At 44.6% G+C, this 288,358-nt stretch overlaps 1 protein-coding gene across 1 annotated transcript; it reads right to left on the bottom strand.

Annotated features, from left to right (window-relative positions):
• Positions 1–277,284: 277,284 nt before the first annotated feature.
• Positions 277,285–278,852, bottom strand: LOC143962125 (posterior protein-like). The gene is made up of 2 exons (XM_077471449.1): positions 278,444–278,852; positions 277,285–278,302 (listed from the first exon to the last, which is right to left on the bottom strand). The coding sequence occupies exons 1-2, from the start codon at positions 278,850–278,852 to the stop codon at positions 277,341–277,343; spliced, it is 1,371 nt and encodes a 456-aa protein (XP_077327575.1). The 3' UTR covers positions 277,285–277,340.
• Between the last annotated feature and the right edge of the window lie 9,506 nt (positions 278,853–288,358).

Here is a 288,358-nt window from a genome sequence, read left to right as displayed (position 1 = left end):
AATTCTTTATTTAAAAATTAAAAAGAAAGCAAAACTAGATGTATTAAAATTTTTGCTTTACACATAATCATTCTGCCATGATACCTCTCCATCAGGGGATTAAAAAAATTCTGCAAATTGGTTTCGGATGCTCATGACACGTGCAGCTGAAAGCAAGTCCATAAATTGAACCCTCTGAAGTTGGTTTGTGGGCTCCAGATCAACATTGCTCCTGTCATTGTCCCGCAGAAAATTATGCAGAACGCAACATGCTAGAATGACTTTAACCTCCTCGCGCCCGCCCTATGGCCGAATGACGGCCGTAGAGCAGGCGCGTTCGTCCGGGCAGTCGTCCCTGGACGGCCCGATGTTTACTTCCGCAATGCGCGCCCCCGCGGGCGCGCATCGCGGAAGTTCTGTGTTCGCCGTGTCCCCCGGGGACAGGCAAACACAGATCGCTGTAAACGGCCAATCACAGCAGCCGTTTACAGCGTGATCGGCGTGTCCAATGGGAGATGATCTCATATGTAAACATATGAGATCATCTCTCAGCGCCGCTCTCCTTCCTCGCACAGACAGTGCGAGGAGGGGAGAGGGGAGAGATGAACGGCTGCAGCGGCAGCCGTTCTGCCTGTGGGAAAAAAAAAAAAGTAAAAAAATAAAATAAAGTGCCATCCTCCCCCAGCAGTGCCATCCGCCCCCAGCAGTGCCATCCGCCCCAATGCCATCTGCCCCAGTGCCATCCGCCCCAGTGCCATCCACCCCAGTGCCATCCACCCCAGTGCTACCTGCCCCCAGTGCCATCCACCCCAGTGCTACCTGCCCCCAGTGCCATCCACCCCAGTGCTACCTGCCCCCAGTGCCATCCACCCCAGTGCTACCTGCCCCCAGTGCCACCTGCCCCCAGTGCCACGTGCCGTCAGTGCCACGTGCCGTCAGTGCCACATAGTGCCATCTGTCATCAGTGCCAGGTATCAGTGCCATTTGTCATCAGTGCCACCTGTCAGTGTCACGTGCCATCTGTTGTCAGTGTCACGTGTCATCAATGCCACTTATCAGTGCCATCTGTCATCAGTGTCACGCGTCATCGGTGCCATGTATTAGTGCCATCTGTCATCGGTGGCACATATTAGTGCCACGTATTAGTGCCACCTGTCATCAGTGCCACGTGTCTTCAGTGCCACGTATTAGTGCCACGTGTCATCAGTGCCACGTATAAGTGCCACGCGTCATCAGTGCCACATATTAGTGCCATCTGTCATCAGTGCCACATATTAGTGCCATCTGTCATCAGTGCCACCTACCATCAGTGCCACGTATAAGTGTCATCATTGCCACGTATCAGTGCCATCTGTCATCAGTGTCATGTGTCATTGTCCTGGTGCTTCAAAAGTGTAATAAATAGTCAACAAGTTAGATGTGTAATTTATGTTCCTAGAACACATGATGGCGCTACCTGCATGTTGGGCCTCTCTATGTGGCCAGGCTGTGAAAAAGTCACACACATGTGGTATTGTAATACTCAGGAGGAGTAGCAGAATTTTTTGGGGGGTGTCATTTGTGATATACACATGCCACGTGAGAGAAATAACTTATTATAATGACAATTTTGTGGAGAAAAAACAAAAAAATGAAAAATCTTAATTTTGCAAAGAATTGTGGGAAAAAAATGACAACATCAAAAAGCTCACTATGCCTCTTACTAAATACCTTGGAATGTCTACTTTCCAAAAAGGGGTCATTTGGGGGGTATTTGTACTTTCCTGGCTTGTTCGGGTCACAAGAAGCGAGATAGGCCACCAGTACATCAGATGTGATCAATTTTGTGCGATTCGCACCACAGCTTGTAGACTCTCTAACTTTCACAAAGACCAAATAATATCCACTAATTTGGGTTATTTTTACCAAAGATATGTAGCAGTATAAATTGTGACCAAAATTTATGAAGAAAAATTAATAATTTGCATAATTCTGTCACAGAAACAAAGAAATATGCGTTTTTTTTCAAAATTTTCGGTCTTTTTTCATTTATAGCGTAAAAAATAAAAACCCCAGAGGTGATAAAATACCACCAAAAGAAAGCTCTATTTGTGGGAAAAAAAGGACAAAAAATTCATTTGGGTACAGTGTTGCATGACTGAGTAATTGTCATTCAAATTGTGAGAGCACCGAAAGCTGAAAATTGGTCTGGGCAGAATGGTGTTTAAGTGCCCAGTAAGCAAGTGGTTAATGGCGTTTTCCACATCGAGTTGCATACTTGTAAGCAAAACTCACCATTTGGCTGTGCACACCCCGAATGCACATTCTACAACACAGCGTGCACGGCTGAGCCTATAATTGAAGATCTTTTGGCGGTGGCTGAGACCATAGCCACTGTATGGCCTCATAACATTTTCTGCCAGTCCAAAAGCCTCATCTACCACCATGACTAATGGCAAGCTGGGTTCATCAGTGCAGGGTAGAGGCCTGCTTTCAGGAATATTGAGTCGTCCCTCATGAAGACGATGTCCGAAGGCTGACTCACGGAATATCCGGGTGTCTCCATGGCTTCCATATGCTCCCACATCAACACAAAGAAATTTAAGGTGTGCATCGGACAATGCCAGGAGGACCACCGAAAAATATTTTTTGTAATTGAAATACGATGATCCAGAGTGGGGAGGCTTCTTCACCCTGATATGTTTCCCATCAAGGGCCCCGATACAATTTGGGAACTGAGTTTTCTCCCAAAAAGTATCGGCAACTGATTCCCAGATGTCTTCTGTTGGCTCTGGCATTACAATGTCATGCAATTCCTCCCATATTGCCACACATGTTTCTTTTATTATTTTTGACACCATTGTGAGGCCAAGGAGGAAGTAATGATGCAACGTGGCATAACTCTGTCCTGTGGCAAGGAACTTAAGATAACATAAAAATTTGAGTTATTTAAAGAGAAAAGCATACAAATAAGTACTAACCCTACCCTTAACCCTATCCCCTAGCCCTATCTCCTAACCATATCTCCTAACCCTAGCCCTATCTCCTATCTCCTAACCCTATCTCCTATCTCCTAACCCTAACCCTAACCCTATCTCATATCCCTAACCCTATCTCCTATCTCCTAACCCTATCTCCTAACCCTATCTCCTAACCCTATCCCCTATCTCCTAACCCTATCCCCTATCTCCTAACCCTATCCCCTATCTCCTATCCCTATCTCCTATATCCTAACCCTATCTCCTAACCCTATCCCCGACCCTATTCACTAACCCTAACCTATGTGTGTATTCACTTACCTGAGTGTCACTAGCAGCTGTTCCTCCGGTGACACAGACCTACGCATCACAGTGTCCATCCTTATCAGCCTTGGCCTGAGCCTCTCCAACAGGTCCTCAAAGAGCGGCACTGACATTCTCGTAAAGTTAAAGAATTTTGCCGGATATGAGCGCAGTTGGTAATAAATATTGGCAAAGTATCCCGTAGACAATCGATTGGATACCATAGGATGCACCCAAAACTGACGTCTGCTTCTTCTCTCCTCCTCCTGTCTCCTTCTCCACTGCCTCTGCAAGATAATCAGGAGGATTGCCTCATCAATTTTCTGGAGAATAGGATCCATATTACTCAGAAAAATCAACTAACTCCAACAGACTCCTAAATGCTCTCTCCTCTCTCTCTCTCTCTCTCTCTCTCTCTCTCTCTCTCTCTCCTACCAAAATGGCACCGACACATGCTCTGCAACACATTTTCTTTGTTTTCTGTGACATTGTGGGAAATTTGTAAGTGCTATAGCCATCTAGATGTGTTTTTTAAAAAAAAACCGCTACTTAACGTTAACGCGCAAAAATGCGCAAAAACACCAATGCAAAATGCGGTAAAAATCGTGTTTTTAACGCCGATTTTTTTCCAGGCGTAGGAGCTAGCTTTGCAGCCAGTTTTTTAAAATGTCCGTGTGCATGAGGACTAAAAATTAAGCCTTCTATTTAATTTTAAAAACATCAATGTTTACACGCACAAACATCCAACTCATAAGACATTAGTTCCTTTATACAAAGCTTAGTGTTCGGCGAATTGAAGGATCATCCTACCACACTCCCTCCAAGCACTGGGTTACTCCCCTATGCTGTCTCCCGGTCCGGACTTCCCTCTCCCGATCACTGCTACTATACTGATTATCATATGGTTCTACACTGACGCATTTCGTCATACTAACATCATCTTAGGGTGAAGCCATACATTACTATCTCCCTTTAATGTCGTCTGGAGCATTTAATTAACCCTTCCTGGGATCGTACGATTTTCATCTTTCCATTAGTCTCGATTGGCCCAATCAACTCCCCCTGATTGAGGTGAGCGGTCAGTACCGCCCTCATCACTGTACGGACACTCCCCGCCCACACACAAACCCATCACCATCCTTCCTCTCCGATGGGGCAATCTCATCCCTTGAGACTCTGTTCCACTCATTGTGATGTGCGGACCTGCCATGCAATGCATACAAGCCCCCAAGCCCACAAGCACATGAGGACAGTGTCTACACATCCCTCGATGTACGGTGCCGTCTCGGTCTGCGTGAGACGGATGGCAAAAACACCCGTCCGTAGTCGAGCGCCGCCCCGGACATCACCGAACACCACCGAGCCCCCCTGTCTCTCATTGTCTAAAGTGAAATACATGAATGGGTTTTACCTCCACTTAACCTCACATACATTGGACGATACAGGTCGCAAACATGGACGGCCCCACTAAGAAAGACAACCTTCCTTAAACCCCTGGACACTAATAAATCCTGTAAATAATCAATTCAATATCCAAACTATAAATTCTAACCTCCCCGAGATAAAAGACAATCTAAATGAAATCAAATAAGATAAAGTGCGATAAACTATCAAATCAAAACGAATACAAATAAACGCAAATGAAAACTTAAAAAAATTAAATAAAAAACTGTTCCACTGTCCTCATGTGCTTGTTGGCTTGCATGCATTGCACGGCAGGTCCGCACATCACAATGAGTGGAACAGAGTCTGAAGGGATGAGATCGCACCATCGGAAAGGAAGGATGGTGATGGGTTTGTGTGTGGGCAGGGAGTGTCCGCACATTGATGAGGGCAGTACTGACCACTCACCTCAATCAGGGGGAGTTGTTTGGGCCGATCGAGACTAATGGAAAGATGAAAATCGTACGATCCCGGGAAGGGTTAATTAAATTCTCTAGACGACATAAAAGGGAGATAGTAACATATGGCTCCACCCTCAGATGATGTCAGTACGAAGAAACACGTCAGTGTGGAACCATACGATAATCAGTATAGCAGCAGTGATTGGGAGAGGGAAGAGGGAAGTCCGGACCGGGAGACAGCAGAGGGGAGTAACCCAGTGCTGCGAGGGAGTGCGGTAAGAAGATCCTTCAATTCGCCTAACACTAAGCTGTGTATAAAGGAACTAATGTCTTATGAGTTGGATGTTTGTGAGTGTAAACATTGATGTTTTTAAAATGAAATAAAAGGCTTAATTTTTATGGAATTACACTATATGTGCTTTCTCTGAACTCTTGTTTTTGAGATAGTGAATCAATGAGTTGCACATGATGGTGAAGGAGAAGTAAGCTGAGAATTAACAGGAGATTTTGATACGTCTGACAAAACCAGCTGGTTCTGGTAAGAGTGATACCAAAGGGGGATCTGCATCCATCACATATCTCCCGTGTGTGTTTTCTGTGCACGTCTGGAGGTGATTTGGAGTAACGGGCAGAAGTGCAATATATTCCAATACATGAAGGGACTGCCCAGAGTCTTTTTTTTGTCATATTGGTTGAATAAAAATGGACATTTGATATGGACTCCGTGCATGTTTTCATTTGATTCATTTTCAGGCTATAAAAATATTTATTACACATAGCAAACATCTGTGGTTGCATGAGAAGATAAGTGCTGCTAGATCTATTTATAGATTTATTTATTTAATTATTGATTTATTTATTTATTTATAGATCTTGTGTTCAGTCCTGTAAAAAAGTTAATACCGTGCTTCTACAGTAATGCAGTCTGTGATAATGGAAAAAAGAGAATAGGATTAACCCTTGTAATCTGGGATAAGAACTTGGTTTAGGTATCTGTTCAAACCATCTTGATGGATGTACCGTAAACAAAAAAGCAGGAATTTAACAAAAAACAAAAGAGAACTCAAAGGTCAGCAGATATTTGACAAGATGCTGACCATATGTGGGGGTAAGTTCAGTAACAAGTGTCGTTTAGCTGGAAGCCAGATATAGGTCATGGCTAAGATATCATGCAGCAGGTTAATTCATTTAAATTTGGAGTTTTGGTTCTCCCTGCATTGTTATCCGTGTTGCGGAGAGCCTGAGGAGGAAGCAATGTCACCCCTGGGCAACTCTGGGGTTATTTCCCAGGAGTGTAGGAGCCATAGGCCATCTTTGTGCTTTGATACTGTATAGAATGTTCATTTGCGGGTAACCACTATAGTGGCTGGGTGGAGCCACTTATATGGAATTTTGTGGTTGTTGAGGGCTTTTGTGATTGTTTTCATTTGTCTTTTCAGATTGAGGGTATGTTGAGAGAGATCAGCATATAAATGCACTCCATTATAAGGTGCTGGAAGATCAGGGGATAATCTTGCTTTAGCAAGGAGTTGCTCTTTGTTTAGGAAGAGGTGAATCTTCATTAGAATGTCCCTGGGAATTGATGCATCCAGATGTCTAGGTTTAGGAATGTGGTGGATGCTATCAATAGTGCGTTCAATTGGTGACACTTCAGAGAGTAATTTGGATATCATATCCATGGCATATTAATGCAGATCTGATGGGGATGGATTTAGGTACCCCTCGTATTTTGACATTGTTGCGTTTCGAGCGATCCTCAAGATCTGCGAGCTTCTCTTTTATCCTTTCACTATCATCAAATTGGTCTTTGTAAGCATTGATTAAATAATTTCCTGTAATGGTGCATTTATCCATCCTATGCTCAATGTACTGCACCCTCTCCCCCTTCCCTTGTATTTCAGATGTGACCTTTTATAAGGGAGGAGAAGTTTGCCATGAGGGATGACTGTAAGGAAAGAAGCATGTCTTTCATTGTTTTATCCAGGACAGGCTGTCTCAAGGTATGGAAGATTGCAATGGATGATTGCGGATTGTGGCCTATGTGATCCGGGTGTTCGCATGTACTCACTGTGCCTGAGGCCTGTAGGCCTGGTAGATCAGTGTAGGACAATTAGGTCTATAAGGCTGCGTTTCCACCACCATCTTGATGCTCAAGCACGTCAATGACTTCATCAACATCATCCCCTCCATCCCCATCGTCGCTGGAGCCAACTTGGCAATATGCGCCCGCTGGGGGAACATGACTGCCAATTTGTCATTTATGTTCTCCCCTTTCTTTAGGCTCATGTTACTCCCTTCCTCTACCTCATAACCAACATTGGAATTAAGTAATGTCTGTGCATTCTCAAGAAGCAAATGGCTGATGATGTGTTCTGGGGATATGGCAGGAGTATCTGTGGACAAGGAGGCAGAATAAGCTGCTCTGGCAGCTGTGGTGGACTGCTCACTAGTTCCAGCTTGGGTCATAGAGGATGAGGATGGAGGATGGATTAGTAAGCCAGTCCACTACCTCCTCTGCATGCTGTGGCTGAATAGCACAGGCAACATCACTAAACAGAGACAAATGTGCCCTGCTGAGGACAGACCATTTCCACCTTTGTCTGTGGACACAGATGCTGCTGGCCACCTCATAGTGATATAAAAATGTTTGCCTCTCCTTGTTGGCCTCCCAGACGTGATGGGGAGTGGGGCTTATTACCCAAATTGAATAGAACCTGGAAAATGTGTGATTGGATGAACTTTTTATTGAATGTGTTTGGTGCACTTTAAATTTAATCCTGACAGAAATGTAAAATCTATAACAAAAATACAAATAAAAAAGGAGGAGCACCAGCATCGCAGTCAGAAAAACTGTGGCTGACATTTTTAAAAAAAGGTGGCAAGAAGGGGACAAAAAATTAAGAAAAATGAAAAAAAAAAAACACACAGCAACCAAAGAAAAAAGGGTATACAACACTAAATGTTATGTAATGTTGTGTTAAACACTACACTACACTAACGCTCTACACTCATGCTGTGTACACACGAGCGGAATGTCTAACAGAAAGTCAGACGGAAGCTTTTCATCGTATATTCCGATCGTGTGTATGCCCCATTGGACTTTTTAAGTTGAAAATTCTAACGGACCTAGAGATGAAACATGTTCTAAATATTTCCGATGGAACTAATTCCTATCGGGAAAACCGCTTGTCTGTATACTGTTCCGACGGACCAAAAACTACGCATGCTCTGAAGCAAGTACGAGATGGAAGCTATTGTCTACTGGCTATTGAACTTCCTTTTTCTAGTTCCATCGTACGTGCGGTACGTCACCGCGTTCTTGACGGTTGGACTTTGGTGTGATTGTGTGTACGCAAGACAGTTTCAGTGGAATTTCATCAGAACTCCGTCGAAAAAACCTTCAGCGTTTATTCCGGCAGGAAAATCGGTCGTTTGTACAGGGCATCAGAGTCACAATAGGTGAACACACTAATTCGCTAGTAGCAAACGAAGTCCTGCTCTATCTATCTCCACTCCAACACAGCACAAAAGCCTTCATCAGGGACGGTCACTTGCTGATGTGATTGCAGAGACTGTCTATGTGCCTGAGCTCTTCCCTGTCCAGCTGTCACCCGGCCTTCACCCAGCCTTCATTCAGCTTTTATATATCTTCCATCCAGCTTGTACCCAGCTTTCATCTCCCTTGTTTCCCAGTTTTCCATGAGCAGGAAAGGTTGCGGTGTTTCCGGTACCCTGTCTGGCGTTACACCCGCATCCCTGCAGAGAGGCATAACTGGTTTCTTCTCTGTTGGTGGGCGGATCCGCTCCGCTAGTGCTTAGACCAAGATGGTAGTGGGACACCACACTGGAATTACCTGTGCTTGATTCCACTCTCTCTCTCCAGTACATAGCCCATTGCCAGCTGCTTCACAGGAGCCACAAGAACCACAGTTGGAAGTTTCATCGCTCTCCCCTCCATCTCCTACACCACCTCATCCCCCATCTTTGTTCACACTATCCCCAGTTACCAGCCATGGCCCAGATAAGCGAGAATTATGAATTTTTTTTCAAGAGCTCTGCCAACACAGAGTGAGATGGAAGCTTTTGTGCAGCACCTGGAACAGGGATATCATATAGATCAGTCAGTTAAAACTGAATTACTAGCAACACATGTCAAAACATCAGAATTAGAGGAATCTGTTACAGCTCTGGGAGAGGGGGTTCACTCTCATGATCAAAGTATGGATGTGCAGGATTCCCATATACACACACTGTATACCCTTCCTAAGGATTAGGGTTGAGCCGAACACCCCCCGGTTCGGTTCGCACCAGAACTTTCGAACGGACCCCAAATTCGTACGAACTTTAGAACCCCATTGAAGTCTATGGGACTCAAACGTTCGAAATTAAAAGTGCTAATTTTAACGGCTAATATGCAAGATGCTGTCCTAAAAAGGGTTTGGGGACCTGGCTCCTGCCCCAGGGGACATGGGTCAATGCCTAAAATGTTTTAAAAAATGGCCATTTTGGCGGGAGCACTGATTTTAATGACGATTAAAGTGAAAAAAAAGTGAAATATTCCTTTAAATATCGTGCCTGGGGGTGTCTGTAGTATGCCTGTGAAGTGCCACGTGTTTCCCGTGTTTAGAACAGTCCCTGCACAAAATGACATTTAACGGAAATAACATCATTTAAAACTGCTTGCGGTTTTAATGTTATATCTGGTTCCTGCACTATGGTTGAAAATCATTGAGAGAAATGGCAGGGGTAGCCCGCCCTGCCCATTACCAGCCCCTTTGGGTCTTGTACGCATATTAAGGGGAACCCCGTACCCATATTAAAAAAAGGAAATGCGTGTGGCCCCCAGGCCCTATATACTCAGAACAGCAGTATACAGGCGGTGCAAACAAGACAGGGACTGTGTAGGTTTGTTGTGTTAAGTTGAATCTGTTTGTAATTTTCAACTGGTACATTTTTAAAGTGTAGCTCCAGTCAAAAAAACAATTTTTAAGCTTTTTGGAAAACATAGGGAAGGGTTATCACCCTGTATAATTTGTTTCGCCGTCCGTCTTTTTTCATCTCACTTGCTGTTGTCTCCTTTCCGTTTGCAAGTAGGAGATGTTTGTAAGTTGGATGTTTGAAAGTAGGGGCCTGCCCTACATGCTCTGCAGAAATGGCGGAACAAGGTGTTGGTTTTGCCACAACATTGTAAGTCCTCAAAGTGACTCTTTGTGGGCGCTGGAGCACCCTGCTGTAAATGATTATATCAAGAATTGTAATTACATGCCATTGTTGAACAGTGGTAGAAAAATTGACCTTTGGTGGTTGTGGTGCTGGTGCCACAACACTATAAGTCCTCACAGTTACTCTGGGTGGGCACAGGAACGGGCCCTCCTGTGAAATATTATATCAAGAATTGTAATTACATGCCCCTGTTAAACAGGGGCTGAAAAATTGGGCTGCTGGCACTGGTGCTGGTGCCACGACACTGCAACCTCTCCCATATACTCTAGTTGTAGTGCAGGAATGAGCCCTGCTGCAAAGCATTGCATCAACAATTGTAATTAAACGCCCCTGTTAAACAGGGGCAGAAAAATTGGGCCTTAGGCACTGGTACTGGTGCCACGACACTGCAACCTCTCCCATATACTCTAGTTGTAGTGCAGGAATGAGCCCTGCTGCAAAGCATTGCATCAACAATTGTAATTAAACGCCCCTGTTAAACAGGGGCAAAAAAATTGGGCCTTAGGCGCTGGTGCCACGACACTGCAACCTCTCCCATATACTCTAGTTGTAGTGCAGGAATGAGCCCTGCTGCAAAGCATTGCATCAAAAATTGTAATTAAACGCCCCTGTTAAACAGGGGCAGAAAAATTGGGCCTTAGGCACTGGTGCTGGTGCCACGACACTGCAACCTCTCCCATATACTCTAGTTGTAGTGCAGGAATGAGCCCTGCTGCAAAGCATTGCATCAAAAATTGTAATTAAACGCTCATGTTAAACAGGGGCAAAAAATTGGGCTGGTGGCATCACCCAGAACCAAAAATGTTCTTCCAACATATCAGCGGAGGAGGAAGAGGATAGACAATCAACATAACAGGACAGTCAATCAGCATAGGCAGTCTTGAAGGGATGTGATATTTAAAAAAAAATATTCGGTTACATCAGCTTCAGGTGCTTGGTAGCTGTGGGTGATCCAAGACTGATTCATCTTGATGAAGGTCAGTCGATCAACTGATTCGGTGGACAGGCGCACCCTGTGATCGGTAACAAAGCCACCAGCAGCACTGAAGGTGCGTTCCTAAAGAACGCTGGATGCAGGACAGGCCAGTAGCTCAATTGCATACTGTGCAAGCTCTGGCCAGTGATCCATCCTCAAGACCCAGTAAGCCAGAGGATTTTCGGTGGGAAAGGTGTCCAAGTCTGACCTTGCCCCTAGGTATTCCTGCACCATGTAAATCAGACGCTGGCGATGGTTGTTGGAACCGATCATACCTTGGGGCTGCGGACTAAAAAATTGTCTGAAAGCATCAGTCAGACGGCCACCTTCTCCACCGCTCCTTCTGACCGATGCCTCAGCAACACGTTGTCCAGGACCAGGAGTTTGTAACCTCCCAGTCTCTGGGAATGCGTTGCACAGACCTTTCTGCAAGGCCTCCCGGAGATGTCTCATCCTCTGCTCCCTCTGCGATGGCAAGATAAGGTCGGCAACCTTACCCTTGTAACGTGGATCAAGGAGAGTGGCCAGCCAGTAATGGTCCCTCTCCTTGATCTGAAGAATACGAGGATCCTTCCGCAGGCTTTGCAGGATCAGGGAGGCCATGCAGCGTAGGTTAGCTGAGGCATTCGGTCCGGAGTCCTCTGGGTCACTAAGGACAACATGATCCGCAGCTACATCCTCCCAGCCATGTACAAGTCCACGGGTTTCTTGGGACTGTAAATCATCCCTACAAGACTGCTGCTGCTGCTGATGCTGAGTGCCAGCCTCCACCTCCATGCTGACACAATCATCATCCTCCTCCTCCTCTTCCTCCTCCTCATCCTCTTCCTGTGTGATGGGTGGCACAGCAGGAACACTGTCTGGATAAAGGGGGCCTTGAGAGGCAAGGAAGTCCTCCTCTTCCTGCCTCTGTTCTGCTTCAAGTGCCCTGTCCATTATTCCACGCAGCGTATGCTCCAAGAGGTGGACAAGAGGTACAGTGTCACTGATGCATGCACTGTCACTGCTCACCATCCTTGTGGCCTCCTCAAATGGTGACAGGACAGTGCATGCATCCCTGATCATGCCCCACTGGCGTGGTGAGAAAAAACCGAGCTCCCCTGAACCTGTCCTGGTGCCGTAGTCGCACAGGTACTCATTGGTGGCCCTCTGCTGCGTGTGCAGCCGCTGCAACATGGCCAACTTTGAGTTCCACCTGGTGGGCATGTCACATATAAGGCGGTTCTTGGGCAGGTTCAACTCCTTTTGGAGCTCAGCCAGCCGAGCACAGGCATTAAATGATCGGCGGAAATGCACACAGACTTTCCTGGCCTGCTTCAGGACATCCTGTAAGCCCGGGTACCTGCCCAAGAACCACTGCACCACCAGGTTAAGGACGTGAGCTACACAGGGCACATGGGTCAGTTGTCCCTGTCGGAGGGCGGAGAGGAGGTTGGTGCCATTGTCGCAAACCACCATTCCTGGCTTAAGCTGGCGTGGCGTCAACCACCTCTCGGCCTGCCCCTGCAGAGCTGACAAAACATCCGCCCCAGTGTGGCTCCTGTCCCCCAAACAAACCAGCGCAAGCACGGCATGGCATGGTTTTGCCTACATACTTGCGTAGCCCCTGGAACGCCTACGGAGCACGGCTGGTTCTGAGGACAGAGCACTGGAAGAGGCCATGGAGGAAGAAGAAGAGGAGGGGGTGGAGGAGAGAGGTGTGTCACAACCAATAGTAGCATTTTGGAGGCGTGGTGGCGGAACAACCTCCAACACTACTGCACCTTGTCCTGCATCCTTCCCAGCTGCCAGAAGAGTGACCCAATGGGCTGTGAAAGACAAGTAACGTCCCTGTCCATGCCTGCTGGACCATGAGTCAGCGGTAATAAGCACCTTACCACTGACCGCCCTGTCCAGCGAGGCAAGGACATTGCCTTCCACATGCCGGTAGAGAGCCGGAATCGCCTTCCGTGAGAAAAAGTGGCATTTGGGGACCTGCCACTGAGGAACCGCACATTGTACAAACTCACGGAAGGGGGCCGAGTCTACCAACTGAAAAGGCAGCAGTTGAAGTGCTAGCAATTTAGCCAAGCTAGCATTCAACCGCTGGGCATGTGGATGGCTGGGAGTGAACTTCTTTCACCGGTCCAGCAGCTGGGGCAGGGACATTTGCCTGCTATAATCGGACGTGGGTGTACTGCTAGCAGAGTGCCCGGAAGCACTTGGCTGTGACACACCTAATTCTACACCTTCATTCCTCTCAGAGCAGGTTTCAGAGAGGACTGAAGGTCTAGTGGGGTTGGAGATCCCAGCTGATGAGGAGCAAGGAGCGGTCCGCTTTGTTCTTTGGTGTGGGTCTTTGAGGTACGCTTGCCAACGAGCTGCATGGCAGGTCAACATATGTCTGGTCAAGCATGTGGTGCCCAAGCGGCTGATGTTTTTGGCCACGCGAGATACGCTTGAGACATATGTTGCAAATAGCAGCAGTGTGATCTGATGCACTCGTCTCAAAAAAGGCCCACACCAAAGAACTTTTAGAATAACGCGCAGAGGCAGCGCCCTGCACAGGCGGAGCTCTGCGGTGTGATTCAGTCGGTGTGCTGCCCCTAAGCTGGCCCCCGGAGGGCAACCTGCCTCGTTGGACATGTGCCTCCTCCTCTCTTCTACCAGGCACCCACGTGGAGTCAGTGCCCTCATCATCCCCTCCCTCTTCATCGCTGTAGCAAACCTGGCAGTATGCTGCAGCTTGTGGAACATGACTGCCAGATTGCTGTCCTTCTTGAGCATCCCCTCTCTCTGCATTCACGCTACTGCCTCCCTCTAGCTGAGTATCATCATCAGAGCTTACAAAACACTGGGCATCCTCCTGGAGCATGTACCCAACACTGTGCTCAAAGAGTTCAGGAGACTCCTCAGGAGGACGTGGTGGGTCTAGGGAAGGAGTCACTGATGATGACATTGAGAGGAGGGAAGACGATGCATTGGCAGCTGCTTTGCTAGTACCCTAAGACTGGGTGAGAGAGGATGAGGAGGATGAAGAGGGCTTGGTCATCCACTCTACCAAGTCGTTGGCATGTTGCGGCTCAACATGTCCAGCTGCTGAAAAGAAGGACAAGCGTGTCCCATGGCCACGTGCTGATGATGACGATGCACCGCGTCCACGACCAGCACTGTTGTCTCTAGACACAGAGCCTGCTTGCCCTCTTTTATCGTCTCGCGCCTGTCTGCCTCTCCTTGCTGGCCTTCCAGACATGGTAATGGCCTGAAGGGAGTTGGGAAAAACAGCAATTGGGTAGTGTATATTGTGCTGGAGGCACACACAACTTCCAATAACTCCTGCAGATGGCAGATGGCTCAAATAGAGAAGAGCTATGTAGGTGGATATAGCGGTGTATACAGCACGCACAAGCTCCTACCGCTGACTGCAAGCTCTATTTAAAACGAGCAAGATAGTTTGCTATATAGGTGGATATGGCGGTGTGTACTGCGTTCAGAGCATGCAGACAGAACGCACAAGCTCCTACCGCTGACTGCAAGCGCTATTTAAAACGAGCAAGATAGTTTGCTATATAGGTGGATATAGCGGTGTGTACTGGGTTCAGAGCACGCAGACATCACGCACAAGCTCCTACCGCTGACTGCAAGCTCTATTTAAAACGAGCAAGATAGTTTGCTATATAGGTGGATATAGCGGTGTGTACTGGGTTCAGAGCACGCAGACAGCACGCACAAGCTCCTACCGCTGACTGCAAGCTCTATTTAAAACAAACAAAATAGTTTGCTATATAGGTGGATATAGCGGTGTGTACTGGGTTCAGAGCACGCAGACAGCACGCACAAGCTCCTACCGCTGACTGCAAGCTGTATTTAAAACGAGCAAGATAGTTTGCTATATAGGTGGATGTTTTTATTTTAATAAACTGCTACCATACATTACCAAACATAACTTATAACAAGTAAACTTTACATAATCACATAACAAAACAACTTTGCAAACTTAACATACGGGACAAAATAAAATCCCAAACTTAATCATCAGACATACTGTCAACGAATTTGTTCCAATCACTACACCCCTTCTTTTTCTTCTTTTTCTTTCCAATAACCCTACTACTGCATCCAGGTACAGAATTTCTTTCCCCACCAGAACCTTCCCTTACCACTTCCTCACCCTGAATTTTACCAGCCTCCTTTTCTATCACCTTACCACTCTCCCGTTCATCCTCGGCCATTGATGAACCGGAGGACTCAACTCCCGCGTCAGGAAGACCACGACACGGGGAAGAAGAAGCCGAACCATAAGATCTAAGAGGGCTCCTGCTCCGAGAGGAGCTCATCCGCCCCGGCTTCTGCCTTTCTGACCCTTTCCTCAAGACTCTTCCCCGCCTCCCCTCCGCTGGGCTCAGCCCCCGTCGGGGCACCACCTTCCCACAGGGGGGGCCCCCAGCAAGAGGAGGGGCAAGAGAGGGGCCCTTCCCCCCAGAACCCTCTGTAGGAGCTTCATCTCCAGGACAAACCACACCCTCCATTGGTATACTTTCAGCAGACGGACCTTCACCTTTAGACGTACCTTCAGTGCAAGAGGTCTCCACAGCATGGGAGGATTTAGCAGCCCCAGAAGGCTCCCCCCTTGCTTTGTGGGCTGTACTCTGTTTATCCCCTACATTCCCCCGTCTGGGCCCAGGAGGGGCACCATCACCTCTGGACTGACCACCAGATGTGGCTTCTCCCCTATAAGCCCTAGGACACCTGCTAAAAGGGTGACCCATTTGGCCACACAGGTTGCAGCAAATTAGACCACATGCTTCACTTGAGTGACCAAACTTGTTGCACTTAATGCATCTCACTACAGTGCAATCCACACTCAAGTGAGTCGGACATCCACATTTAAAACAACGTCGAGGTTGCCCTGGATAGAACACCAGGATTCGGTCCCGTCCTATAAATGCACTACCGGGGACATGTGCCACCGTACTACCGGCTCTCCGCAACCGAATCCTGGTGTTCCACGCCCCAGTCCAAACTCCACGCTCGTCTAAGCTTTTGCTCAGAGGACATTGCAGCTGACCATGTCTACTCAGCCATGTCGCAATATCCTCTGGTGGCAGGCTTTCATTCCTCACGAGGATTGTGAGGTTCTTTACATCCTCCTGTCTATTCAATGGGATGATCCGGAAACCCTTCCAAGGATCTGTCCCTTTAATCAAACTAAAGGAGGTGATAAAAATTTCCATTATTACTACATTGGTAAAGCTTAAATCAAAGTCAGGAGATCCCGAGGGGTGAATGACCGCAAAGATCTCACTGACCTTGATTCCCAGCGATAAAATCATATCTACTACCTGGCCCCTACTGGGGCACTGACCCTCTCCCTCCCATCTTAGCTGCACCACGTTGCGGCATTTGCGCTCTGGACCACCCATACCCCTAGACCATGAATTGGCCCCAGAGAACTGGTCAGCCGGGGGAACCCGGAAATTACCGGCCCCAAACTGGTTATATATGTGGTCCAAAGGCACATTCGACCCAGCCACATTAGCATAAGAGCGCTTCTCTCTGGTGAACCCCTCAAAACAGGCCTGGGGGAAGAAACTCCCTCTTTAGGACCTGGATGAGCAGCACCAACTTCCTCAACCTGCCTACCTCCCTCCACTTCCATACTCTCATGCCGGACCACCGGGAGACCCTCTCCTAGGCCACTTGGCTGGTCACAAAAAAGAGCATCCAGGCTATCCGACCCTCCCACCTCTGCATGTGCTCCACAAGAGTCCACCACAACTTGTCCTTGTGTTTGATGGGAACCTTCTAAATACTTAATATAGTCCATTGCTGGACTATCCTCTCCCAGATTACCCATGGGACAATCACCCCATGCTGACACTTGTCCAGGCAGTAAACATTCATACATTTCCGCACCTGTATTATTATCAACATCACCCACTTCCTCCCGCTGGGTCATCGCACCGGAAGCCGTAGACCGGAAGTGCTCCATGAGGTCAACTTCCATTCCCGAACGGGGCGTCACTTCCGGCGTGACCACAGCCTCCCCGCCAATGACTCCGCCCTCAGAAACCGCGCCATTTCTTCCCGCCAAACATTTACTGGCTTCCTGTTTGGAAACACCTCCTCCCTTACCGCAGGAAGACGGCGTCTCACCATGCTCTACCGCCATTACTTTAGCACCACCCATGGCTTTACTGCTGGCCGCCACTGCATTCCCTACAGTAGCAGCCACGCTGGCTTGACCTTTTCTCCCACCCTCACCCTTAAGTCCTTTCCCCTTGCCCAGGGACCGGCTTGCAGCAGCGGCAGCTGACAACACCGCTGACGGCGTGCCCTGCTCGCAAACACCGGCCGGGTTCACTGGGGATTGACATGGTAAGTCCATAACCTTCTTCTCTTCTTTCACTCCTAGTCTTTTGAGCTGTACCACCGGGATTTGTTTCACCCTCTGACCCTGGCTCACAACCGCATCACCGGAGTTCACCGCTACCACCGGGATCACAGCCCTGCTTGCAGGCTGAGTACCCCCAGGTTTGCCGGGACCCTCCGCGGTGTTACCTGAACCAGTGGTCGTGGGTTTAGAGTTCATACTATTTCTCTCCACAATTGTCTCTTTTGAAGTCGAAACATTCGGTTCCTTTTCCTCTTCTGCTGACACCTCATCTTCTGAAAGGTCCGCCGCCTCTTTCGTGGGCTCTACTGTCTGCGATAGACGTTGTTTACGGCGCCTTACCGCCTGGGACCCTTCATCTGCATCTGCCTCTCCGCGGGTTTCCTCCATAGAGGGACCCTCCATCTCTCCTTCAGGCGTTGCGGCTGGGGTTAAACGCTGCTTGCGGCGTCTTACTGCTTGAGAGCCTTCCTCACACGCCACTCTCATGACCTTATCTATGCCCAATAAAAAGTCTTTCTCGCTTGAAGCACTTTCAATTAGGTTTGACAGAAGCCCACCAAGCATGTTACACTGCTTTTTCAGTCCGTCTATGGCAGCTTTAAATTCTGGTCTCTTTCCGATACCTGATCTGTCGCGTCGATTCCTCAGCTCGGCCAAAACTTTAATTTTTTCGCAGTAACAGCGAGAAGCCTTTACCATTAAGTTCTTGACTTTCCTTTTCCTCTCCGCAGATTTCTCCACGTCTTCTCCTGGCTGTCTCAGAGACCAGTCAACCAAGTCAAGCTGGTTTTATAAGTACAGCCTCTCCTCCTTAACTCCTGGAGCTTTAGGGCTCCACGCCTTTCCTCAGGCCGAGAAACAGGCTCCTGGCCTGGGCTGACCGACGCCATCAGCTCCCTCTCCTCCTCCACCACTCTGGAAGTTCTCACAGATCAGAGCACGCAGCCAGCACGCACAAGCTCCTACCACTGACTGCAAGCGCTATTTAAAACGAGCAAGATAGTTTGCTATATAGGTGGATATAGCGGTGTGTACTGGGTTCAGAGCACACAGACAGAACGCACAAGCTCCTACCGCTGACTGCAAGTGCTATTTAAAACGAGCAAGATAGTTTGCTATATAGGTGGATATAGCGGTGTGTACTGGGTTCAGAGCATGCAGACAGCACGCACAAGCTCCTACCGCTGACTGCAAGCTCTATTTAAAACGAGCAAGATAGTTTGCTATATAGGTGGATATAGCGGTGTGTACTGGGTTCAGAGCACGCAGACAGCACGCACAAGCTCCTACCGCTGACTGCAAGCTCTATTTAAAACAAACAAGATAGTTTGCTATATAGGTGGATATAGCAGTGTGTACTGGGTTCAGAGCACGCAGACAGCACGCACAAGCTCCTACCGCTGACTGCAAGCTCTATTTAAAACGAGCGAGATAGATTGCTATATAGGTGGATATAGCGGTGTGTACTGGGTTCAGAGCAGGCAGACAGCACGCACAAGCTCCTACCGCTGACTGCAAGCTCTATTTAAAACGAGCAAGATAGTTTGCTATATAGGTGGATGTTTTTATTAAATTTGACTGCTACCAAACATAACTTATGACATAACAAACTTTACAAGGTTACATAACAAAAGTAATTTAACATTAACTAGAACTTAATTACTTAGCGCCACTTTGCTTACATAACGGAGACAAAATAAGATCTCGTACTTGGTCATCAAACATACTGTCAAAGACCTTATCCCAGTCACTACGCTCCTTCTTTTTCTTCTTTTTCTTACCAATAATTTTACTACTACAACCAGGTATAGGACCTTTTTCCTCACCCAAACCTTCCCTTCTTTCTTTATCCTGAGCTGCACCAACCTCCATTTCCATCACCTTACTATTCCCCTGCTCATCCCCCGATACTGACGAATCTGAGGATTCAACCCCTTTACCTGGAAGACGACACGGAGAGAGAGAAGCCGGGCCAGGAGATCTAAGGGGGCTCCTACTCCGGGAGGAGCTCCTTACCGGTTCCGGCTTCTGACGTATCGACCCCCTTCTCAAAACCCTTCCTCCCCTCCCCTCTGCCAGACTCCGTCCCCGACGGGCCAACACTTTGCCACTTGGGGTACTCCCAGCAAGAGGAGGAGCAGGAGAGATACTTTTGTCCCCAGAAACCTTCGCTGTAGAGGCATCCTCAGGACAAGCTACACCTTCCATTGGTACATTCAATTCGGATGACCCCCCACCTCCAGGCACATCAGCAGTACCAGGGGTCTCCTCAACAAGAGGGGTTTTAGCTGCCCCTGAAGGTTCTCTCCGTGCCCCCTCGGCCACATTCTGTCTTTCACCCACATTTCCCCTTCCGGGCCTGGGGGGGGGGGGCTTCCCCTCTGGATTGACCACCAGACGGGCCATCACCCCTATAGGCCTTAGGACACCTACTAAAGGGGTGACCCATTTGTCCACACAGGTTACAACAAATCAGGCCGCAAGCTTCACCAGAGTGACCAAACTTGTTGCACCTTATGCATCTCACTACTGTACAATCCGCACTTAGATGGGTCGGACATCCACATTTAAAGCACCGCCTGGGTTGTCCTGGATAGAACACCAGGATTCGGTCCCTTCCAATAAACGCACTACCGGGAACATGCGCCACCGTATTCCCAGCTCTCCGCAACCGAATCCTGGTGTTCCACGCCCCAGTCCAAACCCCTCGCTCATCTAAACTTTTACTCAGGGGACACTGCAGTTGACCATGCCTACTTAGCCATGTTGCAATGTCCTCTGGCGGCAAACTTTCGTTCCTCACCAAAATTGTTAGACTCTTCACATCCTCCTGCCGACTCAGAGGGATGATCCTGAAGCCTTTCCAGGGATCCGACCCCCTAATCAAGCCAAAGGAAGTGATGAAAATTTTCATAATCACAACATTGGTAAAGCTTAGATCAAAATCAGGAGATCCTGCGGGGTGAATGACCGCAAAGATCTCGCTGACCTTGATGCCTAATGACAAAACCATGTCAACTACCTGACCTCTACTGGGGCATTGACCCTCCCCCTCCCATCTCAGTTGCACCACATTACGGCGCTTGCGCTCTGGACCACCTGTACCCCGAGACCACGAATTGGCCCCGGAGAATTGGTCAGTCGGGGGGACACGAAAATTACCGGCACCAAACTGATTGTACAGGTGGTCCAGAGACACATTTGAACCAGCCACGTTCGCATAAGAGCGCTTCTCCCCTAGCGCATTTAGGAGCCTGACCTCCGGTGAACCCCTTAAAACAGGCCTGGGGGAGGACACCCCCTCCACAGGACCTGAATGAGCGGCACCAACCTCCTCAGTTTGCCTATCACCTTCTACCTCCATATTCTCTTGCCGGACTACTGGAGAGCTCACCTCCAAGTCATTCAATGGCTGGTCACATATGAGAGCATCCAGGCTGTCCGACTCACCCACCTCCGTATGTGCCCCACAGGAATCCACCTCAACCTGTCCCTTATTGTTCTGCTGGGACTCCTCCAGATGTTTGATATAAGCCATTGCCGGACTGTTGTCCCCTAGATCACCCATGGGACAATCACCCCATGCTGACACCTGGCCAGGTTGAAAACTATCAGGCTCTTCCATACAGGCATCACTGACTCCACCCACTTCGTCCCGCTGGGCCGTTTCGCCGGAAGTCACCGACCGGAAATGCTCCATGCGGTCAACTTCCGTTTCCGGGCAGCGCGTCACTTCCGGCGCGACCACAGCTTTCCCACCCATAGAAACCGCGCCAGTCTTTCCCGCCAAACATTCTTTTACTTCCTGTTTGTCACCACCTCCTCTCCCAACGCGGGAAGACGGCGTCTCACTAGGCTGTGCCGCCATTACTTTACTGCTGGCCGTTACTGTATTCCCTACAGCAACGGCCATGCTGGCTTGAACTTTTTTCCCACCCTCACCCTTGAGTCCTTTCCCCTTGCCCTGGGACCGGCTTGCAGCAGCGGCAGCCGACAAAGCCACTGACGGCGTGCCCTGCCCGCAAACACCGGCTGGGTTCACCAGGGGTTGACAAGGTAAGTTCATTGTCTTTTTATCTTCCTCTAGTCTCTTAAGCTGTACTACCAAGTTTTGCTTCACCCTCAGACCCTGGCTCGGTACTGCTTCACCGGAGTCTACCATTACCACCAGGATCACAGCCCTGCTTGCAGGCTGAGAACCCCCAGGTTTACCAAGACCCTCCACAGTATTACCTGAGCTCATGGTCATAGGTTTAGAGTCCATCACGCCATCCGGGATTTGTTTCACCCTCTGACCCTGGCTCACAACCGCATCACCGGAGTTCACCGCTACCACTGGGATCACAGCCTTGCTTGCAGGCTGAGTACCCCCAGGTTTGCTGGGACCCTCCGCGGTGTTACCTGAACCAGTGGTCGTGGGTTTAGAGTTCATACCATTTCTCTCCACAGCTGTCTCTTTTGAAGTCAAAACATTCGGTTCCTTTTCCTCTTCTGCTGACATCTCATCTTCTGAAAGGTCCGCCGCCTCTATCATGGGCTCTACTGTCTGCGATAGACATTGTTTATGGCGCCTTACCGCCTTGGACCCTCCATCTACATCTGCCTCTCCACGGGTGTCCTCCATAGAGGGATCTCCCATCTCTCCTTCAGGCGTTGCGGCTATGGTTAAACGCTGCTTGCGGCGTCTTCCTGCTTGAGAGCCTTCCTCACACGCCACTCTCATGACCTTATCTATGCCCAATAAAACGTTTTTCTCGCTTGAAGCACTTTCAATTAGGTTTGACAAAAGCCCACTAAGCATGTTACACTGCTTTTTCAGCCCGTCAATGGCAACTTTAAAATCTGGTCTCTTTCCGACACCCGATCTGTCGCGTCTATTCCTCAGCTCGGCCAAAATTTTCATTTTTTCGCAGTAACAGCGAGAAGCCTTTACCATTAAGCTCTTGGCTTTCCTTTTCCTCTCCGCAGATTTCTCCACGTCTTCTCCTGGCTGTCTCAGAGACCAGTCAACCAAGTCAAGCTGGTTTTCTAAGTACAGCCTCTCCTCCTTAACGAACTCCAGGAGCTTTAGGGCTCCACGCTTTTCCTCAGGCCGAGAAACAGGCTCCTCGCCTGGGCTGACCGACGCCATCAGCTCCCCCTCCTCCTCCACCACTCTGGAAGTTCTCACAGGTCAGAGCACGCAGCCAGCACACACAAGCTCCTACAACTGACTGCAAGTGCTATTTAAAACGAGCAAGATAGTTTGCTATATAGGTGGATATTTTTTATTCCAGTATACTGCTACCAAATTACAAGCTTAACATAACAAAACAAACATCAGTTTACATTCACTTTACAAAAACTAACAATGATAAACTATACAGTCAAAAAGGGAAAAAACAATTTTTACATATCATCTTCCCCCTCCTCCTCCCCAGAAGAAAAATTTATAAGTAGAGCATCACCCCTACTGCTAGGCCCTTCCGGTGGCCCAGGATCCACCTCAGGTAACGGGGCCCTTTTTTTCTTCTTCTTCCCCTGCTTTTTCCTAATCGTGACCCAAGCCACTTCACCCTCCTCATCCGATACTTCTTTTGGGCGTTTCTGAGCCCCCTTAACCGAGACTTCCATCTCCTCCTCCCCAGACCTGTCATCCCCAGCCGAAGAATCGGATGAGGAGACAGTGACCAGACGTCTGCCCGGCCTACATCTCCGAGGAAGGGGAGTGGGAGCAGTAACCTGGGAAACAGAACCCTGTGCCCCCCCCTTATCCAAAAGGGGAGGCCCAACTACCTCCACCTGACCAATATCTGGACCGGGCACCTGAACTTCAGTGACAGGGGCCTGGGCAACATCTGCAGGCCGTACCCCCTTTCCTCTTTGAGGGACCCTACTTGCCTTCTGGGCTCGGGGTGCACCCTGTGGCTCCGCCGTAGGAGCGCTTCCCTGCCTTTCCCCTCCAGAACTCTGCCCAGCAGGAGGAGGTGCACTATCCCCTCCTGGCCCACCACCTGCTGCAGCTTCACCCCTGTAGGCTCTGGGACATCTGCTAAAGGGATGCCCCATTTGACCGCAAAGGTTGCAGCAGATCAACCCACACGTGTCACCTGAGTGTCCAAACTTATTGCACTTAGTGCAGCGCACAACTGTGCAATCTGCACTCATGTGGGTTGGACACCCACACCTGAAACACCTACGGGGCTGGCCTGGGTAGAACACCAGGATTCTATCTCGTCCCAGGAAAGCACTTCCTGGGACATGTGCAACCGTGTTGCCAGATCTTCTCAAACGAATCCTGGTGTTCCATGCTCCAGTCCATACCCCACGCTCGTCTAAGCATTTATTTAGAGGACACTGCAACTGGCCGTGTCTCCCCAGCCAAGTTGCTATGTCCTCCGGGGGCAGGCTCTCGTTCCTTACTAACACCGTCAGGTTTTTAATCTCCTCCTGCCTACTCAAAGGAATCAGGCGGAACCCTTTCCAGGGATCAGCCCCTTTAACCAACCCAAAAGCGGTTATAAAACGCTCCATAGTCACAGCGTTGGTGAAACTGACATCAAAGTCAGGGGTGCCAGCTGGGTGGATCACAGCAAATAGCTCAGCCACCCTGAACCCCAACGCCAGGACCATGTCAACCACTTGGCCCCTCGTGGGGCACTGACCTTCACCCTCCCATCTCAGCTGGACCACATTCCTACGCTTGCGCTCCGGACCACCTGTCCCCCTAGACCAAGTACTGGCCCCAGGGGTCTGACCAGCCGGGGGTACCCGAAAGTTACTGGCCCCAAACTGGTGGTACAGGTGGTCCAGAGGCACACTGGACCCAGCCACATTGGCGTAGGAACGCCTTTCACCAAGTGCCGTCAGCAACTTTACCTCCGGTGTCCCCCTTAGTACGGGTCCCGGAGGAGGAGCCTCTGCCACAGACACTGGGGGTACAACATGAGAAGCAGCCCCCCCACTCACGGCATGGGAAGTCACACTCCCCACATCGTTTACCCCAGCCTGAACTTTAGGATAGGTCTCATCCTCAGAGCTATAAAGCAAAGCCTCCCAGGCTTCCTGCCACTCCACCTCCATATGGGCCCCGCAGGAATCCACTGACACTTGGCTCGGCCCTGATTGAGAACCCTCCAAGCCGCGAATGAACGTCATTGCAGGGTTCTCACCATCAAGCTCGCCCATTGGGCAGTCACCCCAGGCCGTAGCTTGTTCTGGCACTATACAATTAGACATTTCAACATTACTGTTACTGTTACTGTTTACACTCTCTTGACCAGAAAGCAGACCGGAAGTCCTTTGAAAACGACCCTCGGGGTCAACTTCCGGACCCGCCACCGTCACTTCAGGCCGCGGGCTATTCTCGCCATGAACCAGCTCGCGCACCGGAAGTGCGTCATCACCCCTTCCCGCGCTACTATTGGCCTCGCGGTCAGTAGCACCACCCCTCCTCCCGCGGGAAGACGGCGTTCTCTTATTCACGGCCGCCATTCCCGAACTGTCAGATGCCATGCCGCCGGCCGACACTGCACCGCTGCCCACAGCGGCAGCCAAGCTGGCTTGACTCTCATATACCCTAGTCCCCTTACCCTGAGACCGGCTTGCAGCAGTGGCAGCCGACAACGCAACTGATGGCGTGCCCTGCTTGCAACCACCGGCTGGGATCACTGGGGACTGTACAGGTAAGTCCATTTTTCCTTTGCTTACTATCCTAGCAAGCTGCACCACTGGTATCTTCTTTTTTTTTTTTTTTTATTATCTTTATTTAGTTTTCTTTTATTTTTTTTCTTCCCCTTACAAATAGAATAAGACAGAGGGTACAATGGAAATACATTCAATCCATATCTCATTCTTTTCTTAAAATCTTTTACATACATGCAAAATAAACATTTCCTTTCCCTCTTCTACCCCTCCCCCCCCTCCCTGTCTTGCAGTGGGTTTGGAGAAATATCCTCCCCAGCCAACCCTATGTTCATCTTACCCAGACTTATTTTACTATTTCTTCAACATACCTCCATGATTTTTTAAACTTTATCCACGCTACCCATTTATCCTTACACCCCTCATCAGCTGCCCCTTCTTCTTCCTCCCCCTCTGAGCATTCTATATTCTGTATTTCATTAACCCTGTGTATCCAGTCTCGTATCTTAGGGCTGTCCGTCTCCCCCCATTTTTTAGGGATTAGACTTTTTGCGGAACTGAGCAGTATGGGGATTAATGAGGACATATATTGTCTCACAGGGCTCTCGGTCCCGTGAAACAGTACAGTCCAGGGGTCTTCTACTATGTCTTTATTTGTAACAACTTTTATTAGCTCTAGCACCTCCTTCCAATACTTTTTGATTTTCGGGCAATCCCACCAGATGTGAGCCATGGTTCCTATTGTCTTACACCCCCGCCAACACTCTGGGGATTGCGCGATTACAAATTTACCTAGTTTGTCTGGGGTCGCATACCACCTTGCGAGGCACTTATAATTTAGTTCCGTCAACTTATGGTTAACCGTCGCACTATGTGTAAGTTTCATTATTTTCTCCATTGTCTGTGTACAACATCGAGTCCCCAGCTCTCTTTCCCATTTTTTAATGTAAGGTGGACCCTCCCAACCTTCTACCGCAGATAAAATTTTATATATTCGACCTATGTTGTTTTTTGATTTCTCTCTACGGCAAAGCTGCTCGAGAGGCCTATAGTCTTCCTCGCCTCTAATTGGATGGGGCAGTTTTGATATAAAGTGTCTTAACTGAAGGTACCTCCAAGTGTCTATACTCATAAGTTCCGTGCTCATTCTCAGTGCTTGAAATGTATTTATTTTACCTCTGTAAATAATATCTTTTACTTGTGCATTGTTATTTATTATCCAGTTTCCCCCCACCTCCTGTTTCCCTGGCATAAAAAAATCATTGTCTTTTAAAAAAATCAAAGGTGAATTATAACTCCATTTGTTTTGTGCATGTGTTCTGTCCCATAGTCTAAGAGCAATCCGTGTTATTTCATGTGTGTTTGGCCCTATTGTCCTGTATTGAGGGGGGTTCCAGATAATTCGTCCTAACTGTGCTTGACTCAGTGCCTTTTCTACTTTTACCCACCTTTTATTATTTCCCTCTTTTCCCCATTCCACCACTCGAGTTAGTACTACCGCATTATAGTATTTTTTGAAATCCGGAACGGCAAGGCCCCCCTTTTTTTTTTCTCTACTCAGTACCGCGAAGGCTATCCTTGGTTTTTTATGTTGCCAAATATACCCTGAAATCAACCCCTTCAACATCCTGAAAAAAACTGGGGGGAGCGATATGGGCAGCATTTGAAACTTATATAGAATCTTTGGGGTCAAAACCATTTTGACTGCATTGATCCGCCCTAGCCAGGAGAGGTGGCTGATTGTGATTTTTTTTAGTTCTCTTTTTATTTCCTCTAATAGGGGGATGTAATTGTTAACATATATTTTCCTGATGGTATTGGAGAGGTAGACTCCCAGGTATTTGATCTCCTTTCTCCATGGGAACCTAAATTCCTCCTGGAGTCTGATCTTTTCCTGTCCTTCAATGTTGATATTTAAGACTTCGGACTTGTTGAGGTTTATTTTTAAATTCGAAACTTCCCCATATTTTTCCAGTAGCCTCAACAAGTTCGGAATCGTGATCCTTGGGTTGGAGATATAGAACAGCACATCATCCGCATAAGCTGCGAGTTTGTGCTCTTCCTCTCCGACCATGATCCCCTTTATGTCAGGGTTTTCTCGGATAGAGGCCAATAGAGGTTCCATAGACAAGACAAATAAAAGAGGGGACAGCGGGCACCCCTGTCTAGTGCCATTCTCCATTTGAAAAAGGGAGGAGGACAACCCATTCACTTTTACTGACGCCTGCGGGTGGTTGTACAGCACCTTGATCCATTGGATCAGTCTTGGCCCTAGACCCATCACTTTCAGAGTTTCAAGCATGAGTCCCCAGTCTACCCTGTCGAATGCTTTTTCCGCATCTATCGACAGGAGTAGTCCTGGGGACCCATTCATTTTTAAGGCCTGTAGCAGGAGCAACGAGCGTACTCCGTTGTCCCGCCCTTCTCTCTCAGGAATAAATCCGACCTGGTCCGGGTGCACCAGGTCGGGCATCCTGTCCTTCAGTCTCGATGCTAAGACCTTGGCGAATAATTTGGTGTCCGCGTTTAGTAGGGCTATTGGCCTATAACTAGAGCACAATGTACTATCCTTACCCTCCTTTAACAATACCGTGATGGAAGCCCGCAGGGCCTCACCTCCCATCGCACAGTCTTTACCTAAGCCGTTCATATACTTACAAAGCTTGGGGACCAGCGTCTCTTTATATTTTTTCAGATATGAAACCGTGAAACCATCTGGACCCGGGCTTTTCCCCGAGGCGGTATCTTTCAACGCCTTGTAAATCTCTTCTTCTGTGATGGGTCTATCTAGGTTACTTCTATCAATCTCATCTAAAGTTGGTAATTTCACTTTGTTCAGAAATTCCTTAATTTTTTCTTTTTTCCCTATATCTTTTATCCCATTCTGACTTATATTATACAGAGCTTCGTAGTATTGCTTAAACACTTCCGATATCTCCCTGGATGTGTGGGTCATCTTACCATCCTTATCTTGAATTTTATCTATAAAGTTGTCCCCACTTCTCCTCTTCAGCTGCCTAGCTAGATGTCTACTTATTTTATTTCCCTGATAGTACCTCTCTCTGGTTCTCCTATCCAATGTCCTTTTTGAATCCTGCTCCATCATATCTTTAAGTTCATCCCGTTTAATCACCAATGGATGAAAATATTTCTGTTGTTGTCCCCCTGTTTTTTTATGGGCCTGTTCTAGTTTATAAACCTCTTCTTTTAGACTTTCAATTTTTTCCAGTCTTTCTTTTTTTTTCCTTGTGCCCATGGAGATGAGGATACCTCTAATATATACTTTATGTGCCTCCCATAGAGTGGCACCCGAAATTTCTTCTGTATCATTAACAGAGAAATAAAATTCAATTTCCCTTAGCACTGCCTCCGCAATTTTCTCGTCCTGCAATAGGCTCTCGTTCAGGCGCCACATAAACGGTGGCCTCTGCATTTCGGGTATCCTCATCCTCACCGACACCGGAGCATGATCTGACAATGTAACTATTCCAATCTTGGATTCTGTTACGTGATCCAACAATCTGTGGTCGACTAGTATATGGTCCAACCGGGAGTACGTCCCGTGTACGTGGGAAAAAAAGGTGTAATCTTTTTTTTTTTCATGCTGTAACCTCCATACATCCATCATTTGATGTTGTTTCAGCCTAAGTTTAATCATCTTACGCGCCTTCATATTTAACCCCCCAGCACGGGACGTACTATCCCAAGATGGATCCATACAAAAGTTGAAATCTCCTGCAAGGACCACATCCCCCATCTTAAATTCCTCTAACTTCCCCAGCACTATCTTCAAATATCTTATAGGATTTTTGTTGGGGCAATATACATTTGCTAGGGTGAGGAACTTATCCCCTAATTTTCCCTTTACAAACATATAACGGCCGTCGGGGTCTATCTTCCTGTCAGTCACTGTAAACTTTATGCCTTTCTCAAACCCGATTGCCACTCCCTTAGCCCTTTTTATCGGTGAGTCCCCATATAGCCAATTTGGATAGTTAGCCGAGTATAGTTTAATATTAGAGTCTTGCGACAAGTGAGTCTCCTGTAAAAATACCACCTCCGCTCTGTACATCTGTAGTTCCTTTAACAATTTGTGCCTCTTACCTACAGAGTTCAGGCCCTTTACGTTATAAGACAAAAAATTTACCTCTAACATTTGAATTTTTCAGATAAGATGAAAAAAAGAAAAAGGCGTGATCTGTGACACCTTGGTTGACATTGCAAGACACCTCCCCCCCCCCTAACCTCCCCCCTTCCCTACCTTCCCTCATCCCTCCCACCCGACCTCCCCCCCTCCCACCCCCTGGCCGATTCCTGGCCACTTTTCTGCAGCTGAGGATCTCCTCCATTCTGCAGACTTCTCCCGCTAGGGTGTGACTCCGACTAAGGCCCCCCGTGTCTGGGTCCCCCCTGCCTCCTTCCCCTAAGAAGGCAGGAGGTCCCCCCACCGATGGGGTATGATATCCCGGGGTCCCCCATGATCCTTCCGCCACCCTCGCCCCCCACCCCTCTCACCCCCTCCCCCCTTCCACCCCACAAAAAAATAACCATCCAAAGAGTCATGTTCCCCCGTCAAAGACCCCCGTGTCCATCCACTAGGGGACTTTGATATTTGTTGGTACTGGGATCCCTAGGTTGTTGCAAAAAGCCTCCAATTCCTCGAGGAATTTTAATCTGAATGTTTGTCCATCTCTTTGAACCAATAGGGCCGCAGGGAATCCCCAGCTGTATCTGATATTTGCCGCTCTTAGTAGTTCTAATAAAGGTTTTAAGAGTCTCCTCCGGGCCAGTGTACCTGCTGACAGGTCTGCGAAAATCTGTATAGGGACCCCTTCATATATTAACGGGGACGACCCCTTAAGCCTACTCCATATCTTAACTTTGTCGTCATAGTAACTGAATTTGATGATTACGTCTCTCGGGACCTCTTCCCTCAGACCTAGGGGTTTCCTCACCCTATGTACCCGTTCGATCTTTAAGACCTCTCCTATTGCTTTTCCCAAAATGGGGTTAAAAATTTTTCCCATCTTAGCCTCGAGATCTTCTCCCTGTTGTTCCGGCAATGCTCTGACCCTCAGATTTTGTCGTCTATTCTGGTTTTCTTGTTCGTCCAATTTATATAAAGTGTCCCGCTGATCTATTTGCAGTTTCTTTACTTGTGTTTGCAGTTCTAAAATTTCGTGGGCCTGTTTTCCTGTTAATTCCTCTGCCTCTTCCACTCTCCTCAGTAAATGGCCCATGTCCATTCTGACATTAGAAATTTCGACTTTGATGGTGTTTTCAAGTTTGGCGAACATTTCCAACATTTCACTTTTAGTGGGGATTAGGGCGATGTCCCTCTGTCCCCGCGAGTTACCATCTATTTCTGGGTCCGTATCCTCCCCTGAATTGGCTCCCGAGGCCCCTGCTGTCTTGGATCCTTCTCTCTTTTTCTCCTTTACTCCCTGCTGTTTTTTTTCTATACCGGGGCTTTTTAAACTGGTTTCCTTCAGATATTTCTGAATCGTGCTTGTATTCAGGTTCTCTTTTGGATCGTTCGCCTTTTGATTTCTTCCCCTCATGTTTACCCCTTTTGTCCTTTGCCTCCCCAGGTTTATTAGGGCCGAAAAAACAGCGCACTGAAAGGAAAGGCGACAATTCTTTGTACAGTCTCTCCTTAGTTGTAGCACCTGTCCTGTGCTGAAGACTCCGGCCTCAAACCGTTTTCACCTGCTCTATGATTTTAAGCAGGGTGAACTCTCCCATATAGTTTTAGCTACAATTTCACATGTTCTCAAGATGAAAGTTGCAATGCGATTCCACGGCAAGGACCACATGTTTAACCTACTTAGCCTTCCGACACTTGACCACTGTACTTTGTGCTCAGAGCCGCTGCATCAATTTTTAGGTGTATTACCTCTTGCACATCCTTTATAAATACATTCCATTTGATCCTATTTTACACTTGATCTTTAGTATGTCATCCTCTGACATCAGTTCACCAGCCCATGTGCCGTGGGCCTTCAACAGGTTTAGACAATCAGGGAGAGGATCATGTAAAGTTCCAGAAATAATCAGCAACTACAAATCAAAGTGAGTGGTAATCAAAAAAAAATGAATACCTGGAGAGGCAGGGGATCTTGTCCGGAAGGCAGTAAGCAGCAAATGTCTACTCAGGATTCCGCTGTCTTCCAGTGCTTCAGGGTAAACTTGAGGCTTTAGTTTGATTTATCTTTCCTTCTGTTCCTGGAGCATGGCTGCTTTATGTAAGTACTTCACGCACTTTGCGGGGGGGGGGAAGGGGGTGATCGGCGTTAAGGCTCCGCCGCACTGTGGTTCTACTCTTCTGCTCGTGCCCGCCGTATACATCGAGATGCGGGAGGGATTGGGTGGTACGGGCCGGGCGGCTTCATGCATGGAGCTCGGCGTCCTTTCCCCTCGCGCTGCTCCAGCTGATCGTTAGGACCGCCCCCATCTGCTCACGCTGGCGCCGTCATCGGGTCCCTCCCCTCTCTCACGGACAACACTCCATCCTTCCTCCACTGGTATCTTCTTAACAACACTCCTGTCTTTAATGTCCTTTTGCTGCCTCCTTCCCACTTCACCGGGGTCTAACCTGCCCTCTGGGGACACAGCCTCATTCATAGGCTGGCAACCCTTAGGCTTACCTGACCCCTCTGCAGGATTAGTGGAGTTAGCAGGGCTAGCAGTCTTTTCACCAGGAATGCTCTTCACATTTTCAGCCTTCACAGCACTCTCTCTCTCCAAAACTGTTTCTTTACACACCGCTGGCTTTCTTTCCACCACAGTCTTTCCCTCTGGTTTGTCACTGGCCACCTTTCTTTCCACCACACTTTCCTTTTCTTCATGGCTGGCTTCCACAGAGGGACCCGCCATTTCCTCCTCCTGCGTTGTGTTCGGGGCTGGATACAGTCTACGGCGTCTCCCTGCCTGGGTCCCCTCGTCACACGCAATTCTCATCGCTTTGTCCACGTTAGATAGAAAGTCTTTCTCACCAGAAGCACTGTCAATCAGGTTGGATAACAGCTCACCCAATATGTTGCACTGCTTCTTCAATCCGTCTATCACCGTCTTATACTCCTGTCTCTTTACAACGCCTGATCTGTCTCTCCGGTTCCTTAGCTCCGCCAGGACCTTCATTTTCTCGCAGTAGCTGCGGGAAGCCTTTACAATTAAGCTTTTAGCTTTCTTTCTTCTGTCTGCAGATTTCTCCACATCCTCTCCTGGCTGTCTCAGAGACCAATCTGCAAGATCCAGCTGGTTCTCCAAAAACAACCTCTCCTCCTTGACGAGCTCCAGGAGCTTAGGGGCTCCACGTCCTTCATTAGGCTGAGAAACAGGCACCTGGCCTGGGCTGACTGAAGTCATCAGCTCCCTCTCTTTCTCCACCACTCTGGAAGTCCTCAGAGATCAGAGCACGCAGCCAGCACACACAAGCTCCTAACACTGACTGCAAGCTCTATTTAAAACGAGCAAGATAGTTTGCTATATAGGTGGATATAGCGGTGTGTACTGGGTTCAGAGCACGCAGACAGCACACACAAGCACCTACCGCTGACTGCAAGCTCTATTTAAAACGAGCAAGATAGTTTGCTATATAGGTGGATATTTTTTTAATGGTTATCTGCTACCAAACATACAAACTTTTCATTACAAATCAAATATCAGTTAACATTCACTTTACAAAGTAACAAATAACAAACTATACAATAAAAAAAAGGGAAAAACAACTTTACATGTCATCCTCCCCATCCTCTTCCCCAGAAGAAAAATCTATAAGTAGGGCCTCACTTCTACTACTAGGCCCTGGCGATGGCCTAGGTTCCACCTCAGGTGGTGGGGCCCTCTTTTTCTTCTTCTTCCCTTGTTTCTTCCTAATTGTGACCCAAGCCACTTCACCCTCCTCATCAGACACCTCTTTTGGGCGTTTCTGAGCTCCCTTTACTGAGATTTCCATCTCCTCCTTCCCAGACCTATCGTCTCCGGCCGAAGAATCGGACGAAGAGACAGCGACCAGACGCCTACCTGGCCGGCATCTCCGAGGAAGAGGAGTGGGAACAGAAACTTGGGAATGGGAACCCTGAGCCCTCCCACCCTGAGGAGGAGGCCCAACTACCTCAACTTGGCCAACATTTTGTTTAGACACTTGGACTTCAACAACAGGGGCCTGGGCAACATCAACAGGCCGTACACTTTTCTCTTTTTGAGGCACCCTACCTGCCCTTTGAGCTCGGGACTCCCCTTGTGGCTCTGCTTCAGGAACACCATCCTGTCTTTCTCCCCTAGAACTCCGCCCAGCAGGGGGCGGATCACTATCCCTCCCTGGCCCACCACCTGCTGCTGCTTCACCCTTGTAAGCCCTGGGGCACCCCATAAAGGGATGCCCCATCTGACCACAAAGGTTGCAGCAGATTAATCCACAGGTGTCACCTGAGTGCCCAAACGTGTTGCATTTGGTGCAGCGCACAACTGTGCAATCTGCACTCAGATGGGTTGGACACCCACACCTAAAACACCGGCGAGGCTGGCCTGGGTAAAACACCAGGATTCTGTCCCTACCCAAAAAAGCACTTCCTGGGACATGTGCAACTGTATTGCCAGATCTTCTCAGGCGAATCCTGGTATTCCATGCCCCAGTCCATACCCCGCGTTCGTCCAGGCACTTGTTCAAAGGACACAGCAACTGGCCGTGCCTACCCAACCAAGTCGCTATGTCCTCCGGAGGCAGGCTCTCATTCCTTACTAACACCGTGAGGCTTTTAATGTCCTCCTGTCTGCTCAATGGGATCAGGCGGAAACCCTTCCAAGGGTCAGTCCCCCTGACTAGCCCAAAGGCAGTAATGAACCGCTCCATGGTCACTGCGTTAGTAAAGCTAACGTCGAAATCAGGGGAACCCGATGGGTGAATTACAGCAAATAATTCCTCCACCTTGAACCCCAATGCCAGGACCATGTCCACAACTTGACCTCTCGTAGGGCACTGACCAACACTCTCCCATCTTAATTGAACTACGTTCCTACGCTTGCGCTCTGGACCACCTGTCCCCCTAGACCAAGAATTGGCCCCAGAGGTCTGATCAGCCGGAGGCACTCTAAAATTACTGGCCCCGAACTGATTGTACAGGTGGTCCAGAGGCACACTGGAACCAGCCACATTGGCGTAGGAGCGTCTTTCGCCAAGAGCTGTCAGCAACCTTACCTCCGGTGTACCCCTTAATACGGGCCCCGGAGGAGGAGCTTCTGTCACCGATACAGGGGGAACAGCAGGGGAAGAGGTTTTTTCCCCTCCAACATGAGAACTCACATTCCCCACACCACTTGCACCCTGCTGACCCGTTGGAAAAACTTCCTCCTCAGAACTATAAAATAAAGCGTTCCAAGATTCCTGCCATTCCACCTCCATGTGGGCCCCACAGGAATCTACTAACACCTGACCTTGCTCTTGCTGAGATCCCTCCAAGCTGTGGATGTATGCCATTGCAGGATTCTCACCATCTAACTCACCCATTGGGCAGTCTCCCCAGGCAGGAACCTGACCTGGCTCTATATTTGACATTTCTTCATCACAAATATTTTTATCAATGTCCCCTTGACCGGAAGGAGGGCCGGAAACCATAGTAGTCACCGGCCGGATACGACCTCCGCGGTCAACTTCCGGTCCCGCGATCGTCACTTCCGGTCGCGGGCCAACCCCGCCAGGAATCAATTTGCCCACCGGAAGTGCGTCATCCTCCTTTATTGCATTACCATTGGCCTCGCGGTCAGAAGTACCGCCCCTCCTCCCGCGGGAAGATGGCGTTTTTTTGTTCACGGCCACCATTGCCGAACTTGCAGACGCCACGCCGCCGACTGACACTGTACCGCTCCCCACAGTGGCAGCCAAGCTGGCCTGACCCTTCCCACCTTCCACACACACCCCAGTCCCCTTACCCAGAGACTGGCTCGCAGCAGCGGCAGCCGACAACGCAACCGACGGCGTGCCCTGCTTGCAACTACCAGCTGGGATCATTGGGGACTGTACGGGTAAGTCCGTTTTCTCTAGTCTAGCCAGCTGAACCACCGGAATCTTCTTCTCTTTGGTATCCTTCTTCTCTTTATTGTCTCTTTGCTGTCTCCTTCCTACATCATTGGGGTCTAACCTGCCTTCATGGGACACAGCCTCGTTCATAGGCTGGCAACCCTTAGGCTTACCTGACCCCTCTGTAAGACTACCGGAGTCAGCAGTTTTGTCTTTAGGGACACTTTTCACTTTTCCAGGTTTCTCTGCACCTTTACACACTGGGACTGTCTCTTTGCAGGTCAATGGCTTTCCCTCACCCACAGTCTTTCTCACTGGTTTCTCACCATCCATCTTTCCTTCCACCACACTTTCTGTCTCTTCACGGGTGGCCTCCTCAGAGGGACCCGCCATTTCCTCCTCTTGCGTTGTGCTTGGGGCTAGACGCTGTCTGCGGCGTCTCCCTGCCTGGGACCCCTCGTCACACGCTACTCTCACCGCCTTCTCCACATTAGATAGAAAGTCTTTCTCACTAGAAGCACTGTCAATCAGGTTGGATAACAGCTCACCCATCATGTTGCATTGCTTCTTCAACCCGTCTATCACTGTCTTGAACTCCAGTCTCTTTACAACGCCCGATCTGTCTCTCCGATTCCTTAGCTCCGCCAGGACCTTCATTTTCTCGCAGTAGCTGCGGGAAGCCTTCACAATTAAGCTTTTAGCTTTCTTTCTTCTGTCTGCAGATTTCTCCGCATCCTCTCCTGGCTGTCTCAGAGACCAATCTGCAAGATCCAGTTGGTTCTCCAAGAACAACCTCTCCTCCTTGACGAGCTCCAGGAGCTTAGGGGCTCCACGTCCTTCACTAGGCCAAGAAACAGGCCCCTGGCCTGGGCTGACTGAAGCCATCAGCTCCCTCTCCTCCTCCACCACTCTGGAAGCTCTCATAGATCAGAGCACGCAGCCAGCACGCACAATCTCCTAACACTGACTGCAAGCTCTATTTAAAACGAGCAAGATAGTTTGCTATATAGGTGGATATTTTTTTATTCCAGTATACTGCTACCAAATTACAAGCTTAACATAACAAAACAAACATCAGTTTACATTCACTTTACAAAAACTAACAACGATAAACTATACAGTCAAAAAGGGAAAAAACAATTTTTACATATCATCTTCCCCCTCCTCCTCCCCAGAAGAAAAATTTATAAGTAGAGCATCACCCCTACTGCTAGGCCCTTCTGGTGGCCCAGGATCCACCTCAGGTAACGGGGCCCTTTTTTTCTTCTTCTTCCCCTGCTTTTTCCTAATCGTGACCCAAGCCACTTCACCCTCCTCATCCGATACTTCTTTTGGGCGTTTCTGAGCCCCCTTAACCGAGACTTCCATCTCCTCCTCCCCAGACCTGTCATCCCCAGCCGAAGAATCGGATGAGGAGACAGTGACCAGACGTCTGCCCGGCCTACATCTCCGAGGAAGGGGAGTGGGAGCAGTAACCTGGGAAACAGAACCCTGTGCCCCCCCCCTTATCCAAAAGGGGAGGCCCAACTACCTCCACCTGACCAATATCTGGACCGGGCACCTGAACTTCAGTGACAGGGGCCTGGGCAACATCTGCAGGCCGTACCCCCTTTTCTCTTTGAGGGACCCTACTTGCCTTCTGGGCTCGAGGTGCACCCTGTGGCTCCGCCGTAGGAGCGCTTCCCTGCCTTTCCCCTCCAGAACTCTGCCCAGCAGGAGGAGGTGCACTATCCCCTCCTGGCCCACCACCTGCTGCAGCTTCACCCCTGTAGGCTCTGGGGCATCTGCTAAAGGGATGCCCCATTTGACCGCAAAGGTTGCAGCAGATCAACCCACACGTGTCACCTGAGTGTCCAAACTTATTGCACTTAGTGCAGCGCACAACTGTGCAATCTGCACTCATGTGGGTTGGACACCCACACCTGAAACACCTACGGAGCTGGCCTGGGTAGAACACCAGGATTCTGTCTCGTCCCAGGAAAGCACTTCCTGGGACATGTGCAACCGTGTTGCCAGATCTTCTCAAACGAATCCTGGTGTTCCATGCTCCAGTCCATACCCCACGCTCGTCTAAGCATTTATTTAGAGGACACTGCAACTGGCCGTGTCTCCCCAGCCAAGTTGCTATGTCCTCCGGGGGCAGGCTCTCGTTCCTTACTAACACCGTCAGGTTTTTAATCTCCTCCTGCCTACTCAAAGGAATCAGGCGGAACCCTTTCCAGGGATCAGCCCCTTTAACCAACCCAAAAGCGGTTATAAAACGCTCCATGGTCACAGCGTTGGTGAAACTGACATCAAAGTCAGGGGTGCCAGCTGGGTGGATCACAGCAAATAGCTCAGCCACCCTGAACCCCAACGCCAGGACCATGTCAACCACTTGACCCCTCGTGGGGCACTGACCTTCACCCTCCCATCTCAGCTGGACCACATTCCTACGCTTGCGCTCCGGACCACCTGTCCCCCTAGACCAAGTACTGGCCCCAGGGGTCTGACCAGCCGGGGGTACCCGAAAGTTACTGGCCCCAAACTGGTGGTACAGGTGGTCCAGAGGCACACTGGACCCAGCTACATTGGCGTAGGAACGCCTTTCACCAAGTGCCGTCAGCAACCTTACCTCCGGTGTCCCCCTTAGTACGGGTCCCGGAGGAGGAGCCTCTGCCACAGACACTGGGGGTACAACATGAGAAGCAGCCCCCCCACTCACGGCATGGGAAGTCACACTCCCCACATTGTTTACCCCAGCCTGAACTTTAGGATAGGTCTCATCCTCAGAACGACCCTCGGGGTCAACTTCCGGACCCGCCACCGTCACTTCCGGCCGCGGGCTATTCCCGCCATGAACCAGCTCGCGCACCGGAAGTGCGTCATCACCCCTTCCCGCGCTACTATTGGCCTCGCGGTCAGTAGCACCACCCCTCCTCCCGCGGGAAGACGGCGTTTTCTTATTCACGGCCGCCATTCCCGAACTGTCAGATGCCATGCCGCCGGCCGACACTGCACCGCTGCCCACAGCGGCAGCCAAGCTGGCTTGACTCTCATATACCCTAGTCCCCTTACCCTGAGACCGGCTTGCAGCAGTGGCAGCCGACAACGCAACTGACGGCGTGCCCTGCTTGCAACCACCGGCTGGGATCACTGGGGACTGTACAGGTAAGTCCATTTTTCCTTTGCTTACTATCCTAGCAAGCTGCACCACTGGTATCTTCTTAACAACACTCCTGTCTTTAATGTCCTTTTGCTGCCTCCTTCCCACTTCACCGGGGTCTAACCTGCCCTCTGGGGACACAGCCTCATTCATAGGCTGGCAACCCTTAGGCTTACCTGACCCCTCTGCAGGATTAGCGGAGTTAGCAGGGCTAGCAGTCTTTTCATCAGGAATGCTCTTCACATTTCCAGCCTTCACAGCACTCTCTCTCTCCAAAACTGTTTCTTTACACACCGCTGGCTTTCTTTCCACCACAGTCTTTCCCTCTGGTTTGTCACTGGCCACCTTTCTTTCCACCGCACTTTCCTTTTCTTCATGGCTGGCTTCCACAGAGGGACCCGCCATTTCCTCTTCAGGCGCTGTGTCAGGGGCTGAACGCTGTCTGCGGCGTCTCCCTGCCTGGGTCCCCTCGTCACACGCAATTCTCATCGCTTTGTCCACATTAGATAGGAATTCTTTCTCACTAGAAGCACTGTCAATCAGGTTGGATAACAGCTCACCCATCAAGTTGCACTGCTTCTTCAACCCGTCTATCACCGTCTTGAACTCCTGTCTCTTTACAACACCCGATCTGTCTCTCCGGTTCCTTAGCTCCGCCAGGACCTTCATTTTCTCGCAGTAGCTGCGGGAAGCCTTCACAATTAAGCTTTTAGCTTTCTTCCTTCTGTCTGCAGATTTCTCCGCATCCTCTCCTGGCTGTCTCAGAGACCAATCTGCAAGATCCAGCTGGTTCTCCAAAAACAACCTCTCCTCCTTGACGAGCTCCAGGAGCTTAGGGGCTCCACGTCCTTCATTAGGCTGAGAAACAGGCACCTGGCCTGGGCTGACTGAAGTCATCAGCTCCCTCTCTTTCTCCACCACACTGGAAGTCCTCAGAGATCAGAGCACGCAGACAGCACGCACAAGCTCCTACCGCTGACTGCAAGCTCTATTTAAAACGAGCAAGATAGTTTGCTATATAGGGGGATATAGCGGTGTGTACTGGGTTCAGAGCACGCAGACAGAACGCACAAGCTCCTACCGCTGACTGCAAGTGCTATTTAAAACGAGCAAGATAGTTTGCTATATAGGTGGATATAGTGGTGTGTACTGGGTTCAGAGCACGCAGACAGCATGCACAAGCTCCTACCGCTGACTGCAAGCTCTATTTAAAACGAGCAAGATAGTTTGCTATGTAGGTGGATATTTTTTATTGATAATGACTGCTACCAATATAACATATTACAAACAAACTTTACAAATCACTTTACAAACAAACCAAACAATACTACAACTTAATTATTTAGCAACACTTTGCCTACACAGGGGGGACATAACCAAATCACGTACTTGGTCATCTGACATCCTGTCAAGAACCTTGTCCCACTCATAACGTTCTTTCTTTTTCTTTTTCTTCCTAACAAGAATTTTACCACCACTATTAGGATCAGGACCACCATCATCCCCCGGGACTTCTTGCGCCACTTCCCCTTGAGCCGTTTCAACAGACCTACTCACTACTTTACTGTACCCATGTTCGTCTCCAGACACCGAGGAGGCCGAAGACTCAACTCCCTTACCCGAAAGGCGACATGGAGAGGAAGGAACCGGACTGGGGGATCTGAGAGGACTCCTACTCCGCGAGGAGCTTACCCGTGCCGGTTTCCTCCTTGCTGACCTCCTCCTCACCACTCTCCCTCTTTTCTCCTCCGCCGGGCTTAGCCCACGACGAGACGCTCTGCTACATGGAGCACCCCCAGCACGAGGAGAAGTAGCAGGAAGACTCTTCCCTAAGGGACCTTCATTAGTGGGACCGACTACACCTTCCATTGGGGCTTCGTTAACAGACAGGCCTTGACCCCTGGGTACTTTGCTAGCATCGGGGGTCACCTCAGCATCAGTTCCCCTAGGGGGTGCTTCCTTGGTTTTCCCCACCACATTTTGATTACCCTGAGCATTTCCCCCTGTGGGCCCAGGGGGAGGTCCCTCCCCCCTGGGTTGACCACCAGGTGGAACATCACCTCTGTAGGCCTTAGGGCACCTGCTAAATGGGTGACCCATTTGGCCACACAGATTACAACAGATAAGGCCACATGCATCGCTTGAGTGGCCAAATTTGTTGCACTTTATGCACCTAACAACTGTGCAATCTGCGCTTAGGTGGGTTGGACACCCACACTTAAAACATCTCCGGGGTTGTCCTGGATAGAACACCAGGATTCGGTCCCTCCCGATAAATGCACTACCGGGAACATGCGCCACCGTATTACCGGCTCTCCGTAACCGAATCCTGGTGTTCCAAGCCCCGGTCCAAACTCCCCGCTCATCCAGGCACTTATTTAGGGGACACTGCAATTGGCCGTGCCTACTCAGCCAAGTTGAGATGTCCTCCGGGGGCAGGCTTTCATTCCTCACCAGAATAGTGAGGGTTTTCACATCTTCTTGCCGCCTCAAGGGGATGATCCTGAAACCCTTCCAGGGATCAGTCCCCTTGATCAACCCAAAAGAGGTGATAAAAATCTCCATCACCACTAGGTTTGTGAAACTCAAATCAAAATCATGAGACCCTGCAGGGTGGATGACCGCAAAAATTTCACAAACTTTAATTCCCAGTGATAAAATCATGTCAACCACCTGGCCCCTACTAGGGCACTGACCTTCCCCCTCCCACCTTAACTGTACTACATTACGGCGCTTGCGCTCCGGGCCACCCGCACCCCGAGACCACGAATTGGCCCCAGAAGGTTGACCAGCCGGGGGAGCACGGAAATTACCAGCCCCAAACTGGTCATACAGGTGGCCCAGAGACACATTCGCCCCTGCGACATTTGCGTAAGAACGCCTTTCTCCCAAGGCATTCAGGAGCCTGGCCTCCGGTGAACCCCTCAAAACAGATCCTGGGGCAGAAACCCCTTCTTTAGGATCCGGATGAGCCACCCCAGCTTCCAAGCCCCGAATACCTTCCTCCAACTCCATACCTCCTTGCTGGACCTCCGGGAGACCCTCCACCAGACCACTTAGCGATTGGTCACGGAGAAGGGCATCCAGGCCATCCGACTCCTCTGCAGTCTCATGAGCCGCACATGAGTCCACTTGTATATTTTGTGACCCTTCCAAGCCTTTAATAAACACCAATGCTGGATCGTCAGCCTCATCTACATCCCCCATGGGACAATCACCCCATGCTGACACTTGTCTAGGGGGTAGATTGTCCGAGATTTCCATACACTCATTTTCCTCCCGTTCGGATACTACAAAAGCTGCCGACCGAACGTTCTTCACACGGCCAGCTTTCACTTCCTCCCGTTCGGATGCTACCGAACTTCCTCCCGTTCGGATTGAACGAACGTTCTCCCGTTCGGATGCTATACCGGAAGCTGCCGACCGGACGTTCTTCACGCGGCCAACTTCCGCTTCCGGCCCTGGCGTCACTTCCGGCGCGACTGCAGCTTTCCTCCTTACAGAAACCCCGCCAAATTCTCCCGCCAAACGATTGTTAGTGTCAGCATGGGAAGACGGCGTCCCTCCATGCTGTCCCGCCATTGCTTCACTACTGGACACCGCTGTGTTTACTACAGAGGTAGCCAGGCTGACCTGAGTCTTTTGTCCACCTTTACCCTGGAGCTCCTTCCCCTTACCCTGTGACCGGGTTGCAGCAGTGGCAGCCGACAACTCAGCTGACGGCATGCCCTGCCCGCAAACACCGGCTGGGTTCACTGGGGATTTACAAGGTAAGTCCGTGGCTTTTTTAGTCTCCATCAGTCTTTCCAGCTGTACCACTAAACTCTGCTTTCCTCTTTGACCTTGGCTTGGCACTGCACCACTGGCGTCCACAGCTACCACCGGGTCTGCAGCCCTGGCAACAGGCTGAGAACCACTAGGCTTGCCGGGACCCACTGTAGCGCTACCTAAGCCCTTAGTCACTGGGATAGAGTCTCTCATGTCACCTTCTGTCTTTGCCTTGGTCCTTATCTTTTCCGGGGACACAACCTTCTGCTTTTCTCCTCCATCTGTCTGTGCACTCTCACTTGTGGGTTCCTCCGCCTCTCTCATGGGCTCCGCCGCCTGTGATAGACGCTGGTTGCGGCGTCTTACCGCTTGAGAGCCCTCATCGCACGCCACTCTCATAACTTTATCTATTCTCAACAGAAAGTCCTTTTCGCTTGAGGCACTGTCAATTAGATTTGATAAAAGCTCACCAAGCATGTTACACTGCTCTTTCAGTCCATCTATGACAGGCTTGAATTCTGTTCTCTTCTTGATACCTGATCTGTCGCGTCTATTCCTCAGCTCGGCCAAAACTTTCATTTTTTCGCAGTAACAGCGAGAAGCCTTTACCATTAAGCTCTGGGCTTTTCTTTTCCTCTCCGCAGATTTCTCCACGTCTTCTCCTGGCTGTCTCAGAGACCAGTCAACCAAGTCAAGCTGGTTTTCCAAGTACAGCCTCTCCTCCTCAACGAACTCCAGGAGCTTCAGGGCTCCACGCCTTTCCTCAGGCCGAGAAACAGGCACCTGGCCTGGGCTGACCGACGCCATCAGCTCCCTGTCCTCCTCCACCACTCTGGAAGTCCTCAGAGCTCAGAGCACGCAGCCAGCACACACAAGCTCCTACCGCTGACTGCAAGCTCTATTTAAAACAAACAAGATAGTTTGCTATATAGGTGGATATAGCGGTGTGTACTGGGTTCAGAGCACGCAGACAGCACGCACAAGCTCCTACCGCTGACTGCAAGCGCTATTTAAAACGAGCAAGATAGTTTGCTATATACAGTGGTGTGAAAAAGTGTTTGCCCCCTTCCTCATTTCCTGTTCCTTTGCATGTTTGTCACACTTAAGTGTTTCGGAACATCAAACCAATTTAAACAATAGTCAAGGACAACACAAGTAAACACAAAATGCAATTTGTAAATGAAGGTGTTTATTATTAAAGGTGAAAAAAAATCCAAACCATCATGGCCCTGTGTGAAAAAGTGATTGCCTCCCTTGTTAAAACATACTATAACTGTGGTTGTCCACACCTGAGTTCAATTTCTCTAGCCACACCCAGGCCTGATTATTGCCACACCTGTTCACAATCAAGGCATCACTTAAATAGGAGCTGCTTGACACAGTAAGGTCCACCAGAAGATCCTTAAAAGCTACACATCATGCCGAGACCCAAAGAAATTCAGGAACAATTGAGAAAGAAAGTAATTGAGATCTATCAGTCTGGAAAGGGTTATAAAGCCATTTCCAAAGCTTTGGGAATCCAGCGAACCACAGTGAGAGCCATTATCCACAAATGGCGAAGACATGGAACAGTGGTGAACCTTCCCAGGAGTGGCCGGCCGCCCAAAATTACCCCAAGAGCGCAGCGACGACTCATCCAAGAGGTCACAAAAGACCCCACAACAACGTCCAAGGAACTGCAGGCCTCACTTGCCTCAGTTAAGGTCAGCGTTCATGCCTCCACCATCAGGAAAAGACTGGGCAAAAATGGCCTGCATGGCAGAGTTCCAAGGAGAAAACCACTGCTGAGCAAAAAGAACATCAAAGCTCGTCTCAATTTCTCCACAACACATCTTGATGATCCCCAAGACTTTTGGGACAACATTCTGTGGACCGATGAGACAAAAGTGGAACTCTTTGGAAGGTGTGTGTCCAAGTATATCTGGCGTAGAAGGAACACGGCATTTCATAAAAAGAACATTATACCAACAGTAAAATATGGTGGTGGTAGTGTGATGGTCTGGGGCTGTTTTGCTGCTTCAGGACCTGGAAGACTTGCCGTGATAAAAGGAACTATGAATTCTGCTGTCTACCAAGAGATCCTGAAGGAGAATGTCCGACCATCTGTTCGTGTACTCAAGCTGAAACGAACTTGGGTTCTGCAGCAGGACAATGATCCTAAACACACCAGCAAGTCCACCACCGAATGGCTGAAGAAAAACAAAATGAAGACTTTGGAGTGGCCTAGCCAAAGTCCTGACCTGAATCCTATTGAGATGTTGTGGTATGACCTTAAAAAGGCCGTTCATGCTCGAAAACCCTCTAATGTAACTGAATTAGGACAATTCTGCAAAGATGAGTGGGCCAAAATTCCTCCAGGACGCTGTAAAAGCCTCATTGCACGTTATCGCAAACGCTTGGTTGCAGTTGTTGCTGCTAAGGGTGGCCCAACCAGTTATTAGGTTTAGGGGGCAATCACTTTTTCACACAGGGCCATGATGGTTTGGATTTTTTTTCACCTTTAATAATAAACACCTTCATTTACAAATTGCATTTTGTGTTTACTTGTGTTGTCCTTGACTATTGTTTAAATTGGTTTGATGTTCCGAAACACTTAAGTGTGACAAACATGCAAAGGAACAGGAAATGAGGAAGGGGGCAAACACTTTTTCACACCACTGTAGGTGGATATAGCGGTGCGTACTGGGTTCAGAGCACGCAGACAGCACGCACAAGCTCCTACCGCTGACTGCAAGCTCTATTTAAAACGAGCAAGATAGTTTGCTATATAGGTGGATATAGCGGTGTGTACTGGGTTCAGAGCATGCAGACAGCACGCACAAGCTCCTACCGCTGACGGCAAGCGCTATTTAAAATGAGCAAGATAGTTTGCTATATAGGTGGATATTTTTTATTTTAGTAAACTGCTACCGAATTAAAAGCTTAACATAACAAAACAAATATCAGTTTACATTCACTTTACAAAACAACTAACAACAATAAACTATACAGTCAAAAAGGAGAAAAAACAATATTTACATGTCAATTTCCCCCTCCTCTTCCCCAGAAGAAAAATTTATAAGCAGAGCATCACCTCTACTGCTAGGCCCTGCTGGTGGCCCAGGATCCACCTCAGGTGGCGGGGCCTTCTTTTTCTTCTTCTTCCCCTGCTTTTTCCTAATTGTGACCCAAGCCACTTGATCCTCTTCATCCGATACCTCTTTTGGGCGTTTCTGAGCCCCCTTAACCGAGACTTCCATCTCCTCCTCCCCAGACCTATCATCCCCAGCCGAAGACTCGGACGAGGAGACAGTGACCAGACGCCTGCCCGGCCTACATCTCCGAGGAAGGGGAGTGGGAACAGAAACTTGGGGACTAGAACCCTGTGCCCCCCCCCCACCCAGAAGGGGAGGCCCAACTTCCTCCGCCTGACTAATATCTGGACCTGACACCTGAGTTTCAGTGACAGGGGCCTGGGTAGCCTCTGCAGGCCGTGTCCCCTTCTCTCTTTGAGGGGCCCTACTTGCCCTTTGGGTTCGAGGCGCACCCTGTGGCTCCGCTGCAGGAGCACTATCCTGCCTTTCCCTTTCAGAACTCTGCTCAGAAGGAGGAGGTACACCATCCCTACCTGGCCCACCACCCGCCGCAGCTTCACCCCTGTAGGCCCTGGGGCATCTGCTAAAGGGATGCCCCATTTGACCACAAAGGTTACAGCAGATCAACCCACACGTGTCACCTGAGTGTCCAAACCTATTACACTTAGTGCAGCGCACAACTGTGCAATCTGCACTCATGTGGGTTGGGCACCCACACCTAAAACACCTACGGGGCTGGCCTGGGTAGAACACCAGGATTCTATCCCGTCCCAGGAAAGCACTCCCTGGGACATGCGCAACCGTGTTGCCAGATCTTTTCAAGCGAATCCTGGTATTCCATGCTCCAGTCCATACCCCACGCTCGTCTAAGCATTTATTTAGAGGACACTGCAACTGGCCGTGTCTTCCCAGCCAAGTTGCTATGTCCTCTGGGGGCAGGCTCTCGTTCCTCACTAACACCGTCAGGTTTTTGATCTCCTCCTGCCTACTCAGAGGGATCAGACGGAATCCTTTCCAGGGATCAGCCCCTTTAACCAACCCAAAAGCAGTTATAAAACGCTCCATGGTCACAGCATTGGTGAAACTGACATCAAAGTCAGGGGAGCCAGCTGGGTGGATTACAGCAAATAGCTCAGCCACCCTGAACCCCAACGCCAGGACCATGTCGACCACCTGACCCCTCGTGGGGCACTGACCTTCACCTTCCCACCTCAGCTGGACTACGTTCCTACGCTTGCGCTCCGGACCACCTGTCCCCCTAGACCAAGTATTGGCCCCAGGGGTCTGACCAGTCGGGGGTACCCGAAAATTACTGGCCCCAAACTGGTGGTACAGGTGGTCCAGAGGCACACTAGACCCAGCCACATTGGCGTAGGAACGCCTCTCACCAAGTGCCGTCAGCAACCTTACCTCCGGTGTCCCCCTTAGCACGGGCCCCGGAGGAGGAGCCTCTGCCACAGACACTGGGGGTACAACATGAGGAGCAGCCCCCCCACTCCCAGCATGAGAAGTCACATTCCCCACATTGTTTACCCCAGCCTGAACCTTAGGACAAGTCTCATCCTCAGAGCTGTAAAGCAAGGCTTCCAAAGCTTCCTGCCATTCTACCTCCATATGGGCCCCGCAGGAATCCACCAACACCTGGCCCTGTTCCTGCTGGGATCCCTCTAAGCCACGAATATATGCCATTGCGGGGTTCTCCCCATCCAACTCACCCATTGGGCAGTCACCCCAGGCACTTGTAACTTGACCTGGCTCTACATTATTTGATATTACAATGCAAGTATTTTCATTGGTATTTCCCTGACCGGAAGGAGGGCCCGAAATCGTAGTAGTCACCGGCTGGATGTGTCCTTCGCGGCCTACTTCCGGTTCCGCCATCGTCACTTCCGGTCGCGGGCCAACCCCGCCGGAAGCCAACCCGCGCACCGGAAGTGCGTCATCCCCTTCTGTTACATTACCATTGGCCTCTCGACCTGAAGCACCGCCCCTCCTCCCACGGGAGGACGGCGTTTTTTTGCTCACGGCCGCCATTGCTGAGTCAATAGATGCCATGCCGCCGGCTGATACTATACTGCTCCCCACAGCGGCAGCCAAGCTGGCCAGACTCTTCCCATCCTCCTCACACACCCCGGCTCCCTTACCCTGAGACCGACTTGCGGCAGTGGCGGCCGACAACGCAACTGACGGCGCGCCCTGCTTGCAACTGTCGGCTGGGATCATTGGGGACTGTGTTGGTAAGTCCATTTTCTCTAGCCTAGCCAGCTGAACCACTGGAATCTTCTTCTCCTTGGTATTTTTCTTCTCTTTATTGTCTCTTTGTTGCTTCCTTCTTACATCATTGGGGTCTAACCTGCCTTCATGGGACACAGCCTCGTTCATAGGCTGGCAACCCTTAGGCTTACCTGACCCCTCTGTAAAATTACTGGAGTCAGCAGTTTTGTCTTTAGAGACACTTTTCACTTTTCCAGGTTTCTCTGTACCTTTATTCACTGGAACTGTCTCTTTGCAGGTCAATGGCTTTCCCTCACCCACAGTCTTTCTCACTGGTTTCTCACCATCTATCTTTCCTTCCACCACTTTTTCTGTCTCTTCACGGGTGGCCACCTCAGAGGGACCCGCCATTTCCTCCTCTTGCGTTGTGTTCGAGGCTGGATACAGTCTACGGCGTCTCCCCGCCTGGGTCCCCTCGTCACACGCAATTCTCATCGCTTTGTCTACATTAGATAGAAAGTCTTTCTCACCAGAAGCACTGTCAATCAGGTTGGATAACAGCTCACCCAACATGCCGCACTGCTTCTTCAATCCGTCTATCACCGTCTTATACTCTTGTCTCTTTACAACACCCGATCTGTCTCTCCGGTTCCTTAGCTCCGCCAGGACCTTCATTTTCTCGCAGTAGCTGCGGGAAGCCTTCACAATTAAGCTTTTAGCTTTCTTTCTTCTGTCTGCAGATTTCTCTGCATCCTCTCCTGGCTGTCTCAGAGACCAATCTGCAAGATCCAGCTGGTTCTCCAAAAACAACCTCTCCTCCTTGACGAGCTCCAGGAGCTTAGGGGCTCCACGTCCTTCATTAGGCTGAGAAACAGGCACCTGGCCTGGGCTGACTGAAGTCATCAGCTCCCTCTCTTTCTCCACCACTCTGGAAGTCCTCAGAGATCAGAGCACGCAGCCAGCACACACAAGCTCCTACCGCTGACGGCAAGCGCTATTTAAAATGAGCAAGATAGTTTGCTATATAGGTGGATATAGCGGTGTGTACTGGGTTCAGAGCACGCAGACAGCACGCACAAGCTCCTACCGCTGACTGCAAGCTCTATTTAAAACGAGCCAGATAGTTTGCTATATAGGTGGATATAGCGGTGTATACTGGGTTCAGAGCACGCAGACAGCACGCACAAGCTCCTACCGCTGACTGCAAGCTCTATTTAAAACGAGCAAGATAGTTTGCTATATAGGTGGATATAGCGGTTTGTACTGGGTTCAGAGCACGCAGACAGCACGCACAAGCTCCTAACACTGACTGCAAGCTCTATTATAAAAGATAGATATATCGCTAGCTATATAGGTGAATATAGCGGTGTATACTGCGGTCAGGGCACGCAGACAACAACCACTACAGAAGAGCAAGAACGAAAAATCGGCCGATAACGATCAGTGTATACTGTGTTGAAGGTACACAGAACACCCACTGACTGCTTCAGACGCCAACACACTACACAAGGCCGCCGCGCTGGCGGCCTTATATAGTGTGGGGCGTGTACTACACAGCCTGAGCTATGATTGGCCACAGGCATCCTGCCTGTGGCCAATAATGGCTCTCCTCGCTGCCGGTGCTGTGATTGGCCAAGCATGCGGGGTCACAGTGCATGCTTGGCCAATCATGAGCCAGCAATGCACTACGCCATCGCAGTGCATTGTGGGCCGTGAGCGCCACACAAATTTGTCGCGAACGGAGCATAACGTTCGGAAGTCAGCGAACGGGCGAACAGCCGATGTTCGAGTCGAACATATGTTCGACTCGAACACGAAGCTCATCCCTACTAAGGATCAAGATAACTGCAATTGGCAGAATAATATGTGGATCACAGGGTTACCAGAGGTGATGGGTGCAGAGGATCTTCGAGCAAAACTCAGAGTAATTTTTACTTCTTTATTGGGGACAACAGAGCCTGTAATTTGGAACCTGATAGGGTTCATAGGGCTCTGACCAAGCCAGACGAAGAGACATCATCTGTTGAATCTACTGTATTTTTAACCTGTGAAAGAGGAAATCATGAGAAAAGCCAGAGCTAATGGCCCAATTGACTTTGGGGGGGAGCACTGTCTATTTGTTGCCGGATTTGTGTCACTTCATCCTAGAGAAGAGGAAGGCTCTAAAACCTTTGATCATATTGTTACAAGACTGTAATATTTATTACCGTTGGAACTTTCCATTCTAGTTGCAGATCAGAAAGGAGGGCAAGTGGCTAATTATCCATGATCCATCAGATATTACAATGGTGTTAACAACCCTGAAGTTTCCAGAGCTTCAACCCTTGAGTGGCCCAAAACCTACTCTTTGTTTCAGGGTGAGGGGCATAGAGTCCCTTGGTTCTTGGGGATCATCCGGGAAGATCAGGATATAGTCCTTCCACAGACTAATCTGGGGATCGGGTTGCAGTTGCAGTTTCCCCATGGAATATAGAATATGAATTATTTACTGAGAAAGTTTTTTTTTCTTGATATAGGATACAATTCACTTTTCTTTTTTTTTTAAGATATGGAAAGGTTAATCATCAATACTTGTTTTGTAATAGTATTACGTTATAGTATCATCATAGGATTTTTTTTTATGTATTATTCCCCCCCCCCCTTTGCTTCACTGCTAGAGATATGGTTCCAGAAGGCGTATCTGCACCTGCAAATAGCAGTGAGAAATCACTAATTAAGCGGTCATGGTCATGTGGGGGAAATGAAGGAGTGCAGGTAGGTAGCATTTGTTGGCTGTAGCCGGACCTATCTCCCTGGCCTCGATAAATATATATTTTGAAGATGCTGTATTAGCCCAAATTGTGGCAGCTATTGGGGGTTCCTATAGATTTGGCGTGGGCATATATGTATTCATGTATGTGTCCCCTTGGCTCACTATATATATCAGCTATCTGCCACAAGTTTTAAGAGACCAGGGTTTTGCTTTGGGGTTGATGTGGGGGTTATATCTATCACCTTTAGATGAATTTGTTACTCCGCCATCATAGTCTAGGGCAGATGTATCAGTCAAATATCATATGCTATGTCAATTCTTGAAAGGAGATATATATCCTGTTTTTTTTTTTGTTTGTTTTTTTATACATTTGTCCAGGGAGGATCCCTGGACCCTTTTATGAAAACTCAGGTTCTAGGTAATGTAATAAATAAATATGTTCTATTGGACATTGAGTTATTGGATATATGTTAGTGATTATGATAAAGGTTGATTTTTCCCTGGGGTCTCACAATGGGGCCTCCTGTGTGCGTATCCACTTCCCCCCTGTAGGCATACCAGCCCTCTGGTAGGGCCTGGTAGAAAAAAAAATATTTTATTTATTTTTTGGATAATTGCTTTTATTTTTGTGTATTGTCTATTACCTTTTCTGTCTATTACCCCCTTACTTAGATTTTGGACCCTGGGTAGTCCCAGGCCCGGAGCACCTGAGTGAGAACACAGCATCTTGCTATTGGATCACCTTTACAGCGTTTTTTGAATCACATGAAGTATGCAGCACTTGTAGTTTGACACCATTTGAACTTTGCACACTGCACAGGAGCACTTTTATTTATAGTTTTATTTATTTGGACTTTTCTTCAATATTTGGAGTTTTTGGATCAGTTACTATTCTTGAACTTGCAGATTGTTTTGGTTTATGGTTACTTATCACACTTATGCACTTTGTTACTTTATTATTATAACCAGTTTAGGCATTTATTATTTGCTATTGCAATCTATGCATATATTTTTTAAATTTTTCACATATTTAGTGTAGCGCTGACATCCTCGCTTATTAATGTATAGCTGCATGCTAAAATCACAAGTCTATGGAAATTTTTTTGGTTTAGTATTTGATGCCATCTAGCGGTCAAATGCTGGTACTGAACTTAAATGTTTATTGCTCTGAAGAAAGCACAAAAGAGAGATAAAGGAAGTGACTGTTGTTTTGATCAGAAGGTTGAACCTTTTACCCAGGAGGCTTGATGACCTACCCATGAACACTTTCTCTAGCAGTGCATGCTGGGTAGGACATAAAAGGATCGCAGGTGAGGATCTGTGTGGAGGCCCTCCTGGAGACTGCGGCCCACAGCCTTTGCGGAGAGCAAACCTTGCTTGTTTGTGCGAGTGATCTGACGGTGCCAGAGAGACAGTGACATGGTATCTTCATCTCTTGGAAGAATTTGAGGAAGGCATTATCCTTGTAGGAGAGGATTTTTACCTGGTGTTAGAACCTAAACTGGATAACACTTCTCAGTGTTCAAATATTTCCTACAGTCGTTTGAGGGCCCTACGAAAACAGTTGTTTTAACATCGACTGCTTGATCTTTAGCACATTCTATATTCCACATGTATTGGAATGGAATCATTTTATGGACATTGGGTCATTCATATGGTTTGATAATTCACCCCTTTTTTTGAAAAGATATCCTCCACAGACTCCGTGCTTCGACTGGTCATGGCGCTTAAATGAAACTCTCCTGTCAGATCCATCTTGTCACCAGGCAATTGAGTTAGCAATTACAATTTTTATTGGTGATCATGAGCATAATGAGACCACTCTTCCCTTACAATGGGAAGCTTTGAAGCAGTCCTACGAGGAGTGTTTATACAACATGGAGCCTGACTTAAAAAAGAAAGATCTGCAATTATAAAAGATACCCTGTCTAAGCATCGCTCCTTGGAGACTTCAGATAAAAATTCCAGACTCATGAGCTATTGCCCGTTATATTGCTGATAAGGGTATCATTATTGCAGTCCTTAGAGGCTTCACATAGCAGTGGTCAACATAGGCATGCTTTAGGAAGGTATCGGCATGGAAATAAGCCTGGGAGACCACATGCTCGATCATTACAATCCCATTAATTCCAGACCTTTTATACCAAGCATTATGTTGCCATCAGGGGAAATCACGTTAGACCCACATTCCCTCCAACAGGCCTTTTGTGATCATTTTGCAGCTTTGTATAATCTTGCCCTTTCAGTGTCCTCTGATTTAGACTCTCTTAACCGTCACATACAGGAGTATATATGGGAAATCAATATCCCCAAACTAGATGAGGATAGTAGGAATTCTTTGAATTCTCCATTCGTACTTGATGAACTATTGGAAGCGAATACTAACACACTGTTTGGTAAAAGTCCCGATTCTGATGGTTTTACATCAGAATTCTACAAGACTTGTAGGAAACATATAACACTGTTTATGCTTCAGGTGTTGAATAGTATATCTATGACCAATGGGTTTCCAGCTCAGACACTTAAGGCGTACATCACACTACTTCCCAAACCAGGATTTAAAGCTGTGTTCAAGTAATCGTCCCTTATCTTTAATGGGAGTAGTTAAAATCTATGCCAAACTGATTAGATCACATCTTCAACCCCTTATCCCAAGTTTGATACATAGAGGCCAAGTTGGGTTTGTCCAGGGGAGAGAAGCACGTGATAATAGGCTTAAATCTCTAATGCTCATGAATTATGCTTAATCAGTAAAAATACCAGATTGCCTTCTCTCTGCTGATGCAGAGAAGGCTTTTGATTATGTTGGCTGGCCTTTTTTGGAACAAACCTTGGTGCAAACTGGACCAGGAGCAGTATTGTTACAAAAAATGAGGGCACTTTAAACCAAACCAAGTGCTTTTCTATTCAAAATGGTACTCGTTAGGGATGCCCACTGTCCCCCCTCCTGTTTGTCTTAGTAATGGAACATTTGATAACAGCACTTAGACAAAATTCTTCAGTTACAGGTATACCATTAGATGGGCAGGAGGTGAAGTTGGCGGTATTTGCAGATGATTTGTTACTTTATGTCACCCATCCTCATATGTTTATTCTCTCTATTCTGTATGAATTTTAGCATTTTGGAACCTTGAGTAACTTTAAAGCAAATCCATCCAAATCAGAAATTCTGAATGTATCTCTTTTACCACATCAATTTCAGGCTCTTGGTAATAATTTCCCATTTAAAGTTTGTACCTCAACGCTTAAATATCTGGGTATCTGAATTCCATCAGATCTTACTAAGTTGTATTTGGAAAATTATTACCCTCTTATGCAGCACACAATACAAGACCTCAAGAAGTATAATTGTGCACATTATTCATGGTTTGGGAGGATCAACATCATAAAAATGAACATACCGTGTTTACCCGAAAATAAGCCTGGGTCTTACATTAATTCTAGCAACTAAAAACACAGTAGGGCTTATTTTTAGGGTAGGGCTTGCTATGCAATGTGCTATCTTCTCTTCCCCTCTCCCTCCCTGCATGCCAGGAATTCCCAGTGTGAACACAGTAAATGTGCCTGTAAAATGCTGGAATCCTCAATATTGCAGGATTGAGTAATGTGGAGGGTGTGTGTTTTCATAATAAAATTGTTCAAATACCTCCATGGCCTGCCTGAGCTGTCTTCCACAACTCCGAGCACTACAGAGGGAGGGGGGCCGAGATCCCCCACTGACACCCGGGAGACGAGGAGAGAAGCAGAGCTGAGTGCCTGTAGATTGAGGGAGGGGGGCTGAGATCCCCCACTGACACCTGGGAGACTAGGAGAGCAGCGGAGCTGAGCGCTTGCAGCGAAATCCCCCACTGACAACTGGGAGAAAAGATCAGTTGAGCGCCGCTGTACCAAGGGTATGTGATACGATTGTATTGCAGAGGCACACACCTTTTGAACTATGTACTACTATAGGACAGTGGATTCTACCTTTTTGCAACCACTTTCAACTAGGGCTTATTTTCGGGGTAGTGCTTATATTGCAGCCCTTCCTGAAAATCTAGGTAGGTCTTATTATCGGGGTAGGTCTTATTTTCAGAGAAACACAATAGTACCACATTGTCTTTCCATTTCAAACCATACCCATTGTGGCTACACTTTTTTTTTCTTTTTTTTGCTACAATCTGATTTTACAAGGTTTTTTCGGGGGTGTAAGAAACCTAGATTACAAAGCAGAATTGTATCTCTCCCTAAAGCAAAGGTTGGGATAAGGGCACCAGACCTATTCTATTACCATGCTGCAGTGATTTTTACCTGGTTAGTGAATTGGTTCAATCACCTTCATCTTAAACAATGGGTTCAGATTGAGCAGTCGATTGCTCCTTTACATTTCCAGGTGCTTCCCTAGTTAGACATCTCTGTCGGTGGCCCACTCTTTGCTTTACCTTTCCTCACAGCACATTTTGTGCATGTTTGGGATAAATTACAAATCCAATTGGGACTTTCACCCAAAGTGGGACCAATGACTCCCTTGTTTGGTAATCCACGGTTTCCTCCGGCAGTGGCGAGGAGCCACTTCTTGTTGTGGAATAGGAAGACAAGCTGCCGAATATCTCAAATTCTTTACCAGGGAATACTTCCATTGTTGTCAAGTCTGATTTCTACACAGCAGCAATCAATTACACATTGCCTGGAATATAGGCAAATATAGTCCTTTGTATCCTCCTTTTCTTCGTGAGATGTATTTAATAGAGAACCAGATACCTTTGAGTATCTTCTTTTACAGGATACTATAACAGACTATATTCTTTATACAGTATATAGGTCTCTTATTTTTAAATTCCAGCCACATCTGCCGGAATATACAAATAAGTGAACATCAGATTTGAATGTTCAAATTAAATCAGAGGAATGGAAAAAAGCGTTTACCCTCACTCACTGCATGTCATTAGCAATTAGGACGCATGAGACAAATTTCAAGCTTCTCTCCTGTTGGTATAGATGTCCGACATTGCTTCAGCAGATATATATCCAAATGTTTGAGACCTATGTTGGCATTGTCAGGCCGCTAAGGGTTCGTTATTACACATCTGGTGGAAATGTCCATGATTTCTGGGGTGTGATTCTTAAGCTCCTTATTTGGGAAACTAGGATTATAGTCCCCAATACGCCCCAAATTACTTTGCTATATATCTTACCTGACTCTTATAAAAGCATTAAAATAAGGCCTTATTAGGCATTGGCTGACAGCAGCAAGAGTGGTTATACCACGCCACTGGCGACTGGCCCATGCCCTACCTTTGATTGAGTGGGTTATGGGGATGGATCATATTATGATGATGGAGACGCTCTTGTCATGTGAATTGGACACCTATGAGCAATGCTGTCAAATTTGCTTCCCTGGAAATTGTTCAGGAAATCCTCTGAAATTATATATATATACATGGGTCGGCTGTAAGATGTAAATCAGGTCTAGAGACAAGACGAACTTGGTGTTGTCGGTATGTATTGCCTATTCCTGATTGCATTTGTTTCTCTTTTTTCCTTAGTTGTGTTTTCTTTTCTTTTTTTCTTTTTTGTTTGTGATGTGTCCTACACCCTTGCGAAAGTGGAAGGGGGTAGGTATTAGTCATAGACTATAATCTTGTTTGGGCAAGGGAGATCTAATATGGTTATTCTCTACAAGGGTCCAACAACCTGAGTAGTCTGGTAGTCCATATTATTCTACTTTTTTTCTCTTCTTCTAATATAAAAGTGTACATATTAATGGACTTATCTCAATAGTACCTTAATTAATCAAGGCCATTATTTGGGCAAGGGTTTTTGTAGGGTGTTTTTATGTATGTATGTGTTATATGTTTTATGTAAATAATGTACATTTTTATAGTGTAATATGTTTTTTCCACTTAATTGCAGTATGTTGAAATATCTCTTGTTTAATAAAATTGTATGAAAAATATCGATAAAATTAGATTTTTTCCCCTACAATACTCGTAAAAAAAAAAAAAAAAACCTTTACAGATTCATGTCCAGGACAAATTGACATTGTAAAATGCCATTAATACTCAGTATTAATACCTTAAAAAAAAAAAAAACTTAGATGAGACAATAGTGGATATTCATGCCATAAACAGGCAGACAAGATTACCTTAAATTAAAATATATATATATATATATTAGTCATTTCAACATGACCAATTACTAAGTCATGCTTTAAGCCACTTTATTTCTCGTTTGTGATAACTTGCTATTATTATGTCCCACGGATATTCTTTTAACTCCCATGTGTGTGCCAGAACAGCTGCCAAATTTTATTGAAGCATTTGTCTCGAAGATTCTTTTGATATATTTATATTATGCTTAATACCTGACTGCATAAGGGGAAGTATATAAACAGAATATTTCATTAGAGAAGCCTTATGAGTACATATTAACATCCTGAAGCTATCTCTCATATGTGAAGGAAATAAAAAAAGGATGCCTTGTGAATATTATAATATAGGTTGCTCCTTGCATGAGGCAATTCTCAAGTATATTTTTATTAAATTCAGATATGTTGACAATTGTGAAGCACAGGAGTCCTTGGTCTGAATCTCAGCCAGAAAAATATCTGCATGAAGTTTAAACGATCTTCCAGTGCTTACATGGTTTCCTTTAGTTTCTCCAGTTTACTCCCACATTCAAGACATGCTGGTTGGTTAATTGCTTCCCGTTTAAATTCTCCCCAGTATGTATGTACAAATTGGCTATGCACATGGTTATAACATTCTTCATGCTGTTCCTAAGCTCAGAAATTAGGGAGGGTTGACGAAAGACTTGGAGAACTACCTCTTTCACCAAGAAGAAAATTCTATGGAGAAGGTCTTAAAGCATATCAGCCATGGTTCCCCAAAAGCTAGCCCATAGAAACAATGAAAGACAAATATAACTGAGTGGATATATATGTACATCTTGACAATTAAAGCCAAACATTTAGAAAAAAACCCTGCCAGACAGAAAGTCAAATCTTTGACCTCTATGACAATTAAAATAGAAGTCTACCCTATCACTAAAATCTGTAAATCTACAGGCATCCAGACTAACCTGTCTAGGCCTGCAAAGAAGAAATCGCTATATATACTTTTTTGAAGCTGCTCCGGTCCTGTTCCACGCTGAGCTGTCAGTGGTGGCTTGGCTGTGGAGGCGGGTGCAGGTAGGAAGAAGCCCGATTGTAACTCTATTGGTGACATCACTTCCCATTAATTTCCCGTTGTAGGCTGTCCTCTCTGCAGAGCTTTCGCCACTGGAGACTGGACCAGATCGGCTTCAAAAAAGGTATGTATAGTGGTTTCTTCTTTACAGGGATAGATACAGTAGGTTAGTCTAAGATTGGGGTTGCCAGTAGATTTAGAGATTTTAGTGTTAGTGTGGACTTTTTTACTTTAAGCAATGTAGCTTAGAAAAGCAAGGGGTGACATGTGCTCCAACCTCTTGTAAGCATGTTTACAGTGTTAAACTGAAAGTACGTTGGAATGTAAAAGGTCTTAAATTACAACAAAGTACATCCTGATGTTAGTATCCTGACTATTGCGCTGTGTGGTCCCTTTAAATGGTAACTCAGCAGCATTCAGCGTGGGGGTGCCTCAGCGATTGGTGTATATATAGGGTTAAAGAGATGTGGAGGAAGGATGCCCCATAGTGTAGTAATTTTTACCATAAATGTTTTATTTTAAAGTCAGATAAAATACTCACAAACAAAAAAGATATTTCAAACGCTGTATAAACGAGCACCGATGACCGTGACGAACACGCGTCGGGACGAGAGCTACCGGAAGTGATGTAAATCAAGCTCGGTGCTCGTTTATACAGCGTTTGAAATATCTTTTTTGTTTGTGAGTATTTTATCTAAATTTTAAATAAAACGTTTATGGTAAAAATTACTACACTGTGGGGCATCCTTCCCTGACCACACAGGATCACGAGGGATATACCCACCATCACCAGCATCACCATCAAATTGCAATGTGTTCACTAATATCGTGCACATGTTATTACTTTTTAAGCACTAGCACCTTATGCCATTTTTTTCGATATTATCGCCACCTTTTGCACAACTGTAACGGACATTTTTCTGATAATTTTCTTTTTTCTTTTTCTGTCGCCGTTGTATTTGCATAGTTTTAATATAGTTTTAGAGGGATTTTGCACTTATATTTTATTCCCTCAGCACTGGCACTTTATGCAATTTTTTGGATGTTATTGCCACAATTTGCACAGTAGAACGGTTATTTTATTCATTGTTTTATCTGTATTATTTCAGTATTCTTCAAGGTGTAGATGAATTTTGCACTTATTATTTTAGTATTGAATTTTTTTTTCTGGCACTGGCACTTTATGCGATTTTTGGCAGCTATAAATCGCATTGGGAATCACTGGTTTTAAATATTTTGATTGTGTTTTTGTTCTGCATTTTTTACTTATACTTGAATATACCTGTGATACTATAAGGAATGTTACAGTGCTCTTGTGGGTTTTCCACTATCTCCCCCATAAAAGCGCACACTGACCTATATATATACGTTTTGTCGTATTTGACGACAAATTCGTCTCTTAATTACTTTATATTATTCAAGTGCCTATACAGCCCACCAGCCTTTAGGCTGGACCTCCTGTCATAGTGCAGCGCACCACTACCTCTGTCTATTAGTTTTCTCCACAGGGGTTAAGGTACCCCACTCCAGTGTATGCAGCAGTACGGTTCCTTCTATTTGTTCTTTACCTTGATTAGGCGCAGGAATACTTTCTTATACTTAGTATATGTCTAGTAGTCATCTATAAGCACTTTCACATTCTTCTACATTACAGACCAGTGGGAATATTTAAAGCTTGTTTTCAGTTCTTCTTAAAATGTTTCTCAGCTGTGCCTGACAAGTCATTGAATTGAAATAACACTTTACAGCTCTTTTACAATGTATTTATATATTTTTTTACCTACCTACATGTAAAGCCTATTTGAAGTCTTAGAAATTCATATGCATGCAGATAGATATTGTGATGGGAGTCACTTTGTGCGGGGGGCTGGTGGAACCCAGAATCCCATGGAGTGGTTGGGAAACCCTTGCTTCAACTCCCCATGCACCTCCTATGTCTAAGTTACCCTGTGTCTATTAGGGGCACAGGGTGACCGAGAACCCCAGTCTGATCTGTACTAATCAGGCTCACTGGTAAACTGGAACACTGGAATGTTGTGTGGGTGTATATATATATATATATATATATATATATATATTGTCTCATACTGTCTCATACTGTTGTGGACTGTTTGCTGGGTCGTTTGGGGTGTGGCTGTATTCCATTTTTTTATTTATGGTATGTGTATTTGCTGTAGGCGGGGGCGAATTCCTCCAACAGCCCCCCCTGCTGATTGGAAAGTCTACCCCACCCTGAATGCAAAGGGGGGATTTTCCTGAGTATTACCGCTGTGTACCTGCATTTCAATAAACTGTTTGATGTTCAGTATACAATATATGGCTGTAATATTTGAAGGTCCAGATTGGAGGAAGCAGTGTACTGACAGAAGCACTCAAATGCAGTGAGACTGATATCCGTGACAGATATTGTATTCACAACCTTCATATTCATAGTCCTACCTCCCCTTTTCTGTTATAGTAGTGGTGCAGAGTATCACTCACACTGGGCATAACTGAACTGAACCAATCCTGAGTTCCATTGTCCCTCCTTCTCACTCCCCCACTGTTTTGCATTCATGCTGGGCTTTAACCAAGTGTTCCTTGGCACACTTACATCACTATCTCTGCCAACCAGACCACAGTGATCCCTGGTTCTGTGCATAGCGGTCTATGGAGAGTTCTGTGATGAGGCATGGTTTGCACTCACACTGAATTGAACCATACCAGGCCATAATTGAAATCTGCCTGAAGCCATCCCTTTCCAGGCACAGTTTGGAGTTTATACTATTCAAACTGGACCTGGAACTGGACCAAAGGTTGAACTGTGCCCAGGCTTGGTTATAATTGCCAGTGTGAGAGCACCATAAAATGACTGTGTAGTAATTAGCACTCATTTACAGAACTGTGTGGGAGTCTAGGTTCAACCTGAATGCGGGTTTGAAATCGACAAGCTTTATTATCCCATTATGAGGAAGGAGTGGAGTCACTTGACCGGGTTGTGAGGAGAAATTAGCCCATTTTTTATTTACACAGAGGTGAGTAGGCAATTTGCTTGGTGCAGGATTGTTATGCAGCATTGCCAGCACAGAAGAATGGAGTGTGAGAGCAGGAAACAAAATATTCTTGTACAAAGGATTTTATTGAATATACAGATCAACAAGAACATACAAAAATAGTAGTGGACACATCATGTGAACATATCTGCATAAATTTCTGGTATCAAAAGAATATGTTATTTCTGGACACAGAAATTTGTACACATTCCTGAGGGTTCAGGGGCGGTCACCCGTGTGCTTTCGTTTACAGAGCCATTTGTAGTCTATTGGTCGAGAAAGGAATGTGAAACAGAACATTTTAAAGGAGACTACGTGTGGCTAGGTAGCATATTCTCCTATGCAATAAAAGCGTTTTCTCACCATGTGTCCAGTCCCAACAGGAGCTTGCCTGTGGGTCAAAAAATCTAAAGAGGAGAGTATAGAAAGGGGGCATGAAAATAGGAAAGGCTGAGGGAAAAGTAGAGAGAATGGTGCAGAGGAAGAAAGAGGGGTAAGAAGGGGGGTGGTCCCCGGGGTGAGGGGAGTGGAGGCATATTAGAGTGAAAGTAGCACTGGATTGAATCGGGAAGGGTAGATATGCGTCACCCAAGGTTGCCATGTCCGGAGGAATTTATCATGTGTATCTGATAACACGGCTGTCAGCTTTTCGTTAACCATGATATCATTTACACGATTTTTGACTGCTTTGAAGCTGAGGGCCAGGGTTTTCCAGTCTTTTGCTATAGTCAATTTAGTTGCAGTAAAAATGTTCTGGTCGTAGTAATTCTCTAATTGGTTTCACTAGAAAGGCCTCAAATGGGTCCCTCTTTACGTTAGTGTTAAAAAGGTTACGAAGAAGTGCATAGATTCTGATCCACAATCTGCATACCTTGGGGCACTTCCACCAAATGTGTACCATTGTGCCCTCTCGGGCACATCCACAAAAACATAGGGGGGAATAGGATGGAATAAAACTCACCAATCTGGCTGGGGTATAGTACCACCTATATAGCACTTTGTAGGCATTTTCCAGAAATAGTACATTCTTGGAGCATTTCGACAATGTAGCAGTCATGACCTGCCAATCCTCTGGGTCCAATCAGTTCCCCAATTCTGCCTCCCACTGAAAATGATATGGTCTCAAGGGTGTTTTTTTTTTAGCCTATTATGGCTGTATATATTAAAGAGATTAAACCTGAGGACTGGGGCCGTGATCTGCAAACGCTCTCAAAAGGGGTTAATGTGTAGGGGGTTTGTCGAGATTTAATTTAAGTTGTTGAAGGAAGTGTCGGATTTGCATGTAACTATAGTGCTCCCTAAGGGGGATGTCATGGGAGGATCGTAAGGATGCAAATGGGATAATCTTAGTGGGGGTAAACATGGAGTGAATATCCACAAAGCCGTTCTCGGACCACTATGCGAATTGCAATGAGTTATTGCAGCCAGGGGGAAATAGTGGGCAATGAAGAAGACAGTAATGGGAGATGGGGGAAATCAAGTTTGCGGAATACTTAATCGAGTCCCACATCCGGAGTGAGTGGGCCAGACATGGGCCAATGTTACTTGGATGGTGGGCTCTTGGGAGCCAAGGGAGGGAAGCCAGTGGTATCGGATGAGAATCCACTAGATCAATGGTGACCCACAATGGCATTTGCTGTTTCTCATGGAGATGTGATAACGGGGCGATAGCCGCAACTGTGTAATAAGCGTGTAAATTGGGGACCGAGAGGCCATCATTGATCCTGCGGTCATACAGAACCTGTTTTTTGATCCTGGGCCTCATAGAACCCCAGATAAACTGCATAATTTTACGTTGATGTATATGTATAATGTTGGGTGGAACATGGACCGGTAATACTACAAAATAGTAAAGCAGCTTTGGGAGATAGGTCATGCGGATGGTTGCTATCCTTCTGAACCAGGACAACAGGAGGGCAGACCAGGAGGTGAGCATAGCTGCTAGCTTCCCAAAAAGTAAGGGGAAGTTGCCTTGATATAGGTCTGAATATTTTGGAGTAAGTTTGATCCCCAAGTAGGGTAGGGAGTTTAGCCATTGAAAGGAGAATGCAGACCTTAAAGGGGTTGAAAAGGTTTGTTTTTTATTTTCTAAATAGGTTCCTTTAAGCTAGTGCATTGTTGGTTCACTTACCTTTTCCTTTGATTTCCCTTCTAAATGTTTTTCTTTGTTTTCTTTGTCAGAATTTCTCACTTCCTGTTCCTCCTCAGTAAGCTGTTCAGTAACCTGTTCTGGCTGACTAAACACCGCTCGGATGATGGTGTGAAGTTTACTGAGGAGAAACAGTAGATGAGAAATTCAGACAAAGAAAAAAAAACATTTAGAAGGGAAATCAAAGGAAAAGGTAAGTGAACCAACAATGCACTAACTTAAAGGAACCTATTTAGAAAATAAAAAACAAAGCTTTACAACCCTTTTAAGGCATCCAACTCAGGGGGCGAAAGGTTAATCGACATAGCTTTAGATTTAGCAGTATTGACAGCTAAGCCCGAAAACGTAGCAAAGGTGTTTAAAAGGGATAGTAAGTTAGGGAGGGTGAGTCTAGGTGTCACGTACCTTACAGCGGAGTCCGAATGCTGAGGGTGGCCTCTTGCACGGTTCTGGTCTCAACACCCCTGGTAGTGAGGACAGGGAGTGCTGAGGCAGCGAAAGGGTGCAGGTGCCTGCAGGCTGAAGACTGAAGCTCAGAGATACTGGATCCTCACGAAGGAGGGAGTGTAGACTGGTCACCGGAACTGTTCAGCGGAAGCCAAGGGAGGTCAGACTGGGAGGTGGCGTGGAACTGGAGGCCCAGGTGGGAAAAGGTTAGCTTGAATGGGAACCCCCATCTGTATCTGATCCCCTGGGTTCACAGAATTTGGAGATAAGGTTTGAGGTCCCGCCATCTGGCGATTGTGACCGGCGAGAGATCAGCGAACAGTTGTAGGGAGTTACCTTGAAAAGAGATGTCTTGCTGTTCCCTGGCAGCCTATAGAAGTTTCTCTTTAGTGCGATAATAGTGAAATTTAATGATGACGTTTGATAACTCCAAACTGTCCAGTGGGATCCCGAGGGCCAGTTCCTGGAAAAAAGCGGAAGCCGTGCCTTGGAGGTCGGTAATAGCTTCGGGAATACCGCGGATACCGAGATTATCCCTGTGGGCCCTATTTTCTGCATCCTCCAATTTATCTTTTAGGGATTTGATCTCAGTTGACATTTTGTCCACCTCTTCCTCGTGACCTTTCAACACTGTAGTGGCCAGGTCCATACGTTGTTCTATCTGATTAGTGCAGTGGCCTATCTCTTTAAGGTCCTGCACCATGTCCGAGGAGAGCTTGCGGGAGGCCACGGTGATCTCATCCCTAACTATGCTGAGGAATTTAGCCAGCAGATTATCAGAGTCTAAAGGGAGAGGACTCACCAGGTCTGTGGGAAACTGTTGCAAGCTGTCGGCAGGTGATGCTGGGTCCTCTGGAGAGTGCTGTGAAGCGTCATCTGGCTCCGGAGGTTCAGGCACCATCTTGCTTCTGCCCTTGCCGGAGGCTGGAGAGGGCCTGTCTGATCGCCGGTTCTTTGGCTTGTTTTTCGCCGCTTTGTACACACCGGGAGTGGATAGAGGTGATCTGGAGTCCACCAAGGTATGTGAGTGGCATTCCAGTGCGTTCTGTGCTGTGTCAGGCCGGCTTGGTGGTTCCGACGGCGTGGAGTAGAGGTATCAGGTGGCCATTACCTTCACTCATGTATATGCGCCCTTGGAGGACATCTGTCCCGGATATGCTACAGAGTGGCATCTCCCAAGAGGGGGGAGTAGTCTGGGTCTGCAGCCATAGTAAAGAGAGAGCCAGGGGTACCAAGATGGCCACTGTCATCAGGCCAGGGAAGATCTTGACTGGTGTAGGCTCTGAGTGGATGCACTGCAACTTTCCCCTCACTGCATGGGGATGGACAGATGGATGATGTAGCACAGTTAGCATTTCACTGACTCAGCATGGGTGTAGTTCAGCAGATTAAGGGAACTGCACTGAGGAGGGACCTGGGAGTACCAAGATGGCCGCCGTCACCAGGCCCTGATGGCTCTCAGAAGTTGTAGACACTGAGCGGTGGTACCACAAGTCTCTACTGAACTGCAGGGAGATGGGGAGTCGGCTGATGCGTGTATTTGGCGTTACAGGGGCCCAGGGTGAGTGTGGCTCTGCAGATTGATGAGGCCGGGGGTAGCAAGATGGCGGCCGTCACCAGGCCTCAGTAGGTCACGGCCGGATCAACAGTCTGGCGCGGCCAATAGGCTGCTATGTCACTGTGGGGAGGCAGGGGTATATGAGTAAGGCCCCAGAATGTGATTCCCCCCACTCCGGTGTAAGGATGACAGAGTCTCTAGGAGCACTGGGGTCTTACAGATGGCAGCCGCGGGGGGGGGGGTGCGCTATGTCAGCCCCGATATCACAGTGGGCGGGCAGCAAATTCCACCAATTTCTGGTTCTGGGTAAGGCAGATGGTGGTGGGGAATGGTCTGGGGAGCTTACAATGCTCATCGAACCACTGGATGCACAGATGGTTGAGGATTGCTGTTAGGGTTCCCGGAGCTCTACTCCTACACATTCACTGCTGTTCACGTCCGGCGGAAACAAAATATTCACTGAACAAAAATGTATCTGAAAGCATTTCCAAAAGAAAAGTATAACACGTATGCCGCGTACACACGATACTCTTTAAATAATTTCTTTATTTCTCAATAACAGATTAAATTTTATATATCCATCTGTAATTCAGTTAGGATGTCCATATTGATCCTTGTTACCCATATGATGTATAACATTGTGTGGATGTGTAGGGTATATAAAAACCTATATGCATCCATACATATGTAGCACTGACACCTGAAGGAGCTGCTGGTTTGATTTGGGCCTGCACTCTGCCAATAAACCCCACTGACTTGACTCAGTCTCCTTGACACAGTTGTGGTGCAATACAATACAGTACAATATAAAATAACACAATATACCTGTATTGTAACCTCAGGATCCACTGGCTCCACCTGCTTGGGGAAAACAATACTCCACACAACAGGGTACTTAGCCAAGATATATTTTACTGTATATATTGACAAACAGGTGATTACAGTAATTGTGCTATCATCCTAAAATAGAATGACAGGACAATGAATTTTGGTAAAACAATTATAAACAATATAAACACAAGGGAGCTCCCCCTACTTTTTATAGCTACTTGGGAGATCTCATTAAAAGTACTCAATCTTTAGTCTTCTTGTCTTCTGCTAGCTATTGTAATTTTCTTATCATTTGTAATCCAATAGTAAAGTAATTCAAGTTGAGTTAAAGATGATCCTGGTATTGTTTCCGTAACTATGATACAAGGCTTGAGATGCAGTAGCAGATAGGCCTTATTCCTACCTAATCCCAGCGAGGCCTGTGTATAAGTCTGACTAGGTGCAAAAGTTAATAAACTGTGGACCGCAACCCTCTCACTAACTGGATCGGAAGCTCTTATGGTAGCTCTGGTCCGGTGTTTGCAGCTTGCTTCTATGTCCACCGGCTCCGTCACTCCATTCCGTTCCAATAGAGAGGGAACCCGGTATTCCGATGCTCAAACCAGTGTCTCTGGATCTTCCCGATCCGATCACTATGTATCTGACACCGTCAGGTCACGATTCCTCCTGGAGGCCTCCTCACAAGTCCTCACAGGGTTCCCAAGAGAGCTAAGATGGCCGCTCAGGGTCCTTTTATGTCTTACCCAGCATGAAGTGCAAGAGAGGGTGTCCATGGGTAGGTCCCCTGGCATTCTGGGAGGTAGGTCATATATCAAATTATATAAACAGTCACTTCCTGTATTTACTTCAATGCTCTGAAAAGAAAAGTCATCCGAGTCCACTATCTGTATTTGGCCGCTAGATGGCGACAAATACTAAGCTATAGAATTGTCCATAGACTTACATTATTATAACATTAACATAGGGTCAGTAGGCAGATGTCAGCGCTACACATATATAAATGTTTTCTCTGTTTGAAATATGTTGATGTTTCTATTTCATTGCTGTCTCTTTTTTAGGCATATTCCATATTCTGTACTAATTTTCTTATTTCTCTGCCCTTTAGGGGCCCCCCATGGCAATCACCAACATGCATTTTTGCATACTGTGCCACTCTGGAAGAATCCTGCCTTTTTCTCTTTTCTTTCCTTCCCTCTGCATATAAGATCAGCCGATGGCGTGGGTGTGTCCTGGGGGCTGTCCGGCATGCAGAGCCGTCTGGCATCTATTGAGTATGTGGCGGCACCTTGTGAGATCCGGCGCCAATCATTCAATGCTGGGACTTCATCTTGCTTCATCCAGTGGACATGTGCTGTGCACAGGTGAAGCTCTGCGTGCCGGTGGGCGTAGAGGGTGTGGCCAGGCTCCAGAGTGTGACTTGATCGTCAGCGCGCTGGGTGCTGGGCATGCGTGCACAGTTCAGGGGGCCTGATTTTAATTCCCTAATTTCCTCCCATCCCCTCAAAATCAGCTGCGCTCACAACAGTTGATTGAGGTGGGAGGATAATAAAAACACACACTGGCGGCGTCTTGTCTCTGCATCATTTTCATTTTATGGCTGGATGAAGAGATGAGCGACTGCAATAAGGTTAGTTGGTTCACGTACAGCATTTTCCTTTTACTTTGTCAATCTTCACTGTCCTTTTTGGTTTGGGTGCTCTTTGCTGAAAAAAAAAGCCTGCTATGTTTACTCTTAGCACAGTTTATTGGGAGTCCTTAAGTAGATAATGGTCTAAGCTAAGAGCAGGTTTAATTTAAGTTTTAACCTGTGTCTTGGCTGTGATCCTTCATTTATTTGACAACTTGTGGTCTATACAATAGTGCATACTAAAAATAAAACAAATTAACCACTTTCAGACCGGACCAATTTGCTGGTCAAAGACCAGACCACTTTTTGCAATTCGGCACTGCGTCGCTTTAACTGACAATTGCGCGGTCGTGCGACGTGGCTCCCAAACAAAATTGACGTCCTTTTTTTCCCACAAATAGAGCTTTCTTTTGGTGGTATTTGATCACCCCTGCGGTTTTTATTTTTTGCGCTATAAACAAAAATAGAGCGACAATTTTGAAAAAAACGCATTATTTTTTACTTTTTGTTATAATAAATATCCCCCAAAAATATATAAAAAAAACATTTTTTTCCCTCAGTTTAGGCCGATACGTATTCTTCTACATATATTTGGTAAAAAAAATCGCAATAAGCGATTATTGATTGGTTTGCGCAAAAGTTATAGCGTTTACAAAATAGGGATAGTTTTATAGCATTTTTATTAATAATTTTTTATTATTATTTTTTTTACTAGTAATGGCGGCGATCAGCGATTTTTATTGTGACTGCGACATTGTGGGGGACCCATCGGACATTTTTGACACATTTTTGGGACCATTGTCATTTATACAGTAATCACTGCTATATAAATGCAGTGATTCCTGTGTAAATGACACTGGCAGTGAAAGGGTTAACCAGTGGGTGGCAGTGTAGGGGTTAAGTGTTCCTAGGGGAGTGTTACTAACTGTGGGGGGGTTGGGCTTTCATTTAGTGTACACTGATCTCTGCTCCAATCACATGGAGCAGAGATCAGCGTCACTAGTTGCTAGGCAGAATAGACAAATGTTGTTTACACAGCATTTGCTCTATTCGGCCGCTCCGTGAGACGATCGCGGGGACGCCCGCGGCGATCGAGTACGCGGGTCCCGCGACCGGACTCACGGGGGTCCCGACCAGCGCGATGGCAGGGCGGCATTGAATATTGGACGTACCTGTACGCCAATATGCCTGCCCGTGCCATTCTGTCGACGTACATCGTCGTGCGCTGGTCGGGAAGTGGTTAAGATATATATTTTTTTAAATGAAAATAAATAATTATATACCAATAATAATATATATGGCTATTTTATATGCATTTTTTATATATGGGGTGGTCTATTTATTATTTCTTTATACTTCTTATACTATATAAGCTGTGGTTCATTTAATTAGCCACCCGTTCAATGACAATCATTTAAATCTTTTTAGCTATAGAGTAGCTTTGATTATAATTACTACTTTGCATTTATTTATTTATTTTTTATTATTACTCTTCAGAGTTGCGGTTTCAAGTTGCGCTATTCATTTGATGCAGGCAGTAGCTCAATAATAACAGGTATTAAAGTATTTCAAAACCATACTGACACATATACTTAAAACTATCTTTTTATTTTTACATTCTTGTTGTTTGTGCTCTATAGGGCTTTGTCTTTCCCGACTTCAGTGTGACCCCATGTTCCCCCCCTCTTTTGGCTTGCCAACAACCCTCCTTAGGGCAAAGGAGGGGGGGTCTGTTTTTGGATCTACGGCAGGCCTTTCATTTTGATGACAGTTGCAAACCATTAACCATCTGTGCATGTTTATGCCGCCGGGGACCCCTGGGGTGAAGAGCTGAGAGATACCTGTACCCCTGCACATGTTTTTAGAGTTCCAACTATTGGAATGTTTAACATACACCTCTTGAACATCTGTAAGTTCTGTATGACATTGTATATTACTAAATGTTATGGTATTACTGTATATTTACTTTATTCATTATTCTATTTTAGAAATATGGTTTCTCTCTGTTCTCACCCTTGAAGAAGGAGGAAATTACAGACTTCGAAATGCGTTGGGTGTGAGAAACCAAATAACTGCACTGTATTTTTTACATGCATAATGATATACTAGTTCCAATAGATGTTCCAACATTTCATGTTTTTATACAAACATTATTATTTTTTTATTTTTCTAAATAAATACTTTATAATTACCCATATACATTATTTAAACTTTTCTGATTAAATTTGTGCCTTAAAAGTTCCTCCTTTCTTCTAATATTGAATGTGGCACAACCCCCTTTTGTGTAACAATATTGGCCTAAAAAACTTCTCTTAGGAAGATACATACTCGTGAAACGTTTTAACCACTTATAGTGCCGCTCAAGGTGCTCTGCTGGTAAATAATCTGGTGTGTCACAAAAATGTAAGGCTGCATGCTTTTTTTTGCTTGATCCAGAATGCAATGAAGAATGAGCAGATGAGAGACACTGCACACTACTAGCTCAACAGGTAGAGGGGGATAGGAACAGTCTTGGCCTTGAATTCCTCCTAAGTCATGCCCCTCTGATGCATATCACCCCACCTATAGTGGCTTAGGTGAAGGAGTGGACCAAGACAATTTGATTTATGCATCAACCGCACATGAAACATAAGATTTTTTGTGAAAACAAGACATGCAAAACAGTGCTAAAAAAGCTAGCTGCCATCCAACAATAATTATTTTGATGGCAATTTTAAAAAGCAGAAAATAGAATAAAAAAAAAGAAAAACAATAATTTATTACGTTCTGTTATAATTGACTGCAAGATTACATGGAGTTTATTATTTAGCAGTTGAAAAGCAGTTCAACCAAAAAAACAGAAAAACAAAAAAAAACTTTAGCAAAGCTAAACAAAGTGATGTGGCTATCAAAAAAGATTTTTTTAAGTTGTGTTAAAAGCACAAAGGTGTATATGAAAAACACACTCAGTGTCAACCTTATTCAAGGAGGCATCACAGAAAATGGTAAAAAAGGAAAAAAAAATGTATATATAATACCGAGAAAGAAACCGAAGCGGATAAAAAGTAAAAAATAATATTTCCAAAAAATAGACTGTGAACCAAAAATTGCTTCTTTCTCACAACTCCAATTTTGGGGTACAGAAAAGTAGAACAGGGCATAGAGGGGTAGCCACATGGTTAGAACCATCAGCCAAAAAGAGTCCAAATGGATACACACCATGCGGACTCTCATACCTTGAGGTTTGAATATAGAATTCAACCTTAATTGCTTTTTGAGTAATTTTTAACTATTATCCCATTAGGATCATGGTATATCTCAAGATCTTTGCTATAACTAGGATTCTTGTTGCCTATACTTTATTATATGAATATTTATTTAGGTCTATCGTTTTCTATTTTCCAACTTTTTTTTTTTTTATTTATTTTTCATTACATACCTTGGTATATAATTTTAATAGATTAATTTACTATTACATTTTTTTAATTCTACTGTTGCCATTTTTATAAATTGTCACATTCATTTTTATTCCTATATCTTTGTATAAGATTTATTGTCCAATTATTATTATTATGTTTTGAGGTTTTTAGTTTTTTAATTCAATCATTTTTGTAAGTTCTTTAGGGCACTCACTCGTTTTAGCCCCTTATAGAACTTTTTTGGTATTTAATCGTCCACTTTTTTGTGGCCCATAGTAGCTCAGTGGATATTTGCTCATACAGTATGTCATAATGAGCTACGATACTAAGTTAGTATGAGATTAATATTTATATTTACTAACATTTATCCTTTATATTATTAAATAAATATATTATACCCCATTCTCTTTTAAGAATAGGACACTATATATAGCGTATTTTTCAGCATCTTAAGTCGTCATGATTCTAATATATGAATCGCCACCAAAAAGATGGCTGCATCTATTTACACAAACATTATGGACCTTTGGTGTCTGGTCCATACGAAAACGGCTACCTCATATATCAATTACAGCATTGGTTAAATGGCAGCGATGTAACTAAATCACTGATCATATACATTGAATCGTTTTCAATAACATTAGAGTCATCACGAGCTTCATTCATTAATTTCCACCATAAAGATGTATTTGCATGTACGTATTGGAAGAACGGACCTCGTCTGTCCACACGAAAATGGTTGCCACTTATACTACTTCTAGCACAGACAAAATCACCGCGATGTAAACAAACCTTTTACCACAACAAAGATGGCAGTGTACTTACTTCCGGTTTTCAAGTAATATAAACCAGACTTGCACGACCAATCCGGTTCCCAGATGAAGGCACGTGACGTGTCGTAACATGTACGGAGTGGCCGTAGACAGACATGCACCAGGAGGAAACGTGAGAGGGTGCTGAGAATGCCAACCTATACAGTTTCTCATTTTGCTTGCTTTTAAAAGATACAATGTAATAGACCACCTTTTAGACATTAAATAAATACTTTTCACCTTGTTTATAACATATTGCACTAGTGGAGGCTTCTTCTCTCTTTTCCTTCCCTGGCTTATACCGGAGCGATCCAGCATATGTATGTGGAGGAACAGAGAGGGGAGAAATATTTATGACCTGATCTGCGATACATGCCTATCCAATAGGACCATAATAGAAACATCTGGTTAATACTAACTGATTGTTGATGCAATTTATTACAGAGTATTAAGGTGAGAGTCTAGTGAGACCATAATTCAGGAAGATATTTTACTTGAACTCCTTAACCTCCCTGGCGGTAATCCTGAGTCTGGCTCGGGTTAGGATTTTACTATCATAAGCGGTAACCCCGAGCCAGACTCGGGATCGCATCGCTGGATACAGGGAGAGTTAATTACCTTGTCCCCTGGATCCAGCATTGTCCTCCGCGCTGTGTGATTGAGCTGTCCTCCGCTCGATTCACACAGTGCCGCCGGGCTCTGTTCCCTGCGACGTTACGGCGCACAGGAGCGGAGATCGGCGCCAAATTCAAAAAAGTTAGAATACACAAAACACACACAGTACTGTAATCTTACAGATTACAGTACTGTATAAAAAAATTACACATCCCCTTTGTACCTAGTGGTCTGTGCAGTGTCCTGCATGCACTTTTATATTATAAATACTGTTGTTTCTGCCTGGAATTTGGAGATTGTCCATCGCAACCAAAAAGTGTCCCTTTATGTCAAAAGTGATTTTAGACCAACTAGAAAACAGCGATAATAAATTAGAATCACTTTCAGAATTAAGCGATAGCGATTTGTGGGGAAATTCGTCATCAAACACTAAATCTAATGACAGCGACAATTCTGCAAATTAGCAAATTTTAGTGTTTTTGGATTTGATTACATTATTGAATAATTTTTATTATTATTTATTATATTATAAACTTTATCATACCCGGGATGTCTGCTAGACTTTGGTTTGAACAGATTTAAGAGAGTTATTCCTAAGAATTACAGGACTACAATATAAAACGCCAAATTTCCATGCAAAATAATTGTACCGCTTTCAGCACCTAAAACAAGAATGAATCATACCGCCAGGGAGGTTAATAAGCGCTTTATGAACTTTACCACCCATCAATCATATTACTCCACTTAGTCACCTATTTGGAATATTTACTGAAGTGAATAGATTGGGAGAAATAATGTTGCCTAAGGTCCGAGCTTTCATGACTAAATATTTGACTGCTTGTGCCAAGATGGTCTTGTAGCCAGGACCACCATGCAAAACAGGTAAATAGCTAGAGATAATGCACTTATCCATGATACTGGAATGTAAGATCCATATTTTTGACTTCTGCATCCAAATCCTCAAGAGTAGAGCAGTTGTATTTTATTCTTATGAACTGGTCCCTCGGGATAGCTATACTAATATGCTGTGGAATGCAACTGAAAGGATGCAATAAAGAGTTATTTGATATGGGTTTCCTATAAGATCTCATCTTTACAATCTTATCTTGAACTGATCCTATCAGGTTTAAGTTTAAATAATATACAGTGTCTTGCAAAAGTATTCACCCTCCTTGGCATTTTTCATGTTTTGTTGCCTCACAACCTGGAATTAACATGGATTGTTTGAGGATTTGCATCATTTAATTTACAGAATATGCCCACACCTTTGAAGATTTTTTTTTGTATTGTGACATAAACAAAAAATTGGACAAAATAATTGAAAAAGTCAATGTGCATAACCACAATGTGTGTAGAGCCATCTTTTGCGGCTATCACAGCTCCAATTCGCTTTGGATAAGTCTCTATGAGCTTGCCACATCTTACTACTGGGATGCTCCAGCTACTTCAAGTTGGATGGTTTGCGCTTGTTTACAGCAATATTTAAGTCTGACCACAGATTTTCTATCAGATTGAGGTCTGGGCATTGACTAGGCCATTCCAACACATTTACATGTTTCCCCTTAAACCACTCAAGTGTTGCTTTAGCAGTGTGTTTGAGGTCATTGTCCTGCTGGAAGGTGAACCTCTGTTCTAGCCTCAAATCAAACACAGAGTGGTACAGGTTTTGCTCAAGAATATCCCTGTATTTTACACCATCCATCTTTCTCTCAACTCTGACCAGTTTCCCAGTCCCGACTGTTGAAAAACATCCCCACAGCTCTCTTGACAGGTTTGCTGTTGTGCCATGTTCTTTCGATTTGGTTATACTAGGTTTGATGATTCTCCTAGGGATCATCATAGATTTGGATATTTTTTAACCTAACCATGACTTGTACTTCTCAACAACATTGTCCTTTACTTGTTTGGAGAGTTCCTTGGTCTTCATGGCAGTATTTGGTTAGTAGTGCCTCTTGTTTAGATGTTGCAGCCTCTGGGGCCTTTCAAAAAGGTGTGTATCTGTAATGACAAGTCATGTGACATTTAGATTGCACGCAGGTGGACATCATTTCACTAATTATGTGATTTCTGAAGGTAATTGGTTGCACCAGAGCTTATAGGCTTCATAACAAAGGGGGTGAATACATATGCACATGCCGATTTATCCGTTTTTTATTTATGAAAAATTGTTTTATGTATATATTTTTATGTATATATTTTTCTAATTTTATTTCACCAACTTAGACTGTTGTGTTCTGATCTATCACATATAATTCAGATTAAAAAAAACTTTGAACTAAAGGCTGTAATGTAACAACATAGGTAAAAAGCCAAAGGCACTGTATCTCTGTTAACTGTTCTTCTCCTGTAAATTTAAGATTTAAAGAATTGCAGTTCAGAATGGTCAGAAAATCCAACAGTAATTATTCTGGCTGTACTATGAAGATAAGGTAATCGATGTAACAAAAGAACAATCATATTTGATGTCTAAATGGATAACATGAATTGTAGATAAAGTGCTGCAACACCTCAAATTCACATATTATTATATATGACCACGTGTTCATAAATAAGCTAGAACCCTGGGACTATGGTAATAGAGCACAGATAATAAAAGTGGATTAATGAGACTCATAGTGGATATTCAGTCTTGACTTGTGACTTTACTTTACAATAGGTTTTAGAGCTGCAAATGTTGGCCATCAACATATTCAGCAAGTTGTGTAATTTTTAAATAGTAAATAAATTAGACATTTTTATTTCAACCAACGTCTCTTTAGTAGGCATGGGTGTACAATGCAGTTAGGTTGGCAACATCTAAGAACAACTTTACTCATAAATTTAGAGGATCTTGAGATGCTATTTTGATATTTCCAAGTTAAGGTCCTTGTGACTGCATCTCTGCTGTTGACAATCCAGCGCCCTATATATTTCACAGTAGAATAACATTTTTTTGGGTTGTATACATGCTGAGGCTGCTGGAAATAAGATCAAATAAAGTTGACAACCACAACTAGGTAAATACTGATTCACCCTGAAAAATAGGATGATGGACATAAACTTTACATTTGTTTGGAGTGTAAAATGTTTATTTATTGGAAGTCTTTCTTAAAGTTTATTTGCACAGCAATCATGTCTGGAAGCCCTAGGATTCAACAGCTTATCTCCAAAGATCTATTGGCTGCAGGTATCTTTAAAGCTCGCATTGACACGTGATTCACCATCTGAACCTTCCCCAATTTAATAAATGATATGGCCCTTAACTAAATGTTATTGTTTATCTTATGCTTATATTTATATTATTATTAAATATATTATTTACCAGGCAGGTGTAATACCCAGTACATTTGAACCCTAAGGCCAGGTGACCTCCATCAGTGAGATGTGTGAATATGTCATGGCCAAGGATAAAAGGAGATATAAGAGTTTTTAATGTAGTTTGAAGAGTGCAAAATAACAACACTGTTCAGCTTACATAGTAGTATGTATGATTAAGAGTCAGTTTTATTTTAAGTTCTGTAACAGAAGTAATATGAGCTGGATGCTGTTTGCTTGGAAGCTGGTAATATATAGAGCGTTTGACTGTGGAGCAATAAACGGAACAAGAAAATTGCTGGTTGTTTTTCTACTTTACTGTAAATTATAATGGATGATTTAAAGAACACATATTTGAAGTGTTGATGATCTTTTTTTGATCATGAACTTTAAGAAGGGGAGGAACTTTGGAATGGCGGAAAATTGTCTGTCTTTTTTGTATACGTAATTGCACCTATTTGTTTTGATGACAGCTTCACATCATATATTATAGGAAGAAAACAAAAAGACAATGAGGTTAATTTACTAAAGGTAAATATACTGTGCGCTGCAAGTGCAGTTGCGCTAGATCTGAGGGGAAGCTCTGAAATTAGGTATTTATATCATCCAATCATGTGCAAGCAAAAATGCAGTCTTTGTTTTCCTTGCCTCTTCCCTTCAGATCTAGAGCAACTGCACTTGCAGTGCACTTGAAGTGCACAGACTATTTGTCTTTAGTAAATTGACCCAAAATGTTGCTTTAGTCTTTCATATACAGAAAATGACTTGATATGTCTCCTAAAAATGTACTTCTTCAGGATTTAATCCCTGTTAATCGTGGCACATTTTTTTCATTGTGTAACACTTTTAGTCAGTTGAAAAGAAACTTGTTTTAGATGAACTTGATAAACTCAGAAAATACTTTGCTCTGTCTTCTCTGTTAAACTAAAGGTTGCACCAGTTCTGTCACGATGTAAAAGGTAGTGCACAGCAAAACTGCTCCAAGAGAAGTGATTTATGAATGTGCCAATGCCAGGAAGGTTCAGATTTATGGCCTGCGCTAGATTAATGTAAACACATTCTATGTAAGGGTCCTGAAGCATTTTACTGAAGCCGAATAAAACCAAAAATGAATGGTCATGTCACAGCAGTGACCTTAGATGAACTAGCAGCTATACAGTCATCAGTAGTCTGTGAGTAAGATTCATTATTCACTGCTACTAGGCAGATCACCTATGTATATAAAAAGCCAGATGAAAGCAATATAAAAGTTTTATGAGATATTTTATGTAGGACATATCAACAAACCATGAGGGGAGTTTCAAATACACTTGTTTGGTATATTATGATTTTATTTTACACCATTTCAGTTTTAAAAGCAAGTTTAGTCCTTTTCTTTCCCATTGTCTCCATCACTTGTTTAAAAATATAGCCATATATATCGTGAATTGAAATGCCCTAGGCTTTGTGGGACATTAAGTTTACTTTACTAGAGTGTGAAATGAGGTGAAGTGGCATATAGTTATGTTAAAGAGAAGCTTTTCACAAATTCTCCTAAATGCAATTGATTGTATGTAGTTTAGACAGACTCCCTAACCTGCTTTCACGCTTCAAAAAATAGGCCTATTGTGTGAGAATATAAATTCAGTTAGTAAATTGTCCCCTCAAGATACAGTGGGTATAGGAAAGCTATACAACCAATTTATTTGTCCTGGGACCTTAAGTGAGGAAGAACACATACGACCAATGAATAACTAGTTTCCAACATTGTTGTTTAATAAATAAATAAATATTGCATATAAAAAGGATGATAAAATGGTAACAATCTGATTAGTAAATAAACAATATTATTGCATTTCATACATAATTAAATATAATGTTGACCATATACACTCCAACTGTCAATACATGATTAAAACAAAAATTGCTTCCAAAAATGTGTTTCGTGACTCTTCACTTTCACGGGAGTAGATGCATGTATAGTATCTAAAAGATAAACCATCAGGCATGTAGAATACCTAATGGTATCTCATAATACATAGAGTAATTACAACCTCAAAAGCCGCCAAAGGAGTTCTAATACTTACAAATCAGCTAAGAATAAATATGAAAATATTTCCTAATGGCAATTGCCAGGGAAGTCTCACCCAGGATGTGGTGGAATTGTGACTTGGTGAGAACTCAAGGGGACAATCAGCAGATTCAGCATGGGTAGGCAATCCATGATGGCGTCCAAAGTAGCTGCTATAGAAAGAAGTTTAAGTATGCATTATACTGATAAAGGAATAATAAAAACAAAATCAAAATGGGTAATAAGCAACAAAAATAATGTGCAATGCTGGCTGCAATATAGCAGTTAATAGGGCAGAACATATAGTGAGTGTGTGAAAGGTGCAAAAAGCTGCACCTAGTGGTATAAGGAAGGGAGACACCCAAGTCTCAAAGTTCAGTCCAAAACATAACCCACCATGAATCAAGAGCCGTCAGTCAAAATGCTGCTTCTCAGTATCCTCATGGAAAAAAACACCCCACCTGCTTCCATTATTTATCTCCAGGGGCCAATCGTCAGTCCCTCCCAGCACCATGTGTGTGCAGTCAAGGAGGGGGGGGCTTTCATTACACTGTTAAATAAATATTAAAGTCAGAGTAAGCAATAAACAACAACTACAACAACAAAAAAGTGCAAAACTGGCTGTGATCTAGCAGAAATTGGAAGGAACAAGTGATGAGTTTGTGAAAGATATAAAAAACACCTGGTGGTATGAAAAAAGAAAAAGAAAAAAAGTACCGAAATCTGAGTCAACTCCAAAGATAAAAGAATATATCAGTGAAAGGAAGTTGACCACTAAGCATCCAAAGCCAATACAAGGGTATAAGCAGGGTATAAGTAGCCAAAACATAACCCACCATGAATCAAGAGCTGTGAGCCAAAGCGTTGCTTATCAGTATCCTCATGGGAAAAAAACTACCCACATCTACTTTTACTCTGCTTCAATATCTTTTTTTTTATGACAAATAAATATCCAAGTATAAAAATACATCACTTAACATCCACCAAATACTAGTTATCTTTATTAATCCCCCCCCCCCTTTTTTTATTGCTAAACCTCTGCCTTGACTATCCCTTCCTCTAAGGTTATGGCGCTAAACCCTATTAGTGATGAGGTGAGTTAACTTATCAAATCCTAGTGTTTGATTTTTTATATAAAAAGAGAAAGAAAAAGAAAAAAGCTGTTGGTGATACCGTGAAAAAAATATATATCCTAAAGCAATTTTATCCAAAACAAATTGTGTGTGATTAATGTGGAGTCAGCATTCATGTTCCATTATAATAAAAACAAAAAATGAGTATTAAATTATCATATACGTATCAGCCTACTAAAAACATGTAAACCTTCATTAAATGTGCAAATTAGTGGAAATAATGTTAATATTCAACAGTATGTTAGTGTAAAACAGATTGTGCAAACATGTGCAAAAAAATGTACAAAAAAGCAACTAAAGGTCAGAACAACCAAGGATCAGAAATAATTTAACCATAAAATCGCATGAAGTCGCTAAATGTGCGAATAGACAATATTTTCAACCAATAATCGCATGAAGACGCATCTGTGTCCAATGTAAGTCCAAAATTAATATGTGGCTTGATAGTGCTGCCTCTTCAGACTATTGTTGTAATTGTTACAAAAAGTCAATGGGGGGTATTTGGTTTACTCGTGCAAATAGTGCGGGCTTTCAATTAGAGAACTTCATCCCCGGTGCGCCACTCTGTGCTATAGTATGTAAATGCTCTCACCAGAGTTAATGCCCCTGTGGGGCTGGATGGACCTTCACAATGTAAGCCACTGTGTCGCTCTCTGGCTGCTGCTGGTGCACTGGGTGAAGCTTCGTTGTTCCGTCCGTATGGTATCCAACGTTAATTATATAAGGGAAGACATATCCATAGTGTAATACGTTCTTAACCAAATCGTTCGTTTATTAATATTAAAATCTACTCACATTTTACATTAAAAGCATGTGCATATAGGAAAAACTCCGCCGTTCGTCTCAAACGAGTGCACACAACGTGGCCACGCCCTACGCGTTTCGTCACTACGACGTCCTCTGGAGCCAGAGGACGTCGTAGTGACGAAACGCGTAGGGCGTGGCCACGTTGTGTGCACTCGTTTGAGACGAACGGCGGAGTTTTTCCTATATGCACATGCTTTTAATGTAAAATGTGAGTAGATTTTAATATTAATAAACGAACGATTTGGTTAAGAACGTATTACACTATGGATATGTCTTCCCTTATATAATTAACGTTGGATACCATACGGACGGAACAACGAAGCTTCACCCAGTGCACCAGCAGCAGCCAGAGAGCGACACAGTGGCTTACATTGTGAAGGTCCATCCAGCCCCACAGGGGCATTAACTCTGGTGAGAGCATTTACATACTATAGCACAGAGTGGCGCACCGGGGATGAAGTTCTCTAATTGAAAGCCCGCACTATTTGCACGAGTAAACCAAATACCCCCCATTGACTTTTTGTAACAATTACAACAATAGTCTGAAGAGGCAGCACTATCAAGCCACATATTAATTTTGGACTTACATTGGACACAGATGCGTCTTCATGCGATTATTGGTTGAAAATATTGTCTATTCGCACATTTAGCGACTTCATGCGATTTTATGGTTAAATTATTTCTGATCCTTGGTTGTTCTGACCTTTAGTTGCTTTTTTGTACATTTTTTTGCACATGTTTGCACAATCTGTTTTACACTAACATACTGTTGAATATTAACATTATTTCCACTAATTTGCACATTTAATGAAGGTTTACATGTTTTTAGTAGGCTGATACGTATATGATAATTTAATACTCATTTTTTGTTTTTATTATAATGGAACATGAATGCTGACTCCACATTAATCACACACAATTTGTTTTGGATAAAATTGCTTTAGGATATATATTTTTTTCACGGTATCACCAACAGCTTTTTTCTTTTTCTTTCTCTTTTTATATAAAAAATCAAACACTAGGATTTGATAAGTTAACTCACCTCATCACTAATAGGGTTTAGCGCCATAACCTTTTTATTTCACATTTTCATTTCCCTCTCCTCCCCAATAAGGAAGTGAGGGCTTCAGGCACAGGCAGCTCTAACCCAGTATATATTTATATTTTTATTTTCAATTTATTTCACATATTTCTATCACTTAGGAGATTTGTTTTTTCCATAGCGCGACTTTATTTATTTATTTATCCCTTCCTCTACTCTCTTTAATTCTACATATCTCCCTCACTGCTTAAACTCTCTCCAGATCTTCCATTTACTTTCAAATTGTTCTATTCTCTCCTCTCCACAAACCTGAGATATTCCATATTGTAAATTTTGTCTATTTTTCTACACTAGCTTCTCATCTTAGGACTTTCCTTCTCCTGCCACCGCCGGGGTACTAAACTTTTAGCTGCAATCATTACATGGGGAATTCTTACCCCATGAAACAAACACCTCCATGGATCTTCCACAATCTCCATATTAGTAATCTCTTTAATTGCCTGCAACACCTCTCTCCAATAGTTTTTAATTTTTGGGCATGTCCACCATATATGGGCCATCGTTCCCACCTCCCCACACTCCAACCAGCATAGTCGTGAGACTTTCTTTTGATATTTATCTGCCTTATCCAGTGTTAGGGATGAGCCAAACACCCCCCCCCCCCCATTCGGTTTGCACCAGAACACACAAACACCTTTAGTCAAAAGTGCTAATTTTAAAGGCTTTTATGCAAAAAAATGGCTGTTTTTTCGGGAGGAGGGATTTTAATAATGCTTAAAGTGAAACAATAAAAGTGTAATATTCCTTTAAATTTAGTACCTGGGGGGTGTCTATAGTATGCCTGTAAAGGGGTGCATGTTTCCCATGTTTAGAACAGTCTGACAGCAAAATAACATTTCTAAAGGAAAAAAAAGTAATTTAAAACTACTCGCGGCTACAATGAATTGTCAGTCCGCAATACACATAAAAGTTCATTGATAAAAATGGCATGGGGATTTCCCCACAGGGGAACCCCGAACCAAAATTTAAAAAAAAATACATGGGGTCCCCCTAAATTCCATAGCAGGCCCTTCAGGTCTGGTATGGATATTAACCACTTGCCGCCCGCCCTATAGCAAAATTACGGCGACAAAGTGGTTTCAAAATCCTCAGGCGATTGTTGTTTCGGGGTGTCAATCTGACACCCCGCAACTATGATCTTGGTAAAGAGTCTCTGACACAGTCTCTTTACCACATGATCACCCGTGTCCAATCACGGCTGATAACAGTGTAAATAGGAAGACGCGAGTAGAGGAGAGCCCATCGGGGGGTCTGTGCTGATCGATTATCAGCGCAGTCCCCCCGAGGATGCCCACACTGGTTCACCAGGGATGCCACCAGACCACCAGGGATGCCCAGCACCAGGTATTCCACCCTAGACCACCAAGGGTGCCAGTCAGTGCCCACAATGGATGCCAATCAGTACCCACAATGGATGCCAATCGGTGCCCACAATGGGCATCACTGATTGCCATGCATTATTGTTTGGCACTGATTGGCATCCATCAGTACAATATAATACAATACAATGCTGCCTATCAGTGCCCATCCGTGCTGCCTATCAGTGCCCATCCGTGCCACCTATCAGTGCCCATTCATGCTGCCTATTAGTGCCCATCCATGCTCATCAGTGCCACCTATCCATGCCCATCTGTGCCGCCTATCCATGCCCATCTGTACTGCCTATCCAGGCCCATCCGTGCTGCCTATCCATGCCAATCCATGCCAGCTATCAGTGCCAATTTGTGCCACCTATCAGTGCCCATCAGTGCCGCCTATCAGTGCCACATATCAGTGCCCACCAATGCCACCTCATCAGTGCCACTTCATTGGTGCCACCTCATCGGTGCCCATCAGTGCCGCCTTATCAGTGCAGCCCCATCAGTGCCCATCAGTGAAGGAGAAAACTTACTTATTTACAAAGTTGTGAAACTGAAACAAAAAAAAACTATTTTTTTTTCAAAATTTTCGGTCTTTTTTTATTTGTTTAGCAAAAAAGAAAAAATGTAGAGGTGATAAATACCACCAAAAGAAAGCTCTATTTGTGGGGAAAAAATGATAAAAAATGTATTTGGGTACAATGTAGCATGACCGCGCAATTGTCATTCAAAGTGCGACAATGCTGAAAGCTCAAAATTGGTCTGGGCAGGAAGGTGTTTAACCACTTCCCGACCGGCACACACCAATGTACGTCAGCAGAATGGCAAGGGCAGGCATATTGGCATACAGGTACGTCAATTCTTATATGCCGCCCTGCCATCGCGTGCGCGTGGCCGGCGGCGTGCTCGCGTGCTGGTCGGGACCCCCGTGAGTCTGGTTTCGGGTCCCGCGGACTTGATCGCCGCGATTGTCTCACGGGGCGGCTGAACGGGGAGATGCCGTTGTAAACAGCATCTCCCTGTTGTCACGGTTATGCAATAGTTTGCTAACCTGTTTCATGTGTTGATCTCTAGAGACCAGCCGACCCTCACCTGACTTCTTTTGTAATCCATCCTCTGGCATGACTCCACCCTGCCTCCTATCAGAGAACTCTATATTAACCTGTGCACTGCAGGTCAACCCTGCTGATCAACCATTGTGTATTCCTTTGTGTGTTTAGCTTCCTGTTACCTGCCGTGTGCTCTTCTGTTGTTCTGTTACCGACTTTGGCGTGTCCTTGACTATCCCTGTTTGCCTGTGATCCTGACCTATTGGCGTGTCCCTGACTATTCCTGTCTGCTTGTGGCCCCGACCTTGGCTTTATCCCTCACTATCCCTATCCTCCTGTTGCCTACTGTGGGTGCGAGCTGGGGGACCCTGGGAGTCGCGACCTGGAGCCAGTTGCAGCCAAGTCCATCCTCACCACTAGAGGCTCTGGTGAACACCTGCTGGCTCTTAGACTCCGCTCCCCAGGGAATCTTACGCTCTAACCTCGGTGGGATCTGTCTCCCGTCTGCAGCAGTCAGCCTTAGGGTCCACAACCTTGCGGTGCACTCCCTGATCTGTCACCTCACCTCAAGGTGACCTGACACCCGTTCTGCCTAGCAACAAGTGATGCTGATCTCTGCTCCATGCGATTGGAGCAGAGATCAGTGTTCACTAAAACAAAGCACAGTCCCCCACAGTTAGTAACACGCCCCTAGGAACACTTAACCCCCACACTGCCAACCCCTGGTTAACCCCTTCACTGCCAGTGTCATTTACACAGGAATCACTGCATTTGTATAGCACTGATTGCTGTATAAATGACAATGGTCCCAAAAATGTGTCAAAAATGTCTGATGTGTCCGTCATAATGTCGCAGTCACAATAAAAATTGCTGATCGCCCCAATTACTAGTAAAAAAAAAAAAGATCAATAAAAATGCCATTAAATCTATCTCCTATTTTGTAAACGCTATAACTTTTGCACAAACCAGTCAATATATATATTATATTATATATTTTCTGAGGGTAAAAAATGTTTTTTTGTATATTTTTAGGGGATATTTATTATAACAAAAAGTAAAAAATAATGCGTTTTTTTTTAAATTGTCGCTCTATTTTCTTGTTTATAGCGCAAAAAAATAAAAACCACAGGGTTGATCAAATACCACCAAAAGAAAGCTCTATTTGTGGGAAAAAAGGACGTCAATTTTGTTTGGGAGCCATGTCGCACGACCGCGCAATTGTCAGTTAAAGCGACGCAGTGCTGAATCGCAAAAAGTGGTCTGGTCTTAAGCCAACAAAATGGTCCAGTCTGAAAGTGATTAAGTGCCCGGGATTGAGGTGGTTAAGGGGGAAACCTGCACCAATTTTTTTTCAAATAATGCTGTGGGGTCCCCCCCAAAAATCCATACCAGACCCTTATCCAAGCACGCAACCTGGCAGGCCACAGGAAAAGAGTACATGGCCACATGCCCTCAACATTGGGAGGGTGCTTTGAAGAAGCCCCTCAAAGCACCTTGTCCCCATGTTGACCTGGAGAAGGGCCTCATCCCCACAACCCTTGCCCAGTGGTTGTGGGGGTCTGCGTGCAGGGGCTTATCAGAATCTGGAAGAATCTACCAGATCTCGGCCCCCCTGTGGGAATTGGTAATGGGGTACAAATGTACCCCTATCATTAATAATCTTCTGACGCACGGGGACTTCCCTATGGCTTTCCCTGTGTTGTCAGAGGGGGAAGGGTCACCCGTTTACGTAAACGGGTGACCCTGCCCCCCTCTGACATCACTGGGAAAACCATAGGGAAGTCCCCGTGCATCAGAGAAGGGCAGGGTCACCGGGTTGCCTCGTCCTCAGTTATTTAAGAAGTGTCAGAAGAATTGAAGTGTCACACGGCTGAAGACTCCCACAGAGGCAGATCGTGTGGACGGCATGGAGAAGAAGCCGGAGAAAGATGTGGGATGAGAAGAGTGGAGGAAGAAAAAGATAAAGAAGGTGGAGAAGAGGATGGAGAAGAAGTTGGAGGAACAAGAAGAACACGGAAAGAAGACCAGAAGAAAGAAGATGAAAGAAGAATTTAATAAAGGACTTGTCAAAAACTGTCTCTTGTCTTTTTGAACCCTTTTGTCACTTTTTTGTGAAATGGTAGGGGCACATTTGTACCCCATTACCGATTCACACGGGGGGCAGGATCTGGGGGTCCCCTTGTTAAAGGGGGATTCCAGATTCCGATAAGCCCCATGCCCGCAGACCCCCACAACCACCGGGCAAGGGTTGTGGGGATGAGGCCCTTGTCCCCATCAACCCCCTCTTTTTCTATGGTCTGCCAGGTTGAGTGCTCGGATAAGGGTCTGGTATGGATTTTTGGGGGGACCCCATGCCATTTTTTAAAACAATTTTGGTTCGGGGTTGCCCTGTGGGGAAATCCCCATGCCATACACTTTTATGTGTATTGCAGACCGACAATTAATTGTAGCCGCGAGTAGCTTTAAATTACTTTTTTTTCTTTAAAAATATAATTTTTCTGTCAGACTGTTCTAAACACAGAAAACATGCACCCCTTTACAGGTATAATATAGACACCCCCCAGGTACTAAATTTAAAGGAATATTACACTTTTATTATTTCACTTTAAGCATTATTAAAATCCCTCCTCCCGAAAAAACTGCCATTTTTAAAACTTTTTTTGCATTGATACATGTCCCCTGGGGCAGGACCCAGGTCCCCAAACACTTTTTATGACAATACCTTGCATATAAGCCTTTAAAATGAGCACTTTTGATTAAAGGTGTTCACGTTTTCGAACAAATTTGGTTGCCTGTTCGCATGTTCTGGTGAAAACCAAATGGACATAGACACCCCCCAGTTATGAAATTTAAAGGAATATTACACTTTTATTGTTTCACTTTAAGCGTTATTAAAATCACTGCTCCCGAAAAAATTGCCTTTTTAAAACTTTTTTTTGCATTGATAAATGTCCCCTGGGGCAGGACCCGGGTCCCCAAACACTTTTTATGACAATAAAAGCCTATAAAATTAGCACTTTTGATTTCTCCCATAGACTTTTAAAGGGTGTTCCGCAGCTTCCGAATTTGCCGCGAACACCCAGAATTGTTCGCTGTTCGGCGAACTGGCGAACAGCCAACGTTTGAGTAGAACATGAGTTTGACTTGTACATAAAGCTCATCCCTGTCCAGTGTTATGTACCAGCATGCTAAACATTTGTAATTCATTTTGATAGTGTTACTATCTATTGCCGTGGAATGTGCCATATTAAAAATGTTCCCAAAATCCTGATCTTTCTCTCCCTTCCCCAGTTCATCTTCCCATTTTGTTATGAATGGCGGTATTTCCGGCACCTCCAGTCTCACAAGCACTTTGTAGATCCTTGAGCTTCCCCTCTTTGTTCCTTCTGTCATGCATAACCGCTCAAACGGTCATAAGTCCTCCTCAGATCTTACTGGCTGGGGCAGTGATGTAACTAAATATTTCAGCTGGGAGTACTGCCATTCGTCTATTACCATTAACAATTTGTTTTGTCTTAACTCCTGTAACTTGTATATTTTACCTTTTCTCATAATATCTTTTAGTTGTGAGTCTATCCTATCAAACACTTTTTCCACGTCTATTGAAAGTAGTAGTCCTGGGGACCCACATCTTTTTATTTCATGCGTGAGTAACAGTGTTCTAACCCAATTATCCCTCCCTTCCCTTCCTGGAATGAATCTGACCTGGATCACATGGACCAAATCTTTTATTACCATTTTCATCCTGCTCGCTGAAACCTTAGCGAGTAGTTTTGTATCTACATTTAGCAATGAGATAGGTCTGCAACTTGAGCACAGGGTAGCGTCTTTGCCTTCCTTTGGGATAATTAGCGCTGCTAGGGCGTCCCTTCTCGTCTCCCAACTTGATCCTATACCATTTATATATAGGTACATAATATAGGGATTAATATTTCCTTGAACCTCTTATAGTAAAATATTGTCAGCCCATCTGGGCCTGGACTTTTCCCTGAGGCTGTATCTTTTAGGATCCGACCTATTTCTTCTTGTGCATCGGGTTCTTCTAGGGCACTTAATCTGTCTTCTGAGATTTTATTTAGACTTACTTCCTTCAAGAACATTATCGTTTTCTCTCTCCTCTCTTTTTCCTGCTTCAGGGTCTCTTTCTGTTTTACTGAGTACAGTTCTTCATAATATTTTTGAAATACACCTGCTATCCTCTTTGTAGTATATACCATTTCTTCTCTACTACTTTGGATTTTCTCTATATAATTTTGAGGTTTTTTTTCAGTACTCAAGCCAGGTACTTCCCCATTTTGTTCCCTCCTAGATACCTCTCTTTCTTAATTCTATTGTAAGTACTATGGGTTTCTTGTTCTATTAGTTCTTTTTAATTCATCCCTTTTTATGGCGAGCTCCTTATACACTTCTTTCTCAGCTGTTTTATGTTGCTATATATGTTTCTTTAATTAATACTTCCCTTTTCATTATTCTTTCCTTTTTTTTCCACTCACATTGCTATCAGGATTCCTCTAATGTAGGTCCCACAGTGTGGCCACCATTACTTCTTCGGTATCATTTGTTTTAAAGTAATGTTCAAATTCCTTTCTTATCCTATCCTCCGCTTCTATTCCCTGGATTTGTTCTTCGTTTAGTCTCCATAAATGGTACCCTCTCTTGGGCCCTACTTATCCCCATTTTTATTATTACTGGGGCATGGTCTAAGAAAGATGTGGCTTCTATATTTATACTAATCACTGATTCCAGTAACCTATGTTCAATCAGAAAATAAGCTATTCTTGAGTATGTCCCTTGTACAGGGGAGTGGAATGTATAGTCTCGTCTTTTTGCATGTTGTATCCTCCATGCATCCATCAGTGGGTTCTGATACAATTTCTTTTTGAATATCTTCAATCTAGCATTCCCGATCTCCTGCACCCGGGATGTACTATTTATCTCAGGTTGCATAGAGAAATTAAAATCACCTGCTATAATGAATCCCCCTTTTTTGAACTCCATTCATTTCTCAATAACTGCATTTAAATATTTTATTGAGTTCTTATTTGGACAATAGATATTTGCCAGGGTGTAATCCTCCTTGTTTAGTCTCCCCCTCAGGAACAGGTAACGCCCTTCGTGGTCCACCTGCCTCTCTACTAGTGTGAACCTTACTCCTCTGGCAAACCCGATTGCCACTCTCTTAGCCTGTTTTGTAGTAGATTCTCCATAGAACCATCTTGGGAAATCCTTTGAGCTTAATTTTATAGTTGTTTCGTGGGCGATATGAGTCTGCTGCACAAAGACTACCAAAGATTACTTTCTCTTAAAATTGTATTTATTTTTGTATATGTGTTTCACCCTTGTACATTATATGTCAAAAAGTTCACTGCAGTCATCGTTGCTCGCTGTGCTCCCCTCTCCCAATCCTATTTTTTTACACTTCCCGAATTTGAATTCAGAATAGCTAAATTCACATAATGGTGATTTCTGCTTTGGTGGGAGGTTCAGGAGCCTGGAGAGATCAGCCGCTCCACGACATTCCTATTTTCCACACTTCCTTCCCCCCTTCACCCCTTCCCTCACCCCTTCCCCCCCCCCTTCACTCGCACCTTTCCCTCCCTCCTTCACTCCCCCCTTCTTTATGGGAATTCTGATCATTCCTTGACCAATGATCCAGGGCCTACCACTCCCTCCTGCCTTGAGATTCTTTCCCCTTGAGGTTGAGCTCTGAATTAGCCTTCTGGTCTGAGCTGCTACCCACTGTACTCAGAGCTTAGCATCCTTTTCTTTTCCTCCCAGCTCCCCCAACCCGCCATCCCCCCTACCTCCTCCGTAAAACACTCTTCCTTTCCTTCTTCTTAGTTACGGCTTTCTTTTTCTTTGCTAAGGCCGGATACCATTGTTGTTGTAGTTTACTGTTTGTAGTTCTCTCAGTCTTTTCCCACCAACCGGAATCTCTAAGGTCGGCATATCCATTCTTTTACAAAATGTGTCAGTTTCTTCTGGGAATCTTAGGGTTGCTGAGCGACCTCCTTTAGTCCTAATAAACAAGCTGGGAAGCCCCATGAATACTGGATCCTGTACGTCTTGATTTGTTCTAGTAACAGTTTTAATACTCTTCTCCAAGCTAATGTTTCTGTTGCGAGATCAGGAAATACCTGTAATATTATTTCTTCATGTTTTGGGGGGTGTTTGGCTTTGAGGCTTTCCCATATCTGTTCTTTATCTTTATAGTTCTGGAATCTCACGTTCACATCTCTAGGGATTTCTCCTGTGACATCCACTGGTTTTCTAATTCTGTGTACTCTTTTGAATATGATTTTTTCTGTCTTCCCAACAGTGGGCCAAATACTTTGTCTTATCCCTGCATCTCAGGTAGGTCCCGTATTCTTTCCTTCTGTTGTTTTTCCTTCTGTTGCGGTTATCCTGATCTTCTATTTTGTACCTCATATACCTCTGTTCCCGCTGCAGCTCCTCCATCTGTTCCTTAAGTTCTTTTAATTCTAGCACTTGCACTTCCAGTTTTTCTTCTGTTTCTTCAACTCTCTTTAAGATCTGGTTCAGATCTCAGTGCAATGTTACCTTTTTCTCTTTTAAGGATAGTTCCAGTCTGGAGAACATCTCTGCCATTTCATCTTTTGTTGGAAGCTGACTTTTTGTTCTTAATTCTGTATCATTTTCCTGCTCTTCGTTAATGGTCATTAAGCTGTTTGCTCCCACAGATATTCTGCCCTGTCCACTTCTAGAGGACCCTGTTTGTTTTCCTGGGCTTTCCTTGCCTACTTTTGATTGTCCCTGGGCTAGCATTTACTCTGGGGGGTTCACTCCCACTCCTCTCCCTGACTTCCCCTTCATATTGATGTTTTATATCTGTGGTATTTAAATTTTTTATGGTGTTTGGATACCTTGCCTCCTCTGACTGCTTACACCTTTTCTCAGAGTCACCTGTAGGTAGGGGTACGTAGTTTAAGGTTAAACCTCTTTTCTTCTAATTTTAATGAGTGGCCACATGTCTTGTTAAACTCCCTTCTGCAAAAAGTTGTATCCCTATTGTGGGGTCACCAGTACGGTATTTATAAATTGAAATCATATCCCCTCTCAAACATCTCTTCTCCAGAGAGAATAAGTTCAGTGCTTGCAACCTTTCCTCATAACTAATATCTTTCAGACCCTTTATTAGCTTAGTTGCCCTTCTTTGTACTCGGTCCATTTTTAGTACATCCTTCCTGAGGACTGGTGCCCAGAACTGGACAGCATACTCCAGGTGCGGCTGGACCAGAGTCTTGTAGAGCAGGAGAATTATCGTTTTATCTTAATGAATGACAATATTCTGTTTGATTTGTTAGCAGTAGCTTGGCATTGCCTGCCATTGCTGAGCCTATCATCTACTAGGACCCCCAGGTCCTTTTCCATCCAAGATTCCCCCAGGGGTTCTCCCCCCAGTGTATAGATTGCATTCATATTTTTCACCCAAATACATTATTTTACATTTTTCTACATTAAACCTCCTTTGCCATGTAGTTGCCTACCCCATTCATTTGTTCAGATCTTTTTGCAAGGTTTCCACATCCTGTGGAGAAGTTATTGCCCTGCTTAGCTTAGTATCCTCTGCAAATACAGAGATTGAACTAGTTACTCCATCCTCCAGGTTGTTTATGAACAAAATAAATAGGATTGGTCCCAGTACAGAACCCTGGGGGACTCCACTACCCACTTCTGACCATTTTGAGTACTCCCCATTTATGATCACCCTCTGAACTCGCCCTTGTAACCAGTTTTCAGTCCATGTAATTTTAATGGTATATCTTTAACAGTCTAACTGCTTGCCGACCGCTGGCTGTCAAATGACGGGCAGGTGGCCTGGCTCTTGTGGTGGGAGGCCGTCATATGACGGCCTCCCATTTAAACAGGGAATGTGCGTGATCGTGCGCTTGCATCCCTGTTCCTTCGGTGGCGGCGTGTCACAGAGACACCGCTCGCCACTGAGGGGGGTGAACAGTCATTGGGTATGGCTGTTTACCACGTGATTGCCCATGATGAATTCAGGGCCGATCACAGATGGTTACACCTTCACTATGCACGGCGCATGACTGCTTGTCACCAATGCTGGTAAACAGCCATTGGCCGGCTGTTTACCCACGTGATCAGCTGTGATCATTTCACAGCCGATCACTAAATGTAAACAAACCGCGGTAATGAGATGTTACCGGGTTCTCCTCCTCACACACCAATCGTGTGTGAGGAGGAGATTGTGGTAACATCTCGTTACCGCTCACAGTGTACACAAATCACACTGATTGCCCCCCCAATAAAGAGGACCTGTCACCACCCATCATAGTACCTGTCACTCACAGTCCATCAGAGTACCTGTCACAGTCCATCTGAGTACCGGAGTACCTGTCACAGTCCATCTGAGTACCGGAGTACCTGTCACAGCCCATCAGAGTGCCCGAGTACCTTTCACAGCCCATCCGAGTACCTGTCACAGCTCATCAGAGTACCCGAGTACCTTTCACAGTCCATCAGAGTACCCGAGTACCTGTCACAGTCCATCAGAGTACCCGAGTACCTGTCACAGTCCATCAGAGTACCCGAGTACCTGTCACAGTCCATCAGAGTACCCGAGTGCCTTTCACAGTCCATCAGAGTACCTGAGTACCTGTCACAGTCCATCAGAGTACCCGAGTACCTGTCACAGTCCATCAGAGTACCCGAGTGCCTGTCACAGTCCATCAGAGTACCTGAGTACCTGTCACAGCCCATTAGAGTACTAGAGTACCAGAGTACCTGTCACAGTCCATCAGAGTACCCAAGTACCTGTCACAGTTCATCTGAGTACCTGTCAAAGTCCATATGAGTACCCGAGTACCTGTTACAATCCATATAAGTACCTGAGTACCTGTCAGAGTTCATCTGAGTACCCGAGTACCTGTCACAGTCCATATGAGTACCTGAGTACCTATCACCACCCTTCAGAGTACCCGAATACCAGTCACCAGGCCATCAGAGAACCTGTCACCAGGCCATCAGAGTACCCGAGTACCTGTCACCAGGCCATCAGAGTACTCAAGTACCTGTCACCAGCCCATCAGCGTACCCGAGTACCTATCTGCAGCCCATCAGAGTACCCGAGTACCTATTTGCAGCCCATGCCTTATGGAATATACGTTGGGGTGTTTGCTTTCCAAAATGGGTAATTCCACTGTCCTGGTGCTCCTGGACTTCAAAAGTGTGATGGATAGGAATTAAATGAGCTGTGTCATTTAGGCTCCTAGAATGCCTGAAGGTACTACTTGGGAGGAGTAGCAGAGTGTGTTTTGGGGTGTAATTTTTGCTATATACATGCTATGTGTTAGAAATATCTTATAAATTGACAACTTTGTGTAAAAAAAATGAGTTTTCATTTTTTTCCACATTTTCCAAAAACTTCTGGAAAAAAAAGAAACCATTCAAAAGACTCGTTATGCCTCATCGATTATACATTGGGGTGTTTTCTTTCCAAAATGGGGTAATTTTGTGGGCAATTTCATTGTCCTGGTACTCCAGGGCCTTCAAAAGTGTAGTAGGTGGTTGTAAAATGAGATATGTCATTTTTCCTCGTAGAACGCCTGAAGGTGCTACTTCAATGTTGGTGCTCTTCTGTATGTGGCCAGGCTGTGTAAAAGTCTCACACATGTGGTATCACCATACTCGGGCAGAGTAGCAGAATGTATTTTGGGGTGTAATTTGTTGTATGCATATGCTGTGTGTGAGAAATAACCTGATAATATGACAATTTTGTAAAAAAAATAAAAATCTTCATTTTGCAAAGAATTGTGTGCTACCTACTTAATACCTTGGAATGTCTAATTTCTAAAAAGGGGTCATTTGGGGGGTATTTGTATTTTTCTGACTTAGTGTCTCAAGAAATGAGATACACCTGAAGGTCTGAAGGCCTGATCAGATGTGATCAATTTTCAGTGATTGGCACCATAGTTTGTATAACTTTCAGAAAGACCAAATAATATACATTGGTTTGGGTTATTTTAACCAAAGATATGTAGCAGTATAAATTTTGGCCAAAATTTATGAAGAAAAATTACTAATTAGCAAAATTGTATGACAGAAACAAAGAAAAAGGCATTTTTTTCACAAAATGTACTTTTTTTTTTATTTATAGCAAAAAAAAAATCCCACTAGTGATTAAATACCACTAAAAGAAAGCTCTATTTGTGTGCAAAAAAGGACACAAGTTTCATATGGGTACAGTAATGCATGGCTGAGTAATTGTCATTCAAACTGTGAGAGCGCTGAAAGCTGAAAATTGATCTGGTCAGGAAGGGGGTGTAAGTGCACTGTATTACTAATGGTTTAGTAACAGTTTTTTTAACCGCTTTAATGGTTCTGGCAGGGTAGTTCACGCAATATTGGTAGGGGTATTAAAAAAAAATTGTAGTCCTGTTAGTACCTGGATCCCAGCTTACTGCTGGATCTTGCCATCTTACCATCCATCCAGTCTCGCAGGCCCCATTTCACTTAGAGGACATAAGAGTTACAGTGAATATAAAGGCCTATACAGGCTTCTAGCCATATGTATGGTATGGGATGAGTATGGAAAGGGGGGTCCCCCATTAAGCCAAACTTTCTCTCTCCCAGTTTCCTATAAACTTTTCTGACAGTCTTTTCTATGAGCCAGTCTCTCTCATAGACTACTTACGGGAATAAGTTACAGTCCAATCCACCTCTTAAAAACAAAACAAAACAAAAAAACAGACATGACTTACCCCCTCTGTGCCAGGAATCTTGCTGGAACAGGTGGGAAGTTCAGGGATTCCTTATAGCTCTTGATAGTTCTTACTGGTCCATCTGCAGCTTTATCAAGTCCTGGGGCAGTGATGAGTTGAGGAACTAGGCAGTGATCTGGTGCCCAGATCCGGAGGGTGGGGGTAGAAGTCGGCCCTTTCACCGAGCCGTTTACGCTTTCTCCAGCTTGGATCCAGAAACTCCTCTCCTCTCTCTCTCAGCGTCCCTCTCCTCTCACTTACCCCTCTCTCTGGGCTCCAGTCCTTGCCACACACTCGTTCTCTCGCGCTCCTACTTCTACCTTCCAACTGGTGATTAATGGCACTCATTACTCTCGTTGTTCCTCCTGCTCGCCGCTGCAAATCACCACCTTCCAAGGGTATACTCCCAGACAGCACACACTGCACTGACCCTGACAAGAACCCCCTCTTGCATTAACTACATCCTTTAGTCTGTTGGGATATATCTCTACTAGGGATGAGCTTGATGTTCGAGTCGAACATACGTTCGGCTCGAACATCGGCTGTTCGCATGTTCGGCGAATACCGAACGTTATGGGCCGTTCGCGCAAAATTCATGTGGCGCTCATGGCCCACAATGCACTGCGCCATCACTGTGCATTGCTGGCTCATGATTGGCCAAGCATGCACTGTGACCCCGCATGCTTGGCCAATCACAGCACCGGCAGCGAGGAGAGCCATGATTGGCCACAGGCAGGATGCCTGTGGCCAATCATAGCTCTGGCTGTGTAGTACACGCCCCACAATATATAAGGCCGTCAGCGCGGTGGCCTTGTGTAGTGTGTTGGCGTCTGTAGAAGTTAGTGGGTGTTCTCTGTGTACCTTCAACATAGTATACACCGTTCGTTATCGGCCGATTTAGCATTCTTGCTCTTCTGTAATTGAGCTTTTAGCAATATGCAGGAGTTTGTGAGCATTGTCTGTGTGCCCTGACCACAGTATACACCATTATATCCACCTATATAGCTAGCTATATTGCTCTTCTGTAATAGAGCTTTCAGTCAGCTGTAGGAGATTGTGGGTGTTGTCTGTGTTCCCTGACCGCAGTATACACCATTATCCACCTATATAGCTCTTCTCTAATTGAGCCATCTGCCATCTGCAGGAGTTAGCTGGTGTTGTGTGCCTCCAACACAGCACAGTATACACTGGTAGGGATGAGCCGAACACCCCCCTGTTTGGTTCGCACCAGAACCTGCGAACAGACCTAAACTTCGTGTGAACTATAGAACCCTATTAAAGTCTATGGGACTCGAACGTTCACAATCTAAAGTGCTAATTTTAAAGGCTAATATGCAAGTTACTGTCCTAAAAAATGTTTGGGGACCTGGGTCCTGCCCCAGGGGACATGGATCAATGCAAAAAAAAGTTTTAAAAATGGCAGTTTTTTCAGGAGCAGTGATTTTAATAATGATTAAAGTGAAACAATAAAAGTGTAATATTCTTTAAATGTGGTACCTGGGGGGTGTCTGTAGTATGCCTGTGAAGGGGCGCATGTTTCTGGTGCTTAGAACTGTCCCTGCACAAAGTTTCATTTGTGCAGGAAAAAAAGTCTTTTAAAATCACTTGCGGCTATATTGTCGGCTCCCCGTAATACAGAGAACACTCAATGAGTGTTCTCTGTATTAGCCGACAATTCATTCATTCATTGATAAATAAAAAGCGTGGAGGTTCCCCTAAATTCAATTACCAGGCCCTTCAGGTCTGCTATGGATATTAAGGGGAACCCCGCATCAAATGAAAAAAAAAATTGACGTGGGGGCCCCCCTAAAAATCCATACCAGACCCTTTATCCGAGCATGCAACCTGGCTGGCTGCAGGAAAAGAGGGGGGACGAGAGAGCGCCCCCCCTTCCTCCTGAACCGTACCAGGCCACATGCCCTCAACATTGGAAGGATGCTTTGGGGGTCTGTGACCCCTCAAAGCACCATGTCCCCATGTTGATGGGGACAAGGGCCTCATCCTCACAACCCTCACAAGGCCCTCATCCTCACAACCCCTGGTTGTGGGGGTCTGCGGGCGGGGGGCTTATCAGAATCTGGAAGCCCCCTTTAACAAGGGGACCCCCAGATCCCCCCCCTGTTTGAAATGGTAAGGGGGTACAAAAGAACCCCTACCATTTCACAAAGAAAGTGTAAAAATGGTTAAATAAGACAAACACACTTTTGAAAAATTCCTTTATTAAAAATAAAAAAAATAAAAAAAAGATTCCAGCGGTGGTAATCCACTCTTGCTATCCAGCGATGGATGATCATATCCAGCGACGGGGGATCTCTCAGTCCAGCGCTGTCCATACAGCCGTCTTCTGTCTCCACTCCGGAGACACTGCGGGGATCCCAGCGCTGACATTTCTTATATTAGGAGGGCGGTGCCACCCGTCACCTGTCCCCGCCCCCTCTGATGCTGGTGAGGGAAGCCAGGGGTTCCCCGGTGACGTATGGGTGACCCCGCCCCCTCTGATGTAACGCAGGTTTCCGTTACATCAGAGTGGATTACCACCGCTGGAATCTTTTTATTTATTTATTTTTTTTAATAAAGGAATTTTTCAAAAGTGTCTTATTTAACCATTTTTACACTTTCTTTGTGAAATGGTAGGGGTACTTTTTGTAACCCCTTACCATTTCAAACAGGGGGGGGCCGGGATCTGGGGGTCCCCTTGTTAAAGGGGGCTTCCAGATTCTGATAAGCCCCCCGCCCGCAGCCCCCACACAACCACCGCTCAGGGTTGTGGGGATGAGGCCCTTGTCCCCATTACATGGGGACATGGTGCTTTGAGGGGTCACAGACCCCCAAAGCATCCTCCCAATGTTGAGGGCATGTGGCCTGGTACGGCTAGGTTGCGTGCTCGGATAAAGGGTCTGGTATGGATTTTTAGGGGGACCCCCACGTCAATTTTTTTTTTATTTGATGCGGGGTTCCCCTTAATATCCATACCAGACCTGAAGGGTCTGGTATGGATATTTAGGGGGACCCCCACGTCAATTTTTTTTTTTAATTTCACACGGGGTTCCCCTTAATATCCATATCAGACCTGAAGGGCCTAGTAATTGAATTTAGGGGAACCCCCACGCTTTTTTTTTTATCAATGAATGAATGAATTGTCGGCTAATACAGAGAACACTCATTGAGTGTTCTCTGTATTACGGGAGCTGACAATATAGCCGCAAGTGATTTTAAAAGACTTTTTTTCCTGCACAAATGACACTTTGTGCAGGGACAGTTCTAAGCACCAGAAACATGTGTCCCTTCACAGGCATACTACAGACACCCCCAAGTACCACATTTAAAGGAATATTTCACTTTTATTGTTTCACTTCAATCATTATTAAAATCACTGCTCCTGAAAAAACTGCCGTTTTAAAAACTTTTTTTTGCATTGATCCATGTCCCCTGGGGCAGGACCCAGGTCCCCAAACACTTTTTAGGACAGTAACCTGCATATTACCCTTTAAAATTAGCACATTAGATTTCTCCCATAGACTTTTATAGGGTGTTCCCGCAAACAGCCCAAATTGTTCGAGTCGAACATGAGTTCGACTCGAATTTGAAGCTCATCCCTATACACCGGTATCTACCCTTTAATTCCTGTTCAATAATAAAGGCATCTGCAGGAGTTAGTGGGTGTTGTGTGCCTCCAGCACAATATACACTACCCAATTGCTGGTTTTCCCATCTCCCTTCAGCCCATTACCATGTTTGGAAGGCCAACAAGGAGAGGCAGACAGGCACTAGCCGATAAAAGAGGGCAAGCAGGCTCTGTGTCTAGAGACAACAGTGCTGGTCGTGGACGCGGTGCATCGTCATCATCAGCACGTGGCCATGGGACATGCTTGTCCTTATTTTTGGCAGCTGGACATGTTGAGCCACATCATGCCAACGATTTGGTAGAGTGGATGACCAAGCCCTCTTCATCCTCCTTATCCTATCTCACCCAGGCTCAGGGTACAAGCAAAGCAGCTGCCAACGGATCGTCTTCCCTCGCCTCAATGTCATCATCAGTGACTCCTTCCCTAGACCCACCAGGTCCTCCTGAGGAGTCCTCTGAACTCTTTGAGCACAGTGTTGGGTACATGCTCCAGGAGGATGCCCAGTGTTTTGTAGGCTCTGATGATGATGATGATACTCAGCTAGAGGAAGGCAGTAGCGTTAGCGCAGAGAGAGGGGATGCTCAACAAGGAAAGCAATCTGGCAGTCATGTTTCACAAGCTGCAGCATACTGCCAGGTTTGCTCCAGAGATGAAGAGGGAGGGGATGATGAGGGCACTGACTCCACATGGGTGCCTGGTAGGAGAGAGGAGGAGGCACATGTCCAATGAGGCAGGATGCCCTCCGGGGGCCAGCTTAGGGGCAGCACACCGACTGAATCACACCGCAGAGCTCCACCTGTGCAGGGCGCTGCCTCTGCACGTTATTCTAAAAGTTCTTTGGTGTGGGCCTTTTTTGAGATGAGTGCATCAGATCGCACAGCTGCTATTTGCAACATATGTCTCAAGCGTATTTCGCGTGGCCAAAACATCAGCCGCTTGGGCACCACATGCTTGACCAGACATATGTTGACCTACCATGCAGATCGTTGGCAAGCGTACCTCAAAGACCCACACCAAAGAACAAAGCGGACCTCTCCTTGCTCCTCATCAGCTGGGATCTCCAACCCCACTAGACCTTCAGTCCTCCCTGAAACCTGCTCTGAGAGGAATGAAGGTGTAGAATTAGGTGTGTCACAGCAAAGTGCTTCTGGGCACTCTGCTAGCAGTACACCCACGTCTGATTGTAACAGGCACATTTCCCTGCCCCAGCTGCTGGACCGTCGAAAGAAGTTCATTCCCAGCCATCCAAATGCCCAGTGGTTGAATGCTAGCTTGGCTAAATTGCTCGCACTTCAACTGCTGCCTTTTCAGTTGGTAGACTCGGCCCCCTTCCGTGAGTTTATGCAATGTGCGGTTCCTCAGTGGCAGGTCCCCAAACGCCACTTTTTCTCACGGAAGGCGATTCCGGCTCTCTACTGGCACGTGGAAGGCAATGTCCTTGCCTCGCCGGACAGGGTGGTCAGCGGTAAGGTGCATATTACCGCTGACTCATGGTCCAGCAGGCATGAACAGGGACGTTACCTGTCTTTCACGGCCCATTGGGTCACTCTTCTGGCAGCTGGGAAGGATGCAGGACATGGTGCAGTAGTGTTGGAGGTTGTTCCGCCACCACGCCTCCAAAATGCTACTACTGGTTGTGACACACCTCTCTCCTCCACCCCCTCTTCTTCTTCTTCCTTCATGGCCTCTTCCAGTGATTTGTCCTCCGAACCAGCGGTGCTCCGTAGGCGTTCAAGGGGCTACACAAGTACGCAGGCTAAACGATGCCATGCCGTGCTTGCGCTGGTTTGTTTGGGGGACAGGAGCCACACTGGGGCAGATATTTTGTCATCTCTGCAGGGGCAGGCCGAGAGGGGGTTGACGCCACGCCAGCTTAACCACTTAAGGACCAGGCCTCTTTTTCGGACTTGGTGTTTCCATGTTTAAAACAGTTTTTTTTGCTAGAAAATTACTTAGAACCCCCAAACATTTTATATTGTTTTTTTTCTAACACCCTAGAGAATAAAATGGCGGTCATTGAAATACTTTTTTTCACACCGTATTTGCGCAGCGGTCTTAGAAGCGCACTTTTTTTGGAAAAAATTCATTTTTTTGAATAAAAAAATAAGACAACAGTAAAATTAGCCCAATTTTTTTTTATACTGTGAAAGATAATGGTATGTCGAGTAAATTGATACCCAACATGTCACGCTTCAAAATTGCGCCCGCTCGTGGAATGGCGTCAAACTTTTAGCCTCAAAAATCTCCATAAGCGACATTTAAAAAATTCTACAGGTTGCATTTTTTGCGTTACAGAGGAGGTCTAGGGCTAGAATTATTGCTCTCGCTCTACCGATCGCGGCGATACCTCACATATGTGGTTTGACCACCGTTTTCATATGCGGGCGCTACTCACGTATGCGCTCGCTTCTGTGCGCAAGCTCGTCGTAACGGGGTGTTTTTAAAAAAAATTTTTTTTTCTTATTTATTTTAATTTATTTTATTTATTTTTACACTTTTTAAAAAAAAATAAATAAAATGGATCACTTTTATTCCTATTACAAGGAATGTAAACATCCCTTGTAATAGAAAAAAGCATGACAGGTCCTCTTAAATATGAGATCTGGGGTCAAAAGGTCCTCAGATCTCATATTTGGGCTAAAATGCAAAAAAAATAAATAAATAAATATACCTTTAAGAGGTATGGGCGGAAGTGACGTTTTGACGTCGCTTCCGCCCTCCAATGGTATAGAGACGAGTGGGGGCCATCTTAGCCTCACTCGTCTCCATACCCAGCAGACTGAAGGACCCGATCGCCTCCGCCGCTACCGACGGCTCCGGTAAGCGGCGGAAGGTGCGGGAGGGCGGCGGGAGGGGGGGTGGCACCTCTCCCGCCGCCGATAGCGGTGATCTCGCGGCGAATCAGCCGCGGAGACCACCGTTATCGTACAGCCGACCGCCGCCTGAAGAGATGGATATCTCGGTTGTGGCAGCAGCTGCTGCCGTTACCGAGATATCCCTCTTCAAAAAATGGACGTACATCGTCGTGCGGCGGTCGGCAAGTGGTTAAGCCAGGAATGGTGGTTTGCGACAATGGCACCAACCTCATCTCCGCCCTCCGACAGGGACAACTGACCCATGTGCCCTGTGTGGCTCACGTCCTTAACCTGGTGGTGCAGCGGTTCTTGGGCAGGTACCCGGGCTTACAAGATGTCCTGAAGCAGGCCAGGAAAGTCTGTGTGCATTTCCGCCGATCATTTAATGCCTGTGCTCAGCTGGCTGAGCTCCAAAAGGAGTTGAACCTGCCCAAGAACCGCCTTATACAGTGGTGTGAAAAAGTGTTTGCCCCCTTCCTCATTTCCTGTTCCTTTGCATGTTTGTCACACTTAAGTGTTTCGGAACATCAAACCAATTTAAACAATAGTCAAGGACAACACAAGTAAACACAAAATGCAATTTGTAAATGAAGGTGTTTATTATTAAAGGTGAAAAAAAATCCAAACCATCATGGCCCTGTGTGAAAAAGTGATTGCCCCCTAAACCTAATAACTGGTTGGGCCACCCTTAGCAGCAACAACTGCAACCAAGCGTTTGCGATAACGTGCAATGAGGCTTTTACAGCGTCCTGGAGGAATTTTGGCCCACTCATCTTTGCAGAATTGTCCTAATTCAGTTACATTAGAGGGTTTTCGAGCATGAACGGCCTTTTTAAGGTCATACCACAACATCTCAATAGGATTCAGGTCAGGACTTTGGCTAGGCCACTCCAAAGTCTTCATTTTGTTTTTCTTCAGCCATTCGGTGGTGGACTCGCTGGTGTGTTTAGGATCATTGTCCTGCTGCAGAACCCAAGTTCGTTTCAGCTTGAGTACACGAACAGATGGTCGGACATTCTCCTTCAGGATCTCTTGGTAGACAGCAGAATTCATAGTTCCTTTTATCACGGCAAGTCTTCCAGGTCCTGAAGCAGCAAAACAGCCCCAGACCATCACACTACCACCACCATATTTTACTGTTGGTATAATGTTCTTTTTATGAAATGCAGTGTTCCTTCTACGCCAGATATACTTGGACACACACCTTCCAAAGAGTTCCACTTTTGTCTCATCGGTCCACAGAATGTTGTCCCAAAAGTCTTGGGGATCATCAAGATGTGTTGTGGAGAAATTGAGACGAGCTTTGATGTTCTTTTTGCTCAGCAGTGGTTTTCTCCTTGGAACTCTGCCATGCAGGCCATTTTTGCCCAGTCTTTTCCTGATGGTGGAGGCATGAACGCTGACCTTAACTGAGGCAAGTGAGGCCTGCAGTTCCTTGGACGTTGTTGTGGGGTCTTTTGTGACCTCTTGGATGAGTCGTCGCTGCGCTCTTGGGGTAATTTTGGGCGGCCGGCCACTCCTGGGAAGGTTCACCACTGTTCCATGTCTTCGCCATTTGTGGATAATGGCTCTCACTGTGGTTCGCTGGATTCCCAAAGCTTTGGAAATGGCTTTATAACCCTTTCCAGACTGATAGATCTCAATTACTTTCTTTCTCAATTGTTCCTGAATTTCTTTGGGTCTCGGCATGATGTGTAGCTTTTAAGGATCTTCTGGTGGACCTTACTGTGTCAAGCAGCTCCTATTTAAGTGATGCCTTGATTGTGAACAGGTGTGGCAATAATCAGGCCTGGGTGTGGCTAGAGAAATTGAACTCAGGTGTGGACAACCACAGTTATAGTATGTTTTAACAAGGGGGGCAATCACTTTTTCACACAGGGCCATGATGGTTTGGATTTTTTTTCACCTTTAATAATAAACACCTTCATTTACAAATTGCATTTTGTGTTTACTTGTGTTGTCCTTGACTATTGTTTAAATTGGTTTGATGTTCCGAAACACTTAAGTGTGACAAACATGCAAAGGAACAGGAAATGAGGAAGGGGGCAAACACTTTTTCACACCACTGTATGTGACATGCCCACCAGGTGGAACTCAACGTTGGCCATGCTGTAGTGGCTGCACACACAGTAGAGGGCCATCAATGAGTACCTGTGCGACTACTGCACCAGGACAGGGTCAGGGGAGCTTGGTTTTTTCTCACCACACCAGTGGGGCATGATCAGGGATGCATGCACTGTCCTGTCACCATTTGAGGAGGCCACAAGGAAGGTGAGCAGTGACAGTGCATGCATCAGTGACACTGTACCTCTTGTCCACCTGTTGGAGCATACGCTGCGTGGAATAATGGACAGGGCACTTGAAGCAGAACAGAGGCAGGAAGAGGAGGACTTCCTTGCCTCTCAAGGCCTCCTTTATCCAGACAGGGTTTCTGCTTTCCCACCCATCACACAGAAGGAGGAGGAGGATGATTGTGTCAGCATGGAGGTGGAGGCTGCAGCAGTCAGCAGCAGTCTTGTAGGGATAATTTACAGTCCCAAGAAACCCGTGGACTTGTACATGGCTGGGAGGAGGTCGCTGCGGATCATGTTGTCCTTAGTGACCCAGAGGACTCCGGACCGAATGCCTCAGCTAACCTACGCTGCATGGCCTCCCTGATCCTGCAAAGCCTGCGGAAGGATCCTCGTATTCTTCGGATTAAGGAGAGGGACCATTACTGGCTGGCCACTCTCCTTGATCCATGGTACAAGCGGAAGGTTGCCAACCTTATCTTGCCATTGCAGAGGGAGCAGAGGATGAGACATCTCCGGGAGGCCTTGCAGAAAGGTCTGTGCAATGCGTTCTCAGAGACTGGGAGGTTACAAACTCCTGGTCCTGGACAACGTGTTGCTGAGGCATCGTTCAGAAGGAGCGGAGGAGAAGGTGGCCGTCTGACCGATGCGTTCATACAGTTTTTTAGTCCGCAGACCCAAGGTATGATCGGTTCCAGCAACCATCGCCAGCGTCTGATTTACATGGTGCAGGAATACCTAGGGGCCAGGTCAGACTTGGACACCTTTCCCACCGAAAATCCTCTGGCTTACTGGGTCTTGAGGATGGATCACTGGACAGAGCTTGCACAGTATGCAATTGAGCTACTGGCCTGTCCTGCATCCAGCGTTCTTTCTGAACGCACCTTCAGTGCTGCTGGTGGCTTTGTTACCGATCACAGGGTGCGCCTGTCCACCGACTCGGTTGATCGACTGACCTTCATAAAGATGAATCAGTCTTGGATCACCCACAGCTACCAAGCACCTGAAGCTGATGTAACCGAATCATTTTTTTTTTTAAATATCACATCCCTTCAAGACTGCCTATGCTGAGTGACTGTCTTGTTATGTTGATTGTCTATCCTCTTCCCCCTCCGCTGATATGTTGGAAGAACATTTTTGGTTCTGGGTGATGCCACCAGCCCAATTTTTAAGCCCCTGTTTAACAGGGGCGTTTAATTACAATTTTTGATGCAATGCTTTGCAGCAGGGCTCATTCCTGCACTACAACTAGAGTATATGGGAGAGGTTGCAGTGTCGTGGCACCAGCACCAGTGCCTAAGGCCAAATTTTTCAGCCCCTGTTTAACAGGGGCATTTAATTACAATTTTTGATGCAATGCTTTGCATCAGGGCTCATTCCTGCACTACAACTAGAATATATGGGAGAGTTTGCAGTGTCGTGGCACTAGCACCAGTGCCTAAGGCCACATTTTTCAGCCCCTGTTCAACAGGGGCATGTAATTACAATTCTTGATATAATATTTCACAGCATTGCCCGTTCCTGTGCCCACCGAGAGTAACTGTGAGGACTTATAGTGTTGTGGCACCAGCACCAGCACCACAACCACCAAAGGCCCAATTTTTCTACCACTATTCAACAATGGCATGTAATTACAATTCTTGATATAATCGTTCACAGCAGGGCGCTCCAGCGCCCACCAAGAGTCACTTTGAGGGCTTACAATGTTGTGGCAACACCAACCCCTTGTTCCGCCATTTCTGCAGAGCATATAGGGCAGGCCCCTACTTTCAAACATCCAACTTACAAACGTCTGCTACTTGCAAACGGAAGGAGACAACACGAAGTGAGATGAAAAAAGACGGATGGCAAAACAAATTATACAGGGATGATAACACTTCCTTATGTTTTCCAAAAAGCTTAAAAATATATTTTTTGACTGGAGCTACACATTAAAAATGTACCAGTTCAAAATTACAAACAGATTCTACTTAACACTACAAACCTACACAGTCCCTGTCATGTTTGCACCGCCTGTATACTGCTGTTCTGAGTATATAGGGACTGGGGGGCCCACGTCTTTCCTTTTTTTAATATGGGTACGGGGTTCCCCTTAATATCCGTACAAGACCCAAAGGGGCTGGTAATGGGCAGGGGGGCTACCCATGCCATTTTTCTCAATGATTTTCATCCATATTGCCGGAACCAGATATTACATTAAAACCGCAAGCAGTTTTTAATGACTTTTCTGTTAAATGTCATTTTGTGCAGGGACTGTTCTAAACACGGGAAACACATAGGACTTCACAGGCATACTATAGACACCCCCCAGGCATGATATTTAAAGGAATATTTCACTTTTTTTTCACTTTAATCATCATTATAATCCCGCAAAAACATTTTAGGCATTGACCCATGTCCCCTGGGGTAGGAGCCAGGTCCCCAAACCCTTTTTAGGACAGTATCTTGCATATTAGCCATTAAAATTAGCACTTTATATTTTGAACGTTCGAGTCCCATAGACTTCAATGGGGTTCTAAAGTTCGCACAAATTTTCGGTCCGTTCAAAAGTTCTGGTGCGAACCGAACCGGGGGATGTTTGGCTCATCCCTAATCTCTACTAACTTAGAACATCTAGAATTTGCAATATTGGCCCACTCTTCTTTGCAGAACTACTCAGATTTAGGTAAATTTGATGGTGATTATTTGTGGACTGCAGTCTTCAAATCAATCCACATATTTTCAATAGGGTTCAAGTCTGGGCTCTGACTATGCCTTGCAAGTACATTCACCTTTTTTCCTTCAACCACTGTATGGTCATCTTTGCTATGTGCTTTGGGTCATTGTCATGTTGGATGGTAAACCACTTTCTTTCCATTGGCAACTTTTAGGGCAGCAAAATTTGACGGTATTTTGCCCCATCCATTTTTCCTTCTATCTGGACAAATGCTCCAGTCCCTGCGGCAGAGAAACACCCCAAAGCAGGATACTAGCACCTTCATGCTTTACGGTACAAATGGTGTTATTTTGATGGTGAACTGTATTGGATTTCCGCCAGACATATTGTTTGGTGTTGAGGCCAAATTATTTAAATATTAGTCTCATCTAACCATAACACATTTTTTCATGTGGCTTTGAAATCTTCAATATGCATTTTGGCAAAGCTCAGTTGTGACTGCATGTGGCCTTTCTTGAGGAGTGTTTTTTTCTTCTTCTCTCCCATCCAAGCCACATTTGTGGAGAATTTGTGATATTATCACATGTACAAAATAATAACTCTTTGTCATAAATTCCTGCAACAGGTTCAGAGTTGCTGTAGGCCTCTTGGTAGCCTCTCTGACCAGTATAAAGATAAAGTGCACCTAACAAATTACTTTGAGCCAGCTGCACACCCTGTATAGAGTTTTAGAAAAACATGAAGTGGATTCCCCATGGGGTTTTTTAGCAGCAAAAAAGAGACCGTTATTGATAAAAATTTAAATATTTTTATTGATCCAAAAAAATACTGATCAAAAGCCATTATTGGAATGTGAACAATTGGTTTAAAATTCGAGCTCTGGTGTGCATTGTGCAAACAAATAATTGAATGAAAATGACATACATCACTCCATACAATAATTACCAGAAAAATGTAAAAACAGTATTCAAATAATATTCCAAGAAATTTTACACCATCTGATAAAAGGCACCCCACTACCCCAATGCATTTCAACCTTATTGGAGATTATGGTCTTCTTCAGGGGGAAAAAAGGAAAAGGTGGGATGGCTTGATCACATTTCTGCGAAATATCAAGAAGGAAAGGTTTGAACATTTTGTAATCATTTATTATTTTTACTTTATTCATGAAATGTAATATTTACCTTTTCCATCAAATTGCTTCATACAAAGCAGAGACTTAAGAACATTTACGTTTTCTCCCTACGGGTGGTCCTGGGCCCCACCGCTGAGATGCTGGATCCTTCACTGGGGGGGGGGGGGGGGGGGGAAGAGAGCCAGTTTCCTCTTGGCTCTGTTTCATGCAGTTTGGAGTGACATCCTGATCCAGGGAAGGTCTGTGTTGTATCAAATACTTTCAACTTCATAATAATAGACTTTACTGTGCTTCTAGGCATTGATAAAGCCTTGGAAATGTGGGCTCCTTCTGCTAATTTTGTGTTTATCTCGTTTAGTAGAAGTTTTGTGAAAGACGATTTGCGCTTTTCTCGTTCAAAAGTTTTTATTTTATGTTAAAATAAATTACATGTACAGAATATAAGACAAATTATTTGATACCAGAAATAAAAAGATATAAAATAGAAATAAAAATAGACATATTGAAGTACGGATGATACAAAGCAAAGAAGAATTTCAAGATATTCTTGTGGGAATGACGATAAATGGCCTTATATATTTTAGAATTTGAAAACTTCTTGAAAAATTCTTATAGCTGAGTTTTAAACATTTTAATCCCAAGAAAATATAAATATGTCTAAAAGAAAAGATATGATTTTAAAGTTTTGACCATAACTTCTAAAGTATGTTTATAGTAAGTATTATATGGTAAGGGAAGAACATAAAAGGTATATAGGAAGGGAAGGGGAGGGAATAATTCTCCGGAGGAGGTTTTATATATCAGCTAATGTTGTAATTCTATAAAAAATCGTAATCACCATAACAATAAAACTCGGTTATCAATATTATCTGACGTATAATATTTAATCCAGGGCTTCCATATGATATCAAACTTTGTCATCTGGTTTTTATCTATAGCGTCCATTTTAGCATGGATGAAAGATTGATTCATTCTACCTTTGGTTTCTGCAATATTCCCCACATCTGTTTTCCACGCATTGGCTATAGTCTGCTTTGCGGCTATCAGGAGTGTAAGAACTAATTTTAATTGTTCCTGATTCAGAAAGGCTGGTTTTAAATTAAGGAGAGCTATAATTGGCTCTGGAAAAAGTGGACGATCAAAAAATTTTGTAATTATCAGAAAGATCTTTTTCCAAAATGATTGTACAATTGGGCAATGCCACCAGGTATGTATATAGGTACCTTTTTCTGGACAGCCACAAAAGCAGAGGCCAGTGTTGTCTGTTGAGAATTTGGCGATTCTCGCAGGAACCAAATACCAGCGTGTGAGAACTTTATATAAAGATTCAGACGCCAATATATTTATAGAGGAAGATTTTGTGAAAGACCATATGTTGGACCAAGACCTAGAATCGATTGTACAATCCAAATCTTTTTCCCACTTGGCCATATATTTAGGTATAACAGTATTAGAATTAGATATCAATTGTGTATACAATGATGTAATACGACCTGTGGTTCCTTGAGACAAAATCTTTCAAATTGAGAAATATTATGTAAGTTTACATTTAAATTGAGAAGAGGAGTATAACAATTTTGATTTGGAGATATCTGAATATTTCTGATTGTGGAAGCTTATATAATTCACATAGATCTGTAAAAGATTTTATTGATATAGTTGAAGTTAAATTATATATACAAGTGATACCAGCCTTAGACCAAGCTTTAAAGGTTTTGGGATATTTCCAGGCTGGGTAAAAAGTCAGATTCTTGTGAAAAGATAATAGCGGATTTTGTGGAGATTGCAGACCATGTGAATTTCTATACCTATCCCATATAGATAGAGAGTGCTTAGAAATGGGGTTATTTATAGACTTACGATCCGCAGGTTGTAACCATAATATATTGTTTATAGGAAGACAGTCTACAGCTTCAATGAGGACCCATAAAGGAATCTCTATAGAAGAGTGATATTTTGTTAATTGAGATAATTGAGCTGCCTTATAATATATGTTAAAGTCTGTAAATCCCAAACTACCCATAGCTTTGGGGAGAACAATTTTTTTTTTTATGAAGTCTGGGTTTTATTTTCCCCCAAGTAAATTTTGTTACTTTTTGTTGAATCAGCCTAAGAAAATATGCAGGAATATGAATCAGGAGAGTTCTGAATAAATATAAATTTTTTCGGAAGAACAGACATTTTTATGATATTGACTTTCCCAAACCATGATATCGGCATTTATGAACAATTAGATAAAGACCTTGTAATATTTTTTTAATAGAGCTGGGTAATTAGCTGCAAATAAATCGGAGGGGTTAGGAGTAAACTGCACACCCAGATATGGGAGGCTATGATCTACCCACTTAAAGGGTAGTGAATTTTGTAAAGATTGTTTCGATTTGCGCTTTTCAGACTCGTGCTTTTCCAATCGTTACTGCTCTTCAGTTTTTGCCTGTGGGTTTGTATCTGGTTTTCAGTGTGTGCACTGCAAAGCACCTCATCCCTAAATTGTGTAATTCAAAAGAAAGGAGAGAAATGGGACTATAATGGTGCTTAATTATGTGATACCATAGCAATGGAAGACTCAAACACAGTAAATAAAATATTAACAAAGCATTTATTTATTATAGTACAAAGTTAATTTAAAAAGGGCAAAAGTGATTAAACACTAGAGATCATTCAAAGGAGTTCCAGGTAGTGGTTGCATTGAAGATTGACTGTGGGTTGAGTGATCATATGTTTATCCCAACATGTTTCGCCTACTAGGCTTCAACAGGGGATGTATGCGTCAACCAAAAAACAGAGCAAGCAACACCTGGGCCCCTAATAACCCTAAAAGGATGTAAACAATGGGGCTGGGGGACAGGAACATGTTTCGTCTACTAGGCTTCATCAGGGGATGTAAGCGTCAACCAAAAAACAGAATAAGCAACTATATAGACATAGAAAAGAGAAATGGATAAGTAAAACTATAATTAAATACATAAATTATTGAACAGGAATTCCAGTGTTGATAAATCCAATAAAAAGAAGGAGAACTTACCGCCTGGGACCCTAAAAAGGTTTGAAGCCATGTTGCAGGTGCGTCCTCATCGTACAGTTCGTGTTTTGTGGGGGCTTGCTGTTGGGGTTCTTACTTTGACCCAAGCCCAGACCATGAACAGGGTGGGGAGGAGTACATGGACCAATAATTGGTTACTCCAGCGTGACCAATTCTCTCATATGCCTTTGCTGCGGGAGATCCAGGAGAATAACTCTGATGATTTCAGGAATTTTCTCCAGATGATGGACCTAGTTTTTCACCATCTGTTGGCTTTGCTGTCCCTTTATATTATGAAGCAGGACACCTGCATGTGGCAAGCCATCACTCCCAAGCAGAGGCTAGTCGCCACCTTGCGGTACTTGGTGACAGGGAGAAGTCTGCAGGACCTCAAATTCTCAACAGGCATCTCCCCCTAGGCTCTGGGAATCCTTATCCAGAGACCTGTTCTACCATCATTCAGGTCCTGCAGAAGGACTATATTAGGGTAAGTTTTTTCCTTTAACATCACATTCTATGTATTTCATGTATGCTAATGTTTTGTATTTCTTTCATCATTCCCTAATTACCATGATTGGAGTACGCTGTGAATGTCCTCATGCATGCTTTAAGCTTATAGTGCTCCTTTTTTGGCCTACATGCAACCCCCCCTCCCTAAAATATTTCCAATGGGCCATCAGAGGGGGTGAAGAATCTAATAAGTGAACCTTATATTTTTGTCTTTAAATACTCCTTAAAATAAATGTTATACTGATTTTGGCCAAGAATGTTTGTGTCTAATCTGCTTGCAATGTTATGTGCTAAAGTAAAACATTTTTTTTTTTGACTCCACAGTTTCCTTCAAAGCCACAGGACTGGTAGACTGTGGCCTAACATTTTGCTGAGCATTGAGACTTTCCTAACTGTGGAGGGGCAATCAATGGGAAACATGTCCACATTGTCCCACCACTCCACTCGGGGTCATACTATTTTAATTATAAGGGATTTAATAGTATTGTGTTGATGGCGGTGGTGTCGGCTAACCCCTATTGTCACTGTAAACACAAACTTAATACAAAAGCTAGTATTGAGCATTGAAAGAAAAGGTCACACATTGTTTAGTATAAAACCTTTTTACTTAGAAAAGCTATTTTGTTAAAAAAACACCATCTTGGTTTTATAAAGTTTTACCTTGAAATTGTTTTTTAAGTACATGAACAGGCATGTTTCAAAACATAACATACACAACTCAGGAACTTACAAAGTTCAACATTCAAAAACTGAAGGCAATATCACACATTGTAGTGTCAAAAATGTGTTGATTTTTTCTTCATCAGATGGGGTGATGTCACCCCTGTAAAAGCCAAATTTTGAAGATGCACACAAATTGGGAGTCAAACTGGGGATTTCCCTCTTGACCTCATGCCTAATGTCAACATGTGCTATCTTCCATCATGGGGGATCAATGGACATGTTTTGAGGGTGCACCTACTAGAGTTGTGAGGAAGGGGTTGCACCCACAAAACATTGAAATCCCCTGATGGCAGATAGCACATGTTGACACACTGTGTGCATCTTCAAAATTTGGTTTTTAAAATGCGAGAAAAATGTTTAAAAAATCCTATAAAAAAAAAAAAAAAAATGGTGGCATTTTGTGGTTATTTAGATTCTCCCTAATACAATCATGTTCTTCAATTTTTGTTCAACCTTTTTTGCTTTATGATGTCTAAATCCCAGCTACACCGCATTGTGTCCTGGATTAGTCTTTGTGCACTGTCACTGGTGAAATGAAGAGATTGTTCTTCCACAACCTGCAGATTACCTAAAAGAAAAAATACACACCATGGGGCTGATTTACAATCAGTTTGTGCCATGAGTTGTGGCGCACGCCAATGCACAACGGCCGTTTTCATATTTACAAAACATTTGCACCTGTAACACAGCGCAATTCCCCATTTATTATAGTATTCTGGGCACACGGGAGGAGGCAATCGGTGCACCACTATAGACATGGGTCGGAATCTGGGGGTCCCCTTGTTAAAGGGGAATTCCAGATTCCAATAAGCCCCCTGCCCGCAGACCTCCACAACCACCGGGCAAGGGTTGTGGTGATGAGGCCCTTGTCCCCATCAACATGGGGACAAGGTGCTTTGGGGAGCTACCCCAAAGCACCCTCCCAATGTTGAGGGCATGTGGCCTGATATGGTTCAGGAGGGGGGGCGCTCTCTTGCCCCCCTCTTTTGATAAGGGGTTTTAAAAAGAAATTGGCACGGGGTTCCCCTTAATATCCATACCAGACCTAAGGGCCTGGTATGCTCTTGGAGGGGAGCCCATGATGGTTTTTTATTTAAAAATAGGCATGGAGTTCCCCCTCGAGAGCTGATTATTCTGTGATTGGCCACAGCCAAAGTCGTGTTGTAAGTCGCCCCAAGTCGTGTTGAAGTTGCCCCAAGTCACGCTGTGATTCATACTCAAGGTGTGTCCAAGTTGCCTCCCAAAGTCACTCTGGAAGTTGTGTTTCCCCTGTGTGAATGGACTCTTAATGATACGGCGTGCGCTATTATCAATGGCATATTATTATTGCTGTTGCACATATGAATGCGCCAGTTCACACGCTCAATTAATGGTTTATCAGGCGCACCAATTAAGTAAATTACCCCCCATGTATTATAAATATGCAGGCATACCTCTATTACCTGAATCTGTGGTGTCTGACACTGACCTGTTGTGGTGTCAATTTCAACCACTTCTTCCACCGCTTCTTTCTCCACATCCTGAGGTTGGGGTGCCCTTTGTTCCCCTTCTTTCGGAGGTGGGGGGTTCCTGTTGTCTTTCGACATCCCAAGTCTTTTCTCCCCTATGAGAATGAAACAAAAGGTATACTTAGCACACAGATATTTGAGGCTAGAAATAGGAATTTGAAACATTGCTTGAAAGTGGGGTACAGTTGTCTGTTTTGGCAGAGTTCCAAGCTGAAGACATGATTTTTTTCCTTTAACAAAGCTGGAATACTTACCTTTTTTGGACAAGTTTCACACATGGAGACACCCCAAGTATCCACTGGAGCATCTGTGTGGGTCACCCTAAAAATTTTGCTCTGGCATCCCACACTATTGCTCCTGAGTTCAGATGTGGAAACAGCTGCTGAGTGTCCTCGTCTTACATTGCACTGAATCAAGTTTGCAATTCATTCTAGTTTCAAAGACATCTAGACAACAATGTCCTAAAAAAAATATTAGCATGACCAAATGTAGTTAAACCTGTATCTGCCAAAAACATTGTATATAGTTGGCAAACAAACAATGCTTCCTACCACCGATTACCGTGCCCACGAACAGGAAAGCAGCCATTTAAAACACAACAACAGTAAAGAAAAGCACATGGAGCAGCATGCAAGTAATAATAATAATAGGAACACATGACAAATACTTACTTTTTAGAAGCACTTAGGTCTGACCTCAATTGCTCCTTGGATTGTCGTACCCAAAATTCTAGCGCAGACTCTCCACAACTTTAGTCATGATTTTGGCCTTTGTCATATTTGGATTTGGGTGCGGTCCATGCTTCCCATCATAGTCAGCCCTCTTCAAGATTTCCACCATCTCCACCATCTCACCAAAGGAGATATTTGATGCCTTAAATCTTCTCCTGGATCGGGACGTTTCTTGCTCGTTACTGCAATTGCGCACCTGCTGTCTCTCTGCCATGTTCCTCTCCCACTGAGACGAAAGAGACAGGACGGGAAAATAATCTAGAAATAACGTCAGGGGTGGGCGACGTGGGCAGAGTTTCACGCATGCGCAGTGTATATAGCGTGTGTTGTATATACGTTCTGTGTGTGGAGGAAGGAGGTCAAACGTTCTAACGAAGGTAACATTTTAACTTGGGACATCAGTGGCCTATACTGATTAGAGAGGCCTATATTGGGATAAAATTAAGAGAGTTTAGCCTGATATTAGTGTTTTTGTCCTGTGTTTTGCCTTGCAGCCAAGATGAAACAATTCAAAGACTCTGAATTCATGGACCAGTTCACAGGGATATGAGAAATTTGTGGGAGGTCAAAAAATCCTTATATCGTAATAAACCAGCTAGTAAGGCATCCTTGGAGAAACTGCTGCTATTTGTGAAGAAGCAGGTCCCCGATGCAGACATCGAATTTGTAGATAAGAAAATTGGTAGCTTGAGAATAGGGATGAGCTTCGAGTTTGAGTCGAACTCATGTTCGACTCGAACATTGCCTGTTCGCCTGTTCAGCGAACAGTGAACAATTTGGGATGTTCGTGGCAAATTCGAAAAGCTGGAACACCCTGTACAAGTCTGTGGGAGAAATCTAAAGTGCTAATTTTAAAGGCTAATATGCAAGTTACTGTCCTAAAAAGTGTTTGGGGACCTGGGTCCTTCCCCAGGGGACATGGATCAATGCAAAAAAAAGTTTTAAAAATTGCAGTTTTTTCAGGAGCAGTGATTTTAATAAGGCCCTTGTCCCCATCAACATGGGGACATGGTGCTTTGAGGGGTCACAGACCCCCAAAGCATCCTCCCAATATTGAGGGCATGTGGCCTGGTACGGTTCAGGGCCCCCCCTCTTTTCCTGCGGCCTGCCAGATTGCGTGCTCGGATAAAGGGTCTGGTATGGATTTTTAGGGGGACCCCCACGTCAATTTTTTTTTCAATTTGACGCGGGGTTCCCCTTAATATCCATACCAGATCTGAAGGGCCTGGTAATTGAATTTAGGGGAACCCCATGCTTTTTTTTTATCAATGAATGAATTGTCGGCTCCCGTAATACAGAGAACACTCATTGAGTGTTCTCTGTATTACGGGAGCCGACAATTCATATAGCCGCAAGTGATTTTAAAAGTTTTTTTTCCTGCAGAAATGACACTTTGTGCAGGGACAGTTCTAAGCACGGGAAACATGCGCCCCTTCACAGGCATACTATAGACACCCCCCAGGTACGAAATTTAAAGGAATATTACACTTTTATTGTTTCACTTTAATCATTATTAAAATCACTGCTCCTGAAAAAATGGCAGTTTTTAAAACTTTTTTGATTGATCCATTTCCCCTGGGGCAGGACCCAGGTCCCCAAACACTTTTTAGGACAGTAACTTGCATATTAGTCTTTAAAATTAGCACTTTAGATTTTGAACGTTCGAGTCCCATAGACTTTAATAGGGTTCTAAAGTTCACACGAAGTTTAGGTCTGTTCGCAGGTTCTGGTGCGAACCGAACAGGAGGGTGTTCGGCTCATCCTTACTTGAGAAGCACGTATAGGAAGGAGCTTAATAAGGTCCAGGCTTCCATGAAATGCAGAGCAGCAGCAAATGATGTGTATGTGCCCAGTCTGTGGTACTACAATAGGATGCAGTTTCTGGAAGACCAGGGAATCACTTTCTACACTTCCATCCATCCTTCCCTAAACCCCAGCTGAAGCTTCTGAGGACCAGCCTGGGTCTTCCATCCTGGAAGAATTTGAGGAGCCCAGCTGGAGCCAGGTATAGTATTTTTTAACATATTTATTGTCTGAAAATTGTTGTTAACTTGATGTTATTATTGATAACAAATGAATGATTTAATCAAGTGCTTTACATATCAATAGACAGTGGGGGGCAAAAATGATTGTGACAAGAATGAAAAATGCTAGGGTCAGAATGATAGTCTTTTCTATTTATTAACATTCAATTTGCAACAGTCATAAGCTGAAAATTGTGAGTGATTGATGAACCAAAAACTAAAAATATGTCCTTTTTTCCATACACAGGAAGACTTCAGCCAGGACGAGGCTCTGGAATGTGGTAGACAGGAGGAGGCGGGGTAAGTGTCAGCCAGGAGGTGGGGGTAAGTGTCAACCAGGAGGTGGCCATGCCCAGTAGCCTCACCCAATTCCAGGTGCCTCCCTTCCGCCTTACAATAAAAAGCGTCAGGAAGGGGAGTAACATGGAGAAGGCAGCACTGGGGCTTATTAAGGATGCTAATGCAGCCCTGAAAAAACTGAAGAGGCCTATGGCTGCTATGTAACTGCAAAATTAAAGCAAATGGAGGAGGGCCAATGCCTCATGTGTGAGAATATTATTTTTTAGGCCCTTCAGAAGGGGTTGAGGGGTCAAATGAGTGATCACATGCAATTATGTGCACTCGCTCATCCTCCTCCTCCTCCTGTCACAAGTCCACCTCCAGAACCACAGCCTCCAAAGAAGGCTGCAGGGAAGGCTGCAGGGAAGTGTGGAGGGAAGGCTGCAGGGAAGACAAGAAAGTGATGGCTTGGGTTTAGTCTGGTATGACAGAAGATGCAGGCTGTTGTAGTACCACAGCCTGGGGACATATATGTCATCTGCTGCTGTTCCTGATCTCTGGGAGTCCTGGATCAGATTGTGCTCCCTATTCTATGGACTTCTCAGGCTACCAATTTTTAGTTACAAAGAGTTGATGTGTGCCCTGGGGTACAAAGGCTTTGCAAATTCAAGCAGTTTCTCCAGCATTGCCTTCCTCTTTATTTTGTTATGAGCCACAATAAATGGGTATTTTTTGTTATGAAAATGCATGTGTTTTTCTTCAAATAGGACAGTTTGTTTGTGAGTAGGCAGGTACATTTCAAAAATATGGTGTCTAATTAACAAGGGACACCAACCAACCTGCTTGAGGTTAAAAAATACAAGATAATAATGTTGTTGTGGAAACTTGACACACAAAAAAAACAAAAAAAAATTATGGAGAGCACTAGAAAATAATTTAAAAATAATTAAGAAAAAAAAGGTGACAATAAAAAAAAAATTCTAAACATTATTATGGAGAAACTGGCTTTGAAAAACAAAAAAGATTATTCAGGAGATCACAAGAAATAATAAAGAAATACGTTTGTGAGAACTCTGCGTGAATATGAGCAGCAAAACAACTCCATTCTTCTAGCATTATAAAGAAGAAGAGAATGCACTGCATTAAACTATTTAAAAAATTGCAGCATGATGAATGTGCTATCTCCATTACGAATGGTAGTTTTACCAGACTGAGTGCTTCCGTCTCGTACTTGATTCTGAGCATGCATGAGCTTTTGATTTAACTCCTCACTACCTATCACAGTTTCGAAGGCCATAAAATGCCAAAATAGCACAAAACCCCCCAAAATGACCCCATTTTGGAAAGTAGACACCCCAAGCTATTTACTGAGAGGCATGTTGAGTCCATGGAATATTTTATATTTTGCCAAAAGTTGCGGGAAGATTACAAACTTTTTATTTTTTTGCACAAAGTTGTCACTAAATGATATATTGCTCACACATGCTATGGGCAGAAGTCAAATTACACCCCAAAATAAATTCTGCTGCTTCTCCCGAGTACGGGGATACCACATGTGGGGGACTTTTTGGGAGCCTAGCCACGTACGGGACCCCGAAAACCAAGCACTGCCTTCCGGATTTAAATATAAAATGCTACCAAAAAACCTGTTAGCGATGGCAGGGATCAGGCCTGACTCTGCGATCGCTGCAGTTATGTGTTTAGTGTTTTGTAAGTGACAGTGATCGATCGATACTGCACTTGGGTGGGCTGGGCAGAGTGGCAAAACGCAGGTGCTAGCAGGTATCTGGGCTGATCCCGCTAACAATGCGTTTTTTTGGAACCCTGAACTGCTGGGGACGCTAGTATAGATCTGATCAGATCAGATATTGATCTGTTCAGATTCTATACCACTACGGGAGGTGTATGCTTTGCGCGTGGGTGTTAGCGGTACTGACACTAACCTAGCGCTGCCTGGGGCGACGCAGACCCTGACCCTAAAACCTAATTGATATCACCCGCCGGGTGATCAGGGGGTTAAACCTTTATTGGGTAATAAATGGTGGGTGCCCTGATGCTATAAAAAGCAAACTAACCAGAGTCACCCGTAACACTTATACAGTGATCAGTGGTGAAAGGGTTAACTAGGGGAAATCAGGGGGTTCAAATTTTTATTAGGTAGTATATGGGGGTCCCTGGCGCTATATAAAAACCTGACGGGGAACCTAAATAACTAACTGGCTAACCAACGTCACCAGTGACACTTATACTGTGATCGCTGGTGAAAGGGTTAACTAGGGGCAATCAGGGGGTTAAAACCATTATTGGGTAGTATATCAGGGTACCTAGCGCTATAAAAACCTGGCGGTGAACCTAAAAAAATAACTAGCTACCTAGCGACAGTAGCGACACTGATGCAGCGATCAGAAAAATTATCGCTTAGTGACACTGGCAAAAGGGGGTGAAAGGGTTAACTAGGGGCAATCAGGATGTTAAAACCATTATTGGGTAGTATATCGGGGTACCTAGCGATATAAAAACCTGGCGGTGAACCTAAAAAAATAACTAGCTACCTAGCGACAGTAGCGACACTGATGCAGCGATCAGAAAAATGATTGCTTAGTGACACTGGCAAAAGGGGGTGAAAGGGTTAACTAGGGGCAATCAGGATGTTAAAACCATTATTGGGTAGTATATCGGGGTACCTAGGGCTATAAAAACCTGGCGGTGAACCTAAAAAAATAACTAGCTACCTAGCGACAGTAGCGACACTGATGCAGCGATCAGAAAAATGATTGCTTAGTGACACTGGCAAAAGGGGGTGAAAGGGTTAACTAGGGGCAATCAGGATGTTAAAACCATTATTGGGTAGTATATCGGGGTACCTAGTGATATAAAAACCTGGCGGTGAACCTAAAAAAATAACTAGCTACCTAGCGACAGTAGTGACACTAATGCAGCGATCAGAAAAATGATCGCTTAGTGACAGTGGCAAAAGGGGGTGAAAGGGTTAACTAGGGGCAATCAGGATGTTAAAACCATTATTGGGTAGTATATCGGGGTACCTAGCGCTATAAAAACCTGGCGGTGAACCTAAAAAAATAACTAGCTACCTAGTGACAGTAGCGACACTGATGCAGCGATCAGAAAAATGATCGCTTAGTGACAGTGGCAAAAGGGGGTGAAAGGGTTAACTAGGGGCAATCAGGATGTTAAAACCATTATTGGGTAGTATATCGGGGTACCTAGCGATATAAAAACCTGGCGGTGAACCTAAAAAAATAACTAGCTACCTAGCGACACTAGCGACACTGATGCAGCGATCAGAAAAATTATCGCTTAGTGACACTGGCAAAAGGGGGTGAAAGGGTTAACTCTAGGGGCAATCAGGGGGTTAAATCTTTATTGGGGGTGATAGGGAGCTACCCTGGACCTAACACTAACTGCCCTGACAGTTTTTACTTTTACAACTGACACTGAATGCATTGATCAGTAAAGAAATGATCAATGCAATCAGTGACACTGTGACTGGGGGGGGAGGGGGGGGCGGGGGGGAATCGGGGGGCGATCGGGGGGGGGGATCGGGGGGGGGGGGGGGTTTGTGTACCTATGTGTACCTATGTGTCAGTGTAGTGTTTTGGTGCACTTACTTTTAGTCTTTTCCTCGTAGTCCGGTCAAAAAGACCGCCCCGAGGAGAATGACATCACTTCCTCCTTCCTGTGTAAACAATACACAGTGGGAGGAAGTTTGTCATTGGCCAGGAGCGATCGAGAGGGGGTGGCCAGAAACCAACGGCCATCCCCTCATCACGGATCGCTCCTGGAGGGAAACGGACCGCCGTATCCAGCGGGAGGGGGTCTGATCGGACCCCCCACCCGCTGGAAGACAGGCACGTACATGTACGTGCTTGTGCCTGCCTGTGCCATTGTAATGACGTACATTGGCAATACGGCGGTCCTTAAGTGGATAAAGAAAAAGGTTCCATAGTTAGTATGGCATTATGATAGTGGAGTTTTCATAATTGTTTTTCATAAAATACCTTTTTTGGTACAAATTTGAGTTTACCACTTATTTGTAGAGGCCCTTAGTTACCCTTTCACAGTGTTTTATACAGCTTTCCATCTCTCACTGCACTGGTATCTGTCTGTACTACAATGATTGACAAGCTCTGCACTAAAAGTGTCCTGCCGGCAGAATATCTCATTCTGAAAATGTCACCACTTTATAGTTAAGAAGTAGTCTGAAAATAGTCAGGACAGAAATAATAACAAATTTGACATAAATCTTTCTAATATACAGTATGTATTCAGCTTGTACTAAAGCTAAAAGGAAGTCAGTATATAATAATAGTAATTTCTTGTCTCCATTTCTTGTTTCTCATCAGTTTAATTCAATCTATCAATTTGGAGTGCCAGGAAGGAAATACTAACTTTATTCTTATATGTTACTTAGAGAAACTCTTAGGTCCAGCATTTATGATGCATGCCTGATGAAATATATATGATTCCATGCTGCTAACACAAATATTTTCAAAGGTTTCCAATGTGCATTTTGCTGTTTGTCTAGATAATAATTAAAAGGAATACACTTGTAATCTGTATCCAATATCACAAAGACCCTCATACAATAAAATTCTACTGCTAGTTAACAACACTTTCTTTATTGCTAAGCTCCCATCTAGTTAGGGATGGCTGAACGGTTCACCCGGCGGACTATTGCCGCCGTTCGCCCGGCGGACTTCCGTGTTTACTGTGTAAAATAACTTTGACCTATGATGACACATCCATCATGGGGTACAGGACAGCCAATTGAGACATTACAGCACATGGACACTTGGACAATCCCCCTAACTTATAAATAGACCCGATCCGGCGGCCATTTTACATTCTTTCTACTGTCACTATAGGGAGAGGTTGCTGTGTGGAGCAGGGAGAGACTTCTGTGACCCAAATCGCTAGCTATTAGGTCCACAAAAGTTCTTTTAAGGTATATAGGTTTGAGGCAGTGCTGTGCTAGTGATTGTTGCAGCAGCCTGAGTGTCTTTTGTCAGTGTAGAGAAAGGGACAGGACGCTGTGTGCTGCAGGGACAGTCAGTTTATTCATTAGCTTTTACTATTAGGTCCACAAAAGTGCTATTCAAGTTATTGTTCCAGCAGCCTGTGTTTTGTCAGTTTAAATAGGGACAGGCAGGAAGCTGTGTGTAAGGCAGTGAGGGACAGTCAGTTTAATCAGTAGCTGTTACTATTAGGTCCACAAAGGTTCTTTTCAGGACTGGTATGGTAATAGGCTTGTACACGTATAATATTCTTTCTTCCAAATATAGAAAGAATATTATACTTGACTGCTGCCCTTCTGCTGCAGTAGTCCTTTATCAGTATAGGGACTGAGGTACTGTCTGCTAATCATTCACAACCTACTTGTTCCACAAAGGTCCTTATAAGGACTGGTAAGGTATAGGGTACTACAGTACATAGGGTTGAGTGAAGTACTGTCTGCTATTCCTTAAGGACTGGTATAGGTCCACAATACATAGGGTTGAGGTGCACTACTGCTGACTGCTGCCCTTCTGCTGCAGCAGTCCTTTATCAGTTTAGGGACTGAGGTACAGTCTGCTAATCATTCACAACCTACTTGTTCCACAAAGGTCCTTATAAGGACTGGTAATGTATAGGGTACTACAGTACATAGGGTTGAGTGAGGTACAGTCTGCTATTCGTTAAGGACTGGTATAGGTCCACAATACATAGGGTTGAGGTGCACTACTGCTGACTGCTGCCCTATACTGCAGCAGTCCTTTATCAGTATAGGGACTGAGAGTTTTATCACAGGGTCATTTAAAAAATAAGAGGCAGGCCCTTCCGCAGGGGTGGTAGGGGTAGGGCAGGAGCAACAGGCTTGAGCCAAAGTGGGAAGTTGCAGAAGGTGCGTTCAATTACTTTAAAGGACACACCAGACTTGGTTGAGTGGCTCACTCAGCCTTACTCTTCTGCACCCTCCTCGTCCTCTCGATCTGCACCCTCTTCTTCACTCTCTGCTATGTGCACCCCCAAAGACAGTACCACCAACAACACCACCACCACCACATACCTTCCACTTGAGTCACAGGAATTATTTTCCGATCCATATCAAGACATCATTTCTGATGCGCAGCCGCTCTTGGTATTGGATCAGGAAGAGGAGGTAACAACAACCGCCACTCAGCAGTCTGACGACAGTACCCAGATCAGCCCAAGGAGGAGGTTGGTCCCCGGTGTTGCTGCCTACTCCGAGATCTCTACATATAGCGGTGGGGAAGGTGACGTCGATGATGACGTATCTAGTGATGTCACGTGGGTGCCCACAAGAGAGGAAGAGGAGGGGAGTTCAGAGGGAGATATGGACCAGCAGATAGGGAGGAGAAGCAGGAATAACTTACATTGCACAGGAGGGACAAAGCAGACTGCAAATGTATCAGGAGCGAGTCATCGACCATGTACGGTCACATCTGGCGCTCCCAGGACACCGGCACATGGCTCCGCAGTGTGGGCTTTTTTTAACGTGTCTGCTGCTGACAATAGCGTTGCCATCTGCAATCTTTGCAGTCAACGCATTAGTCGCGGTAAGCCCAACACTCACCTAGGGACGACCGCCTTAAGAAGGCACATGAGCAGCCATCACTGAGCCCAGTGGGAGCAACGGAACACACAAAGCCACACTCCAGGCTCTCACCGTCCAGCCTTGTCTTCTACTTCTCCTTCTCCTCTCTCCTCACAATTGTCCTCCACTCCACCTTCCATCACGCCAAGCTCACGTTTTTCTGCAAAAAGGCAGGCTTCCATGGGCCTAATGTTCGAGCGTAAAAAAATGATGACGCCGGATAACCCTCTTGCCCAACGGTTGACGGCTGGCTTGTCAGAACTGATAGCCCGCCAACTACTGCCTTATAAACTGGTGGACTCGGAGGCCTTTTGCAAATTTGTGGCCATTGGAACACCACAATGGAAGGTCCCAGGAAGGAAGTATTTCTCACAGAAGGGCATCCCAGAGCTATATGGCCATGTTCAGCGGCAAGTGAATGTATCTCTGGCACACAGTGTCAGTGCCAAGATACATCTGACCACAGACACGTGGTCTAGCAAACACGGGCAGGGAAGGTATATCACTTTTACTGCCCACTGGGTGAACCTTCTGACGGCCATCAAGCATGCAACCCGTGGCACCCGTGTAGATTTGGTTTTACCGCCACGGATTGCATGCAGGCCTGGCTCGTCTTCTCCTCCTCCTCCTCCTACTCCATTCTCCTCCCTCTCCTCCTCGGCTGACTCCTCATTTTCCACTGCTAGCGTCTCTTCCGCTGCGCCGCCCAAGCTCCCCAGAACCTATTCGACATGCCAGGTGAGACGTTGTCATGCCGTGCTGCGTCTGTTGTGCCTGGAAGCCAAGAGCCACACTGGCCCGCCACTCCTTTTCAGCTTTGCGTTCACAGGCAGATCAGTGGCTAACACCGCTCAATTTGACAGTTGGTAAAGTGGTGTGTGACAACGGTGCCAATCTGCTTAGCGCATTGAAACAGGGCAAAATTACGCACGTGTCATGCATGGCACACGTCTTAAACTTGGTCGTGCAGCGATTCGTTGTCAAATACCCTGGGGTCCAGGACATCTTGCGGCAGGCAAGGAAAATCTCGGCCGATTTCAGAAGATCTTACACGGCCATGGCTCGCCTTGCTGACATTCAGCAGCGACACAATCTGTCGGTCAGACGTCTTATTTGCGATTGCCTGACGCGATGGAACTCAAACTTCTATATGCTTGATAGGCTGCTCCAGCAGAAACGTGCAGTTAACGTCTACCTGTATGAACTCTGCGGCAGAACAGGTTCTGGGGAGCTGGGGGTTTTTTCACTGCGCCAGTGGCTGCTCATGCACGACGCATGCAGACTTCTGCACCCATTTGAGGAGATCACTAAACTGATCAGTCTCAGCCATGGCGCCATTAGTGACATGGTACCTTGAGCCTTCTTTATGGAGCGTGCATCGTGTCGTGTCATTGATAAAGCTGTGGAGGAGTAGGAGCGGGAAGATGAGGAAGTCGCAATGCTGGATGAATTCCCAGGGGGGGGCTACTCTATCTGAGACAAGTCAACAACAGGAGTCTGAAGAGGAGTCAGAGGAGGATGGTGCCAGGGCAGATGAGGAGGAGCAAGAAGAGCATGCTTTAAACCTTTCTGGGATCCCTGTTGTGCGTGGATGGGGAGAGGAGAATGAAGAGGACGACATTATCCTGGATGATGAGCAGGAGCCAGGCCACCACACCGCTTCCAGTTTAGTGCAAATGGGGGCCTTCATGCTCCAGTGTTTTAATAGGGACCCCCGTATAAAAAGCATAAGGGTCAAGGACCAGTACTAGGTGGCAACGTACTTAGACCCCCCGGTACAAACACAAAATGGCGGAAATGTTACCGCCGTCACAGAGGGCTGTCAGAATGGAGCACCTCCAGGCCTTGCTTCGAGAAATGCTGCATTCAGCTTTTGCGTGCGCTGGCAGAGGACCAATTCCCACTCCCAGAGAAGGAGTTGCGGGTACCAATCCAACAGCGCCTGCAAGAAGAGGCCAGTTCCTCGGATATGAGGTCATTCTTTCAGCCGACCCATCAACAGGTGTCATCCAGATCCAGCATCAGGGAACGCCTAGACTGTCAGGTGTCCGACTACATCGGGTTAACGGCCGATGTGGGCGCTCTGAGGAGTGATGAACCCCTGGACTACTGGGTTGGCAGGCTTGACCTCTGGCCAGAGCTTGCTCAATTTGCAATCGAACTGTTGGCTTGCCCCTCATCCAGTGTCCTGTCCGAAAGGACGTTCAGCGCAGCAGGGGGGATCGTGACCGATAAGCGTACTCGCCTAGCTCACGACAGTGTTAACTACCTCACATTTCTAAAAATGAAAGGCATGGATCACGGAGGAATTCAACACCTGTGACCAGTAGACCATGTATATGTCTATAAACTATTTTTTTAACCACTTCAGCCCCGGACCAATAAACACCTTAAGGACCAGAGGTCTTTTTCCAATTTCGCACTGCGCTGCTTTAACTGGTAATTGCGCGGTCATGCAATATTGCACCCAAACAAAATTTGCGTCCTTTTCTTCCCACAAATAGAGCTTTCTTTTGATGGTATTTGATTGCCTCTGCGATTTTTTTTTTTGCGATATAAATGGAAAAAAATAGCGAAAATTTTGAAAAAAAAATATATTTTCTTCTTTTTGTTATAAGAAAAATCGAATAAACTAAATTTTAGTCATACATTGAGGGCAAAATTTATTCAGCCACATGTCTTTAGTAAAAAAATGTCAATAAGCGTATATTTTTTGGTTTGCGCAAAAGTTATAGCGTCTACAAACTAGAGTACATTTTCTGGAATTTACACAGCTTTTAATTTATGACTGCCGATCTCATTTCTTGAGGTGCTAAAATGGCAGGGCAGTACAAATCCCCCCCAAATGACCCCATTTTGGAAAGTAGACACCCCAAGGAAATTGCTGATGGGTATGTTGAGCCCATTGAATATTTATTTTTTTTTGTCCTAAGGGATTGAATAATGACAAAAAAAAAAAAATTTTTTCTTTTTACAAAAAGTTGTCACTAAATGATATATTGCTCACACATGCCATAGTTATATGTGGAATTGCACCCCAAAATATATTCTGCTACTTCTCCCGAGTATGGGGATACCACATGTGTGGGACTTTTTGGGAGTCTAGTCGCGCACGGCACCCCGAAAACCAATCACCACCTTCAGGATTTCTAAGGGTGCAAATTTTTGATTTAACTCCTCACTACCTATCACAGTTTCGAAGGCCATAAAATGCCAAAATAGCACAAAACCCCCCAAAATGACCCCATTTTGGAAAGTAGACACCCCAAGCTATTTACTGAGAGGCATGTTGAGTCCATGGAATATTTTATATTTTGCCACAAGTTGCGGGAATATTACAAACTTTTTTTTTTTTGCACAAAGTTGTCACTAAATGATATATTGCTCACACATGCTATGGGCATATGTGAAATGACACCCCAAAATACATTCTGCTGCTTCTCCTGAGTACGGGGATACCACATGTGTGGGACTTTTTGGGAGACTAGTCACGCACGGCACCCCGAAAACCAATCACCACCTTCAGGATTTCTAAGGGTGCAAATTTTTGATTTAACTCCTCACTACCTATCACAGTTTCGAAGGCCATAAAATGCCAAAATAGCACAAAACCCCCCCAAATGACCCCATTTTGGAAAGTAGACACCTCAAGCTATTTACTGAGAGGCATGTTGAGTCCATGGAATATTTTATATTTTGCCAAAAGTTGCGGGAAGATTACAAACTTTTTTTTTTTTTGCACAAAGTTGTCACTAAATGATATATTGCTCACACATGCTATGGGCAGAAGTCAAATTACACCCCAAAATAAATTCTGCTGCTTCTCCTGAGTACGGGGATACCACATGTGGGGGACTTTTTGGGAGCCTAGCCACGTACGGGACCCCGAAAACCAAGCACTGCCTTCCGGATTTAAATATAAAATGCTACCAAAAAACCTGTTAGCGATGGCAGGGATCAGGCCTGACTCTGCGATCGCTGCAGTTATGTGTTTAGTGTTTTGTAAGTGACAGTGATCGATCGATACTGCACTTGGGTGGGCTGGGCAGAGGGGCAAAACGCAGGTGCTAGCAGGTATCTGGGCTGATCCCGCTAACAATGCGTTTTTTTGGAACCCTAAACTGCTGGGGACGCTAGTATAGATCTGATCAGATCAGATATTGATCTGTTCAGATTCTATAGCACTACGGGAGGTGTATGCTTTGCGTGTGGGTGTTAGCGGTACTGGCACTAACCTAGCGCTGCCTGGGGCAACGCAGACCCTGACCCTAAAACCTAATTGATATCACCCGCCGGGTGATCAGGGGGTTAAACCTTTATTGGGTAATAAATGGTGGGTGCCCTGATGCTATAAAAAACAAACTAACCAGAGTCACCCGTAACACTTATACGGTGATCAGTGGTGAAAGGGTTAACTAGGGGCAATCAGGGGGTTCAAATTTTTATTAGGTAGTATATGGGGGTCCCTGGCGCTATATAAAAACCTGACGGGGAACCTAAATAACTAACTGGCTAACCAGCGTCACCAGTGACACTTATACTGTGATCGCTGGTGAAAGGGGGTGAAAGGGTTAACTAGCAGCAATCAGGGGGTTAAAACCATTATTGGGTAGTATATCGGGGTACCTAGCGCTATAAAAACCTGGCGGTGAACCTAAAAAAATAACTAGCTACCTAGCGACACTAGCGACACTGATGCAGCGATCAGAAAAATGATCGCTTAGTGACACTGGCAAAAGGGGGTGAAAGGGTTAACTAGCGGCAATCAGGGGGTTAAAACCATTATTGGGTAGTATATCGGGGTACCTAGCGCTATAAAAACCTGGCGGTGAACCTAAAAAAATAACTAGCTACCTAGCGACACATGCAGCGATCAGAAAAATGATCGCTTAGTGACACTGGCAAAAGGGGGTGAAAGGGTTAACTAGCAGCAATCAGGGGGTTAAAACCATTATTGGGTAGTATATCGGGGTACCTAGCGCTATAAAAACCTGGCGGTGAACCTAAAAAAATAACTAGCTACCTAGCGACACTAGCGACACTGATGCAGCGATCAGAAAAATGATCGCTTAGTGACACTGGCAAAAGGGGGTGAAAGGGTTAACTAGCGGCAATCAGGGGGTTAAAACCATTATTGGGTAGTATATCGGGGTACCTAGCGCTATAAAAACCTGGCGGTGAACCTAAAAAAATAACTAGCTACCTAGCGACACATGCAGCGATCAGAAAAATGATCGCTTAGTGACACTGGCAAAAGGGGGTGAAAGGGTTAACTAGCGGCAATCAGGGGGTTAAAAACATTATTGGGTAGTATATCGGGGTACCTAGCGCTATAAAAACCTGGCGGTGAACCTAAAAAAATAACTAGCTACCTAGCGACACTAGCGACACTGATGCAGCGATCAGAAAAATGATCGCTTAGTGACACTGGCAAAAGGGGGTGAAAGGGTTAACTAGCGGCAATCAGGGGGTTAAAAACATTATTGGGTAGTATATCGGGGCACCTAGCGCTATAAAAACCTGGCGGTGAACCTAAAAAAATAACTAGCTACCTAGCGACACATGCAGCGATCAGAAAAATGATCGCTTAGTGACACTGGCAAAAGGGGGTGAAAGGGTTAACTCTAGGGGCAATCAGGGGGTTAAATCTTTATTGGGGGGTGATAGGGGGCTACCCTGGACCTAACACTAACTGTCCTGACAGTTTTTACTGTCACAACTGACACTGAATGCATTGATCAGTAAAGAAATGATCAATGCAATCAGTGACACTGTGACTGGGGGGGGGGAGGGGGGGCGGGGGGGGGGGATCGGGGGGCGATCGGGGGGGGGTTGTGTGCCTGTGTGTACCTACATGTCAGTGTAGTGTTGGTGCACACTTACTATTAGTCTTCTCCTCGTAGTCCGGTCAAAAAGACCGCCCCGAGGAGAATGACATCACTTCCTCCTTCCTGTGTAAACAATACACAGTGGGAGGAAGCTTCTCATTGGCCAGGAGCGATCCAGAGGGGGTGGCCGAAAACCAACGGCCATCCCCTCATCACGGAGCGCTCCTGGAGCGAACCGGACCGTCGTATCCAACGGGAGGGGGTCCGATCGGACCCCCCACCCGCTGGAAGGCAATCACGTACATCTACGTGATTGTGCCTGCCTGTGCCATTGTGCTGACGTACATTGGCAATACGGCGGTCCTGAAGTGGTTAATCGAGCACACAGACCTTCTTTCTTCATTTGGCTCACTTCCTTGTCCAAAAAAAGCACACCGTACTATATGCCCATACCCTCCTGTTTGAAGAGGTTGAGCGGTGTCATATTTCTACTGGGGCAGCTTATTATGAGGGGCTCCCACCATCCCTGTGCTGTGCTGACTTCCTCCTGGGGTTGTACCTCTGCTGTGCATATTATGAGGGGCTCCCACCATCCCTGTACTATGCTCATTATGAGGGGCTCCTACCATCCCTGTGCTGTGCTGACTTCCTCCTGGGGCTGCTTACAGTGCAGGTGTCAGTGCTGTATATCACGGTGCTGGTGTCAGTGCTGTATATCACGGTGCTGGTGTGAGTGCTTTATGTCACGGTGCTGGTGTCAGTGCTGTATATCACGGTGCTGGTGTCAGTGCTTTATGTCACGCTGCTGATGTCAGTGCTCTCTATCACGGTGCTGGTGTCAGATGACTCTATCACGGTGCAGGTGTCATCGCTGTATGTCACGCTGCTGGTGATCATCTCCTGCACCCTCTTCTTTGCCTACCCTGACCTTCCCTCTCCTCCATTGCCTTCATGTGCTCCACAGTCCTGAATTGTCACAACAATTTCACATATAAAAAAAGAATGCTTGTAGTTGTCGATCCCAGATTCACCTCATACATGTGTTATGCCATTGGCCATGTGGTGGGACTATGTTTGCACAGCTAGTAATTATTTTGTGGCTGCAAATTTGACCTGTAGGTTTGCAAAGTTCGCCTCCCATTGAAGTCAATGGGGCCCGCCGCGAACGTTACGGTTCGTGAACTATCGCCCGCATTCGTGGTCCGCGTTCGCGAAACGTCCTGTCGGAAGTTCGTCCATCACTACTAGTAATTATGCAGACTTAAACAGAGCTGTTGATTTTATTATGATGCTATTAGATTAAAAAGTTTTTCTATAACATGAAATTAAAACAAAAAAAGGAATCCACTACAAAGTCACATTGTTTATCTTCTTTATACCTAGAATATACTACAGATTATCTAACCAAATAACCCTACAAACCATAACTTTACAGTGTAGTTATCTCTTGCTCATTTCAGATGACAGACAATATTCTTATTATAAAAATCGAAATACCTTTTATTAGTAATGTATTTTCTTATCTTATCACTTTCACATTATGTTGTTAAAGATTTTCCTTTACTGAAGTCATGGAATAACTTTCTAAACAAGTCCAGTGAATAAATACTACTTATCTTTCTTACATCAATTTACTTACTTTATGGATATTACCATTTTAAAAACTTGGTTTGCACCAATAACTGCCATTTTCTATACAGCTTACTGTACACAGTAATGGAAAGTGCCACATCCAGAAATCAATAAGATTTATTAAAGCAAGAAAATGTTGTATTATTGAGGCACCACACAGATAATATAGGAGACTTTTCAAAGATCATTTTATTTAAAATAAAAATAGCTAATTGTATATAAAATACCCTTATAAAACCATTTTTTTTCCAATATAATTTTTATTAGATAATTTCAGGAACAAAAATCAGTACAATACAGCAGTACAATAAACAGATTGTGAGAATACGTTTTTGTACATACATTAAACATATCACAATAGCACTCTGTAGATTGCCATCATAGCCTTATACACTGTTTAGAAGCGTGAGTCCAAGAGAAAAGAAAACTAGTTCAAATCCTATGACATTGTTCTATTAACCCATAATACAGCCTTCCTATCGACGAGAACTGAAGCTTAGTAATAGATATGGGAGGACAAGAGCAAATTCTGCTTGGAACGTATTGTATAACTATATTATGCGCAACTTCCTCTGTGAAAGTGCATAGTTAGATATTCCCAACCCGACCTCTGCACCCCTTACGGGAGCTTGCTGTACAGAGGGAGAAGGGATACATCCATTCGAGTAACCTGTTACAGTCTTAGCTATAGTAAGAGTTCCTAAGTGCTCCTATACGATAATGTCACGCACATTTTCTTCCCAGATCAGTCGCCTGATATAGAAGTTCCCTTAGATGCTCGAATATATAAATTCAGACCCTAAGAAATGAAGTCCCAGATTGATAACCAGAAACGCATTTTCCAGTGTGTTTTAATTCCAAATGCTGAAAAATACAACCTCAATAGAAGGCCAAGGGTAGGAGAAGCTCAAGTTATTTGGATATGATCACCGAATTGCGGTGAGGTTCTAAAGTGTATCCAACACATCCATAGTGTGGTGTACTTAGAAGGGGTATTGTGAGCCTGATGAATTAATTTTTCCATCTCAGAAATGTTTTCTACCCGTGCAACCCAGTCTGTCACCGTTGGAGGTGTTGTAGATCTCCAGAAAAGTGGGACACATTGTTTAGCTGCATTTAACATATGCGGTATGATCGTGTTCTTGAAACTCGTGTATGGTGTGGAAGCATAATTAAGTAGAAATTGTGTCGGCATGAAGTCGAGCGTTCTAGAAGAGATTTCTGAGATTATTTTGTGAATTTTTTCCCAAAAAGATTTAATTAGCATACACTCCCACCAAATGTGTGGAATTGTTCCCGCTTCTCGGCCGCATAGCCAACATAGTGGAGAAACTGAGGGAAAGAACTTATATAAAATGTCCGGTGTTCGGTACCATCTCGCATACATTTTATAAGAATTTTCTTGAGCAGATACATTAACCGAGTTCTTATGGATATGACGAAAGATTATTTCCCATTCCCCGTTCGTGAGATCTATGTTTAAGTCTCTTTCCCAGTTGCGCACCGCTAGCAGGTCTTTGGGGTTGTGGTCTCTAAACAGTAGTGAGTATACCTCTGAAATGAGATGTCTGAGAGGTGGTGTACCCACACATAAAGTTTCGAATGGATTCGGATTTCTACTCCAGTGTGATAAGTGAACGGCACTATGAAAGAAGTGTCTAAGTTGCAAAAATTTAAAGAATGGAATATCATGGTCAGGACGCACACATCTCTCGAAATGAGAGGTTGTTGCCATTTTTAACTAGTAGTGAGGCTCTCAAGATCTGCCTGGAGGAATCTCCTGACGTATCTCACAGGGATAGCCCCGGTGGAAAATCTGCATTGTCAGTCAATGGAGTCATCGGGCCTGGGGATGTGTAGCTATGTCTCTAAACACTCGTAAAGATGCTCCTGTCAGCGGGTGTGTGGAATAAGCTTTTGGTACATTTCTTACTGAGATCCATGGCAAGTGTGCTACTGGCATGGAGTCAAATGAGCCCTCCACATTTATCCAATCTTTCGAATCTTTGTGTACGTGCCAGTCGATAATTCTTGTGAGGTGGCATGCTGAGTGATATCTACGAATGTCTGGTAAACTAAGACCCCCTAGAGCTTTAGGTAGTACCGTGTCCCAGCTTATTCTCGAGGGATTTCGAGGCCCAAATAAAATTCCTGCATAACCTTTTAAATGCTATGAAGAATGATGCAGGAAGTTTAATCGGCACAGTTTGCATTATGTATAAAATGCGAGGTAGAATATTCATTTTTATAATGGCTATACGACCAAACCAGGAGAATTTGCCATTCGTCCAGTTGCTAAGATCACTTTGTAGGGACTGTAGGATCGGTTTGTAGTTTAATTCGTAAAGATTATCCAAAGAGGCAGGTAATTGGATTCCTAGGTATGTGAGGGCTTTGGGTTCCCAGCTAAATGGAAAATTCAGCTTACATAGATCTACTGTGGACGAGGGGAGGGAAATGTTAAGAGCTTTTGATTTTGAGAAATTAATTTGCAGGTTGGATAGTTTGTTGAAGAGCGTGAAATCTTTTAATATGTTTGGTAATGTAATTATCGGGTCTGAGAGGAACATAAGGATATCATCGGCATATGCCGCTATTTTATATTGTTTATGTCCTATATTGATGCCTTTTATATCAGCATTCTCTCTAAGTTTTCGTAGGAGGGGTTTGAGGGTAAGAATAAAAATTAGCGGCGATAGTGGGCAACACTGACGAGTTCCGTTCGACACGAAGAAGGCGTCCGACAGGCAACCATTAACCCTTACTTTTGCTGTGGGGAAGGAATATAATGTCGCTACCATCTCTCGGAAGTGTTGTGGGAACCCCAAAATTTGTAATGTAGCGGATAAATAGTCATAGGCCACCCTGTTGAATGCCTTCTCCGCGTCCAACGATAGAAAAAAACCTTTTTTTTTTTTTTTTTTTCAAATAGTTTTTATTGAAATTTTAACATGGTACAAGTAATGAACAAGTACAAATAGTGGTGGACTACGAAATGGTAAGTTACAACCAAGATTAAGTGGAGAAAGAAGGAAAAAGAAAAAAAGGAAAAAGAAAAAAAAGAGAAAAAAAAAAAAGGGGACAAAGAACTAAAAGAAAGAAAATTACGTTTTTGAACGTAGTGTAAACATAGTGTAAACATTTTGTAAACATTTCACCTCTAATGACATTTTCCTATTCGTAATCAATTCAATGGTATCGATTGAGATATGACTATTGAGGATGCATAGAATGTTCAATTTTTGCATTGAGGGACGTCATCAGGCTCCCCGGCACCCCAACTGGGATCACGCTGTGACGGGGGCCCTCTGACCTGCCTCTAGCTCAGAAATATCACAAACAGATTATTTCCTATACCACTCTGTCCAACACTTCCAGTGTTGGTCAAATTTCAAGCCGCTGGAATTTCTTAGTGCTAGCAATCTTTCATACTGATAATTCAAGTTCACCTGGACTAGTACTTCAGAAGGATTTGGGGATTGTGTACTTTTCCAATGACGGGCAATTATTAATTTGGCAGTAGTTAAAACATGTGTTACAACTATGCGGAATTGGGGTGGGTAGTCTTCTATACTAAGATGCAGTATCGCTAAAGCTGGATTTGGATATTGAATTATTCCGGTGATTTCGGTGAGTATGCTAAATATTTTCCTCCAAAAGCTAGAAACGTTTTTGCAATGCCAAAAGATATGTAAGATAGTACCTACACTGCCGCAATCTCTCCAACAGAGTGAAGAGTGCGTGGAAAACATTCTAGCCAGTTGGTGTGGGGTCCTGTACCATTTATGAAGAACTTTTTGGTTGAGCTCCCAGTGGTTGACGCAGTGGGTGGCTGCATAGTTGTATACGAGGGCATTTCTCCATTGGTTTATATTGAATGTTTGGTTTAGATCCCTCTCCCAAGTAATCATGGATGGGGACTTCACCAGACATTGCTTATATTGTAGGGTGTTGTAAATAATCGAGATGCCTCGGGTTTTGAGGGTGGGAGATACAAAGTACTGCCATATTGGGCTGTTGATTTCAATGGTTGGTGGGGGATATTTTTTTAGAAAAGATGACACCTGATTATATAGATATAAACTAGTTGGGGGAATATCGTATGTTTGTCGTATGGAGACGAACGATTTTATAGCCTCTTGAGTATATATGTCATCTACCCACTCTATGCCGTTCTCCTTCCATTTTGAGATATTGCTGTATGGAATCAGTATTTCCAAGGTTTGGATCGGGATCCTGACTACCGTGTGGGGTTGATCTAATTTTTGATGTTGAAGTAGATGCCTCCATGCAGTGATTGTTGCTATGATCGTGGGGGAAAGATGTATCAGGGATCTAGGTTTCCAAGAATCCGCTATGAGTAGGAGACTCATATGGTGAGTATGTGCTATACACTCTTCTAAGCCTACCCATAGTTGATCGGGGTTAGGTAAGAACCATAGTTTAGCTTGTGCTAGAATTACTGCCCAGTAGTAATCCTTAAGTTCCGGAAGACCCATGCCACCCACCTTTTTATGCATGACAAGCTTATGAGAAGGGCATCTCGCTCTCTTACCCTGCCATATGTACTTCTTGAGGAGTTTATTCAACTCCGTGAAGTGCACGGATTTATAAGGAATTGGGAGGGTTCGGAATATATAAAGAATTTTTGGCAAGATTAGCATTTTAAATGCCGCTATTCTTCCTGCCCATGATAATGTAATCTTAGAGATACGGGATATGGTCTTTTGAATTTCTTGTGTAAGATATTTAATGTTAAGATCTGCAATATTGGATAAATTGTTGGTTATCTGTATGCCTAAGTAGGTGATATGTTTGGGCGCCCAGACGTATGGGAACGTTTGTTTGAGGTGGGAACTCACATGCCGATTTAGCCCTAAGTCTAATATGAGAGACTTTGTAAAGTTTACTTTATAATAAGAAATCCTACCGAATTCCTCCAGGATCTTATGTGTATGTGGAAGTGACACGACCGAGTTTGATAGGAACAGTATTATATCGTCCGCAAATAGATTGACTATGTGGTCCCTTCTTCCGGCTTTAAGACCAGTAATATGCGGGTGGGATCTAATGGCCTCCGCCAGGGGCTCTATCATCATATTGAATATCAGGGGCGACAAGGGGCACCCCTGGCGGGTGCCGTTTGATATATGGAATGTTTTGGACACTAGCCCCATGGTATACACCTGGGCTGAGGGTGTAGAGTATAGCGCCAGAATAGCCGACAGAGCCTCGTGCCGAAAACCAAATTTTATAAGTACTTCTGTCATGTACTCCCAATGGACTCTGTCGAACGCCTTCTCCGCATCTATTGAAAGAAGCAGAGAAGGCGTCCCACGAGTCCCAGCTTGGTGAATGAGGCCCAGTAGGCGTCGTGTGGCATCAGAGGCCTGTCTCCCCTTCGTGAATCCAGTTTGGTCTGGTTTGATTAAATTTGGCATAATGTCAAAGATTCTGTTTGCGATTACTTTAGCGTATAGTTTAATGTCTCCATTGAGGAGAGAAATGGGACGAAAGTTGGCGGGCGTGTCTGGAGATTTCCCTGGTTTAGGTAGGGTGACAACAAAGGCTTTGAGCATTTCGGCTGGAAAGGAACCTGCTGTTCTGGCTGCATTAAAAATAGAAAGGAGGTGTGGGGATAAGATTTGGCTAAATTTTTTATAGTACACATTAGAAAGCCCATCTGGGCCTGGTGATTTTCCGGAAGGTAAGGAGTGAATAGCTTTATCTAACTCAACGGGGGAAATTGGAGATCTTAGTTCCTGAAGTTGGGTATCAGTTAGTGAGGGCAATTTTACTTTATCGAGGAAAGATGCTATAGTTCCTTTTGTAGGTGGTACTGTATTGGGGTCTGTACGTAGATTATAAAGTGATGAATAATAATCTGCGAAGGCGTCCGCTATTTTTTGGGGATGCTCCACTTTGTCTGCTGTCTTAGGGTCAAGTAGATAAGGAATCGACGTTTTAGTGCGTCTGTCTTGTAAACGATTGGCCAGGAATTTACCTGCTTTGTTATTGTTCCCGTAATAACTAAGCCGGAGTCTTGCCATAGCCTTATCATGGATCGTGGCATACCATTCTCTAATTTTATATCTAATTTGGGATATTTGCGCTGCTAGATCTATAGATGGGTTTTGTTGATTACGATGTTCTAAGGAACGGAGTTCAGTTAGTAGGCTGTTTAAGTTAGCGGCACGGGTCTTCCGGATTCTTGAGTTAATTTTAATAAGGGCTCCCCTAATGAAAGCCTTATGGGCATTCCAATTTGTAAAAGCATTAGTGTGAGTAGGGTCGTTAAGATGAAAGTATTCTACAAGTTGTTGGGATATTTCGGTATGGTATTTTGGGTCTTGCAGTACCGTTTCATTGTTTCGCCATATGCGAGGCGATGCGTGCATTCTACCCCCTTCAATAGTTAGTGAGACAGGTGCGTGGTCTGACCACGTTATATCAAGGATAGAGGATCTGGTAGATCTGTGCAATAGATCTAAGTCTGTGAGGAACATATCTAATCTGGAGTAAGTATTGAATCTAGGAGAGTAGTACGAATATGATCTTTCATTTGCGTTCAGACAACGCCAGGCGTCAAATAGACCTTCCTGGTGTAGAAGTTTTTTAAAATTGGGTAGATGGTTCCTTACTCCAGATGAGGTATCCAGTTCACCATCCAAAATCATGTTAAAGTCACCACATATGAGTATGCTCCCAACACGCACCTGCTCGATTTGTTTGAGTACTTTCCGTAGAAATTTTAATTGGTGCGAGTTAGGAGCATAAATGCAAGCAAAAGTAATAGCAATCATATTAATATTGCATACCATAATGATGAACCTACCATCAGGATCTACTACAGAGGATTTAAGTTCAAATTTAACCGAGTCCCGTACAGCAATCATAACCCCTCTTTTTTTTGCTGCAATGGAAGAGTGAAGGATGTGTGGGAACTTCTGGTGTGAACACCGTGGCATGGCCAGCTTATGAAAGTGTGTTTCTTGCACAGCCAATATGTCCGCGTTCTGCTTGAGTGCTTCTTGCCAGAGAGATCGCCGTTTGGCCGGGTGGTTTAGGCCTCGTGCATTTAGGGAAAGAATATTAATGCTCATTTTGGCTAATTAGGAATGATATGGGCCGATCGGTTCGAGGTTTAAATGTGAAGGCTCGAATGACTGTTAGGCTGTATACAAGAGAGCATGTGTGCCCGTGTTTGAACGATGCTAGTCCTTGGGCGGTTGGTCCAAATTGTTCGCTCCCGGAAGAGGAATGTGGAGGTTCCATAGGTCTCCGTCTTCTAAGGCGATGCATGATATCTGCTGCTGAACACTCTTTGATTGTGAAATAGAAGGGCAGGTCTAGGGAAAATTCGTAGAGTGGGCTCGAGTAATCAAAATGTGGATTTTCCATACTGCCATTGAGTATTTTGTGATGAGCAAAGAGCAAGTATAGGCTTCGATTTTTAGAGGTGAAAAACAAAACATAAAGAAAAACAGCAAACGCAAAATAAGAATAGAAAAGAAAAAAATGAACTGGAGTTTGCAAATAAGAAACACGACCCATATGGGCCAGGCAACAATTGCCCAATGCGAGGGCTAACGGTACGCTGTTGGGTACCTGGGGCGCTCAGGGAATCTGAATTGAACTAGCGCAGAAGAAGCATTTGCGTAATCAGATCAGGTGAGACGGACTGTAGATCTCCGGTTTGGTTTAGTTTGCCATCTCCGGTTTGGTTTCGTTTGCCAGAAAAAAACCTTTTTGTTGTGTCTGATTGGTAAGCCAGTGTTGGATATGTAGTGCTTTTATAGTATTGTCCCTAGCCTCTCTTCCAGGGACAAAACCGACTTGGTCCAGGGTTATTATTTGTGGGATAATCATAAGGAGACGGTTGGCTAGAATTTTGGCATAGAGTTTCACATCAACGTTTAAAAGCGAGATGGGTCTAGAATTCGAAACTATGGTGTCGTCTTTACCGGGTTTAGGAATCAATGTTATGTGAGCCTCAAGTAAATCTTTATTGACTGGATCAGCGAGAGAAAGAGAATTAAAAGTTTTAAGGAGGTGTGGGGAAAGTATCTCCTGGAAGGTTTTGTAATAACTGACAGTCAGACCGTCTGGACCCGGGCTTATGCCCGGTTTTAGTTGTTGTAACGCTAAGTTAAGTTCCTCGATAGTGATCTGTCCATCTAAACTCTTCATGTCGTCCATGGCCATCTGGGGAGCCCCATATTTTGTGAGAAAATCAAAGATTGATTTTTGTCTGTCTGCAGCCTGAGCCGTCGAGGTATCTGGGGACAAGTTGTAAAGTTTTGAAAAATAAGTCACGAATTGCTTGGCAATTTTATCAGAGGTTACATGCGTTTTGCCCTGAGGGTCTATGATTTTATGTATCGTTTGCGCTGCTTTCTTGCTTTGTATTGCTTTTGCCAGTAATTTACCCGATTTATTACTGATTTCATAAAAAAGCTTCTGCGTGAGAACATATTTTCGCTGTAGTCTTTTAATCAACTCTTGACGGAGTTCGTCCCTCGCCTGCAGTAAATTTGAAAGTGTATCGCTTGCCAGTGAAGCCTTATGCATTCGTTCCAATTTATGCACTTCGTACAGCTCCTGTATATGTTGCTTTCTAAGTTTATGTCTGTGTGCTGCTATGGATATAAATTCCCCTCGCAAAACGCATTTATGTGCCGCCCAGATACACGACGGCTTGGTTTCCCCAATATTGTTTTCCTGGAAATATTGTGAAAGACGTGAGGCTATTTTCTGTGTAATTTCTATATCAGTCAGTAGAGAGTTGTCTAATCGCCAAATCGGGCTCGGGGTCCATACGAAAGGCAGGGTTAATGTCATAGTTATAGGATTGTGGTCCGAAATGATCAATGGTTCTATGGATGTATGGGTAACATGCGTCAAGTCGTTTTTGGAAATGAAAAAATAATCTAGACGAAAATATTTGTCGTGCGGGGTCCAGTAAAAGGTGAAATCTCTACCATTTGGGTGGAGTGTACGCCAAGCATCATGTAATGTTAATTCTTGCAGTTGCGTTTTAATGGCCCGTATCGCTCTGTACGGAAGGGAAGATGTCCCGTTGGATGAGTCTTGGGTCGGGTTCAAAGTCACATTGAAATCCCCCCCTACTATGAGCATACCAGTTTGAAATTAAGTGAGGAGGTGCATTGTCTCCCGAAAAAACGCGACTTGCCTCTTGGTCGGGGCGTATAGGTTCGCTAAAGTAATCTGTCTATTGTGGATGGTGCCTTTAATGAAAAGGTATCTTCCCTGCGTATCTCGTTTGATATCCGTTACTGTCAGTGGGCAGAGTTTGGAAATCATTATCGCTACTCCTTTAGATTTGGAGTCGTCTGTCGTAGCATGAAAAATCGTGGGGTAGTGCCGATTGTAAAGTTTAGGGATGTTGTTGGTTCGGAAGTGTGTCTCTTGTAAAAATACGATATGCTGTTGGTGTTTTTTAAGGGTGTATATTAATTGTGATAGTTTTTGAGGAACGTTAAGTCCCCGAACATTGAACGAGGTAAAGTTAATTTGTAGATCTCGATCCGGCGTTGCTGCCGCCGGTCGAGCAACGGGGGTTCGAACCGAGGTCATTTTTCGATCCCCAAACCAGGACACTGATAACAAAATTTGATCTAAAAAAAATGTGTGTATTTATACGTTAAGAGGAACAATTTCAATTTGGGGATAGCCGGGCTGTGTTAACAGTTGTAGGAATGAGAAATATTATACTGACCTACACTATATCAGTATAGGTCAGAGAAGTACAATGTCGTGACCTGAATCCGTACTTATAAATAAATATACGAATCCACTCACAACACCGTTAGGGGGTTGACCAAGGCCTTGCACTTATATTCTTATCGTAAAGTCAGTGAAACTGAGCTCTCGAGCATCATATATTGTGGGGAGATTGCGTACTAACGTCTATATCACGGCGGGGAGCGACTCGTGTATGGGCATAGGAATATTTAGTCTGCTATAATAGACCTAGCGAACGGTAAAGACAAAATGGCAACGATCACATTTACAGTCACATTCACATAGGCTGATGAAAGTAGGTGTCGGATAGGAAATTGAACCAATTCCACATGGAAAAGGGGGCCACTTCGTAGCAGATGAGTGGCTTAAAGCCACACCATTCGGTCACCGGCCGAATCGGAATCAGAATTATACCCCCTTTCTTATTAATAGTGGGAGCTGAATCTCAACCTCCGACACATAGGTCCATCTACCGAAAACAAAACCATTAGCATCAAATCTAAATCCCTATGTGGATCTAAGAACTGTTTGTGTTTCTGAGCATAAGCGAGAAAATCTAATTTCGCTGCAAAGGTTGTAAACTATTGAAAAACATCATTGAACTCGAGTATCGACTCATAGGGTATTCGGAGCTTGTACTGGAGATTCTGATTGGCCACTGTCCCTATTTAGATGTTCAGCTTGAGGTTGGTTCTAAAGGTAGCCAGTTAGGGCCACCTTCGGATAGCAAACTCGTCGTAAAAATCACCTCGAGTTAACTCATTCGAAGGTCACCATCGGCCAAACAGAATCTCCCTACCAGGGAGTCAGCATCTATTTTCAAAACTGTAAATTCTATCCAGGAATGCTAAGAGCTATCAGATGATTACCTTCCCATAGTCACCCTCACTAGCAATACTGAACGACTTCCTATCAAATAGCTAAGCACATTTATCATGTATCTCTGTGAGGTCTAGTTATAACCTATGAAAAAGTTCACTGGAGAAAGGATGTCTATAAAAACGATAAACCGGATGGCATGTGGTTGACTTCGGAAAGGTTCCTGGAATATTGGCTGAGACGATTCTCAACGTCCGAACTCCTTGGGAACGGGACGAAAGGTAAGTCTGCTTAACCTGTATATAAATCGTAAGAAAGTCTGTGTAACTCACATCGAATCCAATTCGGTATATGCTGGGCATATGAGAACCATTTCAGTGTTCAAAATGTCGCCAGCGTTTCCATGTTAAGTCGTTTAGTAGGCCAGCTGAGTACGTAGGAGTAGGGCTTCTATGGGACGATGAACCAAATATCTTCTTGTCGTAGCAATCGATAAGCGGTTTATATTGCCGTGTAGCCATTCCCTAAAGTCGAGTAAAACTTTTAGTTAACTTTAGGCAAACAAAACAACCGTAGAAAGTGAACTGTTCCCGCTTTTAACTAGCGATACAAACCAGCGGAGGACAGAAAGTACCTGAGAACTCCAGTCGATAACACATTGTCAAATGAGTCTAAACCTGACCACTGGAGAATGTGGCATCAGATTCAGATCAGTAGTCCCTACGAGCTCTCCGAGAGCCTGTGGTTTCTTCTGGACTATAACCGGGCCTGTCCCCATGTCAAGAGGAGAGGGTTCTGTTACCCGAAAGTGATCGCCGTCTACGAGGTCTCGGTTCCTGCATGTCCATTTGTTCATCTGGCGGTGGAGGTGATCTTCTTGTCGAATAGATGCAGAAGTCTGCATACCAATTAGGCACCTCCACTAATGGAATGTCAAGCGTACGACAGAATTGTCGCAAGTCTTCGGGCAATCTCAGTATTGCTGATTTCCCCCTATGTGTGGCAGAAAGTCCAAAGGGAAATTTCCATCTGTACTGTATGCCATGTGTACGTAGAACTTCCAACAGGAGTTTCAGGTCTCTGCGATTTTGTAACGTAATGGAAGACAAGTCCTGAAAGATCTGAATAGGTACACCTCCGTGTTGTAGTTGTTGTTGGCCTCTCGCTTGTCGTAGAATCTCTTCTTTCAACCTGTAGTCAACAATACAGCAAATTATATCTCTAGGAGGGTCAGCCTCCTTGCCTTTGGGGTGTAAGGCCCTGTGTATTCTCTCCATTTCGATACGAGTTTCTCTAGGCCTGTTCAATAGGGAGTTACAGAGAGCCGTTACCTCTTGTTCCAAGATGTCCGGTTCAATGCTTTCTGGCAATCCTCTGATTCTTATGTTGTGGCGGCGGCCACGATTATCGAGGTCCTCAATGTGGCGTTGCATCTCCCGCAGCTGAAGTGTGTGGTGATCGATCTTTCTAGTTGCTTTGCGGAGCACGTTGTCGTGTTGTGTGGAGATTTTCTCTACCTCCAGGACTCTATCCATGAGCGCATGGATGTCGACACGTAGGTCTGCTATGGCGGCCGACAGCGTATCCTTAATGTCCGCCGCTATGCACCTCAGATCTTGTATGCTAACTGGTTGTTGTGGGGACAAATCTCGATTTACAGAGATCGTCTGTGAAGTCTCTCGTGAAACTAGGATCGCATCCGACAGAGGCGATGTAGCTGGCTGGGAGTGGACGTGGCGGGAAGGCACCATGTTTCCTCTCTGTGATCGGAACATTTCGGGGATATTTTGAGTGTTGCCACCCAAATGTCCTTGAGGTGACCGGGATCTCGATGTCAAGGCGTTCCGGGATGCTGTCCCCATCGTTTTGGCAGGCAATTTTTGCTGAATCTCACCGATAAAGCTGATAAAAGAGAGTCAGCGGCAGGAGCGATTCTCTCACGCGTCCATCTCGGTGTTCAGCCAGGCCACGCTCCCTATAAAACCATTTTATATCTTTGTATATTATATTGGACACTAGTGCAGTAAAACAACCTCTGTTAACCACTTCAGCCCCAGAAGATTAGGCTTCTCAATGACCAGAACACTTTTTACAATTTGCACTGCTCTTCTTTAAAGCCGCGTACACACGGGCGGACTGTCTGGCCAACTAAGTCCGTCAGACAATCCGACAGACAGTCCGTCCTACTTTTGAATGAACGGACTTGACCACACACGATGAACAGACAGTCCGTTGAAAGCTTGCGCGATGACGTGTACAGCACGTACGACGGGACTAGAAATACGACATCCAATACACTGCAATGCAACCTTCGGCCGTGTAAATCCTTTCTGAGCATGCGCCATACTTAGTCCGTCCAACTTGCCTACTCACGAGCGGACTGTCCGCTGAAACCAAAGTTGGACGGACAATATTACGGAAATTCCGAAAGACTTAGTCCGCCAGACTGTCCGCTGAAAAAGTCCGCTGAAGCCCACACACGAGCGGACTGTCCGCTGAAATGTGTTTCAGCGAACTAAGTTGGACAGACAGTCCGCCCGTGTGTACGTGGCCTAACTGGCAATTGCGTGGTCATGCAATTGTGTACCCAAACAAAACTTGTGTCCTTTTTTCCCCACAAATAGATTTCTTTTGATGGTATTTTATTGCCATTGGGATTTTTATTTATTTTATTTTTTTGCGATATAAAAATATGAACATTTTGAAAAAAAATATATATATTTTCTACTTTTTGTTATAAGAAAAATCCAATAAACTCAATTTTAGTCATATATTTAGGCCAACATGTATTCAGCCACATGTCTTTGGTAAACAAAATGTCAATGAGCATATATTTATTGGTTTGCACAAAAGTTATAGCGTATACAGACTAGGGTACATTTTCTGGAATTTACACAGCTTTTAGCTTATGACTGCCTATCTCATTTGTTGAGGTGCTAAAATGGCAGGGCAGTACAAACTCTCCCAAATGACCCCATTTTGGAAAGTAGACACCCTAAGGAAAGCGCTGAGAGGCATGTTGAGTCCATTGAATATTTATTTTTTTGTCACAAGTGATTGAAAAATGACAACAAAAAAATTACACAAAGTTGTCACTAAATGCCAAGCTAGCACAACCCCCCCCCCCCAAATGACCCCATTTTGGAAAGTAGACACCCCAAGCTATTTGCTGAGAGGCATGTTGAGTCCATAGAATATTTTAAATTTTGCCACAAGTTGCGGGATAATTAGAGCATTTTTTTGTTTTGCACAAAGTTGTCACTAAATTATATATTGCTCAAACATGCCATGGTTATATGTGGAAGTACACCCCAAAATACATTCTGCTGCTTCTCCTGAGTACGAGGATACCACATGTGTAAGACTTTTTGGGAGCCTACCATGTACAGAACCCCAAAAACCAATGACCGCCTTCAGGCTTTCTAAGGGTGTGAAATGGTGATTTTGCTCCTCACTACCTATCACAATTACGGAGGCCCTGAAATGTCGGGATAGCACAACCTCCCCCCCCCCCCCTCCAAATGACCCCATTTTGAAAAATAGACACCCCAAGGTATTTTCTAAGAGGCATGGGGAGTATTTTGCAGATCTCAGATCTCATACTCAACATGCCTCTCAGCAAATAGCTTGGGGTGTTTACTTTCCAAAATGGGGTAATTTTGGGGGGGAGGGGTGGTTTGTGCTATCTTGACATGTCATAGCCTCCGAAACGGTGATAAGTAGATAGGTAGTGAGGAAGTGAAATCACCATTTTCCGCTCTTAGAAAGCCTGAAGGCGGTGCTTGGTTTTCAGGGTCCTGTACATGGCTAGGCTACCAAAACTTCTCACATGTGGTATCCCCGTACTCAGGAGAAGCAGCAGAATGTATTTTGGGGTGTAAATTCAGATATGCCCATGGCATGTTTGAGCAATATATTGTTTAGTGACGACTTTGTGCAAAAAAATAAATAATACATTTGTAATTTTCCTGCAATTTGTAGCAAAATATAAAATATTCCATGGACTCAACATGCCTATCAGCCAGTAGCTTGGGGTGTCTACTTCCCAAAAAGGGGTTATTGGGGGGGGGGGGTTGAACTGTCCTAGCATTTTATGCACAACATTTAGAAGCTTATGTCACACATCACCCTGTCTTCTAACCACTTGAAGACAAAGATCTTTCTGGCACTTTTTGTTTACATGAAAAAAAAAAAAAAAATATATATATATATATTTTTTTTTTTTCACATAGTATTTGCGCAGTGATTTTTCAAATGCAATTTTTTGGGAAAATACACACTTTTTAAAATTTGAATGCACTAAAACACACTATATTGCCCACATGTTTGATGAAATAAAAAAAGATGATCTTATGCCAAGTACATGAATATCAAACATGACATGCTTTAAAATTGCACACATACGTGTAGTGGCGACAAACTACAGACATTTTTAAAAGCCTTTACAGGTTACCCCTTTAGATGTTAATAGGAGGTCTACTGCTAAAATTACTGCCCTCGATCTGACCTTCGTGGTGATATCTCAGATTCATGGTGCAATTGCTATTCACATATGACACCAGACTGACGCTTGTGCTCCCCTTTGCGCGTAAGAATGGGGGGACAGGATTGCTTTTTTATTTATTTATTTTTCTAATTATTTATTTTGCTTTTTTATTTTATATTTAAACTGTTCCTTTCTTTTTTTTTTTCAATCATTCTTATTGCAATGGATGTAAATATCCCCTATGATAGCAATAGTTAGTGACATGTACTCTTTTTTTTTTAAATGGGGTCTATTAGACCCTAGATCTCTCCTCTGTCCTCAAAGTATCTGACCACACCAAGATCGGTGTGAGGAAATTAATTCCCAATGGCGCTGTTTATATTTGGTGAAACCTAAATTCGAAAAGTCATGAAATACTCGTAGCTTCCGGTTTCTTAGGCCATAGAGATGATTGGAGCCATTCTGGTCTCTATGGTCAGTTGGTGGAACCACCGGCTGCATTCTCAGGTTTCCTATTGGGACAGGAGAGCCCGAGAAAACCATGGAGGATGGCGGGGGGACGTTCTCTCTTACTGCTTGTAAAAGCAGTCTAGAGGCTAATTAGCCACTAGTAATGCTTTTACATGAAAGCCGACCACTGGCTGAAAAGAATGATACTAAGATGATACCTGCATCTGCAGGCATAATTCTGGTACAGCCACTCAAAGTCCAGCAACATACCAGTACATCATTGGTCCTTGTTGGGCATACATTGTAATGTCCTTCTTTTCATGCAGCCTGTGTGCTGAACGAAAAAAAAAGAGATTGATCAGTGGTATTCCCACCATTAGAATACCGCCGTTCATCCATCCACTTCTAATGATGGCCATACATGCACCATTTTTTTTTAAACTGTGGTGGTGAAATCACCTCCTACAGCGTTGGAGTTGATGATTTACATATCGTGGAAGCAAATGCTGTTGCTGTCAAGATAAATAAATCAGTGCTGCAGCTGAATGGCATACCTGCTAATCGCAAATGATGGTTAACAATAAAACAAAGTAACATTACAGTATAACAGTAAGACTTACCATACCTGCAAAGCAAATACAATAAAACATAGTAAAAAGAAAACATTTTTTAAAGCAATCTGTGCCTAAAAAATATATGCCGAAGCATGGGGGCAATCCGCCCCTAATGTTAGGAGCAAATCGCTCCTCCACCGCTGCCCCCATGCTTCGGCATATATGCTCTTTTTTTTTTAACTGTGTTGGTAAAATCACCTCTTACAGCGCTGGAGTCACAGCTTTACGTATTGTGGGAGCAAATGCTGTTGCTGTCAGAATAAATAAATCCGTCTGCAGCTGAATGGCGTATCTGCTAAGAAAATGATGGTTAACAATAAAACAAAGTAACATTACAGTATAACAGTAATACATACCATACCTGAAAAGCAAATACAATAAAACATAATAAAAATAAAGCATTACACTTCACTGCTAACAAATTATTACACTTCAAGCAGGCTCTATCCCCGTTTTAAGTCGGGATTCTACATGCCATTGGGGGGAGCCCTGACGATTAGATCGCACGGTGCCACATGCGCCAATTACACAATCAAAAAGTTGACTAAAAAGTGGCACGCTCACTAAATCATTGTCCACGTGCAAATGGTACCCCTTTCCAAATAAGGGTGACACCAAGTCCCATAAAATCTTACCAGCACTCCCTATATAGTCTGGTCAGTTCTCCGGCTCTACGTGACTTCCCTCGTAAACTATAAAACTATATGTATAGCCTGTTGCCCTGTCACAGAACTTATATATCTTGACCCCATATCTGGCATGCTTGAGAAGATACTGTTTGATAGACAAGCGGCCAGAACGCTTAATCAGGGACTCGTCAACAGAGACAACCTGATCGGGACTAAACAAGGCTGCAAACTGTTGGTTGAAGTGGTTTTCAAGGGCCCAAATTTATGTAAAGACGATCAAATCCAGGGTCACCCCGAAGACGACAGAGTTCATTATCATTGAAGTGCATGAACCACAAAATCTGCTTGTATCGTTTCCTGGTCACGGAAGCAGAGAACACGGGCATATGGTGAATTGGGTCAGTGGACCAATATGACCGCAACTCGTTCTTTTTAGTAATGCCCATGAGGACTGATAGGCCCTGGAAGGTCTTCAATTTGGAAACCGTAATAGGTTTCCAATCTCTGGCAAGGATCAACTGGGGATTAGCGGTGATGAATTGACCAGCATACAAATTGCTTTGGTCCACAATAGATGTATAGAGCTGTGAAAACAGCAAATAAAAATCAAATAACCTAAAATCAACAGTTTCCACCTGAATTCCGGGTTGGCCAGTGAATGGGGAAAGTACGGGTGCTGAAGAAGTGATGGGCCCTTCATCCATCCACTTCTAATGATGGCCATACATGCACCATTTTTTTTTAAACTGTGGTGGTGAAATCACCTCCTACAGCGTTGGAGTTGATGATTTACATATCGTGGAAGCAAATGCTGTTGCTGTCAAGATAAATAAATCAGTGCTGCAGCTGAATGGCATACCTGCTAATCGCAAATGATGGTTAACAATAAAACAAAGTAACATTACAGTATAACAGTAAGACTTACCATACCTGCAAAGCAAATACAATAAAACATAGTAAAAAGAAAACATTTTTTAAAGCAATCTGTGCCTAAAAAATATATGCCGAAGCATGGGGGCAATCCGCCCCTAATGTTAGGAGCAAATCGCTCCTCCACCGCTGCCCCCATGCTTCGGCATATATGCTCTTTTTTTTTTAACTGTGTTGGTAAAATCACCTCTTACAGCGCTGGAGTCACAGCTTTACGTATTGTGGGAGCAAATGCTGTTGCTGTCAGAATAAATAAATCCGTCTGCAGCTGAATGGCGTATCTGCTAAGAAAATGATGGTTAACAATAAAACAAAGTAACATTACAGTATAACAGTAATACATACCATACCTGAAAAGCAAATACAATAAAACATAATAAAAATAAAGCATTACACTTCACTGCTAACAAATTATTACACTTCAAGCAGGCTCTATCCCCGTTTTAAGTCGGGATTCTACATGCCATTGGGGGGAGCCCTGACGATTAGATCGCACGGTGCCACATGCGCCAATTCCACAATCAAAAAGTTGACTAAAAAGTGGCACGCTCACTAAATCATTGTCCACGTGCAAATGGTACCCCTTTCCAAATAAGGGTGACACCAAGTCCCATAAAATCTTACCAGCACTCCCTATATAGTCTGGTCAGTTCTCCGGCTCTACGTGACTTCCCTCGTAAACTATAAAACTATATGTATAGCCTGTTGCCCTGTCACAGAACTTATATATCTTGACCCCATATCTGGCATGCTTGAGAAGATACTGTTTGATAGACAAGCGGCCAGAACGCTTAATCAGGGACTCGTCAACAGAGACAACCTGATCGGGACTAAACAAGGCTGCAAACTGTTGGTTGAAGTGGTTTTCAAGGGCCCAAATTTATGTAAAGACGATCAAATCCAGGGTCACCCCGAAGACGACAGAGTTCATTATCATTGAAGTGCATGAACCACAAAATCTGCTTGTATCGTTTCCTGGTCACGGAAGCAGAGAACACGGGCATATGGTGAATTGGGTCAGTGGACCAATATGACCGCAACTCGTTCTTTTTAGTAATGCCCATGAGGACTGATAGGCCCTGGAAGGTCTTCAATTTGGAAACCGTAATAGGTTTCCAATCTCTGGCAAGGATCAACTGGGGATTAGCGGTGATGAATTGACCAGCATACAAATTGCTTTGGTCCACAATAGATGTATAGAGCTGTGAAAACAGCAAATAAAAATCAAATAACCTAAAATCAACAGTTTCCACCTGAATTCCGGGTTGGCCAGTGAATGGGGAAAGTACGGGTGCTGAAGAAGTGATGGGCTCCCAATTCAGATTGGCAAATGTAACAGGAAGGGTACTTTGGGCTTGACGGGCCTGTGTTTGTCTTCTTCTTGGTAGCAGCAGGACACTACTTGTGCTAGCCACTTCACCAGCGTGAACTGCACTTATAGTTGTGTGTTTACATTTGTGTGTGTATTATTTGCTTGCCACATATTGCACCTACACTTTATACCAGCTTGTGTTATTATTTATGTACTGTATTATATTACTTACCTGTGCATCTATACTTATAGGTCAAGGCACGGATTATTAGGTATAGGACCTATCTGGCGCAGCGTATGTTATTTTTATTTTAACAAATAACATACGCATATGTGTTATCGCAGTGATAGTCAAGAGCCGGCTTGATCTTTTGGTGGTAGATTATGGTAACCTATGTAAAGAATTGTAAGAAATGTACAAGTAAATTGAAAATTTTTTTTGGGAGATATACATTACCATTTACTACCAAATGAAAGCCCAATTTATCCTGAAAAAAACAAGGTATAATCCACTAAGATACACAAAGTTGTTGTGATAAAATGTACAGTTTTACGAACACATGACAAAGTTACAAAGTGTGTTCAGGCATGAAGATTTATTTTACCCTCCTCATGAAGGAGTTAACATACCTTCCCCAGTGTTCCTTCACTAGCTATGTGACAGAATACTGAGAGGGAATTATGCTGTCATGAGGAGATGCCAGGAAAGGAAAATTACAGTAAGGCCGCGTACACACGGGCGGATTGTCTGGCCAACTTAGTCCGCTGAAACGTGTTTCAGCGGACAATCCGCTCGTGTGTGGGCTTCAGCGGACTTTTTCAGCGGACAGTCTGGCGGACTAAGTCTTTCGGAATTTCCGTAATACAGTCCGTCCAAACTTGGTTTCAGCGGACAGTCCGCTCATGAGTAGGCAAGTTGGACGGACTAAGTATGGCGCATGCTCAGAAAGGATTTACACGGCTGAAGGTTGCATTGCAGTGTATTGGACGTCGAATTTCTAGTCCCGTCGTACGTGCCGTACACATCATCGCGCAAGCTTTCAGCGGACTGTCTGTTCGTCGTGTGTGGTCAAGTCCGTTCATTCAAAAGTAGGATGGACTGTCTGTCGGATTGTCTGACGAACTTAGTTGGCCAGACAATCCGCCCGTGTGTACGCGGCCTTAGTATCTGATAACAATTTTCTGTATTCCTGACTCTCCTCATAACAGCATACTGTACACTGGGATGTAACTAGCAATACAATGACAAAAAGGGAGATAGTAAAAAGAAAAGAAAGGTACACAACAGACACACAAAATGCTGCATATTAATTGGTTTACTTTTGAGAACAAGCAGAGGAAAGAATCGTCTTTTCAAACTGACTTTGAGAAGCTGATGGAATGTCAAGTTTATAGTGTCTGATAAATGTGTTAATGGAACTCCAGCTATCTGCTTTGAATATAACTTCCTTAGGTACTTTTGTGTGGGTGGGCCAAGAGGTTGCTATTTCCCTCATTAAATGAGTTTGAACTTGGATTTCAGAAGATAAATGTAGAGTATATTAGAGTGACCATATCTAGGCTGGACAAATCTTCTGAAATGTGGGAACTTGTTGACAAAGAGGGAAGCACAGAGTCCTAGTTGGAATGGCAAGAGGAAGACGCTCTATGACAAAATTATGAAAGTGGACAAAGCAAAACCTTGCCTGAATTAATGATGCAGTAAGGTTCTTTGGAAGAAAGAGCTTTCATCTTTAAGGGTCTTCAAGTTTAAGTAATTGCTGTTAGCTTAGCAAAGGAAAATACCTTCCACACTTGTAAGTATTGTTACAAGCATAGTGTCTGTTACTAAGAGAGGTAGACCAGAAACTATGAGTCTCTTCCTCTCAATAACCAAGCACCAGGCAGTTAGACTTATCCTCCGTGGATTCCAAAAAGTTATGGTATATACATTTGCCAAATGGCCACTTTGCTATATTGCCACTGATCAGTACGCTATCAAACGCAATATGGAATTATGCAATAAAAGAAAAAAGAAACACTCTCCATAATGTAAACCAGTAGAGTATAAACTCTGATCGTGTCCACTCCTGCCTCACATGTGTTGCAATTCCACCAATGCAATGCTCCACCCCCAAAAAAAACTTGTCCCACAACGTCCACCAGTCCAGATCTTGGTGAATAAATTGGGGTATGATGATTCTCTGATTAGGAGATGCTCAATCCCACTAGAGGAGAAAGCAATTCTAAAGGTGCCTCATGTGCCACTGAGCCCACAGAACCACCTTGACTGCTGACATCATCATGTCCAGCAGAACCATAGAGTTTTCTGTACTCAAATATGGGAACGCTATTATTTTTCTGAATATCAGCTGTGTGACCTTCTGATGAAGTAGAAAACCCTTTTCCTTTGCTTGTATTGAAAATGAAGCCCAGATATTCAATTTTCTGTTGTGGAGACAACTGGCTGTTTTGGTAATTCACCAACCAATCACATTTTGTAAGACTTTGTGGATCTGTGGAGAATTCGCTAAGATCAGAACAGTGTCTAAATAATTATACACCCTTACACTGAGAAGTACCAGATGGTCTATTTTGGACACAAAGTTTTTTTATATCTATATCTCTATATCTTGTGCAAAAGTTTTGACTTTAATTTCTATTTTAAACTGAATGGATTATTTTACAAGGCTGATCGTTTACATTAACCTTAACAGCATCTTCAGTGTTGTCAATCTAAGATTTAGAAGTTAAGATCAGTGCTACTGCTGTAATGTAGAGTTTATTGGCTCTCCGTCTATCTGGTTATCCTTGGGATCTTTAAATATAGCTGAATTTTGGATAGGCAGAGTTACATGCCTCGCAAGGCTCTGAATCTGAGTCTGCCACTGATTTGCATCCAAAGAGTTTTGTGAAACAATTTTGCACTACAGCTCTTCTATATGGTCTTTCCCCCTCTTCTTTATTTGGATCTCTTTTGTCCTCCATTAAAGGAAAAAAGGGAACTTCCTTTTTAAGATTAGGAAAATACCTTTTCATCTTCTTGGCAGGAGTCGGATGTTCTTCTTCACACTGCTTCTACAAAAGTTGAGACTAAGCAGAAATCAAATGAACGCACATCGGCTTCCTATAACTTTTCCTGAGAAGAATCTTCATCTTGATCCTGTTCTTGACTTGAAGGTCCTGGATTTTTTTCCACATTTTTTCTAAGACTACTTTTTTGCCACAAGTGAAGTTTGCGCAAACCATTTCATGCTATTGGTAACACTTGTAGCTGCCTTCCAGCAAATTGCAAAACTCTCTGATGCCCCATACACGCGATCGGACTATCCAGCGGACTAGAGTCCACCGGACAATTCGATCGTGTGCAGGCTCCAGCGGACTTTTTCTTCCCAAAAGTCCAGCGGACTTAGAAAGACTTGCTTCAAAATTGTCCGCCGCACCTAGCTTTTGTCGGGAAGTCTGTTCATCTGAATGCTGGTCCGACGGACTTTCCAAATGAACAGCCTTGCCCACACATGGACCAAAGTCCATTCATTTTGAACGTGACTTCAGATACAACGGGACTAGAGAAGGAAGTCAATCTCGCCACGTCCATCGGCGAGATTGAAACCTTGCGAGCCCAGTCGCCTGGTATGGGATTTAAGGGTAACCCCCTACGCCGAAAAAACAGTGGAGTCCATACCAAACCCTTATCCGAGGAGAAGGGATCTCACCGATCCAGGAGCACACATGCAGGCTGTAAAATGTCTCTTCGGCTGGGAAGCCACAGGTCCCGGCTATTACCACTAGCAACAGACGAAAAACAAGCTCTGGACTACCGCACTCTTCAGAAGACCACTTTCTTTTATTGGAAAATCACATTACAGCTCAACAAACACAGCGAACAAGGAAAAATTGCTGATGTTCTGCACTACAGCTAGTGCAAAATGTCAGCAATTTTTCCTTGTATAACTGCTGAGAAAGATAGGGTTAATGAGGCAAAGGAAATGGAGTACAAAGAAAACAAAACAAAAACAAAGCCTGTAGCCACTAAAAGAGATAGAGCTAGTATAGCATAGGTAAGTAAAAAACAAACAGAATGGAGAGCAAGTTAGAGAAGATAAATACCTAAAAGACCAAACACCTCAAGAGCAACAGCACCGTCCATCCAGCAACATCCAGCGATGATCGTGGAATGCCGACAGACGGATGAACGGGCTGTATAAAGACCAGACCCTCCATTCAGCTGATCCAAGGAATTAGATACAGCTGATGGAGGAAGGGTGGCTCCCAAGCCGAAAACAAAAACAAAAAACCTGTAGCCACTAAAAGAGATAGAGCTAGTATAGCATAGGCAAGTAAGAAACGAACAGAATGGAGAGCAAGTTAGAGAAGAAAATACCTAAAAGCCCAAACACCTCAAGAGCAACAGCACCATCCGTCCAGCAGCGATGATCGTGAAATGCCGACAGACGGATGGCCCTTGCTTTAGGCCTCCCCAGCCGTATACTACTCATGCTGGTGCACTAGAACAGCAGGATATTTGCTCATGTTTAGGGATGAGCTTCGAGTTCGAGTCGAACTCATGTTCGACTCGAACATTCGAACATTGCCTGTTCGCCTGTTCAGCGAACAGTGAACAATTTGGGCTGTTCGCAGCAAATTCGAAAAGCCGGAACACCCTATACAAGTCTATGGGAGAAATCTAAAGTGCTCATTTTAAAGGGTAATATGCAGGTTACTGTCCTAAAAAGTGTTTGGGGACCCGGGTCCTGCCCCAGGGGACATGGATCAATGCAAAAAAAAGTTTTAAAAACGCCCGTTTTTTCAGGAGCAGTGATTTTAATAATGATTAAAGTGAAACAATAAAAGTGTAATATTCCTTTAAATTTCGTAGCTGGGGGGTATCTATAGTATGCCTGTGAAGGGGCGCATGTGCAGGTGCTTAGAACTGTCCCTGCACAAAGTGTCATTTGTGCAGGAAAAAAAGTCTTTTAAAATCACTTGCGGCTAAATTGTCGGCTCCCCGTAATACAGAGAACATTCAATGAGTGTTCTCTGTATTAGCCGACAATTCATTCATTCATTGATTAAAAAAAAAAAAAAAAAGCGTGGGGGTTCCCCTAAATTCAATTACCAGGCCCTTCAGGTCTGACATGGATATTAAGGGGAACCCCGTGTCAAATTAAAAAAAAAAAATTGACGTGGGGGTCCCCCTAAATATCCATACCAGACCCTTCAGGTCTGATATGGATATTAAGGGGAACCCCACATCAAATTAAAAAATAATTGACGTGGGGGTCCCCCTAAAAATCCATACCAGACCCTTTATCCGAGCACGCAACCTGGCAGGCCGCAGGAAAAGAGGGGGGGATGAGAGAGCGGCCCCCCCTCCCTGCTGAACCGTACCAGGCCACATACCCTCAACATTGGGAGGATGCTTTGGGGGTCTGTGACCCCTCAAAGCACCTTGTCCCCATGTTGATGAGGACAAGGGCCTCATCCTCACAACCCTGGCCGGTGGTTGTGAGGGTCTGCGAGCGGGGGGCTTATCAGAATCTGGAAGCCCCCTTTAACAAGGGGACCCCCATATTCCGGCCCTCCCCTGTTTGAAATGGTAAGGGGGTACAAAAGTACCCCTACCATTTCACAAAGAAAGTGTCAAAATGGTTAAATAAGACAAACACACTTTTGAAAAATTCCTTTATTAAAAATAAAAAAAATAAAAAAAAGATTCCAGCGGTGCTAATCCACTCTTGCTATCCAGCGACGGATCTCCGGGGTCCAGCGATGGATGATCATATCCAGCGACGGGGGAACTTTGAGTGTATTCTTAAAAGAAGGGCTATTCTTCTGTTAACTGTCCTTTTATTAACTCTTCAGTTCCAGAGCAGCAAGGGAGGGATAAGCTAAGCTTTGCAAATATCTGAATGTTTTTTAAGGTTTATTAAGAGTAGAAGCTGATATATATATATATATATATGTTAGGTATATAAAGCGTGTATTTGAATAGACATTGGAATAGACGTTTCATGATTACCTTTTATTATTATTATTATCGATTTATATAGCGCCAACAGTTTACACAGCGCTTTACAATGTATAGGGGGGGACAACACAATTACAGTACAATACAAAAGGTACAGGAGGGCCCTGTTCATAGAGCTTACATTCTAAAGAGATTAATTACCTTAATCACATCCATTACAGTCCCCCCCTTGAAACTGTCTATTTTAAACTGTTCCTCATACTAAAAGTCCTACTCACCTGGCCCATTCTCCTCTGCAACTCTTTTGGGCTGTATATAGAGAGGAGCAGTGACTAATTCACTAATCCCCTCAATAAAGCTTGGAGAGGGGTAATCAGGTGCTGTAACAGAGTGTAACACATAATCATTATCAAGTCTTACATAATCTTCATCTTCATCATCATGATTTGGTATTTATTGGTTCACAAACATGGAAGTAGATTGGCCAACAACTTTTTCTACACACTTCTTAAAGCAGGGAAGAACACAGCAGACCATGACAGCTAGGGTCACTAGAATTATCAGAATGGCTATTCTGATCTGTGTTAAAATTCCCTGCCATCCCCCCTTAATCCAGGTGAAGTACTGATCCCAGGGGTTGGAGAGCCCTGAATTCTTATTTAAGTCTTTGGACAGATCCTCAAGTTTTTGGATGGCTAGAGTCACTTTACCATTTGGGCCTGTGTTATCTGGGATATAAGTGCAGCAGATACTCGTTTCAGGTAACATCTTACACACACCCCCCTTTTCAGATAGGACCATATCTAAGGCCATACGGTTTTGAAAGGTCATATGTGAAGTGGCTTCTAGGTGTACGGCTAAACCTTGGAGTGCATCTCTGGTGTAATTAACAAACCTTTGTTGGTTGTAGTAGATGTAATTTATCCAGTCTACATTCTTGTTTACAGTGATGATGGGGATTAGGGATTTGAATCCTGCTACTAGTTGGTCTCTTGCTTTGAACTCATCTGGGACCCCTCTTGGGACCCCTATAGCATCTTTGTATACATGAGGGTCAAAGCTTCCTATATTTCCTGTTAGGTCGGGATGTGTTATTTGCATCTGGTTTTGGGTTCTCTGAAAGAATATGTAGAGGCATTATGGCCTTGGCCAGTGCACATTTTCCTGTCCACTGTCCTGTCATTCTGCTTCTAATTTTCATGTCTCCGCTGATCCAGTACATGTCTCCCATAGACTGGACTTGATTTTGCACCAGATCTGCAGAGGCCTCACTATAAGACCCACAGTAACCCTTAGTGAAATTCCCAAGAGATTTCCCCACTCCCTGATACTATCCATAACATGTATAATTGCCAGGATATATGGTGATACCTTCTCCTGACTTGGGGGTCTTGGTGACTATGGGATATTCCTTCTTCCAATGTTCACATAGGGAGTGGTTAGTGGTTGTGTTGGTAAATAGGAAAACATGTCTCATGTTAGGGGGATATGTTTAGGGGCACCGTTCCTAAATGTGGTCTAGTCCCCCCACACACATAGCAGTTGGTCTTATTATGTTTCCCTGCACTGTACTTCATCCACTCGAGCCACAAGTTGACATCTGTGAAACCAGTTTCTGCCGCCATAGTATCCTCAAAGGTAGGGTCTGCAATGGCCACCATGTCCTTTAATGTCTGTATATGGGGCCTCAAGGGGTTGGAGCTAGATGTAGATTGGGGAACTCCCCACTCCGGGTTATTGAACATATCTTTCAGTTGAAAAGGCTTTCTAAAACTGAAATATCCACTTCCCCACCATAGGCCCAGAACATAGGTCCTGCTGTCTCCTGGGCTAGGATTCTCAATGGTCAACTTGAACTCTTTGGTGTAATACCGATCTGTGTGCTTGTTGATTGTCATTCTAAGAGTGACTTCCCATTTTTGTCTTTCCTATTTTGGGCGTTTTCAGGTTTGTAGCCACAGTTTGTACCCCCAGTGTTCCATCCCACTGCTCCCCAGGAATCACAGGAATCCAATAGGAATCAGTAACGCATACATACACAGTCATGGGTCTTACTGTTTCCTCCCAGCTCCGGATCTTGTACATAGTACCTTGAATTATCTGTTCAAGAGGATGTGTATTGGATGAGTTATACCAGAATTGGGTTATACCATCTTTTTGTTTGATGGCTACCTTTTGTGCCTGAGCAATGATTACAATGAAAAGAATATACAGAATCATTTGGTCCCCTCTGCCTCTTCCTCAGGTACACAGACTTTCTTGCAGTGGGCAGTTGGCAGGAGAACCTGGAAAGGACCATCATATCTGGGTTCAAGAGTGTGCTTTCGACCTCTCTTGCCCCAGACTAGAAAAGTCCACTTCTACTTACCTTGCGAACTTTGTACTACTGACTTGCCGCTCTACACCCCGAGGCCCCCCCCCCACATACCTTGAACTGGAATCCCCAGCGATGCTCAAAGAAACTGATGTGCACTCTTTGATACCTTTGATACCTTTGATGTCGGTACCCTCCCCTACCCACTCTCTGCCCCCCTGGTGTGCCTCTCATGACCCACCTTGGTCTGCCATAGACACTACCTGATTAACCCAGGCTGTAGCCTTCTCGTCAAACCTCCCCCCATCCCTCACCCCCCCTCCACCTCTCCCTCTCCCCTCTCCCCCCCCCCCTTTTTATTTTACTTTTGTTCTCCCTTATTCTTTTTATATATATATATATAGACTCGGCAGCTCACTCATGGACTGATTCCCACCGCATTATTGTCTACAAAGGAGTCGGGAGTGAGGTGTCTGGTAAGAATAGCCTCTAGCCCTTCGGGGCAATTGCAATTATCTGATTATTACTTGCTCAACACCTAAAATCCCGTTTTGCATATTATTACATGAGGTTTGTACTCTCCATTCCACAAAATAATCGGTAAGCACTAGCGCCACCCCCAAGTGTCATGGGCAGGGCTAGACGCCCTATATAATATTGCGAGGGTAGAGGGGGAGGGACACACATACATAGCCACACACTAGAATTACTTGCGGAGGGGGGCCCTGGCTAGGGGAGAGAGAGTAGGGATAGAACGCACCTTGCTATCTGGGAGAGATTCCCTAAGAGCGGCAAAGCTGAAGCATTGACTGAGTGAACCACCACTCCTAATAACTGGAGTGGGGACAGCCTACCTACACAGAACCCTCCATCAGTACTGCACTATATGCCGCTCAGTTAGTTATTTCCTCACTCCCGGCTCCGATTACCGCAGGTATCTGCTCTTTATATTTGTATAACTGTAAAGTGTTTCTCAGGTATAGCATTTACTGTTATTTCTTGTGCCTATTGACATCTCTGTTTCACATGTTAAAGCATTTGTTGTGCCATTCTGAACTTCTGTTTTTAGTTATATTTGTTTGATTGTTTTTGCATAGGACTGCTCCTCACCTCTATACTCAAATCTGGAACTTCTCCCTCCACATAGCTCAACCTGTTTAGATGTTCCTGACCCCCTTTGACGTGCACGAGGCCTATGCCCACACGCTCTGTTTCTCCCTGGCCTTGAACTTGAACTTGAACTTGAACTTGACTTTTAGGCTTTAACCCCCAGCCTCTAGGGCTGAGCCACTGACCGCCGGTCTGATACACTCCCTCTCTCTTGCTCAGGCCGTGGGGTCCTTAAACTATTCGTTAACCCCCCTCAATCCCACACTCGATCCCACACTATGTAACACTTCCAATTGCCGCCCATTACACCTTTAGGTCTCGCAGTGACGGAGCCTCTTTACGTCTCGTGTGACCCCGTCCACCACCCCCACGCAACAGACGCTGGTAGTCAGTGTTGATCCGACCGGTGCCCTTTTCGGTATTCCGAGGGTTGGCAGGTTCAACCCAACCACTGGTCTCATCCCCACTCCCCCTTCCTACTTCTTCGGGTGCCCACCTCCCTCTTACATATACCAACCTCTAGCCCCCTACCCTCCCCCTCCTCCCCTTCTCTTCTCTTTTTCTCTTCACCTTCTTTCGCTGTTCCTCCCCCTCCCCGGGACCCCCCTCCCGTAAGCATTGCCCGCTACTCTTGCCTCTGATCTCCAACAAAATGTCCCCCTCAATGCAACGATCCGCGAACTTGTCCCTGAAGCTTGTTTCCCTAAATGCTAGGGGATTAAACACCCCGGAGAAACGTCATCAAACACGATTGACGATGCAGAAACTGAAGGCAGATGTTGTCTTCCTTCAGGAAACCCATTTTTGCTCTAAATCTACCCCCAAATTATCCAATCACGCCTTCCCAGTGGAATTTCACGCAACATGCCCCAATTCTAAAAGTAAAGGAGTCTCCATACTTCTCTCCAAACACTTTGACTTCCAAACTCTAGACACTCTAGCAGATGTGAATGGCAGATTCTTACTTATCAAGGGAACGTTTAAAAATAGAAAGATTACGCTAGCGAACGTATACAGCCCTAATACCTCCCAAGTATCCTTTTTCCGAAAGATAATGCACCAACTAAGCTCTTTTGCTGAAGGAATGTTGATCCTTGGTGGTGATTTTAACGCCCCCTTGGATCCTCTACTAGATACTTCCTCCGGGACTTCCAGCTTAACGTTTCGGGCACTTAAGCAGATCAAAAAAAGCCTCCATGAATTACTACTGCATGACACGTGGCGAACGCTTCACCCCAGAGACAAAGATTTCACCTTTTTCTCTACCCCCCACAATAGGTACTCACGGATCGATTACCTCTTGGTCTCCCAGCAGGAATTACATCATTTAACCAAGGCCTCTATTGAACCTATGACGATCTCTGATCATCACCCTATCACAGCCCTTTTTACCTTCCCTGAACGGCTTGACCGAACCAGTATATGGAGACTAGATGCGAATATCCTAACAGACGAAGTTAGAGTAAAGGAAGTCAGGGACTGTCTATCACACTACTTTTTAGACAATGACACGCCTGACGTCTCCCCTCTTACGCAATGGGAAGCACATAAATGCGTGATAAGAGGCAAATTTATCTCCCTTGCCTCTGCCCGCAAGAAAGAAAGAGCTGCCGTACTGACAGCCCTATACACGAAACTCAGATCCCTTGAAACAAAGCACAAGAAAACCCTAGCGGTAGACACCCATACTGAGTTAATGGATACTCGCATCCAGACCCAAGAAATACTAGGCTACCAGACGAGAAGATCCTTTGCCCTCTCACAGAAATTCTTCTACGAACATGGGAACAAATCAGGCCACTTATTAGCACGCGCGCTGAGATCCAAGAAGGCCAAACAAACGATACACCATATCCACTCCCCAGCTGGCTCCACCCTTGAAACGAACGCAGATATAGCTCGGGAATTTGAACGTTACTACACCTCCCTCTACAACCTTAACTCCGATTGCTCACACCCTCCAGATCCCCAAAAGCGTCTTAATGACTTTCATGCATACCTTTCTAGGCTTCCTCTTAAAAAAGTTTCCTCTGACGCCCTTCAGTCATTGGAAACACCAATCTCGGCGACAGAATGGCTTCAAGCCGTCAAACAATTAAAATCAGGCAAGAGCCCTGGACCCGACGGGCTGACCTCTGCTTATTATAAACTATTCGCAGAGACACTTCAATCTCCTTTCCTTAAGGCCTTTAACTCTGTCTCTACATCCAAATCCCTCCCCCGCGGTATCTTAGAAGCCCATATCACCGTTATACCCAAACCCGACAAGGACCCAACAATCACAAGCAGCTATAGACCAATTTCCCTACTCAATGTGGACATCAAACTATTTGCCAAAATATTAGCCAACAGACTTCTACCATTTATTCCAACCCTCATCTCCCCTGACCAGGTAGGTTTCGTTCCCGGGCGTGAAGCCAGGGACAGCACCCTAAAATCTATTAATATTCACCACATGATAACACAAACTGAACAGAAAGCCTTCTTCCTGTCTCTGGATGCGGAGAAGGCGTTTGACAGAGTGGCATGGGACTATATGGAAGCGGTGCTCCTTAATCTGGGTCTTGGCCCTCATATGATGACCATGATCATGTCCTTATACTCCGCCCCCTCTGCGCGGGTGCGAGTTAATGGTACTCTGTCAGACGCCTTCCCCATCGGAAACGGAACAAGGCAAGGCTGCCCCCTCTCCCCGATTTTGTTTATCCTAACTCTAGAACCCCTCCTTCAGACCCTTACCCTAAATAATGATATTAAGGGCATCCTCACCCCACTTAAAGAGTGTAAATACGCGGCATTTGCGGACAACATATTGATGTTCCTCGCGGAACCTATTACTACAATACCAAGCATTCTCTCAGAGTTCAAAAAATTTCAAACCATTTCCAACCTTAAAATCAATTTTTCCAAGTCTTATGCCCTTAACATCTCCCTCCCAGAGACGATTCAAGCGCAATGTGAAGCGAACTTCCCTATCTGCTGGAAGAACAACTCCATTACATACCTGGGCACGCAAATTCCAAGAAAGTTAGCCGACCTGTATGCTAAAAACCATCTCCCCATCCTGCATAACCTTACGGCCGACCTTGAACGATGGAACAAACAAACTCTCTCTTGGTTCGGCAGAATTGCGGTCCTCAAGATGAATGTCCTGCCTCGTCTGCTGTATATTCTCCAAACAGTCCCTATACAGGTCCCCCCAACATTCTTTAAAACGTATAATGCCATCTGCTCTACATTCCTATGGGGAAACCGAAAACCTAGAATCTCCCTTAAGACCCTAGCACGCCCTAAACACCTTGGGGGCCTGGGCTTTCCGGACATACTCAACTATTATAGAGCAGTCCATTTAACTAGAATTGTTGACTGGAATGTTCGCGATCCCTACAAAGAATGGGTCTCTCTGGAGGCCTCCTTCTCTTCCCTTCCACTCGTATCCTTACCTTGGATGAAACCGTCTCATGTAGCCATCCCCGCCATCCTCCACCCCCTCATACGCCCTACACTGAAATGCTTCCAGCAGATCTGTTCTCATACGAAAATCTCTTCAACCCCGGGACCCTTAACCCCGATTAAATGTAACCCAGACTTCCCGCCTGGCTTGTCCCCGGACTTCTTGTTAGATAACTGGCCAAAAGACAGATTGAACGCTTGCCACTTTTATGAGAGAGGGACACTCGTTCCCGCTCAGATCATCGCCAGTAAAGTGGATAGACCACCCATCCCTCCTTGGACCTACCTATTGATCGCTCATTACCTGCGCTCCCTGAACACGAACTCGCAATGCTCTAGGGCACTGACTCCGTTCGAAAAACTGTGCACCCAATCCACCCCCCAAAGGCATCTAATAACGTTCACCCACAACTTACTCTTTGATGGAGAGCGTCCCGGGTCCAACACTGCATGCAAACGATGGGAGGAAGACCTAGCATTGTCAATAAGTGACGAGAAATGGGATGCCATCTTTCATACCATTCACAGGGGATCACTAAATGTCAGCGCTCAAGAGAACGGCTATAAAATTCAATCGAGATGGTACCGTACACCCTCTCTTCTACACAAATTTGCCTCCAACACCACTGACATTTGCTGGAGATGCAACCAAGACAGGGGAACTCCACTTCACATCTGGTGGTCGTGCCCCTCACTACAGAATCACTGGAGAGAAGTGTGCAGACTCACCACCCAAATTACCACTTACAACATTGATCCAACCCCATCCCAATGCCTCCTCCACCTCTCGTCCTTGCCGAGATGAACTTATCATGGCTCTCTAGCTATGCACATGCTCAACGCGGCTAAACAGTGCATCCCTGTTCACTGGGGCTCATCCAAAGTTCCCTCCATTAAAGAGTGGTTCACCAGAATCAACAAAACAGCTGAAATGGAGGAGCTGATTCATATATCCAGAGATACCCCCTCTAAATTCAGCACAAAATGGGCCTGTTGAAAACACTTCCAGACCACTGCCGATTACCTGGATGCATAAAGATAGGGACATTTTGAATTGCAGATTGGCTGTGAGGATCTGCATACCCTGGTACTGATTGGCTTTGGAGATCACCAGGCCAGAAGGGCGAACAAGAAGTTCGACTATGTGTCAGTTTACATGCTCCGGGGGGTCCTGGGGAAGGGGACCCCAGACAACCCCACTCTCTCCTGTACCTCTGCCTCCCCTATCTGCCTCCCTTCCCTACTGCCCCCCCTCCCTTCTCTTTTTCTCCTTTTCCCTTCTCTTCCACACCCACACCCTTCTGCCCCTTCTCTTCCGACCTAGGCACACACACATACCACTACATCCCAACGACACAGACCCCCAACAACCCGTCACTACAGCCTTTATCCAAGGCACTTTTTCACGAAACTACATGAAGCGACCTGAAAATCTGTTACCTAATTTGTCCTATCATTTGCCCCTAGACCTCTCTGGAACGGATCCATCCCCTCATGCTTTGGACTCCGACCCTGTCCCCCAGATGGACCCCCTTATCTCACTGGGACGGATATATCTTTAACTCCTTGTTGCGGACCATACCAAACCCTTCTTATGCTCCTCTCAATCTCTACTCCCCCTCTCTCTCACTCTTGGTAGTTGACCTGTATCTAGCAGTCTGTACCTATACATCTCAGGCCGCGTACACACGCGTGGACTGTTGGCCCAACTTTGTCCGTCCAACAGTTTGAGCGAACAGTCCGCTCAAACTTAGCATGGACGGACATGGCCACACACGACGGACGAACAGTTTGCTGAAACCGTGCGCGATGACGTGAACGGCACGTACGACGGGACGAAAAATACGACGTCCTATACACTGCAATGCAACCTTCCGACGTGGAAATCCTTTCTGAGCATGCGCGAGACTTAGTTGGCCGAACTAGCCTACACACGAGCGAACAGTCCGCTGAAACCTTGTTTCAGCGGACAGTTTTTCGGAATTTCCGTAAGACCTTGTTCGGCCAACTGTCCGCTGAAACTGTCCGCTGAAGCCCCACACACGAGCGGACTGTCCGCCCAAACACTGTTCAGCGGACAAGGTTGGGCGAACAGTCCGCGCGTGTGTACGCGGCCTCACACTTTTATGGTCTTTTCAGTTTAGGAATGTTTACATGCACAGTCTTACTGAACTCATTGCATGTTTCATTTGAAATTTTGTTGGCATCTTACTCCTCCAATTGTTGGGGATCTCTCTGTACGTCTGTACTTTTGTGCCTACTATTTCTTTTCAATAAGAGTGTGCTTTCTCACAAACTTCTTTACCAGGACCCAATCACCGGGTACCAGCTTGTGCGTTCCTGTATCTAGCTCAGGATCTTGAATGGAAGAAAACACTTGCGAACAGATATGGGTTAATTCTCGGGATAAAGCAGTCACATAATCAGTTAATACATAAGATTGGAGCTGCAATTTCTGTGGGAAATAACATGGGTGCTGAACCAAACAATATCTCATATGGTGACAAGCCATGGTTTCCCCTTGAAGTGTACCTAACACTGAATAAGGCAATGGGTAGGTTGTCTGGCCAACTCATTCTCATTTCCTGAGACATTTTGAGCAATATTTCCACCTTCCCACTGCTCTGAGGATGGTATGGGGTGTGGAAAGCTAGTGTGACCCCTAAAACTGCCTATATCTCTTTGGTCACTGAGGCTGTGAAAGCCGGCCCCTGGTCACTCTCTATAACCTCTGGGACACTATATCTGCACGCTATTTCTGTTATGCCATGTACACACATCAGACTTTCCGGGCAGACAATCCAAATGAATAGATTTGCCCACACACGGACTAAAGTCTGTTCATTTTGAACGTGACTCTAGGTACGACGGGACTAGAGAAAGAAGTCAATCTCGCCGATGAAAGCGGGCCCCGTTGCCTGGTATGGATTTTAAGGGTAAAAAAACAGTGTGGGGGTTCCCCAAAAATCCATACCAGACCCTTATCCGAGCACGCAGCTCGGCTGGTCAGGATAGGGGGTGGGGACAAGCGAGCCCCCCCCTCCTGAACTGTACCAGGCCACATGCCCTTAACATTGGGGGTGGGTGCTTTGGGGAAGGGGGCGCCCTGAGGCCCCCTGCCCCAAAGCATCTTGTCCCCATGTAGATGAGGACAAGGGCCTCTTCCTGACAATCCTGGCCATTGGTTGTCGGAGTCTGTGGGTGGGGGGGCTTATCGGAATCTGGGAGTTCCCAGATCCCAGCCTCCCACCTCAGTTTTAGAAAGCATTAACTCTGCTGACCACTTCTCGCATTCCGTTTGCAGCTTGTTTTGCAGCGCTATCTGCCAGGTGATTGTCCTGTGCTTCTTGAGATACCAATTTGCCTTGTGCCTTCACCTTAAGTATAGCCACTTGGAGTGGAGTAAGGAGTAAGGCATCCAATAAGTCCTTCATAGCTGTACTGTGTTTCACAGGTGTTCCTGCTGCTGTCAGGAACCCTCTGGTTTGCAATTTGCATGTCATGGTTAGGGCCTGTAGTTCTGCTTCCTGGGCAGACATGGAGGAGGGTAATGCTGAAGCCTGAAGAACTGTATCTTCGGTGGTGACTACGTATCCTGTGTGGTACCATCCAGTGCTGTCTGCATACCTGGAACCATCCACAAAAATTGTCAAGTCAGGATTCTCAAGGGCTGTTTCACTGACTGTCGGCAGGTGTGATGTTTCCATCTTCATCTTGGAAGCAGTCATGAGCGGTGAGGTGAGGATCATTCTCCAAAGTGGTTCCCCCCTCGAGAAGAGGAACCAGAGTGGATGGGTTAAGGATATTGCATCGGAGGATGGTAACGTTCTCAGGGAGAAGTAAGGCACATTGGAGTCTGAGGTGTTTCTGTGAAGACAGGTGTTTAGGTTGTACTTAGTTTAGTATGGCCGTTATGTCATGAGGGGCGAGAAGGATTAGAGGGTGGCCCGGCACAAGGTCAGCGGTCTTGTCCAAAAGGGCTTAGGCTGCGAAGACGGCTCTGAGCTAGGAGGGTCCCCCCCCAGCCACTGAGTCCAGTTGACAGGAGTAATATCCAATGGGTCTGAGCCTGTTGCCATGGGCCTGAGCAAAAACCATGGCATGGCATGCCCTTGTCTCTCTGAGACAAGCAGTTTAAAAGTCTTTTCATAGTCCGGGAGGCCCAAAGCAGGGGCTGTTGAGAGGATCTCCTTCAGAACTTAAAAATTGTCCACAGCTTCTGGGGAAAGTGAGAAGGGATCGGATTTTAGGGCATCATAGAGAGGTTGAATCAAAAGGGAGGCTCCTGGGATCCAAGTACGGCATTAGGAGATTAATCCTAGAAAGGCGTGACGGGGCCTTTGACCTTGAGGCAAAGGGATGACCTTGATTGCAGCAACTCTTTCTTCAGTGAGATGTTGGGTGCCTTGGGAGATGCGGTGGCCTAGGAAAATCACCTCCTTTCTGCACCACTGGACCTTTTGCTTTGAGGCCTTGCATCCCTGCTCAGCTAGGTAGTGGAGGAGGCTTTCAGAGAAGAATGAGGCATCTCCAAGGATATCTGCACAAAGCAGGAGGTCATCTACATACTGAAGGAGTATATGTCTGGGTGTAACTTCATCCAGGTGTCCAAAATGAGGGCCATTGCCTTGGCAAATTGGGAGGGGGAGTTCTGGGCACCTTGTGGCATAACAGTCCAGGTGTAGCGGGCAGGTGACACAGGCTTGCCTGAATCCTAGCGGAGAAGGTCCATGTGCTCTGGTGGTGGGTGAGATGGGCAATAATATCCCTGGTACTGAGCACTTTCATGTGGGTCATGGTTGGGGGCTAGTTGCTTGTGGGCAGACTTCCAGGGGCTTCAGCATTCCTTTTTGAAGTGACCAGGTCTTCTGCAGTTGTAACAAACACGCAGGGTTGGTACAGGTGGGTGTGAATACGGTGTGTCAGAGGCCATCATGAGAGGAGCTACCTTTTTACTCAGCTGTGCAGATTCTAGGCCCTTTGCTACTAATAACAACGTCTCAAGATCCATTACTCTATACTCTGGTCATGATAGGATCAGACCCTTTCAAAGACCTGTGACAAATGCGTTTTAAAAAAAAAAAGAGGCAGTTTTAAATGTGTAACCACTATTCATAATTGTCAGGTCAAGAAAATGAATCCTCTCCTGACTTACGTCATACACAACCTGAAGCCCCTCTCATTTTCATTAATATTAGTGAAAAAATCCTCCAATTTTTTTTTTTTAAACCGATAGGAATGCTTTTATAGAAAAGATGTAGCTGGATAGCCGCACTCCAAATTATTCAACTTTATTTCAAAAATGTAATTAAAATCATAGCATCTAGGCTGGCAAACAGACTAACTGCACAGCCGCTGACATGTTTCACACCGAACACGGTGCTTAGTCATAGCTGTGACTAAGCACCGTGTTCGGTGTGAAACATGTCAGCGGCTGTGCAGTTAGTCTGTTTGCCAGCCAAGATGCTATGATTTTAATTACATTTTTGAAATAAAGTTGAATAATTTGGAGTGCGGCTATCCAGCTACATCTTTTCTACTTCAGTTCCTGTTGCAAACAGAGCCAGCACCCTGTGGGATTGTGGAGACAGCTGTTTTGGGAGAAGTCATTACCTTAGAGTGGTAATTCTTTGTAGGAATGCTTTTATACCAAGGGGAAGTTGTACAGGTGTCAGTGATTACAGGATTCAGGCAGGCATTTTAAAGAACAGGTTGGTAGAGAAGGGATATAAGTCGGAATCCTTAAATGAGATAATGGAACAAATAGGGGAAGTAGATTGCTCTATATTGTTGAATGATGGCCCAAAAAAGAGTAGGGAGAATCCGGTTATACCATTTATTACTACATTTTCAACGCAACATTATTTGATCAAAAAATTGCTTCAGAAGCATTGGCACCTGTTGGGAAACAATAGGATTATTAAAACCTTTCTACCAGCCAGGCCACAGATGATCTTTAGGGGAGTACCTTCCCTATGTGATAGAATAGCACCTAATGTGGTGGATCCCCCCACTAAGAAGATTTCCTTCTTTCAAAACCTTTCAGGATACCATCAATGCCGTAAATGCCAAATCTGTCTACTCAATAAAAGTAGACAGAAAAAACTGAGACCTTTTTTTCTACTAGTACATCTAGAGAATAGGGATGAGCCGAACACCCCCGGTTCGGTTCGCACCAGAACTTTCGAACTGACCCCAAATTCGTACAAACTTTAGAACCCCATTGAAGTCTATGGGACTCGAACGTTCGAAATTAAAAGTGCTAATTTTAACGGCTAATATGCAAGATACTGTCCTAAAAAGGGTTTGGGGACCTGGCTCCTGCCCCAGAGGACATGGGTCAATGCCTAAAATGTTTTTAAAAATGGCCGTTTTGGCATGAGCACTGATTTTAATGACGATTAAAGTGAAAAAAAAGAAATATTCCTTTAAATATCGTGCCTGGGGGGTGTCTGTAGTATGCCTGTGAAGTGCCACGTGTTTCCCGTGTTTAGAACAGTCCCTGCACAAAATGACATTAAACGGAAATAACATCCTTTAAAATTGCTTGCGGTTTTAATGTTATATCTGGTTCCTGCAATATGGTTGAAAATCATTGATAAAAATGGCATGGGTAGCCCTCCCTGCCCATTACCAGCCCCTTTGGGTCTTGTACGCATATTAAGGGGAACCCCGTACCCATATTAAAAAAAGGAAATGCGTATAGCCCCCAGGCCCTATATACTCAGAACAGCAGTATACAGGCGGTACAAACAAGACAGGGACTGTGTAGGTTTGTTGTGTTAAGTTTAATCTGTTTGTAATTTTCAACTGGTACATTTTTAAAGTGTAGCTCCAGTCAAAAAAACTATTTTTAAGCTTTTTGGAAAACATAGGGAAGGGTTATCACCCCTGTATAATTTGTTTTGTCGTACTTCTTTTTTCATCTCACTTGCTGTTGTCTCCTTCCATTTGCAAGTAGGAGATGTTTGTAAGTTGGATGTTTGAAAGTAGGGGCCTGCCCTATATGCTCTGCAGAAATGGCGGAACAAGGTGTTGGTTTTGCCACAACATTGTAAGCCCTCAAAGTGACTCTTGGTGGGCGCTGGAGCGCCCTGCTGTGAACTATTATATCAAGAATTGTAATTACATGCCATTGTTGAACAGTGGTAGAAAAATTGACCTTTGGTGGTTGTGGTGCTGGTGCCACAACACTATAAGTCCTCACAGTTACTCTGGGTGGGCACAGGAATGGGCCCTCCTGTGAAATATTATATCAAGAATTGTAATTACATGTCCTTGTTAAACAGGGGCAGAAAAATTGGGCTGCTGGCACTGGTGCTGGTGCCACGACACTGCAACCTCTCCTATATACTCTAGTTGTAGTGCAGGAATGAGCCCTGCTGCAAAGCATTGCATCAAAAATTGTAATTAAATGCCCCTGTTAAACAGGGGCAGAAAAATTGGGCCTTAGGCACTGTTGCTGGTGCCACGACACTGCAACCTCTCCCATATACTCTAGTTGTAGTGCAGGAATGAGCCCTGCTGCAAAGCATTGCATCAAAAATTGTAATTAAACGCCCCTGTTAAACAGGGTCAGAAAAATTGGGCTGGTGGCATCACCCAGAACCAAAAATGTTCTTCCAACATATCAGCGGAGGAGGAAGAGGATAGACAATCAACATAACAGGGCAGTCACTCAGCATCAGCATAGGCAGTCTTGAAGGGATGTGATATTTCTAAAAAAATTATTCGGTTACATCAGCTTCAGGTGCTTGGTAGCTGTGGGTGATCCAAGACTGATTCATCTTGATGAAGGTCAGTCGATCAACTGATTCGGTGGACAGGCGCACCCTGTGATCGATAACAAAGCCACCAGCAGCACTGAAGGTGCGTTCCGAAAGAATGCTGGATGCAGGACAGGCCAGTAGCTCAATTGCATACTGTGCAAGCTCTGGCCAATGATCCATCCTCAAGACTAGGGATGAGCCGAACACCCCCCGGTTCGGTTCGCACCAGAACTTGCGAACGACCCCCGCGTTCGTTACGAACGTTAGAACCCCATTGAAGTCTATGGGACTCGAACGTTCGAAATGGAAAGTGCTAATTTTAACGGCTAATATGCAAGATAGTGTCCTAAAAAGGGTTTAGGGACCTGCCTCCTGCCTCAGGGGACATGGGTCACTGCAAAAAAAGTTTTAAAAACTGCCGTTTTGGTGGGAGCACTGATTTTAATGACGATTAAAGTGAAAAAAAAGGTGAAATATTCCTTTAAATATGGTGCCTGGGGGGTGTCTGTAGTATGCCTGTGAAGTGCCACGTGTTTCCCGTGTTTAGAACAGTCCCTGCACAAAATGACATTAAACGGAAATAACACCATTTAAAACTGCTTGCGGTTTTAATGTTATATCTGGTTCCTGCAATATGGTTGAAAATCATTGAGAAAAATGGCATGGGTAGCCCTCCCTGCCCATTACCAGCCTATTTGGGTCTTGTACGCATATTAAGGGGAACCCCGTACCCATATTAAAAAAAGGAAATGCGTGTGGCCCCCAGGCCCTATATACTCAGAACAGCAGTATACAGGCGGTGCAAACAAGACAGGGACTGTGTAGGTTTGTTGTGTTAAGTTGAATCTGTTTGTAATTTTCAACCGGTACATTTTTAAAGTGTAGCTCCAGTCAAAAAAACTATTTTTAAGCTTTTTGGAAAACATAGGGAAGGGTTATCACCCCTGTATAATTTGTTTTGTCGTCCATCTTTTTTCATCTCACTTGCTGCTGTCTCCTTGCGTTTGCAAGTAGGAGATGTTTGTAAGTTGGATGTTTTAAAGTAGGGGCCTGCCCTATATTATAGCGGTATGTACTGGGTACAGAGCACGCAGACAGCACGCACTATCTCCTAACACTACTGACTGCAAGCTCTATTATTAACCACTTGACCACTGGGCACTTAAACACCCTTAATAACCAGACCAATTTTCAGCTGTAAAGGATCTTGGTCTTTCACCAGTAGACTTACCAGAATGGCCAAAACCTTATAGAAAAATAGTGAAACAGTAAAAAGCTTATAGGGAATTATGGAGGTGGATGGGGGGAGGGGGAATTTATTTATTGATGGGGGGCCAGTTGGAGATTTATGGTTAAAATTTTTTTTTTTTCTTTTTTTTTTTTTTTTTTTTTTTTTTATAACTAGGGGTTAAAGGGTATGGGAAGTTTTTTGATATAATGGAATATGTCAAAAAATTTTTTTTTTTTTTTTTTTTTTCACAAATAGGGGGAAAAGGAAGGAGGGGTTTTTTTTTTTTTTTTTTTTTTTTGATTTAATGAAATACGGCAAGTTTATTTACTTATGGAAAAAAGGGAAAAATTTTTTTTTTTTTTTTTTTTTTTTCTTTATTCACAATGGGGGATAAGAGGGAGGAGGTGGTTTGGGATATAATGAAATTTATTTATTTATTTATTTATTTATTTATTTATTTATTTATTTATTTATTTTTTTTCTTTTTTTTTTTTCTCTTCTCACAATTAGGGGTAAAAGGGAGGTTTTTGGTAATAAATGAAATATGGCAAATTTATTTATGTAGGGGAATACACAGATAAAAATAGAAATGGAATTGATTAATAGAAAAATTATAAAATTTATTTATTTATTTATTTATTTATTTTTTATTTATTTTTTTCACAACAAGGGGTAAGGGGAAGAGGAGGTTTTTGATATAATGGAATATGGTAAAAAATAATTTAAAATTTATTAAATTAATAAATTTTTTTTTTTTTTTTTTTTTCCCCTTTCTTCACAATTAAGGGGAAAAGGGAGATGGAGGTTTTTTGTAATAAATGAAATATGACAAATTTATTTATTTATATAAGGGAATACACAGATAAAAATTGAAATGGAATTGATTAATAGAAAAATTATAAAGTTTTTTTTTTTTTTTTTTTTTTTTCTTCTTTTTTCACAATAAGGGGTAAGGGGTAAGAGGAGGTTTTTGACATAAGGGAATATGGTAAAAATTATTTAAAATTTATTTAATTAATTAATTTATTTATTTAATTTTTATTTTTATTTTTATTTTTTTATTTTTTTATTTTTTTTCCTTTTCTTCACAATTAAGGGGTAAAAGGGAGATGGAGGTTTTTTGTAATAAATGAAATATGACAAATTTATTTATTTATATAGGGGAACACACAGATAAAAACTTAAATGGAATTGATTAATAGAAAAATTATAATTTTTTTTTTTTTTTTTTTTTTTTTTTTTTATATATGGAATATTTTTTATTTTTTATTTTTTTCCTCCCCCTTCCCCCATCCCTGTGCCATTTATTCTCAGATTAAGCCTTGGCCTCCCTCCTTCGTCTAAAACTTTTTTGCGAGGATCAAGGGTAAGAGGGAGGAAGCTTAAGGACATAAACTAAGGGATAAGTGGAATGGCAATAGAAGCCAGAAGCATTGAGTTAGATATGAATAAACAGGCGGCTTAGGAGACAGGGGTACTGACGGGCGGCTAATCTGCATCAGCGGTCCTGATATTTCCCCTTCTAATAGGGATCTTACTTGTTAAGTAAGTTAGACTTTTTTAAGTCGGTAGTTATAGGGTAGTGAATGAGAAGGAGTGAGTGGGGGGGGGGAGTGAGTGGAGAAGGGACAAGGGGGGGGGGTAAGGAGAAAATTAGGGATAAGGGGGGGTTAGGACTAAGTGTAGGGGAATAAAAGAATAGCCCCCCTTATAATTTTTTTTTTTTTTTTTCTCTCTCTTTCCTCTCTCTATTTTTCCAAAGTAGCTGGGACCCCCATAGGGAACAGTATATCTCAATAAATTAAAATGGAGGGGTTGAAAATGTGTTCTTTCAATGCAAGAGGCCTCAACTCTCCCTCAAAAAGAAATCAAATTTTAGACTTTTTCCATAAACAAAAGGTAAAAATAATCCTATTACAAGAAACGCATTTTCGTTCCGACCACATTCCGAAATTAATTAATAAAAATTATATTAATTGGATTCATGACACATTTACATATTCCAAATCAAGAGGGGTATCAATAGCTTTTCATAAAGATCTGTTACATCAAATAGTTCAGGAACATAAGGGAAAAGATGGTAGGTCAATAGTTGTAAAGGTAAAAATACTTGAGAGGATGGTTACAATTATTAATCTTTATCTACCAAACTATGAACAGGTTAAGACAGGGATAAAAATCCTAAGGAACGCACTGGATAGTGCAGAAGGAATAATAATAATAGGAGGTGATTTGAATTTTATAATGGATATTAAAAGGGACACTACCAATATCAAATCTCAAAGGGAAAATAAACATCTAAAAGAATTTAAAGAATTATTAGATAAACATCAAATGGTTGATATATGGAGGGTACAACATCAAAAAGAAAAGAACTACACATATTACTCAAATGTTCATGACTCTTATCATAGGTTAGATTACTTTTTCCTGAACCAAAAGGGGCTATTGTTGAAACCAACAACAAATATAGGAGGGTTTTTATGGTCAGATCACGCACCCATATATTTAGAGTTAGCAATAACGGAATTTGTAAAAACAAGAGGAAGGTGGAGTTTGAATGACAACCTGCTTAAAGATAAAAAATGTTTTGAGGATATCCAGCGAGAGATAAGGGAATTTCAGTTAAATCACGATAAAGATGATACCTCACCCCCCATACAGTGGGAAGCTTTAAAATGCGTATTAAGAGGACTGTTCATCAAGCACGGAAGTAGAGTAAAAAGGGAAAAAGAGCAAAGGAAAACTCAATTGCTGTTGGAAATTGGGAGACTGGAAGATAAGCACAAACAGAAAATGAAGCCAGAGGATTATATACTCTTAAAAGATAAAAGAATTGAGCTACAGGCCGTGCTTAATGAGGAGTCTCTCCGGATAAGGGATAGGAATAAAACACATTGGTATCAATATGGAAATAAACCGGGGAAACTACTAGCAAAAACATTGAGAGACCAACAACCTACAACATCTATAGTAAAGATCTTAAAAACAAACGGGGAAATAACACACGATCCAGCTGAAATTATAAAAACATTTCAAAACTATTATGATAAACTATATAATATAGAAATACAGCAGGAAAATAAAAAGGAGGAAAGGGGGGAAGAGATTCGAAAATATGTTAACGAGACAGCCTTGCCCAGATTCTCTAGAGAAGCAATTGAGGAAATGGAAGAAAAAATCTCAAGGGAAGAGATACAACAGGCAATAGCCGAAATGGCCCTGGGAAAGAGCCCAGGACCAGACGGCTATACAGCAAGGTTTTATAAAGTATTTCAAAATCTAATTATACCCTTACTTGAAAAAACATATAACTCAATAACTAAAACGCAAACCTTTGCACCACAGAGTACAGAAGCTCACATTATACTTATTCCGAAACCAGAAAAAGATCATACATTAAGTAAAAACTTTCGCCCCATTTCATTAACAAATATCGATATTAGACTTTATTCAAAAATTATATCTAATAGATTAACCCCAAGAATGCCGGAACATATAAAGCTAGATCAAACAGGGTTTATAAAAGGGCGAGAAACCAGGGATAATATAATAAAGACATGTACGCTTATGGAATATGCTCAGAGAGCCGCCATCCCAGCCTGTTTATTAACTATAGATGCTGAGAAGGCTTTTGATAGGGTGGGATGGCGGTTCTTAGAAGAGGCATTATTACAGATAGGACTGGGCCCTAGGATGTTAGGCAGAATTATGGCACTATATGCCAACTCAAGAGCCAAAATAAGAATAAACGGGATGCTTTCAGAGTTTATAAAGGTATCAAATGGGACCCGTCAAGGATGCCCCCTATCTCCTTTATTATATATAATAGTAATGGAACATCTAATTAATGCAATAAGGGAAAATAAAGATATACAAGGGATTAAAATTAGAGATAAGGAGTATAAATTGGCAGTATACGCTGATGATTTATTACTTTATATAACAAATCCTATTATAACAATCCCTAATATAATAAAAGAACTTGATAAATTTGGGGAATTAAGTAACTTCAAGGTAAATTACGAAAAATCTGAAATGATGAATATTACTTTAGAAGATAAAATGCAATCACTTTTACAAAAAGATTTTCCGTTTAAATGGCAGAAAGAGATGATTAAATATTTGGGCATCATGATTCCGAAGGATCTGAAGCAGATACAAGAACTCAATCATAATGTGATTATACGTAAAGTAATAAAACAATTGCAAAAATATGAAAGAATAACACAATCATGGTTAGGGAGAATAAATATAGTAAAAATGGAATTATTACCAAAGGTCTTATATGTATTCCAAACGCTACCCATTGCTTTATCTAAGAGGATAATGATGGATTTAAGGAAGGCTATAAATAGTTTTATATGGACAAAAAAAACCTCCCGAATAAAAAGAGAAACATTAACTAGAACAAAAGAAAATGGAGGTTTGGCTTTACCTGATTTTTTAAAATATATGCAAGCGGCATCATTGATTAGAATTATAAATTGGCAACATGACAGTAAAAATAAACAATGGGTAATGCTGGAAGAGGATATTGCAGGTATACAGTTAAAATTCCTGCCATGGATAAGACCTGAACTAAGGGAGAAAAAAAAGGAACTACCAATTTTTGTGAGAGCTACTTTAAAAATATGGGATGCGGTGCTCAAAAAAGGAAAGCTATCCTCCAGGACTGGACCCTTGTCCCCATTGATATCTAACCCAGAATTTAAGCCAGCAATGGAAAGTGTTAGCTATTTGAAATGGAATAAGATGGAGAATATAAGACTGATCCAGATCCTGGTGGATGGTAATATGCCTAGTTTAAGCGATCTTGGATTAGAAATAAAAAAACACTGGTTGCAATATCACCAACTAGAAACATTTATTGAAACCAATATAAACTTAATAAATAGACCATTAACTAAATTTGAGCAGATAATATTAAAGGAGCAGAACCATAAAAATAAACTATCTAAAATATACGAATCACTGTTACCCACAGGAGATATTAGAGACTTAATAGGAATAAAAAAGTGGGAAGAAGAGTTAGGAGAGATAATTGTAGAAGAAGAATGGAAAAAAATATTAGGAATAATACACAAAACCACAACGGCATTAAAACATCAAGAACGAAACTATAAAGTAACAATGAGATGGTATTGGAGTCCAGTGGCACTAAAAATAATTAATAAAGGCAACACAGATAAATGCTGGAGATGTGGGATAGAAAAAGGGACAATGGAGCATATTTGGTATAGTTGTAAGAAAGTAAAAAATTTCTGGTTAAGGATTTTTGAGATATATCAAAAAGTGACTGGAAAAAGACTGACTCCAGACGTGAAGATAGCATTATTTTCTCTTACGTCAGATACAGTACACAATATGAAACAGGGGATAATACAACATATGACAACAGCAGCTAGAACAATAATAGCACGTAAATGGAAAGAAACTATGAGTCCAACAATAGGAGAATGGATATGTGAAATGAACGAAATATGCTTTATGGAAAAACAAATAAGAGTAGAAGGATATATAAATAATCAACTACCAATTGTATGGAAACAATGGGAAGAGTTTAGGTCCTCTAGTGGGATGAGGGAATACTTATAATGTGGGGTGGGGGAGGGGGAGGGGAGAGAGAGGATAGGAGGGGGGAAATGGGATATTAGAGGGAGGGGGGATAGATAGGGAGGGGGGGAAGGAGGGAAAGATGTTAAGAAGAGAGGGGGGGGGGGTTTCCTTTTTTTTTTTTTTTTTTTATTATTTTTGAGTGTATGGGGATATGTTAGTAAATGTATTATATATTGAGAGAGTTTTTTATGTATGATGTAGTAAATGTACCAGAATGTATTATGGATAATTTTGAAAAAGAATAATAAAGAGAAAATTTGAAACAATTTTCAGCTTTCGGTGCCCTCACATTTTGAATGACAATTACTCAGTCATGCAACACTGGACCTATAGGAAATGTTTGTCCTTTTTTTCACACAAATAGAGCTTTCTTTTGGTGGTATTTAATCACCTCTCAGTTTTTTATTTTTTGTGCTATAAAAGAAAAAAGACCGAAAATTCTGCGAAAAAATGAATTTTTCTTCGTTTCTGTTATAAAATTTAGCAGATTAGTAATTTTTTCTTCATAAAGTTTGGCCAAAATTCATACTACTACATATCTTTGGTAAAAATAAGTACAAATTGGTGGATATTATTTGGTCTTTGTGAAAGTTATAGAGTCCACAAGCTATGGTGCCAATATCTGAAAATTGATCACACCTGAAGTACTGACGGCCTATTTCCTTTTTTGTTTTCCACAAAATTGTCATATTATCAGGTTATTTCACACACACAGCATATGCATACCACAAATTACACCCCAAAACACATTCTGCTATTACTCCCGAGTACGGCGATACCACATGTGTGAGACTTTTACACAGCGTGGCCACATACAGAGGCCCAACATGCAGGGAGCGCCATCAGGCGTTCTGGAGCACCCAGGCCAATTCTGACATTTCTCTCCTACATGTAAAAATCATCATTTATTTGCTAGAAAATTACAGAGAACCCCAAAACATTATATATAGATTTTTTTTTTAGCAAAGACCCTGGAGAATACAATGGTGGTCGTTGCAAATTTTTATCTCACACGGTATTTGCACAGCAGTTTTTCAAACGCGTTTTTTTGGGGGAAAAAACAGTTTTGTGCTTAAAAAACAAACAAAAAAAACAGTACAGTTAGCCCAATGTTTGCATAAAGTGAAAGATGAAGTTATGCTGAGTAAATAGATATCAAACATGTCACTCTTCAAAATTGCACATGCCCGTGGAATGGCGCCAAACGTCGCTACTTAAAAAATCCCCATAGGCGACGCTTTAAATTTTTTTTTACTGGTTACATGTTTTGAGTTGCAGAGGAGGTCTAGGACTAGAATTATTGCTCTCGCTCTAACGTTCTCGGCGATACCTCACATGTGTGGTTTGAACACCGTTTTCATATGTGGGCGGGGCTTACGCATGCGTTCGCTTCTGCATGCGAGCACATGGGGACATGGGCGCTTTAAATTTTTTTTTTTTTTTTTTATTGTTCATTTTACTTTATTTATTTTAGTTTGACATTTTTTTCCCCAAAAATATATTTTTGATCACTTTTATTCCTATTACAAGGAATGTAAACATCCCTTGTGATAGGAATATGGGGTGACAGGTCCTCTTTACAGTGAAATCTGGGGGTCAATATGACCCCACATCTCACCTCTAGGCTGGGAAGCCTGAAATAAAAAATAAAAAAAAGATTCTGGCTTTGATCGTACTGGCGAGTTGGTAGAAGCACCGGAGGGCGGTGAGGGGTGGGGGGCATCTATGGCTGGGTATTTCAGGGTATCACCGAGTATGGCTGGGTATCTCCGAGTATGGCTTGGTATGGCAATTTATGGCAGGGTATTGCAGAGTATTGGCGGGGTATTGGCGGGGTACTACAGAGTAATAGAAGGGTACTGCAGAGTATTGGGGGGTACTCCAGAGTAATGGCAGGGTACTGTAGAGTAATGGGGGGTACTGCAGAGTAATGGCAGGGTACTGCACTGCAGAGTAATGGCGGGGTACTGCAGAGTAATGGCGGGTACTGCAGAGTATTGGGGGGTACTGCAGAGTATTGGGGGGTACTGCAGAGTAATGGGGGGTACTGCAGAGTAATGGGGGGTACTGCAGAGTAATGGCAGGGTACTGCAGAGTAATGGCGGGTACTGCAGAGTATTGGGGGGTACTGCAGAGTATTGGGGGGTACTGCAGAGTAATGGGGGGTACTGCAGAGTAATGGCAGGGTACTGCAGAGTAATGGGGGGTACTGCAGAGTAATGGCAGGGTACTGCAGAGTAATGGCAGGGTACTGCACTGCAGAGTAATGGCGGGGTACTGCAGAGTAATGGCGGGGTACTGCAGAGTAATGGCGGGGTACTGCAGAGTAATGGCAGGGTACTGCAGAGTATGCACTGGTATTGCAGAGTATTGGCAGGGAATTGAGGGGTTAAATTCGGTGAGCAGCGATGTGGGCACTGCAGATGCAGCCCACATCGCCGCTGACACCGATCTCTTTCCCCTCCGCTGTACCGATCGGTACAGAGAGGGGAGGGAGGAACCGGCGTCATAACATGACGACGGTTTGTTTACAAGTGATCACTCCGTCATTTGACGGAGCGATCACGTGGTAAACGGCCGCGACGAGCGGCCGTTTACCGTGATCCGTGATGCGCCGGGTCCTGTGGACCCCGCGGTCACGGATGCTCTCGAGTGCGCGCCCCAGGGGGCGCGCGAGAGCAGAATTCTGGGAGGCCGTTAATTAACGGCCTCTCAGAGTTAAACAACCGCCCTGAAGCCGTTAATCGGCAATGGGCAGTTGTTAAGTGGTTAAAGCTAGATCACTAGCTATATAGGTGAGCTTTACATTTTTTTTTACTGGTTACATGTTTTGAGTTGCAGAGGAGGTCTAGGACTAGAATTATTGCTCTCGCTCTAACGTTCTCGGCGATACCTCACATGTGTGGTTTGAACACCGTTTTCATATGTGGGCGGGGCTTACGCATGCGTTCGCTTCTGCATGCGAGCACATGGGGACATGGGCGCTTTAAAAATTTTTTTTTTTTTTTATTGTTCATTTTACTTTATTTATTTTAGTTTGACATTTTTTTCCCCAAAAATATATTTTTGATCACTTTTATTCCTATTACAAGGAATGTAAACATCCCTTGTGATAGGAATATGGGGTGACAGGTCCTCTTTACAGTGAAATCTGGGGGTCAATATGACCCCACATCTCACCTCTAGGTTGGGAAGCCTGAAATAAAAAATAAAAAAAAGATTCTGGCTTTGATCGTACTGGCGAGTTGGTAGAAGCACCGGAGGGCGGTGAGGGGTGGGGGGCGTCTATGGCTGGGTATTTCAGGGTATCACCGAGTATGGCTGGGTATCTCCGAGTATGGCTGGGTATGGCAATTTATGGCAGGGTATTGCGGAGTATTGGCGGGGTATTGGCGGGGTACTACAGAGTAATAGCAGGGTACTGCAGAGTATTGGGGGGTACTCCAAAGTAATGGCAGGGTACTGCAGAGTAATGGGGGTTACTGCAGAGTAATGGCAGGGTACTGCAGAGTAATGGCAGGGTACTGCACTGCAGAGTAATGGCGGGGTACTGCAGAGTAATGGCGGGTACTGCAGAGTATTGGGGGGTACTGCAGAGTATTGGGGGGTACTGCAGAGTAATGGGGGGTACTGCAGAGTAATGGCAGGGTACTGCAGAGTAATGGGGGGTACTGCAGAGTAATGGCAGGGTACTGCAGAGTAATGGCAGGGTACTGCACTGCAGAGTAATGGCGGGGTACTGCAGAGTAATGGCGGGGTACTGCAGAGTAATGGCGGGGTACTGCAGAGTAATGGCAGGGTACTGCAGAGTATGCACTGGTATTGCAGAGTATTGGCAGGGAATTGAGGGGTTAAATTCGGTGAGCAGCGATGTGGGCACTGCAGATGCAGCCCACATCGCCGCTGACACCGATCTCTTTCCCCTCCGCTGTACCGATCGGTACAGAGAGGGGAGGGAGGAACCGGCGTCATAACATGACGCCGGTTTGTTTACAAGTGATCACTCCGTCATTTGACGGAGCGATCACGTGGTAAACGGCCGCGACGAGCGGCCGTTTACCGTGATCCGTGATGCGCCGGGTCCTGTGGACCCCGCGGTCACGGATGCTCTCGAGTGCGCGCCCCAGGGGGCGCGCGAGAGCAGAATTCTGGGAGGCCGTTAATTAACGGCCTCTCAGAGTTAAACAACCGCCCTGAAGCCGTTAATCGGCAATGGGCAGTTGTTAAGTGGTTAAAGCTAGATCACTAGCTATATAGGTGAGGTGAATATAGTGGTGTATACTGCGGTCAGGGCACAGACAACAACCACTACACAGCAGCAAGATAGGAAATCAGCCAAAAACGATCGGTGTGTACTGTGTTGAAGGTACACAGAACACCCACTGCTTCAGATGCTAACACACTACACGAGGCCGCCTCAAAGGCGGCCTTATATAGTGTGGGGCGTGCACTACACAGCCTGAGCTATGATTGGCCACAGGCAGGATGCCTGTGGCCAATCATGGCTCTCCTCGCTGCTGGCGCTGCGATTGGCCAAGCATGCGGGGTCACAGTGCATGCTTGGCCAATCATGAGCCAGCAATGCACTGCGCCACCGCAGTGCATTGTGGTCTGCGCGCGCCACTCGAATTTTGACGCGAACGGCCCAAACGTTCGGAATTCGCCGAACGCCCGAACAGCCAATGTTCGAGTCGAACACGAAGCTCATCCCTACTCAAGACCCAGTAAGCCAGAGGATTTTCGGTGGGAAAGGTGTCCAAGTCTGACCTTGCCCCTAGGTATTCCTGCACCATGTAAATCAGACGCTGGTGATGGTTGCTAGAACCGATCATACCTTGGGGCTGCGGACTAAAAAATTGTCTGAAAGCATCAGTCAGACGGCCACCTTCTCCACCGCTCCTTCTGACCGATGCCTCAGCAACACGTTGTCCAGGACCAGGAGTTTGTAACCTCCCAGTCTCTGGGAACGCATTGCACAGACCTTTCTGCAAGGCCTCCCGGAGATGTCTCATCCTCTGCTCCCTCTGCGATGGCAAGATAAGGTCGGCAACCTTACCCTTGTACCGTGGATCAAGGAGAGTGGCCATCCAGTAATGGTCCCTCTCCTTGAGCCGAAGAATACGAGGATCCTTCCGCAGGCTTTGCAGGATCAGGGAGGCTATGCAGCGTAGGTTAGCTGAGGCATTCGGTCCGGAGTCCTCTGGGTCACTAAGGACAACATGATCCGCAGCTACCTCCTCCCAGCCATGTACAAGTCCACGGGTTTCTTGGGACTGTAAATCATCCCTACAAGACTGCTGCTGATGCTGATGCTGAGTGCCAGCCTCCACCTCCATGCTGACACAATCATCCTCCTCCTCCTCTTCCTCCTCCTCATCCTCTTCCTGTGTGATGGGTGGCACAGCAGGAACACTGTCTGGATAAAGGGGGCCTTGAGAGGCAAGGGAGTTCTCCTCTTCCTGCCTCTGTTCTGCCTCAAGTGCCCTGTCCATTATTCCATGCAGCGTATGCTCCAAGAGGTGGACAAGAGGTACAGTGTCACTGATGCATGCACTGTCACTGCTCACCATCCTTGTGGCCTCCTCAAACGGTGACAGGACAGTGCATGCATCCCTGATCATGCCCCACTGGCGTGGTGAGAAAAAACTGATCTACCCTGACCCTGTCATGGTGCCGTAGTCGCACAGGTACTCATTGATGGCCCTCTGCTGCTTGTGCAGCCGCTGCAGCATGGCCAACGTTGAGTTCCACCTGGTGGGCATGTCACATATAAGGCGGTTCTTGGGCAGGTTCAACTCCTTTTGGAGCTCAGCCAGCTGAGCACAGGCAATAAATGATCGGCAGAAATGCACACAGACTTTCCTGGCCTGCTTCAGGACATCCTGTAAGCCCGGGTACCTGCCCAAGAACCGCTGCACCACCAGGTTAAGGACGTGAGCTACACAGGGCACATGGGTCAGTTGTCCCTGTCGGAGGGCGGAGAGGAGGTTGGTGCCATTGTCGCAAACCACCATTCCTGGCTTAAGCTGGCGTGGCGTCAACCACCTCTCGGCCTGCCCCTGCAGAGCTGACAAAACATCCGCCCCAGTGTGGCTCCTGTCCCCCAAACAAACCAGCGCAAGCACGGCATGGCCTCGTTTTGCCTGCATACTTGCGTAGCCCCTGGAACGCCTACGGAGCACCGCTGGTTCTGAGGACAGAGCACTGGAAGAGGCCATGGAGGAAGAAGAAGAGGAGGGGGTGGAGGAGAGAGGTGTGTCACAACCAATAGTAGCATTTTGGAGGCGTGGTGGCGGAACAACCTCCAATACTACTGCACCTTGTCCTGCATCCTTCCCAGCTGCCAGAAGAGTGACCCAATGGGCCGTGAAAGACAGGTAACGTCCCTGTCCATGCCTGCTGGACCATGAGTCAGCGGTAATATGCACCTTACCGCTGACCGCCCTGTCCAGCGAGGCAAGGACATTGCCTTCCACATGCCGGTAGAGAGCCGGAATCGCCTTCCGTGAGAAAAAGTGGCGTTTGGGGACCTGCCACTTAGGAACCGCACATTGTACAAACTCACTGAAGGGGGCCGAGTCTACCAACTGAAAAGGCAGCAGTTGAAGTGCTAGCAATTTAGCCAAGCTAGCATTCAACCGCTGGGCATGTGGATGGCTGGGAGTGAACTTCTTTCGCCGGTCCAGCAGCTGGGGCAGGGACATTTGCCTGCTATAATCGGACGTGGGTGTACTGCTAGCAGAGTGCCCGGAAGCACTTGGCTGTGACACACCTAATTCTACACCTTCATTCCTCTCAGAGTAGGTTTCAGAGAGGACTGAAGGTCTAGTGGAGTTGGAGATGCCAGCTGATGAGGAGCAAGGAGAGGTCCGCTTTGTTCTTTGGTGTGGGTCTTTGAGGTACGCTTGCCAACGAGCTGCATGGCAGGTCAACAAATGTCTGGCCAAGCATGTGGTGCCCAAGCGGCTGATGTTTTGGCCACGCGAGATACGCTTGAGACATATGTTGCAAATAGCAGCGGTGCGATCTGATGCACTCGTCTCAAAAAAGGCCCACACCAAAGAACTTTTAGAATAACGCGCAGGGGCAGCGCCCCGCACAGGCGGAGCCCTGCGGTGTGATTCAGTCGGTGTGCTGCCCCTAAGCTGGCCCCCGGAGGGCATCCTGCCTCGTTGGACATGTGCCTCCTCCTCCTCCTCCTCCTCCTCCTCTCTCCTACCAGGCACCCACGTGGAGTCAGTGCCCTCATCATCCCCTCCCTCTTCATCACTGTAGCAAACCTGGCAGTATGCTGCAGCTTGTGGAACATGACTGCCAGATTGCTGTCCTTCTTGAGCATCCCCTCTCTCTGCATTCACGCTACTGCCTTCCTCTAGCTGAGTGTCATCATCAGAGCCTACAAAACACTGGGCATCCTCCTGGAGCATGTACCCAACACTGTGCTCAAAGAGTTCAGGAGACTCCTCAGGAGGACGTGGTGGGTCTAGGGAAGGAGTCACTGATGATGACATTGAGACGAGGGAAGACGATGCGCTGGCAGCTGCTTTGCTAGTACCCTGAGACTGGGTGAGAGAGGATGAGGAGGATGAAGAGGGCTTGGTCATCCACTCTACCAAGTCATTGGCATGTTGCGGCTCAACATGTCCAGCTGCCGAAAAGAAGGACAAGCGTGTCCCATGGCCACGTGCTGATGACGATGCACCGCGTCCACGACCAGCACTGTTGTCTCTAGACACAGAGCCTGCTTGCCCTCTTTTATCGACTCGTGCCTGTCTGCCTCTCCTTGCTGGCCTTCCAGACATGGTAATGGCCTGAAGGAAGTTGGGTAAAACAGCAATTGGTTAGTGTATATTGTGCTGGAGGCACACAACACCCACTAACTCCTGCAGATGCCTTTATTATAGAACACCAGCAATAAAGGGTAGATAAAGGGGTATACTGTACTGGAGGCACACAACACCCCCTAAGCCCTGCAGATGGCTCTATTAGAGAACAGGAATAAAGGATAGATACAGGTGTATATTGTGCTGGAGGCACACAACACCCACTAACTCCTGCAGATGCCTTTATTATAGAACACCAGCAATAAAGGGTAAATACAGATGTATACTGTGCTGTGCTGGAGGCACACACAACTTCCAATAACTCCTGCAGATGGCAGATGGCTCAAATAGAGAAGAGCTATGTAGGTGGATATAGCGGTGTGTACTGGGTACAGAGCACGCAGACAGCACGCACAAGCTCCTAACACTGACTGCAAGCTCAATTATAAAAGATAGATATATCGCTAGCTATATAGGTGAGGTGAATATAGCGGTGTATACTGCGGTCAGGGCACGCAGACAACAACCACTACAGAAGAGCAAGATTGAAAAATCGGTCGATAACGATCATCGGTGTATACTGTGTTGAAGGTACACAGAACACCCACTAACTGCTTCAGACGCCAACACACTACACAAGGCCGCCGCGCTGGCGGCCTTATATAGTGTGGGGCGTGTACTACACAGCCTGAGCTATGATTGGCCCCAGGCAATCCGATCGTTCGGAACGTGATGACATTCGTTGGTTGCTGACGGGACTACGTTGCTGCTAGTAGCCAATAGCTTTGGTCTCGTAATTTGATCTGAGCATGTGTGGCACTTTGTTGGATCGGAATTCTCTACAAATGATCGGAAAAAGTCCGGTTGGATTTTGTTGTCGGAAAATTTGAGGTCCTGCTCTCAAAATGTTTGCAGTCGGAAATTCTGATGGAAAAAATCAGATAGAGCCCACACAAGATTAGATTTTCTGACAATATAATCTGATCGGACCTTTTCCGTCTGAATTTCTTACCGTGTGTACAGGGCATAATACTCCATATTCCCATCGCACACATACCTGCATAAGCTCTCGAAGTTTGGGTGCTGGAGCAACAGCCAGCTGGATACTGGTCAAGTCACAAATTAGATATTTGCCAGCAACCATGGATCAACAAAAAGTGGAGTCTAAACTGATTATTTATTGCATGATCACAACACAAGGAGAGTGCAATGTTTCAGAGTCACGCAGGACCCCTTCGTCATCACATGCCTGACGATGGGGTGCTGCGTGACTCTGAAACATTGCACTCTCCTTGTGTTGTGATCATGCAATAAATAATAACCTGTTTGAACGTCACTTTTTTTTTGATCCATGGTGTAATGGCAAATATTACTTTTTGACAAAGAACATAGGGCCCATCCTAACCAGTGTCTCCTACGGGGGTAGTGCTACACATGTTTTTTTTTTTTTTTATGCCCATAGTAACAATGCAAGGTCCAAGGAAATGTGGACAACCTCACAGCATGTGCCTGCACACTAAAAAGCATCCCAAGATGTAACAGAATTACAGTATAGCTACTATGCTTCTAGAAGAGTGACAATTGAAGCACTGTCACTAAACTCAGGTTTATGAAAAGTGAAACCAGCTCTATGTGCATGGACAGTAAATGCTATCTTAAAAGGGATAGAACAGCTTACCAATTTAAACACGAAGGAAGATAAGTTATGGTTTTATGCTGCTAAACTAAATCTGGATTAGGGTTGTGTAGTGGCTTTGTATGAGCCCTGATCTGCATTGGATCAAGCATCTCTGCAAATAGCTGACAGTTTGACACTTGAAGCCTTAAAATGGCACCCTTTTAACTGTTGACAGCAGTAGCTGTGCTTTATTACTTGTTAAATGCTGATCATTTTTTGTTTCACACAGATTTTTCTTGGTGGATTGATGACATTACTTACCCTTAACCACCTCAATACAGGGCACTTACCATTTTACCTGCCCAGGCCATTTTTCAGCTTTCAGTGCTGTCACACTTTTGATGTAAATTACACGGTCATGCTACACTGTAACCATGTAAAATTGTTTTCATTTTCTTCACACAATTAGAGCTTTCTTTTGGTGGTATTTTTTATTTTTTCTGAAAAAAAAAGACCAACATTTTGAACAAAAAAAAAAAGGTTTTCTTCGTTTCTGTAAACAAACATTTTGTAAATAATATTTTTTTTCTAGTAGATGACTAGTAGATTTACTAGTAGATGACTACACACATATACAGTGGTGTGAAAAAGTGTTTGCCCCCTTCCTCATTTCCTGTTCCTTTGCATGTTTGTCACACTTAAGTGTTTCGGAACATCAAACCAATTTAAACAATAGTCAAGGACAACACAAGTAAACACAAAATGCAATTTGTAAATGAAGGTGTTTATTATTAAAGGTGAAAAAAAATCCAAACCACCATGGCCCTGTGTGAAAAAGTGATTGCCCCCTAAACCTAATAACTGGTTGGGCCACCCTTAGCAGCAACAACTGCAACCAAGCGTTTGCGATAACGTGCAATGAGGCTTTTACAGCGTCCTGGAGGAATTTTGGCCCACTCATCTTTGCAGAATTGTCCTAATTCAGTTACATTAGAGGGTTTTCGAGTATGAACGGCCTTTTTAAGGTCATACCACAACATCTCAATAGGATTCAGGTCAGGACTTTGGCTAGGCCACTCCAAAGTCTTCATTTTGTTTTTCTTCAGCCATTCGGTGGTGGACTTGCTGGTGTGTTTAGGATCATTGTCCTGCTGCAGAACCCAAGTTCGTTTCAGCTTGAGTACACGAACAGATGGTCGGACATTCTCCTTCAGGATCTCTTGGTAGACAGCAGAATTCATAGTTCCTTTTATCACGGCAAGTCTTCCAGGTCCTGAAGCAGCAAAACAGCCCCAGACCATCACACTACCACCACCATATTTTACTGTTGGTATAATGTTCTTTTTATGAAATGCAGTGTTCCTTCTACGCCAGATATACTTGGACACACACCTTCCAAAGAGTTCCACTTTTGTCTCATCGGTCCACAGAATGTTGTCCCAAAAGTCTTGGGGATCATCAAGATGTGTTGTGGAGAAATTGAGACGAGCTTTGATGTTCTTTTTGCTCAGCAGTGGTTTTCTCCTTGGAATTCTGCCATGCAGGCCATTTTTGCCCAGTCTTTTCCTGATGGTGGAGGCATGAACGCTGACCTTAACTGAGGCAAGTGAGGCCTGCAGTTCCTTGGACGTTGTTGTGGGGTCTTTTGTGACCTCTTGGATGAGTGGTCGCTGCGCTCTTGGGGTAATTTTGGGCGGCCGGACACTCCTGGGAAGGTTCACCACTGTTCCATGTCTTCGCCATTTGTGGATAATGGCTCTCACTGTGGTTCGCTGGATTCCCAAAGCTTTGGAAATGGCTTTATAAACCTTTCTAGACTGATAGATCTCAATTACTTTCTTTCTCAATTGTTCCTGAATTTCTTTGGGTCTCGGCATGATATGTAGCTTTTAAGGATCTTCTGATGGACCTTACTGTGTCAAGCAGCTCCTATTTAAGTGATGCCTTGATTGTGAACAGGTGTGGCAATAATCAGGCCTGGGTGTGGCTAGAGAAATTGAACTCAGGTGTGGACAACCACAGCTATAGTATGTTTTAACAAGGGAGGCAATCACTTTTTCACACAGGGCCATGATGGTTTGGATTTTTTTTCACCTTTAATAATAAACACCTTCATTTACAAATTGCATTTTGTGTTTACTTGTGTTGTCCTTGACTATTGTTTAAATTGGTTTGATGTTCCGAAACACTTAATTGTGACAAACATGCAAAGGAACAGGAAATGAGGAAGGGGGCAAACACTTTTTCACACCACTGTACATACACACACACACACACACACACACGTACGTTGTCATTCTTTTATTATGGCCAATCAAGGGAGATACTCTTACACAAACATAAACAATAAATGAACATACTGACAACAAAAAAACAGTCAAGCTTGTCACCTAATATACAGCCCATCAATGGTGCAATCAATCCTACAGAAATAATGGTAATTTTACTCTAATTTTAATTGACAATACTGGACTGAAAACTGGCTACAGGGGTGATTCCAAAGGGTGGGGATAAATGGGGAGTACAAAGAATGGTCTGGTGTGGAAAGTGGGTTCCCTCAAGGATCTGTCCTGGGACCAATCCTGTTTAATTTATTCATAAACAAACTGGAGGATGGGATAAACAGCTCAACTCAGTATTTGCAAACCATAGAAAGTTAAGCAGGGCAATAACTTCTAAGCAAGATGTGGAAACCTTGCAAGAAGACCTAAACACATTAATGGGGTGGGCAACTACATGGCAAATGAGGTTTAATGTTGAAAAATGTAATGTAATGCATTTGGGTGCCAAAAATATGAATGCAAGTTACTCGCTGGGAAGAAAATCTCTGGGGGAGTCTAGGATGGAAAAAGACCTGGGGGTCCTAGTAGATGATAGGCTCAGCAACGGCATGCAATGCCAGGCTGCTGCAAGCAAAGCCAACAGAATATTGGCATGCATTAAAAAAGGGATTAACTCCAGAGATAAAAAGATAAATCTCCCACTCTACAAGACTCTGGTCTTGCCGCATGTTGAGTATGCCACCCAGTTCTGGGTACCAGTCCTCAGGAGGGATGTGCTGGAGCTGGAGAGAGTGCAGAGAAGAGCAACGCAGCTAATAATGGGACCGGATGACCTCAGCTATGGGGAAAGGCTGCAAGCATTGAACTTTCTCTCTCTCTCTCTCTCTCTCAAAAGAGAGAGGATATGATACCAATGTAGAAATACCATACTGGTGACCCTAGCATAGGGAACAAACTTTTCAGTGAAAGGGGATTTAAAAAAGACTTGCGGCCATTCACTAAAATTAGAAGAGAAGCGGTTTAACTTTAAACTACGTAGAGGGTTCTTTACTGTCAGAGCCGAAAGGATCTGGAATACTTTTCCACAAGCAGTGGTATCAGCAGGGGGCATCAATAATTTCAAAAATGATTAGATGGGCGCCTTAATGACCACAAAATACAGGGATATGCAATGTACTATTGACGTAAACGCACACACACAGGTTGATCTTGATGGACTTGTGTTTTTTTTCAAACTCACCAGCTATGTTTACAATATGAACAGCCATATCATTATAAAACTTAAATTGACCTAATAATTAGTTCCTTATCTACCAGTATTCTCAACAACAGTGGAATCCTGATTGCTGGAGGTTTGATTAAAGAATCCCCAAGTGGAACTTTTCACCGAGCTTAGTGAACGAGACCAGTTTTCATCAGGACAAATTGTCAGAGTAAACCGGCAACAGTCCTGTATGGGATACACATAATGGGAGCTAGTTGGTTATCTCTAACTCTTCCTGTTAAGGCCATATCATATTTCCATGGGTTTGCATCTCTTTATACACCCTCCACCAGCAACCAATGGCACCAGTGGAGGTGCGGGCGCCCAGGATAAGCCAGCGCGCATGCGTGAGCCATGCTGGAACTGACGTCATGGGCAGCATGATGTCAAGTGCCATGTGTCACACAATGCAGATACGGGGCCATGATGGAAAATATGCCCATAGAAAGGAGCAGTCTAAGGCAGAAACTACCGCCCATCACCTGGCATCCCTGCACAGAATGTGGGCAATCTGAATAGAGATATTTCTCCATGGGGCCCAGCAAAACGCCCAGCTAATGGTGCCACCCAGATGGGCAACCAGGGAATTTATTACCGGGTGCTGACCCAAATGACGCCCTGGGCATCCGTATGGTCACCCAATCCAATTCAAATACCCCATAATTAACCTAAAAAGGCCCATCTGCTGTTTGAATCTGGGAATACATCCCACAGGGAGAAAACATCCCAAACCTCAAATATATTAAAACATTTTCATAGTGGAGCGAGTCTTTGAAAGAATATTGAAATCTTTTAATTACCATTTAAACGGAAACTATGGGAAGTTTACAATAGGCATAATACACATTCAAGTTGCAAAACCTTTTTCTTCATCAGAAAAAAAATAATAATAATGTATAGAACATACAAAGCATAATTTATTAAGAATAACTCAATTATGGCCACTTAATTCTAAAATAGATCCGAAAAATTATAGAAAGGACTTATAGTTAATGGATTAATTCAAACCCGGATGTTTGGTAGCTTCCAAGGTGTGAATCCATCTGGTTTCACACTGCAAAAGTATTCTATCAAAACACCCCTCTCCCCCACCCCCTTTCATTTACTGGTATGTGCTCTAATACAAAAAAAATCATTTTAGATAACTGAAAAGAATCATAAACACCCAAGTGTCTACTAATGGGAGTTTCCAACTTTTTCTTCAAAACAAAACAAAAAGAAAAAAGAGATATGTCAATTTTTATCTACCCCTGTGATTTTGGAGTCAAATTTCTATTGGATTTTGGAATATTCATCAGTATTCAGGTAATTGATACTCTGGGATAGTGTACAGGCTGATACATATGTGAGAAATATGAAAATGCGTTTTTGTGTATTCTTGTCTGATTATTTCAATTATGTTTTGTTTTGTATACTATTGATATTGTTGTCTAAAACAGACTATTTTTAATTCTTAGTGATATATGCAGTCCTTGATAAAAAAGACTCCTGATGACGCTATCGTTTGGCAAAACATGTAGAGAATTGGAATCAACTACATTGTTCTATTTACTGTATGGATATATGTGATGACATTATACTGATTTTTAGATGTTTATTATAACATTTTGATATATTTTATATATATTTGTGTTGTGTTTTCGCACCTTAAAAATCCCATACTTTTCTTCTTGATACTAGTTATACAATTAGTTGTACAGGAGAACCTATAAATGCAAATAGGACATATAGACGCAACAGGCCCAGCCTGTAATAATCAATGGTGCAAACACAGACACTTTGACTGTTAGCCCCCCGCACACACAGTCGGACATTACGGCAACCAAATCCATCAGATAAATTCCAACGGATTTAGTCTGGAAGTGGTCCGGAAGTGGTGTTGCATACACACGGTCGGACTAAGTTGTCAGAATTTCCGGTTGCCAAGAACGCGGTGACGTAAGCCACGTATGACGGCACTAGAAAAGGGAAGTTCAGCACCACGTCCGGCACCCTTTGGGCTCCTTCTGCTGATTTCGTTTGTTGCGTGTTAGTAGAAGTTTGGTGAGAGACGTTTTGCGCTTTTCAGATTTGTGCTTCAGTTCGTTCCTGCTCTTCAGTTTGTGCTTGTCGGTGCGTATCTGATTATCAGTACTTGTAGTCAGTAAGCATTTGTTGCTCATTGTGGACTATATCTTGGTATAGTATACTTTGATTTACATTGCTTATTGTCTGCTCCTTTCTGCTTTTCAGGTCATTCTTTCAGGCATTGCTGTTTATCGGTGCTTTCTGTTGTCCGTTCTGACCAGCCGACCGTTTTAAGCCATGTTTCGTGTACCTACTCGTCGTAGAGTTTGTGCTGTGCAGGGGCGTGGTGTTGGGCTTTTAGCTTTGACACAAGCCCGGTCCATGAACAAGGCGAGGAGGAGTTTGTGGACCAAGTATTGCTTGCGCCAGCGTGACCAGTTCTCGCACATGCCTTTGCTTTGTGAGATCCGGGAGAATAATCCTGATGATTTCAGGAATTATGTCCGGATGACGGACCCTGTTTTTCACCATCTGCTGGCTTTGCTGTCCCCTTATATCAGCAGGCAGGATACCTGCATGCGGCAAGTCATCACTCCGGAGCAGAGGCTCATCGCCACGTTGCGCTACTTGGCGACAGGGAGAAGCCTTCAGGACCTGAAGTTCTCCACATGCATCTCCCCCCAGGCTCTGGGGATCATTATTCCAGAGACCTGTTCTGCCATCATTTAGGTCCTGCAGAAGGACTATATGAAGGTAAGTTTTCTCCTTTAACATCACATTCTATTATTTTTTCTCCTATTATTATCTTGACAGGTAATAGCAGAATGTCAAAATGTGCTTCCATTTTTTCTTTTTTTTTATATTATGACACTTCTTACCTGTCTGGTGGGCTGCCAATAGTGTAAGTAAGGAGGGGCTGCCCAAAGTATCACACATTATTTCTGCATTCAGCTCTCAATGAAGTGGAGAGGGTTACCTGTCCAAAACATCCCCCCTCATTTTTAGCAAGGGCCCATCAGATGGGGGGGATGGGGGGGTGATGACTCTGATAAGGGGACCTTATACTTTACGCTTTAAATACTAATTTCCCAAAATTTTATACTGATATTGTCCAAAAATGTTTGTGTCTAATCTGCTTGCAATGTTGATGTGCAAAATTACTAATTATTTTTCTTGTTTCACTCTACAGTTTCCTTCAACGCCACAGGAATGGCAGACTGTGGCCTCCCCCTTTGCCAGCCGTTGTCAGCCAGCATCGTCCCACCCCCCAACTCGGGGTCGTACTATTATAATTACAAGGGGTTTAATAGTATTGTGATGTTGGCGGTGGTGTCAGCGACCTGTGACTTCCTTTATCTGGACGTGGGGCAAAATGGCCGGATGTCGGATGGTGGAGTGTTCGCACGGACGGAATTCTACTGGCGTCTCCAGAGTGGCAGTCTGGGCTTGCCACCTCCAGAGGAGAATCTGGAAGGACTCCCGTTCATGTTCTTCACGGATGAGGCGTTTGCTCTGTCAAACCATCTGATGCGGCCTTTCCCGATGAGGACCCTCACCCCGGATCAGAGGATCTTTAATTTCCGGCTGGCCAGAGCCAGAAGAGTCATGGAGAACACTTTTGGAATACTGGCCCGCCGGTTCTGCCTATTTTTGACGCCAATCCACATGGCGGAATATAAACTAAATTACATTGTGCTTGCCTGCTGTGTTCTGCACAATTTTTGACCCAGATGCAGACTTGCCAGAAAATGACAACCTCACGGCCCTTGAAGCTACTCTTCCTGGCTTGCCCCCCCCAAAGTGCCCGCAAGGTCAGAAACCAATACATGGAGTACTTTGTGGGTAGAGGGGCCATTGATATGCCAGACAATGTCTGAGAGGCATTTTTTTAATACATTCTTCTTTGAAACTACAATAATCTTTGTTTTCATTTACTGCTTGGCTTTGTTTTAGGTGTCTCATAGGTATTTTTGCTGTTTTTTTTAGCCTTTTTCAACAACAGTGCAAACCCAAGTTCTGAGCAAGATGAGGTGCCAGTCTCTTCTTCAGATAATCTTATTATGTTGCAGGTCGGCTACACACACACCTTGTTTTTGTTGCTAATGTATGTAGTGCATTACTGACAAAAATATTGCTCATTTTCAGCACCATGGCAGAAATATGTGGGGTCATGAAAATGGCGTGATTGGGGAAATGTAAACATCACTGTGGGTGTTATTTACTAAAGGCACATCCACTATGCACTCCAAGTGCACTGCAAAAGTGCACCTGAAACTGCACTTGGAGTGCAAAGTGGATTTGCCTTTAGTAAATAACACCCATTGCCACATAAACCAACAACTTTACTCCAAATACTGCTTTTGCGCATTGAAAAGGGAAGCCACACATTGTTGATAATTTCACTTTTCACTCAAAGCACATTCACATGTGCATTTAGAAAAGGGTTTTACAACAAACCAACATATTTGGTGTATAGAAAACATTATTTTGGGTAACATTTTTATAACTTGGCGTTTTTTGTGTAAACAGGCATGTATCAAAGCATAACATACAGTACACAGGAACTTACAAAGATCAACTTTGCAAAGTGAAGACAATATCAGACATGAGTATGTACAAACTGTGCTTATATTGCCTTCATCGCATGGGGTGTCACCCCTGGAAAAGCCAAATTTGGAAGATGCACACACTGAGAATACAAAAGTGGCCATTTTCCTCCTGATCCCATGCCTAATGTCAACATGTGCTATCTCCCATCATGGGGTATCAATGTACATGTTTTGGGGGTGCACCCCTTCATCTCAGCCACTTTCCACAAAACACATACATTGATCTCCCATGATGGGAGATAGTACATGTTGACACACTGTGTGTATCTTCCAAATTTGGCTTTTTAACCACTTGCCGACCGCCGCACGACGATGTACGTCGACAGAATGGCACGGGCAGGCATAAGGGCTTACATGTACGTCCTTGCCTGCCCGCCGGTCGGGGGCCCGATCGGGCCCCCGCCCGGTGCCTGCGGCGGTCGGTATTCGTTCGGGAGCGATCCCGGACGAGGGGACGGCCATTCATTCATGGCCACCCCCTCGCGATCGCTCCCGACGAATGAAAATGTCCCGTGACATCACTTCCTCTCCTGTAATGTAAACACAGGAGAGGAAGTGATGTATTCTCTCCTCCGTGTCGGTATTTTTCGTTCCGGCACCGAGAAGAGAGCATCGGTGAGTTGCACAAGCACTACACTACACAGTAGAACATGCCAGGCACACTCACACCCCCCCTTTACCCCCCGATCACCCCCCAATTACCCCTGCCCCCCCAGTCACAGTGACACCAATTGCTTTTTTTTTTTTTTTGCATTGGTGTCATTTGTGACTGTAATAACTGTTAGGGCAGTTAGGGTTAGCCCCCTTTAGTTCTAATGTGCCCCCCTAACCCCCCCAATAAAGGTTTAACCCCGTGATCACCCCCCCTCGCCAGTGTCACTAAGGCTGGGTTCACATTGCAGCGGTTTATGAGAACGAATGTGATTCGCACCGCACTGCAGTGCAAATCACATCCGATCTCTGTGCGATTCGAGTTCAGCCATACAGATAGTATGGCTGAATTCGTGTCGCACCCGCCGCACCCGCCGCACCCGCCGCACCCGCCGCAAATTCGCACGGGACCCTTTTTTTGGCCCGCAGCAGAATCGGATCGCATGGGTGTTCACACCATGCGATCCGAGTTTGCAGATCGCACTGCGATATGCGAACTGATCTGGGGGTGTCATTAACATTTCACTGACACTCCCAGCAGTTCGCATAGGGCAGTGTGAACTGCCGCCGGGAGGCATGCGATGCGGGAACCCGCCGCGGATTCATGGCGTTCCCGCATCGCTCCTGTGTGAACCCAGCCTAATAAGCGATCATTTTTCTGATCGCTGTATTAGTGTCACAGGTGACGCTAGTTAGGCAGGTAGGTATTTAGGTTCGCCGCAGCTTTTTATAGCGCCAAGGACCCCCATATACTACCGCATAAAGCCCCCTGATTTCCCCCTAGTTAACCCTTTCACCAGTGATCACCATATAACTGTTACAGGTGACGCTGGTTGGTTAGTTATTTTTTTTATAGTTTCAGGGCACCCGCCATTTATTACCTAATAAAGGTTTAACCCCCTGATCACCCGGCGGGTGTCATTTGTGACTGTAATAACTGTTAGGGCAGTTAGGGTTAGCCCCCTTTAGTTCTAAGGTACCCCCCTAACCCCCCCAATAAAGGTTTAACCCCGTGATCACCCCCCGTCGCCAGTGTCACTAAGGCTGGGTTCACATTGCAGCGGTTTATGAGAACGGATGTGATTCGCACCGCACTGAAGTGCAAATCACATCCGATCTCTGTGCGATTCGAGTTCAGCCATACAGATAGTATGGCTGAATTCGTGTCGCACCCGCCGCACCCGCCGCAAACTCGCACGGGACCCTTTTTTTGGTCCGCAGCAGAATCGGATCGCATGGGTGTTCACACCATGCGATCCGAGTTTGCAGATCGCACTGCGATATGCGAACTGATCTGGGGGTGTCATTAACATTTCACTGACACTCCCAGCAGTTTGCATAGGGCAGTGTGAACTGCCGCCGGGAGGCATGTGATGCGGGAACCCGCCGCGCATTCGTGGCGTTCCCACATCGCTCCAGTGTGAACCCAGCCTAATAAGCGATCGTTTTTCTGATCACTGTATTAGTGTCACAGGTGACGCTAGTTAGGCAGGTAGGTATTTAGGTTTTTATAGCTTTTTATAGCGCCAGGGACCCCCATATACTACCGCATAAAGCCCCCTGATTGCCCCCTAGTTAACCCTTTCACCAGTGATCACCATATAACTGTTACAGGTGACGCTGGTTGGTTAGTTATTTTTTTTATAGTTTCAGGGCACCCGCCATTTATTACCTAGTCTCACTAGTGTACCCCTAAATTTAGGGGTGTCTACTTTCCAAAATGGGGTCATTTGGGGGGGGTTTGTGCCATCTTGGCATTTTATGGCCTTCAAAACTGTAACGCCCTTAGAAAGCCTGAAGGCGGTGCTTGGTTTTCGGGGCCCCGTACGCGGCTAGGCTCCCAAAAAGTCCCACATATGTGGTATCTCCGTACTCAGGAGAAGCAGCAGAATTTATTTTGGGGTGTCATTTCACATATGCCCATGGCATGCGTGAGCAATATATCATTTAGTGACAACTTTGTGAAAAAAAAAAAAAAAAAAAAAAGTTTGTAATTTTCCCGCAACTTGTGGCAAAATATAAAATATTCCATGGACTCAACATGCCTCTCAGCAAATAGCTTGGGGTGTCTACTTTCTAAAATGGGGTCATTTGTGGGGGTTTTGTGCCATCTTGGCATTTTATGGCCTTCAAAACTGTAATAGGTAGTGAGGAGTGAAGTCAAATATTTACGCCCTTAGAAAACCTGAAGGCGGTTCTTGGTTTTCGGGGCCCCGTACGTGGTTAGGCTCCCAAAAAGTCCCACATATGTGGTATCCCCGTACTCAGGAGAAGCAGCAGAATTTATTTTGGGGTGTCATTTCACATATACCCATAGCATGTGTGAGCAATATATCATTTAGTGACAACTTTGTGAAAAAAAAATAAAAAAAAATTAAAGTTTGTAATTTTCCCGCAACTTGTGGCAAAATATAAAATATTCCATGGACTCAAAATGCCTCTCAGCAAATAGCTTGGGGTGTCTACTTTCTAAAATGGGGTCATTTGTGGGGGTTTTGTGCCATCTTGGCATTTTATGGCCTTCAAAACTGTAATAGGTAGTGAGAAGTGAAATCAAAAATTTACGCCCTTAGAAAGCCTGAAGGCGGTGCTTGGTTTCGGGGCCCCGTACGCGGCTAGGCTCCCAAAAAGTCCCACATATGTGGTATCCCCGTACTCAGGAGAAGCAGCAGAATTTATTTTGGGGTGTCATTTCACATATGCCCATAGCATGTGTGAGCAATATATCATTTAGTGACAACTTTGTGTAAAAAAAAAAAAAAAATTATTTTTTGTCATTATTCAATCGCTTGAGGCAAAAAAATAAAATATTCAATGGGCTCAACATGCCACTTATCAATTTCCTTAGGGTGTCTACTTTCCAAAATGGGGTCATTTGGGGGGGTTTTGTACTGCCCTGCCATTTTAGCACCTCAAGAAATGAGATAGGCAGTCGTAAACTAAAAGCTGCGTAAATTCCAGAAAACGTACCTTAGTTTGTAGATGTGACAACTTTTGCGCAAACCAATAAATATACAATTATTGACTTTTTTTTTACCAAAGACATGTGGCTGAATACATTTTGGCCTAAATGTATGACTAAAATTGAGTTTATTGGATTTTTCTAACAACAAAAAGTAGAAAATATCATTTTTTTTCAAAATTTGCGGTCTTTTTACGTTTATATCGCAAAAAATAAAAATCGCAGAGGCAATCAAATACCATCAAAAGAAAGCTCTATTTGTGGGAAGAAAAGGACGCAAATTTTGTTTGGGTACAACATTGCATGACCGCGCAATTACCAGTTAAAGCAGCGCAGTGCCAAATTGTAAAAAGACCTCTGGTCATTTACCAGCAAAATGGTCCGGTCTGAAGGTGGTTAAAAAATATAAAAGTTTTTGGAAAAAATAAAAAACGATGCTAGCTAGTTTGGGGTGTTTCAGACTCTCCACAAAACATCAATGATGTTCTTCATTTTCTGTTGAACATCATTGATGTTTTTTTCTGTATATTTTCTAAATCGCGTTTGCACCCCATTATCTCCCCAATGAGGATATGGGCACTTTCACTGGTAAAATGTGATTCTTCTTCCACATCACCTAAAAAAAAAACACACTATGTATTATAAATATGCAGATATACATTTATTAGCTTACCGGAAAGCTGTGGTCTCCAACACTCACCTGTTGTGGTGACAATTTGTCCAACTTCAACAATCTCTCCTTCCTCCTCCTCTGCTTCTGGTGTTGGAATTTCCCTTTCTTTGGGAGGTATGGGGTCCCTGGTGTCCTCAGATGTCCCGAGTCTTCTCTCCCCTCTGAGAAAGTAAAAAAGGAATACTTAGCACACAGAGGGCAGACATAGGAATATGAAACATTGCTTGGAAGTGTTGTACAATTGTGTTTTTTAGCCGAGTTCAAAGGTGAGAACATTATTTTGGACACTTTCTAAAGCTGGAATACTTACCTGCAGTGTGAACATATGTAGTGAAGTGTTATTTGGAAAAACATCGTTTTTGGAGTGGGCTAACGAACGATGTTTAGTACGAACTATTGAACCCATGAACTTGAAAGTGGCCATTTTAAACTGTACAACATTAAATCAAAGCACATGGAGCATTATGCAAGCAAGAATAATCACATGAACACACGACAACTACTTACTTTTTTGAAGAACACGCTTGATCCTTCTGTACTGATCGTTCTCCCTCAGTTTCAGGTCTGACCAGCGTTTTCTTAGTTGATCCTTAGATTGTCGTACCCCAAAATTCTTCTGAAGACTCTTCACAACTTTAGTCATGATCTTGGCCTTTCTGATATTTGGGTTTGGGTAAGGTCCATACTTCCCATCATAGTCGATCCTGTTCAATATGTCCACCATCTCCAACATCTCTACAAAAGACATATTTGAGGCCTTAAATCTTCTCCTCTAGGATCAGGACGTTTCAGGCTCCTGGCTTTCCTCGCCCTTCTCCTCGTTAGTGGAACTCTGATTGCGCACCTGCATTCTCTCCACCATGTGCTCTCCCCACTGTGCCGAAAGAGAAGGGGCGGGGAATAGTCTAGAAAGAACGTCAGGGGTAGGCGGAGTTTCACGCATGCGCACTGTATATAAAACGCAACACGCATGTGTCGTACGTACGATCTGTGAGCAGAGTGAGGACAATCATGCAAACGAAGGTACAATTTTTAACTTGGTACATCACTAGCCTATACTGCTTCTATATAGGCCTATGTTGGGACAAGATTAGGAGAGTTTAGCATGGCATTATTATTATTAGGGTTTGTCTTGTGTTGCAGACAAGATGGATCCCTTCAAGAATACAAATTTTATGGGGCTATTCATTGATCTGCTCAGGGAGGTGCCCTGCCTGTGGCAGAAGAACAACCCCTTTTATAATGACGAAGAAAGAGGAAGGCATCTCTGGAGAAACTTCTTGCTTTGGTGAGGATCATGGTCCACACGGCAGACATGACCTATGTGATGTTTAAAATTGGTGCCTTGAAGAGTACATATCTCAGGGAGCGAATGAAGCACCAGAATTCCCTGAGATCAGGAGATCCAGATGCCATTTATATCCCCAGGATGGTGTACTACGAGAGGCTGCATTTTCTGGCAGACCAGGGGGAACCCACACCACCACTCTCCAGTCTTCCTTCAAGGCTTCCTTCACCCCAAGCTGAGGCTTCTGATGTACAACCTGGGCCTTCCAGGCAGCAACATGTGGAGGGGCCCAGCTTGAGACAGGTATAGCATTGTTGAACATATTTCTTGTGGTACATTTAATGATGTCAACTAGATGTTATTATTGATTAGTAAGTTGTGATTTAACAAAGTGGTTTACATTTAATGATGTTAACTAGATGTTATTATTGATTAGTAAGTTGTGATTTAACAAAGTGGTTTACATATCAATAGACAGTAGTGACCAAAAATGATTGGGACAAGAATGAAAAATGCTGGGCTCAGAATGATAGTCTGTTCTATTTGGTAACATTCAATTTGCAACAGTCATGAGCACAAAATTGTGTGATTGATGACCAAAAAACTAAAACCAATGTCCCATTTTCATACACAGGAAGATCTCAGCCGGGAGGAGGCTGTGGCAAGTGGCAGCCGGGAGGTCGACCATTGCCCTCCTTCTCCTCCTGTGACAACTACAGGAGCCGAGCCACAGCCTGGAAGGAAGCCTGGAGGGAAGTGCCCAAGGAAGACCAGAGAGTGATGGCCTGGGTTCAGTCTGGTCTGACAGAAGTTGTGTTGGTGTTGTGGTAAGTTAACACACAAAACACACCAAAAAAAATGCAAATATGAGCAAACTGTCAAAAAAGGAGATGCTGATTAACCACTTGACCACTGGGCACTTAAACACCCTTAATAACCAGACCAATTTTCAGCTTTCGGTGCTCTCACATTTTGAATGACAATTACTCAGGCATGCAACACTGGACCTATATGAAATTTTTGTCCTTTTTTTCACACAAATGGAGCTTTCTTTTGGTGGTATTTAATCACCGCTCGGTTTTTTATTTTTTGTGCTATAAAAGAAAAAATACAGAAAATTCTGTAAAAAAATGAATTTTTCTTTGTTTCTGTTATAAAATTTAGCAGATTAGTAATTTTTTCTTCATACATTTTGGCCAAAATTTATATTACTACATATCTTTGGTAAAAATAAGTACAAATTGGTGGATATTATTTGGTCTTTGTGAAAGTTATAGAGTCCACAAGCTATGGTGCCAATATCTGAAAATTGATCACACCTGAAGTACTGACGGCCTATTTCAATTCTTGAGACCCTAACATGCCAGAAAAGTACAAATACCCCCCAAATGACCCCTTTTTGGATAGAAGACATTCCAAGGTATTTAGTAAGAGGCATGATGAGTTTTTTGAAGTTGTCATTTTTTCCCACAATTCTTTGCAAAAATCAAGATTTTTTTTACTTTTTTTTTTTTCACAAAATTGTCATATTATCAGTTTATTTCTCACACACAGCATATGCATACCACAAATTACACCCCAAAACACATTCTGCTATTACTCCTGAGTACGGCGATACCACATGTGTGAGACTTTTACACAGTGTGGCCACATACAGAGGCCCAACATGCAGGGAGTGCCATCAGGCGTTCTGGAGCACCCAGGACAATTCTGACATTTCTCTCCTACATGTAAAAATCATCATTTATTTGCTAGAAAATTACATAGAATCCCAAAACATTATGTATGTTTTTTTTAGCAAACACCCTGGAGAATACAATGGTGGTCGTTGCAACTTTTTATCTCGCACGGTATTTGCGCAGTAATTTTTCGAATGCTTTTTTTTGGAAAAAAAACTTTTTTGTACTTAAAAAAAAAAAAACACAGTAAAGTTAGCCCAATTTTTGCATAATGTGAAAGATGAAGTTACGCTGAGTAAATAGATACCTAACATGTCACTCTTCAAAATTGCACACGCTCGTGGAATGGCGCCAAACGTCGCTACTTAAAAATCCCCATAGGCGACGATTAAATTTTTTTTACTGGTTATATGTTTTGAGTTACAGAGGAGGTCTAGGGCTAGAATTATTGCCCTCGCTCTAACGTTTGCAGCGATACCTCACATGTGTGGTTTGAACACCGTTTTCATATGTGTAGGCGGGACTTACGTATGCGTTCGCTTCTGCATGCGAGCACATGGGGACAGGGGCGCTTTAAAAAAAAAAAAATTATTGTTCATTTTACTTTATTTATTTTAGTTTGACATTTTTTTCCCCAAAAATAAATTTTTTGATCACTTTTATTCCTATTACAAGGAATGTAAACATCCCTTGTAATAGGAATATGGCATGACAGGTCCTCTTTACAGTGAGATATGGGGTCAATAAGACCCCGCCGGAGGGCGGCGGGAGGGGGGGATGTCTATGGCTGGGTATTGCAGGGTATCAACGACTATGGCTGGGTATGGCTGGGTATCTCTGAGTATGGCTGGGTATCTCAGAGTATGGCGTTGCAGAGTATTGTGTTGCAGAGCATTGCAGGGTATTGGCGGGTGTTGCAGAGCATTGCAGAGTGTTGCAGGGTATTGGCGGGTGTTGCAGAGCATTGCAGAGTGTTGCAGGGTATTGCAGAGTGTTGCAGGGTATTGGCGGGTATTGCAGAGCATTGCAGAGTGTTGCAGGGTATTGGCGGGTGTTGCAGAGCATTGCAGAGTGTTGCAGGGTATTGGCGGGTGTTGCAGAGCATTGCAGAGTGTTGCAGGGTATTGGCGGGTGTTGCAGAGCATTGCAGAGTGTTGCAGGGTATTGGCAGGTGTTGCAGAGTGTTGTTGCAGGGTATTGCAGAGTGTTGCAGGGTATTGCAGAGTATTGCAGAATAATGGCAGGGTATGATGGGGTTAATTTTCGGTGAGCAGCGATGTGGGCACTGCAGATGCAGCCCACAGCGCTGCTGACACTGATTTCTTCCCCCTCCGCTGTACCAATCGGTACAGAGAGGGGGAGGGAGGAACCGGTGTCATAACATGACGCCGGTTTGTTTACAAGTGATCACTCCGTCATTTGACGGAGAGATCATGTGGTAAACGGCCGCGATGAGCGGCCGTTTACCGTGATCTGTGATGCGATGTGATCCACAGGACCCGGCGGTCACAGATGCTCTCGAGTGCGCGCCCCAGGGGTATAAAGATTAAAACTATATAGATTATAAAGATTAAAACTAGTCAATGTTGATAGCGAGAATTGAGTTCTGCTTTAAACATGGAAATCCTGTATATGAACATATGCCTTGTATAAATATGAGTTTTTATTCCATTAAAGATCCTAACTCCAATGGCACTCCAGATGAAGCAGGATTAATAGACTAAAACACTTGTCATGCGATTTTGAACCAAATCACATGACAAATGGCACTGGTGTGACCCAGGGCTTACACTTATGTTCTTGATACTTTTTATGATGTAATTGTACTATTTGTTTTGCATTATTGTATGGCACTTCATATATGATATAGTTTACATCTTTAACCTTTGTAGTGAAATTCAAACATTATTAAAGTTACTCTTTATTCAACCTTACATAGTTAGTAAGGTTGAATAAAGACACCAGTCCAACCTGAGTAAGTGTCTACAATTCTCCTTATACATTGCAAACTCATATCAGTCTCTACACTCAAGGAGCCCACAATCCAATGTCCCCATTCAAATACTAGGGCCAATTTTGGAAAGAAGCACAATTAACCTATCTGCATGTCTTTGGAGTGTGGGAGGTAACTGGAGCACCCAGAGAAAACCCACGCAGGCACAGGGAGAACATGCAAACTCCAGGCAGGTAGTGTCGTGGTTGGGATTCGAACCAGTGACCCTTCTTACTGCTAGGTGAGAGTGCTAACCACTACACCACTGTGTCACCCTGAGTTAGGACACATCTTTGGGGGAAATTGATGATGGTTGTCACATGCACAGCTTATTTGCTAAAGTTTTGTCAACCTTAAAAAAAATGACTTTTTTGGCACTTCATGGAATATTATCACATGACTCACATATTTAGGACTTATTATTTGTCAAAGAAACCACATACCTATGATTTATTGTTTTATTTGTATATCTATTTACCATGTTATATCAGTTTGTTATGTATAAGTGCAGCAATTTTTATTTAATTTTTGTGATAGCAGCCTCACAGATTTGTTGTGCAAATTTTCACTAATTTAGTAAGAAGTTGGGCCCTAGTGTGGACCCTTCAACAAGAGAGAGCCATGCCACATTGCAGCTACCTACACGTGTAAGTTATTTAACACCTCCCCATATCAACAAACAACCTTCAGTAATAAAACTAAGTGCGCTACGCAGAATTCTGGCTGTGGCCAGATTATGCTAACACAGGGAGGGTCTTAAAGGGGCATGGTTACATAAAACCTCTAACAGACACTCAACACAATAATTTAAAATACATTTCTTTTTTTTTTTTTATTAAATATGCTTTTCAGGCAGCAAGGCAGGGATAAATTAGCGACCTTTACCCCCCATCCCCACCCCCCCTGTTCACATCACAAGTCTCTGCTTATGACAGAGTTTCCTTTTACATCAGAGCCCTCCCTAATATCAGAGTCTCCATAAATATTAGACTTGCTCCTTACATCAAAGCCCCCTTACATTGGAGTCACCGCTTACATCTCTTCTTACATTAGCCCCCTCTTACATCAGGGTCTCTCCTTAGATCAGTAGCCTCTTACATAAGACTCCTCCCCCTTCAGGGCCATCTTTAATATTGATTTGGCCCCGGGCAAACATATTCTTGGGCCCTCCCACATACATTTATCAACTATTTGGGGACACTGCAGGGCTCAAGAGACAGCTGTTTTGGGCCCCAGAACAATGACTGTGCCCGGGGCAGCTGCCCTTTTTGCCTTGTATTAAAGATGGCCTTGCCCTCCTTAGATCAGAAGTTCCAACTTAGATTGTAGTCCCCCTTATGCCGCGTACACACGACCAGACTTTTCGACAGCAAAGGTCAGACGGAACAAATCCGTTGGACAATTTAATCGTGTGTGGGCTCCATCGGACATTTGCTGTCCAAAAATCTGATGGACTTTAGAAATGGAACATGTTTCAAATTTTTCCGCCGGACCCAGTTCCTATGGAGAAATTCGCTCGTCTGTATGCTAGTCCGATGGACGAAAAAACTACGCTAGGGCAGCTATTGGCTACTGGCTATGAACTTCCTTATTCTAGTCCGGTCGTACGTCATCACATTCAAATCCGTTGGACTTTGGTGTAATTGTGTGTGGCCAAGTCCATTCATTCGGAAAGTCTGTTGGAACTCCGCCGAAAGTCCGTCGGACCTAGTCTGCTGGAAAGTCCAGTCATGCATATGCGGCATAACATTAGAATCCCCATTTATATTAGAAGATGAAGTCATAAAGCAGGAGCTGGAGTCAGGGAGCAGAGCTTGAAGGCGGAGCAGTTCTGCACAGAGGAAGTTTCATCCTGCTGTGCTTGCTAGGGAAGCATGTCATCGGTTACTAGGACACCGACGGTTCTAGCAGCCACTGGTGACGAAGGAAGAGAGAGAAGTGGAGAGCTGACAGGGATCCAGGGTGTGTAGGAACACAGTACGCCCCATCCCCCTTGAGGCGCTTGTGCATGGCATAGATTGCACACTTTAATCTGATGCAGTGGGGCATCATCAATCTGTTAACAGTTAAGTATTTAAAAATGTAGTCAACAACAATAATTGTTAATTTGGATTTAAATCCCATATTATTTAAGACCCAACCTAAAAGCTTTAAATTTAATATTATATTGTAAAGATATGGGGGCACTCAAAAGTGTGCCCATTCATTGAACAGGCTGAAACGTGCATTGGCAGCGAGTGCAGTGGAGCTGCCACAATGGTCAGGTGAGATGTGCGGAGAGTGTGAGATTATAAGGCTGAATGTGAATATTCACAATATAAACGAGGGTATACATTATACTAAAAATGAAAAAATTTAAAAATTAAAAAGAAAAAAAAAGAAAGAGCCGTATTAGAAAATCTCAAAATAATATAATACTTTTTTATAGTAGTTCTGTCTTCCTCTTTGTCATAAATATGTTCTTTCCAATATACAGTTATATACGGAATAAATTATGAGAAAAAGAAAATAGAAAGAGGGCTGTTTAATCACAGGCTGCCATGCTACATAAGACAAAATCTAAGATAGTTGTAATGAGTCTAATTCAGTAGACAAACAATATACAACTCATGGTCCCTACACCTTTTGAAACATAGACAAAGAGAATGTAAGAAATTCTGATAATTTCCAAGCTTCTACAATGATTTTTCATATGCTTTGAAAATAAACAAGAGGAAGCTGAATTGATATTTCTTAAAGGGTTGTCGGTTTTTCACTTTAATAGTGCTTTCCATAGGTCTTTGTGAATGATCTGGCCTAAAATGGTATAAATCATTTGTCGTGTCCTAAGCTAGAGTCAATTTACTTGTGGGTAATCAATGTTAAATAAGAAAATATAATAGCAAAATAATAGCAGTGATACAAAAAATCACCTCTCTGTGAAAAGAACAATCCATAAAAAATAACTATGCTCCCTTATTTATTATTAGGAATTTTCACATATAAGATTACAAAAAAAAAAAAAAGAAGAAAAACAGTCAACAGTTTGAAATAGCACCAGTACTTTAAAAATACTAGACGTATAACAGCTGTTTAGCAGTCAAAAGTTCAGAATAACATTCCATATTAAATGGCGCAACTCTTCTAGTAATCAGCAAGAATATTACTCGTGTAATTTATTCTATTGTCCATCCACTGCTGCAAGTTACAAAGTAGAATAATAGTCCTACTTGCTTTCTGGGCCAATAGGGGCACTAACAGCTACATTATATTAGGAAGTTTAGACCAGAGACATGAGCGTTAACTAAAGCAGAACTCCAGTCATAAAAAATAATAGCTTATTAAAAGATAAATCTAAAAAAAGCCGCTTTTGCTGTAATATTTGCTTTAGATTTGGAGCTCTCCTCTACAATACTTCTTTTCTGCCCCAAGTCATCCTTAGCCTTTTTTTTTTTTTTTTTAACAGAAGGAGTATCCTCAGCCTTTAAAGTTGAATTAACAGCCAGCATCATTCAACCCTGCTTTCCTGAGCTTAGGCTGTTGTGTCAGAGAATACCAATCAGCCATTTGGCTAGAAAAAATATGCATGCACAAAGACATTGAGCTAATAGAAATGTGCAGAAGGGCTATCAGGAATGCACATGCGTGCAAGAATGAGCGAACATGCATGATGTATGTTGGAGCCAGACGGACTATTTAACCAATTCCTGACCGGCTCCGGTACATATACGTCGGCAGAATGGCACGGGAGCAGCGATCAGTGTGGTGTCACATACAGCCACGCCCCCCATACAGTTAGAAACGTGCCCCAAGAAACACTTAATCCCTACACTGCCACCTAGTGGTTAACCCCTTCACTGTCAGTGACATTTTTACAGTAATCAATGCAATTTTATAGCATCGATCGCTGTATTAATGCCAATGGTCCCAAAAATGAGTCAAAATTGTCCGACGTGTCCGCCAAAATGTCGCAGTCACGATAAAAATCGCTGATCGCCGCCATTACTAGTAAAAAAAATTATAATAAAAATGCCATAAAACTATACCCTATAACTTTTGCGCAAACCAATCCATAAATGCTTATTGCGATTTTTTTTTAACCAAAAATATGTAGAAGAATACGTATTGGCCTAAACTGATTGAAAAAATGTTTTTTATATATTTTGGGGATATTTATTATAGCGCAAAAAATAAAAACCGCAGAGGTGATCAAATACCACCAAAATAAAGCTCTATTTGTGGGAAAAAAAGGACGTCAATTTTGTTTGGGAGCCACCTCACACAACGGCACAATGTTCAGTTAAAACGATGCAGTGCCAAATCACAAAAAACGCTCTGGTCAGGAAGGGGTAAATCCTTTCGGGGCTGAAGTGGTTAAGGATGCTTCTGCCTGTGCTCTATTCATGACTGGTCTTCAGCGGTTCCCTGAGTTCTGTGTAACTCCAGTGTGTTCCATTGGTTGCTGACCTGCCTTACTGCTTTACTTGCTGACCTGATCTTGGATTCTGCTTCTGTCTTGTCGCAAGTTACTGACCCGCCTTATTCCTGACTTTGGCTCTGCTCGTGATTTGGTACCTGGTTGCCCACCTATTGAATCTCAGTGTTAATTTTGTCGACTAAAATTACTAAAACATTTTAGTTGACTAAATTAATACTATTTTAGTTGACTAAAATACGACTAAAACTAAAACAATTGAGATGACTAAAATATAACGCAAACTAAAATTGGACTAAAATTAAAATGGCATTTTAGTCAAAAGACTAAGACTAAGACTAAATTTAAATTTGACTTCAAAATTAACACTGGCCTTTAGTGCATGTTCATACCGCAATACCTTAAATAATAACATATGAGATTTTTCACTCCAGCGGTATATAATGAGTTTGGAAACTGCAGATAAATGTTAACTAATGCATTACAATTTATTTACATCCATTCGATTTCAGATGACTAAAATGAGTTTTAGTCGACTAAAATGTACTGGTGATTTTAGTCGACTAAAAGGTAGGATATTTTAGTCGACTAAAATGTACTGGAGATTTAGTCAATTAAATATAACTAAAATTAAAACAATTGCAGAAGACTAAGATGGGACTTAAACTAAAATGCCATTTTAGTCCTAAGACTAAGACTGAAACTGAATCGAAATTTGCTTCCAAAATGAACACGGCTATTGATGACCCTGGCTAATCCTATGACCACGCTTCTGTCTCTGATCCTGACTTACCGCCCCATTCAAGTGTCTGCCCTGCTGTCTGCTACTGCAGTTCTACTCCCCCTGAGTGCTCCTGCTGCAAATCTGCTGAGAGCCCTGACCAGCCACACGTCCTAGCCCTGCAGCGCAAGTAGAGTGCTTTCTAACCTCAGCTGAACTACTGCGATTGGCTACTGTTCCTGATCTGATGGTTCGCCTACTGCCTTGGAACCGCAACTCCTGCTGCAAGTTCCTGGATCTACATCTACAGGCACTTATGTTCCCCCGTGTCCCTCGGTGCCCTCTGTTTCACTCCCAGTGGGGCCTGGGCCGGAGATACAAGAGAGGTCAACCTCATAATTTCAGTCTCCTTTCCTCTCAGGTACGTGGCAGTTATGTTGGTGCTCCTAATTTGTGATTACAAAGTAAAGGATAGGCAGAAACTGATGAGCTCATCTCTCTGTCATTCAGCTTTCTCTTACCATCAGCATGCTTCCTGTCACTGATTGACTTCTTGTGCTTCTTCTTCCATTCATGGCCTAAACTCGGCTGTACTGCAAGAGGCCCATAGCAAATCAAATTCAGGTACTTTCACATCCAGCATTTAAATAATATATTTAATTGTATATTACTTTTTACAGAACAGCATTAGTCTGAGTCTTTGATATTTACCTAGAGTTCACTCTCTATTTGTCCTGTGTACCATTATCATCATCATTAGTAAAAGCAATTCCCAAGTTTTGGGTTGACACTAGAACAGTAATGAAGGGAAAATCTTCCATTGGGGCAGTGACAGCTGGTGCTCAAATTTTGTTGGGGGGGGGCAAACTGAAAAAAAAAATCAATTGCAGCCTCACTGTGCCCATCAAACGCAGCTACTATGCCCATCAATTGCCACCACTGTGCCCATCAAACACAGCCACTGTGCTATCAAATGCAGCAACTGTGCCATCAAATGCAGCCACTGTACCCATAAATTGCCACCACTGTGCCCATCAAATGCAGCCACTGTACCATGAAACGCAGCCACTGTACCCATAAATTGACACCAATGTGCCCATTAAATGCAGCCACTGTGCCATCAAACACAGCCACTGTGCCATCAAACGCAGCCACTGTGCCCCATCAATTGCCACCAGTTTGCTTCATCAATTGCCGCCAATTTGCCCCATAAATTGCTGCCAGTTTGCCCCATCAATTGCCGCCAGTTTGCCCCATCAAATGCTGCCAGTGTCCACCCCCCCCCCCCCAGCTGGCACTTACCCGTCTTGGGTCAGCACATTCCTCCACACTCCCTCCGAGTCCTCAATGTCTTCTCTCATCCTCTTCTGCTATGATTGGATGCCCAATAGGCATCCAATCACAGCGTTTGTCTCTGCAGCCAATCAGGTGACAGGTAACCAGACCCAGGACACCTGATTGCCTGAGAGGCTGGTCAGTGTTAGGGAAGTGATGTATTTAATTCCCTAACAAAGGACTGTGTAAGCAGAGAACGCACAGCAGGGTGCCCACTGTTTACCCATTTGGAAGCCTATTAGAGCCAACGGCTCTAATCAGACACTTCCAAAAACATCCCCATCGCTGTAATTCAGATGCCCGGCACCTGTCAAGGGGCCGGACACCTGAATAGGGGGTGACAGCGGCGACAATAGATAGATTCATGCAATGCATGAATCTATTGAAGATTGACAGGTGCATGAGAGAGGGGGCGGCAGTCCTGCGCCCTCTATGGACGCACTGTCACTGCAATGGGGTACTAGTTCTAGTGACACCCAGGGATCCCCTCACTTTGGAGAGATTTCCTCTCACTTTCTGTTTTGGCTATGTCACAGGAAGTGAAGGGAAATCACCTCAATGGGGGACAGGTGGCAAAAAAAAAGACTGACGGGGATATAACCCTCCCTTACTCAATACAAAATTGAATTTTTTTTTTTTACTTTAGCTCTACTTTAAATATTCATGTTCAATGCAAGTTAAAGAGGACAAGAAAGCTTTATTTTAAGCTAAAGATTTTCAGGAGTGAGGGCATCTACTGGACCTTTTTAATCTTTTATTTACTCTGAGGCTGCGTACACACGCGGGGACTGTTCGCCCAACTTTGTCCGTCAAACAGTTTCGGCAAACAGTCCGCTCAAAATTAGCATGGACGGACATGGCCACACACGACGAACGAACAGTTTGCTGAAACCGTGCGCGATGACGTGAACGGCACATACGACGGGACGAAAAATACGACGTCCTATACACTGCATTATAACTTTCGGCATGTAAATCCTTTCTGAGCATGCGCGGAACTTAGTTTGACGAACAAGCCTACACACGAGGGGACTGTTCGCTGAAACAAAGTTTCAGCGGACAGTTTTTCGGAATTTCCGAAAAACCTTGTTCAGCGGACTGTTCGCTGAAACTGTCCGCTGAAATCCCACACACGAGCGGACTGTTTGCCAAAACACTGTTTAGCGGACAAAGTTGGGCGAACAGTCCCCGCGTGTGTACGCGGCCTTACAAAGCTGATAGTAGTTAATCTTATTCAACTGGACTTGTTTCTGTAATGTTGAAAATGTTTCACCATTCATCCAAGTGAGTTCTTCAGTTCCTGGCATTAGAAAAAGCTATTTGGATAAGTGATGTCACGCACCTGGTTGGTGAGCCTGATGTGCAGAGGAAGGCCTCTCATAGAGATCCGGCTTGAGGGCCACTGATGGTGAGACAGTAGACAATGTAGCACGGTGGGGTAAGGGCCCTATGAACAGTCCAGTAGTCTGTGCAGGTAGTAGTCAGAAACCCGCGGGGAGAAAGTCAGGGGTAGCTGACAGCAGAATGACTGGAAGCAGGCAGACTGGCTTGGCTGATGACAGACTGTAAATGTACAAGCAGGTGCCTGAAGATGCTGAGCAGGCTGAAAAGGCTGGAAGCAGGGTCAGGTGAGATGTGCCAGTAATGGATGGGAAGATCAGACATATATGGCAGACAGCAGCGTAGTCGGGTCAGGGGCAGAGTCGGCAGCGGATGCAGGATAAACAGGAGCAGCAGGCAGAGACAGAATCCAGGGTAAAGACAAGCAGCAGACAGAAATGGTCAGGAGCAAACCAGGTCAAGATCAGAGGTCAAACACAGGAATCAGGAATATACACAGAACGCTGTAGACCAAACACCAATTAGCCAGAGCTGAAACTGCCTTTAAATAGGCCATTTGGAGCTAGCATTGATGACAAATGCGTGCGTGTGCATTTTTGCTCACATTTGTTTATCTCTTTCTTGGCTGGTGCATGCGCATACGCGTGCCCCTGGAAATAGCATCTGTACTATGGCAAAGCCTTTGCTGCCAAGTGATGTCAATATCACAGAACAAGTCTAGTTGACTGTGACCAATGTGACAAACTACTACTAGCTGTACTATGGTCCTCTTCTGATGGTCAAGGGTCTGGTGATGGTCACAGTCACTTAATGCATCCAGCAAGTGAAACGCTGATCCCCAGTGCAGACTCTCAGGATCCAGGTCCCCTCATATTTAGCATTGCACAGTGTATGATAGCAGCAGCAGTCTCTGATCAGTGCTTTTCTCCTGGGGAGCACAGCGTCAGATAGTGCCAGCAAACTCTGAACACACATCACTGTTTTACCATCAGTTCAACCTTGTGGTACTCTCTCCTAGATGCTCAGCACAGGTAAATGGTTGCAGCAGCACATGATCCCCACATATCAGCAGCTGCCCTTAATCATCTCTCCCCTTACACCACAATGTCTCCAGGGCCGATGCAAGGATTTTTGCTGACAAAGGCGAATATGCATTTTGGTGCCCCCCCATCCTTCCTCTCACCATCCACCCCACCCCCATATAGCATACATTTTATTTGTTCACCATTAAGCTATAGTGTTTCTGGTGCTTAGAGGTTTGTTTAACTTACAGAAAAAAAAAGAAAAAGACCAAAAAAAATATTTGTAGTTTTGTAAAGTGCATTTTATTAACAGCTGTTGTGCAAATTAACTTATAAAACTACTAAAACAAAATATCACAATATTTTGTTCACACAAAAATTTCTTAATGATAAATATTCATATTAAACCAGAGGAAAAACAATACTCACAAGATAATGCTACAATAAAACAGCCAATGTCAAGGAAAAATCTTAACAGCTATTAATCCAAAAAGCTATCACTCAAAAATAGTGAAGAAGTGCAACTAGGATCAATGAAGGTTCAAGTCAAAATATTAATCCCTTGATTCCTTTTACATTACAACAATATTCTAAAACTATAACATAAAAACTTAAGTTTCTGAGGAAGATGTCTGTAAGTGCTCATTTACTTAAAGTGCTTCAAAGTGAGAATGTAAACCCCCAAAAAACGTTCTTGCTTTTGCACTCACAAAATCCCTTAGTAGAGTATGCAAATCAATGTCTTGTGAAATACGGTTTTCAATAGAAATCATTGCAAGTCCCATCAATCTGTCTAGTGACATTGATGAAAGAAGATAATTCTTTACTAATTTCAGCTTGGAAAAGCTTTTTTCACCAGAAGCAATAGATATCTGCAATGTCAATAGTATACAAAGTAAAATGGAGACATTGGGAACAAAGCCATTTTTAGCTACATATGCCAGAACTTGACTAGGTTGCATTTTTTATTGCAGGTTTCAAGATAGGAGCCATTATTGTGAGCTCTTCACATAGTTGTGCTCCATCCAGATCAGAATCTGCTGAGTTTTGATCAAAACATTCTGCAAATCTAGACAGACAGTACTTTATCAGTGTTTCCTGTGGTACATCTCTAAGTTTCTAAATGTCATATAGATATTGATAGTGCCTGCGGCGATGCTTAATCTGCTCAAATCTCCCATCAAGAGCATAAATGCATACATCCAATATGCTATAAAAGCACTAAACTTGATTTTTTTTTTTTTTGCAGGATCATTGATGGTATCATCTTGAGTTTAATTCTTTATTTTATTTGCCACGCTAAAGGGGGAAACACAGGATCAATTTCCATTTCTATCACTAGTTCTTTAACCTCTTCCAGCAAATCTTCAGAACCTTTATCTGAGCTACAATCCTTCAAAAAAGTAGTTGTGGATTTTAAAACATTAATCACATCTGGGAGGTAATTTTGCTTTGAAGAAGCTTGCAGGGCTTACTGTACAGGGTTTACTGTAAGGCACGCGATCGGACATTGATCGGACATTCCAACAATAAAATCCATGGATTTTTTCCGACGGATGTTGGCTCAAACTTGTCTTGCATACACACAGTCACACAAAGTTGGTCATAAATTCCGAACGTCAAGAACGCAGTGACGTACAGCACATATGACAGGCTGAGAAAAAGTAAGTTCAATAGCCAGTGTGGCTCTTCTGTTTGATTCCGAGCATGCGTGGAACTTTGTGCGTCGGAATTGTGTACACACGATTGAAATTTCCGACAACGGATTTTGCTGTCAGAAAATTTGAGAGCCAGATCTCAAATTTTGTGAGACGGAAATTCTGATGGAAAATGTCCGATGGAGCTTACACATGGTCAGAATTTTCCGACAAAAAGCTCCCATCTAACATTTTCCGTTGGAAATTCTGACCGTGTGTACGGGGCATTAGTCTGCCAATGTGCTTCTTCAAGACATTCCAACAAAGTGTAGATCCTGACAAAAAACATACCATATTTGCCGGTGTATAAGACGACCCGGCATATAAGACGACCCCCTAACTGTACAGGTTTTTAAAATGTTTTGCCCGTACTCACCGTTTAAGACGACCCCCCCCCCATTCCGAGGTTTCCGACGCTTCATATCCCTCTTCTTCGTTCTTCCTGAAGCCATTTCCTTCTTCCTTCTTGCTGGTGCTGGAGCCAATCACAGCGAGCAATGCATTCTATTAATGAATACAAAGCCTGCTGGGATTGGCGGAGGCTGTAACATCATCAGCCCGCGCCTCTCTCACTCTCAAAGCCAATCGGAGCAGGCTACTGTGTGTACCCTGCTCGGATTGGCAGAGATTGTTACTCCAATCCGAGCAGGCTCTGTATTCATTTGAATACATCGCTCACTGGGATTGGCTCAGTGGTATATACTGTATGTAGCCAAAGCTACATACAGTATTACTGGACATCCAGAAGGCATCCCAGCAGCTGACCCGGCGTATAAGACGACCCCTCCTTTTTGCCCATTTTTTTTAAGTGTAAAAGGTCGTCTTATACGCCGGAAAATACGGTATATTTTCTGCACAACAGAAAAGAATGTTGCTTCATCCCTGCATGACATGGCTGCATCATTCACCACAAGATTTAATGTATGAGCACTACAGGAAACATAAAAGGCACATGAGTTTAAATCAAGGATCCTTTTCTGAACACCTTGGTGTTTACCTTTCATATTGGAACCATTATCAAATCCTTGTCCTCTCATATCACCAAGCATGTTACATTTTTTGAGTTCTGTCAAAATTGCCTCAGTAATACCTTCTCCAGTAGAGCTTTGGATCTGAGTAATGCCTGGGGTGCAATCAAGTATGATTGAATAATACTTAGCATTTTTCAATAAATGCAGAATGCATCTTGTTATTTCTGTAAGGTACCTGTAAAAGTTTATGTCCAGAGTAGAGCTTTGGCTGGGAGTTTAGGTGTTTAGTGTAATAAGGCAGGTCGGGTCAGCAACAAATCTTGACAGCAAGATACAAAGTCACAATCCAGAAGCGTGGTTTGAGGCAGGGCCCTACACAGGCTGGCAGAGTAATGTAGAATTGTCAGGCAGAGAGAGGAATGCAGCAGACAGGCAGAAGCCAAAGTCCAGAAGTTCAGTAGATCAGCAGTATATCACACACCCAGGAAAACAAATCTAACAAATGTGCACAGTTGACAGTCCACAAAGTGTAAGCATTTGATTGCAACTGGAAAATAGGTGGGGCTACAGAGTATTGGGGGCAGAAGTACTATGCAAGGTGTATACTGAAAAACTTAGGTTCCCCAGTGGCAGAGCAAACAGAAACACGACACAAAGACAGAAGGACCCAAGCTTAATTCCAGAAACATGCTCAGGCCCATTGACAATTTCTTTGGCAATAAGGTTGATTAGTTCATTTTGAATGTCCTTCCCCACATAATGTTGGAAAATTTCCTTATTTTTGATCGTCTTCAGATGTTTCTTCATCTTCATCTTCAAAATCCGATCATGTGTGGGCTCAAATTTTCCAACAAAAAAATCCGATCGTTTGTAGAGAATTCCGATTGGACAAAGTGCCATGCATGTGCAGATCAAATTACGAGACCAAAGCTGTACAAGGCATTAGACCTTTCATCAATGGAAAGATTTTGAGACAAGTTCTTCCAATCATTACAGCCTCCACGTATCAAATGTGTAGTTATTTTAGTTGCAAATAACTTACAACAAAATACTTTGTTCAACTTAACAGAATAAACAAGCCACTTTCTATCATTTGTAATTTGCTTTAGTAAATTGTCTATTGGATGCATCTTTGGGGGAAACAGAATTTGTTTTTTGCTTTGCAGGATCTTTCCTGACAATAGTATTTCTTAAGCCTCATACAAAAGATCGGACTTTGTACAAACTTTCCCGTGGACTTTTGTACAAAGGGCGTTGGCCGTAAATTTGTATTGCATACACACAATCAGACTTTTTAGGCAACAAACACGTTTCAATGTACTGACAACACTTCAAAAGAGGACGTTCAATTACTCCGGTGCCACCCTTTGGTCAACTTCTGTATTGTTGTCTGATCTTTTGCATTGGTTCTGGGCATGTGTGTTTGTACTTCGTACAAAAGTCTGATGGTTTTGTGTACACACATTCGGACTTTGCTCCATCGGACTTATGTTGTGAAAAAGGTTTTTCATCTTCTTTTTCTTGTCTTCCTTCTAAATTTACATCATCCAGATCGGCAGCTTCTTGGGCTGTGACAGACTGTATAGTGCAGATGGTGTTGAAGATTCCTCATAAATATCCTTTTGTCCCGGATTGTCTCCCACATTGGAAGCTGGTTCTGATTTTAGAGTATCTTGCTTTCTAATTTTGCATGAGGACACGTACCTCATTAAATCTCCAGACATCTGCTTCCCAGCCTCTTCTTTTTATGCTCCTCTCTTTCTTAAAACTGAGCCAGATGATTTCTTATCTTTACATAGTTTTGGCATCTTGAACCTACTATTTCAAATAAGTAAGGAATAAGAAACATTTTAACAACTTCAATACTGGGCACTTTCACCCCCTTCCTGCCCAGGCCAATTTTCAGCTTTCAGCACAGTCACACTTTAAATTAAAATTACACGGTCAAAATGTTTTCTTCGTTTCTGTTAGAAAATATGTAACTTTTCTCCTTCACTGACGTGCGCTGATGAGGTTGCCCTGAGGGGCACTAATAAGGCGGCACTCATGGACACTGATGAGACGCACTGAATGGCACTGATGAGGTGGTACTGATGGGCACTGTTGTGGCTGCACAGAATGAGCACAGATATTTAAAATTACACACAAGCAAAGAATGTATCCTTTAGCACATGAGTCACGATTAGGAGCAATTTTTTTTTTTTTTAAAGGTGTTTATTTTAAAATTTTTGAACATACATAAAGCATATAAAGCAAACAGTACACATGTCAAAGAGTCTCCCTCAAGAGGTGAATACAGAGGCATCGATGAAGATACCCCGCTGGAGTAAACCAAACTGTTACCATTATATGCTTAAACACAGAAAAAACCCCAACAAAACAAAGACACAACAACAGACAAACCAACATTCCCACACACACACCCATCACACTCACACCTGTCACCGTCCCACTATGCAGTATCAATTTAACATAAATAGCTGCCACATAAGGTCATACAATAGCTGATTACCACCCTGTTTCGTTCCCCCCCCATACCCGGAACCACCATCTACAGAGCCCGAGCCTCCGGCCCTACCCCTGCAGCCCCTCCAGGGGGGTCCTGCGAGGATAGGACCGTCCCCCAGAATGAACCAGAGACATCCAACCATGGTTGCCACACCTTATGAAACTTTTTCAGGCAAGCTCTGTGTTTATACACTATTTTAAATTTAGGGAGTTCACCATTAATAATACCATACAGTGATTGAATTCTGGGAGGAACATTTTCTTTCCAGTGCAATAAAATTACTTTACGTGCATAAAATAAAATGGTACGCAGAAGAGTCCGAGCTGACGCCCTGTGGACAAAGTCATTCAGTATACCCAGCAGCCCCACCTCAGGGGTTTGAGGCACCGGGAGAGCAAGATGATCATCAAAGAATGTAAACAGGTCCATCCAATACGCATCCAGTCCAGGACAACTCCAAAACATATGAAATAGATCAGCATTATCGTGAGTACATCTAGGACACAAGGCCTCAGTTCTCAAACCCATTCTAGCCAGTCTAGCCGGAGTATAATGCAGCTGATGAATAAACTTAAACTGAACATATTGGTCGGAAGTGCTGATAATATCCTGGAAGCAGGTTTCAGTAGTTTCCTCCCACCCCTCCTCTACCAGGGCAGGTATCAAATGCTTCCACTTCACATATGAATTGCGAAATGGGTCTGCTCCTACCCTGGAGAGGTGATCATAAAAAGTTGTAACCTGTTTAGTAAGATCCGGGTAAGACATCAGGTCCTCCATAGGGGACTCCTGAAGCTCATGTGCAAGGATCCAAACTGCGCCCGAATGGCATGTCTAAGAAGTAGATACTTATAGAAAAATTTATGATCTAGTGAGAAGGTACCCAGTAAGTTTTCAAAGGATTCAAACTCATTTCCCTTGATGATATGGGACAAGCGCAGAACATGCAGCCTAGACCACCATTGGGAGTCTGGATGCCCCTGTAGTTCAGGTATACTGGGATTGTCCCATAGCGGGGTTTGTGGTGACCTGCCCTGGGTAGAAATAAAAAGGAGCTTCTCTCCCTCTCTCCAGGCCAGTAGACCGACCTCCATAGGGGAAAATCTAGAGCATTTAGAATTTAGAGCCCTGTGCAGTACGTCATTAACCGAGTCAAACGGGGCATGGAGGATTGACATGAGAGTGGCGGAGGGGGGCTGAGGGCTGGAATGCAGCCAATCATATATATATGTCAGTTGGGAGGCAAGGAAATAGTTGCCTAAGTTTGGGTGGGCCAGGCCTCCTTTCGATTTAGAGGATTGCAAAGATGTCTTGGCAAACCGCGGATGGGAGTTTTGCCAGATAAAGGAGGACACACTGGATTCTATTTTCATAAATACCCTTCTTGGGAGATAGACCGGGGCGGCTCGAAAACAATATAGAAATTTTGGGAGGAATATAATTTTAAAGATGTTAATAGGACCTATTAAGTTGAGAGGGAGAGTTGCCCATGCTTGAAGTCTGTCAACCATCTGCTTTGTGATTGGGGCAATATTCAAGGCTTCATATTTGGGGAGCTCGTTATGTATCTGAATGCCCAGATATTTGATTGACTGGGACGTCTGAAGTTTAGAGGTGTTCAAGTAATCGTAGGAGCAGCGAGGGCCAATGGGAAAAGCTATCGACTTATCCCAACCTACCCTCAGACCAGACACATCCCCAAACTCCTCAACCACCCGCATGAGTCCATGGAAGGAGCTTTCCTTACCATCTAAATAAATCAAGGCATCATCTGCATACAAAGATATCTTTTCCTCCAGTAATCCTACTCGGATGCCCCCTATCCCCGAAGCCTGCCGCACCGCCAGGGCCAAGGGCTCTATGGCAATGGCGAACAGGAGCGGGGACAGGGGACACCCTTGTCTAGTCCCCCTAAACAACCGAAATGGTGACGAAACATCTCTATTAGTTCTCACCCTCGCACTCGGCTTAGCGTATAGCAAGCGGACCCATTTTCTAAATAGTGGGCCAAAGCCCATGTTAGCCATTGTCTCCCACAAAAATGACCAACGCACCATATCAAATGCCTTTAACACATCTAAGGACAATACCAGGCTAGTATGTTTATCCCTACATGCTCTATGGATATGTAGATATAATCTGCGTATGTTGTCAAAAGTGCTACGTCCGGGCATAAACCCAGCCTTATCTGGCGAGATTAATGTAAGTATAACTTTTTGCAAACGAAGAGCCAATATCTTGGCCAAAATTTTTGCGTCATGATTTAGGAGGGAGATAGGACGGTAGGACTCACATAGCAATTTGTTTTTGCCCGGCTTGGGGAAAACCACTATCAGGGCTTCATTCATGGAGTCAGGAAGAGATCCCACGTTCAAAGACGCTCTGTACGTGAGGAGTACTTTAGGGGCTACCAGTTCAGTATAGGTCTGGTACCACGCCGAAGGGATACCATCAAGGCCGGGAGCCTTCGATGGTGGTAGGGAACCTATCGCTGCCTCCACCTCCTTAAAGAGTAATTTCCTGCTCAAGGAGGTCTCGCTGGGCCTCCTCCAGTCCAGGAAACACCAACGACGAGAAAAAACCCCGAAATGTAGCCTCCGATGGGGGCACTGGATCATCATAAAGTCTGCTGTAGTATGAGGTAAATTCCTGATTTATCGTCACCGGGTCTTCAGTAGTAGAACCATTGGGCAGTTGTATGGCAGAGATGGAACTATCCAGATAATCCATATGAGCAAGGAAGGCTAATAGCCTCCCATTCTTACCCCTGTGTTCATGTAGTTTTGCTGTCAGGTTTAGTTGTTGTAGTTTAGTCGTGTCTACAAGATGCAATTGCAACAGCTTATGGGCATTCATCAGTTCACCTCGAGTAGTCTCCGTCGGGTTGAGCGTATGCCTACGTTTAGCCTCCTCAAGGGAACGTTCGAGATCCAGTTGTTGGGCCCTCCCCGCTCGTCTATGATGCTTAATACGGGATATGTACGAACCGCGCAATACCGCCTTAAAGGCATCCCAGGTAGGACCCGCTGCCGTGGTGCCAATGTTCGTGGACCAGTAGTCTGTCATATCTGAGGGAATGGCCTCTTGTATCCCCGGCGTGGACACCCACAAGGGGCTAAGTTTCCACACCCTAAATGAAGGACAGTGCCCCAGGGAAAGGGTAACCTGCAGTAGTGAGTGATCCGACACTGTTTGAGAGATATATTTAATTGCCCTGACGACCGGCAGGAAACTCCCGGTGGCCAGTGCATAGTCTAGTCTGGACAGAGAGCCATACGTTTTGGATTGACAGGAGAATACCTTTACCCCCGGGAACTTCCAACGCCAAATATCAATATATCCATATGCCTCACACCATTTACTAAACAATCTAGATTCGTTCCCATGGGGTTTCAACCGATCCAAATCAGGCTGTAGCACTGAGTTGAAATCCCCCACAATAAACGTAGGGCAAACAGGTAACAGTGATAACTTAGTACTCAAATCGGAGAATACCGTGGCCGTGGCTGGCGGAGGAACATAGATTGTGACCAGAATGACAGGAGTTCTCAGCACCGTGGCATGTAACACTAAAAATTGACTCCTGGGGTCAGAGATCACCTGATGGCACTCAAACTGTAGCCCTTTGCGTATTAAGATGGCCACCCCACGAGCATAGTTGGAGTAAGTGGAGTGAAAGTTGTGAGCCACCCAACACTTTTTTAACGCAAGGATTTTTGAGCCCACCAGATGAGTCTCCTGAAGACAAAGAATATGCGGGTGTAGTCGTTTAATCTGCTCAAACATCAATGCACGCTTAAATTTAGAATTCAGCCCCCGAACATTCCAGGAGCATATGTTTACCTCAGCCATGGGAGGGTTGGGAATAGCACACAAACGGGAACAAGCGGGTGCTGCCCGCCCAGGAACCCCAAAACAGTCCCTCGCCAGACAGCCAGAGCCACAGTACCTCCAGCGGGACAAGGTGACACATACATACTCCCATCCATCCACACACCACACACTCCACACTCATACAACAGACAACAAATGAAGGGCTGCCAAGTAGCAGCAACAACCCTGCCCTGCTCCCACGGAAATGGAGCGGGCTTGTACCCAAAACTAGGGCCATGCGTGGGGCGCATGGCCTGATAGCCATGCAATTAACGCAACTAGTCAACTTCACCACAATGTGGCTCAAGATCGTTCTGCCTGGAGCAGCTCCCAGGTACCCATCCAAAAAATGGAGGAGAAAAAAAGTCCAGCAACATAAAAAAATAAATCATGTCATTTCCAACATGTTTCAATAAGAGCAGCAGAGACCCGCCTCCCTGACCAAAGACAGTTGCAAAAAAGGGGGGGCATAGAAGAAAATAGAAACGATAACCATCCAGGCCAATATCCTTCAGGCAGGATCTTGAGGAGGTTGGGGTAGGGATTCCCACCATGCAAGGACGTTCTTGGGTGACTGGAAGAAAAGAACCTTCTCCTGATAGACAATGCGCAGGGTAGCCGGGAATATCATAGAGTACTTCACTGCGTGTTCTCTCAGCTTTTGTTTAACAGACTGGAATTGCGCCCGTTGGTTGCGAACAGCCACAGAATAATCTGGATACAGTGACACCGCAGCATTATTGATCTTCAAGCTGCCTTTCACTCTGGCCGCCCGCAGTATAGCATCTCTGTCTCTGTAGTTCAGCAACCTAATAGCCATAGTACGTGGCGGATTGCCTGCGGGGAGAGGTCTGCCTGGGACTCTGTGAGCCCGTTCTATCACAAAGCAGGGGGACAGGGTGTCACGGCCAAACTCCTGCTCAAGCCAACTTTCCAAAAAGGCCACTGGGTCAGACCCCTCTACCCGCTCAGGAAGACCCACCAGCCTCAGGTTGTTGCGTCTGAGGCGGTTCTCGAGGTCGTCCACCTTGTTTTCCAGGGAGGCTATTTTACCCCCCGCAGTATTGAGTTTAGGCCATATGGGGTCAACTGCATCCTCCAAGTCACTAATACGTTTCTCAGTCTCATCCACCCTTCCGCGTATTTTCTGAACATCCTGTCTCAGCAATGTAAAGTCACTTCTAATTTCAGCCACAGTCCCCATTAGAGCAGTATGGTTTACCTTGATGGTGTGCAGCACATCGGCAAGCGTCGGGCCCCGGCCGCTCCCCTCCGCCTCCTCTCCCTCTGAGATCTGTGACTCCAGGATCGGGGGGTCCGGATGTCCCGGGGAGGACGGCGGAGAGGATTCCCCAAAGAGATCCGGCGTGGAGGCCGGAGAATCACAGAGCTCCGCGGTGGTGGTCCGGCGGCCATCTTGGCCCGAGCGTGTGTGCGCAGACATTCGCGCCGGGGGCTGCCTTCTGCGTTTGCCCATCCGCCGATATCACCTGCCAGGGAAGCGGGGGGGTCCTCCGGTGCAGTCGGTGTCTTTCGATCGGTGGTTAGTGCGGGATTAACCCAGGATGGAGCAGGATTGTAGCGGGAGAAGACGGAGCTGCTCAGAAAGACGTCCGCTCACATGACCACCTAGGCCATGCCCCAGGAGCAATTTTTAAACGTACATAAATCTTTATACATATTTATGAAAATACTGGGGCTGTACTGCAAAATAAGGGACATATGGTATCTATGCAATGTAGAGAACTGGACCTTCAGAGCTTCTTGCCAGAAACAAGGGCTCCAGCGTACATGCACAGGAATGACATCATTGCGACTCCGACCACTCACAGTGCCTGAAGCCCGCAAACCTGGAAGAAAGGCCGGGGGAAGATGTCAGCCCTCTCAGTGATGACCGGGCGCCACTGGAAGGTCTTTGTTCTAAGGTAAGTATTTCATAATGTCATTTGGGAATACCGTATGCAGCAACTGATCTCTATTTGGGACCAGCTAATACAATTTAAAATTCTTCATAGAATATACTTTACTTCCCAAAAATTGCATAAGATACTTCCATCACACCTTATCTGTTGATGTTTATATCCTGGGGCTGGTACACCTTTTGGTCACATCTAGAACCATGAAACATTGATAGGCTTGCTTTTGTTTTAAACGCGTAAGGCCGCGTACACACGCGGGGACTGTTCGCCCAACTTTGTCCGTCAAACAGTTTCGGCAAACAGTCCGCTCAAAATTAGCATGGACGGACATGGCCACACACGACGTACGAACAGTTTGCTGAAACCGTGCGCGATGACGTGAACGGCACGTACGACGGGACGAAAAATACGACGTCCTATACACTGCATTATAACTTTCGGCGTGTAAAGCCTTTCTGAGCATGCGCGGAACTTAGTTTGTCGAACAAGCCTACACACGAGGGAACTGTTCGCTGAAACAAGGTTTCAGCGGACAGTTTTTCGGAAATTCCGAAAAACCTTGTTCAGCAGACTGTTCGCTGAAACTGTCCGCTGAAAGCCCACACACGAGCGGACTGTTTGCCGAAACACTGTTCAGCGGACAAAGTTGGGCGAACAGTCCCCGCGTGTGTACGCGGCCTAAGGCCATCCTCTCAAAGTGGAAGTCCCCACAGGTGCCTACAACTGATCTCTGGAAGCACTTACAATAGTTAATGCAACAATTCAATTATATATTGTAATTTTACTTATGAAGCGAGGGGTTGTTCCAAAAAATTCTGTATGGTCTGGGATTTTTGGATAGTCTCTACTGACACGGTCACATCTAATGATACACCGGATTAATTCAGGATGGCTGTTATTTTCCTGTTGTAAGTATCGTCATTTCATCTGAGATGTTTCCCCCTTTTTTTTTTCATTACTAAAATTTGCACTGCATGCCAGAGGGCAAAGGTTGCCTTGTATTAGGTTGTTATTGTATGTTCTTTTTTATGTTGTTACCTAAGCCTGGGTATGCCAAATAGGCTTTGTTTTGTGTTATACACTTAAATGTTTAATACATAGATTTTACAAAAAGAAAAAGTGTTACATAAAGTGCTAGTATGCGATGCATACTAGCACATTATGCCATTGTCTTACAGGTTGTTTTTTTTATTCTGCAGTGGTTTACTACTGCTTTATTACATTTTGCTCACTGAAATAAAGGCCGTTATCAGCATAGTCTAAGCATTTCACATTTACGGTTACTTTCTATAATTTGAAGTCCTGACCCCCAAACTTCCTGGAATAATTCAATTATTTTCTGAGCCATAAGAAATTGGTTTCCTTTCATATGCAAATTCGTAGGTGTGTACACACAGGCACAGTACAAGAGGAAATAATGCTTCTTATCTTTTAATTTTAAAGAAAACACATTGACAAGCAAAACAGATAAATACTACTTCTGTTGTTACACAGAGGGTGAAGTCAGCCGCTTAGATGTACAAAAACTGCTGTTCATGGCAATCTGTAGCCATATCATATTAAACAGGCAGAAAACCTGAATCCAAATATTGTTGTTTAGCAATTATGCAGGTGCAGCCACTACTCTTTGGTACGGGATGCTGACAAAATGTTTAAATATTCCCACAGCATTGTGCACTTGCACCTCCTTGCTGGTATGAGAACTGCCTGCTCATAATAGGGACACTGGATGGTTTAACTGGATCAATATATGTAAGGGGTCTCCAGACTTTTCAGTACAAGGGCCACATCATACAGTTTACAAATATTCACAGGCCAAAAAAAAAATCAGTTTTATTAATGAATGTCTAGAATTCAAATGACTAAATGTGCTCCAAGAGATAGCTTTATATCAGAAGCCCTCCATCACATCAGACGCTTCATGTCAGAGCCCTCCTTGTGTATCAGAGTTCCCCCATATATCAGGTTCACTCTGACACACCGCAACTATGATCTCGGTAATGATCACAGTGTAAATAGGAAGATCGGGTGATCGGCTTTTCCTCACTCGCATCTGTCAGGGACCACCAGGGATGCCACCAGACCACCAGGGATGCCCAGCACTCAGTATTCCACCTTAGACCACCAGGGATGCCATTCAGTGCCCACAATGGATGCCAATCAGTGCCCACAATGGGCATCACTGATTGGCATGCATTATTGTTTGGCACTGATTGGCATCCATCAGTACAATACTTTACACTACAATGCCACCTATCAGTGCCCATCCATGCCGCCTATCAGTGCCCATACATGCCGCTTATCAGTGCCCATCCATGCCGCCTATCCATGCTCATCCATACCACCTATCCATACCCATTTGTGCTGCCTATCCATACCCATCCGTGCTGCCTATCCATGCCCATCCGTGCTGCCTATTAGTGCCTATTTGTGCCACCTATCAATGCCCATCCGTGTCGCATATCAGTGCCCATCAGTGCCGCCTATCAGTGCCCATCAATGCCACCTCATCAATGCCACTTCATTGGTGCCACCTAATCTGTGCCCATCAGTGCCACCTTATCAGTGCTCCTCAGTGCAGCCCCATCAATGCCCATCAGTGAAGGAGAAAACTTACTTATTTACAAAGTTTTGTAACTCAAACAAAAAAAAAAAAATTCAAAATTTTTGGTCTTTTTTTATTTGTTTAGCAGAAAATAAAAATCCCAGGGGTGATCAAATACCACCAAAAGAAAGCTCTATTTGTGGGAACAAAATGATAAAAATTTAGTTTGGGTACAGTGTAGCATGACCGCGCAATTGTCATTCAAAATGTGACAGCGCTGAAAGCTGAAAATTGGTCTGGGCAGGAGGATGTCTAAGTGCCCTGTATTGAAGTGGTTAATCACGCTGTATGTGGAAATATGTTATTACCATTGTTAATCCATTTTATGTTTGCCTAGTTACCAACACTATTGGGTGACAATATATTAGGTTTGCCTTTACTACCTGGTTCATTTCATCTTTTTTTTTTTTATATAACACTACCATTGGGTACTAAGCATTATTTTCAGTAATTTCTTGTGATATTTTATGTTTGTACACTCAACTTGGTGTGTCAGAGGGGCTGAGGTTCTTGAGAAGGTTGAGGCAAAAAATAGAGGACAGATCCTATCCAGTGGCTCCTATGGGGGTAGCTATACAGTTGGCTTTATATATAGGCACAGAAACTAGCGTGGCAGTACTTTCTTTCTGTAAAAAAAAAAAGCTGTGATAGCACTGCCCAATAGTGAACAATAATTCAATAAATAAACTCCTGTGCTATAAATTTGCTATACACAATGATACATTGAAAAATATATAATGAAAAATATATAATAGGTAAATAGATAAAGTCCTAACAGTCCACACATAAAGTTCTCTAGTGCATTTTCAGATTTCAATATGTGCTCCACCATAAGGTGAAATACTTGCTCACCTCAGGACAAGACCCCCAAAAGGACCAACACAGCATAATGTAATCAATCGTGTACACCAGGTAGTGGATCCAGGGCTGTCTTTAATATTAATTGGACCCTGGGAAAACAATTTCTTGCTCCCCCATACAATTTCATAACATATCATTACTGACTGGTTGCTAGAGGTTACAGCACACATTACGGCTCACTGATTAGTTGCTAGAGGTTACAGCACATCATCTCCTCACTGCAGGGGAGCATGATATACATATGAATGCCGCCTTTACTTACATATCAATGTAAACCTATGTAAACCCAAGGTCTGCAGGTGAGTCATCTGTACACAACAATAAGGCAGAACTGGGCAGCATTAGTACCAGCACTTCACTCTGAGATATTGGGACACAGCACAGGACTAAAACTTCAAGGGACAAGGGAATTTAAACCTGGATAGTTGGCAAGTATGAGGCAGCTGTTTTGGGCACCACAACAATGACATGGCCCAGGGCAGCTTCCCCTTTTGCACTGCCTTAAAGATGGCCCTGAGTGGATCCTCTGTTCACTTGCTCCCCTGATGATAGAACGTACACAGCTGGGATGCCTCCACAAAACTCTTAGCCCACGTACACACGGTCGGAGATTTTGCCAACCAAATCCGTCGGATTTTGCCCGTCGGATTTAGTCCGACGGATTGTGTCCGAAACTGTTGCATACACACGGTCGGGCCAAGTTGGCGAAAAATCCGATCTTTCAGAACGTGATGACGTAATTTTGTTACGATGGGACTACATTCAGGCTAGTAGCCAATAGCTTTGATGTAGGAATTTGATCTGAGCATGCGTGGCACTTGGTCCGATCAAAATGCTCTACACATGATCGGATTAGGTCCGTCCGGCCCAGTTGGTCGGGAAATATTTCCAACATGTTGGAAATTTGGATCGGACGGAGATTCGGACGGAATCAGTCCGATGCATACCACACACAGTTGGATTATCTGACGACGTGGTCCGATAAGACTCATTCCGACGGATTCTCCGACCGTGTGTACAAGGGCTTAGCCCTTGTACACACGGTCGGAGATTCCGTCGGAATGTGTCCGATCGGAGCGTTCTGTCGGATATTCCGACTGTGTGTGGTATGCATCGGACTGTTTCCGTCGGAATATCCGTCGGACCAAATTTTCCAAGTTGCTGTAAATTTTTTCCGACAAACTGCTCCGATCAGACATACTCCGATCATGTGTAGCCTACTCCGACGGACAAGGTGCCACGCATGCTCACATTCAAATTCCGACACGGAAGCGCTCGTTCAGGTAAAACTACTGCTCGTAATCGATATAGCACATGCAATATTAAAAATTCTTTAAGGAAGCGCATTCTTTTGTTCTTTACAATGCTGCAAGAAGGAACTTCTTTTGATGCTCATAGTCACACACACTTCTCCCGAACGTATTTCATGACTCTTTTTTAACCATTTCGGAAATACAATTTTGGATTTCGTCACATCTACACAATTTTAGATTTTGTTTATTCTTTTTTGTATGCTTTTTTTTTTTCCCTCAACATCTCCTTTTTTGTCAGTTTGCTCATTTCTCAATTTTTTGGGGTGTTTTTTGTGTGTTAACTTACCACAACAACATTATTATATTTTTGATATTTTGTTTTTCTTTTTTAATCTACAGGAGGTTGTTTAGTGTTGGTGCCCCTTGTTATACATGTCACTTAGTTTTTTTGAAATGTACCTGCCTGCTCACAAATAAACTGGCCTTTTGGAAGTAAAACACATACGCAAGTATTTCTTCAAACAAAAAATACCTTTATTTTGGTGTCAGTAACAGATAAAGAGGGAGGCAGCGATGTTGAAACTGGGGAGATTAGCGAAGCCTTTGGCCCCCAGGGCACACATCAACTATTTAAACGCAAAACTTGGTGGCCTGAGAAGTACATGTCTGAGGGAGAGAAGTCTGGTCCTGAAGTCCATGAAACCTGGAACAGCAGCAGATGACATCTATGTTCCCAGGCTGTGGTACTACAAGAGGCTGCATCTTCTGTCAGACCAGACTGAACCCAGGTCATCACTCTCTGGTCTTCCTTCCACGCTTCCTTCCAGGCTGTGGCTGTGGTGCTGGAGGTGTGGCAGAAGGAGGAGGAGGAGCAGGGGCATGGGCCAAACCACACAAGTGTGTTTCTTGTGTCATTTGGCCCAACAGACCCTCGTTGAGGGTGTGTATAATAACCTCCTCACACAAGAGCTGTTGCCCCTGCTCCATTTTATCAAGCTTGTACGCAACCAAGGCGGCAAAGGCCTCTTGGTAGGTGGGTTTTGCTTGTTGGGCCGCAGAAGCCTCACCAATTAGCCTCAGGGCCGACTCCTCAACATTCTCCCCCTTTCTCGCCCTTTTGTGTGGAAGGCGGAGGGGAGGGACCTGGCATTCAGTGAGGCTCCTTTGACCGCCCACCGCCCGGCTGCCGCTTACCCCGCCTCATCCTGGCTGCCACTTTCCACAGCCACCTCCTGGCTGCTGCATTCCCCACCCTCCTGTTCCTGGCTGAGTTCTTCCTGTGTATGAAAAAGGGACATAGTTTGAGTTTTTGGTTCATCAAACATCAACGCCCAACATTTTTCTTTCTTGTCCCAAAGGTTTTGGCCACTACTGTCTATTGATATGTGAAACACTTTCAAAACTCAGCAATTAGTGAGCAAAAATCAAGTTAACATCATTCATTTTTACTCCCAAAATATGTACAACAATACTATACCTGGCTCAAGCTGGGCTCCCACAGTTCTTCCTGAGTGGAAGGCCCAGGTTGGGCGTCGGAAGACTCATTGGGTGTGGAATGGAGCATAGAAGGACGCGTGGAAGAAAGAGTAGAGAGGGATTCTCTGACCTCAGCTTGGTCTGACAGAAAATGCATCCTGTCATAATACCACAGGGTGGGAACATAAATAAACGTCATCTGCTGAAGCTCCAGATTGCATGGACTTCAGCACCTTCTTCCTCTCCTTCATATACAGTGGTGTGAAAAAGTGTTTGCCCCCTTCCTCATTTCCTGTTCCTTTGCATGTTTGTCACACTTAAGTGTTTCGGAACATCAAACCAATTTAAACAATAGTCAAGGACAACACAAGTAAACACAAAATGCAATTTGTAAATGAAGGTGTTTATTATTAAAGGTGAAAAAAAATCCAAACCATCATGGCCCTGTGTGAAAAAGTGATTGCCCCCTAAACCTAATAACTGGTTGGGCCACCCTTAGCAGCAACAACTGCAACCAAGCGTTTGCGATAACGTGCAATGAGGCTTTTACAGCGTCCCGGAGGAATTTTGGCCCACTCATCTTTGCTGAATTGTCCTAATTCAGTTACATTAGAGGGTTTTCGAGCACGAACGGCCTTTTTAAGGTCATACCACAACATCTCAATAGGATTCAGGTCAGGACTTTGGCTAGGCCACTCCAAAGTCTTCATTTTGTTTTTCTTCAGCCATTCGGTGGTGGACTTGCTGGTGTGTTTAGGATCATTGTCCTGCTGCAGAACCCAAGTTCGTTTCAGCTTGAGTACACGAACAGATGGTCGAACATTCTCCTTCAGGATCTCTTGGTAGACAGCAGAATTCATAGTTCCTTTTATCACGGCAAGTCTTCCAGGTCCTGAAGCAGCAAAACAGCCCCAGACCATCACACTACCACCACCATATTTTACTGTTGGTATAATGTTCTTTTTATGAAATGCAGTGTTCCTTCTACGCCAGATATACTTGGACACACACCTTCCAAAGAGTTCCACTTTTGTCTCATCGGTCCACAGAATGTTGTCCCAAAAGTCTTGGGGATCATCAAGATGTGTTGTGGAGAAATTGAGACGAGCTTTGATGTTCTTTTTGCTCAGCAGTGGTTTTCTCCTTGGAACTCTGCCATGCAGGCCATTTTTGCCCAGTCTTTTCCTGATGGTGGAGGCATGAACGCTGACCTTAACTGAGGCAAGTGAGGCCTGCAGTTCCTTGGACGTTGTTGTGGGGTCTTTTGTGACCTCTTGGATGAGTCGTCGCTGCGCTCTTGGGGTAATTTTGAGCGGCCGGCCACTCCTGGGAAGGTTCACCACTGTTCCATGTCTTTGCCATTTGTGGATAATGGCTCTCACTGTGGTTCGCTGGATTCCCAAAGCTTTGGAAATGGCTTTATAACCCTTTCCAGACTGATAGATCTCAATTACTTTCTTTCTCAATTGTTCCTGAATTTCTTTGGGTCTCGGCATGATGTGTAGCTTTTAAGGATCTTCTGGTGGACCTTACTGTGTCAAGCAGCTCCTATTTAAGTGATGCCTTGATTGTGAACAGGTGTGGCAATAATCAGGCCTGGGTGTGGCTAGAGAAATTGAACTCAGGTGTGGACAACCACAGTTATAGTATGTTTTAACAAGGGGGGCAATCACTTTTTCACACATGGCCATGATGGTTTGGATTTTTTTTCACCTTTAATAATAAACACCTTCATTTACAAATTGCATTTTGTGTTTACTTGTGTTGTCCTTGACTATTGTTTAAATTGGTTTGATGTTTCGAAACACTTAAGTGTGACAAACATGCAAAGGAACAGGAAATGAGGAAGGGGGCATACACTTTTTCACACCACTGTATGTACTCCTGAAGCCACCAATTTTCTTTTTTAAATAGATGACGTCTGCCTTGGGGCAGCCCTGCCTTGTGAAGCCCACCGGCTTCACAAACTCAACCAGTTTCAACATTGCTGCCTGCCTCTTTTGTCTATTACTATATTGTGCGTGTGTTGCTTGCCACAGGCAGGGCATGTCTCTGTATTTATCGATGAACAGAGAGAGGAAGCTATGATCATGAACCTGTCCATAATGGCTGCCATACACAACACAAGACAAACCCTAATGTCAGTCTAAACTCCACTAATGCAGGCCTCAATCTAGAAGCAGTATAGCCTAGTGATGTACCAAGTTCAAAATTTTACCTTCGTTTGCACGTTCGTCGTGTCAGCTTCTCACTCTGTTCACCGATCGCACGGACGACATGCGAGTGTTGTGTTTTATATACAGTGCGCATGCGTGAAACTCCGCCCGCCCCTGACATTCTTTCTAGACTATTCCCCACCCCTTCGCTTCCGGCGCAGTGGGGAGAGCACATGGCGGAGAGAACGCAGGTGCGCACTAATAATAGTTCCACTAACGAGGAGGAGGGTGAGGAAAGCCTGGAGCCTGAAACATCCCGATCCAGGAAGAGAAGATTTAAGGCCTCAAATATGTCTTTTGGAGAGATGTTGGAGATGGTGGACATATTGAACAGGACCGACTATGATGGGAAGTATGGACCTTACCCAAAATCAAATATCAGAAAGGCCAAGATCATGACTAAAGTTGTGAAGAGTCTTCCTAAGAATTTTGGGGTACGCCGATCCAGGGATCAACTGAGAAAACGCTGGTCAGACCTGAAACTGAGGGAGCACGAGCAGTACATAAGGATCAAGCGTGTTCTTGACAAAAGTAAGTAGTTGTTGTGTGTTCATATGATTATTCTTGCTTGTATACTGCTCCATGTGCTTTGATTTCATGTTGTGCATTTTAAAATGGCCACTTTCAAGTTCATGGTTTCATTCGTTCGTAAGAAACATCATTCTGCAGGTAAGTATTCCAGCTTAACAAAGTGTCCCCAATAATGTTCTCACCTTGGAACTCGGCCAAAAAACACAATTGTACAACACTTCCAAGCAATGTTTCATATTCTTATGTCTGCCCTCTGTGTGCTAATTTTTTTATTTTTACATTCTCATAGGGGAGAGAAGACTCAGAAAGTATGAGGACACCAGGGACCACACCCCTCCCAAAGAAGGACAACTTCGAAAACCAGAAACAGAGGAGCAGGAGGAGGAGGAGGAGGAGGAAGGAGAGATCGTTGAGGTTGGGCAAATTGTCACCACAACAGGTGAGTGTCGGAGAACACAGCTTCCGATAAGCTCATCAATGTATGTCACCATATTTTTATTACATGGTGTGTTTTTTTGCTTTGTTTTGTAGGTGATGTGGAAGAAGATTCCGTTTTACCAGTGAAAGTGCCCAGATCCTGATTGGGGAGATAATGGGGTGCAATCGGGATTTGGAAAATATACAGCAAAACATCAATGATGTTAAAACTAAAATGAAGAACATCATTGAGGGGAGAGTGTGAAACAGAAAAAACTAGATAGGGTTTTAGTTTTGCTATTTTAAAACACAACTTTTGTATTTATCGAAATTACAAATTTGGAAGATGCACAGAGTGTGTAAACATGCGCTATCTCCCATCATGGGAGATCAATGTACGTGTTTTGTGTAAAGTGGTTGAGATGAAGGGGTTGCAGCCCCAAAGCATGTACATTGATCCCCTATGATGGGAGATAGCACATGTTGACACACTGTGTGCATCTTCCAAATTTGGATTTTCCAGGGGTGACACCCCATGTGATGAAGGCAATATCAGCCCAGTTTGTACATACTCATGTCTGATATTGTCTACACTTTTCAAAGTTGAACTTTGTAAGTTCCTGTGTTCTGTATGTTACGCTTTTATAAATGCCTGTTTACACAAAAACACCAAGTAAACAAAAATTAGCTGAAAGTCTGTTTTTGATACACACAATTTTTTGTTTTGTTGTAAAAACCATTTCTAAACGCACATGTGAATGTGCTTGGATTAAAAAGTTAAATGATCAACAATGTGTGGCTTCCTTTTTCATTGCGGCAAACATGTATTTGGAGAAACATTTTATTTTGCGTGAGAATGGGTGTTATTTACTAAAGGCAACTCCACTTTGCACTCCAAGTGCAGTTTCAGGTGTACTTTTGCAGTGCACTTGTAGTGCATAGTGGATGTGCCTTTAGTAAAAAACACCCACAGTGATGTGTAAATTTGGACAATCATGCCATTTTCCTGCCATGGTGCTGAAAATGAACACGATTGTGGTCAGTAATGCACTACATACATTAGTTACCAAATAGGTGTGTGTGTAGCAGACCCACAACATAATAAGCTTATCTGAAGAAAAGACTGTCCCCTCATCTCGCTCAGAAATTTGGTTTGCACTGTTGGTGAAAAAGGCACAACAAGGAAAAACCTAAATTTACCTAGGAGACACCTAAAAGCAAGCCAAGCAGTAAATGAAGGAGTTTCCAAGTCAAAGCCTAAAGTATAAGGTCTCCTTATGAGAGTCATAACCCCCCCCATCTGATGGGCCCTTGCTAAAAAATGACGGGGGATGTTTTGGACAGGTAACCCTCTCCACTTGATTGAGAGCTGAATGCTTAAATAATGTGTGATACTTTGAGAAGCCCCTCCTTAGTTACACTATTGGCAGCCCATCGGACAGGTAAGAAGTGTCATAATAACAAAAAAAAATGGAATCCATTTTGACATTCTGCTATTACATATCAAGATAATTAATAGGTGAAAAAACAAAATAAAAATAGCATTTGTAAGTATTGAGGCAGGCCCTTGCACTACATGCTTAGGTGAATTCATCCATAAATGTGATCATCAAAAAGGTAAATATAGTGTGTAGGGATGGCCGAACGGTTCGCCCGGCGGTCGGTTCGCGGCAAATTTCGGCTGTTCGCGGTCCGCCCCGATCGGCGGACTATTGCCGCTGTTCGCCCGGCGGACTTCCGTGTTTACTGTGTAAAAGAACTTTGACCTATGATGACACATCCATCATGTGGTACAGGAAAGCCAATTGAGACATTACAGCACATGGACACTTGGACATTCCCCCTAACTTATAAATAGACCCAATCCGGCGGCCATTTTACATTCTTTCGTATGTCACTATAGGGAGAGTTTGCCCTGTGGAGCAGGGAGAGACTGCAGTGACCCAAATCGCTAGCTATTAGGTCCACAAAAGTTATTTTAAGGACTGGTATGGTATAGGTGTTAGGTGTAGTTCAGGATATAGGTTTGAGGCACAGCTATTCAAGTCATTGTTCCAGCAGCCTGTCTTTTGTCAGTGTAGAGAGGGGGACAGGGCGCTGTGTGCAGCAGGGACAGTCAGTTTAATCATTAGCTGTTACTATTAGGTCCACACAAGTCATTTTCAGGACTGGTATGGTAATGTAGTACAGGATATAGTTTTGAGTGCTATTCAAGTTATTGTTGCAGCAGCCTGTGTTTTGTCAGTTTAAATAAGGACAGACAGGAAGCTGTGTGTGGCAGTGAGGGACAGTCAGTTTAATCAGTAGCTGTTACTATTAGGTCCACAAAGGTTCTTTTCAGGACTGGTATGGTAATAGGCTTGTACACATATAATATTCTTTCTTCCAAATATAGAAAGAATATTATACTTGACTGCTGCCCTTCTGCTGCAGTAGTCCTTTATGAGTATAGGGACTGAGGTACAGTCTGCTAATCACAACCTACTAGTTGCACAAAGGTCCTTCTAAGGACTGGTAAGGTATAGTGTACTACAGTATATAGGGTTGAGTGAGGAACAGTCTGCTAATCCTTAAGGACTAGTATAGGTCCACAATATATAGGGTTGAGGTGCACTACTGCTGATTGCTGCCCTATTCTGCAGCAGTCCTTTATCAGTATAGGGACTGAGGTACAGTCTGCTAATCAGAACCTACTAGTTCCACAAAGGTCCTTATAAGGACTGGTAAGGTATAGCGTACTACAGTATATAGGGTTGAGTGAGGTACAGTCTGCTATTCCTTAAGGACTGGTATAGGTCCACAATATACAGGGTTGAGGTGCACTACTGCTGACTGCTGCCCTATTCTGCAGCAGTCCTTTATCAGTATAGGGACTGAGAGTTTTGTCACAGGGTCATTTAAAAAATGACAGGCAGAGGAAGAGGCAGGCCCTTCCGCAGGGGTGGTAGGGGTAGGGCAGGAGCAACAGGCTTGAGCCAAAGTGGGAAATTGCAGAAGGTGCGTGCGATTACGTCAAAGGAAGCACCAGAATTGGTTGACTGGCTCACTCAGCCTTACTCTTCTGCACCCTCCTCATCCTCTCGATCTGCACCCTCTTCTTTACTCTCTGCTATGTGCACCCCCAAAGACACTACCACCAACAACACCACCACCACCACATACCTTCCGCTTGAGTCACAGGAATTATTTTCCGATCCATATCAAGACATTTCTGATGCGCAGCCACTCTTGGCATTGGATCAGGAAGAGGAGGTAGCAACAACCGCCACTCAGCAGTCTGACAACAGTACCCAGATCAGCCCAAGGAGGAGGTTGGTCCCCGGTGTTGCTGCCTACTCCGAGATCTCTACTTATAGCGGTGGGGAAGGTGATGTCGATGATGTGTCTAGTGATGTCACGTGGGTGCCCACAAGAGAGGAAAAGGAGGGGAGTTCAGAGGGAGATATGGACTAGCAGATACGGAGGAGAATCAGGAATAACTTACATTGCACAGGAGGGACAAAGCAGACTGCTAATGTATCAGGAGCGAGTCATCGACCATGTACGGTCACATCTGGTGCTCCCAGGACGCAGGCACATGGCTCCGCAGTGTGGGCTTCTTTTAACGTGTCCGCTGCTGACAATAGTGTTGCCATCTGCAATCTTTGCAGTCAACGCATTAGTCGCGGTAAGCCCAACACTCACCTAGGGATGACCGCCTTAAGAAGGCAGATGAGCTGCCATCACCGAGCCCAGTGGGAGCAATGGAACACACAAAGCCACACTCCAGGCTCTCACCATCCAGCCTCGTCTTCTACTTCTCCTTCTCCTCTCTCCTCACAATTGTCCTCCAATCCACCTTCCATCACGCCAAGCTCACGTTTTTCTACAAAAAGGCAGGCTTCCGTGGGCCTAATGTTCGAGCGTAAAAAAATGATGATGCCGGATAACCCTCTTGCCCAACGGTTGACAGCTGGCTTGTCAGAACTGATAGCCTGCCAACTACTGCCATATAAACTGGTGGACTTGGAGGCCTTTCGAAAATGTGTGGCCATTGGAACACCACAATGGAAGGTCCCAGGAAGGAAGTATTTCTCAGAGAAGGGCCTCCCAGAGCTATATGGCCATGTTCAGCGGCAAGTGAATGTATCTCTGGCACACAGTGTCGGTGCCAAGATATATCTGACCACAGACACGTGGTCTAGCAAACACGGGCAGGGAAGGTATATCACTTTTACTGCCCACTGGGTGAACCTTCTGACAGCCGTCAAGCATGTAACCCGTGGCACCCGTGTAGATTTGGTTTTACCGCCACGGATTGCATGCAGGCCTGGCTCTTCTTCTCCTCCTCCTCCTACTCAATCCTCCTCCCTTTTTTCCTCGGCTGACTCCTCCTTTTCCGCTGCTAGCGTCTCTTCCGCTGCGCCGCCCAAGCTCCCCAGAACCTATTCGACATGCCAGGTGAGACATTGCCATGCCGTGCTGCGTCTGTTGTGCCGGAAGCCAAGAGCCACACTGGCCCGGCACTCCTTTCAGCTTTGCGTTCACAGGCAGATCAGTGGCTAACACCGCTCAATTTGACAGTTGGTAAAGTGGTGTGTGACAACGGTGCCAATCTGCTTAGTGCATTGAAAGAGGGCAAAATTACGCACGTGCCATGCATGGCACACGTCTTAAACTTGGTCGTGCAGCGATTCATTGTCAAATACCCTGGGGTCCAGGACATCTTGCGGCAGGCAAGGAAAATCTCGGCCCATTTCAGAAGATCTTACACGGCCATGGCTCGCCTTGCTGACATTCGCCCGATGCGATGGAACTCAACCTTCTATATGTTTGATAGGCTGCTCCAGCAGAAACGTGCAGTTAACGTCTACCTGTATGAACTCTGCGGCAGAACAAGTTCTGGGGAGCTGGGTTTTTTTTCACCGCGCCAGTGGCTGCTCATGCGCGACGCATGCAGGCTTCTGCAGCCATTTGAGGAGATCACCAAACTGGTCAGTCGCAGCCATGGCGCCATCAGTGACATGGTACCTTATGCCTTCTTTATGGAGCGTGTCATTGATCAAGCTGTGGAGGAGCAGGAGCGGGAAGATGAGGAAGTCGCAATGCTGGATGAATTCCCAGGGGGGGGGGGCTACTCTATCTGAGACAAGTGAACAACAGGAGTCTGAAGAGGAGTCAGAGGAGGGTGGTGCCGGGGCGGATGAGGAGGAGCAAGAAGAGCATGCTTTAAACCTTTCTGGGATCCCTGTTGTTGTGCGTGGAAGGGGAGAGGAGAATGAAGAGGATGACATTATCCTGGATGATGAGCAGGAGCCAGGCCACCACACTGCTTCCAGTTTAGTGCAAATGGGGGCCTTCATGCTCCAGTGTTTTAATTGGGACCCCCGTATAAAAAGCATAAGGGTCAAGGACCAGTACTGGGTGGCAACGTACTTAGACCCCCAGTACAAACACAAAATGGCGGAAATGTTACCGCCGTCACAGAGGGCTGTCAGAATGGAGCACTTCCAGGCCTTGCTAATAGAAATGCTGCATTCTGCTTTTGTGTTCACTGGCAGAGGAGCAATTCCCACTCCCAGAGAAGGAGTACCAATCCAACAGCGCCTGCAAGAAGAGGCTGGTCTGAAGATGTGTTGATGACTTCTGATATGAGTTCATTCTTTCAGCCGACCCATCGACAGGTGTCATCCAGATCCAGCATCAGGGAACGCCTAGACCGTCAGGTGTCCGACTATATCGGGTTAACGGCCGATGTGGACGCTCTGAGGAGTGATGAACCCCTGGACTACTGGATGGGCAGGCTTGACCTCTGGCCAGAGCTTGCCCAATTTGCAATCGAACTGTTGGCTTGCCCCTCGTCCAGTGTCTTGTCCGAAAGGACGTTCAGCGCAGCAGGGGGGATCGTGACCGATAAGCGTACTCGCCTAGCTCCCGACAGTGTTAACTACCTCACATTTCTAAAAATGAATGAGGCATGGATCTCGGAGGAATTCAACACATGTGACTAGTAGACCATGTATATGTCTATAAACGATTTTTTTAATCGAGCACACAGACCTTCTTTCTTCATTTGGCTCACTTCCTTGTCCAAAAAAAGCACACCGTACTATATGCCCGTACCCTCCTGTTTGAAGAGGTGGGGCGGTGTCATATTTCTACTGGGGCTGCTTATTATGAGGGGCTCCCACCATCCCTGTGCTGTGCTGACTTCCTCCTGGGGCTGCTTATTATGAGGGGCTCCCACCATCCCTGTGCTATGCTGACATCCTCCTGGGGCTGCTTATTATGAGGGGCTCCCAGCATCCCTGTGCTGTGCTGACTTCCTCCTGGGGCTGTACCTCTGCTGTGCATATTATGAGGGGCTCCCACCATCCCTGTGCTATGCTCATTATGAGGGGCTCCCACCATCCCTGTGCTATGCTCATTATGAGGGGCTCCCACCATCCCTGTGCTGTCTTCCTCCTGGGGCTGCTTATTATGAGGGGCTCCCACCATCCCTGTGCTGTGCTGACTTCCTCCTGGGGCTGCTTATTATGAGGGGCTCCCACCATCCCTGTGCTATGCTTATTATGAGGGGCTCCCACCATCCCTGTGCTATGCTCATTATGAGGGGCTCCCGCCATCCCGCAAGCGGCAGATGACGGAGAGCCGTGTCTCCTCGTACTGCTAGACCTAAGTGCAGCGTTTGATACAGTAGATCACAATACTCTACTCGTCCGCCTCACAGAAGTAGCCGGAGTCCAAGACATAGATCTCCATTGGTTCGCGTCCTTCCTAGGAAATCGGTCACAGACAGTGAAACTAGGAAAATTCCTCTCCGAAACTCGGGCAGTCACCTGCGGAGTCCCTCAAGGCTCTCCGTTGTCACCCGTTCTCTTCAACATTTACATTCACCCACTCCTTCAAATCATCAGATGCTCAGATCTCTGCTTCCACTCTTACGCTGACGACACGCAACTTTATTTCCGGATCAATGGAAAAAAAGATCACCAACAACAACTTGAAAACTGCCTCAAATCAATAGAGGACTGGATGACCACCAACTCCCTCCAGCTGAACCAATCAAAGACAGAGCTTCTTATCTTACACCAAAATCATAAGCCCGCAACCAAAACCTCCTGGTCTCCACCAACCGTCTTTGGGCAGACTATCTCCCCAAAGACCAAAGCGAAGAGTCTCGGGGTTATTTTAGACGCACAAATGTCAATGGATGTGCAAATAGGAGCAGTAGTCAGTCGATCTCACCATCTGCTGCGCATGCTTCGCAGACTCATCCCTTTTATCCCAAAGAATGACAAAGCAGTGGTAGTTGGAACAATCATTAATTCACGACTGGACTACGCAAACTCGCTTTACATAGGATTACCACAATATCAACTTGCGCGATTACAACTGATCCAAAACACGGCGGCAAGGCTGATAACAGGAAAAAAACCCTGGGAATCCATTTCTCCTTCACTGAGGAGCTTACATTGGCTAACCGTAAAAAATCGGATCACGTTCAAGACCCTTTGCCTCACCCACAAATGCGTGCATAGAGAAGCTCCGCAATACCTAATGGCGAAAATAAATCCTTACACACCAAACCGCAGTCTTCGATCAGCCAACAAAAACCTCCTCCTCGTGCCCAAAGCCCGGTATAAATCCAAGGGGGATCGGAGATTCGCTGTCCAAGGGCCTCGGCTATGGAATGCTCTACCAATCAACATCCGCCTGGAAGAAAATCACCTGGCTTTTAGGAAAAAACTCAAGACCTTCCTCTTTTAGCAGATGATCAAAGCTCGCCACAGCGCCTAGAGGCGATTCAGTTCGCATTGTGCGCTATATAAGTATTTCATTCATTCATTCATTCATCCCTGTGCTATGCTGGCATCCTCCTGGGGCTGCTTATTATGAGGGGCTCCCACCGTCCTTGTGCTATGCTGACTTATTCCTGGGGCTGTACCTCTGCTGTGCATATTATGAGGGGCTCCCACCATCCCTGTGCTATGCTCATTATGAGGGGCTCCCACCATCCCTGTGCTAAGCTCATTATGAGGGGTAGAGATGAGCTTCGTGTTCGCCCATTCGGCGAATTCCGAACGTTATGGGCCGTTCGCGCCAAATTCGTGTGCCGCTCACGGCCCACAATGCACTGCGTCATCGCAGTGCATTGCTGGCTCATGATTGGCCAAGCATGCACTGTGACCCCGCATGCTTGGCCAATCACAGCGCCAGCAGCGAGAAGAGCCATGATTGGCCACAGGCAGGATGCCTGTGGCCAATCATAGCTCAGGCTGTGTAGTACACTCCCCACACTATATAAGGCCGCCAGCGCAGCGGCCTAGTGTAGTGTGTTGGCGTCTGAAGCAGTTAGTGGGTGTTCTGTGTACCTTCAACACAGTACACACCGATCGTTTTCGGACGATTTTCGATCTTGCTGTTGTGTAGTGGTTGTTGTCTGTGTGCCCTGACCGCAGTATACACCGCTATATTCACCTCACCTATATAGCTAGTGATCTATCTTTTATAATAGAGCTTGCAGTCAGTAGTGTTAGGAGCTTGTGCGTGCTGTCTGCGTGCTCTGTACCCAGTACACACCGCTATATCCACCTACATAGCTCTTCTCTATTTGAGCCCACTTGCCATCTGCAGGAGTTATTGGAAGTTGTGTGTGCCTCCAGCACAGCACAGTATACATCTGTATATACCCCTTTATCTCTGGTGTTCTATAAAAAAGGCATCTGCAGGAGTTAGTGGGTTTTTTGTGCCTCCAGCACAATATACACCTGTATCTACCCTTTATTGCTGTTCTCTAATAGAGGCATCTGCAGGGCTTAGTGGGTGTTGTGTGACTCAATTACAGTATACCCCTTTATCTCTGGTGTTCTATAATAAAGGCATCTGCAGGAGTTAGTGGGTGTTGTGTGACTCCAGCACAATATACACCTGTATCTACCGTTTATTGCTGTTCTCTAATAGAGCCATCTGCAGGGCTTAGTGGGTGTTGTGTGACTCCATTACACTGCTGTTTTACCCAACTCCCTTCAGGCCATTACCATGTCTGGAAGGCCAGCAAGGAGAGGCAGACAGGCGCGAGCCGATAAAAGAGGGCAAGCAGGCTCTGTGTCTAGAGACAACAGTGCTGGTCGTGGACGCGGTGCATTGTCATCAGCACGTGGCCATGGGACACGCTTGTCCTTCTTTTCGGCAGCTGGACATGTTGAACCGCAACATGCCAAGGACTTAGTAGAGTGGATGACCAAGCCCTCTTCATCCTCCTCATCCTCTCTCACCCAGTCTCAGGGTACTAGCAAAGCAGCTGCCAACGCATCGTCTTCCCTCCTCTCAATGTCATCATCAGTGACTCCTTCCCTAGACCCACCACGTCCTCCTGAGGAGTCTCCTGAACTCTTTGAGCACAGTGTTGGGTACATGCTCCAGGAGGATGCCCAGTGTTTTGTGGGCTCTGATGATGACACTCAGCTAGAGGAAGGCAGTAGCGTTAGCGCAGAGAGAGGGGATGCTCAAGAAGGACAGCAATCTGGCAGTCATGTTCCACAAGCTGCAGCATACTGCCAGGTTTGCTACAGCGATGAAGAGGGAGGGGATGATGAGGGCACTGACTCCACGTGGGTGCCTGGTAGGAGAGAGGAGGAGGAGGAGAAGGAGGCACATGTCCAATGAGGCAGGATGCCCTCCGGGGGCCAGCTTAGGGGCAGCACACCGACTGAATCACACCGCAGAGCTCCGCCTGTGCAGGGCGCTGCCTCTGCGCCTTATTCTAAAAGTTCTTTGGTGTGGGCCTTTTTTGAGACGAGTGCATCAGATCGCACCGCTGCTATTTGCAACATATGTCTCAAGCGTATCTCGCATGGCCAAAACATCAGCCGCTTGGGCACCACATGCTTGACCAGACATATGTTGACCTGCCATGCAGCTCGTTGGCAAGCGTACCTCAAAGACCCACACCAAAGAAAAAAGCGGACCTCTCCTTGCTCCTCATCAGCTGGCATCTCCAACCCCACTAGACCTTCAGTCCTCTCTGAAACCTGCTCTGAGAGGAATGAAGGTGTAGAATTAGGTGTGTCACAGCCAAGTGCTTCCGGGAACTCTGCTAGCGGTACACCCACGTCCGATTATAGCAGGCAAATGTCCCTGCCCCAGCTGCTGGACCGGCGAAAGAAGTTCACTCCCAGCCATCCACATGCCCAGCGGTTGAATGCTAGCTTGGCTAAATTGCTAGCACTTCAACTGCTGCCTTTTCAGTTGGTAGACTCGGCCCCCTTCCATGAGTTTGTACAATGTGCGGTTCCTCAGTGGCAGGTCCCCAAACGCCACTTTTTCTCATGGAAGGCGATTCCGGCTCTCTACCGGCATGTGGAAGGCAATGTCCTTGCCTCGCTGGACAGGGCAGTCAGCGGTAAGGTGCATATTACCGCTGACTCATGGTCCAGCAGGCATGGACAGGGATGTTACCTGTCTTTCACTGCCCATTGGGTCACTCTTCTGGCAGCTGGGACGGATGCAGGACAAGGTGCAGTAGTGTTGGAGGTTGTTCCGCCACCACGCCTCCAAAATGCTACTATTGGTTGTGACACACCTCTCTCCTCCACCCCCTCCTCTTCTTCCTCCATGGCCTCTTCCAGTGCTCTGTCCTCAGAACCAGCGGTGCTCCGTAGGCGTTCCAGGGGCTACGCAAGTACGCAGGCAAAACTATGCCATGCCGTGCTTGCACTGGTTTGATTGGGGGACAGGAGCCACACTGGGGTGGATGTTTTGTCAGCTCTGCAGGGGCAGGCCGAGAGGTGGTTAATGCCACACCAGCTTAAGCCAGGAATGGTGGTTTGTGACAATGGCACCAACCTCCTCTCCGCCCTCCGACAGGGACAACTGACCCATGTGCCCTGTGTAGCTCACGTCCTTAACCTGGTGGTGCAGCGGTTCTTGGGCAGGTACCCAGGCTTACAGGATGTACTGAAGCAGGCCAGGAAAGTCTGTGTGCATTTCCGCCGATCATTTAATGCCTGTGCTCGGCTGGCTGAGCACCAAAAGGAGTTGAACCTGCCCAAGAACCGCCTTATATGTGACATGCCCACCAGGTGGAACTCAACGTTGGCCATGCTGCAGCCGCTGCAGCAGAGGGCCATCAATGAGTACCTGTGCGACTACGGCACCAGGACAGGGTCAGGGGAGCTCGGTTTTTTCTCACCACGCCAGTGGGGCATGATCAGGGATGCATGCACTGTCCTGTCACCGTTTGAGGAGGCCACAAGGATGGTGAGCAGTGACAGTGCATGCATCAGTGACACTGTACCTCTTGTCCACCTCTTGGAGCATACGCTGCGTGGAATAATGGACAGGGCACTTGAGGCAGAACAGAGGCAGGAAGAGGAGGACTTCCTTGCTTCTCAAGGCCCCCTTTATCCAGACAGTGTTCCTGCTGTCCCACCCATCACACAGGAAGAGGATGAGGAGGAGGAAGAGGAGGAGGAGGATGATTGTGTCAGCATGGAGGTGGAGGCTGGCACTCAGCATTAGCAGCAGCAGCAGCAGCAGCAGCTGTCTTGTAGGGATGAATTACAGTCCCAAGAAACACGTGGACTTGTACGTGGCTGGGAGGAGGTAGCTGCGGATCATGTTGCCCTTAGTGACCCAGAGGACTCCGGACCGAATGCCTCAGCTAACCTACGCTGCATGGCCTCCCTGATCCTGCAAAGCCTGCGGAAGGATCCTCGTATTCTTCGGATCAAGGAGAGGGACCATTACTGGCTGGCCACTCTCCTTGATCCACGGTACAAGGGTAAGGTTGCCGACCTTATCTTGCCATCGCAGAGGGAGCAGAGGATGAGACATCTCCGGGAGGCCTTGCAGAAAGGTCTGTGCAACGCGTTCCCATAGACTGGGAGGTTACAAACTCCTGGTCCTGGACAACGTGTTGCTGAGGCATCGGTCAGAAGGAGCGGTGGAGAAGGTGGCCGTCTGACTGATGCTTTCAGACAATTTTTTAGTCCGCAGCCCGAAGGTATGATCGGTTCCAGCAACCATCGCCAGCGTCTGATTTACATGGTGCAAGAATACCTAGGGGCAAGGTCAGACTTGGACACCTTTCCCAAAGAAAATCCTCTGGCTTACTGGGTCTTGAGGATGGATCACTGGCCAGAGCTTGCACAGTATGCAATTGAGCTACTGGCCTGTCCTGCATCCAGCGTTCTTTCGGAACGCACCTTCAGTGCTGCTGGTGGCTTTGTTACCGATCACAGGGTGCGCCTGTCCACCGAATCAGTTGATCGACTGACTTTCATCAAGAGGAATCAGTCTTGGATCACCCACAGCTACCAAGCACCTGAAGCTGATGTAACCAAATAATTTTTTTAGAAATATCACATCCCTTCAAGACTGCCTATGCTGATGCTGAGTGACTGTCCTGTTATGTTGATTGTCTATCCTCTTCCTCCTCCGCTGATATGTTGGAAGAACATTTCTGGTTCTGGGTGATGCCATTAGCCCAATTTTTCTGCCCCTGTTTACCAGGGGCGTTTAAGTACAATTTTTGATGCAATGTTTTGCAGCAGGGCTAATTCCTGCAATAAAACTAGAGTATATGGGAGAGGTTGCAGTGTCGTGGCACCAGCACCAGTGCCTAAGGCCCAATTTTTCTGCCCCTGTTTAACAGGGGCGTTTAAGTACAATTTTTGATGCAATGCTTTGCAGCAGGGCTAATTCCTGCAATAAAACTAGAGTATATGGGAGAGGTTGCAGTGTCGTGGCACCAGCACCAGTGCCTAAGGCCCAATTTTTCTGCCCCTGTTTACCAGGGGCGTTTAAGTACAATTTTTGATGCAATGCTTTGCAGCAGGGCTAATTCCTGCAACAAAACTAGAGTATATGGGAGAGGTTGCAGTGTCGTGGCACCAGCACCAGTGCCTAAGGCCCAATTTTTCTGCCCCTGTTTAACAGGGGCGTTTAAGTACAATTTTTGATGCAATGCTTTGCAGCAGGGCTAATTCCTGCAACAAAACTAGAGTATATGGGAGAGGTTGCAGTGTCGTGGCACCAGCACCAGTGCCTAAGGCCCAATTTTTCTGCCCCTGTTTAACAGGGACATGTAATTACAATTCTTGATATAATATTTCACAGGAGGGCCCGTTCCTGTGCCCACCCAGAGTAACTGTGAGGACTTATAGTGTTGTGGCACCAGCACCACAACCACCAAAGGTCAATTTTTCTACCACTATTCAACAATGGCATGTAATTACAATTCTTGATATAATCGTTCACAGCAGGGCGCTCCAGCGCCCAGCAAGAGTCACTTTGGGGGCTTATAATGTTGTGGCAAAACCAACACCTTGTTCCGCCATTTCTGCAGAGCATATAGGGAAGGCCCCTACTTTCAAACATCCAACTTACAAACATCTCCTACTTGCAAACGGAAGGAGACAACAGCAAGTGAGATGAAAAAAGATGGAAGACAAAACAAATTATACAGGGGTGATAACCCTTCCCTATGTTTTCCAAAAAGCTTAAAAATAGTTTTTTTGACTGGAGCTACACTTTAAAAATGTACCAGTTGAAAATTACAAACAGATTCAACTTAACACAACAAACCTACACAGTCCCTGTCTTGTTTGCACCGCCTGTATACTGCTGTTCTGAGTATATAGGGCCTGGGGGCCACACGCATTTCCTTTTTTTAATATGGGTACAGGGTTCCCCTTGATATGCGTACAAGACCCAAAGGGGCTGGTAATGGGCAGGGAGGGCTACCCATGCCATTTTTCTCAATGGTTTTCAACCATATTGCAGGAACAAGATATAACATTAAAACCGCAAGCAGTTTTCAATGATGTTATTTCTGTTTAATGTCATTTTGTGCAGGGACTGTTCTAAACATGGGAAACACGTGACACTTCACAGGCATACTACAGACACCCCCCAGGCACCATATTTAAAGGAATATTTTTTTTTTCACTTTAATCATCATTAAAATCAGTGCTCCCGCCAAAACGGCCATTTTAAAAAACATTTTAGGCATTGACCCATGTCCCCTGGGGTAAGAGCCAGGTCCCCAAACCCTTTTTAGGACAGTATCTTGCATATTAGCCGTTAAAATTAGCACTTTTAATTTCGAACGTTCGAGTCCCATAGACATCAATGGGGTTCTAAAGTTCGTTCGAATTTGGGGTCCGTTCGAAAGTTCTGGTGCGAACCGATCCGGGGGGTGTTCGGCTCATCCCTAATGAGGGGCTCCCACCATCCCTGTGCTATGCTGACTTACTCCTGGGGCTGCTTACGGTGCAGGTGTCAGTGCTCGCTATCAGGGTGCTGGTGTCAGATCACTCTATCATGGTGCAGGTGTCATTGCTGTATGTCATGCTGCTAATGTCAGTGCTCTCTATCACGGTGCTGGTGTCAGTGCACTCTATCACGGTGCAGGTGTCATTGCTGTATGTCACACTGCTGATGTCAGTGCTCTCTATCACGGTGCTGGTGTTAGATCACTCTATCACGGTGCAGGTGTCATTGCTGTATGTCACGCTGCTGATGTCAGTGCTCTCTATCACGGTGCTGGTGTCAGATCACTGTATCACGGTGCAGGTGTCATTGTGTATGTCACGCTGCTGATGTCAGTGCTCTCTATCACGGTGCTGGTGTCAGATCACTCTATCACGGTGCAGGTGTCATTGCTGTATGTCACGCTGCTGATGTCAGTGCTCCCTATCACGGTGCTGGTGTCAGATCACTCTATCATGGTGCAGGTGTCATTGTGTATGTCACGCTGCTGATGTCAGTGCTCTCTATCACGGTGCTGGTGTCAGATCACTCTATCACGGTGCAGGTGTCATTGCTGTATGTCCCGCTGCTGTGTCAGTGCTCTCTATCACGGTGCTGGTGTCAGATCACTCTATCACGGTGCAGGTGTCATTGCTTTATGTCACGCTGCTGATGTCAGTGCTCTCTCTCACGGTGCTGGTGTCAGATCACTCTATCACGGTGCAGGTGTCATTGCTGTATGTCACGCTGCTGATGTCAGTGCTCTCTATCACAGTGCTGGTGTCAGATCACACTATCACGGTGCAGGTGTCATTGCTGTATGTCACGCTGCTGATGTCAGTGCTCTGTATCACGGTGCGGTTGATCATCTCCTGCACCCTCTTCTTTGCCTACCCTGACCTTCCCTCTCCTCCATTGCCTTCATGCGCTCCACAGTCCTGAATTGTCAAAATTTCACATATAAAAAAAGAATGCTTGTAGTTGTCGATCCCAGATTCACCTCATACATGTGTTATGTCATTGGCCATGCGGTGGGACTATGTTTGCACAGCTAGTAATTATTTTGTGGCTGCAAATTTGACCTGTAGGTTTGCAAAGTTCGCCTCCCATTGAAGTCAATGGGGCCCGCCGCGAACGTTATGGTTCGCGAACTATCGGCCGCGTTTGTCGAAACGTCCCGACGGAAGTTCGTCCATCACTAATAGTGTGTATTGGGTTTGGTAAAGTCAGCAGATAGAGGATTGCTATCAGCTGAGCTAGCAGTTGGGGGGAGGGGGGTTCCTAATGAGTTTGGCACAACCCCAAAAATTTTAAAATGTGACTCTGTATGAATTGAAGCACACACATCACATTTGTAGACATTATAGGGGGTGTTTAGGGAAAAAAATACTATGGAGCTGACAAAAGACATTGGTAAGTGACTAGACTATAGTTTTTTGGGCGAAGAAGAGCATGGTGTGGAAGTTAGTGATGCAAATATGCCTGAGGACAAAGAGGCAGAGCATATGAATTAGAGCATATTGCAATGATGGTAATTAGGGAATGAGGAAAGAAATGCAAGACATTAGCAATCATGAAATACATAGAATGTGATGTTAAAGGATAAAACTTACCTTCATATAGTCCTTCTGCAGGATCTGAATGATGGCAGAACAGGTCTCTGGAATAATGATCCCCAGAGCCAGGGGGGAGATGCCTGTAGAGAACTTGAGGTCCTGAAGGCTTCTCCCTGTCGCCAAGTAGCGCAACGTGGCGATGAGCCTCTGCTCTGGAGTGATGGCTTGCCGCATGAAGGTATCCTGCCTGGTGATATAAGGGGTCAGCAAAGCCAGCAGATGGTGAAAAACGGGGTCCGTCATCCGGAGATAATTCCTGAAATCATCAGGATTATTCTCCAGGATATCACAGAGCAAAGGCATGTGCGAGAACTGGTCATGCTGGCGCAACCAATTCTTGGTCCACAAACGCCTCCCCTCCCTGTTCATGGACCGGGCTTGTGTCAAAGTAAGAACCACAACACGAATCCACTGCCAAAGGGCTTGTGTCAAAGTCAAAGTAAGAACCCCTGCACAGCACAAACTGTACGATGAGTACGTAGACGAACCTTCAGGACCTCAAGTTCTCTACAGGCATCTCCCCCCAGGCTCTGGGGATCATTATTCCAGAGACCTGTTCTGCCATCATTCAGCTCCTGCTGAAGGACTATATTATGCTAATTTTTTACCTTAAACATCACATTCTATGTATTTCATGATTGCTGATGTCTTGCATTTCTTTCCTCATTCCCTAATTACCATCATTGCAATATGCTCTAATTCATATGCTCTGCCCCTTTGTCCTCATGCGGATTTGATTCACTAACTTCCCCACCATGCTCTTCTTGGCCCCTAAAACTATAGTCTAGTCACTTGACAATGTCTCCATAGTATTGCTTTCCCCTAAACACCCCCTAAAATCTCTACAAATGTGATGTGTGTGCTTCAATTCATGCAAAGTGACCTTTTTAGTGTTTTTTGGAGTTGTGCCAAACTCATTAGGAACCACCCTCTCCCCAACTGTTACCTCAGCTGATAGCAATCTTCTATCTGATGACTTGACTCAACCCAATACACACTCTAAATACCTTTTTCATGATCACATTTATGGAACAATTCACCAAAGCATGTAGTGTAAGGGCCTCAATACTTTCAAATGCTAGTTTTATTTTTTTAACACATTCATTTTCTTGCTATGTAATAGCAGAATGTCAAAATGTCCTTCCATTTTGTTATTATGACACTTCTTACCTGTCCGGTGGGCTGCCAATAGTGTAACTAAGGAGGGGCTTCCCAAAGTATCACACATTATTTAGGCATTCAGCTCTCAATCAAGTGGAGAGGGTTACCTCTCCTAAACATCCCCCCTCATTTTTTATCAAAAGGGCCCATCAGATGGGGGGGATGGGGGGGTTAGGACTCTCATAAGGGGACCTTATTCTTTAGGCTTTAAATACTCATTTTAAAAATGTTATACTAATTTTGTCCAAAAATGTGTGTGTCTAATCTGCATGCAATGTTGATTTGTAAAATTACTAGTTTTTTTTCTTTTGTCACTACACAGTGTCCTTCAGCACCACAGGAATGGCAGACTGTGGCCTCCCACTTTGCCAGTTTTCGTCAAGTTGTGCCTTTTTCAGCAACAGTGCAAACCCAAGTTCAGAGCGAGATGAGGGGACAGTCTCTTCTTCAGATAATCTTATTATGTTGTGGGTCTGCTACACACACACAACTTCTTTTTGTTAACTAATGTGTAGTGCATTACTGATCTAAATCATGCTCATTTTCAGCACCATGGCAGGAAAATGGCATCAAAATAAATTATAAAATCTGCACTTGGTAAAAAAAATAAAAAAATTTAAAAAATCAGCGGCTGACCCCAATAACCCGGATACTGGGCACAACAATGTAAAAAATAACTAACAGTGCAGCGCTTACCACTAAGTGAATATACATATAATTAAATCTGAATAAATACATTTTCATAAAAAAGAAAAACTTAAATATTTGGTGTATCCAAAAGGAATTTAAACCTTAATTAGAAAACGTGTTTGCAAAAAAAAAATTTAGTTAATTACCAAAAATAGTTGCCTAAAAAGATTATTATATTTGCCAAATAAAATGACATCCAACAGCAATTCAAAAAAAATCCCATGCAGTTAAACATGTGAAAACAAATTTTCAAGTCCTATACAAAACATGTGAAGATAAATTTTCAAAGGTGTAAAGTGACGTCCAATATAAGTGAACAACAGTATAATCGATCCTATGTGTTCAGGAAAGAGTGCTTGACCACGTGTGTTTTTCCCAGCTACAAATCAAGTAAGTAATGGAGGCTTACCAGATCGCCAATAAGTGTACACAGATACGAATTTCCAAACGATTCGAGACGGACAGTCGGACGACGACCCAGGCCTTCAGACGCTCCACAATCACTGGAGCGATTCGAATCCTCTCTCTGAACGGTCCACACAGCCGTGTAGGGTTTTCAATGTGGGAAACTAAAAGCCAGCCCACACCTTCGGGTGTTACGTAGTCCGGGTCCGTTCCGGTCTTTTCGAATGTCTCGGGATATCATATCACCATATAGACAAAAAGATAAAAAAGTGCGGCCAATCGTGTAATAAAGTTTTTAAACACGTGGAGTATATTATTCAACCGAATAATGTTAAGTACTACAGAAGACTCGACCGAGTCGTATAAAAGTAGTCGTAACGTAAAAAATGAACAATTTTGCTAGCAAAGTATAAAAATAAACGAATGCTAATAGCACAAAGGGTGAGCGTATCTACCCGACGATCGTTTAAAATGGCATGATTGTCCAAATTGACACCTCACTCTGGGTGCTTTTTACTAAAGGCACATCTACTATGCACTACAAGTGCACTGCAAAAGTACACCTGAAACTGCACTTGGAGTGCAAAGTGGAGTTGCCTTTAATAAATCACACTCCTTCTCAGCACAAACTAAAATTTCACTACAAATACATTTTAAGCCCAATAAAAAAGGAAGCCACACATTGTTGAGAATTCAACTTTTTAATACAAGCACATTCATATGTGCGTTTAGTAAAGGTTTTTATAACAAACCAAGATATTTTGGGTATCCAAAACCCAGTTTAATCATATTTATTTTTTACTTGTTTTTTGTGTAAACAGGCATGTATCAAACCGTAAAATACAGAACACAGGAACTTACAAAGTTCAACTTGGAAAAGTGAAGACAATATCAGACATGAGTATGTACAAACTGGGCTGATATTGCCTTCATCACATGGGGTGTCACCCCTGAAAAATACACATTTTGGAAGATGCACACAGTGTGTCAACATGTGCTATCTCCCATCATGGGGGATCAATGTACATGCTTTGAGGCTGCAACCCCTTCATCTCAGACACTTCAGTCACGGACGCGGTGAACGTCGAAACGAAGGTAACATTTTTAAATTTGTGCTTCACTAGACTAGACTGCTTGTATCTAGGCCGCTGTTGGGACAAGATTAGGAGGGATTTTAATTGCATTATTAGTATTTGAGGGTTTGTCTTGTGTTGTGTCTTGCAGACAAAATGGACCCATTCAACAATCCCAACTTTTTTGGGGCTCTTCCTCGAGCTCTACATGGAGATGCCCTGCCTGTGGCAGTTCCACAACAAATTTTATTATGACAGATCAAAGAGGAACGCAGCACTGGAGAAACTGCTTGCTTTGGTGCAGATCAGGGTCCCCACGGCAGACATGACATATCTGAATCGCAAAATTGTGGCCATGAAGCTTACATATTTCAGGGAGAAAAAGAAGCACCTGGAGTCCTTGAGAGCAGGAGATCCACATGCTGTTTACTATCCCAGGATGGTGCACTTTGACAGGCTGCATTTTCTGGTAGACCAAGGGGTACCCAGGCCACCACTCAGGCCACCACTCTCCATGCTTCCTCCAAGGCATCCTTCACCCCCAGCTGAGGCTTCTGATGTACAACCTGGGCCTTCCAGGCAGCACCATGTGGTGGGGCCCAGCTTGAGACAGGTATGGCATTGTTGAACATATTTCTTGTGTTACATTTAATGATGTTAACTAGATGTTCTTATTGATCAGTAAGTTGAGATTTCTCCAAGTGGTTTACATCTCAATAGACAGTAGTGACCAAAAATGATTGGGACGGGAAAGAAAAATGCTGGTGTCAGAATGATAGTCTGTTCTATTTGGTAACAGTCAAATAGCAAAAGCCAGGAGCACAAAATGTTGTGATTGATGATCAAAAAACTAAAACTATGTCCCCTTTTCATACACAGGAAGTCCTCAGTCGGGGGGAGGCTGTGGCAAATGGCAGCCAGGAGGTCCAACAACGCCCTCCCCCTCCTGCCCCAGCTACAGGAGCCCAGCCACAGCCTGGAAGGATGCCTGGTGGGAAGTCACAAAGGAAGACCAGAGAGTGATGGCCTGGGATGAGTCTGGTGTGCCAGAAGATGCAGCCTGTTCAAGATCACCATCCTGGGGACAGAAATGGCATCTTAATTTCCTGCTCTCTAGGACTTCAGGAGCAGACTTCTCTCCCTGAGATATCTACTCCTCAGGTCACCAATTTTTTTATATCTCATTTAGTCATGTCTGCCCTGGGGGCCAAAGGCTGCACAAAAGTTAAGAAGTTTCTCCAGTGCTGCGTTCCTAGTTTTATTTTCCAGCAAAGTGCATGCTTGGCCAATCATGACAGTGCATGCTTGGCCAATCATGAGCCAGCAATGCACTGAGATAGCATAGTGCATTGTGGGTCGTTCCGCCACACGAATATGGTGCGAACGGTCCACAAAGTTCTGAATTCGCTGAATAGGCGAACGGTTCGTGTTCGAGTCGAACATGCGTTCGAGTTGAACACAGCTCATCCCTAGTGAGGAGACTGATGTGATCAGCTGAGTGGTAGAGAGATGTGGGGGAGTTTCCACCATAGAAATTGTGTTAAAAGTCATGGGAGAGGTGGATGTTGTCACCATATAAATGGTATTGGAAGTCATGGGAGGCTATCAGCTGACCCAGGGAGGAGGTGTATATCAAGAATAAAAGAGGTCCAAGGACAGAAGCTTGGAGAAGTATAGAAAAAGGAATAGGAGAGGAAAAGGTAGAGTTGTAAATGACACTGAAGGTGTGGTGAGACAGGTAAGATATGAACCACTAAAGAATACAGTCACAGGAACCAAAGGAAGGAGGGCGTGGTGAAATGTATCAAAAGCAACAAAGAGGTCCAAGTGTATAAGTACAAAATAGTGATAATTGGTTTTGGCGGTTGGTAAGTTATTTGTGAATTTTAGCAGAGCAGCTTCCCCGGAGTGTTGCAGGCAAAATCCAGACATAAGGGGAAGTCTGAGAATGTTATTCTTAGTGAGATGGCAGCTCAGGTGCTTGTAGACTAGGTCCACTTTCCACAGCTTGTGGACTCTATAACTTTCACAAAGACCAAATAATATCCACCAATTTGTACTTATTTTTACCAAAGATATGTAGTAGTATAAATTTTGGCCAAAATTTATGAAGAAAAAATTACTAATCTGCTAAATTTTATAACAGAAACGAAGAAAAATTCATTTTTTTTACAGAACTTTCTGTATTTTTTCTTTTATAACACAAAAAATAAAAAACCCAGCGGTGATTAAATACCACCAAAAGAAAGCTCCATTTGTGTGAAAAAAAGGACAAAAATTTCATAAGGGTACAGTGTTGCGTGACTGAGTAATTGTCATTCAAAATGTGAGAGCACCGAAAGCTGAAAATTGGTCTGGTTATTAAGGGTGTTTAAGTGCTCAGTGGTCAAGTGGTTAATCAATACTGGGTTTTTTATTTTTTCCGCTATACATAAAAATTTGTAATTTTTCTTCACAAAATTTGGCCAAAATTTATACTGCTACATATCTTTGGTAGACATAACACAAATCAGTGTATCTTTTCTTTTTTGGTCTTTGTGAAGGTTATAGAGTCTACAAGCTATGGTACCAATCATTAAAAATTTATCACACCTGATGCACTGACGGTCTATCTCATTTCTTGAGACACTAACAAGCCAGGAAAGTACAAATATCCCTTAAATTGACCCTTTTTGGAAAGTAGACAGTCCAAAGTATTTAGTAAGAGGGATGGTGAGTTTTTTGAAGTTGTAATTTTTTCCCATAATTCTTTGCAAAAAATATTTTTTTCACAAAATTGTCTTATTAAACGGGTTATTTATCTCACACAGCATATGCATACTTGTAACTACACCACATTCTGCTACTCCTCCTGAGTATGTATATACCACATGTGTTAGACATTTCCACAGCCTGGTCACATACAAAGGCCCAACATTCAGGGAACATTCTGGCGTTCCAGGGACATAAATTGCACATTTAATTTCTTGACAACCTCTTACACTTTTGAAGGTCCTGGAGCAACAGGACAATGGAAACACCCAATAAATGACTCCATTTTGGAAAGTAAACACCCCAAAATATATTCTATGAGGTATAATGAATCATTTGAACATTTGTAATTTTTTTTCCCACAAGTTTTTGGAAAATGAAAATTAAACCCCATTTTATTTTATTTTTTACACAAAGTTGTCTATTTATATGATATTTCTAACGCATAGAATGCTGCACATACCAAAAATGACACCCCAAAATACATTCTGCTACACCTCAGGAGTATAGCGATACCACATGTGTGAGACTTTTTCACAGCATAGCCACATACAGAGGCCCCACATTCTGGGAGCACCATCAGACATTCTAGGGGCATAAATTATAAATTTATTTTGACTACCTATTACACTTTTGTGAGACAGTGTAGTGGCATGGTTGAGCACCGATTTGGCATTGAAGAGAACTGATGTGGCATGAATGATCACTAATGTGGCATGAATGAGCACGAATGATCACTGATGTGGCATGGATGTGGCACGGATGAGCACCGGTGGGGCACGGATGAGCACCGGTGGGGCACAGATGACACCGGTGGGGCATGGATGAGCACTGATGTCGCATGAATGAGCCATGAATGGGAATGGATGAGCTATGAATGGGCACAGACCAGTGCTGTGGGCACTTCAGATCCAGCCTACAAGCGCTGTTGCACCTGCTCCCTCCTCTCCTCACACACTGTGCCGATCGGTGAGCTGTACCAGACAGGCTTTGGTTTGCCGACAAGTGATCACTCCGTCGTTGGATGGAGCAATCATGTGGTAAAGAGCCACTGTCATTGGCCCTTTACAGCGATCCATGGTCTGCTGATTCCCGTGAACCCAGTGAGCATGGACAGATCTGTGTGCACACCCGATTCTGGGAGGATGTCATATGACGCCCTTCCAGAGTTATCCGACGGTGTTGTAGCCATCATTCAGATATGGCCCGGTCGGTAAGTGATTAAAGTATGAGGGTGACCAGTGCATGCTTTAAAGGGTTGGCAAAGACACCAGTAGAGAGGAAAGATTGTAGATGTGAGAAAAAGAGTGTAGGATAGAGTAAGAGGGTGACTGTATTTGTGAGGGAATGAGGATCAGGGGGGCATGTTGTTGGGTAGGCATTAGAAATAAGTTTAAACAAGAGAGTGCTGAGTGTGCAGGTGGACATAGGATGTTGGGTGGGGGAGATAACAGTACAGTGGAGATCTCTTCATGAATTGTAATTGTATTAATCTTATTTTTGAAGTGATCTGTGATCTCCTGAGCAGTGAGTTCATGGGTGGAGGACAAAGTATTCTATTTTTTGCTGAAAGTAATGGATTTCTTCAGCCACTCTACCATAAAGCCCAACTCTATGGAACGTACAGCCTGTTGTCGTCCTATGTACAGATACTCCAGTCTCTGCTGTGGAACTCTACAGCTCCTCCAGGGTTACATTAGGTCAATGTGTTGCCTCTCTGATTAATGCCCTCCTTGTCCGGTCGTGAGTTTTGGTGTGCAGCCATCTCTTGGCAGGTTTGCTGTTGTGCCATGTTCTTTCCATTTGGTTATGATAGATTTGATGGTGCTCCTACAGATAATCAAAGATTTGGATATTGTTTATAACCAAACCCTAACTTGTACTTCACAACAACATTGTCCCTTACTTGTTTGGAGAGTTCCTTGGTCTTCATGGCAGTGTTTGGTTAGTGGTGCCTCTTGCTTAGGAGCTGCAGCCTCTGGGGCCTTTAAACAATGTGTGTATATGAAATGAAAGATCATGTGGCACTTAGATTTCACACAGGTGGACATCATTTTGCTAATTATGTGACTTCTGAAGCTAATTGGTTGCACCAGAGCTTTTTGTGGGCTTCAGAATAAAGGGGGTAAATACATAGGCATATGCCAATTATCAGTTTTTTTATTTCTGAAAAATAGTTTTATGTATATATATTTCTAGTTTTACTTCACCAACTTAGACTATTGTGTTCTGACCCATCACATATAATTCAGATTAAAAAAAACATTGAACTAAAGGCTGTAATGTAACAAAATAGGTAAAAATCCAATGGGTGTGAATACTTTTGCAAGGCAAGAGTTGTAGTTTTGGAGGGCAGATTTATATTGGTTGAAGTTTTGCTGGGACTTACGCCACAGACTCTCAGAAGTGCGGCTTTCTTTATTTTCCTGCACAACAAGCTTCAGACTCGAAGAGGATTTGACAGTACTGTAGGCTTTAATTGATAGCAAAAGCCACAAAGGAGCTGGAGGATAGGAGAGTAGGAGACAGAGTTGTTCTCATCAGTGTTTATTATCCAGTCAAGGTCCTGGTGTGGTCTTGACAAGCTGTTTTGCTTTAACTACAGTAGAGAGGGATGAGGTCAGATCTTGGCTGTGCTGAGTGAACATACTGGTAATTTTTTTTGCAAGTAAAACATTAAATTTCATATTTAAATTGTGCTATGGCTGTTTGCCCTCATGAGCTCAACATTATTTTCTAACGTATGAAAAACATTTGCCTAACGTATGTTGTAAATAGGGATGAGCTTGGTGTTCGAGTTGAACGCATGTTTGACTCGAACACCAGCTGTTCGCCCGTTCGGCGAAGCCAGAACTCTGTGGGCCGTTCGCGCCAAATTCATGTGGCGCTCACGGCCCACAATGCACTGCGCCATGGCAGTGCATTGCTGGCTTATGATTGGCCACGCATGCACTGTGACCCCGCATGCTTGGCCAATCACAGCGCCATCAGCGAGGAGAGCCATGATTGGCCACAGGCAGGATGCCTGTGGCCAATTATAGCTCAGGCTGTGTAGTACACGCCCCACACTATATAAGGCCGCCAGCGCGGTGACCTTGTGTAGTGTTCCGGCGTCTGCAGGAGTTAATGGGTGTTGTCTGTGTGTCTTCAGCGCAGTATACACCTGTATCTACCCTTTATTGCTGTTGTCTAATTGAGCCATATGCCATCTGCAGGAGTTAGTGGGTGTTGTCTGTGTGCCTTCAGAGCAGTATACACCTGTATCTACTCTTTATTGCTGTTGTCTAATTGAGCCATCTGCCATCTGCAGGAGTTAGTGGGTGTTGTCTGTGTGCCTTCAGCACAGTATACACCTGTATCTAACCTTTATTGGTGTTGTCTAATTGAGCCATCTGCCATCTGCAGGAGTTAGTGGGTGTAGTCTGTGTGCCTTCAGCACAGTATACACCTGTATCTACCCTTTATTGCTGTTCTCTCATTGAGCTATCTGCCATCTGCAGGAGTTAGTTGATGTTGTGTGCCTCCAGCGCAGTATACACCTGTATCTACCCTTTATTGCTGTTGTCTAATTGAGCCATCAGCCATCTGCAGGAGTTAATGGGCATTGTCTGTGTGCCTTAAGCACAGTATATACCTGTGTCTACCCTTTATTGCTCTTCTCTAATTGAGCCATCTGCCATCTGCAGAAGTTAGTTGGTGTTGTCTGTCTCCAGCGCAGTATACACCTGTATCTACCTATATTGCTCTTCTCTAATTGAGCCATCTGCCATCTGCATGAGTTAGTGGGTGTTGTCGGTGTGCCTTCAGCACAGTATAACCTGTATCTACCTATATTGCTCTTCTCTAATTGAGCCATCTGCCATCTGCCATCTACAGGAGTTAGTTGGTGTTGTGTGCCTCCAGCGCAGTATACACCTGTATCTACCTATATTGCTCTTCTCTATTTGAGCCATCTGCCATCTGCCATCTACAGGAGTTAGTTGGTGTTGTGTGCCTCCAGCGCAGTATACACCTGTATCTACCTATATTGCTCTTCTCTATTTGAGCCATCTGCCATCTGCAGGAGTTAGTGGGTGCTGTGTGCCTCCAGCACAGCACAATATACACCTGTATCTACCCTTTATTGCTGGTGTTCTATAATAAAGGCACCTGCAGGAGTTTGTTGGTGTTGTGTGCCTCCAGCACAGCACAGTATATACCTGTATCTACCCTTTATTGCTGGTGTTCTATAATAAAGGCATCTGCAGGAGTTAGTGGGTGTTGTGTGCCTCCAGCACAGCACAGTATACACCGGTATCTACCCTTTATTGTTGGTGTTCTATAATAAAGGCATCTGCAGGAGTTAGTGGGTGTTGTGTGCCTCCAGCACAGCACAGTATACACCGGTATCTAACCTTTAATTGCTGGTGTTCTATAATAAAGGCATCTGCAGGAGTTAGTGGGTGTTGTGCGCCTCCAGCACAGCACAATATACACCATTGTCTACCCATTATTGCTGGTGTTCTATAATAAAGGCATCTGCAGGAGTTAGTTTGTTGTTGTGTGCCTCCAGCCCAGTATACACCTGTATCTACCCTTTATTGCTGGTGTTCTATCATACAGGCATCTACAGGAGTTAGTGGGTGTTGTGTGCCTCCAGCACAGCAGGATATACACCTGTATCTAGCCTTTATTGCTGGTGTTCTATAATAAAGGCATCTGCAGGAGTTAGTTGGTGTTGTGTGCCTCCAGCCCAGTATATGCCTGTATCTACCCTTTATTGCTGGTGTTCTATCATACAGGCATCTGCAGGAGTTAGTGGGTGTTGTGTGCCTCCAGCACAATATACACTACCCAGTTGCTGGATTTCCCATCTCCCTGCAGGCCATTACCATGTCTGGAAGGCCAACAAGGAGAGGCAGACAGGCACGAGCCAATAAAAGAGGGCAAGCAGGCTCTGTGTCTAGAGACAAAAGTGCTGGTCGTGGACGCGGTGCATCGACATCAGCGCGTGGCCATGGGACACGCTTGTCCTTATTTTTGGCAGCTGAACACGTTGAGCCGCATCATGCCGAAGACTTGGTAGAGTGGATGACCAAGCCCTCTTCATCCTCTCTCACCCAGGCTCAGGGTACTAGCAAAGCAGCTGCCAATGCAACCTCTTCCCTCGTCTCAATGTCATCATCAGTGACTCCTTCCCTAGACCCACCACGTCCTCTTGAGGAGTCCCCTGAACTATTTGAGCACAGTGTTGGGTACATGCTCCAGGAGGATGCCCAGTGTTTTTTAGGCTCTGATGATGATACTCAGCTAGAGGAAGGCAGTAGCGTGAGCACAGAGAGAGGGGATGCTCAAGAAGGACAGACAGCTAGCAGTCATGTTCCACAAGCTGCAGCATACTGCCAGGTTTTCTCCAGTGATGAAGAGGTAGGGGACGATGAGGGCACTGACTCCACGTGGGTGCCTGGTAGGAGAGAGGAGGAGGAGGAGAAGGCACATCTATAATGAGGCAGGATGCCCTCCGGGGGAATGAAGGTGTAGAATTAGGTGTGTCACAGCCAAGTGCTTGCGGGCACTCTGCTAGCAGTACACCCACGTCCGATTGTAGCAGGCAAATTTCCCTGCCCCAGCTGCTGGACTGTAGAAAGAAGTTCACTCCCAGCCATCCACATGACCAGCGGTTGAATGCTAGCTTGTCTAAATTGCTAGCACTTCAACTGCTGCCTTTTCAGTTGATAGACTCGGCCCCTTCCGTGAGTTTGTGCAATGTGCGGTTCCTCAGTGGCAGGTCCCCAAACGCCACTTTTTCTCACGGAAGGCGATTCCGGCTCTCTATCGGCATGTGGAAGGCAATGTCCTTGCTGGACAGGGCGGTCAGCAGTAAGGTGCATATTACCGCTGACTCATGGTCCAGCAGGCATGGACAGGGATGTTACCTGTCTTTCACGGCCCATTGGATCACTCTTCTGGCGGCTGGGAAGGATGCAGGCAAGATGCAGTAGTGTTGGAGGTTGTTCCGCCACCATGCCTCCAAAATGCTACTACTGGTGGTGACACACCTCTCTCCTCCACCATCTCCTCTTCTTCCTCCATGGCCTCTTCCAGTGCTCTGTCCTCGGAACCAGCGGTGCTCCGTAGGAGTTCAAGGGGCTACGCAAGTATGCAGGCAAAACAATGCCATGCCATGCTTGCTCTGGTTTGTTTGAGGGAGAGGAGCCACACTGGGGCAGATATTTTGTCAGCTCTGCAGGGGCAGGCCGAGAGGTGGTTGATGCCACGCCAGCTTAAGCCAGGATTGGTGGTTTGTGACAATGGCACCAAACTCCTCTCCGCCCTCTGACAGGGACAACTGACCCATGTGCCCTGTGTGGCTCACGTCCTTAACCAGGTGGTGCAGCAGTTCTTGGGCAGGTACCCGGGCTTACAGGATGTCCTGAAGCAGGCTAGGAAAGTCTGTGTACATTTCCGCCGATCATTTAATGCCTGGGCTCGGCTGGCTGAGCCCCAAAAGGAGTTGAGCCTGCCCAAGAACTGCCTTATATGTGACATGCCCACCAGGTGGAACTCAATGTTGGCCATGCTGCAGTGGCTACACATGCAGCAGAGGGCCATCAATGAGTACCTGTGCGACTACGGCACCAGGACAGGGTCAGGGGAGCTTGGTTTTTTCTCACCACGCCAGTGGGGCATGATCAGGGATTCATGCACTGTCCTGTCATCGTTTGAGGAGGCCACAAGGATGGTGAGCAGTGACAGTGCATGCATCAGTGACACTGTACCTCTTGTCCACCTGTTGGAGCATACGCTGCGTGGAATAATGGACAGGGCACTTGAGGCAGAACAGAGGCAGGAAGAGGAGGACTTCCTTGCCTCTCAAGGCCCCCTTTATCCAGACAGTGTTCCTGCTGTCCCACCCATCACACAGGAAGAGGAGGAGGAGGATGATTGTGTCAGCATGGAGGTGGAGCCTGGCACTCAGCAGCAGCAGTCATGAAGGGATGATTTACAGTCCCAAGAAACCCGTGGACTTGTACGTGGCTAGGAGGAAGTAGCTGCGGATCATGTTGTCCTTAGTGACCCAGAGGACTCCGGACCGAATGCCTCAGCTAACCTACGCTGCATGGCCTCCCTGATCCTGCAAAGCCTGCGGAAAGATCCTCGTATTCTTCAGATTAAGGAGAGGGACCATTACTGGCTGGCCACTCTCCTGGATTCACGGTACAAGGGTAAGGTTGCCGACCTTATCTTGCCATCGCAGAGGGAGCAGAAGATGAGACATCTCCGGGAGGCCTTGCAGAAAGGTCTGTGCAACACGCTCCCAGAGACTGGGAGGTTACAAACTACTGGTCCTGGACAACGTGTTGCTGAGGCATCGGTCAGAAGGAGCGGTGGAGAAGGTGGCCGTCTGACCGATGCGCTCAGACAATTTTTTGGTCCGCAGCCCCAAGGTGTGATCAGTTCCAGCAACCATCGCCAGCGTCTGATTTACATGGTGCAGGAATACCTAGGGGCAAGGTCAGACTTGGACACCTTTCCCACCAGAAATCCCCTGGCTTACTGGGTCTTGAGGATGGATCACTGGCCAGAGCTTGCACAGTATGCAATTGAGCTACTGGCCTGTCCTGCATCCAGCGTTCTTTTGGAATGCACCTTCAGTGCTGCTGGTGGCTTTGTAACCGATCACAGGGTGCGTCTGTCCACTGACTCGGTTGATCGACTGACCTTCATAAAGATGAATCAGTCTTGGATCACCACCAGCTACTAAGCACCTGAATCTGATGTAACCAAATAATTTTTTTTGCAATATCACATCCCTTCAAGAATGCCTATGCTGATGCTGAGTGACTGTCCTGTTATGTTGACTGTCTATCCTCTTCCTCCTCCGCTGATATCTTGGAAGAACAATTTTTCAGCCCCTGTTTAACAGGGGCGTGTAATTACAATTTTTGATGCAATGCTTTGCATCAGGGCTCATTCCTGCACTCCAAATAGAGTATATGTGAGAGGTTACAGTGTTGTGGCACCAGCACCAGTGCCTAAGGCCCAATTTTTCAGCCCCTGTTTAACAGGGGCATGTAATTATAATTCTTGATATAATATTTCACAGCAGGGCTGTCATGGTTATGCAGTGATCTTCCTGTGTTTGCTTACCTTCCCTCATGTCTTCAGACTAAGAAGCCAGCTACTTCCACCTGGTGGTTTTTATAACCTCTCCTCTAAGCATGGCTCCACCCCAGGCCCTATCAGGGAGCCTATATAAACCTGTGCACTGCAGGGCTCAGTGCTGATCAACCATTGTGTATTCCTTTGTGTATTAGCTTCCTGTTTCCTGTTGTGTGCTCTGCTTCTGATTTACGTTACCGACCTTGGCGTGTTCTGACCATCCCTGCTTGCCTGTGACCCTGACCTATTGGCGTGTACCCGACTATTCTGTTCTGCTTGTGGCCCCGACCTTGGCTTTGTCCCTCACCATCCCTATCCTCCTGTTACCTACTGTGGGTGTGAGCTGGGGGACCCTGGGGGTCGCGACCTGGAGCCAGTTGCAGCCAAGACCATCTTCACCACTCGAAGCTCTGGTGAACACCAGCTGGCTCTTAGACTCCGCGCCCCGGGGAATCTTACGCTCTTACCCCAGTGGGATCTGTCCCCCGTCTGCAGCCGTCAGCCGTAGGGTCCACAGCCTTGCGGTGCATCCCCAACCCTACGGTGTGCACCTGTCACCTGGGCTCTAGGTGACCTGACAGTTTGATCAGCCATGGACCCAGCTGACGTGCCGCTTCCTGCAGATGATCCATTGCAGAGCTTAGTTCGGCATCTTGAGACCCAAGAATCGCATCAGACGCAGGTGATGCAATTCCTTCAGGATTTGGCATCCCGTTTTGAACAGGTTCAGGCCTCATTAGGACCCCCAGTTCAACAACCTCAACCGCTATCTGCGACTGCACCTATCGCACCAGTCGCATCCACGCATTCATTAGTACTGCCAGCTCCGTCCCGTTTCTCTGGGGACTCCAAGGCCTGCAGGGGCTTCCTCAGCCAATGCACAATTCATTTTGAACTTCTGCCCCAAAACTTCCTGTCCGATCGGGCAAAAGTCGCATATATCATATCCCTCCTGTCCGGCGAGGCGTTAGCCTGGGCCGCTCCTCTGTGGGAACTGAATGATCCAGTGGTTTCTAACCTGTCTGATTTCTTGAAACTTTTTCGGAATATCTTCGAGGAACCGGGTCGTGTCTCCTCAGTGGCTAGCGCTCTTTTACGTCTCCGTCAAGAGTCCGCTTCTGTGGGACAGTATGCTCTTCAGTTCCGTATCCTCACAGCTGAATTGAGCTGGAATAATGAGGCCCTAGTTGCAACCTTTTTACATGGCCTCTCTGATAGAGTGAAGGATGAATTAGCAGGAAGATCCCTTCCTGCTGATCTGGATAGTGTCATCACCTTGTGTAACCAGATCGATATTCGCTTTCAGGAGAGGGCCCTGGAAAAAAGACGCCAGCACTCCCCGTTCTTTAGGCAGCCTGAGTCCCCAGTCCCTTCTCCTCGATCCGAGGAGCACCCCCTGCCTACCGAGGAACCTATGCAGTTGGGCTGGACTAAGTTATCTCCCGAAGAACGCGATAGGCGCAGAACTCTGGGCCTATGCCTCTATTGTGGGGCCAAAGGTCATTTCCGTGACACTTGTTCTCTTCGTCCGGAAAAACGCTCAGGGCTAATACATCTGGAAGGTGGAGTATTAGACCCTGAAATATCACCTTCACCTTCTCGTTTTCTCCTTTCTGTGTTGCTTCATGTCGGTGCTTCCTCTCGTTCGGTCTCAGCACATCTGGATTCCGGAGCCGCTGCCAATTTCATGGATTGGGAAACTGCATCCTCCATGAGACTTACCCTTTTGCCCCTTACAACACCATTGGTGGTCTTGGCGATTGATGGCACGGTCCTCCCAGAGGGCCCTATCCGCTTCCAGACTATTCCTGTTAAGATGTCAGTAGGGACCCTCCACCAGGAGTGGATTTCCTTCCTTGTCTTACCTAAGGCTTCATTTCCTATCATATTAGGTCTTCCTTGGTTTCGGCTCCATTCTCCACACGTTGACTGGTCTGCTGGACAGATCCTGGCTTGGGGTTCCTCCTGTTCCTCTTCCTGCCTACTCAAGGGTACCCCAAAGGAGAGACTTCCTGTTTCCTCCATCCCAGTATCTTCTGCTTTTCCTGCTGTATATAGCGATCCCTGCGATACGTCCTGCAATAGTCGGACTGGAGCAGTCTCTAGGTCATGTGGTACTCTGGATGAGGAGCCCACCTATGAACCTGAGTCGATCATTCACTCCAGTTCGCATAACCATTTACCTTTGCCTGTCCCTAATCTCCCTTGGACACACAGCCAGGTTAACTTGTCTGCAAGTTCCAGAGTCGCTATGCCTTGTGATGCGATGGTCGCTACATCTGACTATACTAATCAGTCGGCCTCCACACCACTTATGCCAGTCCAGCCCATGCCCTATGAGCTTCCTGCTTCCTGTTCAGGACCTTCTGTGACCCAGTCTCACCCTACTACTACTATGTCCGTTCAAACCCATTTAAGAGGCTCAATCCATCCTTTGGATAGAATACCTCATTCGGCCAAGAGGGGTTTTCAATCTTTTTCTCTGGGTTCTGTTTGTGTTTCTGCTATCCAGCTTAAATCTTGCGACATGTCACCCTCTAACCAACCTGACCTCAGGGATCCACTGACCTCTGCCCAGTTTGGTGGTCCTGTGATGGATGCCCAACTCAACTTTAAGGGTTTGGGGGTCCCTGCTCAGACTCCTGATCTTCTCATGCCCTTACCCATTCCTAAAAAGCCTTTAGTCCTCAAGTCCTCTCGTCCTCTCCCTACCTCTGCTTTGGTTTCTGAGGATAATCTAAAATACGAGGTTAGTCAAGTTTTGGATTCCCGGCTCCGTAAAGGCATTCTTCAATACCTCGTACTTTGGAAAGGGTTGGGTTCTGAGGAGAGGTCTTGGATCACTGCATCTGAGGTCTTTGCTCCCTGTCTGTTAAGGAGGTTCCATCTGGAGTTTCCCTTTAAGCCTGGACCCAGGCAGGGAAGGGGGAGGCCTCGTAAGAGGGAGGGTACTGTCATGGTTATGCAGTGATCTTCCTGTGTTTGCTTACCTTCCCTCATGTCTTCAGACTAAGAAGCCAGCTACTTCCACCTGGTGGTTTTTATAACCTCTCCTCTAAGCATGGCTCCACCCCAGGCCCTATCAGGGAGCCTATATAAACCTGTGCACTGCAGGGCTCAGTGCTGATCAACCATTGTGTATTCCTTTGTGTATTAGCTTCCTGTTTCCTGTCGTGTGCTCTGCTTCTGATTTACGTTACCGACCTTGGCGTGTTCTGACCATCCCTGCTTGCCTGTGACCCTGACCTATTGGCGTGTACCCGACTATTCTGTTCTGCTTGTGGCCCCGACCTTGGCTTTGTCCCTCACCATCCCTATCCTCCTGTTACCTACTGTGGGTGTGAGCTGGGGGACCCTGGGGGTCGCGACCTGGAGCCAGTTGCAGCCAAGACCATCTTCACCACTCGAAGCTCTGGTGAACACCAGCTGGCTCTTAGACTCCGCGCCCCGGGGAATCTTACGCTCTTACCCCAGTGGGATCTGTCCCCCGTCTGCAGCCGTCAGCCGCAGGGTCCACAGCCTTGCGGTGCATCCCCAACCCTACGGTGTGCACCTGTCACCTGGGCTCTAGGTGACCTGACAAGGGCCCATACCTGTGCCCACTGAGAGTAACTGTGAGGACTTACAGTGTTGTGGCCCCAGCACCACCACCACAACCACCAAAGGCCCAATTTTTCTACCACTGTTCAACAATGGCATGTAATTACAATTCTTGATATAATCGTATACAGCAGGGACATGTAATTACAATCCTTGAGCTAATATTTCACAGCAGGGCCCATTCCAGCGCCCACCAAGAGTCACTTTGAGGGCTTACAGTGTTGTGGCAACACCAACACCTTGTTCCGCCATTTCTGCAGAGCATATAGGGCAGGCCCCTAATTTCAAACATCCAACTTACAAACGTCTACTTGCAAATGGAAGGAGATAACAGAAAGTGAGATGAAAAAAGACGGATGGCAAAAAAAATGATACAGGGGTGATAACCCTTCCCAAGTTTTCCAAAAAGCTTAAAAATAGATTTTTTGACTGGAGCTACACTTTAAATGTACCAGGTCAAAATTATAAACAGATTCTAGTTAACACAACAAACCTACACAGTCCCTGTCTTGTTTGCACCACCCGTATACTCCTTTTCTGAGTATATAGGGCCTGGGGGCCCCACGTCTTTCCTTTATTTAATATGGGTACGGGGTTCCCCTTAATATCCGTACAAGACCCAAAGGGGCTGGTAATAGGCAGGGGGGCTACCTATGCCATTTTTCTCAGTGATTTTCATCCATATTGCCGGAACCAGATATTACATTAAAACCGCAAGCAGTTTTAAATTACTTTTTTCCCGTTAAATGTCATTTTGTGCAGGGACTGTTCTGAACACAGGAAACACGTGGCACTTCACAGGCATACTATAGACACCCCCCAGGCACGATATTTAAAGGAATATTTCCCTTTTTTTCACTTTAATCGTCATTAAAATCAGTGCTCCCGAAAAAACCTCAGTTTTGAAAAAAATTTTTAGGCATTGACCCATGTCCCCTGGGGCAGGAGCCAGGTCCCCAAACCCTTTTTAGGACAATATCTTGCATATTAGCCATTAAAATTTGCACTTTTTATTTCGAACGTTCGAGTCCCATAGACTTCAATGGGGTTCTAAAGTTCGCACAAATTTTTGGTCCGTTTGAAAGTTCTGCTGCGAACTGAATCGGGGTGTGTTTGGCTCATCCCTAGTTGTAAATATTTGAAAAAAAGTTACAATTTTCATATACTGGCAAAATACGAAAAGTACCTGAAAACATTGCACTTTGACCTTTCATTCTTTGGTGTTTATTGAATTTCAGAATACATTGAAAAAAAATAAAAAATCTGATATGCTAATACAAGATAATTTTACCCATGCTTGAATGCAGACTAAAATAATGAAGTTTATACATTGTAGGGTGCCTTTGTGTCTCCATTTTGTTTACACACGTGATAATCATAAGCATCAATTACCTGTGTCTTTTATGGATGCATGGGGGAATTATAATACAAGGCAGCTGTAAGAAATGTAAAAGAAAAATGCTTTGACTCTTTTCATATCCATAGTAACTGTATCATTGTTCAATTTAGCATATTCAGCTTACTCAATATTGTATAAGAGCTGAAAGTGTGTAGAATTTGTAGCAAGGTCAAGGTAAATGAAAGCTAAGGTAGTAGAATACAAAAAAAAATGCCATTTGGATTTAGCTCATTTGTAAGACTGTTCTGTTTATAAAACTGTAGTGTCTCAGCTCTGCATTATACATTTTTTCCAAGGGCTTTATATCTTATTTTAAATATGTACTGACAATTTTGTAAATATGTATTTCCACATTTTCTATATAGGTGTTTCCATCTGTACATTAGTGAGGTCATGGCGCTCTGGATTAGCTATGTTCAACAGTTTGAAGACACATTCACATGTATAAGTTTCATCATATATTTTTGAAGGCATCACAGTAAAGTAGATGTCATTAATGAGGGCTAAAGTGGTTGTAAATGGGGTTCTCTCGGAACAGTGACTAGTCACTAATGGTGAACCACAAGGCTTTGTACTAGGTCCTGCTCTATTTAATATATATGTAAGTGATATAACTAAAGGTTTGTTAGGCAAGGTATGTCTTTTTGCTGATGATACAAATTGTGCAAAAGAGCAGTTGAAACTGTAGTTCAATTTTTCTGAGGGGGCGTGGCCAGCGCACGAGCCAAATGGACGCTCTGTGAGAGAGCTCCGTGACACGAACAGGCATATTAGCGACAATTCACAGCGAATATCGGTAAAAAAGATACGAACATACGACGGAAGAGTTCCTGAATCCGAAGGTGATGTCGAAAAAGCGGAAAGACGAACGGAAAATGAAAAAACTAACGACATTCTCCTCTCAGTCAGCGGGAGGGAGAAAAAAAGATGGCGCAGATCCTCTCACAGCTGCTATACCAGCAACGGCCTCCGCAGGGAGAGCGCACTACACTGACATGCCTGATGCTGCTCTAGAAGAATCAACTCACAAAACACATCTGGAATCTCCTCATGAGGAAGATTGCCTCAGCCCTACATGTCGCAGCCCGGCTAAAACTCGTATTAAACTGGATTTCACAGGCCAGGAGGTAAGCCATAAAATACCTCATATCAGTCAAGATAACACAGTCATAACTCCTATAGCTTCGCCTATAGCCACATTCCCCACTAATAACCAGCCTATTCTGGACACCCAATTAAAAGAAATGCTATTGACTTTACATACTTCGCTTCATACGGATATTTTACAACTCACAAATAAATTCTCCAAAGCAGTGAACTCCCTAGGTGAAAGAGTACACACTATTGAGAACTCTATGGGAGACATGACCAATACTATTAATGACTTAATAGATGCTCATGAAGAAAATAAAGCTGACAAAGAGTGGCTTAAATTTAAAATCGCAGATTTAGAAGACCGCTCAAGGAGGAACAATCTCAAAATCAGGGGTATCCCTGAAAATATACAGCAGTCTGATCTTAAAAAATATGCCACTGACTTATTCTCCAACTTGCTGCCAGCTATACCAGCCTTAGAGCTCACAATTGATCATATCCATCGGATTCCGAAGCCGTCATTTCTCCCTCCACAGATACCACGTGATGTACTACTTAGAGTACATTTCTACCATGTCAAAGAACAAATCCTATATAAAGTGCGACATCTAGGACAACTTCCACAACCATATAATACAATCCAGATTTATGCTGACTTGTCTAAACATACTCTAGATATGAGAAGACAACTTTCCACGATTACAAAAGCTCTGCGTAATCATAAAATTGAATACCGTTGGAAACAACCATCTAAACTACTGATACAGAAGAACGACACCTACCATACAATCACTTCTGTGGAACAAGGCATTAAGTTACTTCACATATGGGGTATTATCCCCGAACCAACTCCACCCATCGGAGCTAAGAAGAATCCGGAGAAACTTACGCCACAATGGCATTAACTTTCATTGACTAGATCCGGTCAAAACACAATCCTATCTATAGGAAACCGATCTATCAGCTTGCCCGCCGTGCCGTGCGATTCTAAATCTTTGGAACAGCTGACCTTTGAACTAATTCCCCATTCTAATGTTGCAGTATGCATTGAAATGTTTACCACTGCAAGTTAAGTTTAATGTTTGGTTATATTTTTGTTTGTGTTTTTACTTTTATTTTTTTCTCCACAGTATCTTATACACAACTCATAGCGTTCAAAGAGACAGGTATGTTGTGAACCTACAAAATCTGAATCAAAACTTTCCAGTCACTAAATTTTTGGACATTCATAGTCATTTCAGACTACAGATTGTTCACATGGCAGTAGGGTTTAAAGCTATTATCAGGCTAGTATGTACTTACTTTTTCCATCTTATTAATATCCTTTTATGAGTATAAAGTTAATATCTTTAAATACAAATGGTCTTAACCATCCAGCAAAAAGAGCGTCGATGTGGCAAATGGCTAACACCCAGAGATGTCAAATATTGTGTATACAAGAAACCCACTTCAAAAAAGGCGCTATTCCCACATGCAACCATAAGAACTTTCCCCACATATTTACAGCCTCAGGCCAACAGAAAAAAAGAGGAGTACTTATTGCCATACATCATTCAGTTAATTTTCAATTACATGAATCTATTGTAGATACCAATGGACGATACCTTATATTAATATTGAAGTAACTGATCAATTCAATCTATTATTGTTATTATCAGTTACAGTGGTGTGAAAAAGTGTTTGCCCCCTTCCTCATTTCCTGTTCCTTTGCATGTTTGTCACACTTAAGTGTTTCGGAACATCAAACCAATTTAAACAATAGTCAAGGACAACACAAGTAAACACAAAATGCAATTTGTAAATGAAGGTGTTTATTATTAAAGGTGAAAAAAAATCCAAACCATCATGGCCCTGTGTGAAAAAGTGATTGCCCCCTAAACCTAATAACTGGTTGGGCCACCCTTAGCAGCAACAACTGCAACCAAGCGTTTGCGATAACGTGCAATGAGGCTTTTACAGCGTCCTGGAAGAATTTTGGCCCACTCATCTTTGCAGAATTGTCCTAATTCAGTTACATTAGAGGGTTTTCGAGCATGAACGGCCTTTTTAAGGTCATACCACAACATCTCAATAGGATTCAGGTCAGGACTTTGACTAGGCCACTCCAAAGCCTTCATTTTGTTTTTCTTCAGCCATTCGGTGGTGGACTTGCTGGTGTGTTTAGGATCATTGTCCTGCTGCAGAACCCAAGTTCGTTTCAGCTTGAGTACACGAACAGATGGTCAGACATTCTCCTTCAGGATCTCTTGGTAGACAGCAGAATTCATAGTTCCTTTTATCACGGCAAGTCTTCCAGGTCCTGAAGCAGCAAAACAGCCCCAGACCATCACACTACCACCACCATATTTTACTGTTGGTATAATGTTCTTTTTATGAAATGCAGTGTTCCTTCTACGCCAGATATACTTGGACACACACCTTCCAAAGAGTTCCACTTTTGTCTCATCGGTCCACAGAATGTTGTCCCATAAGTCTTGGGGATCATCAAGATGTGTTGTGGAGAAATTGAGACGAGCTTTGATGTTCTTTTTGCTCAGCAGTGGTTTTCTCCTTGGAACTCTGCCATGCAGGCCATTTTTGCCCAGTCTTTTCCTGATGGTGGAGGCATGAACGCTGACCTTAACTGAGGCAAGTGAGGCCTGCAGTTCCTTGGACGTTGTTGTGGGGTCTTTTGTGACCTCTTGGATGAGTCGTCGCTGCGCTCTTGGGGTAATTTTGGGCAGCCGGCCACTCCTGGGAAGGTTCACCACTGTTCCATGTCTTCGCCATTTGTGGATAATGGCTCTCACTGTGGTTCGCTGGATTCCCAAAGCTTTGGAAATGGCTTTATAACCCTTTCCAGACTGATAGATCTCAATTACTTTCTTTCTCAATTGTTCCTGAATTTCTTTGGGTCTCGGCATGATGTGTAGTTTTTAAGGATCTTCTGGTGGACCTTACTGTGTCAAGCAGCTCCTATTTAAGTGATGCCTTGATTGTGAACAGGTGTGGCAATAATCAGGCCTGGGTGTGGCTAGAGAAATTTAACTCAGGTGTGGACAATCACTTTTTCACACAGGGCCATAATGGTTTGGATTTTTTTTCACCTTTAATAATAAACACCTTCATTTACAAATTGCATTTTGTGTTTACTTGTGTTGTCCTTGACTATTGTTTAAATTGGTTTGATGTTCCGAAACACTTAAGTGTGACAAACATGCAAAGGAACAGGAAATGAGGAAGGAGGCAAACACTTTTTCACACCACTGTATGTATTACTTTGTCTAGTCCCTATAGTTTAGCTATCAATACGCCAAGCACATGCTATCGTTAATATCACAATACTACCACCATTGGCTATGAAATCAATACACGGTCTAAGATCAATTAAATCTCATTTATTTCCCAAGGAAATAAAAAAGTGTGCATACAGTATCAATAGAAGTTACAATAATACATAGCATACAATCAAAGTACAATATAAGCCTTATACTTATCCGACCCTCGTGACTGGACCTCCTGATGGAATAGAGACCGAACTCATTGTTGCAACCCTTTTTGTTAAACATACCTCAGCCATACCACACCCTACTGCCAGTTCCATTTGCTTTGGACCAATCAGTGTTCACATGACAGCCCTCCTAATATTACTGACTGTCCTGCCATACTTGGCTTCTGTGGCCAGTATTGCAGTCGATGTGCCCTGGGCCGTCTTCATCATCAATCTCTTTGAAGCTTTGTGCACACCAGGTGGGCTGAAGATAACTCCTTTGCTATGCAGATTCTTCCACATTCCTCTACACATTCTAAATATGTGGGACTGCAAACATCAATATGGCTGAGTTCAGTTGTACCAACAGATGTGTAGAACTTTAGATATATAACGTTACTTCTTGTTCACTTCCAACATTAACCGCTTTGCGCCTAAAAGGTGCATACCACCCTTCTTCAGACACGGCTCCTTTTGAACAGTTCATAACTGTCTTAACGTGTGTGGTTCCCTAACATGTGCTTCCGAACCAGTACCTGTGGCACAGTCCTTAGCTTGTGTAATGTGTGGTGGTTTTCAACATGTGCTTCCGAACCAGTATCTGTGGCACAGTCCTTAGCTTGTGTAACATGTGGTGGTTTTCAACGAGCGCTCCAGAGACATCTCTCATGGAACAGTACACAATTGTCTTACCACGCTGTGTTTTCAACGTGTGCAGAAACAGGTCCTATGGAGCAGTCCATAATTGTTTTACCATGTGATGTTTCCCAACACATGCCGCTTTGCCACTGAGTGACACATCTCCACCATTCTTCAGCGACAGCTTCCATGTCACCATTCTGTATCTTGGGTATCTTCAGGATGGCAGTACAGGCAAGGGGTGCCCATTCATTCACCATTCACCAGCACCCATTCAGAGCAACATATCACCCAGCTTTCAGACCCAGAGTCACGAGGACGGCCTTTCGCCCATGCTTTTAACCTAAAACACACCTTTATCACACTACGCCATGACATAAATCAACCCATTACCCTAATATACATATATACATAGGACCCCTCAATTTGCGTATCCCGCTCCCCACCTCCTATACGTCCTTGCCGTAACTACGGGTCGGGATTAGGCAGGCTTGCTCACGATGGCCTTCCTTACTGCAATTTTGGCACGTCAGTGTTATTCCAGGGCTCTGAACTGGCAGCAAAGCCTCTACCACATATGCAGAGACCTTACCGTTAATTCGTCCCTCCACTTGCATAGATAGATGCGAGACCCTCCTATATAAATGTCTGGTCCAACAACACATAACAACTTGAACCGATGACAACACTGCAGCAATAATGAGCAATACCACAACGGGATGTATCAAATAATTCAAAATGCTATTGGCCTTATTGGAATGTCCGAAGATTACCTCCCACCAAGACCCTCCCACATCAGTGTCTAATTGATGCACTACCTCCTTTATTTCCTTCTGATTATGGTATATGGCTATAGTAGCATTAGCTCTCTCTTGCTGCAGCATCCTCATGAGGCTCTCATCTTTATCCCAATCTGCTAACCATTCTTGTATCTTATTTCCCATACCAAGGTTCAGGGCTCTCAGATTAACCAGGTGGTTCTGGTTGATATCCACAGACAGGTTGGCCATATGCGGTACCACATAATTCCATTCCTGTGTCTGGATCTCAGAGACACCCCCAAGGGTACACCATGCTCCCCTTGCCATTGCCAGGTTCACCGAACACCCTATTTTCATGACTAATGTCACATTAGTATCCTTTAGGACAAAGAAGCAAACTCTCCCATGTCCCAAATAATACACTGGTATTCCCTTCCCGGCAATGTTCTCCCCATCCAGCACACAGAGTGACGCGTCCTCCCAACATTTCTCATTCACCACCGTGTATTGGCCTGGCATACAAAGGACGTCATGGTCATGCCTCCGACAGAGGGAAATATCAACCTGCCTCCAGCTGCCATCCTCTCTGATCACATGTGGGTACGTTAGCCTCAGATGCAATATAGTAGAGTCCCCAGTCAGTAAGCCCATTGATATCACCGAATAGACAGATTGGGTCTGCACTTCTGTATATGGGATCAATGAACGAATGAATGAATCAATGAATCAACGAAGAAGCGTAACATCTCTCATAATCCAAGTCAGTACATCCGATCCAGGCATTCGACCACCAACTTGGATTAGTGTAAGAGATGTGTTTTGGTAAGATCTTACTGAGTTGTGACGCCAGCTCATAAGGCCACTTCCCACCATACAGGGACTGTACAATTAGCTTGATGTTGGTTGATAGTTCCGCCTGCCCCTGCGTGCATGCCAGAGCCCATGACATGTTTTTACCCTGTATCACCACACTATCCACCAACCTCTTAAAATGGCAGATAAAATCTTGAGCTACTTGTACCTGAGTATTTATGTGACGCTGTTGAATATTATCAATAATGTCATTAATTTCTCTCTGAGCAACAAAGCCCCACTTACTGTCTGAAGCTATGGCTGAGAGTTTGTTCCTCAGGAGATCGATGTCCACTCCATTGATAACCCCCATCCCAGCTCCTATTCCCCCTAATATAGTGCTGAATACTCTTTCGGTCACTCCTCAGAAATAAGCGTCCTGTCTGGACCCCATTCCGCGGAGCAAGCCACTGATATACTGACCGCACTTGATTCAGCGTATATTCACCACATATAGGGTAATAGGATTTTACCAACCATTGCGAGACATTGAAATGCCATGTGGTGAAGGCATACTGTACCCTGGTAGCCAGTGTTTGTGGTGAGCTTAGATCTATTTGTAGCGGTTCCCCTTTCTCTAATGGAATATGCTCCTGTGTGTGATCACTGGCACTGCTCACGCAGGGTTTCAACATCTCAGGTGAGACATCAACCAGGCGGTATCTCCCCCATGTCCAATTCTGGTGTCCCACATGTCCAGTAACCAAGAGCTTCTCTGTAGGACTGATAAGACCGAGATACTGCCCCCACAAGGAAATTTTCACCCCGTTGATGTGTCATCTGGAGCTCCCTAGTTTGGCCGACGGCCACCCTACTATGCCTAAGTGTCAGCCTCCTGGGTCTCTGCACCCTGTTACTTTGATCATGCCAGTATATGCCACACATAAAAACATATTTCCCTTCTTTCAATTCTTCACCAAAAACCCCATATCCTACGTCCCTTGCTTCCCAAGGTTTAGATAGGTTGGAATCTTTCCCTAACCAATAACCCGTTTCATTCATATATATATAGTCACATCTATAAACGGCTGGAGAGTTTCCTGTATGATGTTTTGCAAGTTTTGTTTATGCGCACGTCCTTGAGATGTTGAGTTAGGATTAAATCGTCCAAAAGCAAAAGAAACTTTGTATTGCAAACTGCCCTGGTGACTCCATTGGTATGTGTCCGGTAACTTAGGGCTTTCTGATATAATCCTGACCTTTCTCCTTCTTTCATCTCCCCCCTGCATCCCCTTTTGGCCTAACAAGTCCAACATCGATGATACAATTGAAGTGGATGCATGGTTCTCCTCAGGGTTTTCCCTTTCAACATCATCCCCTGAGTATTTGTCTGAGTCAATTTGAGATGTTGCATGGCTCACGACAATTATGATTCTTCCATCCATTTTTTTTTTTTCCAGAGACTTTGTCAATCTTTGCTCCACCAGGACTCTGGAAAACAAGAACAAGAGCGGAATCAATTCCTATCAGGCGTACCTTTTACATTGATCAGCATGAACCCATCTCTCTATCTCCCTCTTTTTCATGCCTTTTGCACCCTTGTTATCCATGAGCCGCTTTACTTTGACCACCTGATCACTAAGGGCCATAGTGACTGCGAACGGTCCAGTCCAGTTTGCGTCCCATGAAGACTTGAAAACAAAGTTCTTTACCATGACCCTGTCTCCAATCTTCAAGCTAATGGGAGGCCTTTCAGGCTGCTCCTTCTCTTTAGGTGCCATGTTACTTGCAGCAAATTGCAAATACCCCTGTACCTGTTCTTGCAGTTGGACCAGAAATCTGTCCTTTTCCGCACTCTCTCTCAAGTGGGTACTAAGTATTGGGTCTGCTGGGTGGCTAAGGTTCATCATTCTCCCCGTCATCAACTGATATGGAGTTAATGATGTACCTTTCGCTGTAGACCCTCGTACGGCCATCAGGATTGCAGGCAGATGAATCAGCCAGTTCTTTCCTGATTGCAGTACCATCTTTTTAAGCCTCTCTTTCAATGTTCGATTCATCCTTTCAACCATTCCTGACGATTGTGGATGGTATGGCACATGGAATCTCTGTTCTACTCCCAGCAGCTCACAAATATGTTTCATGACCCTGCCGGTAAAGTGAGTCCCCCTATCGGATTCCAGGACTTTGGGGAACCCACATCTTGAAAAAACTTCGGTCCACAGAGCTCTAGCTGTGGCCGTAGCAGAGTCCTTTCTTAGGGGCAGAGACTCCACCCATTTCGAAAAGACGTCCACCACTACCAGTAGATATCTGCATCCTCCAGGGGTACTTTGCAATGGACCAACAAAGTCAATCTGTAGGTTTTCCCAGGGTCCATTGGCTAATGGTACCCTTGCTAATACTGGTTTCTGTCCCTTTGGCCTAGGGTTCATTTGTGCACATATTAAACATTCCTGCACTACCTGTGAGACTGTGTTTCCCATTGTCTCCCACCAGTATCTAGCTTGTACAAATTTCAAGGTACCCTGAACACCCATGTGGCCTGTTAACCTGTGATTTTCAAGGGCTAAGTCTTTTTGATGCTGGGAGGGAACTACAAACCTTCGTCCTTCTGACGTTTCTTTTAACAGTAGATCGTCTTCCAATACATAATCTTGGGGAGCATCTGCCGCTTTTGCTCTAAGCTGCTTTTTGATTGAGCTCAAGGCCTCATCCTTATTTTGCTCACCTGCTAAACATGGGGTAGGCATCCTTAGCACCGGCAAGAGTTCATGTGAACCCGCTTTCACCTTCTGCTCCTCAAAATTATGTTCCTCCCATGCCTGCCTCCCTTCAGCATCATAGGGTGTCCACTTGACCCCTATCAGGGCTGCCTCCTTTGCCAGCTCATCTGCCTTGTTGTTGCCCACAGTAACCTCCTCTCCACCTTTTTGGTGCGCTCTCATCTTAATGATAGCCACTCTCTGAGGTTCCACACTCGCTCTTTCCCATATATCTCTTAGCACCGCACTATGTACCAATTCTCTCCCAGAGGCATCACTGAAGCCCCTTGACTGCCACAAAGGCATGTATTCGGTCAGAGACCTTGTTACATAGGCGCTGTCAGAGAATATGGTTATGGGACCTGAACTGAAATGCGTGATGGCCTCTCTCACTGCCTCCAGTTCAGCTCTTTGGGCAGAAAAGCTTCGAGGGCATTTGGTCATGATTTTCCCATTGGTCTGGGGGCACCACAGGGCATACCCTGTGTGAAAACTTCCTTCATCCCAGTACCTTGATCCATCCACCCAGACTTTAAGGTCTCCATTACCCAATGCTAATCTGAACATCTCCTGTGTCCTGGTCCAATGTACCTCCCCACAGTCATGTTGCTCCCCCTCATATTGCATTAATTGTGGGAGAGTGTAGGTGGCATTGTGGGTCACAGCCAGATTCCTGGGTGTCAAATCCACTAGCCATCTGGCTACCCTTTGGGAGGATACTCCACTGAGGGTACATTCCAGAAGCATTTTAATTGGAGAATGGGGTGTCTGCAGAATGATTTTACCAAACCCCACAACATGCTCTGTGGCGAGAACCGACCAATGCACTGCCAAAAGGTTCCTGACACATTCATCGAATCCCCTCTCTACCGGGCTTAGTACTCTGGACCAATATCCCACCGGTACCCATTTGCCCTGCCTCTCCTGCAGCAACACAGCTGTTATTGCTACAGCAGAGGCGTACACTTGTAGTGCAAAGGGCAAATCAGCATTCGGATTGCTCAAAGCCGGGGCCTGCATAAGACTCACCTTTAGCTCGGTGAAAGCTTGTTCGTGCTCTCCCAACCAGTCTAAGGGGTCTGTTTCCCTCTTTTCTCCTTTGAGAAACTCATACAGGGGTCTTGCCTTTTCTGCAAAGCCTTCAATGAAGTCCCTGCAGAAACCAACCATTCCCAGGAACTGCCTCAAAGCAGTTTTAGTGATTGGTCTTGGTAGTTTCCTGATAGTTTCACATTTGTTCGGGTCTGGAGTCCTTCCCCCCTGTGAAACCTAAGAAACACACTGAATCCTTCATCAATTGTGCCTTTTTGGGATTCTCGATTAGTGTCAGGAGTTCCTCCAGCAGAGCGTAGTGCTGCTCTTTTGTCTCTGTTTGAAGTAAGATGTCGTCCACATATTGAATGATGCATTCTGGCTCAGAAAATGTCTTCAGAATGTCCACCATACAGATGTGGAAGTATGTAGAGCTGGATTTGAACCCCTGAGCCAATCGACAGAATGCATACTGCTTTCCTTTATCACATGGCCTGTATTGCCACATCTGTAACACCTGCCTGCAAATCTCACTCTAGCTTCGCTTTTAACTATCTCCGCAACTCTTTTATGGGGCCTATTGTCTTGATCTTTCTCCCGAACCCAGTCCCTTAATATGTTTATAAAGGTCTGATACGAGGTGGCGTTCCTCAGTGCAATTCTGGTATGGTAATCTATACATGTGCATTTATTAGCCATAGAACACAGAAAGCTATTGTCATCAGGAGACATATCAGGACAATTGTAGGTGGCTTTATAAATGCAGAAGTATTCACTGCAAAAGAGTATTGGATCAATTCCCCTCCTAAACTTTGTATTTTCCAGGGCGTCTGAACCCCTAGTATCTCTTCCTCCCATTATGCGCTGCATTTCCCTCATTCTATCTGCCGAGTTCCCCCAATTTGAGTTTAACTCGGGAGATAGACCTCTACGACTCCCGACTGGTGTTTGCAGTTTTTCACACAGTTGCAATGGAAGCCATGCGCGGAGGAGTGCGCATGCATCCCTATTGTTCAAAATGTACTGTGCCACTACAGCTTCCAGCCTGTTCGAGAGACTAATGGGTGAAGCGCTAGTGTCAAACTTTCCCAAAATCTGGCACAAATTTGTGCGATCTTGTATGGAGAGTGTTGTGGATTGGGTGCTACCCTCCCTTTTTATGATATCTAATCCTTGTCCAGTCCTTTCTGGCACAGGAGTGAAGAGAGAAGAACTTTGATTTGGGGACTCTTCAGCATTGTCAACCGAACATACTGGTTGCTGTTCGATCGGTATCCCTTCTCTTTGCTCCTGTGTCACACTGGAATGTGCATCTTTGTTAGCACAGCAATGGCTGTGCACGTTCTCCATTGCCCGTGCTCTCAAAGACACAATGGTATGATCTTTTTGGGCTAGCTAAATTTTACATTCCTGTAGCTCTGCCCTAAGCATTTCTATCGCCTTTACATTCCCAGCCTCTTTCTTTTCTAAAGATGCGATACACTGTTCTCTCAACATACATGTTTCCTTCCATTCATCCAACCCCTGTTCCAACACACTATTCTCAGTCACCAATTGTTCAATCTCATTCCTCATGTCCTCACACTCACAAACATCCGCGTCCGCATTTGCCGCTATAGCTGCAATATCTCTACTCGCATTTTCTATCTTTCCTATTAACTCTGTTCTATCCTTATACCACTCCAACTCTTTCTGTTCCGCAATTTCTTTCATTCTCAGCAACATGCATACAGAATTGGCTATTCTCCTTTTCTTGCCCTTTTTTGAAGATTTTTTATACTTTATGGCATCATTATGAGTATTGCATTGTTTCAATAGATCATTGAATTGGTGTGTTAACGCATCCTTTCCTATACTGTTGAATTGAATACAAGCATTTTTCCCCAGAAACTCTTCAAGGATATCCATTGACATGCTAATTAGCCTACCCACACTAAGGTTGCTCAACCAGTTGCTTAGACAATAGACAGAGACAACCAAATGGACAACCCCCTCTAGTCCTACCAACAAACAAAAAAAAACAACAAAAAAAATAGATACGAACCGTTTAAATCGACAGTGACTTGTGGTTCTACAGCATACAAGACACAAGGCCCACTCTTAATGCCTTAGGCTGCAGGTTATCTTACCAGAGCTATTTCACTCTCACGTGGGTATAATTAAAACTTATATTTCCCCCACTTTTTTTCCTTTTCCTCAAAAATTTATGGTAATTCCTGTCAATCTCTAACCAACACTTTGCATTAGCAATACACTAAACGAACAGATAACAAACACACACAAAGACACAGGTGAAGCTGTTTAGAAGCTAGCTTTGACCTGTAGTCCCACTCCAAATACAAAAAAAAACACCGCAAAAAAAACCCCAAAAAAACAAAACAAATACAAATCCGTTTACCCACGAATTTCTTTAGGAGAACACACTCTTATTCAATGCCCTCCTATCCGATAGCAGGCCATAGGGAATTTCTCTTGGGACTTTTTCACAATCACGTGGATATTTCCACTTTTCCCTCAAAATTGGATGGTTTATCCTGTCAATCTGCGGTTATATCACATAACCAGGGATGATCAGTCCCTATCTCGCCAGTGCGCCAATTTGCCCTCTGGTTACAGGTCTGCAGCAAACACAACAATAACGTACATATATATATATATATATATATATCAGTCACAGTTCTCACCAGGTTTTACGCATCCGTTCCGCCCGTGAAATATCTCACAGAATCTCCCTGCTCATCCAAGCGTGGTTTCAGAATTCGCGAGCCAGCGCCAACCTTGTCCACACTAGAGATGACTTTCAGTTCTGGGTGTCTGAGGATCTGTGCTTACAGGGACTCAGAAACAAAAATATATTAGATTTTTGTGGATTCTGTGTAAAAATACGTTTTACACGCCTTCTGGGGTGCCAAATGAAGTAACTGATCAATTCAATCTATTATTATTATTATCAGTTATGTATTACTTTGTCTAGTCCCTATAGTTTAGCTATCAATACGCCAAGCACATGCTGTCGTTAATATCACAATACTACCACCATTGGCTATGAAATCAATACACGGTCTAAGATCAATTAAATCTCATTTATTTCCCAAGGAAATAAGAAAGCGTGCATAAAGAATCAATAGAAGTTACAATAATACATAGCATACAATTAGAATACAATATAAGCCTTATACTTATCCGACCCTCGTGACTGTACCTCCTGATGGAATAGAGACCGAACTCATTGTTGCAACCCTTTTTGTTAAACATACCTCAGCCATACCACACCCTACTGCCAGTCCCATTTGCTTTGGACCAATCATTGTTCACATGACAGTCCTCCTAATATTACTGACTGTCCTACCATACTTGGCTTCTGTGGCCAGTATTGCAGTCGATGTGCCCTGGGCCGTCTTCGTCATCAATCTCTTTGAAATTTTGTGCACACCAGGTGGGCTGAAGATAACTCCTTTGCTATGCAAATTCTGCCACATTCCTCTACACATTCTAAACATGTGGGACTGCAAACATCAATATGGCTGAGTTCAGTTGTACCAACAGATGTGTAGAATTTTAGATATATAACGTTACTTCTTGTTCACTTCCAACAAATATGTACCATTGATAATACACTTACTACATTGGTAAATGTGTATGCGCCTAATAAAAGGCAATCCCATTTTCTGAATAGCCTGATGAGAAAAATAAGTAAATGTCGAAAAGGTGCCTTAATAATTTGTGGAGACTTCAACACAATACATGAACAAGAACTAGACACTTCTAATCCCAAAACCAGAACCAACTGTGCACTTAAATTTTTTTGGAATAAAAGCGATCTCTATGATGTATGGAGATGCCATCATCCTGGAGATTGTGAATACACATATCATTCCCTGGTGCATAATACCTATACTCGTATTGATTATATTTTTATGGATAAGTGGTTATTGCAGCGGGTGAGGGAGTCTGACATTGCACCTATTACTTGGACTGATCATGCCCCAATTAGTATGACTATTCTACCTAAACACTCTCAAATGACCCATTTTCTATGGAGAACAAATGCATATCTTATCAAAATGCCTACCTATGCTACAGCTATACAAAACCAGATAACTGAATTCTTTAAATACAATGTGGGATCGGTGTCAGACTCCGCCACCCTATGGGGTGCTCATAAAGCATTTAGTAGGGGAATCCTAATGCAAATTAATGCTCAATTCAGGAAAAATAAAACGAAACTCATTGAGAAACTTACTGCTGACATTAAAACATTAGATTCCCAAAACCAATCTCACCCATCACAACAACTGAAAACTAAACTACAAATATTACGACAGGAACTCAGAACGACTTTATTGGATACATCTGAAAAACATACTAGAAAACTTAAATCTAAATATTACCATACTAGCAACAAAACAGGAAAAAACATGGCACTTCGGATCAAAGGCAGATATTCCAAATCGAAGATTCCATATCTATACCACCCTATTACTAAAGAAAAATTGCAAGACCCCCAAGACATAGCGAATGCATTTAGCTGTTATTATAGCTCCCTTTACAATCTTAACCACTTCCCGACCGCCGCACGACGATGTACGTCGACAGAATGGCACGGGCAGGCATAAGGGCGTACATGTACATCCCTGCCTTCCCGCCCGGTGCCTGCGGCGGTCGGTATTCGTTCGGGAGCGATCCCGGACGAGGGGGCGGCCATTCATTCATGGCCACCCCCTCGCGATCGCTCCAGACGAATAGAAATCCTTCGTGACATCACTTCCTCTCCTGTAATGTAAACACAGGAGAGGAAGTGATGTATTCTCTCCTCCGTGTCGGTATTTTTTGTTCCGACACCGAGGAGAGAGGATCGGTGAGTTGCACCAACACGTCACTACACAGTAGAACATGCCAGGCACACTCACACCCCCCCGATCACCCCCCCAATTACCCCTGCCCCCCAGTCACAGTGACACCAATGTCATTTATTTTTTATTTTTTGCATTGGTGTCATTTGTGACTGTAATAACTGTTAGGGCAGTTAGGGTTAGCCCCCTTTAGTTCTAATGTACCCCCCTAACCCCCCCAATAAAGGTTTAACCCCGTGATCACCCCCCGTCGCCAGTGTCACTAAGGCTGGGTTCACATTGCAGCGGTTTATGAGAACGAATGTGATTCGCACCGCACTGCAGTGCAAATCACATCCGATCTCTGTGCGATTCGAGTTCAGCCATACAGATAGTATGGCTGAATTCGCATCGCACCCGCCGCACCCGCCGCACCCGCCGCAAATTCGCACGGGACCCTTTTTTTGGCCCGCAGCACAATCGGATCGCATGGGTGTTCACACCACGCGATCCGAGTTTGCAGATCGCACTGCGATATGCGAACTGATCTGGGGGTGTCATTAACATTTCACTGACACTCCCAGCAGTTCGCATAGGGCAGTGTGAACTGCCGCCGGGAGGAATGCGATGCGGGAACCCGCCGCGGATTCGTGGCGTTCCCGCATCGCTCCAGTGTGAACCCAGCCTAATAAGCGATCATTTTTCTGATCGCTGTATTAGTGTCACAGGTGACGCTAGTTAGGCAGGTAGGTATTTAGGTTCGCCGCAGCTTTTTATAGCGCCAGGGACCCCCATATACTACCGCATAAAGCCCCCTGATTGCCCCCTAGTTAACCCTTTCACCAGTGATCACCATATAACTGTTACAGGTGACGCTGGTTGGTTAGTTATTTTTTTATAGTTTCAGGGCACCCGCCATTTATTACCTAATAAAGGTTTAACCCCCTGATCACCCGGCGGGTGTCATTTGTGACTGTAATAACTGTTAGGGCAGTTAGGGTTAGCCCCCTTTAGTTCTAAGGTACCCCCCTAACCCCCCCAATAAAAGTTTAACCCCGTGATCACCCCCCGTCGCCAGTGTCACTAAGGCTGGGTTCACATTGCAGCGGTTTATGAGAACGGATGTGATTCGCACCGCACTGCAGTGCAAATCACATCCGATCTCTGTGCGATTTGAGTTCAGCCATACAGATAGTATGGCTGAATTCGCGTCGCACCCGCCGCACCCGCCGCAAACTCGCACAGGACCCTTTTTTTGGTCCGCAGCAGAATCGGATCGCATGGGTGTTCACACCATGCGATCCAAGTTTGCAGATCGCACTGCGATATGCGAACTGATCTGGGGGTGTCATTAACATTTCACTGACACTCCCAGCAGTTCGCATAGGGCAGTGTGAACTGCCGCCGGGAGGCATGCGATGCGAGAACCCGCCGCGGATTCGTGGCGTTCCCGCATCGCTCCAGTGTGAACCCAGCCTAATAAGCGATCGTTTTTCTGATCGCTGTATTAGTGTCACAGGTGACGCTAGTTAGGCAGGTAGGTATTTAGGTTCGCCGCAGCTTTTTATAGCGCCAGGGACCCCCATATACTACCGCATAAAGCCCCCTGATTGCCCCCTAGTTAACCCTTTCACCAGTGATCACCATATAACTGTTACAGGTGACGCTGGTTGGTTAGTTATTTTTTTATAGTTTCAGGGCACCCGCCATTTATTACCTAGTCTCACTAGTGTACCCCTAAATTTAGGGGTGTCTACTTTCCAAAATGGGGTCATTTGGGGGGGGGGTTTGTGCCATCTTGGCATTTTATGGCCTTCAAAACTGTAACGCCCTTAGAAAGCCTGAAGGCGGTGCTTGGTTTTCGGGGCCCCGTACGCGGCTAGGCTCCCAAAAAGTCCCACATATGTGGTATCCCCGTACTCAGGAGAAGCAGCAGAATTTATTTTGGGGTGTCATTTCACATATGCCCATGGCATGCGTGAGCAATATATCATTTAGTGACAACTTTGTGAAAAAAAAAAAAAGTTTGTAATTTTCCCGCAACTTGTGGCAAAATATAAAATATTCCATGGACTCAACATGCCTCTCAGCAAATAGCTTGGGGTGTCTACTTTCTAAAATGGGGTCATTTGTGGGGGTTTTGTGCCATCTTGGCATTTTATGGCCTTCAAAACTGTAATAGGTAGTGAGAAGTGAATTTAAAAATTTACGCCCTTAGAAAGCCTGAAGGCGGTGCTTGGTTTTCGGGGCCCTGTACGCGGCTAGGCTCCCAAAAAGTCCCACACATGTGGTATCCCCGTACTCAGGAGAAGCAGCAGAATTGATTTTGGGGTGTCATTGCACATATGCCCATGGCATGCGTGAGCAATATATCATTTAGTGACAACTTTGTGAAAAAAAAGAAAAAAAAGAAAAAGTTTGTAATTTTCCCGCAACTTGTGGCAAAATATAAAATATTCCATGGACTCAAGATGCCTCTCAGCAAATAGCTTGGGGTGTCTACTTTCTAAAAAGGGGTCATTTGTGGGGGTTTTGTGCCATCTTGGCATTTTATGGCCTTCAAAACTGTAATAGGTAGTGAGAAGTGAACTCAAAAATTTACGCCCTTAGAAAGCCTGAAGGCGGTGCTTGGTTTTCGGGGCCCCGTACGCGGCTAGGCTCCCAAAAAGTCCCACATATGTGGTATCCCCATACTCAGGAGAAGCAGCAGAATTTATTTTGGGGTGTCATTTCACATATACCCATAGCATGTGTGAGCAATATATCATTTAGTGACAACTTTGTGTAAAAAAAAAAGAATTTTTTTTTTTGTCATTATTCAATCGCTTGAGGCAAAAAAATAAAATATTCAATGGGCTCAACATGCCACTTATCAATTTCCTTAGGGGGTCTACTTTCCAAAATGGGGTCATTTGGGGGGGTTTTGTACTGCCCTGCCATTTTAGCACCTCAAGAAATGAGATAGGCAGTCGTAAACTAAAAGCTGCGTAAATTCCAGAAAACGTACCTTAGTTTGTAGATGTGACAACTTTTGCGCAAACCAATAAATATACAATTATTGACTTTTTTTTACCAAAGACATGTGGCTGAATACATTTTGGCCTAAATGTATGACTAAGATTGAGTTTATTGGATTTTTCTAATAACAAAAAGTAGAAAATATCATTTTTTTTCAAAATTTGCTGTATTTTTACATTTATATCGCAAAAAATAAAAATCGCAGAGGCAATCAAATACCATCAAAAGAAAGCTCTATTTGTGGGAAGAAAAGGACGCAAATTTTGTTTGGGTACAACATTGCATGACCGCGCAATTAACAGTTAAAGCAGCGCAGTGCCAAATTGTAAAAAGACCTCTGGTCATTGACCAGCAAAATGGTCCGGTCTGAAAGTGGTTAAAGATGATTCTCAAACTCCCACACCTACCCCAAAGATAATAAGTGATTTCTTAGATACTATTAGTCTCCCATCGTTAAATACTGATCAAATCTCTGACCTTAACGTCCCATTTTCAGTGGAAGAAATTGCTAGAACTATAGACTCCCTGCCCAACAATAAATCTCCGGGCCCAGACGGAATGATAGGAGAATACTATAAATTACTTCGAGATATACTGGCTCCCCACTTATGCTCACTTTTTAACGAAGCGGCATCCAAATCAGAATTTCCGGCTGAGATGCTTCAGGCCTTGATCATAACACTGCCGAAACCAGGCAAAGACCCCAACGCTCCCCAAAATTTCAGACCGATTTCATTATTGAACATTGACATCAAAATATACGCCAAAGCAATAGCGAATCGACTGATGAACTACATACCAGACCTCATTCACAAAGATTAATCTGGCTTTACTAAAGGTCAACAATCTTCAGATGCAACAAGACGTTTGATTGATATTATACACTTCACTGAGAGACATCAAACGCCTTCTCTGCTCCTTTCTTTGGAGGCAGAGAAGGCGTTTGATAGGGTCCATTGGGGCTATTTACAGTCAGTGCTTTTAAAATTTGGCTTTCATGGAAATATTTTATCGGCAATTTTTGCACTGTATAAAAAACCCTCAGCGAGAGTATACACAAATGATATGATGTCTAGGCCCTTTGGCATCTCGAATGGAACACGACAAGGTTGCCCCTTATCTCCTTTAATATTTAATTTAGCCATCGAACCTCTAGCAGAACGTATATGATCTGACACAAAACTATCTGGTATAAAAATTGGGCAGATAGATAATAAAATAAGTCTGTTCGCAGATGACATAGTGCTTATAGTGTCTGATCCTATTTCATCTCTCCCGAATCTCCAAAATATACTAGCGACATTTGGAGCAGCATCATATTATAAAATCAATGAAACCAAGTCCCATATTTTAGACCTAGGATTAGATAACACAACCAGGCAGTTATTGTCTAATAAATACCCCTACCACTGGAAAGACGAGGGGATTTCTTACTTAGGAATCATTCTCACTAACAAAACAAAACAGTTATTTAAAACAAACTTTTTACCATTTAAGAAACATTTTGAAACAGATCTGACAACACTTAGTAAATTTGAATTTACATGGGCTGGTCGCCTGGCAGCTTTCAAAATGATGACCTTACCAAAATTATTATATCAACTCAGGTCCCTTCCAATATGTATCCCTAAATACTACTTTAAATCCTTACAAAGCAGTTTGGGAAAATATCTATGGAATGGCAAAAAATCCCGTTGCGCATACCATATACTAATTAAACATAGAAATATAGGTGGTGCGACCGTACCTGATTTACAGGATTATTATGACGCAACTCTTTTGACCAAATTGCAAGAATGGTTCTTGCCTACTCCTAAAACTTTATGGGGACAAATTGAGAAAGACATCACGCGACAGCCTAATATGCAATTCTGGTTACTTAGTAGGAAAATTAAGTCCACAATTACAGCTCAATACCCACCAACGGTGAAAACGATGCTACACTCTTGGCAGAGAATCATCACATACAAATGGGATAAAACTCCAATCACGGTGTTAAACCCTCCTCTAACAATCATACCAACATTAATTCCTGGCGTACAAATACACGACTGGAATTTGGGTCGGGATATCAAAATTGGTTCCTTCTTCCAACAGGGCTCATTAAAGTATTTTTCTCAGTAATGAATTACAACTTCCGAAATCTGATCGATCTACATATATTCAAATAGAAAAGTGTCTGCTACACAATCCACAACTCAGAGCTTCAATCCTGGTTAAAATATGGTCTTTCCCCAATAACCATGTCACCTCACAGAAAGGAGTAGCTACAATATACCCAATTCTAGGGGAAAAAAAACATGCCCAGCAAACTACCTTCCTTCCTTAAATCGGAACAAGATTTGGGGCAAGACTTTTCAATTAAACAATGGATGGCTTCCCTACGAAGCATTTATAGGGCCACTGCATGTGTTACACTATGGGAATTGGCACAAAAAACTGTTCAAAGACAATACCTGACTCCACATATCCTAGCAAAATTCGAGGGGAACTCGTCACCCAGTTGCTGGAGAAATTGTACCCAATTGGGGACCCTGTTTCATATTATGTGGGACTGCCCTAGCTTACATAACTACTGGCAGGCAATCTCCCATTTACTCACTTCCGTAATAGGTATTATCCTTCAACTTTCACCAGAACTAGCCATTCTGAATATGAATTTACATACGATTCCCAAACAATATCGTAAAGTAGTAACACATATACTTTTAGCTGCGAGACTATCCATAACTAGAAAATGGAAAACTGACTCTCTTCTTACTATGACAGAAGTTATAGAATTAACCCAACTCCACCACTCCTACGAATTGTTATTTCCTAATGACAAATCCCTATATATTAAGGAACAACAACTATGGGAACCTTGGAGTAGATGGTACAAAAATTACACTTCCACAATTTAGATAATGCTGATTCTTTAATCATATAGAAGAAAGAACCCCTGTGCGTTTTAATATTTTTTTGATGGCTTTAAAAATAATTTCACAACAAAGTGACAAATATATCACATGTCTGTTTATCTGAATTTAACTGCGGAGTAAGAATAGATCTTTATTTTCTTTCATAAAAGATAACTACTGTGTTTGAATTTCCTTTAGGATGTTGGCCTAGGTACTCCAGGACACAGATAGATCCCTGTGAGGGGTGTCTTGGGGTCCATAAGTGGCCATTATCCATATAGTTCTAAGAGACTTACTCTTGTTCGAGTCCCTTTATGACTATGAATATTAGATACTTGGGAATACTACTTTATTATTTATTGTGGACTATTTGTTATTATGCTATATTGTGCTGAGAAAACCCTGTCACTACATTATACTGTTATGTTACTTTTGTTACTATATATTATTATTTTTTGTAACCCTTGTTGTAACTAACTCTGCTAAAAATCTCAATAAAAACATTTGAAAGAAACTGTAGTTCAATTTTTCTAAATGTAAAATAATGCACCTAGGGAAAAAGAATCCCTTGACAGAGTACAGTAATGGGGGTACAGTTAAATAAAAGGCAATAAATGAGAGATCATATATAAAATAAATTACTCTAAAATATTGCAGCAGCGCT

Source organism: Lithobates pipiens, unplaced genomic scaffold (assembly GCF_037356315.1).
Source record: "Lithobates pipiens isolate NorthernLeopardFrog02 unplaced genomic scaffold, aLitPip1_a1.2 Scaffold_8, whole genome shotgun sequence".
NCBI classification, from domain to species: Eukaryota; Metazoa; Chordata; class Amphibia; order Anura; family Ranidae; genus Lithobates; species Lithobates pipiens.
Note: the sequence above shows the minus strand (reverse complement) of the source record. Positions and strands in the feature narration are given on the sequence as shown.

Coding starts and splice junctions, on each gene's coding strand:
- LOC143962125 (XM_077471449.1), bottom strand. CDS start 278,852: ATGGATATCCTTGAAGAGTTTCTGGGGAAAAATGCTTGTATTCAATTC. Junction 278,303..278,443: donor GGATGAATGGAAGGAAACAT/GTATGTTGAGAG, acceptor TGTCTTTGAGAG/CACGGGCAATGGAGAACGTG.